This window comes from Myotis myotis, unplaced genomic scaffold (genome assembly GCF_014108235.1).
Source record: "Myotis myotis isolate mMyoMyo1 unplaced genomic scaffold, mMyoMyo1.p scaffold_m19_p_1, whole genome shotgun sequence".
Lineage (NCBI taxonomy): Eukaryota > Metazoa > Chordata > Mammalia > Chiroptera > Vespertilionidae > Myotis > Myotis myotis.
The window spans coordinates 51,593,181-51,881,538 of record NW_023416313.1 but is presented as its reverse complement, the minus strand read 5'-3'; the positions used below and the strand labels follow the sequence as shown (position 1 = coordinate 51,881,538).

The 288,358-nt window shown below is 38.4% G+C and overlaps 1 protein-coding gene and 1 long non-coding RNA gene across 5 annotated transcripts; one reads left to right on the top strand and one right to left on the bottom strand.

Moving 5' to 3' along the window:
• Positions 1–48,315: 48,315 nt before the first annotated feature.
• NAA11 (N-alpha-acetyltransferase 11, NatA catalytic subunit) lies at positions 48,316–49,066 on the top strand. Its single transcript, XM_036304775.1, has one exon. The coding sequence runs from the start codon at positions 48,374–48,376 to the stop codon at positions 49,064–49,066; it is 693 nt and encodes a 230-aa protein (XP_036160668.1). The 5' UTR covers positions 48,316–48,373.
• Positions 49,067–145,408: 96,342 nt separating this feature from the next.
• LOC118653770 lies at positions 145,409–275,733 on the bottom strand. Of its 4 annotated transcripts, none has more exons than XR_004966898.1 (11): positions 275,657–275,733; positions 258,749–258,808; positions 257,887–258,008; positions 256,185–256,300; positions 255,940–256,001; positions 255,641–255,681; positions 255,033–255,086; positions 237,225–237,304; positions 236,163–236,274; positions 231,985–232,083; positions 145,409–145,475 (listed from the first exon to the last, which is right to left on the bottom strand). It is a non-coding gene; the product is annotated as an uncharacterized LOC118653770 (long non-coding RNA). The 4 variants fall into 4 exon arrangements; XR_004966905.1 differs by lacking the exon at positions 256,185–256,300 and adding an exon at positions 232,170–232,266; XR_004966886.1 differs by lacking the exon at positions 256,185–256,300.
• Between the last annotated feature and the right edge of the window lie 12,625 nt (positions 275,734–288,358).

Here is a 288,358-nt window from a genome sequence, read left to right as displayed (position 1 = left end):
ATCAACAACCTTACAGCCCTATTTATTTGAGCTTGGAGAAATTGCATGTGATTTTTGTACTCTATGTGTTTAACATACATTGCAGTTCATTTTCATATCAGCCGTCAACAAACTGATTTATTTTACAAAAAGAAAAAAAAAAAAGGCTTTGACCTTTAATGGGAAAAAAGTAGAGGGTGACAAGACTGTGTTAATAATCTTATACTAAAAGATCTATGACATTCAGTTCATTATAAACAATTCACAGATCTTATATTCATTTATTAAAGTATGTTTTTCTAGTGTCATGGGAAATTAAGTTTGGAAAACATTTACAAAGCCAAAAATAGTAAGGAGACTCTTATTTAGTATTAGAGGCAAATTAAAAATTTGCACACTTAGGGGTTCCCTCAGCCCAGCCTGTGCCCTCTCGCAGTCCAGGACCCCTCAGGGATGTCCATCCCAGGACCCCAGGGTATTGGGCCTAAGCTGGCAGTCAGACATCCCTCTGGCAGCCCAGGAGCCCTCAGGGGATGTCCAACTGATGGCCATAGTCGGACATCCTTAGCACTGCCGAGGAGGTGGGAGAGGCTCCCGCTGCTGTGCTCACAGCTATCAGCCAGGCTTGTGGCTGAGCAGAGCTCCCCATGGGGGGAGCGCACTGACCACCAGGGGGCAGCTCCTGCATTGAGTGTCTGCCCCCTGGTGGTCAGTGTATGTCATAGCAACTAGTCATTCCACCTTTAGGGTCAATTTGCATATTACCCTTTTATTATATAGGATATGTCTACACTAGTAGTTTTGAAAGAGAGCTAGGCAAAAACCAGAACAAATATGTCCTTGTGTTCATTAGATTCCACATATAAGTGAAATCATATGGTACTTGTCTTTCTCTGACTGGCTTATTTCACTTAACATAATGAACAAAATAAACTAACAAACAAAATAGAAACAGACTCATAGATAAAGAAAACAGGCTGACAGCTGTTTGAGGAGAGGGAGATTGGGAAGCTAGGTGAAAAAGGTGAAGGGATTAAGAAACAAAAACAAACTCATAGACACAGACAACAGTATGATGATTACCAGAGGGAAAGAGGGGTGAAGGGATATAGAAGAGGGTAAAGGCAGGAGACTTGACTTGGAGTGTTGAACACACAATACAATATACAAATGATGTATTGTAGAATTGTATACCTGAAACCTATATAATTTTATAAATCAATGTCAACCCAATAAATTCAATAAAAATTAAACAATTTCTATTGATTACAAACAAGGATAACTCTGACTTGCCTAGCTTTTTCTCTGAACTAAAGCAGGCAACCTGTTTAAGTTCACCCCCCTCTTTCCATCTTTTGTATAGCCTTAGAAAAGTGACCAGAGCAGGGGATAAGTACACACCCTGGAGCACAAAGCTTTGACTAGTCTCTCTCTCTCTCTCTCTCTCTCTCTCTCTCTCTCTCTCTCTCTCTCTCTCTCTCTCTCTCATTGTAAGATAAGGGTTGTCTGGCCTCAGTTGTATTTCATTGAATAATTTCATCACTTCTTTCCAGCTCAATATTAAATTGGCCATGGATATCTATCACTAGCTCAGTTTCACAGTTGAGAACATTGAGAAAAAGAACAAGAAAATCACCTTCCAATCCAAAGAGGGTATAGTTTTAGAATTTTAGAGAAAACTCATCTGGGGAATATTATTACTTGCATAGAATTTAGTATTGTCAGAAAATGATGTTCTAAAAGAAAACTCCAAGACTACTTTCTCAATGTTGGGGAGCCTGGAGTTGAATAGGGCTTCAGAGATCACATAGTCCAACATCTTCAAATACAAAAAGGTGAAAAATTTAAATTACTTACTAGATGTCATAAAGATATGTTGGGAGCAAGAGGAAAATCTAAGTTTTTATATTCTAATGTTTCTTTGACGGAGCTTTTCTTGGGCTTTGTGTACCTCAAACAGCTGTTATGATTTTTTACAAGATGAAAAAAGATGAGAATAACTTAAGAATTTCTTATGAAAGAGTTATATCTTGGCCAACAACTATTATGGCCACTTAAATCAGATACATTCTGGAACACTCTGAATTATAATAAAGTCATTATTCTCCAGTGATTTTTTTTATTTCTGAAAAAAAAAACAACCCACAACACACTGTTTGTAGACTGGGAGCCATTTCATTAGTCATGAAATATGCCAGAAATTTGGGGGTAAACTGGTAGATGTACCATTCTTTTCTAAGTACAAAGCTTGCCACTCTACTCCATTGCATTGCTATCCTTTGAGACTTATCTACTCCATCCCTTCGTATCAGGGAGAGATGTAAATTTCTCCTTCCTTTCCTCATCCTCTTCTTCGTCTTTTTCTTTTTCCTGAAACGAACCCATTGAGTCATATCATATGGTATTCACTACTATTCACAAACATCCAAAGGATGGCAATCTGTTTACTATCCTGCAGATGAACATGAGCTAAAACATGGCATTGGCAATTGGGCACTCACTGCCTACTGGGCAGCAAGCAGAGATGTGCTAAAGATCTGGTGTGTTGTTCCATAGAGAAGAATGACATTCATTACAATTGTATCAAAAACAAATTATGTACCAAATGCTTGCCTTGGAGAGTACTTGGACCATCATTTATCTGTCTTTCATTCATCCCCTCAGAACCTCTACCCTTTAGCTCTATTGCTGTCAATACTTTGCCTGTTTATCTGTATGTTCCTCCCCCATTTGTTTCCGTGAGTTCACTGCAGTTTCACCTCCTCATACCAGCCCCAACGTACACTACAAGAACAATGCAATGCCTACAAAAAGGAGGAACATGGACAAAAAGCGTGTCTCATTTTTATCATGCAACTGGTAGTTGGCACTGGAGAACTGAGACATTTACTTTTCATTTTCTGGATGTTAGAGGCTGCTATAAGAAGATAACCTAAGGTTTATAAAGATAAAACTTTCAATTTAAAAAAAGATCCCTAATGGATTTTAACTAGTCATTAGACATCTCTTATGTCAGGCCCCTTATTTTAAATATTTAGAAAGTGGGGTTCAGGGGAGGGGAGGGCCTAAGGTCTCAGGGCTAGTTTGTGCCTGGAAATACTGGGATTAGACCCACGGGAACTTTATTCTATTCCATATACCAAATTTTCTTTGAAGATTTAAGTTTTAAGAATTAAAGCTGCTGGTTTTCTCTGAAAATCAGATTTACAGATATTTAGAAATGCAGTGGTAATTGCATAGGCTTTCCCCCTAAACATTCAAAATTATGTTAAGTACCAGGGAATTATCTTAGGGAAACTGAATTTAATAGGCCTCCTCTCTTTGTTTATTTCTCTGAACTCACACTTTTTAGTTCAGGTATCACCATTATCTCCTGAAAACGGTGCCTGATATACTAACTTATCCTGTCCCATCTCTTTAATTTATCCTCTGCATTTCCACCATGGTTTTTCTTCCTTTCTCATTCCTTTCCCTTTGCATATTTGTGTCTCCCTCTCTCATTTTAACATAATTTATTGTGGGGTTTTTCCCAGTGCCCTAGATCTGTACTGGAAATACCCACCCTCTGAGCCCCAGTACAAAGCCCTCTAGGTCTCTCAGCTGCAGACACTGGTCAGAGGCACAAAGGGAAAGGAGTTGCCAATCTCTAGCTCCTTGTTCTCTCAAAACACTCCTGGTTGTTCATATGAACGATTCTTGAGTATTTTCTTCTCTAGTTCTCAACCTGTGGGTCACGACCCCTTTGGGGGTCGAACAACCCTTTCACAGGGGTCACCTAAGACCATCGGAAAACACATATATAATTACATATTGTTTTTGTGATTAATCACTATGCTTTAATTATGTTCAATTTGTAACAATGAAATTGGGGGTCACCACAACATGAGGAACTGTATTAAAGGGTCGCGGCATTAGGAAGGTTGTTCATCATCAGAGAGTGTTTATGGACTCTGACCTTTCGATGTTGGTCTGTGGGTTCCTAATCATTGTGGATATGGATGGTCAAGGCAACAATTCGAGCCTCCCTGAGAGCTAGTGTCCTCGGGGTCTGCTGCAACCTTGTTCTTCAGCTGCTAATGCCTGATTTTCAGCTGTGTTTCCCTTTTGACATTTCCAAAGACAAGAGCCTATTCCCAACATTTCAATCCTCTCATTCCAGAGATGTCCTGGTGGCCCTGGAGTGGTGTGGAAAGAGGAGGGTCATGCCCCTGGCTGGGGCATGACAGAAAGACAGACCAACGGGGCAGTGCCTGAGCCAGACTGAAACCTGCAGTCCTCTGCTCAGTGCAGTCAGTGACTCTGACCTTGCAGGGCCCATGTGGTGACCTCTGCTATCAACAGGGTTCCTCAGGCACCATCCTGAAACAACACACAGAAAGAATACAGCATATGCACCCCTATGTTCATAGCTGTGTTATTTACAATAGTTAAGATCTGGAAATAGCCCAAGTGCTCATCAGTAGATGAGTGGATAAAAAAGATGTGGTATATGTGCACAATGGAATACTATGTAGCTGTAAAAAAGTACCCTTCACATGGAGAGACCTGGAAAATATTATGCTAAACAAAATAAGCCTGTTAGAGAAAAACAAGTATCACATGATCTCACTTATATGTGAAATCTAATGAACAAAATAAACTAATAAACAAAATAGGTCCACGAGCATGGAAGCATGGTACAGACTGATGGATTTGAGGGCAGAGGGGGAGGAGTAGGAAAGCAATTAACCAAAAAACTTATATGTATATATGCATAGCCCATGGACACAGGCAATAATGTGGTGAAGGCCTGTGGTGGAGCGGGAACTAGGTGAAAGGGGGAAATGGGAATAATAGGGGATGTCTGTAATATTCTCAACAATAAAAATAAATTATAAAAAAAAAGAGTTTGCCATTATCATCATAAAGACAAAAAGAAGAGCTGTGTGATTCTTTGGCTTCTACATATTTTTAATTGAATATCAGAAGTGTTCCTCAAAAAAAAGAAAGAATGGTGATAGACCTGTACATATTTAATTATGTGTATGTTAACCATAGGCTTATAAACTAAGGCATTATTTGGCAACCTTGATGATTGTACTAATTATCTTCTGTGTGATTAAGAAGATGTGATGAGTATAACTTAAAAAATTAAAAAGAGATGTAATCAACTTCTTTTAAGGCTATGGAAACATTTGTTTTTAATTCTTACATTGGATTTGGCAGCAATTTCTCGCATATAACACCAAAAGCACAGGCAGCAAAAGAAAAAAACAGATTAATTGGGCTTTATAAAAATTAAAAACTTTTATGCATCAAAGGACATTATCAAGAGAGTGAAAAGGTAATACACAGAATGGGAGAAAATATTTGTGAGTAATACATCTGATAAATGATTAATTTCCAGAATATATCACTCAATAACAACAATAACAAAAAAAAACCCAATTAAACAATGGGTTTAATAGTCATTTTTCCAAAGAAGATAAACAAATTGGTCAAAGACACATGAAAAGATGCTCAACATCACTAGTCATTGGGTAAATGAAAATCAAAACCACAAAAACATACCATACCATACCCATTAGGATGGCTATTATCAAAATCAAAACAAAAAAGAAAAGAAAAGGAAAAAGGGAGTGTTTGCAAGGATATGGAAAAATTGGGACTCTTGTGCATTGCTGGTGAGAACCTAAAATGGTAATTCTATGTTTAATTTTGTATGATGGTTTCAAACAAAATTAAACATAGAAGTACCATATGATTCAGTAATACTACTTCTAGATATATATACACCCCAAAGAATTGAAAGCAGGGGCTCGAACAGATACACATTAGCCAATGTTCATAGCTGCATTATTCACAATAGCTAAAAGGTGAAGCAACCCAAATGTCCACTGACAGAATGAATGAATAAACAAATGTGGTATGTACATACCATGGAATATTATTAAGCCCTAAAATGATATGAAATTCTGAAAGATGCTACAGCATGAATAAATCTTAAAAACATGACGCTAAGTAAAATAAGTTAGACACAAAAGTACAAATATTGTATGATTCTATTGTTATGAGGTACTTAGAATGGTCAAATTCATAGAGACAAAAAGTCTAACAGTGGCTACTAATGCCTGGGGAAAGCGAGTAATGAGTTATTGTTTAATGGGCAGAGAGTTTCAGTTTGCGATGATGAAAAAGTTCTGGAGATGAACAGTAGTGACATTGTACAACAATTTCAACATACTTACTGCCACAGAATTGAATAGTTTAAAATGGTTAAAGTCTGAATTTTATGTTATCTACATTTGCCACAAATAAAAAACAACTTTAGTCCAAAAAAAAAAATAGTCCAATTGAAATTCTCTTGCCACTCCTATATTATATTGGCATATTAGTTCAACTGCATTGATATGACAGTTTGGCTGACTATGAATAATCAGAGAATAACAAAGCAGAGAGGTTGTATGATCTATGGTGAGATTCTCATTAGAATGTCCCAAAATAAGTATTAGGACATAGGGTTCATCTTACTAATTCAACCACTCTTATCATCTTTTCTAGGAAAACATATCCTATAATAAAGAACTTACATTTTATATGCTAAAATATATTCTCTAAAGCTAGTTAGTTTGCCTTTAAATGTCGTGTATTATCCAGAATGTAATAGTTTCAAATTTTGTTATTCTCTGCTAATAAATTTGAAATAATATGCATTTAAGTTTCCAGCATCTTTGGGGCTCTGAAAAGAGATTTTTCCCCCCACAGAGTGTGTTAAATTCTTCTCCTCGACCTTTGTCTGTTCCCTTTCTCACATCTCCTGAAAAAATGGGCATGACCCCAAGTGTGGCTCTGAAATTGTTGCTTTGTAAAGATATCCATCTGTTCCTTTTATTGTCTTTCTAGTCAGATCTGACTGGGTTTGGGATGTCCAAACACATTTCTGTTACTGTCAACACTATGGAGCCAAGAACTCTTTGGACAAGTAAACTGCTTTACAAGCCATTGCCTTATGTGTCCTCAAAGGAATTGCCCTTGCCTGGATTCAGAACCTTTATTACTAGAGAGAATGTGGGGTACTCAGCAGGAAAAAATGTACTTGATATTAGACCTGCTATCAAAATGAATTTTAAAGATGCATACTAGGTAACAGAAAACAAAACATTTCAAACGTTCAACAAATGTGGCATTTTAAACTTGACTTTTCCTAATTAGCTGGTATTTCAGAGGTTATTATTTTTCATGAAAGTTTTAAATAGAACACATAAACTATATGAAAAGGCATAATTCCTGTTTATTATCCTCTAGGGTATAATCACAGGGCCAATTCAAAACAATGCAACAGGAAAAATGTGTTGAGCTGCAAGTTTCTGGGTTTGTTTGTTTTGAATGAATAAGCATAGACATGCATTTTATTATTTTAATTCCCAGAGATTTTCTGTTCTACCTTGAATTAAAACTTGCTTCTGAGTTGGTATCTCTTAGAGCAGAAAGATTACAGAAGTATATTTTTGATATGTACTTCTGTTTTCACCAATAGAATATTCTACAGCTTTTACCAATAAATCCAAATAACCATAAGATAAAAAACTTGAAATAGTTCTATGACCTTACTAGATTGATGCATTCAGTTGTCATTTACTGAGTGTCCAGCAGGTACCAGGTATGTGTCAGCTTGGCAGTGGGGATGCAAAGATGAATAGGATACTTTATCTTTGAAGAATACACTGTTCTGTGGCATAAGCAAACAAATGTAAAAATATGATAGCTACCCCCAGGTCCCTGGGCTACATCACACTGGGGATAAAACGAAAGGTGAGGTGATAATAGTAAATGTGTTTTCTTGCAGGTGTCTTGTGAAACGCCTTCTCCCCAAGCCCTTGGTCTCTGGTCACTGCAGGGTTGCTCTAACCTTCACGCTGAGGTCACTGCCTTAGAGCCAGAACAATGAGGAGTGTTCTTTTCACAAGAACGCCCTTTGCTTTAGCTCACTGTTCTTTACAGTCTTGCCTGTATCCATTCCTCTGCAGGCAGGCAGGCTTTGCACCATCTGGGACTAGACAACCACTAATTTTTTTTCCTTTCCACATAAAAAAAAAAAAAAAAAAAAATTTTAAAATATCCATACCAGAGCCCTATCACCAGAAATTCTGATTTAATTCTTTGTTCCTCCCCTGTCTCCTTTTAAATTATGGAAGCGATTCTAACCTGGAGCCAGGTTTGAGAACTGCTACCCTAAGTAACTCCAACTCAACCAACCAAGACAGAGTACAAACATCAAAGCCTTCTGGGCCTCAAGTCATTGAAAGGACTTCTGCGCCTTGGCCTTTTCATCCCTTGCTTCTTGGTTCTGGGATTACTTCTCAGCAGGTCAAGAAAAAAAAACTAGGGCTAAAATCTCCATCATCCTTCAAGTCTACTAAAATGAAGGGCATTGTCCCTATCTTGTCACAATTGTTAGGACACAAAAGGGACAGTGCATCCCAAGTAAATGTAAGTCCAATTGCTCAGTTACATGAGCAAATTAATTCAGGTTTGGCTAAACCTGAGTTTGAATTCTATCATATGCAATTGAAAAGACTCCTAGCCAATATAACCTCTTGCCAGGCTGAAATGTGAGCTATCCCTTCAGAGTTTCCATAAAATGTTTTATACACCTCTAGGAGTAATTAATAAGTTACATCTTAATTATGTGCTTGTCTCTTTTGTCTACTAGGCTATAAGCTTCTTGGAGATAGGAGCTTTCTTCTTCCTTTTTTCTTTTTTGTTCCCTTGTAGTAGAGTTTGGCAGGGAATATGTCATATATATATATATATACATTAAAAAATAAACATTTTCCTTATATTTAAATTTTTATATTCTTCAACATAAATAATATCTAGAATTCTAAAATGGCTCCAAATAAATTGTTTTAATTAAAATTTTCAAATAATATTAATATTGCTTAATATTAAACACTACTTAGCTATTTCATCTCCTTATGGCCCTTACCACATTCTAGAAATGAATATCCATAGAAAAGTTAGGAGTATTTTAATTCAGATATGAAAAATAGTACAAAAAAAAAATCTAAGCCTACAATTCTGAATACATTAAATTTTATCCACTGTAAGTACTGAACATGTTTGAAGGAATTGTACCTTTGCTGAATAAGTTTTCTATTTGTCTTTCTTGAATTAAAGCTAAACAGTCAATAAATTACTCACACTGTGGCCAGCTATAGAACAGAAGAAAGTTGGTAATATAATTTGTTTGTTTCATTTGTATTTATTTTTGTCTTAATTTCTTTTATTCAAGATCTAGCACATTTCCGTAATGACACACTTTGGGATTATGGTAAAGAACCACTGTGTGCAAAATATCATATATGGAAAAATCAATATTGTCTAATAGAACTGGGGCTACTGAACAGTGGGAAATTATCTGCAATTTAAAATTCCAAAGTATAAATTATATAAACTAGGAAAAAAATTTCATGTATATGAATATGTTAGCACTCTCCTGAGGCAACCATGACAAGCACCCAGAATGCCAGCTGCGTTAATAGATGATATGAACAATGAATCTGAATAAACAAGAAAGCTCTGAAGACAACTCAAGGTTGCTCCAATTGACTAGAAAATTCTAATGGTATCAGCCAATTTTAAGGTTAACTAGAACTTTTTCTAACTTTTAGCAATTACACCGTAAATTTCTTCTTGACTTACACTTTAGAGTCTTCCCAAAAAGTTAGACTGAAAACAAATGTTCTCTTGTATTGACTCTAATCTCAATTAAGATATCCATATACCAATTAACCAATTTTTTGTTAGGATTGTTTTATTAAAATTGATAGAAAAACATGTGGGGTTTTTCAGTCTTTTTCTATAGTTTTCTTTCTTTTATTAAAAGCATTGCACTGGATTACTTTCATAACTAGGCAATAATCTAGCAAAAAACTGATAGAAGCAATGAAGTATTACAAACTTTGGGTATGGGAGAAAGACAAATAAAAAGATTAGACCCTTCCCAATAGATTTATTCCTGAACATGATTCTCTTGCAGTGTTCTTCAGCTATTTCAGTCAATAGTGTCACTACCCAATCTTGGAATCCAGAAATCTGAGTCTTGTCTGACATCACCCTGCCTTCTTACCACTTATCTCATTGCTGTCTAAACCATACTCATATTTTTACAAAATCCAGCCAACCTTAGGTAATAAACATTTCTTAAATCCATTCACATTTTTTTCAGCTCTGCTACCAATACCCTAGTTTGAACTACCACTGTTTCTCACTAGAAACTTTATTTTCATAGCATCCTATCTGTGGTCCTCTCCTCCTTCCACTTTAAAACCAGAGTGGGTCATATGTTAAAATGCAAACTTAATCATTTATCTTGTATTCTTTTTCACTATTTTTAGGCTAAATACCAAAAACTTCAACATGACCTTCAGGGCTAGGCATGGTCTAGTCCTGCCCCATCTCCCACCTACAGCCTCCTCATTTTACTATGTAATCTAGACACATCGCCTTCCTTTATTTCTGGAACATGGCGTTTATCTACAGTGTTTCATTGTGTGTATATTTTAAATATATTTTTATTGATTTCAAAGAGAAAGGGAGAGAGAGATGGAAACATCAATGATAAGAGAATCATCAATTGGCAGCCTCCTGCATGCCCCCTACTGGGGATTGAGCCCACAACCTGGGCATTTGCCCTGACCGGGAATCTCCTGGTTAATGGTTCGAAGCTCAACCACTGAGCCGCACAGAACAGGCTAATTGTATGTTTGAACCCATGTCTAGTACAGTACAGGGCACAGAGTAGTAGGGAATAAATAGCTTGGAGAATCTGCAGGATAAATTGAATGAATGAACTGTAATGTTGCAGGTTAATGTCATACTAGGTAAATATGTAGTACTAGAACTCTTGCTGTCATGCAAAATACATATTTTAACTTGTTTTCTTCATAAATAAGCCACTAGTCAACACCATTGTATAATATGTAAAGAACTCAAGTTACAACCCAAAGCCATAGTTCTTTGATTTCCATTATAAGAGATAGTCATCTGCATTATTATTAGGAATACAAAGGCTACTTTATTTATCATATGCATTAATTAAAATATCATTCATTCATAATTTTCATCCATAGAATATATCTTGAAGATGTTAATACAGAAAAACTCACATTTTGACTGAGAAAGGCACAGATGCATTTGAGAGTAAAAATAACTTCAATAGCAATTTCTTTGAAAGAATACAGTTTTAAAATAAATGTGCAGTGTAGGCTGTTTTCTGAATGAAATTGCTGAACTGATTCTGAACTGGGAATTATAATTTAATCTGGTCTATCCTATTATGCAGTGGATAGAAACTCAATTATGTAGAGGAGGTTAAAATTAAGGGAAGATTAATATCTTACTATGAACTACACAATGTAATAAGGATTTAAAATTCCTTAATCCTTACAACAACCTGGAGCATTATCTGCCATTACAGCCATCCTCCCTTATCCCCAGGGATGCCAAGAAATTACCACCAGTGGATGTTTGAAAACAAGCATAGTACTATATACACCATGTTTTGTCCTATATGCATAGCTTTTCACTTAAAGGAAGCAGTTTACCACTTCTCTTTGGCATATCCGAATTGTCAGCACCACTATTCTTGCACTTTATAGTCATTATTAAGTAAAATAAGGGTTCTTTGAACATAAGCACTGCAACACGGCAACAGTGCATCTGATAACTAAGATGGCTACTAAGTGACTAACAGGCAGGGAGCATAGACTGTGTAGAGTCAATGGCCAAAGAAAGGAATGATTCACATCCTGGAAAGATGGAGTGAGATGGCATGAGATATCATCTCAATGCTTAGAAGAGCATGCAATTTAAAATGTATGAGTTGTCTATTTCTGGAATTTTCCACTTCATATTTTCAAACCGTGGTTGACCACAACTGAAACTGTCAAAGCAAACCATGGATAAATTGGGACTACTGTGTTTCCATTTTACTGTTAAGGCACAATGCCTGGGCCCCCAACTGGGTTTGCTCAGTTGGTTATAGAATTATCCTGTTTAGCCCAGGTTACAGGCTCAATCTCTGGTCAGGGCACATACAAGAATCAACCAATGTTAAGTGGAACAACAAAAATCAATCTCTCTCTCTCTCTCTCTCTCTCTCTCTCTCTCTCTCTCTCATCAATTAAAAAGTAATGGTGAAGGAAGGAAGGAAGGAAGGAAGGAAGGAAGGAAGGAAGGAAGGAAGGAAGGAAGGAAGGAAGGGAGGAAGGAAGCCCCCTCCAGCAAGACACAATTCTCCCCACAAATAAATGTCCCCATCCTAAAAGGCATACCAATTTATCTATCTATCTATCTATCTATCTATCTATCTATCTATCTATCTATCTATCCATCTATCATCATCTATAGAAGATCTGTAGAAGAAAAATGTAAAAATAGCCCTTGATAATGAGAAAGTTTTGAATCTTGGCATAATGGAAATGGCAAGTTAAAAAGAGAGGTAAATCAATTATTCCATTTCTTTCTTCAAAGTTGACTCCTGAGCCTCTCTCTAGGCTTTAACTCTCATTAAACTTAACTCATCACTTGGTTACTTGGTCAGACTACAAGAGTGTACAGTATCAACACAAAGGAGAGATTTGACATGACTCCTTGGATTCTGAAAACAAAATAGTAAACTCTTGGGTTTTCTATATCCTCCAACATTTGTGCCATAATTTCTAGTAATAATAATAATAGTAATAATACCAATAATAATATTAAACAGTATGTCTAAAGCACTTTTGAAGTAAAAATCATATTATATGATTCAGTTATTTAATGAAACAACTATAGATCCTTAAATACAATATATATGACCTCAATTAAAACAAAGGACATTTAATGAAGAAATAATTTACTTATTAGTTGAAAGTATCCTGGGATAAGAAAAAGTATATATTTTATATAAAAGTAGAGTCCCATTGCATGAAAATTCATGCACTCATGGGAGTCCCTCAGCACAGCTTGTGTCCTCTTGCAGTCCTGCACCCCTTGGGGGATGTCCACTTGCTGGCTTAGCCCGCTCCCCGGGGGATTAGGCCTAAGCTGGCAGTCAGACATCCTTCTGGCAGCCCAGGAGCCCTTGGGGGATGTCTAACTGTGGCTTAGGCCCACTCTTCATGGGCCTAAGCTGCAGTTGGACAACCTTAGTGCTGCCACGGAGGCGGGAGAAGCTCCCGCCACCACCGCTGTGCTCGCAGTCGACAGCCCGGCTTGTGGCTGAGAAGAGCTCTCCTGTGGGAACACACTGACCGCCAGGGGGCAGCTCCTGCGTTGAGCATCTGCCCCCTGGTGGTCAGTGTGTGTCATAGCAACAGGTCGTTTCTGGTCATTCCACCGTTAGGGTCTATTTGCATATTACCCTTTTATTATATTGGATGAGTAAGGTTTCCAACTTAATAAGCCTAGTATTACATTTCCATATGTTCAGTTTTAAGTGAAGAAGAATTGCCTAGGTTTAAATTTTAAGCTTTACCAATTCTCACAATTCAATGAAGAGATAAAATTTCAGCTGAGGCAATGGAGAAAAGTTAGCACCCTGGTAAGTGTTGTTTATTACTGTGCCTAATATAAGTCAGAATTAGTTACAGTTCCAAAAAGCTCTCTGAGAAGTATTTGGTAGGTTATCTGCAAGAAATTCTATAAGTAGGGAATTATTTTGGAAAAGCACCTAAACTAAATTTCTAGTGGATAAGATACCCTCTAACATTCATTGTTTTGTTGTTGGACATGTTTGAAGAAAATATATTGAATCATTTCACTGTTAAAACTGTATGCGTATATGTATTTTGTTTCTGTATGAATTTTTCTCCAGGAAAAGCCTTTACCTTAAAGCACAATGGTATGTTTCCAGGGCTCTTGTTCTCAGTCAGAAGGAAAGATGAGGTCCGTAAGGGAACCTCCACCCATCCAGCATCAGGGTCTTTGTCAGTTATCACCAACAGCAGGGTTTATGACAAATGAGGAGCCAGGCTTCCAGCTGAATTTCAGTGGAGTTATTTTTATTTTAATGTATGTGCGAATCAATTAATCCTGTCATAGAAGGGCATCTAAACTGTGTGCCAGAGTTAATGAGTCAGCCATTATCACATCATTACACCAGCTGGCATAATGTAGCATGTGTTGTTTGTCATAATATACACTGCCATGCTTAACAACCATTAATTGTTTACACGAGCAGTCATATTTTTCTTCAAAGAACCTTCAGTGGCTGGTTAATATTTTGAAGGCTTTTTGGGTGAATAGCTACTATAAGGAAAAGATATTCCCACTAAGATAGTTCACAATGGTAGAAACTAAAAGAAGGGGACGACTATGAAAGTCTTGAGATCTTTCAAATAAAATCTCAGTGCTTCACAATCAACTAAATCAGAAGACTGACTCACACCGGCTGATTCAACCATCACTAGAAATGACCCCCTAAACAAAAGGAAAGATACTATCTTGAGAAAGAGTTTGTGAGGTCAAATCCCCTGTGAGTATGTTTTCAGAGGATCAATGATATCTGTACATTATTTGTGATATCTGTTTGTCTGAAGAAAGCCATAAGGCCAATGAAAATGTGCAGAGGTTGCCTGAAACTAATCCACAGATGCACACCCATGGAGTGGACTCTGGAGTTGCCCTTAGCCTTTTCATCTGTAGCCCCAACAAGTAGCTCTGTTACCATGTAAGTAGAGGGAAAGACCTACCTACTCCACTTTCTAATGAGAAAAACATTTGATGATAACCACAGAGTGTCACCGAGCATGCACTTCAGGAGTAGTTAGGGTATGTACATGTCTGCCATGGTTATTGAGATATTAGGACTTTATTGAAGTAAAATTTGATTCAGATAAGTGCATGTGTTAGGCAGTGGTTCTCAACCTTCTGGCCCTTTAAATACAGTTCCTCATGTTGTGACCCAGACATAAAATTATTTTCGTTGCTACTTCATAACTGTAATGTTGCTATTGTTATGAATCGTAATGTAAGTATCTGATGTGCAGGATGGTCTTAGGCGACCCCTGTGAAAGGGTCGTTCGACTGCCAAAGGGGTTGCGACCCACAGGTTGAGAACCACTGTAGAGGTACACAGCTTGATGAATCTTCACAAATTTAATACTTACAAGTAACCAGAAACAAACAAACAAAGAAAACACAGAAAACTATCCACATCTAGGTCCTCTCTTCTATCCTCTTTGGTAATTTATACACTGCCACCCCAAGTTAAGTATTATCCTGACTTTTAATAGTATAGATTAATTTTGCATGTATTTATATACATACTAGAGGCCTGGTGCATGAATCCGTGCATGGGTGGGGTCCAGCCGGCCCACCCTGATGGGGACCCATCAGGCCGGGCTGGCAGGGGGGAGGGGCTGTGGGCAGTTGGCCAGCTGGCCCTGCCCCCAATTGGGGTAGGGGGGAGGGCTGATCAGGGCCCAGATCAAGCTGGTTGGCTGCCTCAGTGCACGTCATAGCCCAGCCATGGGCAAACCAGCCCGTGGGCTGGATCCGGCCCGTTTGAAATGAATAAAACTAAAAAAAAAAAAAAAAAGACCGTACCCTTTTATGTAATGATGTTTACTTTGAATTTATATTAGTTCACACAAACACTCCATCCATGCTTTTGTTCCGGCCCTCCGGTCCAGTTTAAGAATCCATTGTGGCCCTCGAGTCAAAAAGTTTGCCCATCCGTCATAGCCACTGGTCATTCTGGTCATTCTGCCATTCCAGTTGCTGGGCTTTTATATATATAAACTAGAGGCCCATTGCACAGATTTGTGCAATAGGCCTTCTTTCCCCTGGCTGCCAGCACCAGTTTTCCTCTGGCATCCAGGACCCAAACCTTCACTCTGGCCACTGCCTTCCATCTTCGCTCTGGACACAGTCTTCGCTGCAGCTGGAGACTTCATTCTTTGCTCCTTGCTCCAGCAAGAGTCTTCAATCTCTGGCCAGAGCTGCTCCTGTAGCTCCTTCCGCCCCCCATCCTCACCCTCATATCTTGATCGCTGCTTTGCTGCAGACCTCGCCGACGGGCTCCTTGGTTCCAGGGGGCCGCCTTGCCTGCGGCCCGACTTCCGATCACGGCTGCAGGGTCTCGCCACCCAGGGCCACACACGGGGGTCCTGGCTGGCGGCGGGGCTTAGATGGCACATGGGGGCCGGATGGCAGCTCGCGCTGGCCCATCCTGCCTGCAGTATGCAAATTAGCTGCCATCTTTGTTGGAGGTTAATTTGCATATAGCGCTGCTTAGCCAATGGGAGGCATAGCGAAGGTACAGTCAATTACCATGTTTGTCTATTATTAGATAGGATAATAATATGCAATGTACTCTTTTATGTCCAGCTTTTATTCTCTCAAAATAAGGTTTGTGAGAATTATATCTGTTGCATTCAATTGTAGTCCACTCACTCTTGTTGCTGTATAGAATTGCGTTGTGTGAATATAGCATAATTTTTAAATCTATTCCATTGTTGAGGTATATTTGGACAGTCTCCAGTATTTTGGGTATTACAAATAGTGCTGCTATGAAAAAAAATGGGGCTATAAACATTCCATTGTCTATTTTTGTGAATGTATGTTTGAACTATTTTTACTGGTTACATGCCTAAGAGTGAAATTGCTAAATCTTGAGTTGCATATGTTCAGCTTTAATGGAAACAGTTTTTCAAAGTTGTTATACAAATTTACACTCACCCACAGTGTGCATTCTGATCTGCCACAACCTTGCCAATACTTGATAGTAAAGCCTTTTTCATGTTAGCCACTCTGGGGGGTGTGTAGTGGTATTACATTATGGATTTAATGTTTATATCCTTGATGGGTAATAAAATTAAGTACTTTTCCACAGTTTGTTGAGCTTTTGGATATCCTTTTGTGAAGTATAAGTCTTTTTACCATTTTTCTATTGGATTGCCTATATTTTTTTTATATGAAGTTTTATATATTCGTTTTCAAAAAATATGTTTTAATTGATTTTAGAGGAAAAGGAAGGAAAAGGGAGAGAGAGATAGAAACATCAATGATGAGAAAGAATCACTGATCAGCTGCCTCCTACATGCCCCCACTGTGGATCGAGTCTGCAACCTGGGCATGTGCCCTGAAGGGGAATCAAACTGTGACCTCCTGGTTCACAGATTGACACTCAACCACTGAGCCACACCAGCTGGGCTATATATATTCTTTATATGGGTCCATTGCTCGGTATATGTGTTAATAATATCTTCTGCCTGTCTGTAAGTTGTCTTTTCATTCTCTTAATGATGTTTTTTGATGAACATATCTCTTAATGAAACATTATAGAGAAAAGGAACTTAAAAGGACAAAAAGAGTCTATAAAATATGCATCCTCATTTGTCCAGATGATACTAAATTGATAATGATGAAGCTTAAGGTAATATAAATTAACAGTTAAATAGCAAGAATAACAGTGATGATGCATTAAAAGTAAAATCAAAAATTGTTATAGGAATTGTGGGAACTCCATCTGTGTGTATGCATAGTTGGAGCTTTGCGATTTGCAAAATATTATGCAGCATCCATAATTCCTACTAGAATACAAAACATTCAGTAAATTCTAATAACATACTAATTTTAATTCATGAATACTTAAGTTTAATAACACGTCTTAATTAAAGGGGTTATATTGGTATTTAGGATTTAGGCCTTTTTTCATACTTAAGTGTCTCTAACACAGATCTGATTAAACTGAATAATGAATAGTAAGTACAAATTATTTCCTGGTTTTTATTTACATTCAAATTTGCCTATGGTCAACTATAACTTTCAGACTTTTTCTTTTTATAAAAACTTAGGTTAACTAGTCTTTCCAAAATATATTTGTATTATTGCTTTTGACCCCTAACATAACACAAAATCCCTAATGATATACATATTTCATACACATTTATATTTTGTCATCAGAGTATAATTTTGTTTGCTGCCTGTTTATGTTCATTCACTCACTTATACACTCAATAAATATTAATTGTGCATCTGTCAGACACTAGGGAAACAGCACCAAACAGACAAAAGCCCCTGCCTACATGAAACTTACATTCCAGTGAAGGCAAATAATAAACAAGATGTATTAAAAAATACATAAATGTCCGGTGATGAAAAACTCCATGGAGACAAATACTGTAGGGACTATGGATGGGGATTAGGGGTCCTTTGCAATTTCAATTATTTTGGTCAGGAAAGGCCTCGCTGAGAAGGTAATATTTGAGCAGAGACCTGAAGAGGTGAGGGAAATGCCCTGGCTATTTGTCTAAAGTTCAGTAGGGCAAGAGCACTCTGAACGGGGAGGGGGGGCCGGGGGGGGGGGGGGATGAGGGGGCGGGGGAACCAGAGAGCACAGAGCTGGAGGAAGGAGAGTGTTCGGTTCAAGCTGACTTCAGTGTAAGTTGTTTTTAATGACTTTAATTTGACACTTACTGAAATATAGTAACCTTGTAATCAAAGTCACAATTCAGCAATTAGCAGGCTTGACCCAGAAACTTTAGCTGGAAATAGATATGAAGCAAAATTATTTACCTGAAAGATATATTGTGCAGCTCTGATAATTAGAAAGTAGAAACACTGCATCCATCAGACGTTGAAAGAGTTCTATGCTGATTTTGAGGCAGTTTGAGATCACAGGCAAAGTTGAGACCTGTAATTTATATGATCAGGAAAGAGAGATAAATTGTTTCTACTTTATTTAACCAAAAAATCTAAATAAAGTTGGGGGATCATTTTATTTCTTGGGTAGTGAATTATTCCTAGTTTAAAATTAAGACACTAATGTTATCAGAATCTGTTAGGAAATTAGTGTGTTAGTATTCCAAAGGTCACAAAGAATGAGGAAAAAAAAAAAAAAAAAGAATGAGGCCAAAAGCCATGTGCTGGTTGTGGTGACACTTGGGCGATTCTCGGGCACATTGGATTCCAGGATTCTTCTCATTTTAGTGTTCTTTTCCACATCTTTATTATTTGGGTAAATGGATAAACTGTTAACAAAATTAGGTATTTATTGAACTAATACAATTGAGTGTGTTAATATATGTGATATTCATAAAGAAAGAAGTAGTAATGTTATCAGTGAAGTGGGGTTCTTGGGGTACCCCTGGAATAATCATTTCTGGAGGCCCCCGTGGAGGATGAGATATGGTAGAAATCTTTATTGATGTGGAATTAAATGCCTGCATTTCCAAAGCCCCATTACCCTTAGTCTAGTCATAGAAGAAGTATAGCTGGGGTTTCAGTAAAGATAGAAGCATAGCCAGTGTCCAGACTCTGTGGTCCAGAGTTTCCTTTCCATGTTGGAGCTGGCCCAGTTTAGCACCAGGCTAGCTACAGCTCATTAGTCCATTGTGTGTGGAGTCCACATGACCTTGGGCCATGTGGGCAAATGTAGGGAAGCAGGAGCAAAAGAGTCCGCAAGCCCAGAGTCACACGAGTCCCAGAAGAGACAAGAGAATGAAGTCCTTTGTTTAGGGGGCTATGTTTCCTAAATGTTCATGCTCTTGCAGTAGCCACACCCATTCTATCCAACCATCTCATTCCTGATTGTTATCCCGGTGTGATTGACAGCAAGCACCTTCCCTATGTCACCCCGACTTTACTGGGCATGCATCTATCTTCCCTTTGCTGGATCCATGAGGAGTGTAAAGTTGTAGCTTCCTAGTGAAGCTGCCCAAATGACATGCCTATAATATCTGGCCTTCCCTTTGTTCCTTTCCTGTTACTAATAACTAGTGAATTACAGAGGGACATGAAAGAATACATTCCATATTATCATATGTATATAAATACATGCAAAATTAATCTATGCTATTAAAAGTCAGGATAATACTTAAGTTGGGGTGTCAGTGTATAATTTACCAAAGAGGATACAAGAAAGATCCTAGATGTGGATAATTTTCTGTGTGTTTGTTTCTGGTTACTTGTGAGTTATTTAATTTGTGAAGATTCATCAAGCTGTATACCTCTAACACATGCACTTATCTGAATCAAATTTTACTTCAATAAAGTCCTAATATCTCAATAACCATGGCAGACATGTACATACCCTAACCACTCCTGAAGCGCATGCTCAGTGACACTCCGTGGTTATCATCAAATGTTTTTCTCATTAGAAAGTGGAGTAGGTAGGTCTTTCCCTCTACTTACATGGTAACAGAGCTACTTGTTGGGGCTACAGATGAAAAGGCTAAGGGCAACTCTAGAGCCAACTCCATGGGTGTGCGTCTCGTGCATTCACACAGGTTCTGTGCCTGGAAGGGCCCTCCTCTTGGCTTGGTACTATGCTGTCACTCTCTGAAATCCTTAATGACTCTGGAACGAGGGTTTTGAACTTTCATTTTGCACTGGGTCAGCCCTGCAAACTATGCAACAGTCCTGGGTACCTATTTTAAGTACCTGAGGTAGTCTCTATATTAAGAAATCAAGAGTAAGCTTATATTTTGATAGACTTTGTTTAGAATTAAGAAAGGCCTAGCAATTCAGTAAAATAGTACCTTACATATGGACACTCAAAGATACGCAAAAAAGTACTAGTAAAGGAAACATATTACTGGGATAAGTAATGACAATTCTGAGATGGAAGAGAATGATTATAAGGCAGTTATTGAAGAAAGGCAAACAGGCCAAACAATATGCTGTATACCTCCTACCTGCACAATTCTATTATATGTTTCAGGAACTTTTCATTAATGTGTCTTAGTACATCAGAAAAACAGTTTTACAGAAAAACTTTTCCTTAAGAATGTGGAAAACATGGGTAAACGGTATGAATTAGTTCAAAGGCATGAGATTCATTCATTCATTCAATTCATTCATTCATTCATCATCCATCCTTCTATTCATTCATTCATTCTTCTACTCATATACTTACTTATCCCATTGGCAACAAAAGGAATAAAAACATAAATCATACATGGATTCATTCTGAAAGAAGAGCCAGCTATTTATCCAAACTTTCCCTTCCCCCCAGTCCTATGGGATGCAGTTGCTTCCTCTTGCAGTGATAACTTAGAATTCCCTAGGTCACCTTTCAGTGATCTAGTTTACACTTTCTTTCACCTGAGTATAAACACTTCTTTATAATTCTCTCAAATAACCAATGTGGTTTCTTTTCCTGACTGGACTCTGATGGATATATGATTCCACATCTTGCCAGAAAGACCTACAACTTATTGTGGCCAGGTTTTTCAATCTATAATAAATGGTGAGACAAATCATGACATTTACTCAACTCTCCAATGGCTTTCCATCTCATTCAGATAAAAGCTCAAGTCCTCTCAAGGGTCACAATGGCCTCCTTGCTGCTTTTTGAATATGCTAGCTCTACTCCTGTCTCAGAAACTTTATGCTCGCTCTTCCACCAAGCTGAAACAGTCTTCCCACAGATGTCTGTAGAGCTCACTTCCTACCTCCTAATGTTATTGCTCAAAAGTCACTTTGTCATTAGGCCTTTCTTGAATACCTATTTAAAATGGAATCAATCCCTCCAACAAAACTCTGATGCTCCCTGTCCTTTTTCTTCTTTCTATTTTTCCATAGCATTTATAAACATTTAACATACTTTACAATTTATTTATTGCCTATCTCCCCTTCCCCCAACTCTACTATTTAAGTTCCATGAGACCAATATTTAACTGTTCTGTCTGTGCTGTTATACCCATAATCAAGAGAATTGCTTGACAATAATAATAAATAATGGAGTCTCAATACATTAATACATAGTTCTTTATTAGGCTTGCCAAAGTAAGATTATTTTATAATACATTAAATTTAAATATTGGATCACAAATGATTTTATAAGATATCTCTCTTAAAACAAGTTGAAGTTACATGAAGAAAATAAAGCATTAAGAATTTGAAGTGATGGCAAAAATAGGCTACATGAAGGAGTGCCAGAAGAGCTTGGAGATATGGGTATTGAATACATAGAACTGATCAGCTATAATCTTATTTCCAAAGCTAGAGTGAAGGAGATATGGGAAGCATCTTGGAGTAGAGGAAATAACATTAAATGTGGAGTAAATTTTCCCTGCTTCTCCAACCTCAGAACTCTACTGCTTGCTATAAATTTAATTTGGGGGAAATCATTTAACCTCTTTTGTCCTCGGGTTCTGCATTCTGAATTAAGGAAAATAATTTCCTTTTGCTTCTCTCAGAAGGTATATGTGAACTCAAATGAGATCATGTATCCCACCCTGTGTAGCTCAGTGGTTGAGCATCAGCCTATGAACCAGGAGGTCACGGTTCAATTCCAGGTCAGGGCACATGCCCAGGTTGCAGGCTTAATCCCCAGTAGAGGGCATGTAGGAGGCAGCCAATCAATCATTCTCATCATTGTTGTTTCTATCTCTTCCTCTCTGAAATCAATAAAAACCTTTTCTTAAAAAAAATGAGATCATGTATGTAAGATGTAAAAATGTAGAATGATAATTAGGACAAAGATGATGTCACCTCTAATAGACGGGATTAGGAGAGCCAGGGGGGCAGGACATGCCCAAGGAATTCCTGGGATGCCCTCTATTTAGAAAAGTTGATCCATAACCATCTTCAGCTTCAGGGTTATTGTCTCTGCATCTGTGATGCAATTAGAATGATTGGTTTTTAAATCTATTATGTATTTTGTGTGTACCATTCCCTTTTCATTGAGTTGAAATTCAACTGTAGTCATTGAACCTATTTAATTAATTTTATTTTGTTTTGCATATTTGGAATTAGAGGCTCAGGAATGTCATATGTAAATATATGCAAAACAGCATGCAAATTGGTTTTAAGAGCCAAAAAATCACCTTTATAAAAAACAGCAGGAATATATCATTGGAAAAATAAATTCTTTTCACAGGCCTACTGTGCTTTATCTGTTTAAAAGAGTCATAGATTAATTGAACTATGGCTACAAATGATATGAATGCAACTTTATACAATATTTAATATTGGAGAAGTTCACAAAGTTAGCAGGTTTGGTATATTTGACCTAATCTTCCTTATGGAACAAACATATTTCTGTAGCTTTAAGAAAGTAACTTGAGAAGGAGAGGATAGATGAGTGGGGAATGGGAATAGGAGGTGAGGTGGCTACTGTCTCTCACACCTGACATGCCATATGTCAGGCCACTAATTCACACATTTCTGAGAGATGAAATGAGAAAAGCTTTTTGTTTATTTTCATAATTAAAAGATATCTAAAAGAAGAAGCACCAAATCAGTGGGCTTTTCTGTTCCATTTTGAAGAAATTATTTTATTCCATAAATTTACAGTAATTGTATAAAGGCTCTTAATCTCTAAAAATGGTGAAAAATCTATAATCCTAACTTTACTTATAGAAGCTGTACTATCATTTGAAGTATATTTTAATAAATGACTCATTCTCACAAAGCTCAAATTACTGCAGGCTTTTTATATAGAACACCCAAAAGTCTGGATTATAATCATAGTAGTGCCTAAATTCTGCTGGCATATCTTTCTTATTGTATTCGTTTGCCACACTAAATCTTTTTTGTGTTTTGACTACTGGTAAAAGAGGGTTTTATATCTATTCTAAGGAAGACTACATCAATATGCTTTTGAAAAGTTTCCAAATTACAAAAAACTGACTTCACATAGCACTTCATAATTTCCCTCATCAAATCCTAAGGACTATATTAAAACATCTGTTTTTGAAATATCTCGCTGACAGTAGAATGCTATACCCCCAGGGAGTCTCCTAACTTTGCATAAAATTTGCATGCTCATAAATAAGTTAAAATTGAGGGATGAGTATATCAACTGCAAAGAATGCACGTATTTTCCATGTATCCTTTTTATAATTGGCTTAGAACACAGAACTACAGATTTTTTGAAAAATTATTTTCTCTCACTCAATCACCCTTTAAATGAGACTATGAATTCTTTATAAAGATTTTTCCTTCCCAATTTTCCCTACCCTGTTCTCAGAAAGCCAAAGGTAATTCAAATTGCTTTAATACTCAGAAGCAAAATATATTGCAAATAATGTGTGCAAATAATATTTAAAATGTGACATATATGATTGGTTCTAAATGAAATTTTATAGTAACATGTGCATGCCCTGCATTATGAGATATATGGAATAAGGTAGATCTTATATTTTTTTCTCTTTTCCTAGCACAACAACTTTATACTCTTATAATCTTGGTAAGTTACATACCCAAGTACCAAGAATTACATCATGCTTTCTGTATTTAGTTAACTGTGTGCCTTCAATTCTTTACATTTGAAAGGATATTTACCTTTTTCGATGTGTATTCTGGTCTCACACTAGCCTGGGGAATAACAGAGCACAACGGGAAAATTACTTCATAGAGACAGCTGTCAAATCTGCTTCCTACAGAGTCAGTGTTATCACATTACCAACGTAATACAGCAATGCATTACTATGTTATCACAGAAGACTGTTATTCTAATGTAATGACTAGAAACTAGCTCCCTGATTCCCATTAATGCCCAGTTTCATATATGAGGTCAGTGAGATTAGAAGAGGTAATGCCTTGACCAGTGAGGCTCCAGGGAAGATAGAAAGATGCCTCCACCCAAATTATCTTATATTCACCACTGGACAATGCACAAAGTTACATATTAGAATTGTATCTTTTATTTAAGATTCTAACAGCTATTTAAATAAAAAATATTTAAGGAGGGCTTAACACTGTAAGTAAAGCTATTATCTGTTATTTATAACTTAGTGAATTGGGCTCTTAATCTGGGATTCATGAACCATACACAGGATTTAAGGGAATAATATACCCTCGTAAACTACGTGAAAACTGTTGTTTAAATGAATTTTTGTAAATATTTGGAGGAAAAGAACTCATAGATTTTGATATATTCTCAAGGGAGTTCACACACACACACACACACACACACACACACACACACACACACACATACACACACATACACACACATACACACACACATACACATACACACACACATACACACACACACACACACACACACACACACACACATATCAAGAACCAATGCTTTTGAGTGAATGACGTTTTTGAGAACTAGATTGGACAGGGATCTAGAAAGAAAGAGTGTAAGGTGCCTGGCAACTAAGCAGAATATAAGGAGACAAAGGTTCCAGAATTCCCACAGGCAAAGAAGACATACAAAAGGTGCTGACTCCACAGAGCCAACTTTATTGGCTTCAAAATTTTACTCAAGCAGGGCAGAGGCAACACAAACTGGCTGGGTCAACTTGCATTCCTGAACAATGGCTTTTTGCCTATGCTCCTTTCCTATATCCATTTTTAAAACTCTTTCTCCAGAATATTGTAAACACCACGTTAGAAGATTTGTATAGACTCAACCAGAACACAACTGGGCCAATATCAAGAACTGAGCCCTAAAGGACTGAATCCAGAACAGTGTATATTATCTCTATTAATTAGGGTACTTTGCTTATAACAGAAAACCCAACAAAGGAAAGTTTATGGTCTTGTTTGAATGAAAAGTCCATCAATAGCAACAGGTAATATGTCCTGACTCAGCATGAAAAATGATGTGACCAGAAGCCAGTTTCTCTCTAATTCTCCATTTGTCTCCTCTATCTCCTCGGGTCTATTTGTGGCTGTTGCAACAATGTGTCCTTGCTCAGATCCATCAAGATCTGACTTAGCATAACCAGCAAAACACCTGAGGTTCAGGATTGGTTAAGTTATATGTCTATCTTGGAATCATTGTAGAGAGGGGGGTAAATATTTTTATTAACCACCTGGAGCTTGAGAAAAATATACTAGCTATCAAACAACGATTTTCTACCATACTATCCAAGAAAGAGATGAAAGGACACCTCTTAACCAAAGTGTGTTGATGTTCATAGCAAGAAAAACACAGGGTTTACAATGAAGAAACAGGGCATTAACCAAATAATAATGTCAAGCTCTAGGAGCTGGGTGGGAGATGGGAGCAGGTTAGGAGGGGAGCACTTTTCTGGGCAATGGCTGCAAACCGTATTGGAGCTGCTTTGATTCATGGGCGGGAGGCATTTGCTGTGTGGTGGGTGAAGACAGGTTAAAGGTACAGGTCAGGAATTTATTACCCACGTCTGTCCACAAGAAACTGCTATTGCCAATACCATCAGTTTTGCACTACTTTGAAACCTTTTATTGACAGCCTGGCACTGACAGGAGTGAGTAGTAAATTTAGACTCCTCTCCATTCATTCTTCATTACCTTGTAATTCAGTCACTCTCCCCATTCCAAGCCCAAATCTCTCATCGTGGAAAACATAACTACTCCAGGAGAGGAACATAGTGAGGGATTTTTCTGGAAATAACTATCAAGAATTGTGAAGGGTCTGAAATGTTACTATACTTGCAATCCAAGAAGTTAGCCCACTACAGTTTCATGAATGCTGGCAAAGGGCATGACTCCTGGGTCAAAGACAAAGGACATTTTATTACTTACAGCAACAACAATAGTCAGAGGATCAGCAGTTGTTCTGAACCCCAGTTTGCATAGGACATACAAAAAGGGCCAGATGGTACCTGCACCTGTAGTTGGGTGCATTACAGAGAGGAACTCTCGCCCTAGAAAACCCAAATCTTTTATACTCAACTAGAGACCCGGTGCATGAAATTTGTGCACAGGAGGGGGGGTGTCCCTTCAGCCCAGCCTGCACCCTCTCCAATCCAGGACCCCTCAGGCGTTGTCTGACTGCCAGTTTAGACCTGATCTCCAGAATCAGGTCTAAACCGGCAGTCGGACATCCCTCTCGCAATCCTATACTGCTGGCTCCTAATTGCTCACCTGCCTGCCTGCCTGGTTACCCCTAACTGCACCCCCGTCAGCCTGATTGCCCCTCACTGCCTCTGCGTGCTGCCCTGATCGCCCCTAACTGCCACCCCTGCTGGCCTGGTTGCCCCTAACTGCCCCCGCTGCTGGCCAGGTACCCCCAATTGCCCCCTCTCTGCCAGCCTTGTCACTCCTAACTACCTCCCCACAAACCTGGTCACTGCTTACTGCCCTGCCCTACCGGATTGGTCACCCCAACTGCCCCCCTGCTGTCCTGGTCACCCCCAACTGCTCCCCTGCCAGCCTAGTCACCCCTCATGCTCCCCCTGCCGCCAGCCTGGTTGTCCCATGCAGCCTTCTGTTCAATCGTTTGGTCATCCCTCACTAACCCCCCTGCCAACCTGGTCACCCCACGCAGCCTGCTTGTTCAGTTGTTTGGCTGGCCCTCACTAACACCCCTGCCGGCCTGGTCGCCCTATGCAGCCTGCTTGTTCAGTCATTTGGTTGTCCCTCACTAACCCCCTCCTCCCCCTGCCCGTCTGGTCATAGGCAGCCATCTTGTGAGGGCATGATGGTTAATTTGCATATTACCTCTTTATTATATAGGACAATACTACTCTAGTTTTCCAAGTGCCTTATAAAAATGTGTATCTAAGAGCCACAGACACAATTCAAGTCCCTGGATGTTTGACAATGACCTTAGAAATAGAAATGGGAATTGAGTGGAAAATAGGTTTAGTTAGAATTATTGAAAAATTTACGAGATCCTATTGTTAAAATGCAAATCTTTGGAGGAATGTCATTATAACAGCTATTAGCTAATGAAAAAGCTATTGTGGATATTAAATAATAGTGTTCTGAATCTGTTAAGCATTTTTACATCTAGTAGTTTATTCTAACTATACAACCAACCCTGCATGACAGGCAAGTATGTAACTGTATATTATGCCATTTAATAGCAGAATAAAACTGAGACACAGAGAGGCTAAGCAATTTATACAAATATAACCCTTGCAGGTTACATTTGAATCATTCAATTAAATTGTAGCATGATTAGTAATATAGCAATGTGATTTCCCCCAGAATTATAAATATGTATATGTCATTCAATCCTTAATAGGTAAACATAAAAATATAAAAATACATAAGAGATAAAGTGGAGTGTTAGCTATGCTTTTGTGAGGTTATGGGGTTGTGTTATAATAGCAGTGCTGCAGAGTACTTCAGATTATTCAAATGATGGACCTTTGAGTTGTTACTCTGGAGGACGCTTCCTTTTGATAAGAATAACAACCAAGTTGTTTAAATGCTGCAGTACCTTTAGAAAAGATTACTAATACAAGCATTTATTATTTTTTGTAAGCCACTTCAAGCTCCCCCAATTAGAAACACTTTTTAGTTAAGTAATAGCCACTAATCTGTCAAATTAAAATTACTTTACAAATGAGATTAATTCTATTTTTATCATTTAACTATAGGATATTAATCATCTTTTGAAACGGAAAGATTTAACAAAACAAGCGTGTTCAAATCATTTGGCAAATATCTGTTAACAAAAGCAGATAAAACCTCTTTGGTGGAAAGGGGAGATTTTTTTTTTTTAACGGAGACAAAAGCCAATCACAAAGTGTTAGAGTGTTTTTTGAAATCTGTAACACAGTAGCAGATTGTCAAAAAGGGTTAAAGACACGTCAGCCATGACTTCTTTCAGCTCTCAAGAGTGTGGTAACATGCATTATTTGGTGTAATCATGACACAGATCTGCATGTGTATGTCTTCAATAATTCATGTTGCAGCTTGTCTCACTGTGGGGACAGATGTCAGTGAAACCAGTGACAGCCGATCATGCTGATCCCACACACAGTCACGTGTGGCTGATCCCACAGTGACACTGAGCCTTGAGTATATGCCCAATAAGTCTGTTGGAGGTAATAAAATATGGGCCAGCAAGTTTGGGTATAGCTTTTCATTTTATAACTCCTTTAAATGCACATATCTATATGTATGTATAAAAATATCGTACTTTCATTAATTTCTTAAAGATTTGGAAAGCTTTATAATTCGGACTAGTTAAATGTGGGGACATTCCTTCCATTTGAATGTCATATTTATTAGGTCATTAAAATATACATATAAAATGTTACTAACAAAATCAATTATTTATTAAGTATAGAAATGTATCTGTCTCCTACAGGTGATTTATTGAATTGCCCATCTTGATTAATCTTTCATTATTAATTCATGTAATAGAACAAATAAATGTCACATACCCAGAAGATTAAACAAGCCAGCACACTAAAGTTTTGTTCTCAAAGATTTATCTTTGTTTCTCATAATGATTAGTATTTTATTTTAACATTTGGTATTAAAAATGATCTTATTCCAGGTACTCTAAGAGAAGTATTAACATATATCTGTAAGTGTCTATAAACATTAATTAGAATATAGAACATTGGTTAGAATATAGAAACATTCTCCCTGCCCCAAATTAGTCTAATCCTTATACATTAACCCTTAACAAGTTTTATAGCAAAGGACTAGAATAAGAGAATGTTTCTAGAGCTGTGCAAGTCTATTGCTTCTACTAGGACAGTAGCTCAACATTTGTGCGTAAAGAAATACAAAGCTAGCAGTTCCAAAGCCTTTTAAAAGCCAAAATATTATGGGATATTTTTAGGTCCCAAGATCAGCTCTACTTATCAATTTCATAAATAATTTTAGAGAAAAGTGTCAAGCTCCACTTGTAACCTGCAGAATCTTTGACAGCTAGAGAATGTGTGTGTCTGTATGTGTGGATAAATGTGTATGTATATATTACATTTTAAAATATTCAACAAAACAAAACACTCATCCTTATGTGTTCTTTAGTAACATAATATGTTCTGCCATTTTTTACTTAGCCTTAGACATGTAGCATTTTGGTTAACTTTTGGAGTCATTTTTCTTGATGATTTTATTGTTTTAAATAGGAAGTTCCTGGCTTATTCTTAATGACTCCTCAGGTCTGTCCTTCCTCTCTAAGATCCATATACTTAGAAAAAAGCATTGATTTTGCATTATTCCAGGATTAGACTGTTTGTGAGAAACACTTGAGTCAGGAAACCTCTTCAGTGCTACTAGGCAGAGTGTTGCCTCACAGTGGGTACCACTTTTCTTTGGAGGTACATTTACATAAACATTTCTAATCACAGCTCCATAAAGAGGCTCAGTATAATAATTCATGACTTTTAGGTAGTATGTCATGTGAATCTTAACATATGGCATTACACTGTACAATGGCAATCTTGGCTTCCAAAGGGACCTGGAAAACATCCAGTGAGATGAGAATAAGCCAAACTTGATAGAAAACCATATCGATGCTAATCCAGGTTTACACCTTTCATTCAGACTCGGAACTCTCTAGCAGATGGTTCAGTGTTGAAGCACTAATGTTAGCAAAATGTCAAAACTATTTTGCTAGACTCCCCAATTGTTCATACAGATCATTTTTCAAGTGCTGGATATCAAAATAGAATTAATAAATGGTAGCACTAAGTTCTCTGATCATAAGTGCAGGGTTTTAGTTTCAATTTCTAAAGACAATCTGGCTCTGCTCCCTTGGAATATAGCCAATCAGCTTTTACCAAAGAAAATCAAATTTTAGAAGTTTCTTCTCTGATTCTTTAGCCTACAAGGGCATATTCAAAGAAGACAGAGGAATGCAGAACCATTTGGCAGATAGCATTATTAGTGGCTGCTCTATCAATGTAATCATCCAAACAAATTTCATGAGATAGTGACTCAGAATCAATTATCTTATCCTGGGATTCATGGACATAGAGAAAAAAAAAACATTGTATGGGCTTCAGAGAGCCCACAAACTACCTGAATTTAGATGCAAATGTGGTGTGGGTGAACATATACAAACTTTTCTGTATACACACACATATACACTAAATATGAAAGATGAATGAATAAGTGAAACTTATATATTAGAACCTAGCGATGATTTTAGTATGTTACAGAAAGTCAGAATTAACATCTATAAAACATGAAAGGATTTACCTGCATCTAGATGAAAATGTATTTAAGCATTAACTGATCATTTAATGCCTAGTAGGAGCTATACTGTCTTTAATGTATTTTTTTCTTCAAAATATTTTTTAAAAATATCACGAAGTAGGAATTAATTATCCAGTTTTGTAGACATCTAACCGCAAATGTCTCAGAGAGGCTCATCTGGCCTCTCCCAATGCATACTCTAGAATCGTCCTCCTTGACTCCAAATTCCAATCCTTTCTTTATAACACATTTACTCCTTTAATAATGGTTTCTACTTTACTGTAAAGAGACTGCAATCCCAAGAGCACAAGACAGTTATCCAAGTCTATGATAAGATAAGTTGACATACAAACAAACCACTTTCAGGTAACATTTATTCTCTACAATTTTCTTTATGCAAGTCTAAAGGGTATCAGTATTATTATCCTCAAGACGTGTCATGTGTACGCCACTGCTTAAAGAATTGTCATGTTGGATGGGACAACACTGTCCCAACTACATAAGTAACTACTTATATATTTTCCTTACATCCAAACCCTAATTTGCTCTTCTTATTATGTCTTTATGATTAACCATGGCTTTACTTTCAGTTTTGTTCATTATCAATTTCATCGCTGAAGACTGTCCATATTTCTTTAATGTTGTGACAGGAATTCTTTGCTGAAGCTAAAAAAAAAACAAACAAGAATGAAACAAGCTAAGAGAATAATACCGTATTTCATTTTTTCATTTAAAATATGTTACAAAACAGCTTTGAGTTAAAAAAATTTTGACAGTGTATATTCAATTTTTCAGCTAACAGATGTACATACATAAAATTGTATGATTGAAATTCAGTGTCATGGGCTTTAGTCATTTAGTTTGGGCAAACTCAAGGCATTGCTTTATAATATAGCTCTTGAAATATGCCTGTTCAATCATGAGAGAGTGGGGTTTCTATGAAATAGTGATATGGAAGCATTTATTGTATTTTAAAAAGGTAGTTTATATGAATATTTTTAAATACTATGATTTATTTTTCAAATGGAAAGTGATTTTCTTTGTTTTCTAGTAAATCAATTAATAAGGAAATTAAGTGAGCAACAAATGGCTATTCAGTAAATGAAGCAACCAAACCATTTCTTAGAACTTCTAGTTCAGACCTCAACCTAAAACTTCAACAATTAATAATGTGTCTTCTAATCAAGAAATATTAGAGAGAAACCAAGATGGCGGCATAGGTTAACACCAGAGATTGCTGCCTCGAACAACCAATCAAAAATACAACTAAAAGACGAAATGGACATCATCCAGAACCACAGGAAGGCTGGCTGAGTGGAAATTCTACAACTAGGAGGAAAGAGAATATCATACCCAGACTCAGAGGAGGCGCAGTGCTGAAGTGAAATACTCAGGTGCGGAGTGCGCGCGGAGCGGGCTGGCGGCGGAGGGCGCAGTTATTGTTTTCAATCGGGAGGGAGTTTCAGACTCTGAGCTCCAGATCCGGGCGAGTCTCTAGGGACCCTGACTCAAATGGGAGAAGCGGGACTGTCTGGCTTCGGTCGGAACTCTAAGGCAGCTTTCTCTCAAAGGTTTGCAGTGGTTGCTGGGACTCTGTGAGGCAGAGCCCCTAGGGACGGAACTGAGAGCAGCCATAACTGCTCGCTCCGCCCGCCCTGTAGATCCCCGAGGACCCGCCCCGCCCAAGCCCTTCGCAGAGCCATTTGCCGGATAGCCTCAGGCAAACGCTAGATTAGCACTGCCCTAGAGATCCAGCACAGAAGTTCTCCCACTGCAGACACAGGTGACTCTCATAGCCAGTTGGCCTGGAGGTCAAATCACCCCCAGTATTGCCGACAACAATCAAGGCTTAACTACAACAAGACTGAGCACAAAGACCACAAGGGGGTGCACCAAGAAAGCATAAAAAATGCGGAGACAAAGAAACATGACAGAAATGGAGGATATAGAGCTAAAAACCGCAATTTTAAGGTCTTTCAATAATTTTCTAGAAACTGCCGATAAATGTAGTGAGATCCTCAAGAAATCTAATGAGACCCTTGATGTTGTGATAAAGAACCAACTAGAAATTAAGCATACACTGACTGAAATAAAGATTATACAGATACCCAACAGCAGACCAGAGGAGCGCAAGAATCAAGTCAAAGATTCGAAATGCGAAGAAGCAAAAAACACCCAACTGGAAAAGCAAAAAGCAAAAAGAATACGGAAATAGTGTAAGGAGCCTCTGGGACAGCTTCAAGCGTACCAACATCAGAATTATAGGGGTGCCAGAAGATGAGAGAGAGCAAGATATTGAAAACCTATTTGAAGAAATAATGACAGAAAACTTCCCCCACCTGGTGAAAGAAATACACTTACAGGTCCAGGAAGAGCAGAGAACCCCAAACAAAAGGAATCCAAAGAGGACCACACCAAGACACATCATAATTAAAATGCCAAGAGCGAAAGACAAAGAGAGAATCTTAAAAGCAGCAAGAGAAAGAAACTCAGTTACCTACAAGGGAATACCCATACGACTGTCAGCTGATTTCTCAACAGAAACTTTGCAGGCCAGAAGGGAATGGCAAGAAATATTCAAAGTGATGAATACCAAGAACCTACAACCAAGATTTCTTTACCCAGCAAAGCTATCATTCAGAACTGAAGGTCAGATAAAGAGCTTCACAGATAAGGAAAAGCTAAAGGAGTTCATCACCACCAAACCAGTATTATATGAAATGCTGAAAGGTATCCTTTAAGAAGAGGAAGAAGAAGAAAAAGGTGAAGATACAAATTATGAACAAACAAACATGCATCTATCAACAAGTGAATCTAAGAATCAAGTGAACAAATAATCTGGTGATCATAATAGAATCAGGGACATAGAAAGGGAATGGACTGACTATCCTTGGGGGGGAAAGGGGTGTGGGAGATGTGGGAAGAGACTGGACAAAAATCGTGCACCTATGGATGAGGACAGTGGGTGGGGAGTGAGGGTGGAGGGTGGGGCGGGAACTGGGCGGAGGGGAGTTATGGGGGGAAAAAGAGGAACAAATGTAGTAATCTGAACAATAAAGATTTAATTAATAAAGAAAAAAAAGAAATATTAGAACTATTTGCAGCTATTTAATGAAAATGAGGACACAGAACTATTGGTGAGGTTTGCTTCATGTTCTTATCAAGGTTTTGAGAAATACAGAGACTACGTGAATTTAATAAAGGCAACAGATAAATGCTTTAAGCAAAGACAGTCCAATAAAGAAAATAGGTTTAAATTGTGAAAGTCTAGTTTGAAAGCAGTCAATGAACGTCCTACTCAAAGTGCCTGCTTCAGGAATATAAATCAACTTCATCAGAAGATAGTGCTTGGTTCAGCCACATTTTTTTTTTATTAAATGACATTCTCAATAAGGGAAGTAATGTGTTAATTTCTATTCTGGGGCAAAATTCCTAATGCAAGATGGACTAGTAACAAATTGTTTAGATATTGTCACCAGTTAGCTAACCACACTTTAATGTAGCATTTGTCTAAAGAAAGATGATTTCAATGCATTATCACTGTTAAATATTTGTTTCTAGTCAAAATTTAAAAAATCACTTATGAATCACAGTGCTTTCTCTCTAATCAATACTATTTTTAACTATAGGAGAGTTTTAGAAAAATGTATTACTGCTAACAGAGAACTCTACAAAAATAAAATTCAGAAAATGAGCACAAAAGACCAAGTTCACATGTGTTGATTGCATTATCTTCAGTAATCTTCCCTGACAGGCATAGGACAGTGGTAAGTGTTCATTTTCTCTTTTATTGTGGATGGAACAATGCTATACCTAAGGCTACAAATCAAGGAGTGTTGGTCATTTTCCTCTTAGGAATGATGAGCTTTAACTTGCAAGAACCTGCTCAGGCTTTCTTGCTTGTCTGATGCAATAAAGTAAATGACATCTGTCTTATTCCGTTCAAGCTGCTGCAACAGAATGCCATAGAATGGGTGGCTCAAACAATAATCATTTATTTCCCACAGTTTTGGAGGCCTAGAGTCCATGATCAAGGTGCGACAGATTCAGTGTCTGGGGAGCCTTCTTTCTGGTTTGCATATGGCTGCCTTCTCAAATGGTGGGGGGACAGTGGGGCTCCCGTCTCTTATGAGGACACAAATCTCATTATGAGGATCCCACTCTCTTGAATTCATCTAAACCTATTACCTCCTAAAGGTCCTCCTTCCAAATATCATCACAATAGGGGTAAGGGTTTTAACATATAAATTTTGTAGGGACACATTTAATCCATACCAATAAAGTGGATATATTGGTTTCCAGATAGGACCAAAATATGTCTAAAATATTTTCAAGCTAGAGATGGGTTATGATAACTCTATGATGAAAATATAATCTTCTTATAAGGAAACAAGCTATCTATTGTTATTATAATTTAGTAGGATGATTGGGTGTGTGCCACAGAAGCCAAAGACTACTCACAGTCTTGCATCTTTGTAATTAACAGAAATACAAGATATATAATTTCTGTAATAACTAAGATCATTCCAAAAGATAGCAATTTGGGGAACCCAGATCCCTCCCGTATACAGCAGTGAGTAGGCACCCAGAGCCAGACCTCCTGGGGCAAAGCTTCATCATCTGAGTGCCAACATGCACTGGGTAATCTTAGGCAAGTTACTTGGTCTTTCTCTGTGCAGTTTACCAATTTATAATACAGAGATAATCACAGGATTTATATCCAGAGTAAGGATTATATCAGATAATCAAATAAAGAGTTTAGCACAGCAACAGTGGTTAAGCACTCAAAAATCTACTATTGTTATTTGTTTTTTTTAATATATAGTTATTGATTTCAGAGAGGAAGGGAGACGAAGAGAGAGATAGAAACATCAATGATTAGAGAGAATCATTGCTGCCTTTGCAGGCTCCACACTGGGGATTAATCCTACAAACTGGGCATGAGCCCTGACCAGGAACCGACCGTGACCTCCTGGTTCAGGGGTCTAAACTCAACCACTGAGCATGCTGGCCAGGCTACTATGGCCATTTAAATATGGTGATTCCATCCAACCTAAGAGGCTTGGTTTTTCAAATGAGTCAAAGTTAACAGATTCCAGTGTTCTAAGGGGTAGCAGGCATTATTGTTTTTAAGGATGTACTGACCTTAAGGAAATGTGTTTTCCCTACAGATCCAATGTTATGACCACTAACCATTATTACACATATAATATTTTTAAAGAAAAAATATTTTTTATGTTTAGCTTCTGGACCTTTTGTTCAAAACAGGGCTCCATCAGAAACAATGGCTTTGTTATAAGGCATTTCATTCTAGGAAAGGTGGTTTTGAATATTCAGTAGGGCTCCAGGCTAGTGATTTTGTAGTTAGTTTTCTCGTCTTCTAGGAAGCCCTTGACAAAGGTCACAAACAATTTGCTGGCTCCTCTTATTAAAATAAAGATGGAAAGCATTGATGATAACTCTGCCCAGCAGCTAACTTCATCATCTGTAGCAGTTTCAACATATGCTTGTGAGATAATGAAAAATATAGCATTAAATACAGTGGCAGATTGAATCTTGTTTCAGAGTAAATATAGTAAGTCATTTTTTTCCCCTCTTCATTTCCTCAGAACCTGTTTAGCATTAGACTGTTAATATCTTCACTGATACATGACAAAACCATTGCATAATATACTGCATTTAAGACCAACCCCCACATAAAAGTGAGCAACAGAAAACTATGAACATTAATCGGGCATTCAAAATAATGAAGTGCTTCAAGCCAACCCTCTTCAAAAGCCTTCCACTCTTATAGTTTTGCAGGAACAAACAGTTTTATAAATCTGACATGCTTTTCTGGTCCCACTTAATATTATAAAAATGTCATTTTTATGAACTATAGTCAATATTAAATTTTTTAAAACATATATTGTATTTATGTTAGCCATTAGTAAAATATTATATGCAGTTTTTATGAAATAATAGTTTCTTGAAATATTTTAATCTAAAAAAACAAGTTTGTCAATATTGTAAAGGAAGGAAAGATTATTTACACTTTAATCTTCCAGGGTTAGGAAAATACTGATTTTGAGCAACCAGTATTTTGTCATGGTAAATGGTTGCGTGGGGAAATTATAGCTACTTGAAGATTATATATACTTTTCATCCAATAATACTTTTAAATTACTACTAATTAAAAACATAGAACCATTAATTTCAAAGAAAAATCAAATAAGTTAACAATGATTGGCTTTGTCTTGATATTGAAGAGTATATCTCAGGAAAATTTTCTACACACACGATTCCAAAAAATATCCCTTATTAAATTAAAATATGATTTAAGACTGCAAGTGTTTACTCCGTAAAATAAAAACTGAATTAGAAGCTGATGTTTTACTGATATTATCCTTCGGTTGGTGACTCTAATAAAATATGGGTCTTTCTGCTTTATGTCATGAGTAAGTTTCTGTCCCCACTCCCTTGCCCCTTGCTACTGGATGCTGAACATGTTGCCTCCCTTTAGATGTTTCCATTAGAGGTCAGTCTAAGTTCCTCACTCTGAGTTGTCCCACCTATGCTGTTGCCAAAGTATTTCCCTTTCAGGCGTTAGGAAAAACACCTTCCCTCTATTGGCTCTGGTTTACAGAGCAATAAATGGCTCAGCTGCAGCTATTGCTTCGGTATCTAATTAAACAAGGAATTGCAGATGCTGTAGATTTTTTTATGCCTAATGATACAAGCAACTACATAGAGTGCATATGTTCATTTTCTATTCGTTGACAAAGACTACAGAGAACCTGAACTTGCAACAAGCATGGGATGTGGTACATTCTTAAGTGTTATTGGAGGCCAAATATTTTTAGAAGTAAAAACAGCAGCAATTAAAAAGTGACTTCATGAATTGTGGCCTAAGATTTAATGCTCTCTTATATTAAACATGAAATCTATCCTATGAATATATCTAGCCCAAATCCACTTTGGATTATGCCATGTAGTCTTTGTTAAAGTAATATTCTCCTTGTGTTAATTTCAGACAAATTTCTATTTATCTTTTAACTATATATTTTTAAAATAAACTGAAGTATATAGGTAATATACATGAAAGCTTTAAAGCATAATAAAGCAAGCACCTGTGAACCCATCATTGCCCAATCTAACAATGATAACATTACAAAAATCATGTATATCTCTTTTTTTTAAGCTTTACTACATTTAGTTCAAAATGCTACCTAATTGACTTTGTGATTTCTTCTTTGATCCATAAGACATTTTAAAATGTACTTCGCAAATATTTGGATATGTTCCAGTATCTTCTGTTATTGATTTCTAATTTAATTTAATAGTTAACTTAATTATGGTCAGAGAATATACATTGTATAATTTGTATCTTTTTAAATTTATTAATTTGTTTTGAGTCCTGGAATAACATCTACTTTAGTCACTGACCATGGACATTATAAATTTTGCTGTTTGGGGGAAACTGTTCTATAAATCCAATTAGGTAAAGTTTGTTGATTGTATTGGTCAAATGTTCTATATACTTACTGATGTGCTTTCTACATGTTTTATCAGTTATTGAGAGCAAGATATTGAAATCCACAGCTATAACTGAGGATTTGTCAGGTTGATTTCTATCAGTTTTTGCTTCACACGTTCTGAACCTCTGCTATCAGTTGCATAAACCTTTGGAATTATTCTATCCTATTGTCCCTTTGATCTTTTATCATTATGAAATGACCCTCTTTATCTCTGATAATAAGTTTTAATATCTAAATAGGTCATGTCCTCACATATTTTTCTTTATCTTCAGTAGTATCTTGGTTATTCTGAGCCAATTGCATTGTCATATACATTTTAAAATCATTTTGTCATGTTCCTCAAGACTCTGCTGAGGTTTTCGTTAGAATCCCTTTGAAATTTTACATCAATTTGTAAGTATAAGGACAAGAACCTGATCAAGGATATCCACCCAAAACATATAGTAGACAAGATAATCAATGACTAAGCATTAAAAGCTTTACCTGTAAAATTAGAAAGTAGATAAAGATTATGCCTATTGCTACTCCTACTTAACATTGTACAAAGAATCTAGCCAGCTCAATAAGACATGAAAAGACAACACAAAATATATGGGGAAAGAGTGGGGAAAAGTTGTCATTATTAATTAAATGACATAAGTCCACATAGAAAATCCTCAAAAAAACCTACAAAAAAATTGCTAAAAGTAATAAGATGATTTAGTGAATTCATTGAATATAATATTAACGTACAAACATTTTCAGCAACAGATTCAGTAAATGTAGTTAATAATATCAATAAAAATTAAGGAATTCAAAATAAGTATAACAAATAATGGATAAGACCTTAAAAATAAAAATTATAAAACTTAATTGAAATATAAATTCCAATTGTTATTGACAATGTATACAAGAGTAATTATCTTAATGGTGGCTGTGTATGGTAAAAACATTTTGAAACAGTTCATAAAACTTAGAGTTGAAAAACAAAAAACAAAAAGCCCTCCTATAATTATAAGAAAATAAACAAAAGACATTCAAGTATATTTGATTATAGTGTTATCTGTGTGGTAGGCAGAATTCTAAAATGGCCCCCAAGACTTCTAACCTCTGGTATACATACCCCATATATAATGCCCTCACCTTAAGTGTGAGTACAACTTGTGAATATGATGAGATATTACCTCAGTGATTATGTTACATTATCTGGCATAAAAAATTTTGCAGAATTAAGGCTTCTGATTAGTTGACTTTGAGTTAATAAAAAATAATACCACCCTTGATGGGCCTGACCTAATCAGGGGTCACTGAAAAAGATGTAGGAGAGATTCAAAGCCAAAGACATTTCTTTTGCTGGCCTTGAAAAAGCAAACTACCATGTTGTGGAATGGCTCACATGCCAGGGAAATGTGAGTGGACCCTGAAGCTGAAAAAGGTCAGCAGTTGGCAGGCAGTAGGAAAGTAGAGACCTCAGTCTAACAACCTCAAAGAACTAAATCCTACCAACCACTTAAATGAGCTTGGAAGATGACCTGAACTTCAGAGCAGACTGTGGTCCTAACCAACATCTTTATTCTGGCTTTATGAGATCCTAAGCAAAGAAAACGAGGTAAGCCATGCTGTGCCCTGACTCCTGACCCACCAACTATAAAATAACAAATTTGTGCTATTTTAATAAGCCTTGGAGTTTGTGGTAAATTTGCTATACAGCAGTAGAAAAATAACACAGTTTGTAATAGCAAACAACAACAACAAAAAACAACAAAAGCCAAACACTCTCCCCCGCCCCCCCCCAAAAACCCAAAAATCTGAAAGTAACCCAAATGTCCATGGGTGGCAAACAAATTAATAAATTTATTTCATTAGAGTCATACAATGTTATACTAAACCATGATAAAACTAAGTAAACTATTCCAACATGAATGGCTCTTAAAAATCTATTGAGAAAAAAATGCAAATCACAGAAGTATACTCACTATACTCACTTTATATAATTAATAGTGGCCAGTGCACGAATTCGTGAACATTGGAAGGAAATTAATTAGAAGTATCAGGTTGGTCACTTAGCCTTTTACACGTGCCAGTGAGAGCTTTATATGTATCGCACGTGTGCAAGTCAAGGTTAATTTTAAATTGCCAGTGTGCATCATATGTACCCGCCAGTCAGTCAGTCAGACTGTCAGACGGACGGTCAGTCACTTAGCCTTTTATATGTAAGATTAAAATAGGAGAACTCAATATGTCATTTAAGATATATATATCATTGAGGAATGGTTAATATATAAGTCAAGACTGAGATTATCTCTGGGGGGAAGAAAATATTTAAGGCAGTTATAAAAGTGGCTTCTAAAGTATTGGTGCTAGACTGTTTCTTAGGTTCCATTGTGAGTACATAAATGTTTATTCTCTTTTAACCTCTGAATATATGTGATAAACCCTCTTTTATAATGAAAAACACACTTCACCATTAAGAGTATATAACGTTGCCTGGCTGGAATGGCTCAATGGTTGAGCATCAACCTATGAACCAGGAGGTCATGGTTCAATTCCCAGTAAGGGCTCATGCCTGGTTGGGGATTGATCCCCAGTAGGGAGAGTGCAGGAGGCAGCCAATCATGATTCTCTCTTATCATTGACTAGAGGCCTGATGCATGAATTCATGCACAGGTGGTGTCCCTTGACCTGGCTGGCGATGGGGGCTGATCGGGGCCGGCCAGCAGGGGGAGGGACCATGAGAGGTTGGCTGTGGGAGTGCACTGACCACGAGGGAGCAGCTCCTGTGTTGAGCGTTTGCCCCCTGGTGGTCAGTGCGTGTCATAGCTACCAGCCAGTCATGTGGTCATAACAGTCCCTTAGGCTTTTATAGAGATAGATGTTTCTATCTCTCTTTCCCTCTCCCTTCTTCTCTGTAATCAATAAAAATCCTATCTAATAAAAGAGTAATATGCAAATTGACCATCACTCCAATACACAAGATGGCCACCCCCATGTGGACACAAGATGGCTGCCACAAGATGGCTTGCAGGGGAGGGCAGCTTTGGGCGATCAGGCCAGCAGGAGAGGGCAATTGGGAGGGACCAGGCCTGAAAGGGAGGGCAGTTGGGGACAACCAGGCCTGAAAGGGAGGACAGTTGGGGGTGACCAGGCCTGCAGGGGAGGGCAGTTCGGGGTTACCAGGCCAGCAGGGGAGGGCAGTTAGGGGCAATTGGGCTGGCAGGGGAACAGTTAGGTGTCGATCAGGCTGGCAGGAGAGTGGTTGGGGTGATCAGGTTGGCAGGCAGAAGTGGTTAGAAGCAATCAGGCAGGCAGGCAGGCGAACGGTTGGGAGTTAGCAGTCCTGGATTGTGAGAGGGATGTCCCAGATTGGAGAAGGTGCAGGCTGGGCTGAGGGACACACCCCCCCATGCATGAATTTCATGCACCGGGCCTCTAATATATATATATATATATATATATATATATATATATATATATATATATATATATATTTTAAAAAGAGTATATAACTCTGTAACAGTTAGTTCCCAAATCTAGAAAATTAATCTCTCATCTTCCTAGATTAGAAATTAAGTAATAAGTTCATCAAATAGAAAAAAAAAATATGTATAGCTCTTCAAGTGCATTTAAATACAGCAACAGCAGGAACAGCCCTGGCAGTAGTCATCTCTTCACCCTAATTAGTGATGGCAGTTGAGGCAGATTAGCAAAGTGAACCAGGAGACTCGTGACCCAGGTGTCATCTTTCTTATTCTGTGTTGTATGCTTTGCATGTTCAATCTGTGCTGTGTTGGGGAAGTGAAGCCGAGAGAAAACCCAATTGCTAATAACTGAGAGATAAAGACACAGAGGCAGAAAATTTGGGGGATAGAAAAAATTTTAAATATGCTTCACATTTCTTGGATTAGTTAGAAAGTGAATTATAAACCAGTGTTTAACTGGCAACATGACTCTGGGTGAATTGTTTATCCAGTCGAGACACACAACCTACATTCATAATATTGAACTTGCTTACACATTCTGAATGGTGAATCAGGCAAGGGTTCTGAGAAACTCTATCAACCCTGAAGTCAAGAATCTTCCTGATGAAATATTGAAAGCCAAGTCAGTCTCTGTTTTTGCACTAATTTTTCAAACCCAGTTCTACTTCTCCAAAGCTAGTTCTGAATTTGGTGACTACTACGACTAAAGCAAATTATCTGACCTAGATTGATGGCAGGAACAACACTTTGCCATAAGGCTTTGAATAGATATATCTCTGTCTCCTGCATTTTCATCACTTGTAACAAAGAGATGCTAACTCAGATTTCACAAAGCTTAATTCTCATAATCAGCTAGCAAGGATGGTTGGGTATCCCTAAATTGCAGGATACTTTTATTTATTTATTTATTTTTATTTTTTATTTTTTAATATATTTTATTGATTTTTTACAGAGAGGAAGGGAGAGAGATAGAGAGTTAGAAACATCAATGAGAGAGAAACATCGATCAGCTGCCTCCTGCACATCTCCTACTGGGGATGTGCCCGCAACCCAGGTACATGCCCTTGACCGGAATCGAACCTGGGACCCTTCAGTCCGCAGGCCGACGCTCTATCCACTGAGCCAAACCGGTTTCGGCTGCAGGATACTTTTAACATGCTCTACTTTGCAAATTAATTCTAGCCTAGAATTACAGGAATAGGGGTAAATAGGGTGGTACTGTATATACAGGGTGTCTCCAAAAATGTATACACACTTTTTTCTGATAGCTCAATTTATGTTTCTTTCTTTTCAGATTTAACCCATTAGAATTAATAATTATTCAAAGTGTATATACATTCTTAGGGGATACCCTGTATGTTACTGCTCTGGCTTGATAGCAAATTATTTACTACAAAGAATTATCACTGCCCAGCCTGTGATCCTCAGTGGTTGAGCGTCGACCTATGAACAAGGAAGTCACAGTTCGATTCCTGATCAAGGCACATGCACAGGTTGTGGGCTCCATCCCCAGTAGGGAGTGTAAAGGAGGCAGTGAATCAATAATTCTCTCTTGTCATTAATGTTTTTCTCTCTCTCTCCTTCTCCTTTCCTCTCTGAAATTATCACTAACTCTGAGAAAAAGAGAATCCATCAATTTTCCCCTTTTAGAGTAAAAATTCTAAGTTATTTGCTGCCATGTTAGAGGAAATGACTTTCATTTAGTGAATTCCAACTAAATATTAAAGTATTATATCACAACATCACCTCTCTCCTCTTTGACACCACCAATGGTAAAATTTATTTGTGCTGGACTAATAGTAACAGAATTTTAGAAGTAGGAAAGATTCAAGATATCACGTGGTTCAACCCAACTAAAACTATACTCAGCATGCTTGTTAAACAAATATTTGTAAAGAAACCTTAGAAAAATAAAATTGAATTTTTTCCATATACAATCACTGAGAAAGTTTATTAGCTCCCTGATTTTGAGAAAGAACTTCTGTTTTAAGCAGCTGGATTCTGGCATACACATACAAAAAATTAAGTCAACTATTTTTAAAAGTGACAAGACCATGCAGCATGGAGATCACAAAGGAACATTTATAGATGATGGCAATCAGTCGTACACCAGGAAACCAAAAGCAATTTATGTAGGAGTTTGGCATGCTAGATTTCCTCTAAATTTCTATGACTAATTTCTCAAGCAGTTTTATTTTTCTCACATAATCACTCTACTTACTTCACAATATAGATGATAGCACTTGGTTGCATCCACGGCTCCAAAGGGATCATGGAATAAAATATGGTTTTAAAAGCAGTCTGATTCTATAATAATGGAACAAATTATAAGATTTAAATGGGAAAATGTGAGATAAATTAGTTTTCTCCTTTCAAAAGCTAGAGATTATTGTCCCCTTGCTTTTTTGCGTGTGATTCCAGTACTACTTTGCTTAATCTAATTATTTCTAACCCATTTATAATTTATGCTATTCTGTACTGCTGCATTGCCTTGCCCCCAATTTTTTTTTCATCAAGCATATCTACCAGTCAGCCTCTTCGGGGCTTCAAGGTAACTTTTTCCCTAAAAAAAAATAAAATACATTTGATAATAATACTAATCCTTTGCATGAAGCTTTCATATACATTATTCCATTTCATTCTTAAAACCAAGTAGCAGGGTTGATAAATAGATTCCCATCCTCTAGAGGAGAGAAGAGAAAGCCCAGAGAAGTTAAATGGCCTGCCCAAGATCACAGCTAAATAAATGACTGAATCAAGAATGTCAGTCAAGTTTCTTTGCAAAATGCCCAGCATGATTTCTTAAAGCCACCTCTTTAGCTGTATCAGCTAGTCTCTGGTCATCACTCCGTCTCTATTGTCACTCTTCACTCCCACATCTATTTCCATGTTATAATGTTTAGGACCTTGTGTACAAATAGCTGCTGACACAATAGTAACTACCAGTGACTTCTGATGATCATCAAAGCCCTTATAGTGCTTGACTTCCTAATGGCCCTTAGGGACAACTAGGACACATACATGGAGATGATGGAATCGGTTTCTTGTACCTCTGCCAGTAGGAATTCTATAAATTTAAAGAGGTCTTCCCTTCTCATATCTGAAAACAATGAATCCATGACTTTCTCTGAATATTTTGCCTAATTATCATCCATTAGAAGCTGGAGTATTAAGGTTCTGTATGTCAGACTTGGAAAATATAAAATTTAAATTTACATTAAAAACAGTCAATTACTATAATTCCAATCAGACAGGGACCAGCCAGGAAACCACTCTAGGTTAATTTAAATGAGGAAATTTAATACATAGATAATGAATGATGAAAAAGCTGAGAAGCCAGCAGGGAATAGTGAAGCAACCAAAAAATTAGTAATTGCAAGAAGCCCCTAACACTTTCAGGGCCTCAAGGACAGAGGGAAATGTCTTTTTACTGGAGACTAGAAGCAATAGTCACCTAGTGGAGAAACGAGAACTCAAGAGAGGCTGTCCAGTGGGGAGCTAACACCACAGAGAAAAGTAGCCACAGCAGGGAGATACCATTTAGGAATATGCTAGTCGGTGAGGAAAACTCTGGCTTTTCTCACCTTTCCTGTCTCACAGCACTACCCTCCCCCCACTCCTCCAATGGACCTAATCTACCTGGAGTCTAGTTGGCAAGTAAATCTGAGAAACACATTGTGTGGGTGAAGAGTCAGAAAGGAACATTAGTTAGAACAATGGCATAAAAGAGAAATTTAGAGATGTAATTGGTTGCTAAATTATGTTCAATTTACTTTTTTCCTACATAATGAAAATGATCTGCAAATCTCTGAGTAGCCTAGACATTGTAGCATTTGGTACCTAATGTAGTTGGTTAGTGAAAATAATGCTAAGTGTAGAAAATGATGTAGCATAAGTAGAATCATGTTTTCTCATTACTCACTTTAAGCAATAATAATTGCTATCATTACACAAAAATATATACTATAATCATACAATTTACTTGGACCGCATAAAGGCTTTACTTAGCCTGTCTTAATATATTTATACCTATAATTACATACTTATATAAGCATTCACTCAAGACTCACTATGCAGCATGCTATTTACTTGTCTCTAGAAAAACAATTATTTCATAAGACAGGGTCATATCCTCAAGAAACAAAGAGTATAGGAATTAAGAATAAAATAAATGACATACACATCGTATAGGTATGATTGAGAGGAAGACACAAATAAGGCAGTAGTTCATTTTTCCATGGAGCAGGGAACCTAATAAGAATGCACAGAAGAGAAGATTTTGGAGTCAAATCTGAAGACTCAAAGAAAATGCTATATCTCTCTGAAGTGTTCTAGGCTTTTCTCCCATAGGCACAAAGATCCATACAATGACTACTTACATTCTACGTTTTTTAAAAAAGGAGATTAAATTAGTAATTTTATTTTTTATAATGTATATATTGTTGATAGTATTATAGATGTCTCCCACTTTACCCCTTATATCCCCCTCTTCCCAGCCCCTACTTGTCCTACCTTGTGGATGGATTTTAATGCTAAATCATCTGCTCACTTCAAGAAAATGCTTGAAAAAATTCCTCATATTTCCATCCACTTGGTAATGCAAGAAACATCACAAAAATATTCACTATTTAAAAAATCTTCAAGGGTTACGTTCTTTTTCCGCCATTCTCAACTCCGTCCCCTTGCTCTCCTGCTTTCTGTGTACTGCTAAATATTTTTATGGCAGAGAATCTTTGTTCTATGCTATTTTCTTTTTTAATACAACCCTAGATACTTTTTAATCTTTTAAAAAATATGTTTTTATTGATTTTAAAGAGAGGAGGGAAAAGTTGGGGAGAGAGAGAAACATCAATAATGAGAGAGAATCATCAATCAGCTGCCTCCTGCATGTCCCTACTAGGGATTGAGCTCACAATCCAGGCATGTGCCTTGACTGGAATCGAACCATGACATCCTGGTTCATGGATTGATGCTCAACCACTGAGCCACACCTCCAGGCAAGATGGCATAGAATTCTTAAAATGTATCTAAAAATGCAACTATGATTTATGACAAAGGCAATAATAAAATAAAGTGGAGAAATTTTTTTTTCAATAAATGGTGCTAGATGAATATTCATATAGGCAAAAAAAATTAGCTGATCCTTTATCTAAAACATACACAAAAATAAATTCCAATGGAGTACAGGTCTAAACATAAAATATAAAATAATAAAGTTTTCAGGAGAAAATATAGAAGAACATCTCTGTGACCTTGGAGTAGGCAAATATTTCTTAAACAGGACAGAAAAAGCACTAACCATGACATTTTAAAACTGGAAAAATTGGACTCTTAAAATTCCTACTTGATGTCAAAAATTACCATTAAGACAGTGAAAATTAAACAATAGTATAGAATGATATTCACTATATATGTGTGTGTACCTCTCTTTCTCTCTCTCTCCTTCTCTCTCTCTCTCTCTCTCTCTCTCTCTCTATATATATATATAGTCTGTCAGAAGATTCCTATCCAGAATATATATACATTTAAAAATATTAAAAATTCATGAGAAAAAGACACCCAATCCAATATAAAAATGAACAAAAACACTCTTCACAATAAAGAACATAGAATGGCTAATAAGCATGTAAAAATGGTGTGCAATTTCATTAGTTATCAAGGAAATGCAAAATAAAATCACAATGTAACACCACCACCCACACACAAGAAAGGCTGAAATGAAAAAGATGGGGATATACCAAATGTTAATGAGAACATGGAGCAAACACTTTGAGAAACTGCTTGGCAGTGAACAAAGGACACGTTCCAGAACATTTAGGTACTCTATTCCTACTATCCCCAGACTGGAAATAATACATATGGCCATCAACAGTAGAATGGATGGGCAAAATATGATATATTTAGGCAATGGGATATCGAACAAGTAAGTTTGAAGAACTCCCAACTACACGCAAGTAGCTGAAGTGCAGGGATACGTACTTGAGTTAAAAAAAAAAAAAAAGACACAAAAGGAATGTATGCACTATGATTCCATTGATATAAAGACTGTTCATTTAGGTCTTAGTTACTCTTAGGACATGGGGGTAGGGGATATGAAGGGGAGACGAGCAAGGGCTTCTGGGGTGCGTGCAATATTCAGGCTCTTCATCTAAATTCCGGTGACATGGGTTTATTCCATTTTGTGAAAATTCAGTTAAAACTGAAACGAAAGAATGGCAGGAATGGATCAGACATTATATTTAAAACCAAAGCGATCATAATGAACTATACGTCCCCTAAACCCTAAGCCTTGCAGGCACGCACGCACGCACGCACAGAAGCACGCACAGAAGCACAAGGAAGTGGACACCTCATTGGCTGGGGTGGCAGACTCCCGGAAGTTGGTTCTTAACACCACCTCTTCCACTTCCGGGCACTCCACCTTCCCGCCTTCCTCCCTCCGGGCGGTGCTGCCTTCCCGCCTAGCCTTCGGACCCCTCCGCCGCCCAGCCTCGTGGCCTGGGCCCCTGGACGGAAGCCGCAGGGTAAACCTCGCCCCGGGGGCCGGGAGATCGCCTCCCCGCGGACCCCGCCCGCGGCTGTCTTCGCTCTACCGCCGCCATCATGAACATCCGCAATGCTGCGCCGCAGGACCTGATGAACATGCAGCACTGCAACCTCCTCTGCCTGCCCGAGAACTACCAGATGAAATACTACTTCTACCATGGGCTGTCCTGGCCACAGCTCTCATACATTGCTGAGGACGAGGATGGGAAGATTGTGGGCTACATCCTGGCCAAGATGGAGGAGGACTCCGACGATCCCCCGCATGGCCACATCACCTCCCTGGCCGTGAAGCGCTCGCACCGGCGCCTCGGCCTGGCCCAGAAGTTGATGGACCAGGCCTCCCGGGCCATGATTGAGAACTTCGGCGCCAAGTACGTCTCCCTGCACGTCCGGAAGAGTAACCGGGCCGCCCTGCACCTGTACTCGGACACCCTCAACTTCCAGGTGAGTGAGGTGGAACCCAAATACTACGCGGACGGCGAAGACGCTTATGCCATGAAGCGGGACCTCTCGCAGATGGCCGAGGAGCTGAGGCGGCCGCTGGAGCTGAAGAAGGGCCGGTCTGCGGAGCTGGGCCCCAGGGAGATCCAGGCGACCCCCGAGAGCACGCTTCCGGGATCGGAGCTGCCCCGTCTGCAGAGGAAGAAGCCGGCCACGGGCAGCTGTGGCAGTGACAGCAGGGAGTCCAGCGAGTCCACCGACAGCCCCGGTGCCCAGGACAGCCCCGAAGACTCGGACTCCACCTCCTAGGACCTGCGTGAGGTACTCTCTCTTCCTACCCGCTTACTTCCTGCCCTGAATCCCGGCACCAGGCCGCGGCCTGCCCGGAGGCGCCCCTTCCTGACCTGTCCCAGCTCTGCTAGGGTTCCCGGGGGGGAAAACCACCTGGTGGCCTTGGGGCGGGTGTAGATTGGGTTTCGGGGAACCCGTTGCTCACTATTGGACGTTAATAGCACCCCGCTTCATATGCTGAAAGTAAATTTCATCAGTAAAAGAAACAAGTGTTGATCCAGCCTTTTTCGGTATGAACTGTTTCAGGTTACCACGTAGTTAATGAAATACATTTCTTCTTTATATAATTATAACTAATAAATGCAGAAACGATGATAGGATTATAAAATCACCATTTTGCAGCTTTTGATGAAGTTTATATCTAGTCAACTGTTATCAGTGGCTAATACTATTAGGTTAAAGTTGGAGCACTTTTTAATAATGGATCAGACTGACAACACTTCAAGTCACCGATTAGGTGTCACATCACTAAAAGGGAGATGACTATTATGTGCCTCCTAATGCAATAGGAAATACACAGTAACACCTATGGAATATTCATGCCCAAAGGAAATTTCAAAGATATATGTATGAAATTCATTTGGAATCCAAACAAGGCTCTAGATATAACTGCCACTTTCTAAAATATGTTTTTATTGATTTCAGAGAGTGGAAGTGAGAGGGAGAGAAAGATAGAAACATAAATGATGAGAGAGAATCATCCATTGGCTGCCTTCTACACAGCTCCTAATGGGGAATCAAACCTGTAATCCCGGGTCTTGTGCCCTGACTGGGAATTGAACACTGACCTCCTGGTTCACGAGTCCATGCACAAAACCACTGAGCCACACTGGCTGGGCTATAATTGCCATTTTTATTTTTTTTTATTTTTTATTTTTTTTTAAATATATTTTATTGATTTTTTACAGAGAGGAAGAGAGAGAGAGATAGTTAGAAACATCGATGAGAGAGAAACATCAGTCAGCTGCCTCCTGCACATCCCCCACTGGGGAAGTGCCCACAACCCAGGTATATGCCCTTGACCGGAATCGAACCCGGGACCTTTCAGTCCGCAGGCCGACGCTCTATCCACTGAGCCAAACCGGTTTCGGCTGCCATTTTTATTTTAAAACATAGTGGGGCATGATGCAATTGGTCATGTCCAGAAAGAATTTCTACAGAAAAAAAATGACCTGGTTTGTTCAACAAATAAATGTCATTTTTTTAAAAAAAATGGGGGGAGGGGAAGAAATTATCAAAACTAACCTTAGAGATATATTGACCTAATGCAACCATTGTGGACATTGTTTGCAGCCTGATTTAAACAAACCAAATATAAGACATTTTGAGAGAACCAGGAAAAACCTGAACATGGACTATATGCTATTAAGAAATTGTTAGTAATTTTGTTAGGTGAGCTAATTTGTATTGTAGTATTATATTTAAAATGTTCTTGTCCATTAGAGATACATACTAAAATAATTAAAGGTGAAATAGTATGGTGCCTCGGATTTACTTTAAAATACTCAGGCAAAAAAGGAAAACAGAAAGAGTTGCTGAGGGGGGAATAGTAAGATTGGCAAGATATGATAATCCTTGAAATTGGATAATGGCTACTTGGGAGGTTCATTACGTTTTTTTAGTTTTTTGAATGTGTGACAATTAAGCTAACTGACAAAAACAATTATTATACTTTCTAATACACACTAACACTAAGCAACCACTAAAAAGTCGTTTAAAAAACTTTAAGTTCCATCAAGGAACTTTGTAAACACCTTAAGAATTTCAAGGATCAATGAACTATTGTCTTTTTAGAAGCTTTAACTTGTCATTCTAGTCACATCTTTCCCATAACAACGTCAGGTCATGAGTGACATACCCTGAATATAATTAAAATAAATGCTGTCTGATTAACTCATTCATAAAAATTTTTGTCAGACATGAGGTTTAAAGCTTGGTTTACAGACGTTGTCAGGGCAAGCTGATGTTTACATTGTAGCATTTAAGAATAAATGAACTATATTTTTATACAGCAAACTAATAGCACAATAACCCAGTTGTATTTTCATTCACTTCTGGTTCCATAGATTATAAGAATTTATATATAGAAAGTTCTTGGGGGTTAGAAAAAGTATGTTCTTAAAGGAGTTTTTGCATCTGCTTTTAACAACATGAAGGCTTCATAATGACTGGGTTCATTTGGTCTAAAGTTAAATGCAGCAGAACATTCTAATTTAACAAACCTTTTTAAAAATGAACATTTTTCAAATACTTATGTAGAAAGCCTTTTGTAATATTGATCTCATATTTTGTGGTTATTGGCTTCTTTTTAGTGTTAAACTCCAGCCGAGAAGGACTTACATAAAATAGCTAATCAGAAATTGCATATTCTCTTTATATAAAACATATTATATATGTTATATATCATATATATACACACACAGACACACACACACTAGTATAATTGGATGAATTCAAGAGCACTTAATATTGCCTGTGACAAACAAAAATAACTGCCACCCTTGTAGGAGAAGAGAGAAATAATAAGAAAATCGTCCTGGCAGTTAAAAATCTCAGTGTGCAATGTACAAATACAAATTCAGGAATGCAGTCAAACCTGGGTTCTCAAATATATTCCATTTTAGCAATTTGGTTCTTGACTGTCAACAAAACTTAGGTTCTCCACCGACAACCCTTTCCTGTTGATACATCAGCATGACAAAAAGCGTCTCTCAGGCCACAAACCAAGGAGAGAACCTTTATCTGTGCTAAACCTAACATCTCAGGGTTGTTTTTTTGCTTGTGTTGCTAGTGAAATGGTAAGTTAGCACAATTTTTTTTTAAATCCTCACCCAAGGCTATTTTTCCATTGACTTTTAGAGAGTGGAAAAGATTGGGAAAGAGAGAAACTTAGTTGTGAGAGAAACATGGATTGGTTGCCTCCTGCATGAGCCTTGGCCAGGGCCCAGGCTGGGTAGGAACCTGCAACCCAGGTATATGCCCTTGAGGGGAATACACCAGGGACCCTTCTGCCTGAAAGCTGAGGATCTATCCACTGAACCAAGCGATTAGCACAACTTTAAAACATAAAGAAGCCATCAGGAGTGCTAATGTTGCTAAGGTTGTGAAAGAAGCAATGATCCCAGGCAATTGAAGAGGCAGAGAAACTGTTGTTGACTTGGGTAAACGAAAAGCAGTAGTTACAGCATTTTAGAGGCAGTGATTTGTGAAAAAAGCAATGTTACATTCTGACTTCCTAAGAGACACCCCTGGAATGAGTGCTGAAAGGGATTTGTTTAGTCTAGTAGGGGTGGTTCAAGCTGAAGGAGGCTGTGTCCTGTACTGAGCATCACTCTCCCAGGTTGATTTCTGATTTCTGCTGAGACATCTTCATTGGCCTCATCTAATGTTTGGTCCTCACTGTTCACTTTTGGTCCTTTCTGTCCAGAGGCCTCTTTAGGTCTCATGTGCTCCCCACCATGTGTGGGCCATTTAAGTAGCAAGGGTATTATTAGTCTGCATAGGTTAACTGTTCTAAAAACTAACCCCCAAATATCACTAACTTAACACAATAAGAGCTTATTTTTTCATACCACACTCCAATGTGATGGAGATGTGGAGCGGAGAAAGAAAGAGGGACTCTTCATGAAGTCATTTAGGAATCCATCTAGAAGAGATGTTCTTCTTTTGTTCATAGCCTTTTTGGCAATCTGATGACGCCTAAGGACCCCTTTTCAGAAAATGGGTTTTAAAAGGCCTAAAAATCATATGGGATTACAAAGGAAACCAATTTTATTAAACTATAGTTATTAAACCATTTAAAAATAAATCTGTTACATATGTACTTCTTTATTAGCATATGAAATAAAAAAATCTAGTAGTGGGTCTCCTAATGACTGTTATTTCCAAGAAAATTTGAGTGTAAATGATATTTTGAGATACCCCCAATAGTAATATAATATGACAATATCTGATTTTTATTGGTGGCAAAGTCATAAGTATTGTTAATATTGTACATTGGTCTGTACATTCATATTTCAAGGAAATTCTCAATTTCAGTTGGAGGTTGGTGAAAATGCAGAATTTTTCTTTCAAATCCAAAGTCATGCTTCCCCTAAATTCCATAAATGGATCCCACGTTAGGAATTTTGGATTTAGTGATCTGCTATTTTCTAGAATCATGTATTCTTCACTGGTTCATATATGTTCAGCTTGCAGATAAGGGGAGAGAATGCACATAGAGGTTCATATGGGTTTTAAAAGTCAGTCCCATTTCCCAAACTAACTGCAGGAGAGGCTAAGAAATGTAGTTTAGCTGTGTGCCAGGAGGAAAAGGGATGAGTCCTGGTAACGACACAGCACAGTTTCTGCCACAATGGGAAACACGCTCGTGGTGCTCTGGACTATGAAAAGTTTTGCTTCCATGCCCCGCTAGGAGCACAGGATCATTCTGGTACTTTCTGGTTATCACGTCACATAAAATTCTGTGAGACTATTTGGGCTGTCTGCTTAGTCACATGACCATATGTTTTGTGCTTTTGCACAAACCTGTGCATAAGAAATTGGGATTCTGCCACCTTGCTGACTTTATGTCTCATTAAAGTCTGGAAGAAATAAATGAATCCCAGTGTACAAAATGTACAAATCCTCCTATTCTGAAAATCCCCCAAACTTCTAAAGCTTTAATTATCATCCCTCACCTTCATCCCATTCGACAGGGGTTCACTGGTACATACATTAATTGCCGGAATGGGAAAAGGCTACTGTGAAAAAATAATAGGAAAAAATTTAAAAAGGTTAATATAACAAAAGTATAATCCTGCCTCAATTGTGGTGCTCTCTCCTAGACTTCAGACACCTACAGAAAAAAAAAAATCCTGAAAGAAATAACTTTTCATTTTCTTTTATCTCTGTTCTTGAGTCTGGCAACAGACAGTTGCTTAGAAGTGATGGTGAGTTGTTGGGCAGTTGGTGAAGGAGACTGGGTCACTTCATCTACAAAATAGTAATAAAGGCCCTGGCTGGTTTGGCTCACTTGATAGAGCATCACCCTGTAGACTGAAGGGTCCTGGGTTCAATTCTGGTCAAGGGCATGTACCTCGTACCTCGGTTGCAGGGTCCCGGCCCTGGTCGGGGGCATGCTGGCAGCAAACAATCAGTGTGTCTCATATTGATGTTTCTCTCTGTCTCTCCCTCTCCCTTCCACTCTCTCTAAAAATCAATGGAAAAAAATATCCTTGGGTGAGGATTAAAAACAAAACAAAATGGTAATAAATTTTACTAGTAACAGGAGAACTCACTATGTTACAAGTACTATTTGAAGAGCTGTCTATGAACTTTGTCATTTATTCCTCATTATCCCTCTGAAGTAAGTACTCCTATATTTTACAGATGAGGAATTCATGCCACACAGATCATAAATGGAAAAACAGGGATGCAAACTCAGATAGTGAGTGAGACTCCACAATGGTGAGGAATAAATATCCTGAAAATTTAGCTCTTCAATTTGTAGGAATAGTAACCATCCAGGTTCTTTCTTGTGCACAGAAATCAAATGATAAAATTTTGTATATGAGCAGCAACAGTTTGCAGTCTTGGAAGGGAGATGCATCTTAATGATTAAAATAGCTTTCACTGACAAGCTGAGTGTCAAAGCATTCAGCTGAACCAACTCAACTGCAAAGTTTCTAGGAAGCCACAGCATTGAAGACAGGTCAGTTCAAAACATGCTCTGCGGCAGGAATGCCATCAAACTGATGCTTACCTCCTGACAAGAAATATGTGCTTTGATGATTCATAAAAAAGAAAGAAATGTGAAATCTTAGAATTTTCCATTGAGCTGGCAGTATTGAGTTAACCAAGGTTACTTTAGTAACTCTCCCTTTCTGGTTTATTCTTTCTGTCGCTCAGCTGTCATCCTAACAAAAAGTTGTTAAATGTTCACATGAGCACTCACTGAAATAGACTGTTCTTAATTTTACCAGACAACTAATTATAACTGGAATGATATAATGAAATATGGAAGAAAGTTAAAGACTGACAGGTCTGGTAAATTTGTAGTGTAACCTTACCCCAGATATGCCAGAAACCATAGATTTCAAATGCAACTGCACTCGAAGAAGATAAAGAGGGAGTTGGGAAGACATAAAATATTGTTTTGAAATACTAATCAGATAGATACAATTTGTTGAATTATTTATAATCTCAAACAATGTCACTTTTCAATCAGTGTATGATGTACATTTAGGATGGCTAAAATACCAATTTTGTCAGAGATAAATGATAAAAGCAGAGGTTTATCCTAAAGTGTGTACTCTGTGCTTCAATATATAAAATCTAATGAGCTTTATGGTAGAAGAGGCAAGGTAGAAAGGATATTAAAAATTCTGTGAATGGCAATGGTTGAGAGAGCCAGAGTAAAAGCCTTTCTAAAAACATTCTGTAATGCTATTTCTAAATACTAATACTCTCAGAACATCATAGGATGTATATAAGGTACTAGTTCCTAATAAGGACACTTTAAAGTTATGAATAAAAGGACATATTGGGTATTTTGGTTTCATCTCTAGACTTCACAGAAAGAAAATATAACTTAAAGAATTGCACACATTTTATGTAGATTATCAAGAACTAAAAAGACCTTTCATTTCTTTAGAATTGAAATAAATTGCTTTTAGAGTAGAATAGGATTTGAAGATGACAGGCAAAACTATTTGGTTTTCTTTAGGTTTAAAATAGGGTCTTTGAGGTAGCTTCAGTCTTTCAGTGTTCTCCCTCCTGGCAGACATGGCTCCCCCCCCCAGGAGAAGTTCATGTGTCCTCATGACAGCAAGGGGAGAGAGCCCCCAGATCCATGTGTGGATCTGTGCGCTGTCAAATGAATTCCCATTGGCTTTCATGAAGAGATAGCTAGTTCAAACTGGCTATGGGTACCTGTTGATCTGCTAAAGTCTGTCGTTAAGTCAGCATTTTTTTTTCTTTCAGTGGTCAGTCAGAGCCTGTCACCCTCCCTTGCTCACTTGCTTTTTTTCCTCTTCTCAACAGCATCCTACGTCTTTGTGTCTCAGCCACGTCTGTCCTCTGAATCCTGGCTTAGCCTCTCTGCTCTGCAGCATCTCACAAGGACCCCAAGCAACTGCTTCTCACTCTCAACTCTCAACAGCAACCTTCCACGTTCACTACTGGGATCATGACGGAGCACCTGGACACAAGAGCCTGCCGCACAGGAGCCTAGGAAGTCTGAGGCCTGCCATCGCAGAATCTCCCTTGGTCTGCTCTCACCAGGCTGCCGTTTTACTCTGCTTGTAGTGCTATGTTGGCTGCGGTTGTCTTGCAAGGTTGCCTCTCTCTAGAAGGCCAAACAGGAAGCAGGATAAACTGAAACTCCTCTGCTTTCCGTTTGGGCTATTATTTACCTGAGTTTTCGTCCATTAAGGGGGTAGTTAGGATCATCAAGTTGGACCTCATGCCCCTTCCTCTTCTGTCTTTCTCTTTTCTGATAGAAGTATTGTTTCCTCTTCCTTTCTCTGGGAACTCATCCTCTGTATTACTCTCCCCTTTCTTGAGGAGGTATTCTCCTCCTTCCCAGTGGGAAAAAAAGGGGCCAGCAAAGGTTTCTATGTAGTTAGAACGTGGAGATTTTAAGAAAGGGACAAGCAGTAATTCAATTGTAATATCTAATCTGCTTGGTTATGTCAGTATATATTTTTAGTTCCTTGTAATGACATAACTTGCCACTTATTGAGTAAATATGTTGTTCAGGCACAATGCTAGGACCTTTATTAATAATATCTTTAAGCCTCTTAGCAACCTTAGGAGGTACATATTATCCCTGTTTGATAGAGGGGGAAACTGAAGCTGAAAGAAGTGAATATCTAGGATCTGAACCCAAGTCTATTTTAATTCAAAGCCAAAGTTCCTTTCAGTTTTCTAATTGCTAGCTTCTCTGCATTTTATTTATAAAGGTCTGAAAACTAGCAAAAAAGGAGAAAATAATCTAATGTTCTAAAACACTGGTCTCCAACCAGTGGTCTGTGAGGTCTGAAAGGTTGGCGACCGCCGCTCTAAAATGTTAAATGTTAACTTAATGCATGGAAATTTATGTCATTTGTAATATTTTGTAATTCACCAGGATTATAATCCTGGATGTTTACAATTTTTCTCCAGTAAAAATAAGTGCAGACAAAGTGCTTTGACCTCCGCAGTGAAAGTCACCAGCACATCAAGAGTTATCATACTTAATGTTGTTTTCATATTCACTGAATGTGACTTACTGTGTGTAACATTTCTCACGTTTACATTTTTATGAAAACTGGTATATATGGTTTTAAGTCAAAGCCCTGACATTAACCATCTGATGACGAGGGATAAATCTGTTCTCTGTAATCACAATCAGCCCTGCTAAGCACTTCTTACAAATCTACCACAATGCACTCTAAGGATGCTACCTAATAGCAAGTGATTGCCTGAAGTTTTTTCCCTACACAATTAGGATTTGCCATTTCCTGTGCCATTGCAAAGCTCTGATCTATCTTTCCATCTTTATTTTTTCCTTTTTGATTGTCTCTCAACTCTAAAACTGTTTTATTCCTTCCCCTCAAGCATGTGTTTATCTCTTTATTTTTAAATATTACAGCTTTCTAACATCTGTCTCTAGGGCAGCATAATCTTACTGGTGAAATATTCCATGTTTTCCTTGAGCCCTTGTCAATATGTCTTCATGTTAACAGCTTAGCAGATGGAGAAACAGAAGGAGAAACCTCAGCTTACCTGAATGATTTCTCTCCAGCATCAGGCGCATTACTGTCTCTAGTAACTTGATGATAGGGACTGGAGTAATTGGAAAATAAGGAATGATTTCCGATTTTTGCAGTGTTATTTGCTAAAACTATTGGCTTTTCTTTGGTTTTTCTTTATTACTGTAATATCTTTTTCCTTAGTCTCATACCAAGAGAAGGCAGAATTATAGCAACCTACCTACTTTGGATTGTGCCTATTTAGATAATGTAAGTAAAATAAACAATAATACTAATATTATTGCTTTGGGTATAAACTAGCATGTTCCCAAGTGGTTCTGGTTACTAACAGTATTTAGCAGCAGCAGTAGCTTTCTGTAACTGAAATTGTGGTAGCCTATGACATTGCTTTTTGTAATAGCATTGTTCTTTTTCTATAGGACAAATTGTTGTTGTTTTTTAATGGATTGCCTGCTGTTTACTTAAGTACAGTCCTGGAGAAGCCAAAGCGAGGCTTTGAAGCAAGAATGTAAGATGGTTAGTGGTGAATACCTTTGTTCTAGCCGAGGAGGACCCACCTCTCTCCTTTACTTAGAGTTTTAAAGAAACTCCTGGGTGGGCTCAGATCTGTCAGCAAATTGTTCAGAATATTAATCATCAAGATAAAGTTTCCTTTGGCTAAAGGAGAAAAACTCGTAAATGAAGCCTGTGAGTTACCTAGTTAGCATTTGTGCAATTCCTCCCTTTTGGAGATAAGAACGAAATACAGTAACGGGGTGTGTGCATGTGTAGGAAAAGTAGAGCAGTGCTGGAAGTTAGTCCAAAGCGGGGAACATTTGGAAAGGATCAGGACTCAAATAGCTGAAAGGAAGTTTTCTCAATTTTTTATTTGCAGATGAGTCATCTGAGGGATCATGTTAAAAATGCAGATTGTGTTTCAGTGACAGTTGGGTGAGGTCTGAGTGTCTGCATTTCTAACTAGTTCCTAGACAGTGCTAATGCTGCCAGTCCAGGAACCACACTGACTAGTAAGGTACATAAAGCTCATCTTCCAACTCTGGAACCGCAGTCCCGGCACACTTGTGACAAACCTTTAGGGCAGTTTAGAATAATTCAGAATTCTATTCTTAAACATACACACATCCTGTATGTCTTTGGAATTGTGTCACATAAGGTCAATGATCTATTCAATTAAAATTCCAGATATATTTCATCAAAATGTGTGAAAAATTTATATACGGTATTTAAAATGTATTGATAATAATTGACATTACATTTTCTCTTATAATAAAATTTGATATAATACTATTTGATATTATATAATACTATTTGATATAATACTATTTCCTAATCGCTGACCTCCAAACAAGTGTACGGTATATGGGATTTTTAAAAATTTCACATTTAACTGTCACTCAATTTGTTGTGTTCGTTGATCCATAGATTGGCCCAATCACTAAGAATTCTTTCCACACTGACATTTGACACAAAATTTGAAATGAACACAATCTCCTTTTGTTGTTGTTTTAATTGGAGCATCAGATTTTTATGTGGGTAGAGGTGGTGTGGGAAACTTCCAAGAGAGATTTCCATAAGGGGAAAAGAATTTCTAGCCCACAATTTCTCAGTATTGTTCATGGACCTGTTGCATCAAAATCACCCAGATGTTTGTTAAAAGTGCAGTTTCTTTGACCCCAGCTCAGATCTACAAAATCTGAGTCCTTACTTTTAATAAGCCTCCAGGTGATGGTTTGCATACTGCCATCTGAAAATCCCTGACCAGGACCAGGAGTTCCTCATTGCAGTAATTTCAAGGGCGTTCTTTTAATGGTAATACTTTCTAGATTTACATTAATTTGTCAAAAGAAGCAAAAAACTCAGAAGATGTAACAAGTGTTTATTATAAATCATATATTTGGTGAAGGTTGAGGTGACATGGGGAACTCTGAACTTTCTGCTCATTGTTCTGTAAATTTAAAACTGCCCTGCCCTTTAAAAAGTCTGTTAATTAGAAAATAAAATAAATGCACATTCATAGGATTTTATGTGTGATCATTTGATACCTGTATATAATTTTATGTGTGATTATATTGTATGATTTTTAGTGTATTCTTTTTGTGTGTTTCGTTACTTGTCCCACTCCTCCCCCATTTCACCCACATTAATATCCCCTTTTCCCCAAGCACATGTTAACCTCATTTTCTTCCATTTTATTTTCCAAGTCCTAGTCAGGCAAACAATAGCTATAACTTGGAAATAGTAGTGTATAGCACAAGCTTGAAGAGTGAGAACATTTACAAATCATGCTGAAATGTTTTTGTTTCCAGAATAAAAAGCTCAAATATTGCAATGTCCAGTTTAGAACAATCTTTTTTTTTTAAAATATATTTTATTGATTATTTACAGAGAGGACGGGAGAGAGATAGAGAGCTAGAAACATCAATGAGAGAGAAACATCGACCAGCCGCCTCCTGCAGATCTCCTACTGGGGATGTGCCCGCAACCCAGGTACATGCCCTTGACCGGAATCGAACCTAGGACCTTTCAGTCCGCAGGCCGACGCTCTATCCACTGAGCCAAACCGGTTTTGGCTAGAACAATCTTAAGGTCCCAATGTCTACATCCATAAAATAGGACTAATTGTAGGACTGTAAAATTGATGAAAGTGTTAAGTAAGAAATTTCATGTAAATTACCCAGACCAATATCCAAAAAATATTAGGTGTACAATAAAGTTTGGTTCCAATTATTTCCCTTATAATTGGAGAGTAAATATTTTAATAAGGCTAATAATTCCAATACAGGATTTTACATTTGAATATCATTTTATGCAAAAAGATTATTCAGTGATTATAAGCTATTTCTGTCAGTCCAGTCTGTTCCCCATTCTCTTTTGATTTATCTCTTAAGTACGCACAAGCAATTGCAAGTGCTCAAGTAAAAGCATGGATGAATAAGAAAGATTCCAAATGAGGAATAATGGAGCCAATGAATATTATACCAAATCCCACTTTGTATCAAATTATGGTAGAACAAGTGTCCTTTTCAGTCAAACAATGAATGCTATTTTAGGAAGAAAACACTACAGGGCAGGTTTATACAATAGTAAAGTACTTTTAGTTCCACTCTGTTTTCAAATCTAAAAGTCAAATAATAGTATCCAACATTTCCTTGCATAAAAATTTAAGAGGCACAAATGATCAAGAATACTTATCAAATATCTGAAGATATGTTTCTTCAAATACAATAGCAACAATCTATTTAAAGTACAAAAGCATGATTATCAGTGAAAACCAGGACATTGTAAACGCAGTTTTCACCTTGGAAATAAAAATGTTTTAAAAATACCACAGTAAAATGTGTTTTCCATAGGTGTTTATGTGTTTGAAATGAAAAAAAAGTGTCTCAAGTACCACTTAATTCTTTGTGCAGAACAAAGTATGTTTTGTCTATGAAAAATAAATGAACAATAATCTCTAAGAAATCAACTTGACCAGCATTAATGACTAGTTTAGTAGTTAACAGCCTGAGGCATAGCCAAAGGCCATTAAGGCTCTTGTGGGGAAATAAAAGGTTGGAGGATTGTGGTTTACCGGTAATTAACTATAAGTATGAATCAAAACTTCCCAAGAAACCAGATAAAAGTTACTCTGGACAATATTCTGTTTATCTTTTCATACACCCCTCCTCCACCTTTTTTAATAAATAGGAAAAGAGGATTCTGCCATCATTTCAGAAACCAGGATAGATTGGAAATAATTCATTTAATGGGAACACTCAGGGGACCAATTAATGCCTTTTCAAGCTTAGACTATACAACTCTAAGAACCACTTAAAATCCTCAGTGTAACACATTAGTTGATTGTTGGTGAATTGAAACTCAATCATGAGATCACAAGGATTTTTTGGAGCTTTTTTCCCCCCAGTTTTTAATCCTATCTCAATAAAGGTAAATACATAAGGATTATAAATAAACAAATCTGAAGTAATATAGATTGGGAGAAACTCAAGAGGGTCAGGAGATAATGAAGATTATACCTCAATATTGGGATTATGATGTTAGTTCTTTATTTCAATAAAAGTGGATAGAGATCTTTCATATCAGGGACAGGGCTTAGCTGTAAGGACAAAGTAATCTTCTGGGAATTATGCATACAGGCTTGACATCATTTTTATTGGATGGCTGATGAACTGGAAAACTCCAGGATAGCCAAGCTTTAATTTGTAATCTTAATTTTCATATAAATTGGTAATTTCAGGGGGAGGGAGTGGGGACTTTGATGCCTGTTAGCCTGTGGTAATAAGACAGCACAGAAGCACAGGCTGCAGTACTAACTCATCACGTATCTGATTCTGTCTTTTCCTCTATCCATCTGTCTTCCATCTTTACATCTATCATTTAAAGAAATTTACAGCCTGCAAATACCAGAGAAGCTAATGTTAGTGCAATCTTCCCTCCACCTCCTTTTGGAATGATCTATCGTAATCTACTTATCATAGACATGCACACTATAATGTACAATAATTTAGTCTTCAGCCAGGAAAATGACTTCAATTGTTTTTGCAAGCACGCATTAATAAGGTTCTTTTCTTCTCTTTTTATCTTTTTTAAAGGCTATAGGTCATAAGAGAACACTAGTTTCCCTTCATAAGACAATTATCTTGGTATTTCCTATAAATGCTTTCATATCCATAAGATTACATAGGGGCAAAGTTATCAAACTAGAACATAGTAGTGATGTATTTGGTTCTACAGAAACTTGTCCAATATCCTTTCATATTGTAAAAAGAGTAAAGCTATTAAATGGAATAGTTTAGAAATATATCAATAAAGTAGAAATTTCTAGATTTTTCCAGCCTCTTATAAATAAAATTGAATCATGCAAAATTATTCTAATCAAAGAATATTTGAATTGAACTGACCATAGAAAATAACTAATATACAAAAGTGAAATGATTTGTTCACAAGCACGTATTTTCTCTCTCCCTTTCTGCTATCCTGTTGTTATTTTTCCAGCTATTTTACTTCCTGGCCCAAAAATAATATGCTTGACATTGACCATTTTCTATATGCCTCCTGTTGTAAAATTCTGGTATTTTTTTCTCTGGTTAAGCTAAAATGATACTACAAATCTTAATCACTAATTAATACATATATACATCTATCTACAGCAGGGGTCCTCAAACTTTTTAAACAGGGGGCCAGTTCACTGTCCCTCAGACCGTTGGAGGACCGGACTATAGTTTAAAAAAAACTATGAACAAATTCCTATGCACACTGCACATATCTTATTTTGAAGTAAAAAAAAACGGGAACAAATACAATATTTGTATTTGCATGTGGCCCGCGGGGCGTAGTTTGAGGACTCCTGGTCTACAGTGTCAAGCAATATTTGGAGTGGGAGATTATACTCATAGGATCTACACTATTTTACCTTAAGGAACTTACGACTTAGTGGGGAGATAGGCTTGCAACAGAAAACCCCAAGAAGGCTTCCAGCAAGAAGTGACAATAGAGCTGAGATTTAAAGACAAGAAGAGGTTAGCTAAGCAAAGATAGTGATGGGGACATAAGTGGGATAGAACAACATTTGTAAAGGTAGAGTGAATGAAATGGAATTTAGTACAGATGGGGGAAATGGAGTTGACAAGGGTTTGCAAAAATGAAGGAGTCTAGTGACTTAGTAAATGGTAGAACCTCAAAGGAAAAGCTATTGATACAATCTTCAACTGAAAGTGTGAAATCTAGCATAACACCCATCATCATTCACTTGAACCATCCCAATATCCTATATAATAAAAGCCTAATATGCAAATCAACCAAACAGGGGAACTACTGGTAGGCAGGGGGCAGGGCTGGCGAGTGGGCGGCACCAGGCCAGCCAAGGTGGGTGCTAGCAGGCAGAGGGAGGGGACAACGATTGGGGGGGCGGCGATTGGTGGTGGTGGCGACAGCAGGGCAATGGGGGGTGGGGCCAGCTGCTCACCTGCTGGCACAGTCCCCCGATTGGCCTACCACAAAGGATGTCCAACTGCGGCTTAGGCCCGCTCCCTGGGGGAGCGGGCCTAAGCTCTCAGACATCCCCCAAGGGCTACTGGACTATGAGAGGGTGCAGGCCAGGCTGAGGGACCTCCCCCAACCCCCTGAGTGCATGGATTTTCATGCACTGAGCCTCTAGTCATTATAATAAAAGACAACTGAATTTACATTAAAAATTCTAATATTTAGAAAATTCCTAACATTTTCTAATTTTATAGAATAAGAAAGTATGTAATATTTAACTATCCATTCTAGTTCTGTCTTCTTACACCACACACAATGTGATTTATCTCCCTTTCCTATCACATATTATCCTTGAATTATTTGAAGATACATATGAAATCCTTCAAAGCTCAGTTGCTTAAAATGTTCCTTATTCATAATTGCTTTCAAAACTTTAAACGTTTTGATTTCTCTCCTCCAGATAATGTCCAGATTTGTTCCTTTTAAAGTGTGGCATCTGGAACTGAAAGTAATAGTCGATGTTTAGCAGGACCTGTAGAGAGCAGAGAGGGAGGGAATGCCCAACAACCTTTTTCTCATCACTGTACTTCTGTTATTGTGCCGAACTTAAGTAAGAATCTTGGGCAGACTTACTTTGCTAATTCATACAGAATCTTTATTCACCAAAAATGTTAAGTACTTGCCATGTGTGCTACCTTTTAGCCACATCTCTGCTATCCTCTATTTCTACAGTTGTGTTATTTTTGAAGCAAAATTCAGAACAATACTTTTATTCCTCTTAAGCTCATTACCTCAATCCATCACTTCCCCCACATAACAAGTACCAAGATTTCCAACATATGAAACAGTGTAAAATTTGCCCAAGTTAGAGGAACTCCATATTATTATTGTGAACAATAATTTTTATTTTAATAGCAATTAAACACAAGTGACTGAGGATATACAATACCGAACGAAAACCAACAGTCAGAGTAAAGTAGCTCTTTAGTTCAGTAAGTATAAATATTTAAATATTCAGATATTTCTCTATATTCTTTAACCACTAAGTAGATAGTGGGTAGATTCATTTAGGATTAAGAATTGATTCATTCATTGACATACTCCTTCTGTCCTTTCTTTGTATATAGCAAAGATGGGTAACATATAACCCACAGATAACAGTGTGGTGATGGCCACAGGGAAGGGGGTACAGGAGCTGGGTAGAGGTGGGCAAAGGGGAAGAAATAGAGACACTTGTAATAGTGACAACAATAAAAATAAAGTTAAAAAAAATTGATCTACCCCCCAAAAAGAAGGACCAAAACAACTTAGCTACACTCACTAGTAAAATAAAAATCTTTGTGGACCAAAATAAAAGGGAAACTCAAAAGATGTGCACACCAAGAGCCACAGGTTTGGAAGCCAATAGTAGCAGAAGAAAATCCTGTGGGAAAGTAGGAAATATAAAAGGTTGCAAGGAAATCACACAACAGGAGTCAGTATCCCTTGATAAAAAGCTGGGGGAAAAAAGTGTTACCAGCTTAATTGCTCAGATAGCAATCTTATAGAGAGTCAGGTGGCGGGGAAGGATATAATTGAATGCCTAGAAACTAAGCCAAACCAGTCAACATCTCATAGTAGTGCCCCTGGTAGCATATAGGAATAAGGCCTGCTTGTAGTCTTGGGAATTGTGGGTCTATGTGAAGGATGTGAAGGCAGCCTCATTACTATCCAATCACTTAGAAAATAAGGTAAGAGCAAACAAAAAGTTAATACAGGTAGACAACAAAAGTAATAAACAAAACATTAACTCTCTCCTGAAATATACACAACAATATAAAATATCACACTAAATTGGATTATTGGATTTAATTCACACAAAATTTAAATAAAATTTGGCTGTATTCTGCTTATAGGGAACATTTCCAACCTATATGTCATTTGGCCTATTTACTCAGTGCGTTTATGTACAAAGTGTCCATAGCATCAGGGGTGGAGGTTATATATGGGCTCAACATGATTTTGCTCTCACTGAGGCTGACCTGACTAGCACCATTGTCAAATACCCAGCATGGTAGCAAGATGATCATATTAGATCCCTTCTCTCATGGAAGGTATAGACATTTGCCTCTATAGAAATACTAGAGGCCCAATGCAAAAAATTTGTGCAAGGGGCTCAGCCCTCGCAGCCTCAGCTGCAAGGTCGTCCGGACGGTCGTCCGGAAGGTCATCCAGCAGTTGTTCTGCTGTTCGGTCTAATTAGCATATTAGCTCTTCACTATATAGGATTAACCCTCTGTATGCCATAAGCATCTATAGACGCAAGTGGCAGACCTTCCCCACGTGCCATGTGCATCTATAGCCACAAACCTCGCATATCAACTCTGGTCACCCAATTTTAAAATTGGACTTGTTAGTGACATCTCTGGGTTTGTAAAGAAAATTATGGTAACTTAAATTTATAAGTATCCCAGCGCATATGGAAGAAATGGGGATGGTTTCCATTTTGGATGTGTGGCAGTTAACTGGTTAATGCAGGGGAGGGCAACCTTTTTGTGAGTGCATGCCAAAACCAGCAAAATCTCTGACTCAAAATTCTTCTGCATGCCAACCCTAATTTTTTGAGAACATGTTACGCCTACTTGAGATCTCTTAAGGTGTACGTATGTGAAGAACCTTGAAGAAATAATAAAATTCATTTGAGCGACAAAAACACAGCACATGATGATGAAAAATACATTTATTTTTTAATGTATGCATGTACACTGATAGTCCGACAGAAAACTTTATGACTCCGTTTGATATTATCAGTGGGACTTTTGCTGCTGCATCACTGATGACAGAGATTTTACATCAGGTTTATATTTTGTGACCTTCAGAGATATGCACGAGCTACTACTTTCATCCATCAGGCTACTCCTATTACGAGACTTAACAAAATTCATCACTGAGAACAAAGATTCACAAGCATATGTGGATGAAACCAAAACACTGGTCGGGTCTAGGAAGGCAGGGAGAGTTAAGGCAGAGGCATAGAAATTGCTCTTCCCCTCTCTCGTCAATCCATGTCTCTGGTCTTTAAGATAACTTATTATGTAAAATTATTTATTTATCTAAGATGCACCTACACTGAATTTATCTAAAAAATAAAAAAGTCGATATTAAGAAAAAAACTGTAAATGGAAGATTATAAGAGAGGGTTTCGCGTGCCAGCAAAAGTTACAGGCGTGCCATGTTTGGTACACGTGCCAGGGGTTGCCCACCCCTGGGTTAATGTATTCTAGATTTCCCTACCAGTCTCCAATACTTATGCTAATACCATTATTTGTGGATGTAAAGAATGCCAATTCATTGCTATCTAATGCTACACAAAATCATTTCTGAAGAAGAAACCCACTTTACAGCTAAGGAAATGTAGCAATGGGCTCATGCCCATGGAACCATTGTTCTTACCCTATACCCCATCTTCCAGAAATGGCTGGTACAAAACTATAACAATTAAACTGAATGTTTAGTGGTATTCAACCTTGAGAGTTTGGAGAACTTTCTATAAGAGCATATGCCTTAACCAGGAGCCAGTGTATAGTACTATACATTAGTCAGAAAGTACTATTTTGGGAGCCAGGGGAATGGAGGTGGTAGTGTTCTTTCTCTTACTATCTATACTAATAAAAGGGTAATATGCTAATTAGACTGGATGTCTTCCAGACAACCATCCACACTTCCTTCCAGAGAAAGCCACAATGGCGGGGGTGAGGCAGAGGCAGTTAGGGGCAATCAGGCAGGCAGAGTGGTTAGGAGTGATCAGGTAAGCAGACCCGTGGTTGGGGGCAATCAAGTAGGCCGACGGCCCCTTGCCAGGCTGGCCCTGTCCCCAAGCAAGCAGTTAGGGACGATCAGGCAGGCAGGCAGAATTGTTAGGGGCAATCAGGTAGGCAGATGACCCCTTTCCAGGCTGGCCCTGTCCCCAAGCAAACAGTTAGGGATGATCAGGCAGGCAGGCAGAGTTGTTAGGGGTGATCAGGTAGGCAGACCAGTGGTTAGGGGTGATCAGGTAGGCAGATGGCCCCTTGCTGGGCTATCTCCATCCCCAAGCAAGCAGTTAGGGGTGATCAGGCAGTCAGGCAGAGTGGTTAGGGATGATCAGGTAGGCAGACAGCCCCTCAGAGGGCTGCCCGCCCCCCCCCAGCAAGCAGTTAGGGGTGATCAGGCAGGCAGAGAGAGTGGTTAGTGTCAATCAGGTAGGAAGGCCAGTGGTTAAGGGTGATCAGATAGGCAGACGGCCCCTTGCAGGACTGGCCCTGCCCCCCAGCAAGCAGTCAGGGGTGATCAGGTAGGCAGGCAAGTGGTTAAGAGTGATCAGGCAGGCAGAAAGGTTAGAGGCGATCAGGCAGGCAGGGAGTAGTTAGGGGCATCAGGCAGGCAGGCAGAGTGGTAAGGGGCGATCAGTCAGGCAGGCAGGTGAGCGGTTAGGAGCCGGCAGTCCCAGAATGCAAGAGGGATGTCCCCCAAGGGGTCCTGGATTGGAGAGGGTGCAGGCCAGGCTGAGGAACAACACTGCCTCCCCCCCCCCCATGCACAAATTTCATGCACCGGGCCTCTAGTCTATAATAAAAGTGTAATATGCTAATTAGACTGGATGTCCTTCCAGATAAAGTTCCAGACAAAGCTGGGGCTGGGTGGGAAGCCCAGGTCCTGGGTGCCAGAGGGAAGCTGGTGCTGGTAGCCGGGGGAAAGAAGGCCTACTCTTGCACGAATTTCATTCATCAGGCCTCTAGTCTATATATATATATAAAAGCCCAGCAACCATTACAGTGGAACAACCAGAAGTACCGAAATGACCGGTTGCTATGACACTCACTGACCAGAAGGGGCAGACACTCTATGCAGGAGCTGCCCTCTGGTGGTCCGTGCACTCCCACAGAAGCCCTGCTCATGGCTGGCAAGCACAGCAGTGGCTCGTGAACCTCTCCCGCCTCCAGCAGGCACAATCTCCAGCGAACAGACTGCAGTCGTGACAGCCGGGTAGTGGAGGTGTAGCCAAAATGACCACGGATCAGCTGCTGCTGGTTCCTTGAACTCTCTCTTCAGACCCTGCGACTACACCCTACCCCTTACCTATTGCCCTCTGGGTCTCCAGCTGTGGGCTCAAGAAAAACCCACAGAGGCACTTCACACACATACTGCCTGGACCAGCCCCTATCTTGATAGCCAGCGCCAGTGAAGTCCAGCCCAATGACTGACACCCACACGTGTCCTTAAGCGAGCCCTTCACAACTTCCACCTACCATCAAGCCCGGGTGCCTTATCCCGGAAAGGTCAGCGTCCTGCACCAAATACCCATTCCTGGATCCCAGCAGAGTGCTGGTCGGCTCTGGTGGGTGGAGGGGCACCAGCAGGTGCTGACCTGACCTGTTCCGGTTCAGGCAGTCCCACACTTGGGCCAAGAGTTGAGTGGAAAAATCACCCTCTATACCAGTGCTGGAGAACCTATGACACACGTGTCAGAGGTGACACGCGAACTCACTTTTTTGTTTAATTTTTCTTTGTTAAATGGCATTTAAATATATAAAATAAATATCAAAAATATAAGTCCTTGTTTTACTATGGTTGCAAATATCAACAAATTTCTATATGTGACATGGCACCAGAGTTAAATTAGGGTTTTTCAAAATGCTGAAACGCTGAGCTCAAAAGGTTCGCCATCACTGCCCTATACTCCGCAGGTACAATCCACTGCGAACAAATGCAGCCTGGAATGTTGGTGTGTGACCAGGGTGACCTGGATGCTGACGCCGACCCCCTGGAACGCCCCCTCGGGTATCAGGACCAAGTTCCACCCCTTAGCTATTGCCATGTTCCTTCAGATGTGGAATTGAAATACAAAGTACATGCTTTACCTGGGACCGGGATTGGCCTCTCCCTCCTTCCTTCCTACCACCCTCAGCTGCCACTTTCAAGCCAGACTGGTCCCCACCTCCAGTGACAATCCTGGAAAATGTGAGAAAATCCCAATCCAAGGAGCCAGTCTCCCACCCATGTCTGAGGCCAAGCCCATCTTGCCCTTTCCAGGCCTGGCCGGCATCCACGCTCCCACATTCTGCACGGATCCCTGGGGGCTCCACGGCTTCCATGGATGCCCGCCCCCCCACGGTGCTGGTACCCGCCCCAAGGATGCCCATAGCTCAGCCAGAAGTTGCCATGAGGCACATATCCCATAAGCCTACAGGTACAATATCTGGGGAATGGATGAAGCACAGACACTCGGAGTAACCAGGATGAGCCTGAGCCTGTTATCACCGCAGGACTCCTGGAACTCTGCCTTGGGCATTGAGATCAAATCTCATCCCTTACCAATTGCCCCGGAGCTACAGAGGAAGGCAGCAATATAAAAGTGGCCACAAGGTGGCAACTGACAATCAGGGTAAAAGTCAAAGAGGTGGATCTGAAGTGTAGGGGCGTGGGCAAGAGAGCACCCCCTCCCTCCAAGACCCCCAACTTTGTATTGTTCACCTCATAGCATCTCTTATCTGGCTCCTAGAAGTGGAAAGCGTCCAGCACAGCTCAAGGTGCCCACCGGGGACCTCCCAGCTGGCAAGGCACGACCCTGGCTGCAGAAGGGACATTTGAAAACATTTTTTCAGGAAGCTGTGAGGAGGAGGACAGACTCCCCATGTGACTTCCAGGTGGCTCACAGGGATGTGGAAACTCCCCAGGCACGCAGGCGCGGGCTCCCGATTTCCTTTCAATGTGCAAGAATCTGTGCACTGGGCCACTAGTACCTAATAACCACTTAAGTAATTTTTGCTTCTCAACCCTGGCTCAGTGGTTTTAGTGGTCCTAGTGTTCTGGAGAGGAACACCTATCTCAGGTTTATTAAATTGGAACCTGTGATTGCCCTTGGCCTTTTGAGGTTCACCATGTCTCTGAACCAGCAAATCATTCTGACCAGAGAGGGAAAGAAGAGTATATAATAGGTGTGTATCTCAGTGTGGCTAATACACCCTGCTCTACACCATGGAGGCTAATAAACCCTGCTCTATTCCCTCTGTGAATTGCCTTAACTGGTTCCCTTGCCCTTTAGTTTCTAGTTGGGATGGATCAATGAGACCAAGAAGAAGGAGAAACAGGATATCTACTCCCAGCTCCCTTTCCCCAACACAATTTGGAAGTTTGATAGTTTTCCTCTGCTCCTATGGCTACGGCTGTTGTCCAGAAAACACTCTCACAAGACTGCTTCTTCCTTAATATTCTGGTAATAGCTCCCTTCATTTCCCTGTAAGCCCAGGAATAGTCATGGCTTCCTGATGTTGCTACATCATCTCTTGTTGGTCTCCTTTGTCCTTATGCCTTTATAAACAGACCTTCATTAAACTCTCTTCAATCACTCTTTTTTAGCGTGCCATCTGTTTCATGACAGCACAAAAACCAATCCACACTTATATCCTTATGTCTCTATTACTTTACTTATCTAATTATTACATCTTTATATTATTTACTAGAGGCCCAATGCACGAAATTCATGCAAGAGTAGGCCTTCCTTCCCCCGGCCACCGCCATAGGCTTCCCTCTGGCACCCGGGACCCGGGCTTCCCTCGCAGCCCCAGCTTCGTCCGGAAGGACGTCTGGTCTAATTAGCATATTATGCTTTTATTATTATAGATTATATTAGCTTTAAATAATACCTCTGTCCATGTTACAAAAAAAAACACAGCATATTTATACCCTCATCTCACTTTCATAGCATATATAATTCCTATATTGTCAAAGTGTTTTTAACATTTACATTTTAATATTACCATAATTTACACACTTGTTTTAATCTTAGTTCCAGGGACAATGGATTTAATTTTCTCAGTCTATTCTCATGCTGTAATTTTTTTATTCATCAAAGGAAGGCTGAAGTTAAAAAAAAAAAACTTGAAAAACTATATTCCCTGAGTTCCTATATATTCAAAATTGTTGCCAGTAGGTTAAATTGCAGTTTTTCTAGGTATAAAGATTCTTGAATCTCTCTTTTTTCAAGGACTTAATTGGCATGGATTGTTCCATAGTTAGTTTTGAGTATTGATACAAAGAAGTTTGAGACTATCCTGCATTTTTCCCTCTTTAAGTCTCTTGATCCTTCTATCTGTATGTGGAATATTATATATATATATATATATATATATATATATATATATATATATATATAGCAACTATGAAACTTTAATAGGATGTGTTTTGGTGTTGATAATTCTGTGTTAGATTTTCCCTTGCGCACAGCAAATGCATCCCATCTCTAGATTTAAGTCTTTAAATATTTGCTTGGTTACATTATTTTAGTTCTTTTTGTCCATGACACTGATTTGCCCATCTTTACACCTTTGATGAATAAAAAAATTACAGCTTATTATTTTCTCTCTTGCCTTTTAAAACTATATTTTAATTTCATTTTACATCTTTTCTAATTCTTACTTTTAATTGTGCCCATGTTTTCAGAAGAATCTATTTTCCTCTGTGCTGCTTACAATCTGGTACATTTCTATTCATTTTTTCCCTTCTACTTGGTTGCTGAGCTTTGCCAATTTTATCATCTTATCAGTTATAACCCTTGCAGAAAAGATATGGCACATGCAAACAGAAGAAAATTAATAAAGGGATTGTTTACAAAGGTGAAGGCAGAATGTAGGGAACCCTTCAGGGTTAGTGCAGTACTCCTTGGGTAATTGTTACCACCTGTAGGTCTTGAAGGAGCAACGGGGGAAAGTGGTAACTGGACCCAAAGAGAGCCATCTTAAAGGAGCTTCTTACTTAGTCAAGGGACCTAGCCAGCCCAGCATGACCCTTAGGGGAGACAAATACCTTGTCCTTCTCCTCTGTTCTTCTGCTGGTACTCTCAGTTGGCCATGCCCAACTAGAAGCTATAAAAGGGAACCTTTTGAAGTAGTCCAGAGGTCAGCTTCCTGGGGCACAAATCAGGGTGGCGGAGGATGGTGGGTATATTTGGAGGGGCATCTCTACTATGTTCTTTTCATAGTCATTTCTGGTTTTCGTATTAAGGTCTTTTACTAATTCTTAATGACTTAAGACTTAATGGCTAACTTAATTCTTAATGACCATGCATGTGCCCTGACCAGGGAATCGAACCTGGGACCTCTCAGTGCATAGGATGACACTCAACCAAATGAGCCACTATGGCCAGAGCAGGTTTGCATTACTTTTTACTCCTCATTCTTTTTTTGGCATTTGGATGATTTCTTATAAAAGGGGAAAATTCATTGACATCACTCTATCATTTTCAAATCAGAAATTACATTGTCATCTTTTAATCTTCCAACAACCACAAGTGCAAAGAACACATAGGCCCATGTGCTATCATATAGAAGAAGAAAAGAATCCCTGGCCTAAGCTAAAAATGCATAACTTGTTACACACAAGAGTCTTTTCCAAGTTCTGAGTATATCTAAATGGCTCTGATTTAAGATTTTCTCTGCGGTTTAGAGGTGTTTTCATTTTTCAAAGACAAATCATGTGTTCCCAAGCCTGTTTCTCTTTGTGTGTGTTTTGAAGTCTTCCTAGATGCAGAGTCCTCTAGGAAAATACTATGCTCAGAGCCGAAAATAGACTCTCCCAGTCATATCTTATCCTCTTACCTCCAAAGCTCCCAATTTGCCAGTGAAGTAACATGAAAGTTGATGTAGATAAATTCTGTGACCATAGTCCCAATTGGGAGGCACACTCATCTCTTACACTGTTCTGCCAACTTGGATTTATCTTCATGGAAGGCATTTAAAGCATCGTTTACATAAATAACATGGAGCTTTAAGTCGGACAAATATCAGGGATGAGTAACTGCCCTGGAGTAGACCTACTAAATCAATCACTGGAGCTCAGACAATCAGGAAAGCATTGACTACAGCCATACAAAACCTGATCATAACATAATCTTCCTCTGCTTCTTGATGAGGTAACAAAATATGCCGTGTTCATTGAACAGCTGCTTTCATAAGGAGAGCAATAATGAAAAAAGCTCCCAGAACCTTCAGTACTTGCACATGGAAACAAGATTTCCAGGAAGAAAATTAAAATGCCAACAAGATTTATACTTACCTATGTAGATGTCCTATGGCCTTAAATGTATTCCATTACTTTTAAAAAAGGAGAAACAATGTCATATTTTTAAAAACTACTGTTATTGAAAAATAATAGGCATGGTTCTTGTTACGAGCTGAATTAGGTCCCTGACCCCCAAATTCAATAAGGACATTACATTATATACACATATATTTATACTAGAGGCCCACTGCATGAAATTCGTGCAAGAGTAGGCCTTCCTTCCCCCAGATGCCGGCACCAACTTCCCTCTGGCACCCAGGGCCCAGGCTTCCCTCTGGCTGCCAGCAGGATGCCCAGTCTAATTAGCATATTATGCTTTTATTATATAGGATAACCACAGACAATGCAATGGCACAACTAAAATAAGCCTGCTACAAAGCATTTAAGTGTTTGTATAGAAAAATATACTTAAAATCTGTATTAACATTAGTCAGCAACTGCTTATCTTTTCTCATTTTGGTCTACCACCGTTTTGATTGTTTTGTAGATTTTGAGCATTTGGTGTAACCCAAATTTAACAGGAATAAGTCAGTCATATTTTCTTTGAATAACTACCTTGCTGCACAGCAGTACTAATAGTACTTCTCACAGAATAGGATTCAATTCATTTGGAGAGGCTGATACAAGAGTTAATAGATAAATGGAGAGGTAGCTATTTCAATATGATTTGAGAAGCCATGCCAGTTCAATTCTACATGGATTTCCTTTTATGTGATATCTTTTCTTGCACAATTACAGATAAGTTTTAAATACATATACTAAATGAAATTGAAGATACTCTATTGCAATAAAAATTAGACAATTTGTTAAGCATGATGCATAGATCATTTATGAAAACTTAATAAAGTTATTAAAAGCAAGCATCTGCAATACAATTTCAAAACAGTCTACTCAATGGTATCAATCTATATTAAAGTACATATTTCAAAGCAAAATTCCTCTGATGTCCTTGTAGCCCACACACACGTTCATACTCTCAACATATTCCATATGTTGTTTTGTAAAATTACATATGTAGTTCTACTAATACAAGGCCAAACAAGTGAACTCAATGAATTGAGAGGAAACTAGTTCAGCCAATCTTTAATTTTTCTCTAGTTCTGCTACAGAAGCATCTTAGCACCTGCCATTTTTCAAATAAATTAGAGACTTCTTATAGTGAGACTGGCTCCCATTCCAGAAAAATTAATTTTAAGCCTCTTTTAGAATACAGTAAGTTGTGCAATGAAAGTTAGCTACTGTTGAAAAGGGTATCTTTGCCTTACAAAGTTCAAATTCAAGTATTCATTATGAATTATCATAACATGGTCCCTAGAATCAACTGCTTCCTGATTTGTGGCTCAGCTAACTAGAGCTCTTGTGCCAGCTAGGTCCCAGCTTGTAGCTCCTCTGCTTTGCCATTGGTGCCCAGCCTTTATCACCTCTCTGTGCAGGAATATTTTAACTTACTTTATTGTCCTCTTAAAGATGTCGAGCAGAGGATCTAGAAGTGGTGGTCTCTAGAACCAACAAATAATCCTGAAGTGAAATTGCTTTCTCTAGTAAATTTGAATTATAATTTACTTGAATTCTGGTAAACAGGAATTGACATATTAATCAATCGAATTTTTATTATGGTCAAATATGCAACCTGATGCAGGTATAATGGAGGATGCAACATAATATAAGAAATAGCACCAACCCTTAAGGAAATTTTAAATTAATTGAAATAAGGGAGAAAAATATTTAACAGCATAATGAGGCATACGATAATGTCTAATGATTAGTATAGATCAGTGATGGCGAACCTATGACATGCGTGTCAGAGGTGACACGCGAACTCATTTTTTTGGTTGATTTTTCTTTGTTAAATGGCATTTAAATATATAAAATAAATATCAAAAATATAAATCTTTGTTTTACTATGATTGCAAATATCAAAAAATTTCTATATGTGACACGGCACCAGAGTTAAGTTAGGGTTTTCAAAAATGCTGACACACCGAGCTCAAAAGGTTCGCCATCACTGGTATAGATAATCGATATTTTAGGATCTCAGACACAGGAAAGATCACTGTGCCCAGGACTATTCAAGGAACTCTACATGGTGGAAATGCAATAGAGATGGGAAGATTCCAACAAGACAAAAAGGAAAGGAGAAATAAATTCTTTAAAAAGAAAAGTGAGCAGGATATTCTGATCAAATTCTTCAGCCATTTTCCTTAAAATTTATTCCCCATAATAACATTAGTTGACATTTATTGAGTGTTTTCTCTGTGTCAGGTATTTTATAAAGATTGTTTCATTTGAATGCAAAACACTTATTTGGGTGCCAAGATAATTTTATTTTATTGATGAGGATTATGATGCATAGATCAGTTTATTAATTCATTTAAGGTGACAAAGCTAAAAAATAGGAGAGACAGGATGCAATCTGTGTCGGGCTCTTGAATTGACATGCTAAACCACTGCCATGTAATGGCATTCTTGCAATGTTATTGGAATCCGCCCTTCCATCTCTGTCAGTGATTGCCTGTCAAGCCCTTATCACACCCCACATTAACTGCTATTATAACTTACTTAAAGCATGGCTTCCCTAATTCTAATATCTGTCTCTATATTTTATCCTTCATAATGCCTACCCCATGTTCTGATAAGTTCACTCCCTGTTCAAACCTTGTGGGGGCTTCTACTGCTTTAAACATACAGATACTACACAAAAAGAAAACTTTAAAACTGTACTACCTCTCTCTCTCTCTCTCTCTCTCTCTCTCTCTCTCTCTCTCTCTCTCTCTCTTTCTCTCTCGTTCTGATATTATGCCAGTTTACCTTTCCACATTTGCCCTCCCCACTGCTAATTCCACTTCATATTAGATTTATCCATGTACTTGCTTGTCTTTCCCACTAAATTTCCAACTATGTAAAGACAGAAGCAATGACTTCTGCTCCCTTCTTCTATAGTTTTCAGTAAAATTCCAAGCGTATGGTGGACATTGAACAAATGTTAGTTTGTTTGAACTTTGCTGAATCAGTATGTTGTAAACACAGTGAGCAGCCTGTGTTGACTGGAGCAGGGCGGATGTGAAGAGAACATGTGACAAAAGAGACAGGTAGGTAGGCCAGATGGTGGGGCCACCTTGAATACCAGTGTGAGAAGTCTGGATCTTAACTTGAAATGTTCTTTGTGCTGAAACATGTTTTGAAATATGCAGCAAGGAATAAAACCACATTTCATCGCATTGCTTCTTTCTTTCCACCTACAAACACAGGCAAGTATTTTGCACACCACCTTAGGAAAAAACATCTGTCCGCATCTTTAGGAGAAGCAGTACTCAATGGCATTCCATGTCATTATCACACTTCCCAAAATAGTGCTTCTCTTTCAGTGTCTGCAAGTGCTTGTCCCTGTGGGCATCAATGCCTCATTTAAGAAGGTACAACAGATCGCCATTAGCTGCATAACTGGTCATGTTAAAGCATGACATCGCCATCACCTGAACGCGCTGGGGAAACCAAGCTGAACCGAGCCAGGGCTTGTTGGCAGTGGTGGCTGCTCTGCAGCATTGACTTCAGACTTACCAGCACTTGTCACTTGCAGGCTCTGTTGCTAGTAAAATTACATTTGGGATGTTGTAGAGTCACATCAAGAGATTAAAGTTACCATCTCCTGAGGAAGCAGGTTAACATGGTGTCCACAGTCTGAGGGCAGGATCCCCATTGACTAATGTCCCAGCTAAGGTCACAGTTCTAAGACAGACAGAGAGGCTTCCTTTGACATTCTTTACCCATAAAATGGAAAACAATACCTAATCAAGTATCTGACAGTTTTTGTTTTGGGTGTTTTTTTTGGGGGGGGGGGGAGTGTAGGGGGAGACTGACAACTAATATAATGGATATCAAAAAAAGTTAAAATATAAACCAAGATTTAACTTGAGGAAGTGACTTGTTTATAACCAATCTCTATAAAAATCATTAGAGTAGTTTAAAAATGACAACCATAGTTACTTAATACTCTTATGACCCTTTTCACTCTCTTTCTGCTGGACAAATCATTGAAGGGTCTATGAAAAGATAACTTGATGTCACCTAGAAATTTCCAAAAAGCTTCAATCTGTTCTTATAAAATTTTTTCATCTTTCATAAATGTAGTGAGGCAACTATATAGAGAATAGAGCTCTGGATAGAGTTTAAACTATCATGAGGATTAGGGATTGTCACTCAGGATGTTTCAACTCCTCCCTGCCTCAGTTTTCTTATTGATAAAATAAGGCAGGTGATGAATTCATTGCAAGAGTATCTTTCTCTTATAAACTTTAATAATTCTGTGAGAGCAAATTTCTCAAAATAGGCCTCCAGAAAGAAAAATGGTAAATATTTGGTGGTAACGTGACAGTTACACTGATGGATTTTGTTATTTGTTTCATGGTCAGTTCTTAATAAAAATGAGTAAGATATAATCCTTGCTCTTAAGAGTTTTACAACCTAGTAAGAAGGAAAAGATAAAGGCATCTACACTAATAAAAGAGAAACATGCAAATTGGTGTCACTCCGCTACCCTTCCCATTGGCTAATCAGGGCGATATGCAAATTAACTGCCAGCCAAGATGGCGACCAGCAGCCAGGCAGCTTGAAGCGAACATGAGGCTTGCTTGCTTCAGTGACGGAGGAAGCCAACTTTCCCCGCCTGCCACTGCCCGCCTCTGAGCTTGCAGTTTGAAACATTGTTACAAATATAGACGCTAAACAAAACCCCAGAAAACTGCTTTCAGCCAGCCAGGCTTCAGCCAGCAAGACCGCAACATTGTTTCAATTATAGAGCAAACGCAGATCCCTGCTTTCAGCCAGCCGGGATCTGAGAGCTGGAGTTGAAACAGTGTTTCCATTCTAGAACCCAAACAAACCAGATACCTGCTTTCAGCAGCCGAGGCCTCAGAGCTGGAGCCAAGCCTCAGAGCTAAAGCTGGCCCAGAATAAAAAAGAAAAGAAAAAAAGGACAGGTTGGGAGCTTCAGTCACCCACCAGCCTGAAAACGGCCCTCAGCCCCTCACCCAGACTGGCCAGGCACCCCAGTGGGGACCCCCACCCTGAAGGGGGTGTGACCAGCTGCAAACAGCCATCAGTCCCTCATCCAGGCTGGCCAGGCACCCAAGCGGGACCCCCACCCTGATCCAGGACACCCTTGAGGGCAAATCAGCTGGCCCCCACCCGTGCACCAGGCCTCTATCCTATATAGTAAAAGGGTAATATGCCTCCCAGCACCAGGATCAACAGAGCTGCGAGGCCTCCTGGCACCGGGATCAGCGTGAAAGGGGCCAGTGCCCAAACCCCCTGATCGCCCAGTGGCTCTGCGTGTGACAGGGGGCAGGGCCACAACCTCCCTATCCGCCCCGCTCTGTTTGTGACAGAGGAAGGCGCCCCAACCCCCTGATCAGCCCTGCTCTGTGCCTGATAGGGGGGAGCTCCCCAACTCCCTGATTGCCTTGCGGCTCTGTGTGTGACAGGGTGCGGCACCCCAACCCCCTCATCAGCCCTGCTCTGTGTGTGACAGGGTGCAGCGCCCCAACCCTCTGATCGGCCCTGCTCTGTGTGTGACAGGATGCAGCGTCCCAACTCTCCCCCAGGGGCCCTGCTCTGTGTGTGATGGGGTAGAGCCATAACCTCCCCATCAGCTCTGCCCTGAGTGTGACAGTGGTGGCGCCCCAACCCCCTGATCGGTCCTGCTCTGTGGGTGATAGAGGGCGGCACCCCAACCCCCCACCCCCAACGGGCCCTGCTCTGTGTGTGATGGGGTAGAGCCATAACCTCCCCATCAGCCCTGCCCTGAGTGTGACAGGGTGCGGCATCCCAACCCCCTGATCCTCCCTGCTCTGTGTGTGACAGGGGGCGATGCCCCAATTCCCCTATCGGCCCTACTCTATGAGTGACAGGGGGGAGCTCCTCAACCCCCTGATGGGCCCTGCTCTGTGCATGACAGGGGGGAGCTCCCCAACCCCCTGATCGACCCTGCTCTGTGCGTGACAGGGTATGGAGCCCCAACCCCCCTGATGGGCCCTGCTCTGTGAGTGACAGGGGGCAGCGCCCCAACCCCCTGATTGACCATGCTCTGTGTGTGACACGGGGTGGCGCCGCAACCTCCCCATCGACCCTGCCTTGAGTGTGACAGGGGGTGGTGCCCAACCCCCCAATCGGCCCTACCCTGAGCGTGACTGAGGGTGGCATCGCAACCTCCCAATCCGCCCTGCTCTGTGCATGACAGGGGGCGGCGCCCCAACTCCCCAATCGGCCCTGCTCTGAGCCCAACCAGGGGCTGTACCTAGGGATTGGGCCTGCCCTCTGCCACCCGGGAGCAGGCCTAAGCCAGCAGGTCGTTATCTCCTGAGGGGTCCCAGACTGCAAGAGGGCACAGGCCGGGCTGAGGAACCCCCCCCTTCCCCCCGAGTGCACAAATTTTTGTGCACCGGACCTCTAGTCCTATATAATAAAAGCCTAATATGATAAGTGTCTGGTCATCCAGTTGGCCATTCAACCAATCAAAGCATAATATGCTAATGATATGCTAAGGTTGCTCAACTGCTTGCTATGATGTTCACTGACCACCAGGTGGCAAATGCTCCAACTGGGAGGTTAGCTTGCTGCTGGGATCCAGCCAATTGGGATTGAGCAAGATGGGCCGGGCAGGCCCTGGAGCCCTCCTGCAGTCCCTCCCCAGCTGACCAACCTCCTGTGTCCCTCCTTGGCCTCGATAATGCACCATTGGGGTGCCTTGGTGGGTTTAGGCCTGATGGCGGAAAGACCAGTTGATATGACGCATACTGACCACCAGGGGGAAGACGCTCAATGCAGCGGTGGTGCGGGAAGCCTCTCCCACTTCCATGGCAGTGCTATGGATGTCTGACTACCTAAGCCATCAGCCAGACATCCCCCAAGGGCTCCTGGACTGCGAGAGGGCACAGGCCAGGCTGAGGGACCGCCCCCCCCCCAAGTGCACAAATTTTGTGCACTGGGCCTCTAGTTTAATATAAAGAAGAATGTGGTAAATTACTATTAAAATTCAGAAGAGGGAGGAAATATAGTCAAGAGAAATCAATGGACTGCATGTTACTAAAATGTTATGATTTGATCCTTGAAGAGTCAATAGCCTTTAATTGTAGATAGAGATAAGATGGAGGTGAAAATCTCAGGAGCACACAACAGCAAAGGAAAAACACTCAACAGTCTATGGACGGAGAAATGGGGAACTGTAGGCGTCTGGGGCAACACTGAGTAGTACGGCTGGGCACGCTCAATGCCTGTGCAGGGCTGTGGGAGACAAAGCCTTTAAAGCCAAGCAGAAGAGTTCAGAAGTAATGAGGATGCATGGGAGATTACTGAGCATGGGAATACAATGAAAATTTCAAAATTGTACCTTAAAATGGTATCAATTAAAGGTGGAATGAGGAAATTAATGCAGAGTTCTTACCCAGATAAGAAGGGATAAGATGTGGATCTCTCTGGCTGCAGAGATGAGAACTGAAATGAAATGAAAGGAGGGACTCTCTAGAACTCAAAAGTGTTCAGTTCTACAAATGTTGTGCTAGTGCCTACCTACCAAGTACTAGGCATCAGCACTAAAGTGTGGGAATAAAGAGATGAGCAAGACATTGCCCTTTCCCTCAAGGCATGCAGTGTAGCTTATTGGTTGAAAGGATGGCCTCCAGAAGCTGAGGTCTGCCTTCACAGCTCATAAACTGTGCAGCCATGAGGAAGTTGCTTAACTTCTCTGTGCCTTAGTTTCTTCGCCTGTAAAATGGGGATAGTCAGTAATGTTCCTCATGGCATTACAGTAAAACCTCAATATCCCAGACTAATTCGGGCACAGGGGTGTCCATTAAAGCCAAAAATCTGTACTATAATAAAGTAGGTTTTCCAAATGTGTATGTTAAAAAATTGACAAATTAGTTAGTTTACCTGGTTTTACTTATGTAGACATGTATGTGTAATTAAAATTAAGTATGTATGGAAAGTTTAATTTCACAGAAAAGTTTTCTATATGTATTCCTGTAATATTAAATTTATATGGAATAAATGGGGTTCTAGTAAATGGGTTCACCAGACACTGAGAGTAAACAAATGCACATGGCTGGGGTGTGGCTTAGCACACTCAGAACATGGGCTGGCAGGTGTTAAAACTGCTGCAAAAAGTCACACAATGTGACAACAGAACCAGTTAGTGTGCCCGCTGGGGTGTGATTACATGCTAATCATTCCTTGAATATTGTTTATAAGCGGTGACTCCTGGATTTAAATATGCAGACTATAGTTGTAGATATGTGATATTTATTTTTGTTGGCTAAATTACTACAGTGTTCTTTCCAACATATGACCTAATTGCTAAAACTTGTTAAAAATAACAGTGAATTGATAGCAAAAAATAACTTGTTAAATTAATTATAAGCAAATCTTGGTTAAAAGCATTTTAAAGTTAACAGGGTGTTAATTTTCATATATGACATATGGACCGGAAATTTTGTCCCTTAAATTCAAAGTCCATTAAATCTAGATCCACAAAATCGAAAGTTTACTGTACTGTAAAGATTAAGTGAGTCAACATAAGGTACTCAAAATAAGTTCTGCCATATAATCAATGATTCCACATGTAACAATTTCTATTTCCTCAAAATGAATTAATTTTATAAGAAAGAATTTTAAGTGAAAGAAAAAAATTTTCAAAGAGCAAAAACGATGGGGGTGGGCAATCTTTTTAAAAAGTGGCTTTTAAGATTCCATCAATAAATATTAGCTCAGCTGAAGGCTGACTACAAGCAACTAGAGGCTTCATCTAATCCTATAATTTAAAGACATGTTCTCTCTCAGAGGAACAGCACTCTGAGCAGAAGAACAAATTATGTATTTTATATTAAATCAATAAGAAGAGTTCATGGATGTAATAATTCAATCTGCTCTGTATTACTTTATCAGTGATGGAGGTAGAAAATATTATGAGAAGCATACTTTATCCTTGACTACCTAGTTTTTCTAAGCTGTCTTTTCTGATTAAACAAGAAAGATCTCTTATAACTGAAGATTACATATACTATTCATAGAAAAGCTAACATGTCAAACATTTTCTCTCTTGCTCCTCCCTCTATGCTATCTAACTAGTCTGTCTCTTCCCAAATCCTTGAAAATTTTGAATTTGTCCAGGGAACATGGAAAATTGGAATAATAGATTCCCAGTGATTAACACTGGGCATATTATGGTTTTAGATACTAAACTAACTCCTGAGAGCTTACACTTACTCTCATTATCCTTCCTTATGTTTCTGAAACTAAACCCTGAAATACTGTTGTATCATAATCAAAGCTGCTTCTTCGTGTCAGCATTTATTTTAGATTTTATTCTCAAAGATTATCCAATGCAATCTGAACACTCCGTAGTCACCAATCTCTCCTGGAAGCCTGTGGTCCTGAAACAAATTTCCTAAGCAGGATGGAGTTAAATAAAATACTCATTTTCTAGGACTTGGAACATTTGTCCCAATTTCACACCTTATGCTGCAGCTCAGTTAGGGATTGAAAGGCAAACCATGCAGCCAGAAAGCAAATTCCAACCTCACCTCTTCTTTCTCATTACCCCTTTTGCGCCCCTTTCGACATGAGAAGAAGCACTGACCTGCCTGTTTGCTTTGCAGTCTGCCGGCTTAGAGTAAGTCAAAATCACAAACCTGGAGACAGATGCTTAATTTACATTCAAACCCTGTTTCAAATCTATATTCTTTATGAGCCCCTCTATTGTTTAAAAATAATCCCCAAATAGCTTCAGAGATGGAAAGCATTTGTTCACACAGCAAATATTTATTAAGCACCTACTATATGTGCACATCACTGAAATTGCTCTAGTATGGGGTAAGGCCGTGGGGCAGGGCACTCTCATGAAACATTTTGTTTAGAAGTAAAGAATGTAGGTGAAACACAAACACGACTACATAAACTGTGCATCCCTAAAAAAAAAATGAATCAAAAATTTTCACTTCATTTTTCAGATTCACTGAGATGCTTATATAGGGTACACCAAAAATGTATATACACACTTTGAATAATTATAAAGGCAGTGTTGATTAAAATACATTTTATTTTCAAAATTGAGCTATCAGCTGTTAAAGTGTGTATATATTTTTTTGCGACACACTGTATTTAAATTTAAAACTATCTGTCTTTAAGGATAGAGAATACTATGTGATTATTTCTTTATAAGAAAGTGCGTAAAGGATCATAGAGAGTTATTTGACATGAAACCACCAGACATAAATAAAAGCAAGGGAACTTCTCTAGTAAACATCAAACATTTCAAAGATTAAATGAAATTCATTTCAATAAACAATGGTTACTTGCTAGATTGCATTTAGACATGTTTGTAAATATTCCCTTTTTTGACTTGCCAAAATTCAATTTGGGTGTATATTGTCTTATTTAGCAATGTATAAATAAACTTCAATCCTTCCCCAATCACCAATTTAGGAAAATCAGTTATCTGCCCTCCACAAACATTGATCGATTGCTTGAGCCTAGTTTTCACAAGTAAAGTATTCTTTATCCTATATTGTTGTTTCCCAAGTGTAGAGTGGCACCAAAGAGAAAGTACATGGTAATAAGCCCAAAGGGCATATGGGCCACAGGCTAAAACCTTAGAGCTAGGCATATGACATCTGCTTAATATCTGGAATGTGGAACCCGTATCTAGAATTTCTACATTAAATAAGGGTGTGCGTGGAGAAGAGCAAAATGTGCCACTTGTTAATTTAATTTCTCATTTGGTCTTTACCATATTCTCATTAGGTTGAGTTTAATTTCTTTTACATAATTTCTGGGTGGACCAGAAACTAGTCAACATGACTAGACTAGTACAGTAGCTCAGAGCATGGACTAGAGCCAGATTTCCCAGGTTTAGACCATGTTTCTGCCACTCACCAGTTATCTAAGCATGACCCATTTTCTTTACCTCAGTGTTTTAGTTTCCTTATTTCTATAGCAAAAATAATGGTATCAACCTCATAAGGTGAGGATTAACTGAGTTGATATAGGCAAAGGATTTAGAACACTGCCCATCACATTCTAAACATCTCTAAGATTTTGCTATTACAGTACTTTGTTTCTTAAAATGAGATCAAGAATCTCTACTGCATCTTCCCACTTCTCATAACCACTTCAGGAGAGCCAAAAGAAGTCAGCAGAGTCTTTCTCTTTGATTTTTAAACACTAAAGTAACCATTTCTTTAAAAATCCAATTTCTATGACCTACCCAGTCACCAATATTTCTCTTTACTATGGTCCCAATGGGGTCTACTTCAGTAGCCACAACTTAGCAAGATGTCAACACGGGGAAGACAACACTCAGTGCTAAGGAAACTGTCTCTCTTTTATGTAACACTATTTTTGTTTTGTCTTTTTAATTTTTATATATTTTTTATTTTTTAGAGAGAGAGAGAAACATCTATGTGAGAACGTAACATCAATCAGCTGCCTCCTGCACGTCCCCTACCAGGGATCAAGTCTGCAACCCAGGCAGGTGCCCTGACTGGGAAGTGAACCAGCCAACTTTCAGTGCATGGAATGATGCTCAACCCACTGAGCCACAGTAGCCAAGGCTTTACATGTGACAGTTTATCTTTTGAGTACTAATATTTTAAATTCTTTATAAATTATGCTTTCTTTTTTCCTTTCTTCTATCAATATAGCCAAAAGTTATCATTTCTTTTGTCAATTTCTAAAGAAGGGCATCAGTAAATAACGAGAAATTTAACACTCTTCCTCTAAAATCTAAACATAATATCTTTTTAATCAAAAACAACAGGTTAATCCTGGCTTTGGAATCGGAGAAATCATATTAAAATGCATAAACTGTGATTCTTTCAAAACCTGAATATAGCAATATATAATCCTATAAAGCCACAGAGATTTTAGATCAAAGCAAAAAAGGTAAATCAAACCTGAAATGAATGGATTAGCAGAAATGGGAGCATTAGTGTAATATTTCTTTGTATTGAGTAATAGAGAAGCAGATTTTGTCAAATCTTTCTTTCTAATTCCCATCTGGAAAAGCCTTACTCTGGAAATGAACAGGTTTGAAGGCATACCTTTGACATCTGTAAAGTTAAAAAGCATCAACAATTGAAATGGGCTTAATCCCTCATTCAACAGCAGGTACTTTACATACAATCATAAGAAGTGATAAAAGTCAGACACAGCTGCACAAATTGTTAGATTTAATCAGATTGGTCCTCTACCCCTGGTTTAGTCCGCTCTGTTTTAGCTTCTACTTAACCTGGGTTAACTGAAGGGGATGGTTAGATATGTGAGGAATAAATCCAGGTCAAAAATCAGGTTTGAGATGTCAGGAGATAATTTATTTTAACTCCATGAACCACCAAATGCAGAAAGCTTTTTTTATTAATAGTTTGAATTATATCATTGTGCATATTAGTCTTTATTAAATCAAGTCTATGAAACAGATCTAGTGTTCGCCCCTTTGAGATTCTGAAGTGAGAGAAGAGAGTGTTCCAAAGAGGAATGACTGGTGACATGGCCAAAATAAGCAGAAGTGGTCGACATGAGATTTAGTGGTTTAAAACACTGCCTATTTATGATGCCGAAAATGTTCTCTGGAGCAGCATACACATTTAGCAGGTCTGAAGTCCATTTTGTGTTCACAGCACCAGCTGTTAGGTGCCCAGTTCTTTTCCCACGTGGTTGTAGGAACATACAGGAGGAAGATGAAATTTGCAATTCCATAATCAAGTAGCAGTATCATTTTCACTACTAACTGGTTATAAAAGTTATGCATATCTGTAAGCATACCACAAGATTTTTGGGGGGTGGGAGGGGATGTTTTTAACCTAATTACTTACTCCAAATTCCAAACTTTTGTCCTATGAGGAGTCTGAAGAAAAACTTGTAAATATGCTGCAAAATGTGTCACCACTACCACTAAGCATAACTACTACTAGATTCTTTACATTTAGGTGTTTCTAAAGTAAACCAAACACTTGGATAACTGGTTATATTAGAGCTAGCACTACTAGCAATGGTATTTTATTATTTCTTCATTCATATAGTAAAGTTGGTTGTTGGTGTGTGTTTTTCAAACTGAGTAATGCATGTGACTGTTTTTTGATCTCTAACATACCATATACTCAGATTAGTTGGCAGTATTATTATACTTCAATAATGGTAGAAATATCTTAAAATTAAGGGCATCATAGTCAAATAACCATTTACATTCAGAGAACATTTTAAAATATCCTGTTCGTTTTTGTCTCATGTTCAAGTAAGTAAAAGAATTTTTCCTTCACCTCCTATCTTTATTCAATCTTAGTTTCAGTACAAAAAAATACATATCTGCGAACCATATTAGCAACTCTCTCCCTCTTCTGACCTCAGTCCCCACAACCATAAAACAGGTGAAACTTTAAAACAGAATTATCTCTTACCATATGGGATCTGAGAACAAGATCAAACCCAACCTTGACAAATGCCAGGCAGCAAGTCCACAACTGTTCCTGGATCCTGGGCAATGCCTGGGAGAGCGCCTGCCAGGGCCTACTGTTTTCAAACGAGTTTCATTTCTCTAACAATTTAAATCTGCCAAGAGGAAACTGAGACAATCAAGCTCAGAGCCAAAAAGCCCCAAGCTTAAGCTAGAGATGCATTCTCTCTTTAGCCTGCTGATGAGAGAGGGAGCAGAGAGAGAGGAAAGGATAAAGATTCATAATGAGTAGGACAGAGGCTTGGGATGTGTGTCGAATGCCACAGCAGAACAATTTCTGGCCCTAATTATGTGACTTTGTTGAGTTCCATGTCTGAGATAGAGAACACCCACTTCCTTTCCCTTTATTAACTCCCATCACATTTTGGGTTGAATATTTTCTGGAACATTTCTCCCCGTCACCGCATCTGAAACTGTGCCACCAGAGACATCATATCAGAGGGGCTACGTCCCTCTGGTCCAATTCCCACCAAGGAGAACTTCCCAGGAAGACCCCACATGGCCCCTGCTCTTTCCTTCTCTAGATCACCTCACGTTCATTCACAAACAAGAAGGTTAACAAGAAAGGCAAACTCTCACATGGTCTCTAGCTTGTGAGGAGAGGAGAAAACAAGAGGGAAGTGGTGGCCCCTGCACCACAGAGTCATGGGCACTGAGGAAGGATGAGAACCTGCTGCTCTGCCAACATGGCCCCTGCCACCCGGCACCTCATGTTGGAGAAATAAGACCCACTGGTTCTTTTTTTTTTTTTTTTAAGAAAAGAAGGGAGAGGTAGAGAGAAATAGAAACATCAATGATGAGAGAGAACCATTGATCGGCTGCCTCCCTCACGTCCCACACTGGGGATGGAGCCCGCAACCAGGGCATATGGCCTGACTGAGAATCAAACCGTGACCTCCTGGTTCATAGGTTGATGCTCAACCACTGAGCCATGCCAGCTGGCTGAGACCTACTGGTTCTTACCGCAGGTCCAGGTGGTAAAAATCCATAGTTTATCCAAGCAGACACCTTTAATCATAATACCCAAACCCCAACCAATTGAGATAAAAGGTGGTTGTAAATACACAAATAAGCTACCATGTGTGTTATTTTGGGGTGTAATAGTTTCAGAGAATTTAAGATCTTTCCTGCTTTCTACAGTGGCTGAAATATGGCCTTTTGAATTAGACTGTTCTGAATTCAAATCCCAGCTCCCCACCAACTACCTGTGTGATCTTAAGGCACTTTTAAATTGACTGAGTTTCAATATCCTCATTCTTAAAAACGTATTTCACTGGGTAACAAGATGAAATATGAGATAATTGTTGCAGAGCACATAGAGCTGTTGGGACGTTATCACTGACAGACAGTAAGCACTCAGCAAATAATAGCTACTAGTTCTCAATTTGGGATAAAACATGCTATTAAATGATCTTGCTTATTTTAGTCTTAATCACTGAAAATATTTTTTTTCTGAAATTCTTTAAAGAGATTTTCTCTCAGTCATTTTCAACTCATCTTGGAAAATCCATTACTTACTACAAGCCATCAGAGAGCTTTTTACAATCACAATTGAATGTGAATCGAAACACTCTGTGTTGGGAGGAAACTAAGATGAACTTTCTGAGGGACAATTTGGCAATACCTGTCAAAGCAAAGAGAATTCCATTTCCGGAGATGTGTCCAAAGGCATGATTGAGATATAGCTCTAAAGACATTGATTATAGCTTGCTAAAGATTGGAAACCACCTGTATGATTTTTGATATGATATGAAGAAGATCGCTTAAATACATTAATATAGCCAGTAAGGTATTATGTAGCTATTAAAAATATTGTAGAAAAATATTAAACAAGCTAAAGAAATAATCACAAAACAAATTTAAAAAGCACACTGAAAAATGTTATCGTATCCCATTAAAAATATATTTCCTGGAGAAAAAATATTGGAAGGATATATACCAAAAATATTAACATCTTTATATCAACACAGGAGGATCAGGGTTAATTACAGCTATCAGACTATCAATCCCCAGAGGGAAAGTAGGGGAGGGTGGGGGTAAGGGGTAGAGATCAACCAAAGAACTTGTATGCATGCATATAAGCCAAACCAATGGACAGGGACAACAGGGGATGAGAGTATGAGTGCGGGAGGGGGTGGGAGAGGTTGGGGGTTAATGGGGGGATGAGGACACATTTATAATACCTTAACCAATAAAGAAATTTTTTAAAAAAGGAAACATGTATTGATTAGTAATTTTAAAATAAATCTATAAATTTGCTTGAGCTTTAAATTTTACCATTTCATTGAAAAATCAGAAATAATGATGTCCATATACTCAAGCATAAGTCCACACAAACTTATCCACACATATGTATTCATATTTTCCTCCAAATGTTAGTACATTGACATATATCATGCTTGCATAAAGAGATATACTTTCAGTGATAGATGAAAAAGTCCCACTAATTTCACATAGAACATCTATGGATTTCTTCAAATACTTATTTGAAACCCAATTTTAAGCCCTATTTAAGAAATGGTTTCCAAATACCTTGTAATGCCTTTTTTTTTTTTTTTTTTTTTTTTTTTTTTTTTGGTCAAGTCTTCAAATGCTGCTGACCTTGCATAATAATTTTCCCTTACAACATATTAATTATTGTTCTGGCACCTCTGGTCTGCTCATGAAATCAATGAAGTGTGCAATGCCTCTGTGCAGAGTATATTTCATATTTGGTACTTTATGTATTAATTACTTTTCTGTTTTTCCTAAACCGGTCAGAGAAAATAACCTCTCTCACTTTGTAATGAACTGTCCATGAGGAAAACAGCATACAATTCCCATTTGCTGACCTACTAAAAGCTGCTAAGACAAGAGAGACTTCTACACCAGTGCTCTTTTCATTGTCATAGCATCTTCCTATGTAAGCCTGCTGCTTAACAAGCGAAGATCTTTCTTAAAGCAGTGACCAGCTTTCTTGTGTTTAAAATAACAGATGTGAAGTCTGAGAAGCAAGTGATTTAAGTCACAGCCCATTGGTTTGAGTCTGAAACCCAAAATAAAATACAAAGTCCAACTCAATGTCAACAGAAGAAGGTACACAAAGTACAATTCAAATATTTAACAACTTGACAAATTACAATCTCCAAAGAGAAAAAACTATGGAAAAAACTAGTATATTAAAATTCTATTTTGTTACCATTTCAGCTGCTCAACAGTTAAAATCTGACAGCAGCAGTTTTAATCCTGAATTCTAAGCGCTCATGTGCTCTCTCTCATCTTTCTCTTTTTCTCTTTAATGCCAGTCATTCAGCCTGAACAAAAAATTCAGGTGACATTTCTTGATTCAAGAGCTGTGTTCAGCAGTTATAAAGCTGCTGTAATTTACAGCAAAGTATAAAGCTAACCTATGAGACCTCAACCCCATTTGCTAAAACTTATTACACCTCATTGGACATTGAATAGCCAAAAGATGAAAAATGAAAAAAATGTATCTGAATAAGAAACTTTACTAGCATTAGCCTAATGAGAAATGATTAGCCTAAAATTACATCGATAGGTGCAGTTTAACACTATTTACGATGTTATGATTTCCTATTTCCTGAGTTATATAAAAGCCAAAGCAGTTACTGAAACAATACTAATGAGTCGATAGATGCTTTCAGATGTCTGTTTGACTCCTGAGTCTAGTTAAATGTCTCAATTAGATGTGTGTAGCTTCTACTAAGTACCCCAGCTATTGAATGAATAACATGTTCAGAAAATACACACAATTGTCTAAAGCAGTGGTTCTCAACCTTCTGGCCCTTTAAATACAGTTCCTCATGTTGTGACCCAACCATAAAATTATTTTCATTGCTACTTCATAACTGTAATGTTGCTACTGTTATGAATCATAATGTAAATATCTAATATGCAGGATGGTCTTAAGCGACCCCTGTGAAAGGGTCATTCAACTGCCCAAGGGATTGCGACCCACAGGTTGAGAACCTCTAGTCTAAAGCTATAGTGACTTAGATACTATAGAGATACCAATTGTGTTGATTACATTCACGTATCACTGTACAAGGTGCTATGAGCATGCTCAACAAATTATCAAGAATGTGTGATCATTAATAACTAGCCTCTTGTTAATGCACCCTATAGCACTACGTAGAATGCACTACCTGGGTTTTGCACCAACCATCCTCACTTCATGTTTTTAATGAGAATCTCAGCTGCAATATGTATTCCCTTTTGTGGAAATGATTTGGGTAATGCTAAAGGCTTGGGGATAAGCTCATGATTGAAATGTTACTATGTGAAAGAAAAGTAGCAAAGGGCTGTTTACACTAAATTAACAATCCAGTCCAAAATAATTCTAACATTCTCAGAATTAATCCATAATGGTAAATTCGGTGAGATGACTTATTTTCCCACAGTTTTCTAAAGCGTCCATTATGCATTATCAGGTCTGTAATACATAGCCTTTGTAGTACAAAACCTGGTAGACAATGCTATTTAGACTAGAAAAGAAAGGTCTAAAGAGTGGTGAAACACAAAATTTTTACACATGTACCTATCATGTAATTTTTGATATTCTCAGGTCTGTTAACTTTCTAAACTATGGATCAGAGGCTAAAAACCATATGCACTGCTAAAGAGGAAGGTAACAGCGAAAGGCATTAAACACAGACAAATCTATAGCATATGCAGACTTTAGAGCATCTACATAAATTTTCCTTAAGAAACCATATAAACAAAGCAAATCCCCCTTCACTTATCACCAAACCCAATCACCCAGGAGGCTAGTGTATATGTGCTTTCTATTTAGATTGCTCACTCATTTCACAACTCATATATTGGTACAGCTAGTTCAATTATGAAAAAAGCATATATATATATATATATATTAGTATAATTTTAAGTAAGTTCAAAAGCAAATCATTTCTTGCTTTTTTGGTTTTCAGAGTTAAATTAAGTTGGTCTGAAGATTATTGCAGAACATATGTTCTGCTTAGAGCACAACTATTTTACAATTTCAGAGTAAAATTTAAAAAAACACACAAAAAAACTTGAGTACAAGGAGACCAAAGGTTAATGTTGGGAAGCAGAAATCACTTCTCATAAATCATTGGTTTATAAAAATAAAAGGCTTACTATTTTCTTTTGTTCAAGAAGTAACTGTCCATCCCAGCTACTACCCATAACAATTATATAATACACTGCTGGGTGAAAAAAAAAATTTGAATGCCCAAGGATGTATGCAGTATCACTCTATGAAAGCCTTGAACACTGAAGTGTTTGTATTATTAACACCCTCTAAAATTTACCATAGTGACTAATTTGCTATAATCACCGGACAGAAATCATGTAGCATGATTTACACTACTACAAAATCTTTACTAACTTGGGCATCATAAATTTTATCATTTAATAATTTAGTGCTAAATCTCTTCTTTTTTAATGAAACAAGAGTGATCATCATTATTATTAATGCTATTTTTAGTTAGTTTTAAATTATGCCATTATGATAAAACGTTCTACTTAATTTAATATTTCAACTCAAAATTAATTTCCAAAGTCTTTAATTCTAGTCAGTATGCATAATTACAAGGTATTGTAATACTCTTGCAATTGAATCTCTGAAGTGCATTTAACAATAGAGAATGTTAAGTGGATATCTTACTTAGGCATTGCAGCTTACAGTTGGTTTTCATTTTTCAGAATTCCAACAGACAGCATTCTAATTAAGAAATTTAAAAATCTCTTCATTCTTGAAGATAAATGGAGAAAGCCATTTATATCATATTCTGATAAAATCATTACATAATTTTAGTGTTATTATGAATTTTCTATTTTTTAAAAAGAAGTGTTATTTTGAAAAATAAATAACAGTTAACATCTCTGATTGCTCTCTTGTGCCACCTTCTTCCAATTCACAGCATCTAATGAATGAAAAAGTGAATTCTGACATTTTATGGAGAATTTTACATGCTGACAGGTGTTACTATAAAGCAACTTGCAACTTAAGACCACCATCTACTGGCTCTGCCCAATGCTGCAAAAGCTATCAGTGTAATTAGCCAACTGATTCTAAATGCGCCCTATGAGAAGATCTACACTCTTCCAAAGAATTTACTAAGCTGGTGACCATTCTTCATGAAAATACAATAACTACAATCTGTTGTTAGATTCTGTTACATATGATGGTTAACTGCAGATATTTTTTTTTTCAAATAATAAGCCTGATACTTTTGAATCAGATTCAATTGATAGACAGGGATATCAAAATGTATGCCCTGCCACAGAAGAAGATACTCTACGATAATCAGGATTCTATTTAGGGACTAAATAGACACTTTGTGAACAAGGCCCCTTTGTACTAAGTCATATTGCCTTCCATTCATTAGTTAAGAGGCATCATTTATTATTAAGTTTGGTGCAATACTCCGGCCAGGAAAGAGACATGGAATTATAACTTAGGGTCACAACCTTCTCTGGAGCCTTTTAAATTACTGATTAGTAATGTTCAGAGCTAGATAAAAGTTGAATTAATTTTCCTAAGAGCATTTACCTTAACTTTGCTCCCTCTCAATTCTTTTGTTTTTAAATTTAAAGACAAAGCACTACATTTATCCTATCCTAAAAAATGTGATCTCTTGCTTTCTAAGTTCCCCAAATCACTTCATTCATTCAACCAATATTTGTTAAGGGCCGTAGGCTTAGTGGCAGTTAATGGGGATACATAGGTAAAGTAAAATTCCAATTCCAATTAACATAATTAAGAATTAAAGATACATCTATTATATGCTCCCCAGTTTCACAAAGAAACAGCATACACCACTATAATCAATTTTCTAGTACTGATATTAAAAATATCTTTAAGGAATTTATAAAATTATGTATCTCCCCTGTCTAACTTCCACCATTTGAGAGATATGCATAGCTAGTGAGGAGACTTTTTCTCACAGACAGATGCAGGGACTATCTATAAGATTGTTCTAAGCCCTCTGCTCATCTCTATAAATCCTGTGAAGTCTCCATCCATCCATGGTGATTTTTTATTTTTTGTGTGATTTGTTCCATCATTTTTCCAGTTACTCAGACTTGAAATCTTGCCTCAGATTCTCTGATTAAAATAGAAACAATGAGACAGAAACGCCCTCATCTTCCCAACACTACATCCACCAGTTTCCTTGAAACTCTAAGTTCTGCCTTCCGTCCTGTTTCAGAGGAAGATAGGCCCCTACTGTCAAAAGTTAGGTCTCCACTGCCCACTACACACACCAGCCCCTGGATCCTCAAAAAATGTCCTACTGCAAACAGGACTTTTTTTTAATGCAGTATTATCAATTTCCCATCTTCATTGAATCATTCTCAAAGAACCTTTAGTTTTATACATTACAAAAAATCTCAACATTCTGCTGTCTATTGCCCTATTTCACTACCCCCATCCTTTCCCATTTTCTCCTTATCACATTCCAGCAGGCTTTCTGCCCCACCGTCCACTGAGATTACACATTACCGTCACCAATGTCTGCATGTTTTCACATCAACAGTAACATTTCTGTTACCATCTTGACAGACTTCTCAGCAGCATTGGACCATTCTGACCTCTGGGAAAGCCTTGCTGTTTTGGCTCTAAGTTACTACACTCTGCTGGTTTTTGCCTCTGTCCTGAGTAGCTATTCTTTTGCTGGCTCTTTTTTCTCTGGAGACCCCAATATTGAAAAGCCTCAGCGTCTGGAGCTGGGACTCCACTTCTTTATCTATACCAGTGGTTCCCAATGTGGAACACATGTCCCCAGGAGGGGCGGGGGGAATTTGGTTTCTAAAGGGGACAATTCGAGAATGAGTGTTTAACAGTGATTTTTTTTGCATTTCTTATGGTTTTAGGGACCTCATATATAGTAGATAAATATATATTGTGACATATTTATGCACTTCAGTTCTCTATTTAGTGTTTTGAAACTTTGCTATTTTTTCATATCACTTCATATTATTTCTTTTTAACAATTTCTTAGTGATTTCTTTTCAGTATTTCAACTGTCCTTTCGTTCTTTTATTTTTCTCTTTCATGGATTCCATGTTCTTTGGGAGCTTGTTTAGACCAAGTTAATGTCCTTTTAGGCTTCTTCCGCATGAATAGGGGTTCACTTTTTGAATAATAAGAATTATATGTCATGGGGGGGCACCAGGATTTTAGAGATGCTTAGGTGGGGCATGGCCAAAATATGGTTGGGAACCACTGATCTATATCTTCTCTGCTAGGTGATGTCATCCAGTCCCATGGCTTTAAATAATATACATATTTCCAGTGACTCTGTGATTCTAAAATTTATTTCTCTAGTCTTGAACTTTATCCCAAATTGACTTTTAGACCCAATTAACCTCTTTTTTAAATTTTATTTTTCAATAACAGTTTACATTCAACTCTATTTTGTATTAGTTTCAGGTGTATAGCATAGTAGTTAGATAATCATATACTTTACAGTGATCTCCCTGATATTTCTAGTACCCACCTGCCCCATCCAGTGTTATTACAATACTAGAGGCCCAGTGCACGAAATTCATGCATGGGTGAGGTCCTAGGCCTGGCCGGCAATCAGGGCCTATTGGGGGCGTTTTTCCCAGTCCCAGTTGGGGCCAGGTTGGCCAGAACCTGCCAGCTGCTGGACAGGGCCTGCAGGACGGGAGGAGGAACTATGGGAGGTTTGTTGGCCCGGGGGGGAGGACTGGGGGGAATTTGGCTAGCTATGGGAGGTTGGCTGTGGGAGTGCACTGACCACCAGGGGACAGTTCCTGCATTGAGTGTCTGTCCCCTGGTGTTCAGTGCACATCATAGAGACTGGCCATTCTGGTCATTTGGTCCTAAAGATTGCTTAGGCTTTTATATATATAGATTATTGACTACATTTCCTATTCTGCACTTTACATCTCCGTGACTATTCTGTAACTATCATTTTTTTCCTCTTAGTCCCTTCATCTTTCTCATCCAGTCCCCTAAGCCCCCTTCCCTCTGGCAACCATCAATCTGTTCTCTGTACCCATGAGTCTGTTTCTATACTGTTTATTTTATTCTTTAGATTTCACAGTTGAGTAAAATCATATGATATTTAACTTTCTCTGACTGACTTATTTCACTTGCAACATTATTTATAACTAGAGGCCCAGTGCACCGATTCGTGCACGGGGGGGGGGGCGGTCCCTCAGCCTGGCCTGTGGGGATTGGGCCAAAACCAGCTCTTCGACATCCCCCAAGCATTTGACAAAATCCAACACCCATTTTTGATAAAAACTCTCAGTAAGGCGGGAGTAGAAGGATCATACCTCAACATAATAAAAGCCATATATGACAGGCCCACAGCCAACATCATACTCAATGGACAAAAACTAACACCATTTCCCCTAAGAACAGGAACAAGACAGGGATGCCCCCTCTCACCACTCCTGTTCAACATAGTACTGGAAGTGTTAGCCATTGCAATTCGGCAAGAAGAAGAAATAAAAGGCATCCAAATTGGAAAAGAGGAAGTAAAACTGTCCTTATTTGCAGACGACATGATATTATACATACAAAACCCTAGAGACTCCATCAAAAAGCTACTGGACTTAATACATGAATTTGGCAATGTAGCAGGATACAAAATTAACCCCAAGAAATCTGAGGCATTTCTATACACCAATAGTGAACTTTCAGAAAGAGAGATTATAAAAACAATCCCATTTACCATCACACCAAAACAATTAAGCTACCTAGGAATAAACTTAACTAAAGAGGTAAAAGACCTCTACTCAGAAAACTACAGGACGTTGAAAAAAGATATAGAGGAAGACATAAACAGATGGAAGAACATACCGTGTTCATGGATTGGTAGAATCAACATCATTAAAATGTCCATACTGCCCAAAGCAATCTATAAATTCAACACACTTCCCATTAAAATACCAATGGCATACATCACAGATCTAGAACGAACTCTCCAAAAATTCATCTGGAATAAAAAAAGACCCCAAATAGCTGCAGTAATCCTGAAAAAGAACAAAGTAGGTGGGATCTCAATACCAGATATCAAGATGTATTACAAAGCCACTGTTCTCAAAACTGCCTGGTACTGGCACAAGAACAGGCATATAGATCAATGGAATAGAATAGAGAGCCCAGAAATTGGCCCGAATCAATATGCTCAATTAATATTTGACAAAGGAGGCAAGAACATACAATGGAGCCAAGATAGTCTCTTCAATAAATGGTGTTGGGAAAATTGGACAGATATATGCAAGAAAATGAAACTAGACCACCAACTTACACCATACACAAAAATAAACTCAAAATGGATAAAGGACTTAAATGTACGACAGGAAACCATAAAAATTCTAGAAGAACCCAAAGGCAACAAAATCGCAGACATATGCCAAAGCAATTTCTTCACTGATACAGCTCCTAGGGCACTTGAAACTAAAGAGAAAATGAACAAATGGGACTACATCAAAATAAAAAGCTTCTGCACAGCAAAAGAAACCATCAACAAAACAACGAGAAAACCCACTGTGTGGGAAAATATATTTGCCAATGTCATATCTGATAAGGGCCTAATCTCCAAAATTTATAGGGAACTCATACAACTTAACAAAAGGAAGATAAACAATCCAATCAAAAAATGGGCAAAGGACCTAAATAGACACCTTTCAAAAGAGGACATTCAGAAAGCCAAGAGACATATGAAAACATGCTCAAAGTCACTAATCATCCGAGAGATGCAAATCAAAACAACAATGAGGTACCATCTCACACCTGTCAGACTGGCTATCATCAACAAATCAACAAACGACAAGTGCTGGAGAGGATGTGGAGAAAAAGGAACACTTGTGCACTGCTGGTGGGAATGCAGACTGTGCAGCCACTATGGAAGACAGTATGGAGTTTCCTCAAAAAACTGAAAATGGAACTCCCATTTGACCCTGTGATCCCACTTCTAGGAATATATCCCAAGAAACCAGAAACACCAATCAGAAAGGATATATGCACCCCTATGTTTATAGCAGCACAATTCACAATAGCTAAGATCTGGAAACAGCCTAAGTGCCCATCGGTAGATGAATGGATTAGAAAACTGTGGTACATCTACACAATGGAATACTATGCTGCTGTAAAAAGGAAGGAACTCTTACCATTTGCAACGGCATGGATGGAACTGGAGAGCATTATGCTAAGTGAAATAAGCCAGTCAATGAAGGAAAAATACCACATGATCTCACTCATTCATGGATAATAGAGACCATTATAAACTTTTGAACAATAATAGATATAGAGGCAGAGCTGCCTCAAACAGATTGTCAAACTGCAGCGGGAAGGCCGGGGAGGGTTGGGGGGCAGGAGGAAGGGGGGTAAGAGATCAACCAAAGGATTTGTATGCATGCATATAAGCATAACCAATGGACATAAGACACTGGGGGATAGGGGAGGCTAGGGGACTGTCAAGGGCGGGGGGAAAAAAAGGACACATATGTAATACCCTTTGTAATACTTTAAGCAATAAAAAATAAAATAAAATAAAATAAAAAATAAAATAAAATAAAATATCAAATGCATTATCAAGGTGATTAAGCCATGATTTGATTAAGGAACCCCTCCATACTGTAAAGTTCTGCAAAATAAAGTAACAAGCATTTGTTGGTATCCAACAGAATGCCAGACTCACTGCAAATGTAACATGTTGCTTACAGCATATGCTTTTAAGTCCTAACTCACCAGCTCTGAGGATATTCTCATTTTTATTGAAACCCTTTCATTTCTCCTTTCTTTTAGTTTTAAGTATCTCAATTTTATTACCCTTGTCCATAGAAAACTAGAACCCTGCTCTATCTTCATAATTCTGCATTTTGATTGCAGACTTGTATTTCAGAATAATTCACTATTTTCACACAAACATAAAATCTAAGTTCTAAATAAATAGAATGTGCATAAAATCAGTGTTATTTTGCAACGTCTATGTCCTTTTGTTATTCATTTTCCTAGTATATATATGATAGAAAATATGAGCTAATTATAAAGTTATTGAATGAATGAGTGAAAATACTGTCTTACTTTAAGACGAAGTCTTGGGTAGATCACCATTCCTAAAATGGTACTCAACTTATAGGAAAAAAAAAGGCCTTAATTTTCCCCTTTCTTATGACAACATTCATATAATTCATCTTCTCTTCCTGTGAAAAACATAGTCTTCCTCAGAAATATTCATCATGAAACTAGATACTGTGACAACTGTATTTAGAGACAGAAATTAGTCATTTTTTCAAAATGATGAGGCATATAGATAGTACTAGAGGCCCAGTGCACAAAATTTGTGCACTCGGTGGGGGGTCCCTCAGCCCAGCCCGCGCTCTCTCACAGTCCAGGAGCCCTTGGGGGATGTCCAACTGACGGCTTAGGTGGGGAGTGGGCCTAAGCTGGCATGAGCCTGGCTTCTGGCTGAGCAGCGCTCCCCCTGGTGGTCAGTGCACATCATAGCAACTGGTCGTACAGCTATTGGGTTGATTTGCATATTAGCCTTTTATTATATAGGATAATATCTTTAGAAAACTAGCACATAGTACTTTTCCTGGAAAGCAAAGACAAGGATAATTAGTGATGTTAAGTTTCTACTTTGTACTTGGCTATAAATTATTACTTTTATAAATGTTACACTAAGTTGAGATCACTACAAGAGGGACCATCTTGAATGTGTTCCTTAAGGCTCTCTACAGAACCTACTAGTGCCAAGCACGTAATGGTTGCTCAATAACAATGACAATACCTATGATTGACTGGGTACTTATTATTTGCTGTGCACTGTTCCAAGCATTTTTCACATACTAATTCATTCTCATAGCCCTACTATAGAGTAGATATTATATCCATTTTTATAGAAGAGGAAACGGAAGCTAAGAGAGGTTAAACAACGTGTCCAAAGTCACACAGGTGGCAGGGCTAGAATGCAAACCTGGCTGGTCCAACTTCTGTAGCCCATGCTTAATTTAATCACTATGCTAGACTTGGAACAAATCAACAATATTTCTTTAGGCTGGTAACTTTTTATACTGAGATAGCTCTGAGATTATTGCAACTGTATTTTTTCCATAGCCCACGTGCTCGCCTTCTGTTGCAGATAAAGCATTAAGTTTCCCCTCTTGCTTTGTAAATCCCAGGTAAAGGCTCTTTCTCCTGCACTTCACCTCTTGTTCTTCACAGCTCAGTACTAATCATTACCCCATAATGCAGTGTAGAATTGCCAACACCATCCCGATGATGTAGTTATTTCCAATTGGCACTTGGGAGCAGTGAGGATAGGAGGCATTACTCATAGCCAAGAGTACAGATGTTTCTAATTGCTTTCCATTACCAAGAATAACAGCTGTTTACATCTATCAGCAAATAATTCACAAGAGCTCCAGACTATTAAGATAACACACCCCACCTGGTCACCATCACAAGTTGTCAAGGCCAAGATAGAGGCTGCCAGAATCCCCATTCTGCATCTCTGTTCATCAACTGACAGCATGTGTCACCTTCAGATATCCTTCTGCTACCCCACAAGCTCTGGCTTCTTGGTGGCCTGACACATCAAATGAACATATGGATTCTTCATGGCTTTGCAGTAAATGTTTTATGGTTATCTTGCAGCCAAGGGCAGCTGACATGGAGGAGCAAGGGACTTTCACATAGCCTGATGAAATAATTTCTGCACTGTTTTTTCACAGAAGAGGTAGGAATGTTCTGCTTAGAGGAGTTTTGCAGCTGCAATGTGCTTAACTTCCTTTAATGCACCAACAAATTGCACTGGGTGATAGATTATGCAGTTCAATAGCATCTCAGGGACCTGGTCACATGCTTGGCTGTATCCCCAAAATGGACAGGCAATGTTAACAGTTCAGTGAACTTTATGACCGAGTTTTATAGGCCACAAAAGAATACAAATATTGCAGCACATCATAGATATTTGGAGTTAAAAAGACAAATAGTACCTCCTTGCCAATGCAACATTGATCCCTACTGTGTTTTTTTTTCACCAGCCTAGTGTAAAGAGACGTGGGCAACTTCTCTCTACTGCTTTATTTTTTCTTATGAAGATGATTCCAGAGTCTAATACAACTTCCTGTGTGATAGCTTCCTCTGCAATTACGTCTGAAATTGACTTTCCACATGTTCAACTGCATATTATTTAAACTCATGGATTTTTTAATTTATAAAAATAAGAGTGTCATCTATTTAAAACTACATGAGTACCAACAAAACAATGTAAATTGAAAATTTTCCTTATGTGTCATTCCCCAATCAAAAGGGGGAATGTATGGAGACCTCTGAATCTGTGCTGGTCTCTGGCTGCTCTGACCAATAGAATATGCCAGAGTGATACATCGCCATTTCTGATCCCAATTCTTAAGAGAGCAGGAAGATTCTGTTTCCCTTATCTTGAAACTCTTTTTCGGAGGGAAGCTAAGTACCATGTGTGAACCCTTACTACCTTGAGACTTCCATGATGTACGGAAGCCCAAGGTAGCCAGGTGAAGGGATTATATGGAGAAAAAGTGATAACAGCTTTCCCCCAGCTGTTCCAGCCATCCTACCCAGGTGCCTGAAGCTCATGTGAGAGAATGAACTACCCTGTACATTCCAGGATCCCAATCAGCCACCCCAACTGTCTCTAACAGTTCAAGTCATCCTAGCCAAGCCTCAAAATATCATAGAGTGGAGACAGACTGTGTTTGAATTGTTGACATACAGAATTATGAACATAATCAAAACAATTTAATGTTACACAGCAATTGGTAACTGGAACACAGTCCCCACTCCACTTTCCATGAATCTCTACCTGTTCCTTTCTTAGTATCACTCCACACACTGATGATGCAACTAATAAGAGAAAAATCACAATTCATATAATAAACATCGGTGTATTTTCTAATCAAAAAGAGAGACAGAAGAAAGGTAAGTGCTCAAAATGTATCTTACTGCTCTTTTTCTCTGGTCCATGTTTACCACAATATTGTCAAAGAGGAGTTTATCACTTTGCCCACAAAATAAATGATTATATATTTTAGGTTTCTGCTACCACACAGGATATCAATTCAAATCACTGTATTTAGTTTTTTTGATCTAAATATAAATCCAACAGTCTGGTTTGAATTACAATAAAATTCTCACTTCCTTCCAGAAAATTTGGTTATTTTTAATAAAATTCCCACAAATTTAGGCAAGTGTACAAATTCTCTCTTTATAACATCAATTATAAATCTGTAGATGCTATTGGAAAAAGTACTAGTTTTGAAATCTTAATAAATGCTTGTACTACTCATAAAGATGTTGCTCCACAATACAGCCTTATTTGCATATATAACATATCCTATATAATAAAAGGCTAATATGCAAATCGACCGAACAGCGGAACGACTGGTTGCTATGACATGCACTGACCACCAGGGGGAAGACGCTCAATGCAGGAGCTGCCCCCTGGTGATCAGTGTGCTCCCACAGGGGGGAGTGCCACTCAGCCAGAAGCCGGGCTCATGGTTGGTGAGCTCAGCGGTGGTGGCGGGAGCCTCTCCCACCTCTGTGGCAGTGCTAAGGATGTCCGACTACATGCTAAGCTGGCAGTTGGACATCCCCCGAGGGCTCCCAGACTGCAAGAGGGTGCAGGCTGGGCTGAGGGATTCCCCCCCACCACCACTCCCACCCCTGAATGCACGATTTCGTGCATCGGGCTTCTAGTATTATATATGTGTGTATACCAAATATGTATACATTTTAATGAGGAACAGTTACAATATACATCAACAAATGTATGGTATTCTGCTTATGGTCATGAAAAGAGCACTGTATTAGAACACAGGTACTCTGCATTCCAGCTCAACATTGCAGCCTCCTTACCGCACATCCTACCTAATTAGCAGACTGGCATGACACTGTGAGGTCCCTTTTGTTTCTAAAATGTATTATTACAATATAGTCATACTGTATTTTCTTACCTTACTTACTGCTTATATATTCACCAAATGGATGTAAACAGCCTAATTCCTATGTCACAACACTTCAGTAAGAAAATTTAACATTTCAACATTACTTAAATAAAAATTTTCTTATTTCAGTCTGATTTTTAGCAAAATTAGGAAATAGTAGCTACTTCCCGCTTATTAATAACTTTACAATGCTAAAACACCAATATTAACTCACTTTCTAAGTTGAAAAGAAATATTTCCCCTAATTGGATTGAATTATTTAGCAAAGGCATGTTTCCTTGAACTAGCAAGAAATCACACCATTTAATATGCATAAGGAAACAAATATTTTGTTGTTTTTTTTTTACAAAGAGAAAAAATGCATACTCATGAATATAGCTCAATTTAGAGGAATAAAATATTCTCTATGCATTTATTTGTTACTACATTAAGAGATCTTCAAGTAAAGAGGTCCAAGATATACAGTCATTTCAGTTTTTCTTTTGAAATTGCTGAATGGTCCCAATTACTAGTACTCCAGCAAAACACAGTCATCACTCACCAACAGCCCCATCTGAAGAGCAAAATGAAGAGCTCCCCTCAAGGATAATTCTGGGCAGGGTTATAAAGCAGGCAGAGGTCAGCCTCCTTTGTCTTTAACCTTCATTTTGTCGTAACTTCCCCTCAATCGTTCATTCACACTAAAATGATCTGTAAAAGTTCTAATGAAATCAGTTTTAACTTCTGATATGAACTTTTTAAATGTGGACTTTGTAGATGCCTGAAATGATACTATATAAGTTATTGCTTATTCTATTGATATATGAGGCCAGCCTTGAGTTTGAATCACAGATTTTTCTTTAACTTTTATTTTGAAATGATTATAGACTCACTCATTGGAAGTCTCAAAAACAGTACAAAGAGTCCCTTGAATCTTTTATCAGATTCTCCAATGATCCACATTGAAATTTTCCTTTTCCATTGTCCATATTAAAACACAAGAAGACAAATATATTCTTAATGAACATGACAAAGTTGCTTTTACATTTGTCTTTAAGGGCTGCAGGAAGACAGCTAATTATTAATTAGATTGCACGTAGACTGATGCTAATATGGTGCTGGTGAACATACTTGTTTCCAGGCTGGCATGATATGGCATGCAAGTTGGCATGCAGTGTTATATGAACATATGGCAGGCAGAAGCTGCTGTTTCCTTCTAGAAAACAGCGACGGAAACGTCAGCTCCCACAGAACTGAACACACCCCCGCCCCAAAACTCCTCAGTGCTGCTGAGGGTTGAGTGCACATGCCATTTCCCAGTCATTGGGATTGGGAAATGCACTATTCATGTGCTCCACGTCAGCAGTCACAGGTACCGGGAGTTGGCTTCCCCCAGAAGAGAACGGCAGAACCAGAAGTTTCCCCTGAAGCTGTGTGTCAGAAAACACAGTCTCAGGTTTCCTATTTGCAGTTATGAGATTTCATCATGAAAACAAACAAACAAAAAACCTTCTACCTGGGAAGACATCAACCATTCAAGTAATTTGGCCCGTTGCCTCCAAGCCAGTATGTGCTTTCAGACAGAATGATCCATAAGGATCTACCTTTCCACTTCACAGGTGAAAAAACAGAAACATTCTATGACTTGTCCAAACATCATCCAACTTTTCCCTACATCTCCACCACTGAAATTCATGTTCTTCACTCTGTTGTTCTCCATGGAAATAAAGCACATTTAGTAAATAGTAAACTTGCACCTTTTTAAAAAAATCCTCACCTGAGGATCAGTTTTTCATAAATTTGAGAGAGAGAGAGAGAGAGGAAGGGAGAAGGAGAGGAAGAGAGAAGCATCAATGGGTTGCCTCCTGTATGTGCCCTAATGGGGAATCGAACCCGCAACTCAGGTGCACGGCAGGATGCTGTATCTAACTGAGCCACACCTGCCAGTGCTAAATTGGCATCTTTTTGAAGACTGTCATTAAATTTCTCTCAGCTTTCCCTTAGTCAAAATATATAAATGAAGTTTCTTCAGGAAGAAGGTTGTGATTTGGGTCTATGCTTTTGACCATTTATATCCACTCAAAGCATTATTTGCTTAAATATATAAGCTTAATAATATGTGACTAAATTATCCTGTTCTAGAAATTCTACCTTAAAGATAAGTTAACAAAACATGCTTTTGTCTCTTAATGTATTTTTTATTTAAACAGTTTTAAATTCATGATTTGGTGGAATACGTTATTCTTGAAGGCTTTACGGATTTAATAGAATAATTCATCATTGAAAGAGTAAAGTCCTAATTATATTCAATACGTGAACACTTTTCTTCCTCTTGGTCCCTGTTTTCTGCTCCCAAATGGGGTGGTGACTTAATAAAGCTACCAGGGAACAGGGAGGGAGGGACCCCTTGGCCTGATGGCGCCCTGGAAGTGAACACTCCTCGCACAGTTAGGGGAAGAGCTCCCCAGGTGCCTTCACCTGAAAGAAGACATTTCTAAGAGTTGCCCTTGCCCTGCACAGAGAGATTCTTGAGTGTGGAGCCTGTCACACCATCAGTTTCCATAAGAACTTGGCTTCTGGAGGGACCAGCAGGCCAAAAGCAAGAGACACGGGACCTCGGATGCCCCACCCACCAGGGCCATCACCTGAGGGCGGTAACCGGACAAGCGCTGCTACTGAGAAGCTTGGTTTCTTTCCCTCTTCAGGCAATCCCCTGAATGTGTGTTTTATTGCTGTGGCTGTTGTCATTACTGGACGTTTCTATGCGACCTGGTGCTGGTCCAGGGGGCAGAGTCCCCATCAGCACGCGCGCCAGGCAGAGCAGAAGGTCATTAGGTGGAGAACTCTGCTGCTGTGAGCGAGCTGCCTCCACCGCGGGGATTTCTCTCTGCAAGTGCCGCTCGCTCGTTATGGGCCCCTTCACTAGATGACTTTGGCTGAGCAAGGCCTTGGCAGGGCCCTGCCCGTCCCGCGCTCTGTTATAAAACCGACTGCCCCTGGAATGGACGCTCTGGAGAAGCGGGGATGTGAGGGCAGGTGGGTGGGGGCGGTGTCTACGGGGCACAGACAGCACTGGAGGGAGGGGCAGAGGAATGAGGGCCTGCAGCCACACCTGCCCAGAGGGCAAAAGGACCAAGCAGGGACCCAACCGATTCAAAGGAATAAAGGTCATTTTTCACAAGGGTTTCTATGTCAATCATTCTACAGGGAAGAAATCATGAACAAACAAACACATATAACATTTTAAGAGGGGGGTGAAAATGCTTCAAAAAATAAATCAGGGTGAGGGGGACAGGGAGAAGTAGTGTTACTTTGTGAACCTTGGTCTGGAAATGTCCCTCTGGTAAGTTAAGATGAGCTGAGATCTGATGAGGAGAGGACGGGAGCCCTGCCTGTAACTGGAGGAAGCATTTCAGAAAGAAGGAACAGTAATGCAAAGGCCCTGAGGTAGGAGTGCAATGGCTGTCAAGCAGGAAAGAGATCGCTATTTCAAGGAATGGGCAGACACCTCTGTGGGTAAAAGAAAGGAAGTTAGAGGGAGAGTCTCACAGGGAGCAGAGGCCAGATCAGGTGGAGTCCATGGTCCAGCATAATCGTTTGAAGTTTTTGCTCAGTGAGTGTGGTAGCAATGGAGGGTTTGGAGAAGAGAACTGCTTGATCTAACTTAGGTTTTAAAAGGAATCACTCTATTGCTGTGCGGTGAACAGACTGCAGAGGAACAAGGGTGGCGGATTGGAACTAGGGTTGCCTTGGCAGCGGGAAAAAATGCTCAGACGAAATATCATTTGAAGGTAAAGCCAATAGGGTTTGCTGATAAAGTGGATACAGGGTTTAGGAAAAGGGGAGGTGTGAAGTCGACTCCAGGGATTTTAATATGAGTGACTGGAAGGATGAGATTACCTTCACTGAGCTGTGGAAGACTGGGAAAGGAAAAGGTTTGGGAAGAAATGAAAAAGTGTATTTTGGATATTTTACATTTGAAACGCCAATCAGACATTCAAACAGAGAAGCTGAGTAAGCAATTAGATCAGTAAATATGAAGTGCAGAATGCAGAGAGGTTTTGTCGATAGAATCCTGCAAGGAGAGGAAGTTGGGGCTGGAGCCTCATCAGACTTGCGATGGTCATCAAAGCCATGGAACTGGATGAGATCCCCTGGGAAGTGAGTAGATTAGAAAAAGTTCAAGGACTGAGTCTAAAGCAACTACCTTTTAGAGAAAGGCAAGAAGGGCCTAGTAAAGGAGACTGAGAAGAAATGGCCAGTGAAGCAAGAAAAATGAGAAGAATGCTGCTCCAGCCTAATGCAGAACATGCTTTAAGGGGGAGCTATGGATACCCGCCCCAAATGCTGATGATAGATTAAGCAATACAAAGAATAGGAATTAAACATGAGAGGTGGCTATGTGATGATCACTGGTGTGCTTGACAAAGTCAGATATTTTGGGGTGTGGATACATTTTATTGAAATGGTGCAAAGGCAAGAGGAAAAAAAACATGTGGAAGACAGTGACAACAGACAACTCTTTAACTGGTTTTGCTATAAAAGGAACAGAAAAATAGAACAGGAGCTGAAGGAAAGTGATGTTAAGGGAAATATAATATGGGGCCTATGTAGCTTGTTTGTGTGGGAATGACTCAGATTTAAAGAAAATAATTTATGTTCTAAGAGAGCGAATCATGGTGGGAGAGAGGTCTTCAGGGACTAGGATCAAATGCAGTGTTTCTCAAACTATCTGGTAATGAAAAACCAGGTTTTTATCATCCAGTCTATCAAAGACCAATGCTTTTGTAAAATTCAGTACAGAAAATTATTCGAGTAATGAGATAGAAAAACACAGTCACATAATATACAAGACTTTTTAAAAAAAAACTATAAGATTCAACAGACATAAAACCAACTCTGTTTAATTGTTACCAAAGTTTCTATACATTTATTCTTCATTTCTGTACTTATCTCATCACAAACTGGTAATAGTTATCAGTCCATGGCCAGCAGCAGTCTGTGGTTTGTCCTTTAACTAGAGGTGATCCAGTGCACATGTGTTGATGGAGTTAGAACATTGGGCGTTTGGTGTCCTATGTTGGTTTCTATTTTCTCCATGAAGATAGTGTGAGAGGGAAGACAGAGTGTAGGACAGTGGTTCTCAACCTGTGGGTCTTGACCCCTTTGGGGGTCGAATGACCCTTTCACAGGGGTCGACTAAGACCATCGGAAAACACATATATAATTACATATTGTTTTTGTGATTAATCACTGTGCTTTAATTATGTTCAATTTGTAACAATGAAATTGGGGGTCACCACAACATGAGGAACTGTATTCAAGGGTCGCAGCATTAGGAAGGTTGAGAACCACTGGTGTAGAGGATTGAGGAGAGAGATTATAACATAGTCTAGAAAATTGACAATATAAATTGACTAAGGAAATCTAGGAGGATTGACAAGGAGTACTAAAGTCTCACCTGAGAGTTTGGGGTCATGAATTTGAAGTTACTCCTGTTAGTATTACTGTATATATATTTATAACCACATATGTCTTCTTGGATTCAGATGTGGAATAGGAGGAGGGTTACATTTAACCAGAGTCAGAGAGGGTGGGACAGAGAGAGAGAGACAAGGGAGGAGAAAGTGCTTTTCGGGTAACATCTCTCAGATAAATTCATTCTCCTAGGATCCTGCTGCCACAACTCTTGTTAGAGCATTCACTGTTAAATGTCTCATTTGCTGTGATAATCCCGAGCAATTTTCCTTCGCCAGTGTCTCCTGCGTTTACAACCACATTAATCTTGCTATAAAACTCCACATTCGTGATCTCATTCAGTTAGCCCAAGAACTCACGGTGCTTCCTTTCTGCTCATGATACAAATTCTACCTGCCACTTAATACCACCCAGAGCTCTTTTCATCTTCTTGAGCGCACACTAGTTAATTCTTCAAGTCATTGCTCATTGTCCATTTCCATATTTCACATATGTGTACGCACGTGTGCGTGCACATGCACACACAAAAACAAGCACAAATATATGCATAAACTCCAGAGGAATGGCCTTCCTGATCTGCATGCTATTCAAATTACACACTTCCTTCTTAGACTGTTGAAATCATATTTTAATTTAATCATATTATAATGTATTGAATAGCTACAATGCACCAGTCACTGTAGAAGCAACCAGTCACTGTTCTACATAAAATAGATAAAAATATGATTTTCCTTGCTCTTTTTGATCCAGACATCATTGTTTTTTCTCTTGTCTAAATTTTTATAGTATTTATAGTTTATAACCTAGACATGTTATATTGTCTGTATGTTACTTTGACTATTTATGCCTTAGGTACTCTTTAAGCTATTGTATTTATTTGTCTTGTCATCCCTGTTACTGTATAAGTTTCTCAAGGGCAGAAATAGTCTAATATTCCTTTTATATCCTTACTATAGTGTAGATTGAGAGTACATATCTAATAAATACTTGGTGACTTTATAACCTTGGTAGGATGTGGGAATTGCCTGTCTTTGAAATAGTGGAGTTCACAGAATGTCTAATATTTCTGCCTAGTAGAACACATTTGCTTTACCAGTTAGGGTGTGTGTGGTTTCAAGTAACAGAAACTCAACTAACAATTATTTAAACAAATAGAGTTTGTTGTTTCTTATAAAAGTCCATAATTAGGCAGTACCTAGCATTGGTTCAGCTACTTAAGGACACAGATGCCACCATCATTTTGTCCTGGAGCTTCTCACTTCATGGTAACAAGCCGCATTTAAGGAAAGAATGCAGAACCAGAGAGTGTTTGCAAAAGAGAGATTTCTCTCTTTTGTTGAACAGCAAGATGTTCCTTGCAAGTTTCCCAACTTCCTCCTCCATTTGATTAACCACTTCTCAGTCACATTGCCACTCAGATTAGAAACGTGGCTATTTAGATTTCTTTTACCTCCACAGTAAGAGGTGGCAAAAGGACAGGGAATTAATAATAATTGTGTTAACCAAGTATTTGCTTGCTTATAACGTTGTCTAGATCACTTCTTCCAAGCAAACTCATTCAAACTTCGCACAGGTCTTCAACTCTAACACTTAACACTAGGCTGCTTCCCATTTGTGGAATTCCTTTTCTCTTTGTGTTTCACACGTTTGTCCTTCCATGAAGACCCAGCAGGGGTCTGGTTCTTCCTTGTCTCCATGGATATAAATGGAAACTGTACTTCTGATTCACTTAACCATCCAGTTTCAGGAACTAGAAGATTATTAGGATTGCTTAGAGCCTGAAAATAAGTATATGACACCTCTATCCCCACTTTCAGTCTATACCATTAGATTCAAAAATTTTAGGTTCGCCTCAGATATCTACTTGTCTCCAACATATTAACAGCTTTTTGAAAATAGAGAGGAGTGTCAACTGGAAACACTAGATTATATAAGATAAATAGGTCTCTAAATTTTAGTATTTTTCAGTGCTTCTAATATGCTAGTATCCTGTTAACTCTTCAAAAAGGCTATATAGCATGCAGTGTTTTCAATATATTTAACATGGTTTATTTATGGTATTATCAACATTAAGTATAATTTATTTTTTTCAGAGAGCATTTTGTAGAACCAGTGTTTGAAGAAGAAAACCTTTCAGACATTTCTATACACTTGGATGCCTATTTTTGTTATAGAACTGAGAACTCAGGACCTTAAGTAGCTTTAAATGGCACAATTATACTATCTAAGTTCAATCCCATGCCCCCATATTTTTCCATAGGCCCTATATTCTTTGAAGTTTAACTTCTGATTAATTATTCCCCAGCTGACCCATACACAGAATCCAAGATACATGCACATTGTGTCCCTATTTTATGCTTACCTCCTCTCCTACATCAGTGATACAAATAACATGGAAGTGATGACCATCTGAGCTTTTCTATTCTACTGATTCTTAGACTCTATTATGTATATAGTTCAAGACTCCATTATGTATATAGCGATATAGTATAATAAAACTTTCTAAAGATACAGACTGTTTCCTAATAAAATAGTTGAACCACAGAAGGTGTTTCAGAGGTCACTTGATCTCACACTCAGCCAAAACAACACCTGAAGCATCCAAGGCAGATGGCTGCCTGGCCCAAGGGTGTCCAGCCAGATGGAATATAGGAGCCAAAATTTACCAGTGTCATCAGCAAAAGGATTCATTTTTACAAAATGTAATAACTCTACAGAATAATGCAGAATAAACTATTTATTAGAAAATGTTCAAATGTTTCAGTGGTGTAATTTTGTTTTAGTCCCTTGAAAATATATTTTCTTGAATCATTTATCAATGTGCTTACTAATGCAATTCTTTTTTATTGAATTTTTTGGAGTGACAATGGTTAATAAAATTATACAGGTTTCATGTGTATAATTCTATAATACATCATCTGTATATTGTGTTTTGTGCTCACCGACCCTAATGCAATTCTTAATCTCTCATTTTCATCTTCACTTCAAGGCTTACTAATATAGTTCTAAAAAGTAGTATATAGCCTAAGGTCAAAGATGATCCAATATTAGTTTTCATAACACCACATTTAGAAAAGACTTAACAAAAATAATTTAAATGAGTGATTTGCTAGTTTCAAAGGATCTCTCTAAACATTGAATCTTTTGATTTTTTCTCCCAATATTCCAAGTAAAGAAAGTGTTTTAGAAATGAAACATACAAACAAACAAAACAAAACAGAGTTTCAGTGAGTATCAATGACGTCCCTAAAGACAAAGAGATAGTAGGTGCATCATCAGGATTTCAACTCAAGTTTCCTGGATAGAGTTGAGTTTCCCTTTTCATCTTATTAGAGCTTATTTCTAGGCCTCTGTGTTAAAATGGCTTCTCTCCTTTAGTCTTTATCAGTATTCAGCAGGATTGGAAATCAACTGACTATAATCCTGCATATGCCTTTCTGGCACCAAAGATGTATAGTGGGTATTCACATGGCCAAAACAGAAATTCTATGTATAGCATATTTAATGTCTAAATGCATCCTACCCTACCCTACCCACAGAGGGTAGAAGGTGGCCTAGTCACAAGTCAATCAAGTGTTCATTGTTGGAATTTTGATATTCAGGAAGCTGCTTTAAAACAGCATTGTATTCTTGAAGGTTGGCAACTGTGGTGGCAACATAGTTTTTGTGTCTTCCAAGATCCCCATCAAAACATATGGTAAAACAAAAAAACAAAAAAAGAACATCCTATATAATAAAAGCCCAGCAACAGAACTGTAGAACGACCAGAACGACTGGTCGACCAGTTGCTATGATGTGCACTGACCACCAGGGGGCAGATGCTCAACGCAAGAGCTGCCCCCTGGTGGTCAGTGTGCTCCCACAGTGGGAGCACTGCTCAGCTGACTTGGATGAGTGGCGCTCCCACAGTGGGCTGATCCCCTCAGGCCCCCCACCAGTGCATGAATCTCATGCACAAGGCCTCTAGTTTACAATAAAACTAAATAACAAAGTATCCCAATTAACCTCAAAATAAAAGTGGATGAGGACAAACCACCAACAGCCACAAAATTTGAGTGTTACTAGCATCTATGCAGAAGAAGGCAGAAGGAAATAATAGGGTTATTATTATTATTGGATTTCAGATTAAGATAATCCTAAAATACCAAACAACTATTCACTGAAAAGTGGAATGAGCCAAATTGACACAGCATATAAAACTGTAAAGGGTTTTGCCCAATCCTATGGTGAGTCTAACAGGTCTACAAAAAGGCATGAAGAATCTGCTGCACTCTGGGCCCTATGAACTCTCAGAAATGACCCATTAGTGCTTCCTTTTAAGATAGATCCCCACACTGAGAAGGAAATTCTGAGAGAGGAATAAAAAAGTGAGTAGGACAGGGACCCCTGAAATAAAGAAATATAAAGATTTGAACACAAGTCAAAGAGACAAAGCCAGGAAATCTCAGAAAGCTATCTATACCAAGCCTCTTCCTAAGGTTTCAGGAAAACTAAACTCACATAAATATGATTCAAGTTTCAACTCATAGAAAGCCACTAAAGAGAATGTGAAGCAGAATAACATTCCTGTAGACAATAAAAGCATGCTACAAAACATGCTCACATATAAATCAAAATGGCAGCCAACACTCCAAAATGAGCTAAAAGGCACAAATAATGATACAAGATAAGAAATAACATCACAAATCAGAACTAGAAAATCTCAGAAATAAAGTGACATACCTTAAAGAATTAAATATAAATGAAACTATCTTTAGAAATGAGATTTCAACTAGAAGTAACACAAAAGTGAATCCAACAAAAATGCTTAAGAGTAATATAAAAAGCCGAAACCGGTTTGGCTCAGTGGATAGAGCGTCGGCCTGCGGACTGAGAGGTCCCAGGTTCGATTCCGGTCAAGGGCATGTACCTGGGTTGTGGGCATATCCCCAGTAGGAGATGTGCAGGAGGCAGCTGATCGATGATGATTCTCTCTCATCGATGTTTCTAACTCTCTATCTCTCTCCCTTCCTCTCTGTAAAAAAATCAATAAAATATAAAAAAAAGAGTAATATAAAAAGAAGGAAATTTTAGAATTAAAGAAAATTAAGAAAGAGATAAATGGGTCTTAAAAGGGATACATATTAAAAATAGGCAAAGAAGATCCAACCTATAGATATTAAGTGACCTAAAACAGAAAACCATACCAAGGAAACCATATTAGACTAAACACTAAAAGAAAATTTCAAGAAAACTTTTCTAAAATATTGTTTAAATATTTGAAACATAAGACTGTATACTGAAGAATACTGATGCAGAATTATACGAATATAATTTTTATATGTTATATAAATTATATAATTTTAAAATATAAGTTTTATATAATTTTATATATTGGAACAAAAATTATTTTATTATTATATTGTCTTACAGAAAAACTATATGCCAAAAATAAAAGGGAGAAGCAACACAATAAACAGTCTAAAGGAAAGAACATGTCAGCTGAGAATTTTATTTCAGAAAAACTTGCTTTCAAGGACAAACAGCATAGACAATTTGTCAGAAGCATGAAAGTACTCAAAAAATGTTCCCAGAAGTGTGTTGTGAGGAATTTTCTAAAAAAAAAAAAAAGCTTTAGACAGCCCAAATGATCAGAGAACCATCAACACAATGAGCATTAAATATACAGTTACTAGTAGAACTAAGATTAAATGAAAGTTAAAAGAAAGAATATATAGTAATGGCTATATGGGCTGTCAATGCAGTATTAGTACAACTCTAAAACATGGGTCAAAATGGGAGGGTATATCCAAAATAAATTTTAACTCTTTTAAATAAACTGGGACAATAGTAAGAGTATTGTTTTCTGAGACTGCTATGTATATATTTTTGGATAAAGCAAATGAGTAATTTTTGGATATTCTAGCCCTATATTCCTCTGTGAAGCTGAAAATTAGGAAGAAACATCTCTTTATAAAATTATTCCAGCTAATTTATAAACATAAAATAGAATTAAAACTGTGCGACCTAATATGCTAGTCAATAGAGCACATGAAATATTCTTTGTCCAAATAACGATGTGATGTAAACATAAAATATGCAACAGATTTCAAAGATTTAGTACAAAAAATGTAAAATATCTCATTAATAATTTTTATTGTTAATTATATGTTGAAATAATAGTATTTATTTATTGGGTTAAATATATACATTTATATTTGACATATTAAAAGTAATTTTACAAGTTATTTTTGACAAGACTAGAAGGATATTTATAATTACACATGTGGTTTAGTGTTTTGGCTCACATTATTTCTATTAAACAGCACTAATTTAGAATATTATCCTTTTGGAATCCTAAATACTTAATGGATCTAGTCAGAAACATCAGTAGCAGCTAATATAAAGGCAGAGTGAAGTTCAGATATAGTGTGTCTCTTTATGAAAGAATACAACACTGTTTATTGTCTGGTCAAAGGATGCAACCAGAGTCTGATTAAATCCCTAGATCCGATAGATGCCCATTTGTAGGGAATTCAGAGGACAGAGGAACATGTTAAACTGACTATGAGTGAAATAGTACCCAGAATAGTAACTGCAACACTGAGATACAAAGAACATTCCTTACTCTTCAACCCATTTTTCAGAGAGAAGAAATCACTGTAGTTCTCAAAATACACAAAATAGTACAAGAAAGTATAGCAAACAACTTAATGGAGTCTTTAGTCCATTTGCATTTAATGTATTTATCGAGAGTGTGTATTATTAATAGAGCTGCTCTGAACATTTTTGTGCATGTCTTTTGGTGGACATGCACAAAAATGTTCAGAGCAGCTCTATTTATAATAGCCCAAGTTGAAAACAATGCAAATACGCATCAATAATAGAATTAATTGTTTAATGCATGCTCTTCCCTTGCTTGCCCTTTTCAAATCCCTACCACCCCTAAATGTAATCACTATCCTAGGTTCCAACAGCATAGATTAGTTTTCCCTGTTTTTTAAATTTATATACACAGAACCAAAGAGCATGTAATATTTTATTTAGAATATTATTTGCATTTTTGTTTGCAATTTTATTTTATTTGAATTTTTTTATTTTGATTGTGATTTTATTTAAAAATTCCAAATTCTGTTTGGAATTTTATTCCATGTTATTATGTGAAATTGTAGTTCATTATTACTTCCGTATAATATTTCACTATGTGACTATACCACACATATTTATTCATTCTACAGTTGATGAGTATTTGGATAGTTCACAATTTTAGAGTATTACAAATGTTGTTTTCTATGAAATATAATTGGATGTATTTAGTGCCCATAATATGCATTTTTGTTGAATATACACTTTTTTTAAACTAAATTTATGGGAGTGACACTAGTTAATAAAATCATATAGGTTTAAGTGTACAATTTTATACATTATCTGTATGTTGTATTGTGTGCCCCACCCAAAGTCAAATCTTCCATCACCATGTATTTGACCTCCGTTACCCTTTATGACTTCTTCCTCCTTCCCCTCCCTTCCCTTTGGTAACCACTGTACTATTGTTTGTGTCTAAGATTTTTTGCTGTTTCTTTGTTCATTTGTTGCTTTCAGTTTTATATTCCACATATGAGTAAAATCATGTTATTCTTGATTTTTTTTGTCTCACTTATTTTGCTTAGCATAATATCCTTAAGATCCATCATGTTGTCTCAAAGGGCAGTATTTCATTTTTTCTTATGACTGAGTAGTATTCCTTTACATATACACTGAGTGGCCAGATTATTATGACCGGCCAGATTATCATGACCACCCATCAGTACAATGAAGTGACTTAGTTATACAAATAATAATAATAATAAAACTTTGAGGAGAGAACCAAGATGGCGGCATAGGTTAACACCGGAGTTTGCTGCTTTGAACAACTACTTCAAAAGTGAAACCAAAAAACGGAAGGGACATCACCCAGAACCACAGGAACGCTGGCTGAGTGGAAGTCCTACAACTAGGAGGAAAGAGAAACGCATACGGACACTCAGAGGAGGCGCAGTGCTGAAGTCAAATTCTGAGGTGCGGAGTGCACGGAGCAGGCTGGCGGCGGAGGGCACGGTTGGCGTTTTCAATCGGGAGGGAGTCGCAGAATCTGAGCTCCAGATCCGGGCGAGTCTTTAGGGACCCAGACTCAAACTGGAGAAGCAGGACTGTCTGGCTTCGGTCAGAGCGAGTGTAGCTTTCTCTCCGAGCTTTGCAGCCGGGGCTGGGACTCAGAGAGGCAGAGCCCCTGGGGACAGGACTGAGAGCCGCCATAACTGCTCTCTCCGGCCCACCCTGTGGATCTTGTGCGACCTGCCCCGCCCAAGCCCTGCACACAGGCATTTGCCGGATAGCCTCAGGCAAAGCCTAGATTAGCACCTCCCTAGAGGACAGAAGTTCTCTCACTGCTGACACAGCTGATTCTCATAGCCACTTGGCCTGGAGGTCAAACCCTCCCTGGAATTAGCTACAACAATCAAGATTTAACTATAAGACTGCGAACAAAGACCACTAGGGGGTGCACCAAGGAAGCATAACAAAATGCGGAGACAAAGAAACAGGACAAAATTGTCAATGGAAGATATAGAGTTCAGAACCACACTTTTAAGGTCTCTCAAGAACTGTTTAGAAGCCGCCGATAAACTTAATGAGATCTACAAGAAAACTAATGAGACCCTCGATCTTATATTGGGGAACCAACTAGAAATTAAGCATACACGGACTGAAATAACGAATATTATACAGACTCCCGACAGCAGACCAGAGGAGCGCAAGAATCAAGTCAATGATTTGAAATGCGAGGAAGCAAAAAACACCCAACCGGAAAAGCAAAATGAAAAAAGAATCCAAAAATGAGAGGATAGTGTAAGGAGCCTCTGGGACAGCTTCAAGCGTACCAACATCAGAATTATAGGGGTGCCAGAAGATGAGAGAGAGCAAGATATTGAAAACCTATTTGAAGAAATAATGACAGAAAACTTCCCCCACCTGGTGAAAGAAATGGATTTACAGGTCCAAGAAGCGTGGAGAACCCCAAACAAAAGGAATCCAAAGAGGACCACACCAAGACACATCATAATTAAAATGCCAAGAGCAAAAGATAAAGAGAGAATCTTAAAAACAGCAAGAGAAAGAAACTCAGTTACCTACAAGGGAATACCCATACGACTGTCAGCTGATTTCTCAACAGAAACTTTGCAGGCCAGAAGGGAGTGGCAAGAAATATTCAAAGTGATGAATACCAAGAACCTACAACCAAGATTACTTTATCCAGCAAAGCTATCATTCAGAATTGAAGGTCAGATAAAGAGCTTCACAGATAAGGAAAAGCTAAAGGAGTTCATCACCACCAAACCAGGATTATATGAAATGCTGAAAGGTATCCTTTAAGAAGAGGAAGAGGAAGAAAAAGGTAAAGATACAAATTATGAACAACAAATATGCATCTATCAACAAGCGAATCTAAGAATCAAGTGAATAAATAATCTGATGAACAGAATGAACTGGTGATTATAATAGAATCAGGGACATAGAAAGGGAATGGACTGACTATTCTTGGGGGGGGAAAGGGGTGTGGGAGATGTGGGAAGAGACTGGACAAAAATCGTGCACCTATGGATGAGGACAGTGGGTGGGGAGTGAGGGCAGAGGGTGGGGCGGGAACTGGGAGGAGGGGAGTTATGGGGGGGGGAAGAGGAACAAATGTAATAATCTGAACAATAAAGATTTAATTTAAAAAAAAAAAAAACTTTGAGAGTATTTGCTTAGGAAGTTTTCAATATTCAGTATTTTTGGAAGTGTCAGTGAAGTACTGATGGGGTGGTCATAATAAACTGGCCACTCAGTGTAAGTACCACATCTTCTTTATCAATCATCTACCAAAGAACATTTGCTTGTTTCCATGTCTTGGCCACCATAAATAATGCTGCAATAAACATAGGGGTACATATATAATTGCAAATAAATGTTTTCAAATTTTTCAGGTAGATACCCAGAAGAGGGGTTGCTAGATCATATGTTAACTCTATTCTTAATTTTTTCAGGAACCTTCATACTGTTTTCCATAGTGGCTGTACCAGTTTACATTCCCACCAGTGGTAAATAAGGGTTCCTTTTTCTTCACAACCTCTCCAACATTAGTTATTACATGACTTGTTGATAATAACCATTCTAACATATGTGAGGTGGCATCTCATTATAGTTTTGGTTTGCATTTCCCTAATACCTAGTGAAGTTGAGCATCTTTTCATGTATCTGTTGGCTATTCGTATGTCTTCTTGGGAGAAATGTATGTTCAGGTCCTCTACCCATTTCTCAATTGGACTGTTTATTTTTCTGGTGTTGGACTGTATGAGTTCTTTATATATTTTGGATATTAACCCCTTGTTGGAGCTGTATTTTGCAAATATCTTATCCAATTCAGTTAGTTGCCTTTTTCTTTGTTGGCGGTTTCTTTTACATGCATTTATCATTAAAACACTCAAAATGGGTATAAAAGAAAAGTACCCCAACATAATAAAGAGCATATATGACAAACCCTCAGCTAATGTCATATTCAGTGATGAAAACCTGAAAGCTTTTCTTTTAAGATCAGGAACATTATAAGGATTTCCACTCTCACCATTGTTATTCAATATAGTTCTGGAAGTCCTAGCCAGAGCAAGCAGGCAAGAAACAGAAATAAAAGGCATCCAAGTAGGGAATAAAGCAGCAATATTATCACTTTTTGCAGATGACATGATTCTTTATATAGAAACCTAAAGACTCCACACACACACACACACACACACACACACACAACGATTAGACACAATAAACAAATACAATAAATTTGCAGGATAAAAAATAAATGTACAAAAATCCATTGCATTGCCCTGACTGGTTTGGCTCAGTGGATAGGGCGTCGGCCTGCGGACTGAAGGGTCCCAGGTTCGATTCCAGTCAGGGGCATGTACCTTGGTTGCAGGCACATCCCCAGGATGGGGTGTGCAGGAGGCAGCTGAGCAATGTTTCTCTGTCATCGATGTTTCTAACTCTCTATCCCTCTCCCTTTCTCTTTGTAAAAAAATCAATAAAATATATTTTAAAAAAATCCACTGCATTCATAGATACTAACAATGAAATTTCAAAAAAAAAAAGAAAAAGAAAACAATTCACTTTGCAATTGCAACAAAAAAGAATTAAATACATAGGAATAAACTTAAAGGATATGAAGGACCTATACACTGAAAACTATAAAGCATTATTAAAAGAGGTTGAAAAAGACACAAAGAAATGGAAAGACAGTCTGTGTTCATGGACTGGAAGAACCAGCAGAGCTAAAATGGGCCGCAGCCTGCTTTGCTCAGTGGATAGAGCAAAAGCCTATGAACTAATGTGTCCCAGTTCAATTCCGGGTAAGGGCATGTACCTAGGTTGCAGATTGGATCCAGGGGCTGTGTGGGAGGAAACCAATCGATAAGTCTCTCTCACATCAATGTTTCTCTCTCTCTGTCTCTCCCCATCCCTTCCACTCTCTCTAAAAATCAATGGAAAAATATCCTCTGGTGAGGATTAACAACAACGACAACAACAACACAAAGGCCATATCACCCAAAGCAATATACCTTTGTCTAAATTCCAATGGTATTTTTTAAAGAAATAGAAGAGAAAAATTATCAAAGTTGCATGGCACCATTACTAATAAAAACTCCAAATAGCCAAAGCAATCCTGAGAAAAAAGAATGAAGCCAGAGGTATCACACTCTCTGACTTCAAATTATACTATAAAGCAACTATAATCAAAACAGCATGGTATTTATGTAGACTCCTGATATTTCATGTGATAGGTTCTAGAGACACTGTAAAAGATAAAAAAGGTATTGTATTTTCCCTTAGAGCATTTATAATAACATTTAGAAATTTATAGCTAATATATATAATCTCTTGGTTAAATTGTTGAAGGTAGACATTATCTAAAATAATATGTGTTGGTAACATTAAGATAGCTCAAGTTAACAAAATGTTTATATGCTTAAATTTTCAATTAAATATGCTATATTTTCTTTATTTAATATCAGAGTCATGTAATTTTAATGCATTAAGGAGCTTGATAATTTTCTAAACCAAGAAAAATAGAAATGACTACTTAATTTTTTTTTGATGTAAATAAGTACTCCAGGAATTTTAAGTGAGATGTGTTTAAGATAGGAAACGTCCATCTATTTTTAAAACAAAGAATATTCTAAGAAAGAATGTGCATCTCTTCTTAAACCTAGTAATAACCTAACATATAGCCACAGAAATTGTTTGCCTTCTTTTATTGCTATTTTAGGTTTCTGTATTTTTTTTTTTTTTACATTTTTATTCCAATTAGCCCTATTTCAAGTGCTTAATTGCTACATAACTAGAAGCTACTATATTGGTGCACACATTGGACATTCCCTACATCGTGGAAAGTTCTATTGGACAGCTCTGGTCACAGTGTTCCCAAAAGGCTGATGAACCAGAAGAAGGAAGGAGGGAATATTTTTTTTTTTGATAATGAAAAATACATTTATTTATTTATTTATTTTTTATTTTCCCATTGACTTTTATTTTTTTTTATTTTTTATTTTTAAATTAAATCTTTATTGTTCAGATTATTACATTTGTTCCTCTTCCCCCCCCCATAACTCCCCTCCTCCCAGTTCCCGCCCCACCCTCCGCCCTCACTCCCCACCCACTGTCCTCATCCATAGGTGCACGATTTTTGTCCAGTCTCTTCCCACATCTCCCACACTCCTTTCCCCCCCAAGAACAGTCAGTCCATTCCCTTTCTATGTCCCTGATTCTATTATAATCAACAGTTCATTCTGTTCATCAGATTATTTATTCACTTGATTCTTAGATTCACTTGTTGATAGATGCATGTTTGTTGTTCATAATTTGTATCTTTACCTTTTTCTTCCTCTTCCTCTTCTTAAAGGATACCTTTCAGCATTTCATATAATCCTGGTTTGGTGGTGATGAACTCCTTTAGCTTTTCCTTATCTGTGAAGCTCTTTATCTGACCTTCAATTCTGAATGATAGCTTTGCTGGATAAAGTAATCTTGGTTGTAGGTTCTTGGTATTCATCACTTTGAATATTTCTTGCCACTCCCTTCTGGCCTGCAAAGTTTCTGTTGAGAAATCAGCTGACAGTCGTATGGGTATTCCCTTGTAGGTAACTGAGTTTCTTTCTCTTGCTGTTTTTAAGATTCTCTCTTTATCTTTTGCTCTTGGCATTTTAATTATGATGTGTCTTGGTGTGGTCCTCTTTGGATTCCTTTTGTTTGGGGTTCTCCACGCTTCTTGGACCTGTAAATCCATTTCTTTCACCAGGTGGGGGAAGTTTTCTGTCATTATTTCTTCAGATAGGTTTTCAATATCTTGCTCTCTCTCATCTTCTGGCACCCCTATAATTCTGATGTTGGTACGCTTGAAGCTGTCCCAGAGGCTCCTTACACTATCCTCTCATTTTTGGATTCTTTTTTCATTTTGCTTTTCCGGTTGGGTGTTTTTTGCTTCCTCGCATTTCAAATCATTGACTTGATTCTTGCGCTCCTCTGGTCTGTTGTCAGGAGTCTGTATAATATTCGTTATTTCAGTCCGTGTATGCTTAATTTCTAGTTGGTTCCCCAATATAACATCGAGGGTCTCATTAGTTTTCTTGTAGATCTCATTAAGTTTATCGGCGGCTTCTAAACAGTTCTTGAGAGACCTTAAAAGTGTGGTTCTGAACTCTATATCTTCCATTGACAATTTTGTCCTGTTTCTTTGTCTCCGCATTTTGTTATGCTTCCTTGGTGCACCCCCTAGTGGTCTTTGTTCGCAGTCTTATAATTAAACCTTGATTGTTGTAGCTAATACCAGGGAGGGTTTGACCTCCAGGCCAGGTGGCTATGAGAATCAGCTGTGTCAGCAGTGAGAGAACTTCTGTCCTCTAGGGAGGTGCTAATCTAGCCTTTGCCTGAGGCTATCTGGCAAATGCCTCTGTGCAGGGCTTGGGCGGGGCGGGTCGCACAAGATCCACAGGGTGGGCCGGAGAGAGCAGTTATGGCGGCTCTCAGTCCTGTCCCCAGGGGCTCTGCCTCTCTGAGTCCCAGCACCCGCTGCAAAGCTCGGAGAGAAAGCTGCACTCGCTCTGACCAAAGCCAGACAGTCCCGCTTCTCCCATTTGAGTCTGGGTCGCTAAAGACTCGCCCGGATCTGGAGCTCAGAGTCTGCGGCTCCCTCCCGATTGAAAACGCCAACCGCGCCCTCCGCCGCCAGCCCGCTCCGCGCACTCCGCACCTCAGAATTTGACTTCAGCACTGCGCCTCCTCTGAGTGTCCGTATGCGTTTCTCTTTCCTCCTAGTTGTAGGACTTCCACTCAGCCAGCGTTCCTGTGGTTCTGGGTGATGTCCCTTCCGTCTTTTAGTTTCACTTTTGAAGTAGTTGTTCAAAGCAGCAAACTCCGGCGTTAACCTATGCCGCCATCTTGGTTCTCCGGTTTCTGTATTTTTAATTATTCACAGTTTACTCCTACTATTTTTTAATGAGCAGACCCTAGCCCGTTTGCCTGCTCATCACCCCTTGAAAATGCTATCTTAGACCCTTTTAAATATATGTCATACTCAAGCACCACACAATAAACTTATTTTTAATTAAGAAAAGAACAGCATGGTATTGAGTATACTCTTTTTTTACTTTTCTTTTTTTATATATTTTATTGATTTTTTACAGAGAGGAAGGGAGAGGGATAGAGAGTCAGAAACATCAATGAGAGAGAAGCATCGCTCAGCTGCCTCCTGCACACCCCGCACTGGGGATGTGCCTGCAACCAAGGTACATGCCTTTGACTGGAATCGAACCTGGGACCCTTTAGTCCACAGGCCGATGCTCTATCCACTGAGCCGAACTGGTCAGGGTGAGTATACTCTTACGAGTGGTATTTCTGGGTCATGGGGTGTGTATGCATATATTCATCTTTAGTAAACAATGGCCAAAAAGCTTTCCAAAATATCTGAAATTTATCCTCTGACCAGCAGTGGAAGAGGGTACTGGTCACTCCATATCTTCACCAACACCTTTTGGGTTAACCAAAATAATATTACATTGTAAATTTAATTTTCATTCCTGATGAAAATCAATTTTCAATGTATTTCTTGGTATGTGTATATCCTCATTAGGAAAGTGACTGTCAAAGTCTAAATTTTCTAATGGGTTATCTGCCTTTTTTCTATTAATTTTGAAGAGTATTTCCTTTGTTGGATATAGGTTTTGAGATTGTTTTATCCCATTCTGAGGTTTACATATTCACTCTCTTAAGGTATATTTTTTATGAACAGTAGTACTTACCTTTACTATAGTCTTTTGTGCATTTTATTAAAAAGCTTTTTTAAATTGAAGAGTCTTTTGGTCTTCATCAGATTTGACTATCTCATAGAGTTGTTAAAATAAAATTTTGTTAACTTGAGCTATCTGAATGTTACCAACACATAAAGGATATGGAAAGTACTTTCTAAACAGTTACCTGGTAAGCAGTTATAATAACATTGGTTATCACAATTTACAATGAATATGCTTAGAGAACTTCAGAGTCTCATAGACCGTAATTAGCATCTTACCTCTGCCACTTAATGTCTGAGTGAATTTAGTGAAATGATTACTTCTCTAAAGTGAATAGTGAAGTGATTACTCCTCAGTTTCCTAATCAATGAAATAATAATTGTATCTAACTGCTAAGGTGATTGTAAAGATTAAAATAGGCAATGCATATAAAATGCTTAACATGTCAGTTGGCTACTGTAGGTTAAAGGTCAGTTATTTTCTTACACATATGATAGACATGTAGGTGAATAAGAGAAGATGAGACCCCAAATTCTTGATTCCTAATAATAGTAATTTTATTTGAGAAAGTAATGAACTATATTTGTGTTCATAATAAGTATTTTCATTTTTATTACTGACTAGAGACCCAGTGCACGTATTTGTGCACCGGTGGGGTCCCTCAGCCTGGCCTGTGCCCTCTCACAATCTCGGACCCCTCAGGGGATGTCAGAGCTAGTTTCAGCCCAATACCTGCAGGCCAGGCCGAGGGACCCCACTGGTGCACGAATCCGTGCACTGGGCCTCTAGTATACATATAAGATCTTTGGTTAATCTCTTCCTGCCCTCCCCGCTTCCCTCTGAGATTCATCAGTCTCTTCCATGTTTCCACACCTGTGCATTGAGCATCTGCCCCCTGGTGGTCATTGTGCATCATAGCTACTAGTCCAATGGTCAAATGATCAGACGGTCACTTAGGCTTTTAAATATATAGACTAGAGGCTCAGTGCACGAATTTGTGCACCAGTGGGGGTACCTCAGCTGACCTGCAGGGATCAGGCCAAAACCAGCTCTCCAACATTCCGCGAGGGGTCCCAGATTGCAAGAGGGCACAGGCCAGGCTGAGGAACCCCACTGGTGCACGATCAGGGCTGGAGAGGGACTGTGAGAGGGCTCCAGGGCATGTCTGGTCTGTCTCACCCAGTCCCGATAAGCTGGACCCCAGCAGCAAGCTAACCTACCAGTTGGAACGTCTGCCCCCTGGTGGTCAGTGCGCGTCATAGCTACTGGTTGAACTGTCAAACGGTTGGACACTTCCCATATTAGGCTTTTATTATATGGGATACTGATCACTTCATTGTATTCTCCATGGTTTTCCACTTGAATTGAAATAAAATTATCAACTACAACATAAAACTAAAAATTCTGGAAAGTTTTATTGTCAGATATTATTAAATGAATGTTGTTTTTACACAAAATGATCTTAAATTCAACCTCAACTCCAAAATACACAAATTTTCAACTTAGTTGGTTCTATCTTTTCTATGAAGTTGGATTATTCAAATAGGTTCTTTTATTTTTTTTAAATATATTTTATTGATTTTTTTACAGAGAGGAAGGGAGAGAGATAGAGAGTTAGAAACATCGATCAGCAACCTCCTGCACATCTCCTACTGGGGATGTGCCCGCAACCAAGGTACATGCCCTTGACCGGAATCGAACCTGAGACCTTTCAGTCCGCAGGCCAACGCTCTATCCACTGAGCCAAACCGGTTTTGGCGGTTCTTTTATTTTTCATCCTGAATCACTAGAACCCTGGTTTTGAAGTAAAATATATTTGGATTTGATTTTCAATTTCTCCATTCACATCCTAGTGTCCCTATCAGTAAAATGGGATAATAATTCATAATGCTCATATTTATCATTTAAGAATATATATATATACATATATGATTTATATATATAAAGAACCTAATATGATACCAGCACATACTAATTGTACAATAGGCAATGACTATTTATTTGTCTTATTGATTCCAAACCATGAATCTAATCTAATAAAAATTTGAAGCAGTTCTAATGCAGCATTCTGACCATAGCTTACTTTTGGTCAATAGTAATTTCATCAAATCAATTGCTAAACATTATGGTTTGACAAAGTCATATGGTTAGAATTGGAGTTCTGAAGTCACACTGTTTGGGTTTGAATCTCAGCTCTGTCCTGTGTTAGCTGTGTAGCTTTCCTTAACTTCTTCAGGTCTCCATTTTCTTGTGTGTAAAATGGTGATAATAATACAAACTTATGAGATTAAATGAGTCGCTTTTATACAGAAATTAGTATAGTACCTGTCATATAGTAAGCTCTATTGAAATGTTTGACTAAAAAATAGTGTATATATCATGTGGAAAGATATTTTATTAATCTGTTGCTTCTAAGAAAAAGGTCAAAGCATTTTTAATATTCCTTTTAAGTCCCACTAATCCTAAAATAGTGTTATGTATTTCATTCATAAATTAATTTATTTTACCTTTATTGAATATTTAATATATTTCAGGCCCTATGGTATCTCTCAAGGGAGCTAAGACATGCAGACAAGTGTTTAAAATATGATAATTGCTATGCTCTACAAGCAACATTGATCCATGGTAAACCTTGTTCTTTAGACCTTTTAGTTTTAATTTTCACTCTTACACAGTGCCAAGGATAACTTAAAATGAGAGTTTAACAACTACAAAAGAAAACCAATATATTTTTGTTGGCTCTAAGAAAGCAAAAGAAACTGAGAAAATAGTTGAAAGTATCCTTGAAGGTATAAAAATGTTTTGTTTATGGATTATGACAAGCTGCATGAGACATCTTTGTGATGGACAGAAGATAGATAAACAGAAATGCTTCTCTCTTGAAACATGTATGTACAATCTAAAACAATTAATCTTGCTGGAGTCAGTCAGCTCTAATGGTGCTGCAGGCGTGGCCATCCATCAAGCCCACCAATCCATCACACAGGACCAGATACTGTGCTGGGCAGGTCTGCCTCCTGCTACATGCCTAAATGCCTGAGAATCTTTGTAAGACAGAGCAAGCCCTGAGGAATTATTTATGTTTGTCTTAAAAAGGAGAATCTGAAGATATTCATATTTGGTGCTATTGATTTTAATAAAGATGTCAACAAATAACTATCTCTTCTGATGACACAAAACTCATCTATTTTGACAAATAAAAGTCTGACAATGTGTCCTCCTCTCAATCTCAAAAGTCTAGGCATGACAGATCATTCTTGTCAGCATATGCACATTTCCTAATATCACTAATTTTTTAAAAAAACCCTTATTAGAGCTGACATCTCTTATAGTTTCCATCCCATTTCTCTGATCCCTATTTTTTTAAATATTTTTTTTCACTTCCCATTTCTTCTTTTTTTTTTTTTAATTTAAAGCTATTTTTTATTTTACTTTATTTTTTATTATTTTATTTTATTTATTTTTTTATTTCTTAAAGTATTACAAAGAGTATTACATATGTCTCCTCCCATTTCTTCTTAAATATTCTCTGGTTAGACTTTCATTACTTCATTGAAATTACTTATGTCAAGGTCACCAACAATATATTTCGTGCCATGCCAATGACCAAACTCTCTCTTAACACTCTCTTCACTTCACTTTTAGAGAACCAGCTGGTCTTCCTACCTCACTGACCGCTCCGAACTTTCCTCTGATGGTTTCTCTTTGTAACACTGGCTGTCGGTGTGCTCTAGAACTCAGTTTTTGGTCCCCTCTCTTCTACACTAACTCCCCATGTGATCTCAGCCTGTCCAATGGCTATACATACCATTAACATACAACAGGTTCCACAATTTGATAACTCCATCCTGTACCCCTTCCAAAATGTGTATTTTTATATTCAATGCGTATTTGATGGCTTTACTTGAACGTTCAAGAGATATCCAGGCTTAATACATCAAAACTAGAACTAATTTCAAACGAAACATGATCATCTCCTAGTCTTTCCCATCTCAGTAAATGCCATATACCCTGTCAGTCATGTCCAATGTCTTTTGTTTATGTTTGAGCCCTTTCTTATTCTCATTACACTCCATGTACAATCAACCAACCTGAAGGTTACCTCTCACCACTTCTAGAACTACTGCCTTCATCTCAGTTATCATCATCACTCACACTGACAACTTCAAGAGCCCCCTAACTGGTCTCCTTGCATTCTCACTTGCCCTTCTACAGTATATTCTTCATTCATATGCACATTTAAATATATAGTGAGAGTGTCTTTCCCTTGCTTAAAACATTTTAATGATTCTCTAGAGTCAATTTCAAATTCTACACCATGGTCTTTGAGGCCTTGTGCCGGCTGGCCTCGGCATATCTCCTGAACATCACCTCTCTCCACTTCTCTCACTCCTTTATATCACTTTTTAGAGACTCTTTCCCCAATCACTTTTCTTCCTTCCATGTTTCTCTATGCCATTATCATGCGATGTTTTTCATTTACCAAAAATTTATAATATATTCTTATACTTATTTAATTGTTCATTATCTGGCAAGAAAATATATGCTTCATGCAGACAAGTACTCAGCCTGTTTTGTTCACCTTTATTTCTCCAGTTCTAGAGGAGTGCCTGGTGTATTTTAAGGGCTCAATAAATAATACTGAATGACCCTGCTGGCATGGTTCAATGGTTGAGTGTCAACATATAAACCTGGAGGCCACAGTTTAATTCCCAGTCAGGGCACATGCATGGGTTGCACGCTCAATCCCTGGTGTGGGGCCTGCAGGAGACAGCTGATCAATGATTCTCTCTCATCATTGATGTTTCTGTCTCTCCCTTCTTCTCTGAAATCAATAAAAATATTAAATAATAATACTAAATGAGTGGATTTTTAAAATAAAGAATGGGGATAAATAATCTAATAAGGTCTCTTCTTAGTTTCAATTCCTTTGGTTCCAAGTCATTAAGTGCTGTCTCCTATAAGAATGACTACTGGGTCTCGATTTCCTATGAAGTGGGTGTTGGGAGAATATGGGTAAATGAAGAAGGGATTGGGATAGATTGTCAGGAAGCCACTCCAGGGAAAATGCAAGTCTGGGGGAAAGGAATAAAATTATCTGAAATTTGGTGGTGACAAAAAGTCTGGAAAAAATAATAGGCTTTCAAATGTGTATGATACAGATCTAGTAATGATCTTCCTTAGATATGGCTTCCTAAGCCAGACAAATACACCACTCTATCCTGGGCCTGTAAAGGTGAGTTATCAAAATACATATGAATAGTTGCAATAATCATGCAAAATTCCTTCAGCCCTGACCTTTTTCTCAATCCAATTTTCACTGCTCTCTAGACCACACCCACTTCCGGCTTTGAAATCAGAGCCTGGAATCTAATCTCTGCATCACAGCAGTGGGTGTCTGAATCCCTCCTACTTCTGATTTATGACTGCAGATCTCTGAAACCCATGACCTTCTGTAGAAGTTTCTGACCTTACCCTCTGTCTCAAGAAACCAAAACTGGGCCCCAGGCACTTAAGGAATACTCACTGCACCAGCCCTGGTTATCTAGAGAGGGTTTAAAAAAATAAAAATTCTAGATCAAATGAATTAGAATTCTAAGTGAATTTCTGCAATGAATTTAAAAACCAACAATTATACCTTTTTGCATTCTTTATCCAGCATACTAATTAAATAAATATAATAATATATGTTAAGGTCTTAGTTTACTATTGAGCACATGCTGTGAGTGTTTATTAGCACACTATCAGATTATTTGTATATTATCATATACTGCCTCAGGAACAGAAGGAGGCAGGTTCAATTGACAAATTTAATCACATTTTTCAAAATGTGTTAAGTAAGTCTGTTTTAAAGTTTTAATTGCTGCTTACTGATAAATAGACTACTCTTTCTTTTTTCCTGGAGATATTACTGAATTTTTCTTTTTATTTGTGCATTTAGGTAAAATACTTAACTGTGTTTTAAAAGATTCTTTTAAATTAACATTTGGATCATTTCTATTAAAAACTGCTTAAATTTTCTTTTTGTAAGAGCTATAATAGAATATTTAGATAGAGTAGTAAAATTACTAATTTTTAAAATTTGTCTTAAAAACATATAATGATGGGAACATTAACAATTATCCCATTTTAGTGCACTAAATATTATTTTACTAAGACATAGATAATAAATACTAAGTGGAAAAGATAATAGACTAAGTGCTAAATGAAAAATTAGGCAATATATCTGTCATTTCTTCAACAGACATATATACATGCCTATGGTTTAGTAGAACTAGAAGTAACCTTTTGAAGCAACATTGACGGGTATCAATGAATTTGTCTCATAACAAATACAATAAGCATACAAGAAATGCAATTGTGACTAAGACAGAAAAGATATTTGTTCTCATGGAGTTTATAGTTTAGTGGTGGAGGAGGGTTGGGAAACATGCAATCAAAAACTAAACAAAATAATTTGAAAAATTTAATTAATTCCCAGTTACCTATCTTACAAATATTATTGGTGTTAGGTGTGTGTGGGAGGGGGTGAGACATGAACCCCATATTTACTATTTAGTTTCCCCTATGTAAAACTGACAATTTTATAAAGCTCTTCTTAAGATACAGTAAAGGAAGCACCATCTCCATGATTTCTTCACTTTCTTTGAAGATGCTCTCACCTGAATAATCATCAAGGCCGTTATTTTCTAACTAAGACTATGGCATAAAAGTCTTTCAATAGATGACTGGATAAAGAATATGTGGTACATAAAGTCTGGGGAAAAAGTGGGTTATAGTTTATCCTTGTATTATTATTAATTACTAGTGGCCTTGGTGCACGAATTCATGCACACTGAAAGGAAACTAATTAGAAGAAATATTTTAATATTGCTATTCGCCCTTTCTCTATAATAAAAGTGTCAACTAAATTCATGATTGACAATGACAGATCAAAACATACGCGTGCGATTGGCGCCAGCAAGAGCTTTATATGTATCGTGCATGCGCAAGTTAACTTAACCTTTTATATATAGAGAATAAACTTGCTTAATTAGACCTGCTTTCTGATTTAGCTAAACTTTTTCCAGTCCAGTGAGCACCCCAACTTATCTTTCAGATAGTTGTCAGCAACGCAGCAGTATACATGAAGCAGATTATTATTGTAGATCACACAGGGAGAACAAAAGGTAAAATATTTAACTGCAGTAGTGTTTGACTATATTCTGCACAGTGAGAAAACCTGAAGTCATTTCAAGGTCCACCATTTCTTACTTCTTTTCAGTTGGGTCAAGTTTCTAAGCTTTCTAAATCTCCATTTTCCACCTAATGTAAAGAAAATAGGATTCCAACGAGTCTCCTATCTACCTACTCCAGCGCTGCTGTGAAGATCAAATGAGATGAGGCACGGGAAAATGCTTCACAGACATTTGGTTAAAGTGTAAAATGTTTCCACCTGTGTTCCTGGGCTGAAGAAACTCCAAGGAGGCTAGTCGCTAGGGAGAGGAAGCAGAGCATTGCTACGCGATGTCATTACCCGGAGCCCACAGCGACTGTTTCAGGGCTGGGCTGGGCTGTGGGCTGCATTTTGCACCATGGGGTTTTGGCAGTGTTGGCTGCAGTGAGGTGGGGTGTTGCTCCGGGGTGATGGTGAGGCCTGTGTCCCACTTGGTTTGTGGGCGCCAAGTCTGTGGTGCCAGCCAGTGTGTATCATGGCAGCTCCAGCATTGAACATCTGCCCCCTGGTGGTCAGTGCACATCATAGTGACTGGTCAGACGGTCAGACACTTAGCAGATTAGCCTTTTATAGTGTATTCTTTTCCATAGGAACAACTGTAAATATACTTTTGCCCCACACTGCATATATAATGGAATACTACTCAGCCATAAGAAAATATGAAATACTACCATTTGTGACAATATGGATGTATCTTAAGAATATCATGCTAAGCTAAATAAATCAGACAGAAAAGTCAAGAGCCATATGATTTCCCTCATATGCGGGATATAAAATGGAAAGCATCAAATGAACAAATAAGACAAACAAAAACTATAGACCCAGACAATGGTATGGTGGTTACCAGAGGGAAGAGGGTGAGGAATAGTAAAGGGTAAAGGGAGTCAAATATATGGTGATGGAAGAAGATTTGACTTTGGGTGGTAAACACACAGTGCAATATATAGATGATGTATCATAGAATTATACACTTGAAACCCATTATTAACCAATGTCACCCCAATAAATTTAAAATGAAGCAAGGAAGAAAGGAAGAAAGGGAAGAAAGGGAAGAAGGAAGAAGGAAGGAAGGAAGGAAGGAAGGAAGGAAGGAAGGAAGGAAGGAAGGAAGGAAGGAAGGAAAAGGAATGGAAGCAGGGAGGGAGGGAGGAAAGAAGAGAAAGAGGAAGAAAAAAGAAAGAAAATAGAAAAGGAAAGGAGAGGAGAGGAGAGGAAAGAAAAGGAAATGAATAAAGTCAATGGGAGTTCCTGAGGTACTCAGAATCTGAGAACATCTTTCTTGGTGGATTATGTTCCAAGGTTTTCTCTCAACTACTGACACATCAGAAACAGTCCTGCATTGATCTCAAATTACTACCCAGAGATTTCCAACTTGATCCAGCCCCACAAAATGACTTGAGTAACCTAAGAAAGCACTTGACCCTGGAATTTAGTTGATAACTAGAGGATATCCCATCCTTCAGTAGGTCCAGTAAGTAGAAGGATTTCTTCAACTATCCAAATCCTAACTCTTATTTATAACTAGAGGTTCCATGCATGAATTTGTGCACCAATGGGGTCCCTCAGCCTGGCCTGTGGGATCAGGCCAAAACCGGCTCTCTGACATCCCCTGAGGGGTCCCAGATTGTGAGAGGGCACAGGCCAGGCCAAGGGACCCACTGGTGCATGATCGGGGTCAGGGAGGAACACAGGAGGTTGGCCAGCTGGGGAAGGACCATGGGAGGGCTCCAGGGCATGTCCGGCCCACCTCGCTCAGTCCTAATTGGCCTGACCACAGCAGCAAGCTAACCTACTGGTCGGAGCATCTTCCCCCTGGTGGTCAGTGCATGTCATAGCGAGTGGTTGAGTGGACTTAGCATAGTATTAGCATATTATGCTTTGATTGGTTGGACGGCTGACCAGACAACCAGACACTTAGCATATTAGGCTTTTATTATATAGGATAAGAAGTGGATCAAGGGAATCCTATCTTCTCTTCTTCCTAAAAACTATTACACAGGTCAGTGGTAATCTAGCCTGGTGGCTCCTATAATATGAACTACCATGTAGATAGTAGGTCTACTGACTCCCTGACATGTTTCATATTCTAGAGTAAAAATTAAACTCCAAAGTAGATAATATCCACTAAGACGTTTGGAATAAAATCTGTGTATACAAAATTTCTTCTAAAATTCATAGGAACCAGTTGTACTGGTTAATAATGCGGATTTTTTTCAATAGACAGAGTTACACATATGTTGATATACATATATATACATATATATGTGTGTGTGTGTGTGTGATTTGATATGCACGCTATTTTGTTGTTTTGACAGCAAGCTTTAAAATGTTATATGTCAAATTTTCTCAAGGTGTTAACATCATAGATATTTTTATGCTTAAAAATGTCGAATTTCGTGCCAAAAAAAAAGAGCATTTGAGGGAAGTTTTAATTAATTACTTTATTTTGAAGAAAAGTGCTGATGAAAATTATCATATACTTCGGGAAGCTTATGGTGAACATGCTCCATCTCAAGATGCTTGTGAACGCTTGTTTAAATGCTTTAAAAGTGATGATTTTGATGTGAAAGACAAAGAACATCCAGGTCAATTGAAAAAGTTTGAAGACCAACAATTACAAGCATTATTGGATGAAGTTGCATGTCAAACTCAAAAACAACTTCCAGAAAGATTAAATGTTGCTCAGCAAACAATTTCCAATCATTTACAAGCAATGGGAAAGATTTTAAAGGAAGGAAAATGGGTGCCACATCAACTGAACGAAAAGACAAATGGAAAACCGAGAAGTCATCAGTAAAATGTTGCTTCAACGGCACGAAAGAAAGTCTTTTTTGCATCGAATTGTGACCGGTGATGAAAAGTGGATTTATTTTGAGAATTCCAAACGCACAGAATCATGGGTTGATCCAGATCAACCATCAACCTCAACTGCAAGGCGAAACTGCTTCACAAAGAAGACAATGCTCTGCATTTGGTGGGATCAGGAAAGTGTGGTGTATTATGAGCTTCTAAAAACAGGTGAAACTGTTAATACTGATCGCTACCGACAAAAAATAATCAATTTGAACCACACTTTGATCATGAAATGACCAGAATGTTCCCAAAGACACGGCAAAGTAATTTTGCTTCATGATAATGCACCACCACACACTTCAAAACCAGTTAAAGACATGTTAAAGATCTTGCCTGGGAAGTATTAACCCACCTGCCATATTCACCAGACCTTGCTCCTTCAGATTACAACTTGTTCCAATCGGTGGCACACTTACTTTCTGAGCAGCACTTCAAAACATACAAAGAAGTGGAAAATTGGGTCTCTGAATGGTCTGCCTCAAAACAGGAAAAGTTCTATTGGGACAGTATCCACAAATTACCTGAAAGATGGGGGAAATGTGTAGCTAGTGATGGGCATTACTTTGAATAAAGCACTTTTGATATTTCTCTTGAAATTATCGTGTTTTCTTTGATTACAAAATCCGCATTATTAACCGATACACCTGGTAAGTAGTGTGTCAATCATGACAAAATGAGAAAGAAACACACACACTAATTTGAACAGGGAAAGTTTAATATAAATATTATAAACATAATTAACTATATTACAAACATAATTTTTAAAAGATGCTAATGAATACTATAGGGATAATGGACAAAACCCAAGAAGGAATAAATTTGAAAGGGGGTCCTCTCTATAAATCTGGTGTTCATACCTCATTGGAGAAGTTGTTGAAATCCATTGGATGGAAGAGATTTCACTGTTTTCCTACCCCGGAGAGATTCACAATTGCTGGGTAATCCGGAAACACCCCTCCAGGATACTAGTGAGCTGAAGTTGGCAAACACAGAATTGCAACCAGAACTGGCAAGCCAGAAACACCTTCCAGGGTGCAAATGGGTTGAGGCTGGGAGGCAAAGAACTATAGTTGACACTAACAAGCAGGAAATGCCCCTCCATGGTGCCAGTGGACCTCAGCTCTGAAGCTGACTGCTAGAGTGCCTAAAAGAGTCACTGGGAATCCGCTCATGAGACTAGCTGTGAAACTTAACAGGAAGCCATTCCCAAGATTGCAACTGAAACTCAATGGAAATGACTAAATGTCTCCTACAAGTGCCACTGGTAGCCAAGCATTAGAAACAAGAAGAAGCATTTGGGAACCAGGGAGAGAAGCCCCTTTTCCTGTAATGTTCCTCCAGGGCCCTTTTACTGGCCATGTTTAACATCATGTCAGGTGCAAAAGAGAAATGCTTATAAGGTCCATCTCAATTATTGCAAAGCAGGCAATTAAGGATGGATTTTGAGCTGTGAGGCCATCAGTCCACCTCTTTGCTTACTCATATGTACCCTTCTACAACAATAAGACAAGATTCAGCTATTCTCCTTACAAGTGATGAAGTTCTTACATTTCCCCAAAATGAGGAGAGACATAATCCTAGCAGTCATTGTATCCACTGCTGGCTATATTAATTATTGCTCAAGTTCTGTCATAATTCCACTGAATATGTTGTCACATAAAGACTAAGTCATAAAGTTAACTTTCATAAACTAAAACAGAAAATTAAATGGGAAGAAGAGAGAATAAAATGGTTAGTATATGCAAACAGTAGAAGCATAGCAAATATATAAAGCTACAGTGGTCCTGGTTTCTGCAATTGGCCATTAGACTATAGTTGATATATCCAATTTCCTTCACTATCCCTTCACTTCCTCCATATTTGCCTCAGCCAATTAGGGTTCTTTACAGGACAGAATAATCCAAACTTTTATTCCCAACAAATCTGAGTCCTCACTCATCCTGCATCTCTGTGGTTGCTACAGTTTTCCATTAAATTTACTATTGTGTATGCAAGTATTAAAAGGCATCACAGAGAATCCACTTAATTTCAGACATTGTCCTCTTATCCCCATTCTGTAGCAGCAGTTCAATGTATCCTTAATAATTGGAATCAATCACTCCAACCAGAAAAGTAAACCCCATTTTTCTTTTTACCTATTTTTTTTCAGTGGAATAAGAAGCTCAAGTTGACTAGGTGGCAGTCTCATCCTCCAATTCAGTGGAATCATTAACATGGCACCAAATGGGAGCATTCCCCACCCCTCACTCCCACCCCTTTGGTAAATAAGATCTAGAAACAAGCATAGCTCAAAGTTTCAGGAACAGAAAGGAAAACATCTCTGAATAGGTTATTCTGTGTTATTCTGAGAAGAGCACTACAAATCTATACCTTGATTCCCAGGCTCATGTATTCTGACTCTAGAAAAGACAGCCTCATATAATGATCTTTGATTCAACCCATTATTAAATCCTATAAAACAGAAACCCATTCTTTCATCTGGTACAATAAATGACTGGTATAGTTAGCCATTTCACCTTTCAATTAGGCCAGCCACTTTGGAGTGACAGGGGATGTGGTAAGAGCAATTAATGTCATTAGCATGAGACCATTCCTGAATTTCATGGACCGTGCCTCTAGTCCTGTATATAATGCCATGAAGAGAGCAAGCCATTCTGTTAGTCTCATATTGACAGAAGCATTAGAGCAGGGGCGGGCAAACTTTTTGACTCGAGGGCCACAATGGGTTCTTAAACTAGACCGGAGAGCCGGAACAAAAGCATTACATAATATAATGTAAACATCATTACATAAAAGGGTACGGTCTTTTTTTTCAATAGTTTTATTCATTTCAAATGGGCTGGATCCGGCCCGCGGGCCGTAGTTTGCCCATGGCTGCATTAGAGGCAGGAAAAGCAATTCTCTATATTCAAAAGATGTCTATTCCAAGAGGCAAATATCTACCCCTTCATGATGAAAGACATCCAATGTAATTAATATGCCACCAAAATCTAGTTAGTTCCCACAGGAAACAGTACCATATCAAAGGCTCAATATTGGTTTCTGCTGCCAACAGATTAGGCACTCATGGTAGTATTAACCAAATCAGCCTTGATAAGGGGACACCATGATGCTGAGCTATGCATAACCTCCATCTCTGATATCACAACTTCTTTGTTCAGGAGCCCATTAAGCAAGCAGTGGAGAAGCTAAGGAAAGAAGCTGACTGACCATCAGAGAGCATGTCATCTTGTATACCGGACTATTAAGATGGATGCTCTTTGGTGGATATTAACAATGGAAACAAATTCTTCACAGTTTGTGCCCATTCTAAGAAATCCATCAGACTTTTACCAATCTCCCTTTCCTGTTCCTATAAGTCCCTGATCATCTAGCCAAACCTTTAACAACTGCTCGTGAATTAATGTATCTGTACTTATGGCTATCTCTTACTCAAGACACAGCAGACAACCAAAATAGTTAGGTTCACGAAATGTTAATTACATATGCAAATGGAATTTCTATAAAGTAAATAACATTCCATACTAAATCAATCTGTAAGACTCCCTAGATTCATTTAGTACAGCGGTTCTCAACCTGTGGGTCGCGACCCCTTTGGGGGTCGAATGACCCTTTCACAGGGGTTGCCTAAGACCATTGGAAAACACATATATAATTACATATTGTTTTTGTGATTAATCACTATGCTTTAATTATGTTCAATTTATAACAATGAAAATATATCCTGCATATCAGATATTTACATTATGATTCATAACAGTAGCAAAATTACAGTTATGAAGTAGCAATGAAAATAATTTTATGGTTGGGGGTCACCACAACATGAGGGACTGTATTAAAGGGTCACGGCATTAGGAAGGTTGAGAACCACTGATTTAGTACTACTTGATTCCCAGGTTTTATGTACTTGATCAATAGAATCCTGGCAGCTGCCACTTTTACCTTTAACCCAATACAACTCTCTCAATCTTCTCTAGAGTGAGGTCTGGACTCAGGCACACCTCTAGGGCGCCTGTCATGAAAAACACAGCAAATTTACCTGCTCCTGTCCAACTCATACAGGTAACATCTAGATCAGTGATGGTGAACCTATGACACACGTGTCAGAGATGACACGCGAACTCATTTTTTTGGTTGATTTTTCTTTGTTAAATGGCATTTAAATATATAAAATAAATATCAAAAACATAAGTCTTTGTTTTACTATGGTCGCAAATCTCAAAAAATTTCTATATGTGACACAGCAGCAGAGTTAAGTTAGGGTTTTTCAAAATGCTGAAAGGTTCGCCATCACTGGTCTACATTTGCATAGCATATGCCCAAATGACCAGGTAACACAATCCAGAAGTACAATGACATTAGTGTCCGTGTCATGAACTTTGACCAAGAGAGATACAGGAGCAAGAAGGAGCTGGCAAATAAGCCCACTTCTTTCCTCTTGCTGATGATTATTTGAAGGCACAGGGATTCCAAACATCATCTGAGGAAACATCCCTCATGACTGAGCAGCTGGCTGTGTTTTCTGTGAATCTTCAGTCAACTAGTTAACAAATGATTTCATTTGCTTTCCTTCTTCCTGATCTCATTTCCCTTTTTCCTTCACTCTTATTACCTGGAGTTGTACTCCCCAATAAAACATTAGCACATCATCTTTGTCTCAAGCTGTTTGCTAAGTAACCCAGGCAATAAACATAATAATAATCTAGGGCAGTGGTCAGCAAACTGTGGCTCGCAAGCCACATGTGGCTTTTTGGCCTCTTGAGTGTGGCCACGAAGTTTCAATCGCACTGTACATGCGTGCCTGCATGTGGTATTTTGTGGAAGAGCCACACTCAAGGGGCCGCAGTTTGCCGACCACTGCTCTAGGGGATTTTAAAATATATGTGCATATATTTTAATTTCAGAGAGGAAGGGAAAGGGAGAGAGAGATAGAAACACCAATGATGAGAGAGAATCATTGATTGGCTGCCTCCTGCATGCCCTACACTGGGGATTGAGCACGCAACCCGGGCAGGCGCCCTGACGGAATTGAACTGTAACCTCCTAGTTCATAGGTCGATGCTCAACCACTGAGCCCTGCTGGCCGGTCTCTAGGGGGTTTTTAAAAGGAAACTGTGATGAGTCTTTTGTTATGTTCTTAATACATCTTCCACATTTTCTATGTTAGTTATATTGAATTTCCATAAGTTAGTCTTATTTCATGTATAGTCATCCAAGTTGTACTTTGAAATCTCATTTCATAATTTATTTCAAGTTTTAAATTATAATAATTTTTAAATTATAGCAACCTTCCCATCAGAGGTTTAGTGGACTATAAGTGGAAGGAATTCACAGAAAATCTGAGTTAAATCACATGGATTGCCATAGTTTTGTTTTTATTCTGAAAAAAATATTTTAACAGCCAAAATAAGAGGCCCTTACGGCATTTAACAACCAAACGGCTCTTCATCAGCATTCCCAATGGTTTTACCCCCTGGTATTTATTGGATGGCTAAAGACAATGCTGAAATTTGCTTCTTTTAGCCAATAAATGGAAAACCCAGATGCCAAGGTGAAAAAGATTTGTTCTTTGGTAGTAGCTATAGCAGCTGTCTATTTGGCATATTCCTTAGAAAACTTTGAAGTTGCCTAGGATACAGACTTCATAAACTGGGATCCTGCAAAGTCTTTAAAACGATTTTTTTTAAGTGCAAAACCCATATAGACATTAAATCAACAATAAAGCTTCTAGCCCACTTATGTATGATAAATTGACTTGCTGATTTGTGGAAACAGAGCATATAATGAATAATCCAAATTATGGCACCAAATAAATTGTACATAGTTTGCTACAACAAGAAAAATGAGACCTACATTTATAGTTTAGAAATAAAGATTTGAGGATCACATTCTTAAACCAGCTTTTCTGCAATGCTTAGAACTAAATTTCTCTTTGCTGTAATCTTCAATGATTACAAAACTGCCTTTAGTATATGCAATAGTTTAACAAACAAATAGAAATCGGAATAACATAATCCTAACTTCAATATATCATCAAATACTGTCAAAATGAAGAGAATTTCTTACTTAAGTAAAAGGTGATAGGTTACAATGCTTTAATCATTGAATTCTATACTTAAAATGGGTGGATTTTGCAGTATATAAATTATACCTCAGTAAAGCTGTTTTTTCACACACACATAAAAAATAAAAAGGAGCTCTAGCCAGTTTGGTTCAGTAGATAGAGTGCTGGCCTGCAGACTGAAGGGTTCTAGGTTTGATTCGGGTCAAGGGCACATGCCCAAGTTGTGGGCTCGATCTCCAGGAGATCCACCAATCAATAATTCTCTCTCATCATTGATGTTTCTATCTCTCTCTCCCTCTCCCTTCCTCTTTGAAATCAAGAAAAATATTTTTTGAAGAACAAAAATTTACAGTTTATTGTCAAGAAAAGAACAACCTCCTCTGAAGGCCTGAAATTCCACATCTGTTCCCTAATCACTTTAAACTAGCTGTCTCTAGAAGTCTAACTGCACTTGCATATTACTGTGTGGGTGAGCAGCTGGATGTGACTGCACTCAGCCTACTGCTTAGCTCACCATCTTTATAACTTGGCAGTAATCACTAGAACCATCATACTGTTCACCTCTACTGCTCATCAGATGTCCCTCTGGAATCTGGTAAATTTTAGCTATAAGTAAAGGTTGCTTTTACATTACCCAATTTAGGCTCCTAAATCTCATCATTTTAGATGAGTGGAATATGGTAATAGCTGTTCCTTTCAGAAAGAATGTTGCATGTATCCTAAGAAAAGGGATATACTGGGGTGGATAGATTGATGGCATTTTACCCTGAAGAAATAGAATTTTGAAAGATTGCCAAGCATTGAGGAAGGGTCAGCCAGCACCCCCCAAAAGGAGGCAGTTTGCCCATCTTCCTGTCAATAACACTTAGCATGCTGAGCTGTTTTATCAGACAGATGGTGAGCCATGCACCATTATGACCAATTCAGTGTTGCCACCGTGCAGAAGGCTCCCATGACTGTTAAGCTCCCTGGTCACCTCAGATGTGGCTTTTTGTGTGGCCCTTTACAGCTCTGCTGCATAGATTCTATGTTCCCAGTGGCAGGAAGAAAACAGCATAGGGGAATTTCAATAGGAAAGCCAACTTGAATATGTCATTTCATTTTAATGAAAAGAATTCTGACTTATCGAAGGCCTACTAGTGTTACTGCCAGCAATGATATAATTAAGACTTTCAATCATAAAAAGTTCTTCAAATTTAAATTTCTCAGATATATATTACCCTTCAGGCTGATGTGTAATTTCTTCAGAATATAAAAACTAGTTTTAAGATGGAATTTAGATTGTGTGAACCTAAGGGGAAAAATCTGTTTTCCATAAAACACATTTGGTAAATTATTTCAATTAATATTAGAGATTCTTTTTAATTTATGTGGAGACTCATGATTTTTATCTGAAGCATATTTACATTCATAGATTAGAGTCCCTCAAAAAATACTTTCCAATTTTTATGATACTTAAAAACCAAAGAACATGTGAAATGATGGTCAGTAGAATGTAGTATGTATATCTGGACTTTTTTTTTAAAGCTGATAAATAAATAGAAGCTTAGTAAAAAAAAAAAAAAAGGTTAAAATATCTATAATCATTTCATCACTTTCTCTTTGCATTGGATAGAACAGATATAAAATATTAACCAAAGAAAGATGCATTTTATAAGATTTGTATAATTATGATAAATAGGTTGTAAATTTAATCTATAAAATTATTTTAAATAATCTATATTTATTTAAAATTAATCTATAAAATTAACTAAACTAAGTACTAGAAGTATACTCTTTACATAAATGCTAGTTATTTCTGGAAACAGAAAAAATTAAAGGTTATAGGTATAGTGCACGGATAAACCTGAAGTTATTTTGAGGCAAATATGTTATACGTTTAATTCTATTCCTGAATAATGGAACTATTTTCTATTTACCTGATCCAATAGCCCCACATTAATTTCTTTCCATTCAGATGAAGCATGAGTGTAAGGACATACCTAAGGTTTTCCAAACAATGTGCAGTGAAATTTGTAGCCTAGAGTTTTGATTGCCCCAAACTGTCAATAACAATCCTGTTACCACCAACAAAAGGCAACGAACTCTTCACCCTATGTTAGTTTCCCATTTAAGAGGAAACCATCACTCTTGCTCAACCTAATATAATCTATTCAAAAGCATTAACAAAATATCTCTTTTTTGGAGTCACTAAGATAGCCATTGGACCAATTCCTTTAGATAATTGGTTTGATATGGGTATTTGCTTACATAAATTGGATTCAGAATTTTTTTCTTTTCAAGCTGAAGCTGTTTTCATTCACACTTGGGGTTCTCCATCTGTCGATAAAGCCTGTTAGCTCACCATCTCACTGGCTCTGAGGTGCTAGTTTTCCATCTGGTAAAACCCTAAAGAGAACCCCAGAGTCAGAGAAGCGTGAATCCTATGGGTGCTCTCAACTCTAGAGCTTATGTCCCCAAAGAGATAGAGCCGCATTGAGAGTCAGCAAATGTTTAGAACTTGCACTTGGCTTCTCCTGGACCAGAAAAGACACCTAGTGGCAGTCCAGGCAAAACAGAGTTAAGTTGTTTAAAAAAAGTGAGCCTCTGTGGCCTCCTTTCACTGTCCCCCTCTCCCTTCGTGGCTTACATTTCACTCTTCATTAATCAACAATGAAGCATTATGTAGATAATTGCACATTGCTTCACAGTGCTATGTGGTAAATTGAAGTTAATTAGGGAAATTGGGATAAAAGAAAAATAATGGCTGGGAAAAATGACTTAAGGGTATTTCTCAAAAAATACATGCCATAAGATCCTATAATTTTACTAAGTGTGAGTCATAAACTAAACATAGAGTAACTTAGTAGTTTGTTCAAAGAGAATAACTTCATGATTAATGGTGTTCATAAGATTTTTTTTAATTGCTCTATTGATTTGCATTATCAGATTATTCCTGACACAGAAATGTGAAAGAATTTTTCTCATGGATTCTCATTAAAAAGTACACTTTTCAAGTATGTAGAGAATAAATCCTTAATTATATCCTGCAACAGTAACTGCAACAAGTTCCATGGGGCTATTTTTAAATAATGACCTTCAGTAAACTAATAGCAAAGCTTTCAGTTATAGTTCAACAGAAGCAAAACAATGTGACCTAAATTCACAGCTTTCTATTGTCCGCATTAACGCAAAAATAAAAGCGTCAGTGAGTTTGAATTTATACTGCCTGGAAAGAATCTAAAATGTAGTTATTTTTCTTGGCCAATTAAATGTAGACCCATATGCTTTGATAATTGTCCATCCTGGGGGTAATTAGGGTGTAATTCATTTTAGGAATTATGATGTCTAACAGAACATATGCTTAAATGGAAAGCCACTAAATTTCTTGAGAATGGGCCATGGACTAAGAAAATGACCACTTCCACGACCAAAACTTTTCTAAAATAATTTACTATTTTGGGTCTAACTCAGGTAGACATAGGTAATCAAAACCTCAACTTTCTATAATGAAGTATAAACCCCAAATTATTTTATACTATGAATATTTTTAAAACAGCTTCACCTACCATAAATAGTAATTTATTGATTTTGTAGTCTTATTTTTTCTGGAAATGTTTTCCTGAAACAAACATCTAATTCTTGCTGACACAAAAAGTCTTAGATCTCATCTACTTTTGAGCTCTGTGCTCTTCTGTGGTGGCTTTACCCTCAGGTGTACTTCTGGTGACAACATGCCTATCAGGAATATATTCCACCAAATAAGCAAGCCCAATTAAAAGAAAGTGCATCTCCCTTAATAATAATAGCAAAAGTCCTGGGCTTAATTCTAATTGGCCCAGTTTAAACTGGAATGCCCATGATGAGCCTATCACAGGTGGCCAGATGGATAAAATATACTTATTAGCCAGTTCTAGCTCATGTGCCTATACTTACCAGTAAAATGGAAAGTGAGAGAGGGGGGAATTTCATCTGAATGTCAGACACTAGGGGTCAGAAATCTATGGCCCACAAGTCAGCTACCTGCTTTGGTGAATGAAGGTTTTTTGGAAAACAGTCATGCCTATTTGCCCATGTATTGTCTATGTCTGCTTTCATGCTACAAAGACACCACTGAGTAGTTATAAGGAACCACATAGCCTGTTAAGCCTGAACTATTTATTATCTTACCCTTTAAGAAAAAAGTTTGCTGACCCCTCACGCAGAACAAAAAATGGGAAGAAGTGGTCCTCAAAAGAAAACCAAGGGATTTTTATTTAAAGGATAAATAAATAAATAAATAAATAAATAAACAAATAAACAAACAAATAAATAAATAAATAGAAAAGGAAAAATGCTGGACAGGAAAAAAATCAATACCATTCCTCTAAGATAACCGGGTTACAAAAGATATTCCCACATATCTAATTAGTTGTATTAATAGAGTAGATTTTGGAAGGCATCTTAAAAGTAGTATTTGATTTTCAAAAATTATCTTTTAAAATCACCTTAATTAGTGATAGTGTAATCATATTCCATGTATACACAGAAGGATGCTTAATTTGCTATTTTCAAGGGATGTTGTAGAGAAAGAGAAACATTTGAATCCAGTTCATCCATACTGGTAGTAAGGTCTACATATTCCAAAAATAAGGAAAGAAGCTTCTTAGCTGATAATGGCTAAGACCAGGTGATGATGGCTTAGACCAGTGGTTCCCAAACTTATTTGGCCTACCGCCCCCTTTCCAGAAAAAATATTACTCAGCGCCCGCTGGAAATTAATTTTTTTTAAATTTTAATAGCAATTAAACAGAAAGATATATGTATTAATGTTTCTACCTTTTTCGTAAAATATATTAAAGAAAGGTGTAAATTAGAAACATTGAAGTTTGAAATTATGAAACTATTTATTGAACTCAGAATAGAAAGGTAATACAAAAAAAAGTTAAAACAAATGCACCTGTGGCCATCATCGCCCCCCTGGATCACTGCAGCGCCCACCAGGGGGCGGTAGCGCCCACTTTGGGAATCACTGGCTTAGACACATGGCAGACACTGTTCCAGGTACATCATATATTCATATCTCATGTAACCTTCATCATCAACTGTGAGGTAGGTATCATTATTACCATTTTATAGGTAAAGCTCAAAGAGAACAAGCATCTTACCTTAAGCATAAAAATTAGTGACAGAACTAGCTCCTAACTCCATGCTCCCGCTCAATGACATATGTGACTGTTTTCCCAGGGAAAAACAAAAAATAATTCATGGTGAGGTTAACAGAACATGAATCAATCCAGTGTTGATTATTCTACTGCTACGCTCAGTTATATCCCCATAGTCATGTCAAGAACCCAAACCATCTTGGGGCTGTCAGGTAGTATAGACGAGTCTCTCTAACAGACGCTATCCTCAGGAATGAATTATCATTTCATATGATATGCTGGAAGGATTTGGGTATTTATATATCATCTGGCTCATAGTTTAGTAGTTGTCTAAACCAATGTATTGAGAACTCAGGGACTGGAGAACTTGATTCTTTTCCGTACTTTTCCAGGTACATGCTGTATAAATGTGAAAGCCAACTATTATTTTTGACATGTGGATGGAACCTTATAAGCTTCTGAAGAATGTTGTAAACATAGAAAAGAGCCTGGATACTTATGAGAAGCATTATGTTTTAATGAATCTCAGCTCAATTTTAGAAATAGAAAACAAAGCTAAGAAGAATGGTGGAAAATCAAAAATTTCAAATGTATAACTACTATTTTAGTGTTTTTTTAAAAAAATTATGACAATTTTCAAACATATACAAAAGTTCAGAATCATTGTTTATGCCATACTAGAGATCCGGGGCATGACATTCATGCACTGGGCGGCAGGGGGGGGGGGGGGGGGGGAGGTCACTCAGCCTGGCCTGCACCCTCTCGCAGTCCGGAAGCCTTTGTGGGATGTCGGACTGCCAGTTTAACAGCCCACTCCCACTATCGCCTCTGCACTCGCCAGCTGTGAGCCCGGCTTCTGGCTGAGTGGCACTCCCCCTATGGAAGCACACTGACCACCAAGGGATAGCCCCTGTGTTGAGCAGGATTGGGCAGAAACCAGCTCTCTGACATCCCTAGAGGGGTCCTGGATTGCGAGAGGCCGCAAGCCAGGCTGAGGAACCCCACCAGTGCACAATCTGGGTTGGGGAGGGACACAGAGGTTGGCCAGCTGGGGTGAGACCACGGGAGGGCTCCAAGGCATGTCCAGCCCATCTCACTAAGTCCTGATAGGCCGGACCCCAGCAGCAAGCTAACCTACTGGTTGGAGTGTCTTCTCCCTGGTGGTCAGTGCACATCATAGCGACTGATCGACAGGTTGACTGTCTGCCCCCTGGCAGTCAGTGCATGTCATAGCAAGTGGTTGAGTGGCCTTAGCATATCGTTGGCATATTATGCTTTGATTGGTTGAACGGACAACTGGACTACAGAACACTTAGCATATTAGGCTTTTATTATATAGGATACCTTGTCCCAGATTAAGAAATTATCAACATATGTCCAAACTTGTTTTATTTTTAAATTGAATTTATTGGTTACATTGGTTAACAAAATTATATAGGTTTAAGGTGTACAATTCTATATAATACATTATCTGTATAACCTCAACAATACCCATCCCCTATGTTAAAACAAACTTTAAATATTATATCATTTCATCTATAAGTTCTTCAAAATATATTTCTACAAGATAATTCTACTAAACAAAAACAATCGCAAAAGCATTTCATACCTTAAAAATTAACAATAAATTATTAAAGTCACTAAATATCTATTTATTGTTCAAATATCCCTGCTTACATCATATATATGTATTTCATACACATATATATGTGATTTGTCCTAGAAAATATTCCATAATCTGGATTTTGCTGAATGCATCCCTATGGTGTTATTTAACATGTTTCTTTTTGCCTTGTACTTCCTGTATACAGTGGGGCCTTGACTTATGAGTTTAATTCGTTCTGTGACGGAGTGTACTGGTATTAAACCAAAAAGCTTGATCATATTTAGGTTTAATTATTCTTGACAATAATCATAAAAATCATGTCTTTTGTCTCTCTACTGTGCATCTCATCAGGAGACATATTATCTGATTGTCTCTCTTTACATAATATTCAAAGATTAATTGGTTCAGATGTTCTCAACCTGACTCATCCATTAGAAAATGTGGGACAACTTTTATGGATGTATGTAAACTGCCAAGAAACAAGCTCACACAGTTTCAAAAAGGCATAAAGCATTTTTAGAAAAGCCTGCCTCCATACTATATGCTATGCTGGTTTAGTCTTCTGACATTGGATTTGGTTACAACTATTCTGAGATGAGGGGTAAAATAAAGCCTGAAGTCCCCTACTATGTGTAAGGAGGGCAACTCTCAATAACACTTTTTAGAATTATAAATAAAATGAGGTTCTATGCAAGCACCTTCTCCATTAGCAACTCCCTCTATGTTTCTAATCTTCTCTCCCATTACTTCACTAAAGGGAAGTTTCTAATGTTATCCATTTATATGAATAGTACTATGCCAGACCAATAGTCTTCCTATTCTAGAATGATAGGCCATATCCAATATGTAGTCTCCCTTGTAAAAGTGTCCAAGTAGCTAGTTACACTACTGGCCCCAATTGCTCTCTACATCAGTTGGCCTATTGGAGAGCATTTCTGAAACATTTAATATGTTTAGGCATTGTGCTAGGCTCTGACTAAACAGGCTGGCAAGGGAGGGCAGTTAGAAGCGACCAGGCCTGCAGGGGAGGACAGTTACAGGCAACCAGGTCAGCAGGGGAGGGCAGTTAGGGGCAATCAGGCTGGCAGGGGAGCAGTTAGGCCTCGGTCAGGTTGGCAGGGGAGTGGTTAGGGGGTGATCAGGCTGGCAGGCAGAAGCAGTTAGGGGCAATCAGGCAGGCAAGCAGGAGAGCGGTTGGGAGCCAGCAGTCCTGGATTGTGAGGGGGATCCCAGATTGGAGAGGGTACAGGCTGGGCTGAGGGACATCCCCCCCCCCCCGCATGAATTTCGTGCGCTGGGCCTCTAGTATAAATGCAAACAAAACAAACATGACAAAATTAATATTTACAATGATTGAAGGTAAATGGGGGGTATATATGTGATTATTGTACTAGTCTTCCAACTTTTCAATATGTCTGACATTTATATATTTAAAAGATGGAAAAAATTATGTCAATACATATCTAATAGGGAAAAGAATAGGAAATAGAGCTGATGTTCTCCCAAGGCCCATTTTAGTCCTCTGATTTTAGAATAACAGAAAAAGAATTTTGGAGCAGTGGTTATAGAGTCTAAAAGAAAAAAATGGAGGGAATTAAAAAGGAGCTTCCTATAAGCCAATATCATAACAGCTTGCTCATTAGATTAGAGTGATTACTTCTTTATTAGGCCTTATTTGAGCTGTCATCTGGTATCAATTAGGTCAGTTATAGTCTGTCAGGCCTATCAGAGGGAAATAGAGCAAGGTCCATCCTGGCTTGAGGATGGAATAATTAAAGCAATGGGAATAATGGCTACTCTTCAGTTTAACCCTCATCCAATCAATCGAGCCCTTCCAATCATGTTCAATGTGAAAGATGTGAAAGGAGAGCAAAATTACTGCCAAAATTGAGTTTTAAAAAGTCTCATTTCAACCATCAAATCAAATCATTAGTGAGGTGAAGAGTTACAAATAAAATATTCTGAAATATCATTGTAGAAACTAAAAGGAGGAGGACGCAGAAACCACACCATCTTGAAGGGCAGAGCTGCTTTGACTAGGAGCCCAGCCACACCACCACCTAGACTGGCCTCCGATGAAACTGAGACCCCACAGCCAATCGGGACAAACACCAGCTACCACAGCTGAAGACGCATGGGCACTGACTCCACCAATACTGGTCTCAGGCTACTGTGGGTCCTGGAGTGTATTCCCCTTCCACCTACCCACCCGGCAATACATGTCTCATGCATCCCAAGGCAACCCCCTGACTACCAGCATGCACAGACCCTGCCTGGACCGCTGTGGCTGCATCTCCTGGGCACTTGAGCCAGCCCCCTTACTGTCAGTGTGCAGGACACTTCCGCCAAGCCCACAGCCACAGGGCAGGGCCCATGCAGCTGGGCGCCTGGACCCTACAGCAACAGCAGAAATGGGGAGACAAAAAAAGCCACCCCCAAAGGACAGAAAAAGAGAACCCCCCCCCCCAAGGAACTAAATGAAAAGGAGGCATACACTATATCAGAAAAAGAATTTAGAGTTCAGAGTAATGGTCATATAGTTCATAAACCAGATGGACGAGAAAATCAACACCTATGTAAGAACCAAGAAGAAACCAAAAGTGATATAGCTATAATAAAGAACACACAGAAAGGCTTCAACAATAGACTAAGAGAAGCAGAGGATTGGATTAGTGAGCTAGAAGATAGGGCAGAGAAACAAGCCCAATCTGAACAGCAATTGGAGAAAAAAATTAGAAAGCAGGAGGAGAGCCTAAGGGAGCTTTGGGACAACATGAAATGAAGCAACATACATATAATAGGGGTTCCAGAGAGACAAGAAGAGCAGTAAGGATTAGAGGACCTATTTGAAGAAATAATGACAGAAAACTTCCCTGATATGGGGAAGAAAAAAGTCACCCAAGCACAGAGAGTCCCAAACAAGATGAACCCAAAAAGACCCCACCCCCCCAAGACACTTCGTAATGATAATGGAAAATGTTAATGACAAAGAGAGAATCTTAAAGGCTGTGAGACAGAGAGTTACCTACAAAGGATCCCCCAATAAATTATCAAATGATTTCTCAACAGAAACACATCAGGCCAGAAGGAAATGCAATGAAGTATACAAAGTAATGTAACGCAAGGGACCGAATCCAAGAATACTCTATCCAGCAAGGCAATCATTCAAAACTGAAGGAGAAATCAGGAGCTTCACAGACATAAAAGGGCTAAGGAAGTTTATCATTACCAAGCCAGCAATGCAAGAAGTGCTAAAAAGAAGAAAAGGAAGAGAAGAAGTAACCCAGGCATAAAAAATATAAATGGCTATAAACAAGTACCTATCAATAATAACTTTAAATATAAATGGATTAAATCCTCCAATCAAAAGACATTGAGTGGCTGAATAGATAAGAAAACATGACCCATATATATGCTGTCTACAAGAGACACATCTCAGAACAAGAGACTCACCCAGACTGAAAGTGAAGGGACATAAAAATATCTTTCAGGCAAATGGAAATGAAAAAAAAAAAAAAAAAAAGCTGGAGTAGCAATACTTATATCTGACAAAACAGACCTTAAAGTGAAGGCCATAACAAGAGATAAGGAAGGCCACATCATAATACTAAAGGGATCAATATAACAAGAGGATATAACTCTGGTAAACATATAGGCACCCAATGCAGGAGCATCCAAATACATTAAAAAAAAAACAACTGCTGGAAGATATCAAGGGAGAGATCGACAGCAATACGATCATAATAGGAGACTTTAATACTCCACTGACATCACTGGAGAAATTCTCTAAACATAAAATCTTCAAGGAAACAGCAGCCCTAAATGACTCACTAGATTAGATGGACTTAATTGACAACTTCAGAACATTTCACCCCAAAGCTACAGAATGTACATTCTTCTCAAGTACACATGGGACATTTTTAAAGATAGGCCACATATTGGGTCACAGGCAAAGTCTCTCCAAATTCAAGAAGACCAAAATCATATTAAGCATCTTCTCAGACCTCAGCATACAATTAGAAATTAACTACAATAAAAACAATCACAAAAATTCAAACACTTAGAGGGTGAATAGCATGCTATTAAACAATGATTAGGTTACCAAAAAGACAAAGGAAGAAATTAAAAATATCCTGGAGATGAATGACAATGAAAACACAAAATCCATGCCGAAACCGGTTTGGCTCAGTGGATAGAGCGTCAGCCTGCGGACTGAAAGGTCCCAAGTTCGATTCTGGTCAAGGGCATGTACCTGGGTTGCGGGCACATCCCCAGTGGGAGATGTGCAGGAGGCAGCTGATCGATGTTTCTCTCTCATCGATGTTTCTAACTCTCTATTTCTCTCCCTTCCTCTCTGTAAAAGTTCAATAAAATATATATTAAAAAAAAAAGAAAACACATAATCCAAAACCTATGGGTCACAATGAAAACAGTGGGAGAGGGAAGTTCATAGCATTATAGGCCTACCTCAAAATACAAGAAAAACTGGTAATACATTATCTAACTCTACAACTTAAAGAATTAGAAAGAGAGCAACAAGAAAAGCCCAGAGTGAGCAGAAGGAAGGAGATAATAAAGATCAGAGCAGAAATAAATGACATAGAGAAAAAAAATACAAAAGATCAGTGAAACCAAGAGTTGGTTCTTTGAAAGGATAAACAAGATTGATGAATCTCTCGCCAGGCTCACCAAGAAGCAAAGAGAGGAGACCCAAATAAACAAAATCAGAAATGAAAGAGGCGAAGTAACAACAGACCCCACAGAAATACAAAGCATTGTAAAAAAAAAAATAGTATGAACAACTCTATTCCAACAAACTAAACAACCTAGAGGAAATGGACATATTCCTAGAAAAAAAACGACCTTCTAAAACTCAACCAAGAATAAAAAAATCTCAACAGGCTAATCACTAAGGAGGAAATTGAAGCAGTCATCAAAAAACATCCAGCAAACAAAATCCCGGGGCCAGGAGGCTTCACAGGGGAGTTTTACCAAACATTTAAAGAAGAACTAAAACTTATCCTTCTCAGACTATTCCAAAAAAATTCAAGAATAAGGCACACTTCCAAACATTTTCTATAAATACAGCATTACCCTAATTCCAAAACCAGATAAACACAATACAAAGAAAGAGAATTACAAGCCACTATCCCTGATGAACATAGATGCTAAAATCCTCAACAAAATTCTAGCAAATCAGATCCAGCATCACATTAGAAATATCATACACCATGACCAAGTGGGATTAATTCCAGGGATGCAAGGATTGTACAATATCCGCAAATCAATAAACATGATACATCACATAAATAAGTTGAGAGACAAAAATCATATAATCATATCTACTGATGCAGAAAAATCATTTGACAAAATCCAATACCCTTTCCTGATAAAAAGCAAAGTGGGAATTGAGGGATCATACCTCAACATAATAAAAGCCCTATATGACAAACCTACAGCCAACATCATACTCAATGGGCAAAAACTAAAACCATTTCCCCTAAGAACAGGAACAAGACAGGGATGTCCACTCTCACCACTCCTGTTTGACATAGTACTGGAAGTGCTAGTCATAGCAATCAGACAAAAAGAAGAAATAAAAGGCATCCAAATTGGAAAAGAAGTAAAACTGTCCTTATTCACAGATGACATGATATTGTACATCGAAAACCCTAAAAACTCCATTAAAAAACTACTGGACTTAATAAATGAATTAGGCAATGTAGCAGGATACAAAATTAATACCCAAAACTCTGTGGCTTTTTTATATACCAATAATGAACTCACAGAAAGAGAAACTAAAAAAACAATCCCATTTACCATTGTAACAAAATAATTAAGATACCTAGGAATAAATTTAACCAAGGAGGTAAAGGACCTGTACTCAGAAAATTACAGGATGTTGAAAAAAAGAGATAGAGGAAGACATAAACAAATGGAAGAATATACATTGTTCATGGATTGGTAGAATTAACATCATTAAAATGTCCATACTACCCTAAGCAATCTATAGATTCAATAACAATCCCCATTAAAATACCAATGGCATACTTCAAAGACCTAGAACTAACTCTCCAAATATTCATCTGGAATAAAAAAAGACCCTGAATAGCTGCAGCAATCTTGAGGAAGAACAAAGTTGGAGGGATCACAATACCAGATATTAAGCTATACTACAAAGCCACTGTTCTCAAAACTGCCTGGTACTGCCATAAGAACAGACATATTATCCAATGGAATAGAACAGAGAACCCAGAAATCAACACCAGCCATTATGCTCAATTAATATTTGACAAAGGAGGCAAGAACATATAATGGAGTCAAGACAGTCTCTTCAATAAATGGTGCTGGTAAAATTGGACAGATACATGCAAAAAAATGAAACTAGACCACCAACTTACACCATACACAAAAATAAACTCAAAATGGATAAAGGACTTAAACATAAGACGGGAAACCATAAAAATCTGAGAAGAATCCATAGGCAACAAAATAGCAGATATTTGTCATAGCAATATCTTTACCAATACAGCTCTTAGGGCAATGGAACCTAAGGAGAAAATAAACAAATGGGACTTCATCAAAATAAAAAGCTTCTGTACAGCAAAAGAAACCATTAATAAAACAACAAGAAAGCCCACTGCATGGGAGAACATATTTATCAATGTTATCTCTGATAAGGGTTTAATCTCCAAAATTTATAGGGCACTCATACAATTTAACAAAAGGAAGATAAACAATCCAATAAAAAAATATGCAAAGGGCCTAAATAGACACCTTTTGAAAGAGGACATACAGAAGGCCAAGAGACATATGTCACTAGTCATATGAGAGATGCAAATCAAAACCACAATGAGGTATCATCTCACACCTGTCAGAATGGCTATCATCAACAAATCAACAAATGACAAGTGCTGGCGAGGATGAGGAGAAAAAGGAACCCTCTTGCACTGCTGGTGGGAATGCAGACTGGTGCAGCCACTGCGGAAAACGGTATGGCATTTCCTCCAAAATATAGAAATGGAACTTCTATTTGACCCGGTAATCTCACTTCTAGGGCTATACCCCAGAAAACAGAAACACCAATCAGAAAGGATATATGCACCCCTATGATCATAGCAAAACAATTCACAATAGCTAAGATTTGCAAACAGCCTAAGTGCCCATCAACAGATGAGTGGATTAGAAAATTGTGGTACATCTACACAATGGAATACTACACTGCTGTAAAACAGAAGGAATTCTTACCATTTGCAACAGCATGGATGGACCGAGAGAGCATTATGCTAAGCAAAATAAGCCAGTCAGAGAAAGATAAATATCACATGATCTCACTCATTTGTGGAATATAATGAACAATGTAAACTGATGAACAAAAATAGAACCAGAGTCATAGAAGCATCAAATAGATTGTTCAACCTATGAGGGAAGGCAGAGTGTGAGGGGATAAGAGATCAACCAAAGACTTGTATGCCTGCATATGAGCATAATCAGTGGAGGGGAGGGCATGTGGTGGGGGATGGGAGCAGCCAGGGAGAGGTCAATGGGGGAAAAAGGAAACTTATGTAATACTTTAAACAATAAAGAATTTAAATTTAAAAAATTAATGAATTTTTAAAAAGGAAAAAAAGAAGGGAGCATAATACATTTATAAATATATTCCTTAATAATTTAATTCTACACATTGTGTATATGTTATATAACATGTATATGTACATACATGTATATATATGTGTGTGTGTATGTATATATGTATGTGTATAGTGAGCAATTCACATCCAGGAAAAAAGAGAAGGGAAGCCCAGCCTGTGTGGCTCAGTGGTTGAGCATCAACCTATGAACCAGGAGGTCATGGTTAGATTCCTGGTCAGGGCACATGACTGATTGTGGGCTCAATCCCCAGTGTGGGGCATATGGGAGGCAGCCAATCAATGATTCTCTCATCATTGATGTTTCCAACTCTCTCTCCCTCTCCCTTCCTCTCTGAAACAAAAAAATAAATGTTTTGTTAAAAGAGGGGGACATAAGGATGAACCTGTAGATATTTTACTATAGTAAAAAAATGTGCACAGATAGTCTAGAATTAAAGAAAGAATATTTAGAGCAGACATCAACTGAGTTGAGCACATAATTTCCTTGAGCGTTAAAGAATATAAGCAAAATCTTGAGACCAAAATTGTGGCTGTGATGAAAATCTTTTCAAAGTAATTTTAAATCAGGTTGATTTTATTCAATTTCAGTTCAGTTGTAAATGTAACAGAAAAAGCAAAGAAGATCCAGAAATTCACTAAACACTGAAATATTAGAAAATACCAGGAATGAGATTAGGATAATTATTCCAATAAACTGAACTATGATGAGGTTCCATTTATACACTCCTGATAGTTATAAGGTGTTTAGACCAATAGTTATCATGTATGACATACTTGGAATACCAACTTTTAATAAAAGTTTTAGTAATATTTAAATTATACTTAATTATTAGTCTAAACTACACATCCTTCTTTAATGATTCAGAAAGCTTTTTAGGATTTTACAATGTTTTACATACAGAGGTTGAGCTAAATATATAGTTATACATTATATTATCTAAGTTGTTTTTCTAACAAAAAGTTTATAAGCTCTTGTTTGTAATTTATTTCATAAAAAAATAGAGTACAGAAATAGGGAATGCAGAGGTAGGGAGTATATTGTGTATATTTCAGTTTCATTGATAATTTGGATTATAAATTAATAGATGTATGAATGAAAATGCATGATTGATCTGTTCTCTGTAGCTACCATGAAAATAACTTTTTTACCTGTGTTGGACAAGTCACTGAATCTTTCTGGGCACTAGTTTTGTCATTTTTAAAATGAGGACAGATTACCAGATAACACCTATACTACTACTCAGCTTTAATTTTTTTTTTTTTTTTTTTTGCCTTTTATGACTTAGTTTCCTCTCTCTAAAGTCATTTATCCTTAACAGGAAGGAATTAGAGAAGCAGGCACCAAAGAAACCAAAAGTGATTATCAGATTCCTGTACATATACTTCTTTCTTTCCTTCCTTCCTTCTTCCCTTCCTTCCTTCCTTCCTTCCTTCCTTCCTTCCTTCCTTCCTTCCTTCCTTCTCTTTTTTAAGATTTCAGCACTATTCATTGTTTAACTAATAAAATCACCTACAATATAAGATATAATGGTAATTATAATAGCCTATCAAATATTCTGGATTGTCATAAAATATACAGATCATATTTCCCACATTAATTTCCTATTATCAATATATATCAACCAATGGAATCACTGAACTAATAATATCCTAATTAGTTATAGCTCAAGTGCAATTATGCTATAATAAAACTATTTCTTATCATAATTCATATGCTTACAAGTTTTCTTTGATCATCCTAAAGTTCTGATAAAATAATACTTAAATCTTTGAACCTTAAGAAGATATTATTAGTGTTAGACACAAGATAAAAGATTGTATCCAGCTTCATTTTAAACCATTATTCTTTGTTCATACAATAATTTCCCTGTTTACTCTGCCTAATGATAGTAGCAGAAGAAAGCTTTAACCCCAAGCTTTTGGGGGGAAAAAAAAATATTAGACAGTTGCCAATATTATCACCTCAATGCCAATTTTATGGGAAAAACACGATGCTACCTCAGTCTCTGGTGCTCTTCCAGAGCTTTCCATCCAGAATTTGATAGGCAGTAGCTTTCCATCACCTTCCAAGTGAGCCTGGGGAAGCCAGTTCACCAGGGCGTCCTGCAGTTCTAACAGAACATGGACAAGTTGATCTGCATCCCAGTGCCTGCCATTGGGGCTGCGTAAAAATGCAGCCCCACTAATAGAAGCACAATATGCAAGGTGCCAGCGCATCTCTGTGATTTACAATATGTCTAATGTGCAAGCCCAATGAAGAGGCTTGTTGTCTACCATAAAACCAGATGGATGTAAGCAGTGATTAGAAGCAATTAACTCTCTTCAGCACTAAATAACTTTCTATCATTAATGTACATTTTTCCACCTCATTAGAGGTACAGAGGAGAGCATGAGGTAAGGAGCACTCAATTTGAATTTCAGATATACATATGTTTGGAGAAAAAAACCCCCACAGATTTGCAAGGAAGACAGAATACATGTTAATAGAAGCCTTGTTTTGAAGCCATTTTGTTCCATCAATACTGGCATGGACACATACTCAATTTCACCACCCACCCACCAGCATTTAGGTGAACAGGAAATGCATGAAGTGAAGGTCAGTAAGAAACACAAGAAGTTACCAGAAAACCAAGATAATGGACATTGTTTTCCCTCTGTTTTATTTCCAATCTAATAAAGTATGCTTTCAATGACTGGTAATGTCACTAAAAGTATAGTTCTATGCCCTAGCTGGTTTTGTTCAGTGGATAGAGCATTGGCATGCAGAAGGGTCCTGGGTTCGATTCCAGTCAAGAGCACCTGCATTAATTGCAGGCTTAACTCTGGCCCTGGTCAGGGCATGTGTGAGAAGAAACCAATCAATGTGTCTCTCACATTGGTGTTTCTCTCTCTCTATCTCTACCTCTCCCTTCCACTCTCTCTAAAAATCAATGGAAAAATATATTCAAGTGAGGATTAACAACAATAAAAAGTAAAACTCTATAAAATATCATGTTGATGACCTAAGATACATCTGAAGAATTAGGCCTGAGTGATCAAAAAAGTACCTGAATCTTTCTTTACATCCCACAGTAGCATTTCAATCACCTGATGGAACAGAAGAGTTTTGCTAATTGATAACATTAATTCAAAAATAAACTATATCTCTTCCCTCCCAAAAAAAGAAACTTTCAAAATTTACTAAGTTCTTAACATAATGTAGGAAATGTTAAAATAATGGGGGTCACATGCTTACCGTACAATATTAAGTGAATATATAAAACCCAAATATATAAAATAATAAACTCAAGAAAAATATTGGAAATAAATCAGCTAAACTAGCATTAATAAACATTCTAGGTAATAGAATTTGCAGGTCACATTTCCTATATGAATTTCCTAAATCTCTTATTATCAATAGATATCAACCAATGGTATCACTACACTAATAATACCCTATTAGTTCTAGCTCAAGTGTAATTATACTATGATAAATCTAATCCTTTTTAAAATTATTTTTCCTTCATTATTCCTACTCATATTTCCCAACTTTTCTATAATATACAATTATTTGTTCATTTATCTTGCTCCCCAAAGGATTTAAGATAACTTAAAGAATAATTAAGTTAGTAAGTATTTTGTATAAATGAGCTGGAGGCCTGGTACACGAATTTGTGCATGGGTGGGGTCCCTCGGCCTCGCTGGCAATCAGAGCCAATCAGGACCGTCGGGGGGAGTGACCATGGGAGGTTGGCTGGCCACGGGAGATTGGCTGTGGGAGCACACTGACCACCAGGGGGCAGCTCCTGCATTGAGTATCTGCCCCCCTGGTGGTCAGTGCATGTCATAGCGACTGGTTGATCAGTCATTCAGTTGTAATGGCCCCTTAGGCTTTTATATATATAGATATAAAGAAGTAGTAGAGCAGAGTGGTTAAGAACATGTAATATGTGTATAGTTATTTCCTTTTGATGACCATGAATAGATAATACTATTGTTAATCAAAGTTAGCAATACTGACTTCTTACAATGCATTTTTTAAAATAATATTAATATCTCATGTGTATATTGACTTCTCTTTGCCAGGTATTGTTCTAATTTCTATATATTCACTCATTGTATCCTTACTCAATAACCCTATGAAGTAGGGACCATTATTATAAATAATCCCACCAAGTTTAATTTAAAACTACCAACCAGATTGTAAAATTCCTGAAAACATAACAATTGGCTCATGAAAAAGCAGAAGCCAGCTCCAGTGCCCCACTGTTTATTGAAGGCATGTGCTGTAGGGCTGGGTGAAGAAATAAGCAGGAGCATCAACAGCAATGTTTCTAAAAGGATGCCATCCATGTGTTCCTTCTAGTGGACACTACTAATTGTCTCCCAAGATCCACTCCCAATCTTTCTTATTTCTTCTTCCTAAAAAAACATGATTTTGCACATTGTTCACCCTTTCTCCCACCCCAGAGGGAGAAACAAAACGAATCCTTGATAACAGTTTTGAGCCACTCATCCTTACCAAATCTCACGTGAGACTATCAATGCCATTGTTAACCTAAAAAATAAAAAGCCGAAGTGAAAGGTAACACGAATTTATTTGAGATCAAAGGATTGCAATCTTGGGGAGCACCGATTCAGGCAAGAAACCTGAAGAGTGTTCTAACTATGGGGTGAACACAAGGGAAATGAGAAAAGGAAGGGAAATCATTACATGAATAGAAGAAAGAAATTTCTGTTGGTGCTAATAAGCTAAGTTATTCTCTAGCTACATTTGGCTGTTAACTGATTCTAAAGAATGTCCATAATTATCAGTCCTTGGGGTCAAGATGTCTGCTTTCTCATTAGCTTTACAAACAGTTGTTTGTAAGACCATGCTGGTTTGGTCCAGTCCAAAGGCTATGTTGCCCAGGTCAAACTTCTAAAGTTTCAAAAAATCAGATGTGCAAGTCAGTTCCTCTTGGATATCAGCTCCAACTCCATTTTGAAATGGCTGTATTTACATATTTTCCACAGCATCATTATGTAAGCAGATGGACTTTTCTTGTCATCGGAGCCAAAAAGCATCTCAATTAATATAAGGTTAGAGAACTATACAGTAGACTGCTCGATGCACCTGGTTAATGAGCTCAAGCCAGACTTACCCATCTCTATAGAGATCCCTAAAGCTTACTACAAAATTCACATTTTGTGGCTTTGGTGCCAAAGGGTCTTGTGAGGAGAGAATTAGGTGAAGTAGAGTTGGATGAAAAACAGAATTATCTTCCTAGAACTCAAAAGAGGAGAGTCACATAGAAGAGAATGAGTGGGAAAATTCCTTTAAAGGAAGGAAACAATGGTAAAGCATAATGGGGATTTAATCCTTGCATAAGAAATGTTGCCTGTGAAGGTGAGCAATTAAAATTAGGTGAAGTTAGCCTTATGACTCAGCAATTCCATTTCTGGGGATATATCTGAAGAAACCCAAAACACTGATTCCAGAAAGTGTATGCACCCCTATGTTCATAATAGCCAAGATTTGGAAGCAGCCCAAGTGCACATCAGTAGATGAGTGGATAAAAAGGTGTGATACATTTACACAATGGAATACTACTGGACCATAAAAAAAAGAAGGAAATCTTACCTTTTTTGACAGCACATATAGGACTGAAGAGTATTATGCTAAGTGAAATAGCCAGTCAGAAAAAGACACGGTACCACGTGATTTCACTTATATGTGAAATCTAATGAACAAAATAAATAACAAACAATAGGAGCAGGCTCATAGATACAGAGACCAGACTGACAGCTGTCAGAGTGGAGGAGCTGGGGACTAGGTGAAAAAGGTGAAGGGATTAAACAAACAAACAAAAAAAGCAACTCAGAAGGATAAATGGTGATAGGAGACTTGACTTTGGATGGTGAACACACAATACAATATTCAGTTGATATATTACAGAATTGTATATTTGTACACTTAAAACCTATATAATTTTATTAACCAATGTCACCCCAATAAATTATCCTATCTAATAAAAGAGAAACATAGTAATTGGCGTACGACCGCTACCCTTCCCATTGGCTAATCAGGGCAATATGCAAATTAACTGCCAGCCAAGATGGTAGCCAGCAGCCAGGCAGCTTGAAACTAATATGAGGCTTGCTTGCTTCAGTGACGGAGGACTCCAACGTTCCCCACCTGCCGCTGCAGGCCTCTGAGCTGCAACTCTAAGCAACTATGTAACAAATATAGAAGCTAAACAAAACCCCAGAAACCTGCTTTAGTCCCGGGCTTCAGCCAGCAGAATTGCAACATTGTAAGCAAAGGCCAGAAACCTACTTTCAGCAGCAGAGGCCTAAGAACTGGAGCCAAGCCTCAAAGCTAAAGCTGGCCCAGAAAAAAAAAAAAAAATCAAAAAAGGAGCGGTTGGGAGCTTCAGTCACCCCCAGCCTGAAAACAGCCCTCAGCCCCTCACCCAGACTGGCCAGGCACCCCAGTGGGGACCCCCACCCTGAAGGGTGTGTGACCAGCTACAAACAGCCATCATCCCCTCACCCAGGCTGGCCAGGCCCTGCAGTGGGGACCCCCACCCTGATCCAGGACACCCTTCAGGGCAAACCAGCTGGCACCCACCCGTGCACCAGGCCTCTACCCTATATAGTAAAAGGGTAATATGCCTCCCAGCACCGGGATCAGCGGAGCCGCGAGGCTCCAGCACGGATCAGCATGACAGGGGGCAGCGCCCAAACCCCCTGATCGCCCTGCGGCTCTGTGTGTGACAGGGGGCAGGGCCATAACCTCCCTATACACCCTGCTCTGTTCGTGACAGGGGAAGGCACCCCAACCCCCTGATCAGCCGTGCTCTGTGCCTGATGGGGGGAGCTCCCCAACCCCCTGATCTCCCTGCAGCTCTGTGTGTGACAGGGTGTGGCGCCCCAACCCCCTGATCGGCCCTGCTCTGTGTGTGACAGGGTGCGGCGCCCCAACCTCCCCCACCCCCACGGGCCCTGCTCTGTGTGTGACGGGGTAGAGCCATAACCTCCCCATCGGCCCTGCCCTGAGTGTGAGAGTGGCGGCGCCCCAACCCCCTGATTGGCCCTGCTCTGTGCATGAAAGGGTACAGAGCCCCAACCCCCCTGATGGGCCCTGCTCTGTGAGCGACAGGGGGCAGTGCCCCAACCCCCTGATTGGCCCTGGTCTGTGCATGACGGGGTGGCGCCGCAACCTTCCCATCGACCCTGCCTTGAGTGTGACAGGGGGCGGGGCCCCAACCCCCCAATCGGCCCTGCTCTAAGCCCGACCAGGGGATGCACCTAGGGATTGGGCCTGCCCTCTGCCACCCGGGAGCAGGCCTAAGCCAGCAGGTCGTTATCTCCCAAGGGGTCCCAGACTGTGAGAGGGCACAGGCCGGGCTGAGGGACCCCCCTCCCCCACGAGGGCACAAATTTTTGTGCACCGGGCCTCTAGTATAGTATAATAATAAAAGCATAATATGCTAATTAGACTAGAAGTCCTTCTGGAGGACTTTCCAGAGGAAGCCATGGCGTTGTGGGTTGAGGTAGAGGGCGGGGGCAAAGCCCCTTGCATGAATTTCGTGCATCAGGCCTCTAGTCTACACTAATAAAAGAGAAACATGGTAATTGGCGTACGACCGCTACCCTTTTCATTGGCTAATCAGCGAGATATGCAAATTAGCTGTCAGCCAAGATGGCGGCTGGCAGCCAGGCAGCTTGAAACTAACATGAGGCTTGCTTGCTTCAGTGACGGAGGAAACCAAAGTTCCCCGCCTTTGGCTGCAGGCCTCTGAGCGGGCAGTTTAAGAAACATTGTAACAAATACCGCTGGACTTCAGCCAGCAGATTCACAACATTGTAAGCAAAGGCCAGAAACCTACTTTCAGCCGTGGAAGAGCTGGAGCCAAGCCTCAAGGTAAAGCTGGCCCAGAATTTAAAAAAAAGAAAAGAAGGAGCGGTTGGAGCTTCAGTCACTCCCAGCCTGAAAACAGCCCTCAGCCCCTCACCCAGACTGGCCAGGCACCCCAGTGGGGACCCCCACCCTGATCCAGGACACCCTTCAGGGCAAACCAGCCGGCCCCACCCATGCACCAGGCCTCTATGCTATATAGTAAAAGGGTAATATGCCTCCCAGCACCGGGATCAGCGTACAGGGGGCAGCGCCCAAACCCCTTGATCGCCCTGCAGCTCTGTGTGTGACAGGGGGCGGGGCCCCAACCCCCTGAGCAGCCCTGCTCTGTGTGTGACACGGGGGAGCTCCCCAACCCCCCACCTTCGGGCCCTGCTCTGTGTGTGATGGGGTAGAGCCATAACCTCCCCATCGGCCCTGCCCTGAGTGTGAGAGTGGCGGCGCCCCAACCCCCTGATTGGCCCTACTCTGTGGGTGATAGAGGGCGGTGCCCCAACCCCCTGATTGGCCCTGCTCTGTGGGTGATAGAGGGCGGTGCCCCAAACCCCTGATGGGCCCTACTCTGTGGGTGATAGAGGGCGGTGCCCCAACCCCCTGATTGGCCCTGCTCTGTGGGTGATAGAGGGCGGTGCCCCAACCCCCTGATGGGCCCTACTCTGTGGGTGATAGAGGGCGGTGCCCCAACCCCCTGATCAGCCCTGCTCTGTGTGTGACGGGGGCAGCGCCCCAACCCCGATTGGCCCTGCTCTGTGCGTGACAGGGGGTGGCGCCGCAACCTCCCCATCGACCCTGCCTTGAGTGTGACAGGGGATGGTGCCCCAACCCCCCAATTGGCCCTACCCTGAGCGTGACTGAGGGTGGCATCACAACCTCCCAATCTGCCCTGCTCTGTGCATGACGGGGCGGGGCCCCAACTTTCCAATCAGCCCTGCTCTGAGCCCGACCAGGGGCTGCACCTAGGGATTGGGCCTGCCCTCTGCCACCCGGGAGCAGGCCTAAGCCAGCAGGTCGTTATCTCCCGAGGGGTCCCAGACTGCGAGAGGGCACAGGCTGGGCTGAGGGACTCCCCCCTCCCCCCCGAGTGCACAAATTTTTGTGCATCGGGCCTCTAGTATATATATGAACAAGGTGAAGTTAGTTCATTGCAAGCATATCAAAAACAAGTGGCGAAGTAGAGGATGAAAGGAGTTCTATGCACTGCTCTTACCTAATTTGAAAGCAATATGACATAGAAAAGAAATAGCTGAATCTTGTTTAGAAAGATCGGCATATAAATGCCCCCCTCCCATGATATCTTAGCACGTAAACTACAAAATATTCACCTATATCAAAAGCATACAAATAAATCAGTTTAACTATGCTTTAATATTATGAAGTTCTGGTATATAAAATAAAGCCTTATAAATTCTAAAACTAAAGCATGCTTTCCTTTCCATCATGTGCACAGAAAGCTTATGCTGATGAAACTTCAAATATTACTTTAAGGAAAAAGGGCTTTTGCAAACCTGAACTTGCAAATAATTTAAAAATGACAGTCAGACCATGCTGTACTCCCAAATCTTGGCACTGATCACTACTATCCTAAAGAAAGCTAAATCTGCCACAAATTACATCTACTGATCACTTCTACCATCTACATTTCTGACCCATACCTACTTGCCTGCCTGTGAATATTTTCAGCATGGAGTTGAATAATTGAAGCTATTACTTTATTAATACTCCTATGTGTCCCATGAATACTGCTGTCTCCCTGTGCTTTGAGGAGTTGCTGAAGTTAATTTGCTAGCTTGATTGCCCCTTCCAATACCTCTGTAACTATAAATATAATTAAACAGTATACTCTTTTATATCCTGGATTAAATGTGTAAGTTAGTAATTGTCTGGTTTATGTGTAGAGTACCATATATGGGCTATAAAGAATGAAGAAAATAGTATACAATGTGGTCTCTGACCCCAGAAATTTATAATTTATAATTTAAGTGTAAAGATAATATTAAGATTATGGACAAAATCAAACATATGACACTATACAACTTATAATACTCAAGAAAGACAGAAATTCCTGGTCTACCCAGAATTCAGCTTTTAATCAACCTCACCCCTACGGCAGAGGAAGGAAGCAAAAAATAAATAAATAAATAAGCTTTTACCACATTGTAGATTACAAGGCCTTTATAGAAAAGGAAGTCACTTGGAGATTATTTCTACTTTCATAATAGCCTAACAAAGTAGGCTACATAATTCAAGCAGACAACTGATTTAAAAGTAACAAAACAGACCTTGGGAGAAATAATGGCCTAGAGCTCAAAAAGAAAAACTTAAAACTTTAATAATAGGCGAATGATCCTACACATTTCAATGGTCCCTAAGAGCACTATGTTTTACGAATAAATTATTGTTCATAGTGATGAGCCTGAATCATCAAGAAAGTATGAAAGTAGAATAATTTGCTTAATATATAGCAAGGAGGCATGTAAAATTACCTTTGAAAATGTTTCATTCAAAATAGTTAAGTTGTAGTGCTTATAACAGGGGGTTGTGATCCAGAATTTCTTATGCTCCAATATTTGAGATAGTAGAGGTTTCACTATACATTTTTCTTCTAGAAAATTCCAGGGAGACACCTGGCATTGGCAGCCTTTTTACGCTTATGAGAACAGCTCTCATAAGGCACAGAAGTTGACATTTCTTTCGAGAATATTTTCCAAGATGAAATCCTGATAAATTCACCCCTTTGGGGAAGGTTTACCAAGCAGTGGTAAGAAGATGGTCAGTTCAAGACCTTTTAAAGTGGACAGCATTCTAAGGAACTTTACCTTGCTTCTCTTTTTTTTTCTACAAAGTGAGCCATTCAGGCACTGCATCTTCTGAAATTCCCTCGCCTCTTTCAGGGAAGCATATTGGGGCAGAGCTTGCCAGCTGTCTGCTCCCTTTGCCTTCTGCTGCCATTATCCTGAGGTACCGCCCCACCTTCTGGCCCTCCAGCTTGTGGGGGGTGGGGAATAGGGAGGAGAACAGAACTCTTCCTGCCTCTGACATGCGTAGCACAATGAAAAGAGCAGAAGGGATATATATCTATACATACATTTGTCTCTCTCTCCATATAGACATCCATAGACTGGGGGAGTGTGCACATGTATATGCATGCAAATTCACATGCCCAGTGCCAGAATATCTCTATATGTATACACACACAGTATATATTCCATATGTTCTTTCTTTCTGCAGCACACATATGCAGCTGAGAGCAACTACTGCGAAAAAAATCATACTTACCAAAGACAAATTATCAAGCGGAAATAAGAATATATGAAATCTAGGGATTATAAATTCTCATCTGCTCCTGCCTTTATTAAAACATGCTCATAAAGCTTAAGAAAACATCTAGCATTTCATATTGCATGAATGTAAAAAGTCCTCCTTTTCCCAAATCTCCTGTTTTATGTTGCTCAGCCAGCGTCATTGAGCTGGCTCCAGACTGACAACAAATGCACAGGTTTAAAGCAGCCTGATGAATACCTCATACTTTATATGATGACTGTGTAGATGTTGGAAGGAGCAAAAGCCACAGTACAGTGTGAGCAGGTAAACGGATGAGAGGATTCAATAAGAGGCAGATGTATATAACGTGCAATTGCTGCACCAAAGCCCCTGGCACCTACTGTGTGAAGCAAGCCCCCGTGTGCTGGGGACCATCACTCTCATCATTCTAAAGATAAGACAAGTGGGGCTTAGAGAGATTAATAGTGACCCACGGGTTCGGTTAAATAACTGGCACAGTGAGTTTGCCTCCAGAGCTTGTCTTAATTCCCGCTTTAGGCTGCCTCTTGGCCCAGGGAAAATGAAAACATCTCACATATATAAAAGCATATGTTATACATATAGGAAAAGAAGAGTTTATGATACTAGTCTGGGTGGTGGAAATTAAATTCCCCTTTTAGATTATTTTATATATTTATTTATTGTAAGCAGTTGATATGTTTTGCAGTGCACAGTTTGACCTCTCTGTAATCTAAACGGGGTTACTGTGGGTGCAGTTACAATTAAGTCTGACGTAAAAATTTTAATGTAATTTAAAAAAGTAAGTCCAAGTGTGCAAACTTAAATTGTTATTAAAATAACAAAAATCCCCTTTTCCCCAGTGGTTTATTAACTTTGTTGAAATGTATCAGGACAATAGTGGCTTACTGGCTCAGAAAGACAACAATTAGCTGAATTCCTTCCCAGTGCTTGTGACACTCCATGGGGTGAGGAGTTGGGGGAGGAGGGGGGGGGGCGGGGATTGGGTTGGGTATTCAATAGATGTATCAACTAGTTTAGGCCACCACAATACACTGAATAGGCCTTCAGTGGCCTGAAAATGCAGGTGATTAAGCATGCATAGGACAAGTGACAAATGGCAGCTATCCCAGCCATTTCTCAATGAAGACTTCTTGTTTAGAAATTTATAAGGAAGTAATCACTTGGTAAGATCTATCACCCACTTCAAAAGCTTCAATTATTCATCTCACTAACACATTGAGCTCAATTCTCCTTGGTATCTAAATTGCTTCTTGATATTAATTTAAGGGTTTGGGGAGGGATCCTAATTCATTTAGGCCACTTGGCACTGTTAAGTCTTTAAAATATATTTCACAGAGAGGTGCCATCCAGGAATCATTTTCAAAAAATTGTCTGGCCCACAGACTTCTCACCAGCCTGCCCGTTTACAAATTTTAAGCAGTAAAGCACATAGCCATTTAGTACATAGTCCCTGCAATTATATGAAATATCAGGAAAAACTTTATGCAAACCTGAAAATTATGTTCCAGAAGCAAAGGACAGTTTTGTAGCAGTTATAAGGATAATTTGTTAAAGTCACTGACAATTTACTGATCTCTAGATCTGGGGGGCTTTTTTATTGTTGTTGTTAAACAAATCCCAAATGATTCATGCCAAGAAATATTTAGCTATAGTTTCACTGTTATTCTGGTAGCTGAGATGTTTCACAATTTACTTTATTTTTAAACTTATTGTTGAGTTTTGAGAATATTTGAATTTTCCTTATTATAAACAACACTAGAGGCCCTTCGTGCACTGGTGGAATCCCTCGGCCTGGCCTGTTGGGATGGGGCCAAAACTGGCTCTCCGACATCCCTCAAGGGGTCCCGGATTGTGAGAGGGCGCAGAACAGGCCAAGAGACCCTAATGGTGCACAATCGGGGCCGGGGAGGGACCGCGGGAGGGCTCCAGGGCATGTTTGGCCTGTCTCGCCCAGTCCCAATCGGCCAGACCTCAGCAGCAAGCTAACCTACCGGTTGGAGCGTCTGTCCCCTGGTGGTCAGTGCACGTCATAGCAACTGATTGAATGGTTGAATGGTCGGAGGGACAATTAGCATATTAGGTTTTTATATACTGTGTGTGTGTGTATATATATATATAAATTTGTTATATATAGTATATTATACATCTATTTCATGTATTTTAGAATTGGGACTTTGAAACCAACCAAGTACAATGGAAAACAACTTTGGCATGAGCTAGTAAGAATGCACCAACAAAATCCAAAGGCCCACAGTGAGTTGCATGGTGAAAAGATGGACAAAGAATCAAAAAGTCTAACTGGAAGAACAAGAGAATCAATGAAAAGAAAACTCAGTTCATGGCCAATCCATTTTTGTAATCATTTGAGTTGCTTCCAGCCATAGGTTCTCTAAGTATGAGTTCTATAGCCCTTTCTCACATGCATCCTTCCCTTTTTCCCATGGGTTCTAGATGGAGAACAACGTCCCCACATATTCTCCTAATATCTATTCTCCTAAATAACACCTACTCATGCTTCAGGTCTATAATGTCACTTCCTTCTGGAAACTAAAAACCTGCCCAGAACATGTCAATCCCAAGTTTATACAATATCTTCACACTTCCGCACTTCTCTATTGCAGTTATCACAAATGTAATTAAATTATTAAGTGAATACTTAGTTGCTTACTGCCTTCATCCTCCTTCCCCAGAACATTCGTTCTATGAGAGTAAGAACCATCTCCACCTTGTTTACCACTCGGCCCCCAAGGCCCAGAAAATAATAGTAATAGGTAGCATATTACTATGTGCCAGACACTGTTCTCAGCTCTTACAACAATCCTATGAGGGTAAGACTAAACGCATCCTCATTTTAAAGAGGAGGAAACTGAGGCACAGAAGCCCAAAGTCATATAACCAGTGACAGGGCCAGTGTTCCAACTTGGGCGGCCTGGCATTCTTAACCATCACCTATGCCTCCTTACCACAGGTACCCCTTGAATATTTGAATGAATATTTGGAGAAAAGAATGAGAAAATACACTAGCACTAAAATGTGTATTTGCTATGAATTAAGCACTAGCAGGGACATGTCCTGTAACAGCTGTAGCTCATCATTTCATGGTCACCTGATCATAATGGATGCATGGGACTCTGGACCTGTAATGGAAATACCAAGAACAAAGCTCCATAGACACCCTCATTAGAAATTCCATTATAATGGTTTCTTTGGAGTAATCCACCATTTGAAGCTTTCAATTTCAATGATAAAAATCTGAAACTAAAAGATTTGGAATAAAGGCATAAATGGTTTTATAATACATCTATGCATCCATTCTAATCATAACAACTGACCAACCACAAAGCTCTCCCTTTTTTGCATGCTCTTATTTCCTGTTGAAATCAGCTTTAAAAGGGGATCTGTAATTGCAAACAAGTTGTGCAGAATAAACAAGCCATTATTGTAATGAGGGTGATTCTTGCTGTGGATTATTTTTAAACGCCAAATTATAGACTCCCAGTCTAAATTGTATCTGGTTTTTTGTCACTTGCTTTCAAATTTGGTTCGTATTTGCATTTTGTCTGACCTGCTAGTTAGAGCACAAGTTCACAGAGCCCCTTCTGAAGCTCTAATGAGCCTAGGTAATAACCACCACATAATTGTGTCCAACAGCATACAAGTGTTTACTTTTTACTGCACTGCGTCTGCCTCCGAGATTTTTGAGATGTAATTACGCACTGCAAAATTTGCAAGTTGCCAGCCTTGCCCGGACTATTTTTGCTATGTTTCACATTTATACTGCTTAAGCACATAAGTGGAGGTATAAAACAGCCAGGTTTTCCAGACTAGAAAATTACTGTTGCTTAAATGGTGGAATTTCTGCTCTGTGGTTTCCTATTTCCATGCCTTCCCTCAGCTACATATCTTTTTAACCATCTGTTTCATTCTGGCGACCAGTGACAGGGAAGCAAGCCACTGCATCTGCATTACTATGGGGTTTGACATCTGGTATCTGAATCCAACCATCGCATTTACTTGTGAATTGTTTAAATATAAGATCATAGTAGTTACACCTGCAGATCCCTTTTTACTAACATCTTCAACCCTGCTTATGCTAGAATGACATGCCATTCCCCATAGAGAGAGAATGTGCATGTTTTCCTGCAGGTTGCATAGAATTTGGGTGTGTGAATATGAAAAATTTTAAGTACCAACAAACATATGCATTAAAATTAGAAATGTAAGATATGATATAGGGAGGCTCAGCAAGCACTGCGATGTGCACATGCTTTGAAGTACTCCCAAGACTCTCTTGTTAAATGAATTCAAAACTCTGTTGAAATGGTGATCCTGACATATATGCATCTTATTGGACAAAAGTATTCTTTACCCCAAATCACTTGGAAAATTCTAGTGCTCTCCCTAGAATGGGAGGACTATGTACTTCTCTTCCCCTTGTGGTTTAAGGTGTACATTTTGGAAATGGCTAACTAGGTGGGGATACAGTAGGATGCCCCAAAGTTTAGCAGAGATCAAACCACTGAGGAAATAAGACAGTGGCTTTGGTTTTATTAGCACCACTCTTGACACAGTTTACAAATAATAGTCATGATCTTCCCACAATCTATTAATTCTTCTTACTACTTAGTAACATCCATGCTTAATTAAGACCATTTGACAATCCAAGTAAGCCAGGAGCAATTCATCTGAAAAGAACAATTTTGCATTAAAAATAATCTCAGTAAAAGAAGCATGATTGTGGTGGTGTTTATAGAAAATACTACTTTGCAGTTTCCATAGGAAAATTATTTTAAAAGCAGACCCAAAGTAAACCAGGGGCATCTCTACCAGCTCCTTCAGCTGAAACACTGAATTCCCTTTAAATTTGCTTCAAGATATTATACTTACCCTGCATAATCTTTCCCATGGACTCAGCCACACCCTTTATCAGTCTACAGAAATGATATGCATCCTTTATGACTCAGCTCAGGCGTCAGTCATTCATCTGTGGAGACTTCCTTGACTCTCCCAAAGTTAGGTAATTTGATACAGCTCTCCTTGGTACTCTGAAATACTTCTTTTATACTGCATAGGCCTCTACTAAGTTCCTTATAAAAGTGTGTTTAGAATTCAGCGGTTCTCAACCTGTGGGTCGTGACCCCTTTGGCGGTCGAACGACCCTTTCACAGGGGTCGCCTAAGACCATCCTGCATATCAGATATTTACATTACAATTCATAACAGTAGCAACATTACAGTTATGAAGTAGCAACGAAAATAATTTTATGGTTGGGTCACAACATGAGGAACTGTATTTAAAGGGCCAGAAGGTTAAGAACCACTGGCTTAGATCATTTGCTTACATGACTGCCAAAACAAGGTGGTATAACAAAATAACACCAGTGGCATAGAAAAATAAGCTTTTATCTTACAGATCTATGGGTCAGCTGGGTACTCTGTCCCAAGTGTTTCGCCTGTTGTCTAGGCTAGGTAGCAGAAGACAAAGGAAAGCTCTTCTTAAGATAAGGGGACAACAAAGGCATGAGAGAGCAAGCAGAATTATGTGAGGCCTCATATGCCTTAGCTCAAAACTGACACACTGTCACTTCTGTCCATATATCAAGGCCAAATCAAGTCATATGGCCAAGTCCAAAGTCAAATAATAAGAAAGTACACTCATCCATAATGAGGCCATGATAAGGAGCAGTCATTAGGACCAAAAATTCAATCTACCACAATGCTCATATAGCAAATGCCACATATTCAATACTAATTTCACTAATGAATAAATGAATAAAACAAAAAATGTTCAGAATAAATAAAAATTTATACAAATTATATATACCTTTACAAAACATCCTGGTGTTTATGTTCCTCTGTATTAAGCTTTGGGTTATTCACTTAACCTTCTTTGGAGTTAAGTGCCTGTATTAGATTCCTAATGCTGCTATAAAAATTCCCACAAACTTAGTGACTTAAAACAACACAAATTTATTATCTTCAGCTGTGGAAATCAAAGTCTGAAATAGGTCTCATTGGGCTAGAATCAAAGTGTTAACAAGACTGTATTCTTTTTGGAAACGTTGGAGGAGAATTCATATTTTTGCCTTTTTTAGCTTTGAAAGGCTGCCCACATTCCTTGGCTCATGGCCCCCTTCCATCTTCAAAGCCAGTAAATGCAAGTCAACTCTTTTTCACCTCACATCACTCTGATACTCTTCTTTGCCTTCCTCTTCCACATTCAAAGGATCCCTGAATATCTGGCCTAGTCAGATAATCCATGATAATCTTCCTATTTTAAATTCATTTAAAATGTGGAAATCTTAAAGTGGGGGAGGGAGGTGAGAACAATTATTCTGTCTACAACATGGCTACAACACATTATAGTGAAAAAAGCACAGATCTAAGAAACAGTTTTAGTTTGAACCCTAGAACTAACCAGAAATAGTAAATTAGACAAGTCCCTTCAAATTTCAATTGTTTCTGGTGAAATGAAAAGATTGTCTTAGCTGATCTCTAAGGCTCCTTCCAACTCAAATTCCCTTGATCCTATGAATATAGTACATCTAATTAAACCTTAGAGTTAGAAGAGATTAGAGCCTAATTCATCATCATAAAATATATGAGTTGAAAGCTTAGCAGTGTTATGGGAACACAGAGAAGGGTCATTAATAATTCTTCCTGAGTGGCTGTAGGTGATTTCACAGAGTGATAATGTCTGAGCTTACATGCTCCTGGAGTCAAGGACAGAGGCCCTCTGAGCATGGGAACCAAAATAGGGGCACAGGGATTGAAGGGGCATGGGCTATGTGGAGAATAGCGAGAAATTCCATGTGGACAAAGCATAAAGAAAGATGCAGGAAAACAGCTCGGAAGTGTAGTTAGGCCAAACCGTGGTGTCTTCTATAGGCAACAGAGAGACAGTGTTTTTGTTTGTTTGTTTTGTTTTCTTAATTAAACAAAGGAATGCCATGATAGGTTTTGTGTGTGTAATAAAGGTCATGATAATGAAAGAGGTGTTCTTTTTACCTGCTTTACTCTATTGAACAGTCTAACTAGTCCTGTTTCATTAAACAAGCTTATCAGATACCATAGAAAAAGAGGAATAAATCATTTTTGCATCTAACCTTACTATTGTTTTTCATATTTATAAATATCCACTTTTTTATAATAAAAACATATTTCAAACTCACCTTTTAAAAGCAGAATTATATAAACTGAGTAAGGGCACCAACATAAATAAAGTTAGAGAATTAAATAAGCTTTCAACACAAAATTGCATTCAACCCCACTGAAGTGACAACTTGCCCCATTTATCCACCTTTTGTGGGCAAATACTTCTTGAGAGTCCAATCCTATAGGTTCTTATTTATTCTCTACTATTTGGTGGTTTAGCAGAGTCCAAAGTTCTAGGGTATTTAATTGTCAATTAACATTATCTCACCTCTTATCAGAAGCACAAAGATTTTGAATGAAGAAATGTGTTATTTCAATTGACTCTCACAACTACCAAAGAAGTGTTTGGATAAGATAGGACTCTTCTCCTTCGTCTGGTCCTCCTTGTCTAAGCTTCCTTGCAACAGGCACATAGTAGTATTTATCCAGATTGCCAGGCACGTGTGGAAAACAAATTCCATATATGCCTAAATCCAGAAGGTAGGATTTTCTGTTTCTTACAGCAAAACAATTGATACATATGACACCTAAGGCCTTTTAAACCCTTCCTAACCTCATTCCCCATCCCTCTCTGCACCCCCTCTGCCCAACTCTGCCCCTCTTGGCACATGTGCCACTGTTAAAACTCCCATTCATCATTAAGGACCCACACTGAACTTCCCATGTAACATCATACAGAAAGACTTTCTTAACTCAACACTCTATGTCAGTGATGGCAAACCTATGACATGTGTGTCAGAGGTGACACACGAACTCAGTTTTTTGGTTGATTTTTCTTTGTTAAATGGCATTTAAATATATAAAATAAATATCAAAAATATAAGTCTTTGTTTTAATTTGGTTGCAAATATCAAAAAATTTTTATATGTGACACGGCACCAGAGTTAAGTTAGGGTTTTTCAAAATGCTGACACGCCGAGCTCAATAGGTTTGCCATCACTGCTCTATGTTGTAATTATTTCTTTACATGATGTTCCTTTTACTAAAGTGTGAGCTTCTTTAGGGAAAGAATTGGGTCTTTTTTGGTTTATCTTCAGTGCTTGCTTCACAGCAATTACAACTGTGTGAATAAGTTATCAGTAAACGTTAAATGAAGGAAGGAATTGCTACTCTGATTCCTGTCATCATACCATTAAGGTAAATTAACTATCAGTTTAATCTGCACTTTTAGCGTGAAAAAAAGTGAAGAAAGCACAATATGGTGAATTTTTTAAATTGGCATAGCTCATTTGTTATCTGAAATTTTACTGCTGCATTTGAAAGTTTCTTCAAATACTGCCTTTAAAAAAATGATTTCACATATCAGACCAAATAGAAATGTTTACTTAAAATACTTTTGCAAAAACCTCGTCTTTGTAAAAACAATTTAAAAAAAATAACTTTTTTTCTCACCAACACATTCAATTTCATTCTTTGGTTTTATGATTCACAGAGGAGTAACTTTCAATTTTCTATTATATTTGAAAATGGGTTTTCCCCCAAATTATGAAATACCAATAATATCAACAGGATAATTGATACTTTATGTTTACGTATGTTTATTAAATACTTTGATGTGCTTCATACATAAGTTAACTGTCCTTTTGCTACCCAATGTCAATTATAATATCCAGCTCACTTGAAACCTATTATAATTCTCTGTACATTTTCCACATGTTTCTCTTCCCACTTACAGTTCCCTCGACTGCTCTCAAGACTCCTCTATCACCATCATTCCTCTCTCAACTCATAAAGTCCTTGCTCCATTGATTATTTATTCTCTTTTTTGTATCCTCAAACTTCCCCATTCCATTAACTCCTGCCTTTCAACAAATTCTGCTTTAGTTTGGGATCCTTAGAAACAGACCCTTTATACAAGGAGTCCAGTACAAATATTTTATTTAGGAGGTAATCCTGGGAAATAGGGAAGGGAGGGGAGTGGTAATGTGACCCTTGCAAACACCAACAGGTCTTCCTGCTTCTGGTCTCAAACCTCCAACCCCTCCCCTCTCCCTCCCCCCCATCCATTGTTCTCACTACTACCAGAATAATCTTTTTAAAATGTTTAATTGTCTTCTGCTTAAAATTGTGGAAAGTAACTACAGTCTGATCTAATCATAAATTCCTAACTGGGCAGGTCCCTGTAGGTAGTCAGGCCCCAGGCATATAACTTTCCTGTAAAAGGTTTATCTTTGCCTTAAGAAGCCCTGTCCATTGTTTCTGTGCTTCTAGGTTAACATGCCTTTGAAATTAACTGTAGCCACCCTCAAGAGAGCACATTATCTTAACTATACTGTTATGCAACCCCCATGTTGCTTTCTCCCACCTCCCTGTAATGTTCCTTAATTTCAAAAACATAAAAGAAGCTGTAAAACTGTTATTCTGGGGAGCATTTGAGATCTTGCATCCCAGCATGATGTCAGTTTGGCTCAAATAAACTCATAAAAATTATCTACAGGTTTGGACATTTCTTACGTCAATAAGGTCCTCCATGTTTCCTATCATCTACCAGGAAGAAGGCAAGCTGATATGAAAGACCCTTCTCTACCTGCGTCTGCCTGTCTTTCCAGGTGTGCTTCCCACTACTTCCTCACAAGCTATACAGAAGCTTCGTAAATGCCTGCTCACTCCATCATTTGTGTATATGTGATCTTATCGTGATCTTATCTCCTCCAACCCCTATAACTGGACTCCACCATATACATTTTTTAGCTCATGTCAGTCTTTTATTTCTCCTGTGAAGCTTCTCAACTTTCTTCAGACAGACTTATGACCAGTTCCCACCACACTTTCACATCCAAACCCAAGCCTATGGCACTGCCATTATTTGTTTGCAGGTTTATCTCCCCTGCTTAACCTGAAAGATCAAAGAATTCCCACAGCAGGGTGATGCTATGAAAGACCAGGTGAAACAAGCTTTCATTTATTTTACAATTAGTGGTCTGGTGCACGAAATTTGTGCACATTAAAAGGTAATTAATTAGAGGAAATATTTTAATATTGCTATTTGCTCTTTCTCTATAATAGAAGTGTCAGAGATGAAAGAAAAGTAGTAAAATGTATATGAATATAATATATACATTTATTAATAAATTAAAAAATCACAACATGATATAACAACAAAGACATGATATAAAAACAACAAAAAGATGATGTAAAAACAACACTGATACAAACAATGAGTGATAAATTGATTAAACTTATTCTAATATCTCCCTTTATACCACATTAAGAGTGGAAACACTTTCAGAGTGTTTGACTAATTTCCCCTGTGATGAAGTATTTACAACTTTAACTTTAACATCACATGCTCTTTGAACTCGAGAGAAAGCAAAATATAACTGACCATGTGCGAAAACAGGTTCAGGTAGGAATATTCCTACTCTGTCTAGAGTTTGTCAATAGTCATCACAAATGCTGGCATCACGGGAAACTGTCTTCGAATTAATTTATATAGGAGGCCAGTGTCAGATGGGGACAAATCAATTCTTGGAATCAAAACAACCTCTCCTTCTGCAGATCCTGTTAATACTCCAGCTTCTATAATGTTGGGTCGCAATCTTTTGATAACAAATCTAGTATCATTACAGACCCCATTTACTATTAAGATTTCTCAGTAGCATGATGATTGCACCCACTTTCAATTTTAATTTATGACACGGCATTCCTGAAGGAGTAATGCTATTAAGAAATTTGATGGAAAAATTTTCCTTTTCAGCATTATCTGTGAATCAATGGAATCATCACTCAAATACGTGTGAAAATCTCCGAGTATATCTAAAATTTCTTCACTTAATTCTTGAACATACTCATTTTTTGGACAAACAATTGCACATTTAGGTATATTTTTAATATTATCTCTAGATATAGTATTTCCAAAGGTAGCTTCAATAATAGATCCATTACAAATCATTTCACAGGGGATTTCAATAAAATCCATTCCTAAATGAAAACTGCTATCAAGTTTGCCATCTCCAAGTTTTACTAACCATTCATTATAAGCAGAATCGTCTGATCTCATATTTCTTTTAAGAGACAACTTTCTGAAACATCCCCAAACACTACAGTACTTTAAACTTCTTTGTACTATGGCTGATCACACAGCATGCGTCACAATACTGAGACATTGTCAAAAATCCCCTCTGAGAAGAACTTTCCCACCAAATGCAACATTCAAATTCATAATTTCTCTTAGTAATCTGTTTATGGCATTTATAGCATGACTGGATGCCATGGTGCATTCATCAATAATGAGAAGTTTGGCCTTTTTAATGGTTTTAGCAACTTCACTCTTTATATTGTCTAGAGATTGAAGTTTCATTGAATGGAATTGGTAATTTATATTGGGCATAAAAGGTTCTTCCACGGAGAAGTAAATTTACAGCAATTCCTGTAGACGCTGTGGGTAAAACAGTACCACCACGACCTCTAATATATTGTATTAAAACTTTTTAAAGATACTAGTAGCCCTGTGCACGAATCCGTGTGCCAGTAGGTCACTGCCACCCTCCCGTAGCTCTCTGCCCGCTGCCCCGCACTCCTGTAGCTCCCCCAGCTGCCCCCCCCCCCCAGCTTGCTGCCCTGCCCCCTCCTGTGGCTCCCCACAGCCCACTTGTATCTCGCTGGCCCACCCCCCTGCTGATCTGTGATGTGGTCATGATGCGCTTGGTCATTCCGGCTCAGGGCATAATGGCTAATTAGCATATTCCTCTCCTATTATATAGGATGTTTTCCCACTACCACCTGGACCATCCAAGAAAAAGCATTTGGGGTGTACAGTTTGATCTTCGATGGCTGAAGTTATTCTTTCTACAACGCCGAAGTCCTGTGTCATCCCCAGGACTCATCCCCCCTATGGCTGCCTTACCCAGACCACAGGCCTCCTGAGCAAGGCTCTGACCTCTGCTCAGCCTCACCTCCCTGCTCATCCAAGATCGACTCCACCCCCACTTCCCCCTGCTGGTTCCTTAGCCTGTGCCATTCTCACTCACCCTCTCACAATCCGGGACTTGAACCGGACCCCTGGAGCAGGCACCCGGAGAGGCCTCCGCAGGGGCCCCGCCCCCACTGCGGACCCCCCTGCGCTTGAACCAGGCCTCCTTGGCCTTGATTTCTTACCTGTAAAGGGAATGGGAATTGAGCGGCTGTGAAGGTGCCTTCCAGCTCCAACGTTCTCTGGGGAGTAGCATCGGGACCGGAACTCAGACCACTGCCACTGTTATTGGCAGAGCCTCCTGCCTGGTCTCCCGCCTCTGGGCAAGTCCCAGCCAAGCCGTCCTCCACCCTATTCTTTCTACAACACCGAAGTCCTTTGTCATCCCCAGGGCTAATCTCTCCTATGGCTGCCTTACCCAGACCACAGGCCTCCTGGCCAGGGCTCTGTCCTCTGCTCAGCCTCACCTCCCTGCTCACCCAAGATGGACTCCACTCCCATTAACCCCCTGCTGGCCCCTTAGCCTGTGTCATTCTCACTCACCCTCTCACAATCCGGGACTTGAGCCAGACCCCCAGTGCAGGCGGCGGAGAGACGTCCACCCCGGCCCTGCTCCCGCTGGGGACCCCTGTTCTTACTGTCCTCTGTCCCGTCGTGACGGCCCTAGGCTATTATTTAGGCTATTATTAGTATAGATTACTGAGCTACCACAAGAGCAAAACTACAGGGATGAAGATGACACAGACCTCCTAAAGGAGTTTTCATTTTAGAAGAACATGTGAATACAAACAACTGGAAAGCCAGGCATAGAACTACACGTTTTATAACTGAGGTATAGTTAGACAGTTGCAAAAGTTTGTGGTTGACAGAGAAAGCCTGTGGCCAAAATATTTTACTTTCATCAATTATAGCTTACATTGGACTTTTCCAATTTTGACCTGCTCTTACTCAAAATTCCCTTTTTGGAAGAAAATATCCTTATTTAGAACACACACACACACACACACACACACACACACACACACACTAACAAAGGGCTTGGTTATCTTGACTGATGTTTATGGTTACTCACTAACTCTCACTTTATAAATCCAGACTTCTCCTTTGCTTATTTTTATCAGTGTAATTTCATCAAAAGGTATATATCATTAGTTCATTAATTAAATACATCTTGAAAATTTACTATGCAAAATAAAAGGTGACTAGAGATGAATCATAGGAATAATAATAGGTTAAGTTTTCACCACATTTACATCTCCAAGAGGTAAAAATTTTCACCATTAACAGTTATGACTACCAGTATGTTTTTTAAATAGAAATTTGTGATTTTTTAGTGCTATTTTAACACTGTTTTTTGCCTCCACTTAAAGATAATTAATTTCTTTGTTTTACTTGTAGTGTTCTGCTTCAATGACAACTTTGTAATACTCAAAATAAGGTGGAATACCTCGACTAATTATAGATGAACACAGAGGGAGAAACTTTATTATAAGTAAACATAATTTGTATTTAACACTGTTTTGTTGTGTCATTAGTGTTATTGCATTTCTACACAAGCATTTCTAAGAATCAACTATTAGAAGCAAGTTTAATTTGCTGAAATGCATAAATGGTCTGCACTTTAAATACTGGAGGTTAAGGGGAAAAAAAAACACACATATCTTAAAAATCCTTCCCAATAAACACAAAGAAAAATCACATGCCATCAAATGACACAGCTGGGAAGAGAGTTTCCATACTTAATAGAAATTGTTAATGTTTTGCACCTCAGAAGTAACTGTTATGCTCAGCATTTAAACAGCCACAGTCAATGAGAAGAACAAAAATATTACTTTTCTCCATGCAGCATTTTTTTTATTTATTTGTCTGGAATAATATAAAATGCTGCAGTTACCCTGTAATGCCTGTGAACTGAGTTATTAAATAAATGACTCCAGCCCTGGGCAGCAGTGGGCCATGACGTGCAGCTATTTGCACTCACAATGCAAATTCCGCTGGATGGATGAGCCTGGCAGCGTACATCCTCTCTGGGACATGCATTAGCCTCACTTTACAGCTGTCACCAATGATATCTGTTATTCAGCCCGACCTGGGCTTTGAGAAAGAATTCTACGGCCACTGATGGTAAAACATGGAACATTATTTGAGAAAAAGAAAACCTATTTGAAAAGCTGACAAACCAAGTGGAAAAAAAGAAAATCACCATCTCTTCATCTTAGAGGATTAAAATGTAATAGTAACAATAATAATTACAGATTAGAGCCAGACAAAGGCTCCCCACGCAACCTCACCGAAAAGGGTTCTGTGACAGCTTCTCATACTGGTCCCCAAACCATACATTTAACTTGTGTCTAAGCCTGCACTGTGCCCCTCAGGTACATGACTATCACTGCTTTCGGTATGCTCCCCTGGTGATGTTGCATGCATTACAAACCTCCAAGGAAGTGAGGAGCCTTAGCTGCTCCCAGGCACATTGCAGATCATTTAGGGACTTTGAGGAAAGAGGTGCACCCCTTACAGGACAGAAGCTGACTTGCCAGTGGCACTCAGCAGCTTACGAAGACCTCTCCTCTCCATCCCTGGAACTCCTATAAACCCTTTATCTGCACTTGACAAAAATTTCTCTGTGAGCTGTATAATCTTTCTTCTCATACATGTCTCCTCCTTACCCATTAGAATTACAATTTTGACACAACTGAGAAATGCTTCTTTTTTTCTCATTATTGTGTATTAATTGTCCTTTAGTACATTGTTTTTTAAAACCTTTAATAAATAGCTGTAAAAAACATGAAAACCAGTGATGACACCAGACAGGCGAGCCCTGTGTCCACAGTTCTTCATCTGCAAGGAGGCCATCTTGCTCCCGGAGGCTTTATTTACACTGTTAAATGTAAAAGAAGGGTTCCCCTGTCATCTGTGAATTAACTCAGATATTCCTGTTAGCAGAAAGCATCTTGCCAACAGCTTAGAATTCCTGAGTCATTCCAAAACTTCGGTACTCAGAGATGTTTAGATTGCTATTTGGATTTAAGGTCAACACATATCATTACCACGCTAAGCAAACTCAACAGGTATTTGATAACATATTCATAGTCTTCTAAAAGAAATCTCAATACCTGAGGAGGTTAGGTGGGGGCAGAAAGAGAGCTTCTTTAAAAATGAGTGGACTTGTAGCATTTTCAGTGTGATGTTTCCTGAACAGCAACTGACCTGAAATATCTCCGCATGGATCATATAAAACCTTTAACAAGACACTTCTCAGGAAAACAGCACCCCAAAAACACACGCATGTGTGAGGACACACACACCACTCACACACAAAACACTGTTTTTAATAGCCAAGGGCACTTTGGCACAATGTGGGGCGGTGGTTGTCAACATAAACAGATGGTCAAAGAAGTGGGCAAACACTTCGTGTGAACTAGTTCCATAAAAGAATTTTTTTTATTTCATTTTAAATGCCATACTTACTCAACCAGCTTTCAGACAAGATGATACATGTAGCCAGTTGGAAAGAGTTCCCTGCCAGGCTTCTGTGTTTTTATGACAAAATTAAAAGTCCACAGATGGAATAACTCAAAGCTAATTCTTACAGAGTTTGTTTAGTTAGGATGGGGGGGGGGGGGGGAGAGAATACCATATTGCTTCAAATTAAAGCCACATCTATAAAATAAGAGATTTTTAATTGGAGAGGGAAGACATAGAAACAGCTTTTTAAAGAAATAACATAACTGTTTTTTTAAGTGAGTAGACTTATTTACCCATTAAAATAGCACCTTCCCCCAAAGAGCGTGAGGCTCATCTAGGAAATTCCAAACCCAGAGAGCTTAGCGTCCTTTCAATCAGTGCCTTGAGAAATATCATTTTGCCACCTCAGCTGCCTTCTAAAGACAGTCTTCCCATCGTGACTTCACTAGCCATCAAGTTTCAAAACCGAAAAGAGCCCTGGCCGGTGTGGCTCAGTTGGTGGGAGTGTCCATCGGGTACTCCAAAAGGTGGTGGGTTCCATTCGCAGTCAAGTGAGTGCAGGAGAAATCAATTGATTTCTTTCTCTCCCCCGCCTCCCTCCCTCCCTCTCCCTAAAATAAAACAAAAGTAAACACACACACACACACACACACACACACACACACACACACACACACACACACGAAACGCCCCTGAATGGGAGTTATGGGAAGAAAGAAGCTGTCAGAGAGGAAATACATAGGAGGCCAGCTGTCCTGGCTTGTTCATTCTGTCAAAGATTTGTGACTGTTAGAATATTTAGCTGATTTCTTTAATGAGAAAATAAAATAGACCTGATGTTTTGTCAAACATGGTGGCCCATGTCTAAACACATGAACTGTGTGCAATACTGCCTATTGAAGAAAAAATAAAATGAAAAGAAAGAACCCAAAATGAGGGAAAGCGCTTAGAGTATCCCCATCAAATGGAATATTACCCCAATCTTCCAATTAAAACACACAAACTTAGGCATGTAAAATTCAGTTACAAAAATTAACTTGACAAAGAGCTTTTACCTATAACTTTTTCAATGTAGTAAATACTCACTCATAAATCCAAAAGCAAATGAAGGGGGAGGGGGCAAGATTAATCAATAAGATAATTGTTTAGGCCTACAAAATATAAAAAAAAGTTTTCATTTTTTGCCAATTAACTGATTTCACTTGACATAATTAACTTGCTGATTTCAGGTTAATTAAAGTGTCTATGTTATATAAAGAAAGTAAGCTTTCCTATCAGCTTCTATTTCTCTTCTAGAAATATATGAACTTATTCCCACAAAAGACATTTTCACTGCCAAAGGTTGGAGGAGGGGAGTTCTTAGCAAAACACTTCTTACACCATTTGCTAGGAAACAGAATACTGCTCTGCTCCCTGAGTCTCAAGGAGCCTGAGCAAGCTCTAACCAATGCATAAAGTAAAACCCTAAAGAAAATAATGCATCTCTTTTCTCCTTTACTTGGCATCCAACAATTAAAGTCAGGAGTTTTATAAGCAGAGATCTGAGCGAATGTATCACACTGAAGCAGAACTTCTATATCATTCACTGAAGGGTTCACCTGTGATTTCAATTTTTTGAGGAGAAAATTGGCCCTGTTATATGACATTTCCTGTTTTACATTTGATTATCCTTTATTTTAGGAATTCTTCTTAGCGACTTCATTTGTTTTCTCTAGGCTTCTCTCCATAAGAACCCCAGGCAGCATCTTTGTGGCTATCATATTTTAAAAAAAACAAAAAAACCCTGCCATTTAAAAAAGGGCAGTTTTTTCCATCGTTACCTACTATTTGAGAAAATCACTACAGGATTTGTTTTAATACAATATGGACTTCATCAAAAGAAATAGCAATATTCAGTATTTGATGTGTTCTGCAGACATTAGAACAGGCAGACTTTGGATATGTTTTGACTGTTGAAGAACCATCAGGTCTTTAAATAAAAGACAGTGTCTTAAGTAAGTGGCTGTTAATAGAAATGTAGGTGATCTAGAAAAAGTGAAAGCCAGTATTTTGGATGCTTACAAGTACATGTTGTTGTCCAGGGAGCACAGATTTTAAATTGTAAAAGAAAACTCAGCAGGTGGCACATCTTAATTCTCACTTAATATTATTTTTTGATGAGAACTAGAAATCCCAAACATTATCTTACCACAATGAGAAATTCAAAACCTTTAATGATGGAGAAGCAGGTATATTGCAAACAAGATGGAACTCAGTAGGATACAATAAATGGTATCTTGGGAAGAAAACAAACAGCTCAGTTCCAAGGAAGGAGGCTGAGCAGGGTTGTGTTTGTAAGGGAAGAAAATTACAGTAGCCATACTAGACTAAAAACCAATTACAGACATTGGAGGTGGGCAGTATTATAATTATGGAATTCCTCAGGGTATTAGAACATTTAAAAAAAAGCATCCCAGAGCAGCGATTTTCAACTGATGTGCTGCAAGAATTTTTAAAACATACAATATTTGACTATTTAGTCAGGGGCACTGATTTATTTTCCCTTTATTGTCAAACTAGAGCCCTGGTGCACAAAAATTTGTGCACTTGGGGGGTCCCTCAGCCTGGCCTGTGCCCTCTCGCAGTCTGGGACCTCTCAGGGGATGTCCACCTGCTGGCTTAGGCCAGCTCCCCAGAGGATCAGGCCTAAGCTTGCAGTGAGACATTCCTCTGGCAGCCCGGGAGCCCTTGGTGGATGTCCAATTGCCAACAGGGAGCAGGCCTAAGCTGCAGTTGGACATCCTTACCACTGCTGAGGAGGTGAGAGAGGCTCCCGCCACCACCGCTGTGCTGGCAGCCGTCAGCCTGGCTTGTGCCTGAGCAGAGCTCCCCCTGTGGGAATGCACTGACCATCAGGGGGCAGCTCCTGCATTGAGTGTCTACCCTCTGGTGGTCAGTGTGTGTCACAGTGACCAGTCATTCCCAGTTGTTCTGCTGTTAGGGTCAATTTGCATACTACCCTTTTATTATATAGGATGAAAAAATGACAATAGTCAACACAATAACCATCCAATATGAATGAATCAAAACTATACCTATTTCTTGTCATATTGACAAAAATATATTTTTGTGTGTGCCATAGAATTTGAGTAATTAGTGTGCTGTGAGATGCAAAAGGTTGAAAATTGATGTCCTAGTGAAATCTTGAGGGAATCCTTTTTCTGCAATGGTCAAGATTACACCTTTTATTAAAGAAGAGTTTTCCCCAAAATGTTAATGATTAACTCATGAAAACAGTTTCCTGGCCAAAGATGCTTGAGACTCACTGGGTTAAAGAGGTTTCTCAATTTTAGGACTTCTTACTAGTAAAGCGTCAATATACTAAGGTTCAAAATAAACCTAGCAGGAGGTTTCTATTTGGAGTTTCCCAACTTATTTGACCATGAAACCCTTTTAAACTAGTGTGAGACAATGTTCCACAGAAGTCATTGAAAATGGCAGTTATTACTACTGTGTCTTTTCAGGGCCTAATGTATCTAACTAAACTTTACTACCTGAATAGAAAGCACTTAAAAACATTAGTTATAGATCATTTCCTTCCACAAAGAATTTGTTTCTTCCATTTTAAATCCTTATAATTACATGGCACTTTTCCAAAACAGGAACTTTTATCCCAACATAACATGATGTTTAAAGAGAAAATGGGGGAGAGAGTAGAAGTTATATTGTGCATCATAGCAACCCCCTTGAGATGACAAGTTTTATAGCTATTATTTTTCTTCACATCCAGTGGACTCACACATTACACGAAATGGTGCTAGGATCTATGCAGTTCCTTTAATACACTCCAAATCTAGGCTCAGAGAGGGAAAACATTACCATCACAAGCACAAGAATAGGATTCCAGGTACTATGTCTAGATAATTCCTGTAAAGACATGCTGGAATAAGCGCCCCATGAGGTTAGGGACTTTCCACACTATGGTTTCTACAAAGCCGAGAACAGGGCTTGGCACAAAGTAGATGTTCAATAAACATTTTTCAAGTGACTGATTAAATGAATAAATCCAAAGAATTTGATAAAAATATTATAGTATAAAATTATAGTTTATATTCGGCTCTAAGATATTTTAGGCCATTAAATAGATAATAGAGAAATCATTTATAGAGTTGCTATTGGCACCAGTTATTGAAAAGCACTTTATTATTCTTTCTCGGAATAAATGCATCCATTAGAATGGTGACTGAAGTGCTCATTAGTCAACCTGAATACTAAAAGTGGTGGAGGTTAGCTCACTCAAAGCCTGACCTTTCCAAACATTTTTGCTTCTTAACAAACAAACAAAAAAAAGACAACACTCCCCTCCCTAATCTTCCCTCTTTGATCTTCTCGTTAATTGGGGAGCAATCTCTCTTTTAACTTTGCCAAATATTGCAGAATATTTTTCAGAAAATGTCACCATAAATTGAAAGTGACATTAACATGGTAGATGTGTTTCATTTTCTGATCACATGTAATGAACTTAGTCATTGCTCTTGTGCTTTCCCTATTAGCACTGACTTTCCAAGTTGATAATGGGTGGCGGGAAAAGGCTCCTTTAAGCATTCTCACCCTCTGGCCTTACCAGAAGCTTAATTGTTGCTATGAATACACAATGGAGATATTTTAATACCTCAAAAAATAAACATTTATGCTACTATTCTGACTGTGTTATTCCCTCATTATTCCTATATTTAATACCACAGAAATGATTAATTTAGCAAGCTGTGAAAACCAATCAAGGGAAGACCCAAAATGTCTGTGATTGCTATATCCTCCACCCATAGGGCAATCTTTGTCCCACCAGGTATTACTTGTGAATCTGAGTATGTCATTTAATTTTTCTGATTCTTGGGCTTGTCTCTAAAATTGAAATACTATGTGGCTCATAGAATTTCTTTAAAGATTAATTAAAAAAATATAAAATACCTCACTGAAGATGTGTCCAAGTATTTCCATTCAGACACTTTATCTGGAGTGCATGGCAAAATTAGGAGTATCAGTAGATGAGCCTTAATAAAAGAACTACATTTTAAAAATAAATTCCCTAGTAGCCACAGACTGAAGTGGCCAAACCACTCACAGATGAATCTTAACTCCGCAGTTTAGTGCAAAATTAGTATCTTCCTAAATTAAGTATTTTCTTTTAAAAGCAGGCAAAACAAGAGGACACAGAATCAGGAGCAGGTTACATAGCTTCAATCAGCAGCACAAGGTCAGAGTCTAATAAACTACGGGACTGTTAACCAAGAAACTTAACTATAATGTGCCTCTGGGGTAAAATTCCTCCTTAATAGAAACCACCTTATGGTCTTTCAGTCTCCTTCCCATTCACTGTCGTCAATCATGACCACAGAGTGTGTCATTTCTTCCTTGAACTTTCTAAGAAGTGAAGGAAATCTCTCAGAGCCGGATGTAACCAATACTCCTTTGAGTGAGGGCACGGAGTCCACCAGTAGCTGTACAGCAGTGCGTGGGCAGGTGTACAAGCAGCAAGGAAGTCCCAGATGTGAGCCATAGCAGCTGCCTCTCTGCCATCTCTACAGAGGAGAAAATTGACGACCAGAGAAGTGGGCACAGGCTGTCATGGGCAAAATGTAGACTCACAGGCACATCCTCCATACCAAATAGTTATAAATTCCAGGCAAGCAGAAAATAATTCTGAGTTTATTCACCTATAATATGGGAAAAACGGTCGATATACACTAAAAATTTGTGAACCCCCCAACTTTTTGAACTGTTAGAGAAAACAAATGTGGTCCATATATATTCCCTCCTCATATTTTATAATTCCCTTTATTAGTATAACTAAGGTTCAAGTTTTGTAATTTTATTTTTTCACCTGAAGCAACAAATTCCATTCTTTCATTTTCCACAAGTTAACTTATAGAACATGTACATACTCAAAATGACCAGGAAATACTCTCATCATCTTTTATGGGTAAATAGAATGCTCATTACTATAAGTGCTCTGGGTTTCTGCTTGGTACACAACCAAAGAAATGTTCTCTTCCATTTCCTCAGGAAGCACTGTTTTATCATGAAAACGTTAACATTTTCTCTCATTCTCCTTCCTTACCCAAAACGCTCTCAAGGATTAAGGCCGCTGTGAGGTCAAACAGAGATTAGGAAATAACAGCTGGGCTAACATGGTATCTGAAACCATGATGTGCACAGCATCTCTGGAGAACCTTTAAAGAACAACACTCCTTAGTAGAGCTTTTGGAAAGAATGTAGTCAGTCATATGGCAACATGTGAATAAGCTTCAAAGAGAATATTCCTGGATTACTGCTTTAAAACTTACTTTACCGTATTTTATTTTTAACGTCCAGCGTTCTGGCATGGAAAAGAGTGGCTAAACAACTTTCCCCAAGTCAAGCTGCAGAGTTTTTCCTTCTTCTTAATAATTATTATAAATGACTGCTAGTTCTCTACCAAAAATAACTCTAAAGAGAAAAAATATATAGAACATTACATGTGAAAAAATCAAAATCCTATACTTTCCTTTCTGTTTTATATCAACTGTTGTTGTTTTTTACCTTTTCACTCCCTTCACCCATTTGCCTCCATGAGCTTGGTATCAGGGTGTTTTTTAAGATTCTACATATAAAAGAGCCTATTTGGTATTTGTCTTTCTCTGTCTGATAATGTCCTCGAGGTCTATCCACGTTGTTGCAAATGACAAGATTTCCTTCTTTTTACAGCTGAATAATATACCTGTGTATGTGTGTCTACACCACCTTTTCTTTATGTATTCATCCATCAATGGACACTTGTGTTGTTTCCCTATCTTGGCTATTGGAAATAATGCTGCAATGAACATTACAGGCATATATATTTTTGAGTTAGTGTTTTCATTTTCTTTGAATAAATACTCAGAATTTCTGGATTATATTTTTAATTTTTGAGAAATCTCCATATTGTTTTCTCTAGTGGCTGTACCAATTTACATTCCCAACAATAATGCACAAGGGTTCCCTTTTCTCCACATCCTCACCAACAACTATTATTTCTGTCTCTTTGACAACAGCCTTTTAACATGTGTGAGGTGATATCTCATTGTGGTTTTGATTTGCATTTCCCTAATGACTGATGATGTTGATCATCTTTTCATGTACCTGTTGGCCATCCATATGTCTTCATTGAATAAATGTCTATTTAGATCTTCTGCCCATTTTTTTTTAATATTGAGCTATGTCCTTGGATTGTTTATGAAAAATTTTCCTGCCCAGATGACTTTCTGAGCTTTTGTAAATTTCCTAAGTGATATCTAATTATGGGTATTACCTATATATAACACTAAGGGGTAATATGAATTGTGATGGTTAATTGTATGTGTCAATTTGGCTGGGCTACAGGACCTAGATATTTGGCCAAACATTTCTCTAGATGTTTCTATGAAGGTGTTTCTGGATAAGGTGAACATTTAAATCAGTGGATTTTTAATCAAGCAGATTACTCTCTATGATGTTGGTGAACTTCAAGTGATCAGTTGGCCTTAAGAGAACAAAGACTGACCTCTCCCTAGCAAGAAGGAATTCAGTCAGCAGACTGCCACTAGACTCACTTGCAGCTCTTTCCTGAGTCTCCAGCCTGCTGGCCGCCTCCATCAAATTTTGGACTAGCCAAGCCTCCCCAATCACATGCGCCAATTCCTTCAACTAAATCCCTCTATATACTTATACACATGCTATTGGTTCTACTTGTCTAGAGAAGCCTGAAAAACACATGCACAAAAATAAAAAATTGATCCTTACCCTAGCTGGTTTGTCTCAGTGCATAGAGCATTGGCCTGCGGACTGGGGCGTTCCAGGTTTGATTCTAGTCAAGGGCATTTGCTCTGGTTGTGGGCTCCATTTCCAGTGGGGAGCATGCATGAGGCAGCTTATCAATGATTATCTCTCATCATTGATGTTTCTATCTCTATCTCCCTCTCCCTTCCTCTCTGAAAACAATAAAATTATTTTAAAAAGTTGATCCATTAGCATCTATTTTAGATCTACTTTTATAACTGTAATTTACACATTATCTCCATATTACCATGTACTATGACTTCAGATTCACAAAGACTTCAGCAGGTTTTGGAGAGCTACATGTGTTTATTAATTTACTAGAGGCCCAGTGCATGAAATTTGTGCAGAAGGGGGGTGGGTCACTCAGCCCAGCCTGCACCCTCTCCCAATTCAGAACCCCTCCCAGGGAACAGGTCTAAACTGGCAGTCGGATATCCCTCTCACAATCCGGGACTGCTGACTCCTAACCACTCTACCTACCTGCCTGATCGCCCCTAACCACCTCTGCCTGCCTGCCTGATCACCCCTAACCATTCTGCCTGTCTGCCTGATCACCCCTAACCACTCGCCTGCCTGCCTGATCACCCCTAAATGCCTCTGCCTCAGCCCCCAACACCGTAGCTTCGTCTGGAAGGATGTCCGGATGACATCCAGAAGGTCATTCGGCTGTCCAGTCTAAATTAGCATATTATGCTTTTATTATTATAAATGAAACCAGTTGGTAGAGGCATCTCATTCCTTTTCATTTTACTCATGGCAAGATCAGTTCATGTGGACCTAGTCTATTGAAAAGGCAGATGGCTCCTGGACCCTATAAGGAAAGACTATATAAAAAAGGGACAACGTAGATCTGTAGTGAGAACATTTTCCTTCTAGCCTGGATTAAATATAGCAGCAAGAGTAGCTGGAATCAAGGGAATGAACAACTCTAGCACCCAGTAAGAGTCTTAGGTGGAGTTTCTATTGTCAGGCAAAATGGCATGGGCTGAATTCACGTGAACTCACATTACAATAGATATATAAAAAGGAGCAAGAGAAAAATCATAACAGAGAGATATAACAGTAGAGCTGATTTTTTACAGCAGTTACCTCTGAAAAAGCTATGTGCACAGTCTATTGAGCATTGTGGCCAGAACTCCCAGCTTCAAGGTCTCCACGTCACAGATGGTTTATCAGGAGAAAAATGATAATGGCTTAAAACTGCATGGGTTTTTATTGTTAATGGGGGCATGGAAAGGAACAGACTGATATTCCACGAATAATGAAAACATCATTTTCATTGCTATACAGCACAAATTACAGATGAAACAAACTGCTCCCGTTAGCATTTTCAACCATTGTTGAAATAAGAAGTTTTATGATTTTAAGGACAAAGGAAGGAGACCTGCCTCTTAGCCCCACAATTCTCCACACCTGCGATTTCTAAGGCTACTTGATTAATGTCAGGTGTCATTTCCAGGGAAAAGGAAAGAACACGATAACTTGGGAATTTTCTTCATGCCTCATGATGCACACAATCAACCATCTTCGGTGCTTTTTTGCTGCTAGGAGAAATATATCAGCTGAGACTATGAAGCAATTGGGCACATAAGTTACCTGGTGCCAAATGTATTTATAGTGACCATGCCTGAGATAGGAACACCCATGTATTTTTAAATAGAATATGCAGGACTCACCTTTCTTCAAACTGATCATAGGCAGAATCTGTCCAGAATTAAGCATCAAACTCTTTCACCAAACCCTAATGGGCAGTGTGTGAATCCTTACACACCAAGAACACCCTTTGTCAGCAATCATGTGCTTAAAGAAGAAATAATTTTCCTTCCCTTTCAAGAATAATCTGTCTCTCTTAATTTAAAGAAATCTAATCATTATATTTGTCTAAATATTCCTTACATGCTGGGTAGTGGAGTGGGGAGGAACAATAGATAGTTCCTTTTGAATATCATTTGCACTGTAGTAAAAGGTCTATTTCAGCTCTTTTGTCTATTTGCGCTCCTGAATATCTTTTGCTTTTATGGAAATTATCACACACATTGTGATTAATGTGATTTTCCCTTATTTAGAACCCACAGATGTTTTATACCATCTTTATTAATGTACATCTTGATTTATGTCATACTTGATGTTTCAAAGCTAAAGAGGCAACTGCTAAATGAATGGATATAACCATTTGTAACTCAGCCATGGTAAAGCAGCCTGGAATCTTTACATACAAACATTTCCATTTCTTCCACAGTCTCTAGGAAGCATTGATACCATTGTAATTAACCTGGTTATTTATTATTAACAAGAAAGTAGCAATGGGAATGCCAAACACTATTAGCAAGTCATTTGGGCAGCTTCACCAGGAAGCTACAACTTTACACTCCCCAGGGGTCCAACAGAGAGAAGACAGCTGCATGCCTACTAAAGCTGAAGGAACTAGCAAAGGTACTTGTCTGTCAGTCACACCTGAGAACAGGTCTTTGGCCAGAACAGGCCATGACCACTGCAAAAATACAGATGTGATCTTTTAAAAATATAAATCATATCATGTCACTTCTCTACCCATCTAGGCTCACAAAAGTTGCTTTTAGTCTAATAGTTGGGTTACAATGATGCTTTGGGTCTCTACGTATCAATGAGCAACAAGTCCTTAATATTTCTATGTATTTCCATTTATTCAGCATGTAGTTACTTTGAAGTATGGTAGCAATCATCTCAGGTAGAAACTATAGTTTAACTCTAACCCTGCTGTTTGGCTTCTGTACTTATTTGCTTTGTTTAACAATAGAAAAGTTACTTTGATTTTCTGAATTGTATAAATCATCCCATTCGATTGAATGCCTTATTGATTGTAACGTGACTACCCCATTGATTGTGATCTTACTGGTTTTAGAAAGCAAATTCCTCTGTGCCTGGGAACCAGGACAGCACAATTATCCCAAGACCTGAGGGTTCCAGATAATGTTTCCCTGTCAACTCAGTGGTTCCCAAGACCTGAAGGCTCTAGATAATGTGTTTCTGTCAACTCAGTGGTCCCAAGACCCAAAGCGATAATTAATCTTTGTAGATAACTAATCGGCTCAATCTCGCTTCTGTAACTGCTTTGTGCAAACCAGGGTCCTCAATCCAAAACCTGGGATGTAATCAATACCTTTGTGGTTTTTGCCTATATAAGTCTGGTGTTTCAGCCATCTTATCACTATGAGATTTGGGAGAGCAAGATGGCCCCTCATAGTCCCGGATTTGCAATAAATATGACTCCTTAATTCGACTTCTTGAGGCGGCCTTCTGTGATTCGTGGGGTACATTACAACAACTTGAGCAAATTGTCGTGGGTGTATTTTGTGAGGCATTGCCATGCTCCCCTCTAGATATATGGCATCTCCTAATGCATTCTGGATCTATAAACAGGCTCATGTCTTAGAAACTGGGCAAAGGATGTGCCCTCGGCCTCTTGCTCATACATTCCTCATATATATTTTTTTTATTATATAAATTAACCATTACTTATTCTGCCCTTATGGACACTGTGGTGAAAATGGGGGTACCTCTTAGATCTCCTTCAAAGAAAAACCTGTCCCCCAGCTGTCGGGTTAAGTCAGTGGGCAGCCTTTAGGTGTCCTTGATCATTGCTATGTAACACAGTAATTACCTCCATTCAACTTCATATACTTATGTGCTATTACCTGGCTTCTGTTGTTTTGGAATATTATTATCCCCATTGCTATCAGTGAGCCCAGTTCACAATGGCACCTCCTACTTCAGCCCTGTGTCATGGCAGCAGTACCACTGGACTTCTGAGTGATGCAAGTACCTAGTATATACTAATATCTCATTAGTATATCATCAGTCTCTCCCATGGCACAGAGTCGTCTGGTGGGTTTTCCAGTCTTGCATAAGATATCTAGTCAGGCATGCACACTTCTCTGAGCTTTTTTTTTGTCTAGAGTAGCCTGTGAGGAGCCCTTTATTTCCAGAAGAGGATCTGTGTGGTAGATAATAACATCCTTTATCACTTAGCTAAGATTATAATGCTAATAAGTACAAGAAAACAAAAACTGCCTCTCCAAAACATGCCACTTTGGCAAACTGATCATTTGAATGAAAGTTACTTGAGAAGCATCAGGTGCATGAAGGACCCTCTGACTGTCTTCTCTGTCTCCCTGAAAGCAGGAAATGAATCTCCCCTGGGAAAGCCGCCCTCCCTGCACCAGGAGGTAAAGGGACATCCTTGTTGTAAAGATAGGAAATTCAGGACCAAGATGGCTCAGATTCTTCACTAACTAGTACCCAAGCCTCAGTTTCCTTGTCTTGTCAGTTCTTCACAAATTTATTGTTTGTCTAAAAAGTATAAAAGCTCCCTACTTCGGTCCTTTCTTTAGGTCCCATAGCAAATGAGGCCTCCATATGTTTGAAACTAGACTTAATTTTCCCCAATTATTCTGTCTCACATCAATTTAATTGTTAAACCAGCCAGAAGAACCCAGAAGGGCAGAATAATACTTTTTTTCTTCTCTGACATAAATGATAACATGAGTTTGGAGCCCAGGCAGGCAGTCTGATTCAGAATTCATGCCCTTTACCACTATTTAGGAATATCTGAGAAGTAACCACATAGAGACAGTTTCTGTTCTTTCATACTGAAGTTAAATGAAGGGTTTTTTGGGGGAGGGCTAGAAGAGCCAGGGATCATTCTTCACTAGTATATATCAATGCTTGTAAATCTAGGGGTGGGGAGAGGACAGGGATAGCTGGAAAAGGCTGCTGCAGATAATTCTAATAACCTTTGTTCATCACTAGAGTCGAGAATCCCTAGTGTAGATGAAGAAGAAGCTGTCAAAGAAACATTCTTAAAATAAGCTTTGAGTATTGTTGATTTCCATCATGTGTTTAAATAAAGCTCATTTGTGTGGCAACCAGACACTTGACAAAAGTCCACAAAATAACTGCTTGGCCTTTACAGAGAAGTGTTATAAAACATGTAATTAAACTGCCAAATGTGTCCTAAAATAAAACTTTTTTCCCCCTAGAATAGCTCAATTTTTTACTTTTTGAAACATGTTAGGGGTCTTATTAATAAAAAAAAAAAAAAGTTTCAAGAGTGATTCAAGGATTGGTGCAGCCACTATGGAAGTTTGTAAAAAAATTAAAAATAGAACTTCCAGATGACCCAGTAATCCCAACTTTGGTATTGATCCAAAAAAATCCAAAACACTAGTTTAAAAGATATATGCATCCCTAAGTTACTTGCAGCATTATTTATAATAGCCAAGATATTGAAGCAACCTGTGTCTATCAATAGAGGATTGGATAAAGAAGATGTGGTACATATATACAATAAAATATTACTCAGCCATAAAAAAATTGAAATCTTACCATCTGTAACAACATAGATGGATCTAAGAGGGTATTAAGCTAAGTGAAATAAGTCAGACAAAGCCAAATACCATATGAAGTTTCACTTACAAGTGGAATCTAAAAAACAAAATAAATGAACAAACAAAACAGAAATAGACTCATAGATACAGAGAACAAACTGACGGCTGTCAGGTGGGAGGAGGACTGGGGGAGAGGGGCGAAAAGGTGAAAGGATTACGGAGTACAAATTGGCAGTTACAAAACAGTCCTGGGTATGTAAAGTACAGCATAAGGAATATAGTCGATAACATTGTAATAACTATGGATGGTGCCAGGCAGGTGCCAGACTTATCAGTGGGATCACTTTGTAAGTTGTATAAATGTCTGGCCACTATATCAAACACCTGAAATTAAATATTGGATGCCAACTGTACTTGAAAAAGAAAAGTGATTCAAGGAAATTGCTTCAATGCCAAAAAACGGGTCTTGTGAGGAAAATTTGTATTAAGACATAGTATTTTCCCACTAATTTCCTTTTATATTCTAAAGAGCAGTCACAAAATCATTGAAAACACTACTTTCCCAACGCTAAAATTATAAAACTACAGATTATGACTCAGAATGGGGACATTTAAACTCAAGGAAAAACTTCCAAGCTCCTGATTTATACCATTTTTTTTAAATCAATTTTATTACTTTCTACCTTTTATAGCATTCATATTCTCCTCAGGATCTTCAGTTTCTTAACCTGATCAACTTTCTATGCCCACAGAAGAAAAAATAATAATTATGAATAAGGAAACTAATAATAAATGCATACTTACTAGGCTGTGTGCTAGGCACTTTCCCACATAGAATCTCCAAACAACAGGTCACAACCACATGTTATTTGTATTACTTTTTGTAATTCATTTTGGCTAATAGTGCTTTACAGTAGATTTGTCCTTTTAATCACCATTTGCTAAGTATTTCTAAATATACATCCCAGAACCAGAAGAGAGGCAATCTAAGATTAAACACTGATCATGGATAAGCCACAAAGTAAATAATCCATGAATGGATAGTAATATTTTCACTAAAAGTATAAGAACTATGTTATCTAATAATGGTGCTATATTCACATTAAAATAATCCCTGATTTCATCCCAAATCCATATTAGATGCTTCAGCACCTGTACCTCCCCCTTCATAGCCTTTACTATATGATGACTATGAATTTATTGCTTATTTACTTGCTCATATTGTATCTACAGTCTAGATTCTAGATTATAAATATCTAGACATTTAGAGATCAAGAATGCCAAGACTATTTCCTGCGCCAAGCATTACACCAACCACATAATAGGAACATAGATATTTATTGACTGAATGAAGAAACCAACTCTGAAAAAATGTTTCATAGCTTGGGTTTTAGTGAGTGCTACACTATTTAAATATTACTTTACAAAATAATCTCAATTAATCAATGACATGTTTTTCTTGTACTAGTATTGACCCAAATCCAGAGAGTGATTTTTCTCTAATATTCAGGATTACTTTTTTTTTTTTTTAAATCCAGAACAGAGAAAAATGATCTACCTTATGTCTCATAGATCATAGCTATAAAAATACTGAGAGGGGAAAACAGAATAAAGAGAGAGCCTGGTAGTCATAAAACAAAAGTTCTATGCCTTATTTTTTTTGAAAAGATCAATAAATTTCCTTAAGTTTTCTTGATGTTTTTCTAGGCCTTCATATCCAAACTCCCCACCAATTACAAAAAGATTGACTTAACACAGTCCCTGGCATTGAGCCAAATGCAAAGGCCTTTCCGACCTCAGTATTTGAACACTCTGGCCTGTAAGGACACTTCTCTCCCAGCCTCACAGGATTGCCTCCTTTCCATTCTTCAGGTTTCAGTTTAAATGTGTCTCCTCAATGAGGCCCTTTCTGAATATTCTCTCTCAGTAGGTCCCCCATTGTTTTATTTTTTTCTTCAAAGTACATAATATTATATATCATTACCAGTGCACTAACGCTTGTATTTGTTTACTATCTCTTTTTCCCTTATAGCCAGCTATTCCGTGATGACAGGGGCCATGTTTTCGTATTTACTTTTGGATCTCTAGCACCCAGTGCAGTACCGAATACACAGTAGGCACGCAAAAAAAATAGTCTCTAATCAAAAATGATTAATGATTAAAGACTACGTTTAGTATCATTTGGATTCTATTCATTTCTCTGTGATTCTGTGCATTTTTTATTTTAGTTTTCATTGTAATATATTGCCCTTGCTGGTTTACGTCTTCATATTCATAGAACAATATAAACTAATGTCAATACAGGAGGTCCTCAGGTTACGTCGGGGAGATCTGTTCCTACAGCGCGAGGTAATGAGATTTTCGCCGTAAGTCGGAACCCACCTTCAGAAGCACCTACGTCACTCACATGGAGCGCATACACAGCAGTAATAAAGTGAAACAGTAAAAAAAGTTTAAAAGAAAGAGAACAATTCCTGACCTTTACCTGTGGTAAATAAATAATAAAAAACATAAAGCACATATGTACATACGTCGAAATGACAGAACTTTTTTTTATATAAACAAATGGGAGATAGCAACTTAACCATGAAACGACATACGTTGAGTCCGACACAACCCGAGGACTGTCTGTAGTAATGATAATATTGTGATACAAAATATATTGAAAACTTTTTAAGATGAAAATGAAAATGATGTTTCATGCAATATTAACATTAGTATGTGTTAATGTGCTCAAAACTGGAAAAGCTGACCATTCACATCTGTACTTCTCTAGTAACTAAGACCCTATTATCAATGTCTTTCTCAGAAAAAGTTTTGTTCCTGTTACTTATGGTTAGACAACAAACCACCTCAAAACCTAGCAGCGTAAGATAGCATTTATCTTGTTCATAACCACATTGTGAGCATGGTTAGACCAGGACAGCTTGTTTCTGTGCTACTCAGTGTCAGCCTAGTGGCTTAAAGTTGGGTCTGGAATCACCTGGTGACTTGTTCGTTCGAATATCTGCCACCTGGGCTGAGCAGACTCAAATACAGCTCAGCGCTGGAGGCCCTGGAGCCCCTCACGCATCTCTCTCTAACAGGGAGTAATTTCCATGTGGCCTCTCCAGCATGATGTCTTCAGCATGGCTGGTCTTCTTACACTCCAGTCTAGCTGTATTGTTGGCATAAGTAGCTCTCCTAATCCTAACACATTCAGGTAAAACAACAGCTTGCCTCAACTAACAGCAATTTCTAGAAATAGCCAATGGGCTTCCGCCCAAAAAAGATAAAAAGCAAGTTCATAATTTTCCAAGGGCTCTATAAACTATGGAGGCAAACCCAAGTTACTTTCAGGCAATGCCTAGAAGTCGAACAATTCTATGTATAACATTATATGGAGTAGACACCTTGTGATCACTATTAGGGGAAGGGGAGAAAAGTGCATCCAAGCAGTCATTCTCACCTATTTTAGTCTTCCTTCTAAATTTTAAAGAAAACAACTTTACCTCTGCGAGAGGAATTTTCCTCTAGTACAGCGGTTCTCAACCTGTGGGTCGCGACCCTTTTGGGGGTCGAACGACCCTTTCACAGGGGTCGCCTAAGACCATCAGAAAACACATATATAATTACATATTGTTTTTGTGATGAATCACTATGCTTTAGTTATGTTCAATTTGTAACAATGAAATTGGGGGTCACCACAACATGAGGAACTGTATTAAAGGGTCGCGGCACTAGGAAGGTTGAGAACCACTGCTCTAGTATCTCCAGTCCATTTACAGATGAGCTGAAAGAATGAATTATACATGTTTTAAATTTCTCCCGGTTTTTGAAAAGAGAAACATTTGGTGAAATCTGCTTCTCCGCCCTCCCCCCAGCACACCCACTTCCATGATTGATTCCTTATCTGGTTCACTCAGACTTCACGGCAGCTCTGGCATCACTGGAGCACTCCTGGCGCACCTACAGTGCCTTCTCCGGGTTCCGTGCGAAGGGAGAGCAGCAGGAAAAGTTGTCCTCCTGTCTGAAGAGCCTTGCTCTCCTCACATGCTTTTCCACCTACCTAGGGCCTCCATCTTCTTCATTTGGGGAACCATTTCCCAAGCCTGCAGTTTAGGGCGGAGGGGGTGGGAGGAGGGGCTTGGATTCTGTGAACAGCTGGGGCCCATCACTTCTCATTGCAGGTCTTGGGGAGATGTGGTTGACAGAGTGATGCACAGAGCCTGTCCCAGTTAATGACTTCACCATTCTCCATCATTATCCCCATCATTAGGAAATTAGGAGGACAGAAGGTATTTACTGTAAACCTGCCACCTCCCAAGGAGAGATAAATAGAAACTGATAAATGGGCTCTTCTGGTGCTGTTCGTCTATTAACCTTCTGCTTCCCAGCTCCGGCATATGCATGCCATCCTGCCATTAATATCCAGTAATTGGCATGGCAGCGGGCAATGCAATCATACCTTTACTGAGAGCATTCCCTCCGTGCGGTGTGCCTGCGCAAGCACACAATTACGTTTATAATGAAGCTTTGCTAAACAGTCCGGTTGAAAGACATTAGGCAGTTGTTCCCCAGCCATAATGCCAGCCTCCCACAGTCAGTCAGAGCTTAACTCTTCAATAGCCTGGGCACAGGCTACCTGCCACTGCTAATCTCTCTGCTAGCTTTGCCTTCATTCCAATCCATTCCTTAAAGGTATAATCTTGGTTTTTGTTTTGTTTTAAACACCTTTTTTTTTTCTTTTTTTTTTTAAATATATTTTATTGATTTTTTACAGAGAGGAAGGGAGAGAGATAGAGAGTTAGAAACATCGATGAGAGAGAAACATCGATCAGCTGCCTCCTGCACATCTTCCACTGGGGATGTGCCCGCAACCCAGGTACATGCCCTTGACCGGAATCGAACCTGGGACCTTTCAGTCCGCAGGCTGACGCTCTATCCACTGAGCCAAACCGGTTTTGGCCACCTTTTCTTTTTTAACTCTGTCTTCCATGGGAGCAAAGGCATAGCCAGACTATGAATGAATGGGAAGGGCCTAATCTGGTTGAGTGCCTGGTACGAGGCTGGAATGGAGTTTCGTTCATGTTGTGGCCACCAGTGACCACCTGGAGGCGATGCCCCTCATTTGTTTCCAGTTGAGAGCCAAGCTGTTTAGCGGCTTTTCCCAAGGAGATTTCGTGTTCTTTAGTGCAGTCCTAGATGATAAGGGAGAGGTAGGATGTATTTCATCAAACTTGTTGTTGGTATAATAACAAAGCAGAAAGGAGAGTAATAACCTTGGTGCCTTGTGTTAGGAGGACATGGCCCTCAGTGTTCGTCTACTCACAACTCTCGGGCATCTTGAAGGAACATGAGTCCCAGGAGGCCCTGAAAGAGGTTGCAGGAAACTGAGGTCCGCAAAGAGCTGCCCCATTCTGTCCTCCATCTGCTCCCACTGTGGCTGCAAAATGAACATTTGGTCTCTGCTTCCCTGACCTATTTCTTCCCAAGTTACATTCCAATGTTTACTATGAAAACTTTACAACAGTGACTGCAGTGGGCAGACTGTTTCACAGGACAAGACATGAAAAGCAAAGATGAGTTATCTACCAAAAGCATAGGGCAGATTCTAAAAAAAAATCAAGCTGGTCTTAAGAAAGGCCCTGAGGGGTAAAAAAAAAAAAAAAAATACAAGGGGGAGGTGAGGTTGGGGAGAGGTAATAACAGCAAAGAGATAAAAAGCAATAAAAAGACCAAAGGGAAGAAAATGACATGACAATCTTATTACTGGTGTTCAGGAACCATAGCCTCTCTGTCAGAAAAATACCAGATCACCCATTTGAGAACTTCATAAAACTAAATGATCAATAGATTATAGCTCCGGCCCTCCTTCCACACAGCATAAAACAAATAATAATATCTCCAATAAATATAACAAATAGGGCAGTCTTTCCCATTTCCTGCAGACCCCTGACTGAACATGCTACAGGATCTTTTCATTTCCTCTTCAGGACGATACTAAGCAGCTTGTCAGGCTCCCAGTCAAGCACAGCCTCTCCAGCTGTCCTCTAAGCATCCACCTTTAAATACAGAATCTGGGCGTAGCTGGGCAGCCTTGCACTCCTGGAGGCTTTCATTCTGCAGAAATACCTGGGGGCAAACGTTCAGCATTCTAGTAACCACACCTCTCCCCTCTGGAATAACGATAAATACTATTTGTCATGAGGGCAAGATCACAGGTTAAGAGATTGACGTGAATTCTGCCTCTTCTTCACCATTCCTAGCTTCTACCTGCCTTTACGTTTTTACAAAGCCTTCACATGCTCTCTTCTGGGTCACAACAAAGCCCCGTGCAGTCATCATGAGAAGATATTAGGATCCCTATTGTACAGCAATGGAAGCAAAGCTCGGAAAAGGTAGGTGACTTTCTCAGGTTACACAGCTGGGACTGGAGTCTTCTCTCCTTTTCAGGGCTGCTACGTTGGCAACTCCAGAAGGCACCGTTCAGAGTGTTCTATGTGGCCAGCACTCCTGCTGCCTAAAAAGCTGCACGTTATAGTGGAAACGCAAAGGGCTTTGGAATCAGGGACCTGATTTTGCCACTTACTAGCTGCAATAGCCAAGGGAGTTTTTAAATTTCTATGAATTTTAGTTTCCTCATCTGTGACATGGGGTGATGATAATAGCAATCCCTACAGCACAGACATGTTAGATTGATACGTGACAATCTATGAGAAACACTTCTCAGAGAATTTCCTTCTCTGTCTTTCCCCTCCTCCTTTATGCTATAAACACTGTGCCATGGTGCCTCTTCAATCCAGAGAAAGCTTCATGTCAATGCATTTTGCAATGTTCTAGCTTTTTGGAACGTAACAATGACTCACCTTTTATTTATTTTAATTAAATTTTATTTTAGAGAGAGAGAGGGAGAGGAATTGGCTGCCTCCTGCACGACCCCTCCTTGGGAATGAGCCCACAACCTGGGCATGTTCCCTGACTGGGAATCACACCAGCAACCTCTCAGTGCATGGGATGATGCTCAACTAACTGAGGCACACCAGCTGAGTCACCTTTTAAATAAAATAAGATTAACTAGAGTATTTCATTTCCATGCCATGCCAGATGAATATTCTTATGATTCCAAGTCATCCTACTCAAGAAACAACCTCTTCTTCACTTGTCAATGCAGAGGATACACAAAGGTGTTACAGGCTTTGACTAAAGGATTAGTTATATTCAAGGAGTATTTCACACAGTATAAAATAAGAATATAAGACATATTACAATTCTGCCATGCCCACCACAAGAAATTTTTCTCTGACTTTTCTTCTTTTTAGTACTCACTTGTTACCACGAGTGCTATAGATCTACTCTCTTTAGTGTATTCTTTTTTCCTCTTCCATTTAAGAAGTTTATCAATTCTAATTTCCAACATTAACAGCTGACAATCCTAATAAACCCAGCTTCTGATGAGGCTGAATCATTTAGTTCTCTGGGACACAGCGCTCACCTTTAAGGTCACGCTCAGGCTCTCTTCACTGGGGATTCTCATTGGGCAGGATACCACCTTCTCCCACCAGCTCGCTTTTGTAAACACACGGGAGTGATTTCTAGTTATTAAAATGACAGGGGCCAAGTTCAGCAAGATGCCAGGATATTAGACTAATATACAAGAATCAGTTGTATTTCTAAATACTAACAATACACATTCTGGAATAAAATAAGTAATTCCACTTATAATAGCATCAAAAAGAGTAAACACTTAGAAATAAATTTAACAAAAGAAGTGAAAGACATGCATACTAAAAACTACAAGACACCAACGAAGGAAATTAAAGAAGAACTAAGTAAAAAGGAAGATATTCCATGTTCATGGATTAAAAGAATCAATTATTAAGATGGAAACACTCCTCAACCAGATTTACAGTTTCAATGCAATCCCTATCAACATCCCAACCTCCTGTTTTTCAGACATGAATATATTGTCCCTAAAATCCATATGGAAACACAAGGAACTCAAGATAGCCAGAAACAACATTAAAAAAACTTGGAGGACTTATACTTCCTGATTTCAAAACTTACTACAAAGCCACAGTAATCAAGAGAGCATAAGGATAGTTATATAGATCAATGAAATAGGATTAGATCCAGAAATAACCCTTAACAGATTTTTAAATAGATTTTTAGAGAGAGAGGAGAGGAGAGGAGAGGAGAGGAGAGGAGAGGAGAGGAGAGGAGAGGAGAGGAGAGGAGAGGAGAGGAGAGGAGAGGAGAGGAGAGGAGAGGAGAGAGAGAGAGAGAGAGAGAGAGAGAGAGAGAGAGAGACATCAATCTGTTGTTCCACTTATTTATGCATTCATTGCTCACTTCTTGTATGTGTCCTGACCGGGGACCGAAACTGCAACCTTGGCTTCTTGGGACAATGCTCTAATCAACTGAGCTACCCAGCCAGGGCCAACCCCTAAAAATTTTTTAACAAGGGTGTCAGGACTACTAAATGGGAAAAAATAGTCTATTCAACAAATGATAGTGGGACAACTAGATATCCACAGGCGAAAGAATGAAGTTAGATGATTACCTCACAAATATAAACAAAATAAAACAGAAAAACTCAACTGGATCATAGAATCAAATGTAAGTGCTAAAAGTATAACACTCTTAGAAGAAAACATAAGGATAAATCTTTGAAACCTTGGATTAAACAATTTCTTAAATATGACACCAAGCAAAAAAGAAATATATATGAATCAGACTTCATCAAAATAAAAAAATGTTTATACTTCATGGATACCATCAAGAAAGTAACCTTGATAAAACCCACAGAATAGGAGGAAATATTTGCAAGTTATGTATCTGATAAGTGGGCTTGAAGCCACAATATACAGTGAAATCTTACAGCTCAACAGTTAAACAAAAGGAAAGAAAGACAAATAATTAACCCAATTAAAGAATGGATAAAAGATTTGAACGTTTTTCCAAAGAAGATACAGTCAGTAAGCATATAAAAATGTTTAAAATCATTAGTCATTAGTAAAAATAGACGTCAAACCCATAATTAGATACCATTTCACACGCACGAGGCTGGCTTTAATAAAAAAAAATAGGTACTAACAACTGCTGGTGAGGATATGGAGAAAGTGGAACCCCATGCATTGTTAATGGTGTAAAATGGTGCAGCTGCTGTGGAAAACTGACAGTAACTCAAAAAGTTAAACATAGAGTCACCAGAGGACCCAGCAATTCTTACTAAGTATAGACTAGGGAATTGAAACCATAAGTCCACAGAAATATTTGTACACAAATGTACACACCAGCTTTATTCCTAAAAACTAAAAAGTAAAAACTACCCAAATGTCCATCAATTGACAATGGATAAACAAAATGTGGTATATCCATATAATGGATTAATATTTGGCAGTAAAAAGGAATAAAATACTGATACATGCTACAACATCAATAACCTTGCAAACATTATGCAAAGTTAAATAAACCAGTCACAAAGACCACATATTATATGGTGCCATTTACATGAAACACCTAGAAAAGACAACTCTGTAGAGATAGAAAGTAGATTAGTGGTATCCAGGGAATGGAGGGTGGGGGAATGGGAGTGATAAAAATGTTCTGGAAGTAGATAGTGGTAATGTCTGAAAACTTTTGAATATACTCTATATACCATAAAACAATTATATACTTCAAAAGGGTGTTGTTTATAGTGTGTGAATTATATCTCAACGAAGTTTTTGTTTTTAATGATACAAACATACTACTAACAATTTAGGCAAAGTATACTAGACATTTTGAAATATCATGAGAGTCCTGTTCAACAGACATTTCAAAATGAAACACGACTGTCATTTTTTTCTGAGTTAAATTCTGGTTTTTGCCTCATTGTCACAGTTGTGAAAACTCAGTGCTCTATGGTAGAAAAGGCACCAACGAAGAAATGGAAAGATCTGGATACTAGTCTGAACTCAATTACCAGAAATTCAGGCAAGTCATTTCACTTCCCTGAGCCCTTTTCATCATCTAGGCCAGCGGTTCTCAACCTGTGGGTTGCGAACCCTTTGGCAGTCGAACGACCCTTTCACAGGGGTCACCTAAGACCATCCTTCTTATCAGATATTTACATTATGATGCATAACAGTAGCAACATTACAGTTATGAAGTAGCAACGAAAATAATTTTATGGTTGGGACACAACATGAGGAACTGTATTTAAAGGGCCAGAAGGTTGAGAACTACTGCTCTAGTAGATGAAGAGTGTGCTGGTTCATTTTATCCTCAACTTGGCTGGGCCACGTTGTCCAGTAATATGCTCAAACATTATTCTGGATATTTTGGTGAGAGTGTTTGTAGATGAGATTAACATTTAAATTGGTGAGTAATGCAGATTGCCCTCCATAACCTGGGTAAAGAAAGAATTTTCAGTTTCTATACCACTTATGATTCATTTAGTCAATAATTTTATAATGAATATATTCTATGCGTTGGACATTGTGCCAAATTCTAGGAACCCCATGGTGAACAAGGCCAAGTCTCTCTCTCAAGATCTCACAATCTAGTAGTCGAAATAGAAAGAATTCTACAAAAAACTCCAGGCCTTACCATCTCTTAGATGCAAATGAAGTGGCTTAACCTTGATGCCTAAATTTGACATGATGCTTACTGCCTCAAACCTACATACCTCATGGACTTCAGGTCTTTGCTTTTCCGCCTCCTGAGTGACCTGAGAATTCCCCAGGGTGTTCATGGAGGCCTTCGATGTTCCCCTTTGGGATCCTGCAAAGCTACTGCTGGCTGGAGCCTGATACTGTCATTGCTTGAGGCACCTCCACAGGTAAGCTACCCACCAGTGTTCAATTTTACATAGTCTCAGCCCTGCAAAATCCTTGAACCACCACAGTGTTGCCTTTGGGCTGGTGAGATGCACAGAATATAAAACATACCCCAAGCCCTACCTCTATATTGTGCCTTGTCACCTGAACTACCAAACAACACTTCTTATGCCCCAGGACTCACAAAGCTCTGCCAGATCCAGTCCCTGGGTCAGGTGGGGAAGAGATATACTGTTCTCCACTTGCCTCTCTTTCCTGTCCCTGCTTAAACAATATTTCTTCTCATGGTAAACTTCATTCAACCATTTGAAGGCCTGAATAGAACAAAAGTTTGACCTGCTACAGCAGATGTCCTTGAAACTTGAACTGCGGTATCAGCACTTCCCAGGTCTCCAGCCTGCCAGTGCACTGTACAGATTTTGAATTTGCCATTACCCATAATCCCATATGCGATAGGAAGCTTTAAGGTCATTTCCATCTCTGGCAACATCAGCATTCAAAACCAGATGGGTACTGAAAGCTTCAGGTGCTTCTAGAGCAGCGGTTCTCAACCTGTGGGTCATGACCCCTTTGGGGGTCGAACGACCCTTTCACAGGGGTCGTCTAAGACCATCAGAAAACACATATATAATTACATATTGTTTTTGTGATTAATCACTATGCTTTAATTATGTTCAATTTATAACAATGAAAATACATCCTGCATATCAGATATTTACATTACGATTCATAACAGTAGCAAAATTACAGTTATGAAGTAGCAATGAAAATAATTTTATGGTTGGGGGTCACCACAACATGAGGAACTGTATTAAAGGGTCGCAGCATTAGGAAGGTTGAGAACCACTGTTCTAGAGGGTTTTGAAAGTTCCAGGTGGCCTTTATCAATTCCACTGAAGAAAGACAGTCATTTGGGAAGTGTCTACAGAAATAATACTTGCACTGACTCACCTGCCTCCTAACTGTCCTCTAAAGCCGAGAAAGGAATATAATGGTCTCTAAAAGTCTATGCAATCAGAATACAAAAGCAGGTGTTCACACAGTTTAAGGACAGCCAGATTTCAGAAAACTAGGGATAGGTGGAGTTTATGTTTATCTTTGGCACACCTGGCTCTCTATTTTAAGCATGCTGCATACTTTAATGGTGGAAGTGCAGGCACTGAGGCGAGAGTGAATGTGACATTTGGGAAATAGGCTCAACCCAGAACACCTGACACAGTAGTATGTTTATAACCATTTACTTTGCCATAAGTAAAACAGTCCAGGTACCTTGCAGAAGCTGAAGGCATGAGTTTCGTCATCAGCCAGAGACACTAAATTCTCATTCTTAAAATACAGTCAATTCTGTGACTGACTATCCAGATGTATATTACTCAGAGCTTTTCATTTTCTATCTGGCAACGTGAGTTTTTGCCATTTCACAGCTCATTCGCACCTCCACCAGCTTTGCTACACTCATTACTGTCTCTGGCAAAGTATTTCTGGAGAGAAGCAGTTTATGCAAATGAGAATTTTAGATTTTCCACGCTCTCCCTTTCAGTCATGACCATGGATAATCAAGAACTGACTGTGCAAAGAGACTAGAGAATGCAATTCGGCATTAGGTAAGGCAAGCTTCACACATAAAATCAGTAGGAATGCCTTAAAGGGAGTGTCAAGTAAAGAGGAGTAACTGTGAAATAAGATGCTATTTTCTTGTTAATGTTTCCTGATGCTTTCTGATGTCTTAAGATAAACGATTTTTTAAAAATTATAACCCATTTCACAGTGGAGAAACACATTTATTGAGTTGCAATACCCAAAGGATATGTGGTGATTTTAGTAGAGCTTCCAGGAATTAATCCATTCAAAAAGTATGTAATTAAAGCTTGATAAGTTCCAGATATATTTCCAGGTAGGCACTGAGGATATAAAGATAGTAAGACGTAGCTCCCGTTTACATTTTGGGAAGAGGCAGTTCACCAAGTAAATTGTTTTAGTTTAACTTGGCTAATTCTATGATAAGGAAATCCCCAGAGTGCTAGGAGAAGACAGAGGGACATTTACCCACATCTGGAAGGTCAGAAAAGTCATTTTGTAGGAAGTAATACCTGAGTTAAGTAGTAAGGAATGATTAGGAGTTAGACAGGTTAAGAAAAGGGAAGGGTAACTTTAGACAGAAATAATATGAGCAGAAACATTAAGAATTAGGAGAATCTGTTGTTTAAGAACAATCATAAGCAGTTCCATGTCTTTTTAAAAAAATCTTCATTGTTGAAAGTATTATATATGCCCCCCTTTTTTCCCATTGACCCCTTCTAGTCCATCCCTTCCTCCATGCTCCACCCCAGCCCTTCGTTGTTTGGGTCCATATCTTTGATTCTAAAGTATGAATCATTTTCTCAATTGGACAATGAGAAAGGAGACATAAGTCAGTCATGGAATTACCTTAATTACCCTGGCTAAGAAGCTTGCATTTCAGCCTGACCCAGTAAATGAGAAGACAAATTCTTACTGTAAGTGGCTGATTACAATGGTGTTTTAAATTTATCAGTCTAGAGAGATAATCTGGGTAGATTTGAGTAGCAGAGAAGATGATCTAAAGATGGGAAGTCTGTTGAAACTATTAAAAAAGTTAACGTGAGAGTGAGAAGATTTTTAGCTAAACAAAGAAAGTTCAGGTGAGGAGAAAGGGAAAGCCTTGAGAAACAGTAAGAAGACAAATGAAAGACTGTAATCATTTCTAGAATTCCAGACAGGAAACAGAACAAGGATTAAATGGAGGACAATTTGTATTTGATGAATTCAGTATGGCCATGTTGAGACCATGCAAAGAGAGAGAAGCACGCTTTTTAAATTAAAGTGAAATCCAGGTTAAAGTAGAGCTGGATATGTATGTGTATGTGTATGTGTATGTGTGTATATATATATATATATATATATATATATATATATATATATATATAGTGCCCCCCAAAAATGTATATACACTTTAATAGCTGATAGTTCAATTTTGAAAATGAAATATATTTTAATAAACATTGCCTTTATAATTATTCAAAGTGTGTATATACATATACATATACATACATATACATACAGACACCTGGGAGTCATCAGCATAGTTCAAATTATGAGAGTAAAGAAATTACCCAAGGAAACAGCATTAGACATTGGTTCTCAATTCTGGACACATATTAGAATCAATTGAAAAGATACTTATGCCCAAGCATCACCTCAGACTACTTAAATCATAATATACATAGGTGTGGCAGTGTCTGGAATTACTGCAAAAGTGATGAGTCCGAGTGTAGGCCCGTGAGGAAAACCAAAAAAAAAAGTAGTCAGAAGCACATGAAGAGAATCGGAAGAAAGATAATCTGCTACTACTTTAATATTTCCAATGTTATTTACTAGAACAGAATGAATATGGCATAAGCATTGCTTTAAAATACTGTGATATACTACCATTTTGGAAATCCTTGACCACCACCACAACAGCATCCCACTTCAAGAGTTCAAGTTCTAGTTTACCAACATAGAATTAATTATTTGACTATGAATGTATGTGTGTGTGTTCGTGTGTGTGTGTTTGCAAAAGTTTCATTGCCTTTAAAATATTGTGAACTAGCCCTAGTTGGTTTGGCTCAGCATATAGAGCACTGGCCTGCAGACTGAAGGGTCCTCAATTCAATTCTGGTCAAAGGCACATGCCGGGGTTGCAGGATTGATCCCCAGTCTGGGGCATGCAGGAGGCAACCAATCAATGATTTCCTCTCATCATTGATGTTTCTGTCTCTCTCTCCCTCTTTCTTCCTCTCTGAAATCAATAAAAATATAAAATAAATATAAAATAAATAAAAATAAAATAAATAAAATATTATTTTAACTAATCAGATATATTCAATAATTACAAGAATTCCAAAATAAATCAAAGTCCTTTGCAAAACAAAAAAAATTTCTTCTTGAGGATTTATCTGTTTAACTATTTTATTTTTTCTTTGTGTGTTTCCTAAAGGGCTGTTAGTTGGGAGATGGGATGGAACTAGAATGCATTACACATTAAAATTTAAAAGTTAATGTACATATTTATACCTATATTTATAATAACACACCAAGTATACATGGCATGTTGTTCCCCCAAATTATATTATCGTTTTATTGATAAAAGCAATATAAATACACTGCTTTTTGGATACAACTGAAAATGTGACTGTGACCTCTACAATGGTAATTTATGTATTAATTTCCAACCATATCAGAAACTGGCAGTGTCCATCAATTATAGCATTAGTTGCCCAGCATTTACAGCTGCTAAATGCAGAATTAGCGTATAAGCTACTGTCACTCACCTGAAATTTTACAGTTCTAATTAGTGAGCTAGTAAGGCTGTCAACAACTAAATGCTCAACGATTGGCCTGCAAAGATAGCACTTCCCAACCCTCCCCCAGACCCACTCATCCAGTTTTGTTATGTCGTTTCTTCCTAGTTCAGAAATCAAACTGTCAAAAGGAAACTCTTTACTTTGGTGTCCGGCAATATTCCTTAACAAGTAAGACAAACCCTGGACAGACCGACCCTCTGAGCCCACCTGCAGTTTATAGAAAAGTTGGTCATATGCCCTTTTACCTTTGTCTCTATGCCATTGGATTTTGCAAATTCTGATGTGCAAAATTTCTGTTCTCTCTTGAGAGAGCCTCTCCATTCAAAAGGGGGAAATAAAACAGAGTAAGAGACAATCATTAAATGAAAAAAAGCTATTATAGTGATAGGTTCTAGGAAAATAATTAAATAGAGTTATGGGATTGAGAATGAATAGGAAGCTACGCTGGATTTGGTAGTGAGGAAAGGCCACTCTGATGCTATATGAGCTGAGCCTTTCTTTTAATCCAGGACTCTTTATCACAATGAATTCACTACTGATTTTCTCTATAAAAGATTTTGAAAATAAGACTTTGAAGAAGTGTAGAATTTGTACTTCTTAAATACATGCCTTCTCTCTCATATCTATGCCTTATTAAATGTTATCTTAGCTGCATATAGGGAGCCAGCAAAAGTAGGTTTACAGTTGTAAATATATGAAACACAGTTTATTCTTGTATTATTATTTACTAGAGGCCTGGTGCACGGGCACCAGTGTGGTCCCTTGGCCTGGCCTGTGCCCTCTCACAATTCGGGACCCCTCAGGGGATGTCAGACTGCTAGTTTTGGCCCCATCCCCACAGGCTAGGCCGAGGGACCCCAAAGGTGCATGAATCTGTGCACCGGGCCTCTAGAATGCATATAAGATCTTTGGTTAGTCTCTTCCCTTCCCCCTTCCTCCCCATTTCCCTCTGAGATTCATCAGTCTTTTCCATGTTTCCATGCCTGTGAATTGAGCATCTGCCCCTGATGGTCAGTGTGCGTCATAACTACTGGTCGAACAGTTGAATAGTTACTTAGGCTATATATATATATGCTAATAAAGAGCTAATATGCTAATGGTCGATAACGTCCTAACCGGTAACGACCAGGTCATTAGCATATTAGCTGGGGTGTTGCTCAGGAGGGGGTGGAAGTGGGGAGGCGCCCGATGGGGTAGGGACTATCCCGTGTGGGGGAGGGCAGGGGTGAGAGCGCATAGCACCCCCCTCACCAGTCCTTCACCACCCACTGCTCGAACTCTGAGTGCCCGTGGCCCACCTGCCAGGGGAAGGAGCACAGTGCAGCAGGCGGGAGGCTTTCATGCTCTCCTCTGGTGCCATGACGGGGCAGAGCCACCGCATTGGTCCAGAGAAGGCTAGGAAGCAGGGAGGCGCCCAGAGAAGGTGGGACCAGCCCGAGGGGACTCAAGGGACTGAGGGCGGGGCTTGAAGCGGCCAGAGAAGGCCAGAGGGTTTGGGGGCTGGGCCAGGCCCGATGGAGCTCTGCTGGACAGGTTCGGGTGTCAAGGCAGGGGGGTGCCACGCTATTTCATATCGTGCGCTGGGCTCCTAATATAAAAGTAGATACAGCCACTTTAGAAGTCAATGTGGCACTTTCTTACAAAATTAAACATAGTTTTACTATACAATCCAACAATCCCTCCTGATATTTACTCATCTGAAATGTTATGCCCACACAAAAACCTGCACATGAATGTTTATAGCTTTAACCAACACTAGAAAACAACCCAAATATACTTCAATAGGTGAATGCTTAAAAAACATACAAAAAAACTGTAACACATCCTTACAACTGAATATTATTTAACAGAAAAAAATGAGCTATCATGCCGGGGTCCAACCCCAGCAGGTCCAGGGGTCAATCCTTCTCTGCTATGCAGGAAACATCTGCTCCTGTATCCAATAGACCTTCAATTGGTTTTCCCTGAATTTGTAAAATTTTTGTAGGTCTAGTAGCATGGATTTCTTGTATCCAAAATGCTGCATCACTAGATCCAAAGCCTCCGGCCCCTCTAGCTTCCTGGGTAACAGCTGTCCCTATTTTATGTATTGGTAACAGGATTAATTGGGCAATTCTCTGGTTGGGCTGAATCTGTATAGTTGTGGTGGGTGGGGAAAGTAAAATCTGTATTTCTCCTGTGTAGTCTGCATCAACAACTCCTGGGATGACTAAGATCCCCTGTAACGAGGTGGAGCTCCGTCCTAATATTAAACCTACAGTTCCCTCAGGCAGTGGCCCAGACACTCCTGTAGGAATGGCTGCTACTGGCGAGTCTGGGGTTAGTACTGCATGGGTGGTTGAGTGGAGGTCCAATCCTGCACTGCCTGGGGTTGCCCTGAAGAGGTCACTGACTGATCGAAATTTGCAAAGGGGTTGAAGGTTGATGCCCCTATTATTGCAGGGGCCTGGGGCTGGCCCCTTCTCAAGTTTCCCGATTGAGGTGATGGGATATAACCTCCTTGGGAGCTATTTGTAGAGTTTAAAGGCCGACCATTTTTATGGTATTTTGATCTACATTCCTTTGCCCAATGGAATCCTTTCTGGCATCGGGGACAAACGGTTTTTGGAGGATTAATATTATTCCCTAATGTATTTCCAGGCTGTCGAGGAGCTTGCCATCTGGCCTGAGTATTATTATTTTTATTTGGGCATTCTCTGCTAACGTGCCCAGATAAGCCACAAGAGTAGCAGTTCATATTTCTTTTATTACCTGTAGTATTGCTGGCTTGTCCTATAGCCTGTACATATTGAGGGTATGTCTCCCCTTTGAGAGCTGCAGCTATAGCTACACCCTGTATAAATGCTGGACTTACATCAGCACACTGTTTTATAAAATCATTTATAGTTCCTGTTCTGCGAATCGGCCTTAATAAAGCCTGACAGGTATTATTAGCATTTTCAAAAGCCAGTTGTTTGATTAGGATATCAGCTGCCTCTTTGTTATTGATTACTCTCTTGACTGCCTGCATGAGGCGAGAAAGGAAATCCTGATATGGTTCCTCGACCTTCTGTTTAACCTCTGTAAGGGTGGTGGTTTTTCCTGCTGTATAAGGTAGGGATTTCCAGGCACTTACTGCACAACTGGTTACTTTGGTAAGTGCCTCTGTGGGCATATTCATTTGCTCCTCAGCCGTGTTAAAATCACCTTCTCCTAATATCATGTCTAGGGTTATTCTTTTTCTGTTTTTTTCGCTAGTGGCTACAGCTTTCTTAGCAAGATCTTCATATTCAGTTTTCCATAATAAGTAATCGCCTCCTGAGAGACAGGATTTACAAACCTGTGACCAATCATAAGGAGTCATCCATTTACTGGCTAGGTTTCTACCAAGGTTTGTGTGTAAGGAGCTAGAGGTCCATATTCAGAGCAGGCCAATTTTAATTCTTTAAGTACTTTGTAAGGTATAGGCTCCAAGGTGGGGTTTCTATTCCCACCAGACTCATTCTCATATGTAATTGGGAAGCAGAGTGAGAATTCAAGATCTCCATTAGCTTCAGCTTCTCTTATTGCCCTTTGAAATTTAGACATGGAGCTCATAGGAGCCACAGGACCTGGTTTAGGCTTCCTTTCTAATTTGGGGAGCCTGTTTTGAATGGGAGGGCCATTCTCCTCTCTACTGACTGGAAAGGAACAATGGTCATGTTTATGATATTTATTCTCCTCCCGATCAGTAGGCATAGCTAAATTGCTTTTAGATTGAGCTGAAGACAATGATGATGTGTCCTCTCTGGGTGGAGCCGAGGGACTATTTAAATTTTGAGAAAGTTCAACCGTTTTTGCCTCTGGTGCCAAGGTGTCACAGATTGAATCCCAGAGGGAAAAGAAACATGGCAGAACCTTGTCAGATTCATAGTGTTTCTTTAATTGCTTTCCTACTTCAACCCAAGTTTTTAAATTAACAGTTCCATCCTCTGGAAGCCATTGACATACTTCTTCTATAAAACTTTCTGTCTCACTGGGAAAAACCTCAACTCCAATTCTGCTAGTAAGCATATGCGTTAAAAGATTAATACAGAGTCTTTTTTCTTTAGACTCAGTATGACCCATCTTGTCAATCTAAGTTCTGTACTAACTACCCGCTTACCCTACTTATTCTCTATGGGGGGGGGGGGGTCTGCAGCACCCTACGGTGCAGTCCTATCCGTCCCAAGTACGGGGGGACTTACCTAAGGGAACCCTGTTCGGGCGCCAGATGCCGGGGTCCAACCCCAGCAGGTCCAGGGGTCCCCAAAGGTGTAGACGGAGTCGGCGAAGAAGGAAGGACACGGAGACAGTGTTCAGTTGATCAGCAGCCTAGCCAGGATCTCCAGCCAGGATCTCCAGCCAAGTTCTGGTCTGGATCTCCAGCGAAGTTCTGCTGTTTATTGTCTTGTTACATCCGTATTTATCCCAGTTGATTTTAATCCTGTCAATTTCTATTACAAAGGTTAGGGCGTTTCTTATCTCCATTCCAGGGAGTAAAGATTATGTAGCTTAAGCATGATTGTTTGTAGTGATTAACTACCCGCCTGGCACTTAGTTAAGGAGTTTCATCCCCTCCCTGACTTCAGGGAAAAATTCCTACCTGGGGAAACAACCTTTCTAGGAGAGGCATCCCCTCCCTGACTTCAGGGAAAAATTCCTACCTGGGGAAACAACCTTTCTTGGAGAGGTGACCTTGGTTAAAACACACAGCGCTAAGGGGAGCAAACATATTAAGAACAGTATGCTATATACGCCAGGTCCCTTGAAACATATGCTGTGCAGATGTTTCTTTCCTGCAGCGACTGTGTCAAGCAGCAAGGATGGACCGGCTTCCGGCAAAATCAAATAACAAAAAGATATGAATAACTTTTAAATGCCTATTGCAAAGTGAAAAAAGTCAGTTTGAAAAGGCTATCTACTATGTAATTCCAATTATAATTACATGACATTCTGGTAAAATAAAAACTATTGAGACAACACAAAGATCAGGGTTTGGGAGAGAGCGGATGAAGAGAGGAAGCACAGGGTATATGTGAGGGCAGTGAAGCTATTCCGTTTGACACATGGTGGATACATGACCATTTGTCAAAATCATAGAACTTGGCAGCACAGAGTGAACCTTAATGTAGTTAAATTTTTAAAAAAATCATGTAGGAGGCCAGGGAATTCTGACTTCTGAAACCAGGTGATACAACTTGCACTGGATTCTGCCTGGACACTCACTTTGGGAGCCCTGCGTCATGACACATACAGTCTATAACTCTGAGACAGCCACATTGTGAGGCAGCTCAGGTGACATGGAGAGGGCGGCCTGCTAGTCAACAGCCCTAGTTGAGATCCCAGACATCAGCCAGTATCAACTGCCAGGCATTTGAATGAAGGTGCCTCTAGACAATTTCAGCTCCTGGCCATCATGTTACCACTATATCAAGACTTCCCATGTCAGAGGGGAAGGGGGTTGGGGGCTGGGTGAAAAGGTAAAGGAATTGAGCAAAGGGGACTGGGGGAGTAGAAGAGGGTAAAGGGAGGATAAATGGTAATGACGGAAGATTTGACTTGGGATGGTGAACACACAATACAATATACAGATGATGTATTATACAATTGTACACCTGAAAACGATATGATTTTTTTAACCAATGTCAACCCAATAAATTCAATTTTAAAAAAGACTTCTCAAATAAAGTCTCAGACATGGTGGAGCAGAGATAAAAAAAAAAAATCCTGCTATGTTTGTCCAAATTTCCAACCCATGGAATTCATAAACTTAATAAAATGATTATTTTAGGCTACCGAATTTGGGGGCAATGAGTAACAAAGGCATAGCAACTACAACAACTAGGAATAAATTTACAAGAAATGTACCAGATCTATAGCAAGTGCTCCTAGAAGACACAGCCAGAGATTTAAAAAAGGACAGAATACATTGTGTGGGGATGGAGCATATGACCTCTGATTTCTAATCCTGGCTCTGTCACGTACTTTCTGTGGGAGTGTGAGCAAATTATTAAACCTCTCCACCACTCAGTCTCCTCATCAATGAAATGGGAATAATAAAAATACCAATCCACAGGGCTAGTATAAGAAAAAACACTTAGACTAGTGTCTGACATGTAGTAAGCACAATACATGTTTTGTTGTTGTAGTTGTTATCATTATAATTTCATAAAGTGTCAGATCTCCCTCAATTAATCTATAAATCTAACATGATCTGAATTAAAATTCTCACAAGATTTATTTTCAGATCAGATGAGTGACAACAGCTGTATTACAAAAGCCTCCATAATTAAAATAATAGGACTTCATTTAATGCTACTAAAACTAATAATGTCATTTACGTAAATTTTCAAAACAGCCAAAGCAAATAGTATATACTGTTTGGGGACAGATGCATATGTAGTAAAAACATAAACCATGATGGTGATTATTTACACCAACATCACACTAGTGAAATTGTATCTGGAGAAAAGAGAAAGAGAAATGGATGGGGGAGGGGGTCTTAACACTATCTAATGTTATATGGCTTTAAAAAACAGAAATCTGTAGCAGTTTTAGCAAAATGTTGATATCTGTTTCATCAAGGTTGTGGGCTTATAGGTATATTATTTAATAAACATTATCTTTATTTCATAATTGAAAATATTTCACAATTTAAAGTAAATTGCCTCTCCATATTAACAAATTATTTGTGAAAATTTAGTATTTTTACTATGTCTTTACTGAAATACACAAAATCTCAAAACCCTATAGTCTATTTCTAGAAGAAATTTTCATTGTTCCCTATTTATATCATAAAGTTAGAGGTTGGAGTGTGTGTGTGTGTGTTGGGGGGCTGTAATCTAGAAACACAGGACACTTTAAACAGACACTGGGGGGCGGGGGTGGTGAGGACATGTGCCAGGGGGTAGGGGAGGTCGGGGGGAGGTCAATGGGGGAAAAAGGAGACATATGTACTACTATTTGTAATACTTTAAACAATTAAAAAAAGCTAAACTTAAAAAAAAGAAAATTACAGAAAATTCTAAGGATTGTGTCTTAGAGAAATACCCCTCGTCGACTTCCAAATCTTAGATTAAAAGTAAATGAATTTTCAAACATATAATGTTGCCATCTATAGATTTATAACCAAACTAAATTATGACTTTATGGGTAAATGTGGGAGGGTCCTGTCATAAGTGGCAGGAATGTGGCTCCCCACCTGATGACAAAAGAACCCTCAGGAACATATTGGAGTTAACGTCACTGTTAGCACTGTTAGTCAATATTTAATTACTGATGCTCAGTAATTACGTTAAATAGTAGAATGTAGATCTGGAGCAGATCATTGAAGCTGTTTAAGTGTACAAACAAGAAAATATATCCAGAGAGCAGAACTCTATGTCTAAACTCCCCGTGTACTACGAAGCAGGTCTGTTTGCTTTATGTCTTTCCGTAGGGAGGGTAAAATGCCTACCAGGGCAAGGTCAGCTTAGGCCTCTACTATAAAACTAAAAACAGGACAGAGCAACAAACAAAAGGGTCCTTAAGATGCAGTGTACCTATTAGGTCTTATGCCTCATAATGCTACTTTAACAAATGTATACATCCCCATGACAGCTCATTCAATCTTCAAAATATTCCTATGCAGTTTGTGCCAGTGGTATTAACATTACAAGGTAATAGGTCATAGTGCTTAGCTATACTAAAATATCAAAAGATTTCAAATTATGATTAATAATCTCATTTCCTCAGAATAAGTATAAGCACTGTATTTTTAAAATTATGTACTTACGAAAAATTATAAATTTGTGCTCTTAGGAAGTTTGTAGCTCTTATAACTATCAACAACTACAACAAAATACCCAAGACTTACCACTCTAAAAGTACCTAAAGTCAGATGGAAAATTGTGAAGCATTTTCACTGTTCTAAGTATTCTGCAGTATCAAGCAAAAGAACACAATTTTTAATCAACATGGAAAATATAATCATATTACCCAACCCACATAATTAGGGATCTCACTGCCCCTAACGTTAAGCGATAGGTTTGCTTATTTTCTGTTCTTTGTTTCTCCTCTCCTGTGGTCAGCAACTTTGCTTTCAGGTCCACAGTTCTTTTCTTTCCAGCAAATCTATGATACTAATGCCTTCTAAGGAAAAAGATTGTTCCCATATTTCAGGAAGTTCAAGGTAATATAGGAAGACGTAGGCCAAGGAATTTTCATTTTGAACAAGACCTTCCAGTTTTAATTTTACAAAAAGCATATAATTTAGATCAATCCAAGGCTTTAGAAACCATAATTTCATCTTTTTTAAAAAGTTATACTTATTTCTCTTAATCAGATACATGGGATTAGGATGAAACAGTTGATCACAAGATTTGTTGCCCCCTGGGGAGGTACCTAAATGATTAAAATACTTAAATCTTAAATGTACTGACTTCATGTTAATAAAAGGTTTTCTCAGTGATCTGATGATGATACTTTGGGAGAGACCATCTGCCATTTAAAGTACCATTGCCAAGAGCAGAGAGCTGGGACATTAAATGTGTGCTCTACAATAAATGCCTTTTTCTCAGCCTCATTTCCTCAGTGGATGCTTTTAGGGAGCGATGCAGAACCCAGTGCAACGCAGCGGGACCCCTGTCCAAGGTTCACATGGAAGCAAAAGTTTCCAGACAAGCAGATGAGTGGTCCGAGGTGACGCAGCTGGCCAGCTCTCCAGAGCTGAGTGAAGGTTCGCCCCTGCCAGCAGCAGGGCTGCCTGGCCCGTTTGCCTCCCTGGCAGGCAGAGGGCCTTCCAGCATGGATGTAAAAATGGGAAGACATAAGTGAGGGAGGGAACAGGGAGAGGTGTATTAACTCACAGGGAAAAGAGCTCCGAAGGAAAATGGCCAAACAAATGCCTCATGTCTGATGGAATATTTCTCTGAAACAAGCACTTCTTAATCCTCTACTGCAGATTATAGCAACTCTAGCTTCACAGCTACTGGCTCAACATTCATTTCAGACTAATACTTACTGGAAAGAAGAAAACAGAAAACATCACTAAAACTTATCAATGACGTGAATTTTGTTATTAATTTATTGCAGATACACATGTTATTACCACAGAAATATAATGCATCACTGCTTGGATGCCCCTCTCTTACCTAGGATCTACTCTTTGATCAATATTCTTCACATCTACTCTTAATTACCACTATTTCAAGTTCATGGGGTTGAAGTTGAATCCCCGTTAGTGTAGTTGCATTAGACTGCCAGACTACATTAATTTAAAATATCCAGGGGAAAATAATGCCACTGTAAAATTAAACAGCCAAAAAAAGTTAAAAGCCAGCCTAACGGAATAGTCAAGAGAGGTCCATTTTGTGTGGCTAGCCATAATTAGAATTGAAGCAGACGTTGCAAAGTTTCTAGTGTTAAATTTACCACGTGCATTTGGGAAATTGTGATTATGCTCAGGAAATTGGCATGATAAGAGGAGAAAGAAGAAGAGATGGAGAGAGACTTAAGAGCTGTGACACTAGTATTTATATATGACTTCCGAAGTATTAGACAAAAATCAATGTTTTGCCAAAAATATACTATCAGTAATTGCATGTATGGCTGTTAAAAGTCAAAAGAAAATCTTATTCAATGAAACTTTGAGTTTCAATAAAGTATATTCTTCAGTTACAAGTAAAGGAAAAAAATAAAAAATTCAGAAGTCAGATAAAATGAGCTTCAAGGGGAACATTTAATAATTTTTTCTTTAATGAAATTGTTGTAACATGAGTGAGAGGGGAATTCAAGCAGTGGTACATTCAGTCAAAATCAAGTACCATACTGTTTGATTTATTTATGTTTATGACTATTCTGTTATTTTTAGAAATTTGAGTTGGAACAGAAAATTTCAATTGATCAGTCTTGCATTTTAACTCAGAACCCCAAACCACTTAATCATTAAAGAAGTTTTAAAAATCATTTCTTCGTCAATTTTTATACTAATTTATAAAACTCTCATTCTTTGGATACACCAAATGCTTACATGATTTAAGCCTTAAGCATGAAGTACATAATTTGATATCCAAATAAATTGTGTGAAGTAGCCTTAGAGGAAAATATTAAAAAGTACACCCTCAGTTCTTATTTTCAACTTTCCCTAGATTAATAGATGCCCTACAGCTGTTAAAACACCTCATATTTTTTTAACTTCCATCTCCAACCTATCACTTCCTCTCTCCCCAATGGAAGTCTGTATTTTTATAAAATGGCAGCCAACTTAAATGATATATGATCAGAAATAAACTGATTCTACAAGCAGCACATGGAAATTACTTTATACCTACAGACTTATAGAGCATTACATTTAGGACAGATGGCTTCTTTAGGCCTACTCTCCTCAGGGATAACATAGTTGAAGCAGAGTTCTAGATATCTGTTCTTGTACATTTAAAAAAACACAAATAAAAATGATCTACAACTTTAGCTGAGGGAGAAGCATATAGATCATACACTTTCTCACATGGCTATTCTACAAGAATCTATAATAATAAAAGTGTAATATGCTAATTAGACCAGACAGCTGAACGACTTTCCGGACGTCCTTCCAGATGTCCTTCCAGACGAAGCCGGGCTGCGAAGGCTGAGGCAGCTGTGAGGGCTGAGCCCCTTGCACGAATCTCGTGCATCAGGCCTCTAGTATTTACAATAAAAATAATATTTAAGAAGTAAGAAGATAAAATGCATTCATGTTTCAGTTGGTTAGTTTCATGTTTAGCAAGTTGTTATTAAGGGAAACAACTGTGTCTTGATTCATTCCTTATCCAATGAGCAAATTAAAAAAAAAAAAAAAAAAGAGTTCTAATCTGTGTCCTCCCCAGAATATTCCTGTGACTAGGGTAAAGCCATTTGTTTCACTATTTCCTCCCCTAGAAAAAGATAAAGGCCTTTAAAAAAGTTGAGGCCTTTTTCCTAACCAGGAATTTTGAGAAACTTCTTCTACTAGAAAAAGACAAAGGGCCAAACAAGCTTCTGAGAAGGGTGAGGCACCAAGCAGATGTGAGGACCCAACATGTCAAATCCAGAAAAACATGCCAATAGCTTTTTGGCTTAAGAATAATTTCAGGAGGAGGTAAGTTTTATATAAAATAATGACTGACAATAGTTAAGAATACTACTCAAAATAAATTATATTCTAAATAATACATTTCAATAGTTACTCTAATATTAATCATTTAAATGCATCGACATTAGTAAAAATTATTTTTATTTTTTAAATAGCAGCTATTTGAAGAATAAGAGATTATATGATGATGTTTGCATTAGTAAGATGCAATGTGAGCCCTGGCTGGGTATCTCATTGGTTAGAGCGCCATTCCAATATACCAAGGTTGGGGGTTCAATCCCCAGACAGGGCACAAACAAGAATTAACCAATTACTGCATACATAAATGGAACAACAAATTGATGTTTCTCTTTCTCTATCTCTCCTTCTCTCTCTTTCTAAAATTAATCAATAAATTTTTTAAAGATAAATTAGTATCGTAGGAAAAAAATCATTAAATATTGGAATAATTTTATTAGGAAATGTGTGAAACTTCCATGAAGAAAGAGACACATAGAAGATAGCATAAATAAATATAATTAATATTTTATATTTTATCCTAAATGGGAAGACTGAGGCTACAAAGTTGTTAACTCTAGCCAGAGCAATCAATGCAATTAATGTATTCCTGGTCAAAAGGCCAATGGGATTTAAGTATTTTTAAGAAAGTGACAAAAATATGTTAAAGATCAAATTAAAAAACTATTGAAAAGGAAGTATGATGAAGAATTAAGAAACTTACCAAGTGTTAAAACATGATATAAAGGCATAACAATTAAGTTACTGTGATACATACTAACAGAGGAATGGAATAAATCAGTGGAATAAAATGACTGAAAGTTATTCTGTGCATGTGGGAAATGTGTCAATACAAAGCAATAGGGAACTGCTCTCCTATAAGACATAACACTGACCACCAGATTGTAAGTTCGTGAAAGCTTGCCAGAGACATAGAGTTCAATCCTTATGCACATTTCCTTGGACTATATAACTAAACCCACAGCATCATTTTACATGAAAGCTTTTATTCTTCATGGAGGATTTGTTTCTATTATACAATTATTATGACATTCTTCTTTCTTTAAGATCTCTGATCATAATTTTTTTTTTTAAAAAAAGTCATAGGCTAGTTTTAGTAATTATGCAATTAGTGCCGTTATTCTATTTGAAATGATGTCTTTTTTTAAAAAATCATGAAGAAGGAAAAGGAGGAAGAGGAAGATCAAGAGGAGAAGGACAAGAAAAGATGGAGAGGGAGGGAGGGAGAGAGGCAGGGCGGAAGAAGGAAGGGAGGAAGGAAGAGGAAGCAAAGAAAAAAGGAAGGAAGAAAATAAATAAGTATAAACACATCCACTGCCTTTTATTTGATTCACTGTGGTTCTTGAAAACTTTAATAATGAAAACTCTCAAAGAGCGACCACTTTTACATTACCCATAATGTGTGTGTTTTTAAAGAATACAGAGCACATGTTGTTAGGGACACAGTTTATTTGTAAAACCTCGGCCTTCAGTTGTACTACCCTCATTTCAGAAGAATTAAAAACTGATATTCAATTTTCACAGAAACCATTGTTTCTAGGACTTCACCAGCAAACCAGAGTTCTACATTAGCAGCTGTATAAAACTTAAAATAAAAATGCATCTGGGTTATATGTAAATTTAAGAGTTTCTTTATATTGTTTAAAATTATATCAGTCCCTATTGGTAGAGCATATTAATTGGATGCTTTGAAAGTGTTGCAATAATTACTATTTATATATAGAGAAAATATCCAGTACATACATTTTTTTGTGTGTGTGTGTTTTTAAATAACCTTTGATTAATTTGGTAAATTATTTATAAAATGTTACAATTGAAGAAAGGACTATGCCACTACTTCAGCTCTATTATAAAAAACCTACAAATGCAGGTAGAAATACTGTCAGCATCAAATCCTTAAGGATAGCTTGGCAGCTGTGGCTCAGGGTGTAGCACTGACCCATGCACCAAAAGGTTGCTGGTTTGATTCCCGGTCAGGGCACATGCCTGAGTCATGGCTCAATCCCCAGCAGGGAGCGTGCAGGATGTTTCTATCTCTCTTTCCCTCTCCATTCCTATCTCTCTAAAATCAATAAAAACATTTTTTTTTTAATTCTCAAGGATAAAGAATTTTATCATGAATCTTTTTGCAAATGTTGAAATGTACGAATTCCTAATAAATCAGATTTGCCCATTAGGTTTTCTGAATCCATAGGCTTCTCTGATAACAAGTCATGATTTTCTATTTTTAATAAATCTCATAGAAAAAAAAAAACTTAGTAAGACTCTTGTCTATTGTATTTTAGTCAGCCTTGTGTGCCAATAGCCATACTCACAGTTCTTTTTTGCCTTATTTCGTAATACTGCTAGATTTCTTTGATTTCTTTCCCATATTCTTTCAACTTAATTATTGGTATCTTGAGTCTATCAAGCTTTGGGAGAAAAGCCACACTCCTCAATCATTTTGTCTATTTGTAATGACTAAGTGGTGTCATACTGTCAGTTTACTCTGAGATGTCTTAATTCATTCAAAAGTTCTAAACAATTTAAACAACTTGATTATTGTCAGTAGTCTGAGTTCAATCAGCCCTTGTGACTCAAAATGCTTCTCAGTTTTCTGCTTTACTAGTTGGAATTCAGGAACAGTTTTCTCTTCAACTCTATAAGATCTTGAATTTATGTACTCTATTTCCATTCATTCCTACTTTCGAGCTAATTATTTTCTGGTCTTGTCTGTTTCACATACTTCCTGCTCAAATGCAGCCACCATCACCAACACACACTTCTAAAACTGTTTTTTAATCTCTTGCCCTGGAGCTACACGTTCCTTAGGTACATTATCTTGTTTTCACATCTCCATAAACAATTTACCAGATGTTTTGTCTCAACATAAGATAGACTGCCATCCTCCCAGTGTCCAAAAATAGTTTCTTCATTACCTCCACCCTAAAGTTAAGCCCATGGCACATATTTCAGACTTACGACATTCCCCTTGGATAAAGAATTTTGTATCTGTTAGAATATGCTAGAATATATTGCAGAAACAAACAAAATCTCATGCCTTATCATGTTCGGGGGGGGAGGGCAGTAATGGCTCTGTTCACCGCAGCCCCTCAAAATAGGGATTTAACCTTGATATATAGACTTTTAAGATTTCTGCAGCAGGGAGAAAGTAAGACGGCAAACCATGGACAGGTTCTTTCTTTCTTTCTTTCTTTAAAATAATTTACTTCATTTATTTTTTTTCAATTAAAGTTTACATTCAATATTATTTTGTATTAGTTTCAGGTGTACATCATAGTAGTTAGACAATCATATAAGTTACTAATAATTTCTCCTGAAATTTCTAGTACCCAAATGGAACTCTAGGCATCTTAAAATACTAGAAAAAGAAGAAAAAAAGCAACCCAACGTTAGCAGAAGAAAGAAAATAATAAAAAATTAGAACAGAATTAAATGAAATAGAGAACAAAAAACTATACAAAAAAATCAATAAAACAAAGAGCTGGTTCTTTGAAAAGATTAATAAATTTGACAAACCCCTGGCTAGGCTCACTAAGGAAAAAAGAAAAAAGACCCATATAAACAAAATCAGAAATGAGAGAGAAGTCCCCACAGACATCAGAGATCTACAATGGACAGTTTCTTAATATTTTTCACAAGGAAGCGTACACATCAATAGCCTAAAGCAGGTTATGTGGTTGTAACCAGTACCGCAGGGAACATAAGCGCTACCTTACCATGCATGCAGACAGAAGACAGCTAGAGATATTTGCGATCGACAATAATAAACTCCACTGGTTTTCTTTCTGATTATTATTGTAATTTTGATAATGCAATACTTAAAAATGATGTAACTTTTATAAAAGAAGTAAAATGGCAAAAACAATACTGAATTGCTCAAAAAAGGAATGTATATACAGTGTAAGATACTGAAGTTATTAACTTGACTTGTCAGATCAAATCACAAATCTGGAACAATAAACAGCAAATGTCAAGATTTTTTAAAATTATTAATATGCCCTTATATCCTTGTCGAAAACATAATGATAGTTAGTGATATGGAAGAATAAAATATATCTAATTATTTGCTGAACAAATATGAGGTGGAGTGTTTCTATATAATTCTTTCAAATACTTATAATTTAGAATACTTTAAGATAAAATATTACTATTTATGCAGCATTCAATCAGTAACTTAATTACAAATATAGAGGCATATTCTTTAGTGTTTTAATAAATAAAGTACTGTACAGGGTAGTAATTACTTACATACATCTTTTATCTATTCCTGTGAAGATTATAATTCACACAAAGCAAAGTATGCAATAAACTAATCTAAAAATTCGAGAGCTCCTCATTGTATCATTTTAAATAGATGTTAATGGCAATAAGTTGTTTACTTATTTAAATGATTGGACTTTAAAACAATGTGGCATACCATGGCTACATGGGATACATACTTAAAATTCTTTCAAAAACCTTACATTACCATAACTTATAAGACTTGCTTGAAAAACTACCTTGAAATTCTTAAAAAAATACAATTAAAGAGCAAGATCTCTATATCTAAAATTAAAAAGATTTCATATAAAATTTCAAAAAATATTTAAGTGAGAGAAAGATTTAAAGCAATAGTACTTACTTTTCCCCAAAACAACGAAGATAAAATTTTATACTTATAGCCAGATGATAGAAAGAAATAAAATATCTATACCTCAAACAGTCTTTTTATAAAATTTACATCCAATGAAGTGCTCAGGTGTGGGAACTGGCCACTCTTCATCTGCTGTATTTAGTGTAATGTATTGGAGAAAGGTAAAGTAAGGTAGAGTTTTTAGGCAACATTACCAAGGCCCTGCAGCTGGAGATCCTAACCAGAACTTTGCTGGAGATCCTGACCAGAACTTGGCTGGAGAATCAAACCATGCTGATCAACTGAACGCTGCCTCTGAGTCTTTCCTTCTTCGCCGACTCCGTCCACACCTTTGGGGACCCCTGGACCTGCTGGGGTTGGACCCCAGCATATGGGCATGCAAAGTCCCTACTTACAAGAAGTTTATATCTAGGTGAGTAAACAAGACTTGAAAATGCAACCAAGAATAAAAAATACGAATAAGGGGCAGCTTACACTAGTAAATATATTTTAAATAAAGAGTAGAAAAATTATTATAGAAAACATTTTAGAAGAAGACTGCACATAATAGACTTACGTAACTAAAACAACACAAAACACAAAACAAAATGAGGTTTTACCAATTAACCTGAACTCTATCCTGACTAACTATAGTTAATAACCTTTTCTTTCAATTACCAATTTTTCACTCTAACATTATTTTTGAAAGAAATATAATTCAAACTATTCTTGATCGCACAAACTAATTAACATACTTACAAAGGTAAAGTTTAATAGACACATGATATTCAATAACCAATTTTGAGAATATTGAATGAATGTGGGATACCTCTACTACAATTTCAAATTTTCTGAATAACAGAAAAAAAATAAATACATAATTTCTGAAAAACAATAAAATATGACATAAGAATATAAATGCTGAATATCTTAGAAAATGAAAAGCAGAAAGCCATGGATTAATACAGAAATAACATCCACCAGAAAACACCACCATTAAAAAATACTGGAGAGGGTAAATGGCTGAAGAATGACTGAAGAAGAAAAAAAGCAAATATACCATTTTTTTTTTTTTTCAAAAAACAAAATCAAGGACAACTATTTAAATATACTATAAACTATAAAGCGTTTAAGACCAGACAGAAGCAGAAAAGAATTCAGCCTTTTAAAAACCGTAAATTAAAGGAATATGAATTTTGACTTTGTGAGTTTTGGGTACAAAAGCTCTATTAAGCCCCATGGCTGCTGAAAATGACGTAGGGAAAAACCATTAGCATACAGGGTAAAAGAGCCACATACTGAAGTGCAGAGCAGAGCAAACCACTCTAAACGTAAAGGGGAAATTCTGACAGTAAAGGAAGCATAGCGGGAAATAGACCAGAATTCAGGGCAGAAACTGTCCAAATGCCTGGCTGACAGTATGGTGAGAAACGATAGAGAGGCATCCTCTTCAAAGGTAAAACTATGCAGAATCTTAGCCTAATGTTTTTCACAGCTGAGTACATTTCCCCACTGTGCACAGTTTGGTCACAGAAAGACTGAGGCTTCAGAGAACAGAACCCAAAGAGCAGAGCGGTTGGAAATTAATGAGGAATCCATAAAATTAGCTAGATAAGTTCAGTAGCAGACACCGACATGGCTAAAAAAAGAATCCCTGCACTTAAAAAGCCAATGGAAATTCTCCAATTCAAAGAACAGAGAAAACGAGAACGGAACATTTAAGATCATCTAGCATGCATGTAATTGGAATTCCAGAAAGAAAGAAAAAAGAAAAAGAAAAAAAACCCCACAGAGGTAAAAAAAAAAAAATTTGAAATTAACTAAAACTTTACAAATTTAGTAGAATACATTATTTTACAGATCCAGAAAGTTCAACAAATACCAGTCAAGATAAATAAAAATAAATCTATACCTAGACATACCAGAGTCAAACAGCTTATGAGCCAAAGATAAAGAGACGATCTTGAAAGAAGCCTGAGCAAAATATTTCAGGAGGTTTGGAGAAGGTGAGGGTACCACAAAATTTAATGGCTGACTTCTCATGTGAAGTCATGGAAGTCCAAGACATTGGAATGGCATATTCAAAGCATGGAAGGATAAAAAAAATATTTACAGCAAAGCTATATTTCAAAATTGAAGGCAAATTAAGAACATTTTTAGGTAAACAAAAATTAAAGAAACTATCAGGAACACTGGTATACACTATAAGAAATGCTAAGATGAGTTCTTCAATCTCAAAATAAATGACACTTAATGACAACTCAGATCAATAGGAAAGAATGAAGTAACAGAAATGGTAAAAGTATGAGTAAATATAAAACTTCTTTTCTTTTTTGTAAGTTATATGAGTATATAAGGCAAAAAGGTATCTTATGTTATTTGTTGATTTATAGCAGGGGTGGGGAACCTTTTTACTGCCAAAGGCCATTTGGATATTTATAACATCATTCATGGGCCATACAAAATTATCAGGTTAAAAAGTAGCCTGCTATATTTGGTTAAACAATTAATTAACTCACCCCTAGTGTCTTGGCAGGGCCAGACCAAATGATTTTGCGAGTCTTATATGGCCAGAGAGCTGGACCTTCTCCACCTCTGCTTTATAGGGTGAATAGATACGAAACACATGGAAATAGTTTTAAGAAGGGGGAGGAAATGGAAATATATATTGTTACAAGCCTTCTATATTTTACAAGAAGTAATTAAAAATTATATCTAAGTAGCCTGAATAGATATAAACTATACATTTTAACCTCTGCAGCAACCACTAAAAAATGCAGTTAAAATAGAAAAGTAGACATATGAAAATGGCATTTTAAAATTTATATTTACAAAAAAACAAGGCAAAAAGATGAAAAAGAAAAAACTGAATGCTAAAATTTAAAACAAATAGTTAAAAGCTTATCTAGATGCACGCACATCAATAATTATATTAAATGTAACAGATGTGAATTAATTCATGTCTTTTATATAAAAGATCTTGCATATAAATGATCTCCTACCTATGAGACCTTAAAAGAAAACACAATTACTGAAAGTAAAAATTTAAAATTTTATTTGCAAATAAGAACAACTTAATATTAATATAATAAAATAAACTTGAGGATAAGTGCTGTTTTTAGAGATAGAGGGGGATATGTCATTCTTATAAAAGTTCATGTATCAAGAAGGTAAAAGAACTATAAATACAGTCGGCCCTCCTCATGCAGTTTCACTTTTTGCAGTTTCAGTAACCCACAGTCAACTGCAGTCTGAAAATACTAAATTTGCCCAAACATTGACATCTGCCCCTGGCATCCAGCCATTGATGTCCTCATGACTTGATCCAGGATCACCAGAAGCAGATGATCTTCCTGATACATCATCAGAAGGTCAGTAGTAGTCTAAAGCTATGTCAGAGTGCCTATATCATTCATCCACCTCACTTTATCTCATCATGGAAGCATTTTATTATCTCACATCATCACGAGAAGGGTGAGTATAGTACAATAAGATATTTTGAGAGAGAGAGGTAGAAAACATTCATATAATTTTATCATAGCATATTGTTATAATTTATAAGTAGTTATTGCTATTAATCTCTTACTGTGCCTAATTTATAAATTAAACTTTATCATAGATATGTAAGTATAATGTACATGTTATATATATATTACTTATACATATACATATACTTATACATATATTGTATTATACTTTTTATACTTAATTATTATTCTTATTAACATTATACTTAATATTATTATACTTATATATATTGTATATATAAGATTCATAGTGTCTGTGGTTTCAGGCAGCCCCAGGGTGTAGTAGAGCTCGGGAAGTATGTCTCAGCGCTGTGGCTGATGCAATGGGGTGAGCACACTCCACCATGACATGCTTCCTCGGCACACCAGGAAGTAGCAATGCCCGCCTGAATGAACTCCTAGAGCCACGTGCACAGTACCCCAGCCTTTCAGCCATTGGTCGCCTGTAGCAACGTGTCTCCCTCTGATTGGTCCCCTCATGCTATATATACCCCTGTAGTTCCACAATAAAATGGATCTGCGTCACTCAACCTGGCCCCGGGGTCATGCATGCAGATGCCCTATCGCGTTGGGGCTCCGTTGTCCTCACCCCTGAGGGACCCCCTGCTTCAACAGGGTATCTTGGAACATACCCCCTGTACATAAAGGGGTACTATTGTACACAATAAAAGAGCTACAAAACATATAAAGCAAAAACTGGAAAAAAAGGAAAATATGCAATCTTAGTTGAAGACTTAAACATGCTCTTCTTGACAATTAATGGAACAACCAGGAAAAAAAAAACACCATCTATGATAATAGAGATCTGAGCAACATTGTCAACCACCTTAATATACTTGACATTTAAACAACACTATAATGCCACAACTTCAGATTACACAATCTTTTCCAGTGCATATGAAATAGTAACCAATATTAATCATATACTAATCATAAATTTAGTCAATATAATTTAAAAGCTAAAAATCTTAAAATAGGATTTTCTCTAGCCAAAACCTAAATTAGAAATTAATAAAAATAAAACATCTACAAAGCCTCAAATATTACAAATTTAAGCAACTTACATCTTAGCTTATACAACCCTCAAATCAAGATAGAAATCATAAAAGACACTAGCAAACATTTTGAAATGGATAATACTAAATTAGCAATGAATCAAAATTTTAGGGTTGCAGCTACAAAAGTGTTTAGAGAGAAATTTACAACCATAACACACTTAAGTATTAGAAAAGAGAAAAGGTTTATATCAAATCTTAGATAAAATCAAAGATCTCAGCTACCACACTAAGAAACTAGAAAAAGAAAATTAACCCCCAAGTGACTAATTTGGAATATTAGTCATTAATGTTAATAATTTCTTAGCAAATTAATTAAGAGAAGATATCAATTAAATATAAAACAAAAATAATAGAGAAAACTCAATGAAGCCAAAACCTGATCTTTGAAAACATTAATAAAATTGAATAATCCTATTCAGATTTATCAGAAAACAACAACAAAAACACATTCAAATCACCAATATAAAAATACAAGGTGGCTCATTACTGAATACCTTATAAGTATTAAAAGGATAAGAAAATTTTAAGGTCAACTGTATCCTAATAAATTCAACAACTTAGATAAAATAGAAGAATAGTTTAAAAGACACCAACAATCAAAGCTCATTCAAAAATGAGTAGATAATCTAAGACACCTGGGTCTATGAAAAATTTGAATAACCTTTCTACAATTAAAACAACAGACCCACATACCTTCCTGGGTAAATTCTACCTTATGCTTTAGAACAGTGGTTCTCAACCGTTGCTACACATTAGAATCACCTGGGAATCCTTTTAAAATCCTGATTTCTGGGCCTCATCCTCCAGAAATTCTGTTTCTTTGTTACTAATGTTGTGTCCCCACCCCATAACTAAGAAACAGAATTTCCAAAGGATGAGGCCCAGAAATCAGGATTTTAAAAGGATTCCCAGGTGATTCTAATGTGCAGCCATGGTTGAGAACCACTGCTTTAGAAGAAAAAAAAAAATAGCACACACTCTTCCCAATTCATTTTATGAAGCCAGCATTATCCATCCAGATAACAAAACCAAAGACATCAGAAAAGAACATTACAGGCCAATATTCTTCATAAAATAAATGTAAAAATTATTTTTAAAAATTTAGCAAATCAAATCCGGGAATACATAAAATGTGTAATACATTATGCCTAAGTAGGATTTATCCTAAGAAAACAAGTTTGGTTAGCATTTGAAAATCTATTAAAGTAACTGAGTATATTCCGTATATTACTAGGCTTAAAAAGGAATGAAAAAAAGCATCTAATAAAATTGAATACCTATTAATGGTTAAAAACTATTAACAAACTAAAAAAATAAGGTAACTTCATGGATACAAGAGGCATCTACAAAAAAAAACAAAACCCCACAGTTGTCCCTAAGTTTAGGAACAAGGCAAAAAAACTCACTGTTATCAACTCTATTCAGCATTTTTTTGAAGGTGCTAGCTATTACAATAAGGAAAAAAATAAATAGAAAGCATATGAATTGGAAAAGAAAAAGACTAAAAGCTGTCCCAGTTGAGACAATATTATATTAATGTAGAAAATCTTAAGGAATGTTCAAAAAGCTACTTACTAGTAAGGTTGCAAAATACAAGTGTATTTCCATATAGTAGCAATGAACCATTGTAAAATAAAATTGTAAAAAATACCCAACAAGAAATGTGAAATACCTTGAGATAAATGAACAAAATGGGTGCAAGACCTGTACACCTAAAACTACAAGACATTGTTGAAAGAAATCCGAAAAGGCCTAAGTAAAAACTTCCATTTTTGGCCTGAAATATAAGAAGCTTGGGAGTTGCCACTCCATCAAAACAACAGGTAAAAAGTTGAACAAACCAAAAAATCAACAATTCTTCTTAGATCCATAAGAGAAGTCAAATCACAGGGCAAACCGCTGCCCCCCCAAAATAGACATCGACAGGCAAATACAGAATATCACAACTTACCAGAGCAGAAATCCGTAAGGTGAAACCTCCACGGGAACCAGGGCCAGAGGACAACTGAACTGTAATTGATGAATTGCTTGAAGCTCAGTGTGAACAAGTCTGAGATAAAAACACCAGAAAGACCCAGTCATTGGGGTAAGGGGGGAACCCCACACTTTTGTGAATTTTACCTCTAGGAGCCTTACCAGGTCCTCACAGTAAATACTGGAGAAAAATTCCCCTTGAGTTTCTAGCAGGGAGACAGGAAATACATCAGAGCGCTCTCTTCTTAACAGGGTTTGCCTTCAGGAGAAACCAGTTAACCAAAGCTTAATCAGCTGGGGTTTTATCAGAGCCTAATTGAACTGGAGGAAGGAAAATAGCCAGCCCAGCCCACTCTAGCCATGTTCAGGAACTTGACTAGTGTATTCTCTGGGGCCAGCGCTAAGGGGAAATCCCATTTCGTTGGGCCCCAAGGAGATGGCTTATGTGTCTCTGAGATTGACAGATACAAGGGGATTAAGAAAAATAAATATATATATTGTGGTCATATTTTCTTGCTATGGAAAAATAAGGATTTATAAGTATGAATATACCTATACATATACTTATACACACACATACATATATACTTCTTAGGTCTTTTTGCTGAGAGGACCCTGAAGCAAATAACAAAAGTGCACAGATCTCGGTTTCTAAATACCACTAAAAACCTAAGGTTCTCTAGAGAATTGGCTGATTTCAAGGCTAGGGTGAAAAAAAAGTCCATGGTAAATCCTAGAATATCTTGGCTTGCCAGAACTTAAAAACGTGCTAAATAAAATGAAGTGTATATGGCAAGAAAAGATGAGATTCTGTTTAAAGAAACTCTCACTGGTCAAATACGTGACAGAATATCAAAATAAAATGCCTGTAAAAAATCATAACCCAGTGAATAAAATTGATATCCTTAAGTTCATACTGATATGTACACATGATGATTAAATAAAAGCAAGAGATGGGAAAAGTCTTGCTTAGAGTCAAATGTCAACTAACAATGTAGAAGGAACTTTGGCATTAGAAAATAGTTATTTAGCAACAATGAAAATAATAGTTTTAGAAAAACATTGTCAATGGATACTAATATTAATGGACAAACGTTTGATGTGGGAAATGAAACTTACATGATCTCAAACATCTCCCCACAAATACTTACTAATTGCTTATTATTTAATAAGTAAAACATACTTTCATACTGGAGAAGCTTGGCAGACAACACCTTAACCAAGTGTTCACAGGGCACATTACCAGTGACAGGAAGACTTGGTAGAGTGTACTTCTTGGTATTGTACTCTGAAAATAATACAGTGCCATTTCTGTTGTACTCTACCAAATATTCATAACCTAACCTTAGATAGGAGGAAATCTCAGACAAACCCCAAATGAGGGACACTCTACAAGTAACTCTTCAAAAATGTCAAGGTCATGAAAGCTAAGGGAAGACTGAGGAATTGTTCCAAACTGAAGGAGATTTAAGAATCACAAAAACTAAAGGCAGTATATGATTCTCATTTGGACCCTAAACCTCTAAAACATGTAATTGGAACCAAAGAGAAACTTTGAATGAAAACTTATGTGTAAAAATCTAAAAAATACAAATTATTATAGAGAGTAAGACAAAAAACATTGAGCTAGAAATTAGGGGCCCATTAAATCTCTGATAATCTCCAGGATAGTCACTTACTTTCCTGAGCCTCAAGATTATTTAGTTTAGAATGAGTGATTAAACCACAAAGTCCCTTTTATTTCCAAAATTCTATGATTAAACTTCTTCCAATTAATGGTTAAAATCAAATTACTAGTACCTATGTATTGAGCAGTTCACTAAGTGCAAAATCAATTGTAAAATTTGTTGGACTACTATTTTGGGCTGATTTTGAGTTTATGTGGCAATGTGGAAAAACATCTAAAAATACTGTCATAGGTGTGTATATATTTAGTTGTTTTAGACTTAAGATGCTTCCTCATTTCTCAGCATCTGATGGAAGAATCACAGCCTAGTTGATTCTTGCCTGCATCAAGTCGCAAAAGAAGTGATTATCAAAATGGTCACATTTTCCTTCTTACCCCTTTAGTGCACTCTTTGTTCACTTAGCACAGCTGATGAAGAAATCACGCTAACAAGCTCATGGGTTCATCACTCAGATGACTCAGGAAACCCCTCACCCTTGCCAGCCATTTGACATATGCTTGTCATTGGTCACAAGGTCAACTGAGTGATCACGTGTAGATAGACCATTGCAAATTCATCACCGTTAGAAAAATAATTCACAAAGCACATCCAATTCAAAATGGGCTAGCAACACCACTTTTCTGTATGAACACGGGACATCAAATTGAGTTTCTTGGTGTTTTCACCATATACTATTAATCTCAAAATCCTCTTTGATTTCAGACTCTCCTCAAATTTTATATCCCTGCTACTGCTGTCATGCTCTCTACTGATTAATACCTCCTTAGCTTTGTCACTCTTTAGAGCAGAATCAGGAGGCCTAAAATCTAAAATGCATGTATTATCTAATTCTTCCAATTTTGTAATCTAGGTGAAGGTACAAGCCTTTCCATTGTCCCTGTGTCACTGAGTCAACAAACCAACACACAAATCCGGGGTCCCAGATTGGAGAGGGTACAGGCCAGGCTGAGGGACACCTCTTCCCCGACGCCCCCGTGCACGAATTTCGTGCACCAGCCACTAGTAATGTAATAAAGCCGACTTTTCAAATAGGATGTCCCTGTATTCAAAGGTATATTTTAAAAGCTTACTAGCCAATGCAATGATAAGGAAACAAACATGGCTCAACATTCGCTCTGAAGTTTCAAATAGGGATGTCTTTGAAATGCTCTTCTGAATGTGAGTTTAATGTGAGTAAATATTGGGAATCAGAAAGCCATGGATTTACAGGGAACCAGCACCATAATACCCTAAATCGTATGGTAATGTGAGGCCGACAGCACAAACCTTTACACAGAAGGAATACACCTCTACAGAAACAGGGCTCTAGAAACATGTAGAGGCCTCAGAGGGGAAGAGGATGACTCTGTGGTTGGTGATATGGGATATAGTTCAAATGCCTGTTGGTTCTCATTCCCACTCTGTCAGAAGAAAGCCAAGAGACAAGGGTGTAAAGAAAAGAGGATCTCATTCTGCTTGAATATATGTTAACCTATGAGCGCTAGTACTCCGTTGGTCAGCTTTTTCAGGGCTTGCTGTCACCGCAGCTCTGCTGACCTGGTAGGTCTGATTATGAATGATCAATGTGCCTATTTGCAATAAAAGTCTTTGCACAGACTTGGACCCTCAGCCCTTATTCACTCATGCAGATAATAACGGCAGTTCAAGGCAGTTGCCCATAACTCCAAGCTTCATTAAACAAAGGGAATGTCACCAGAAGTCCCTTTAACTATCTTTTTGCTGCTAGGCAGAGAAAAATTGGCCATTCTGAGGAAATGGAATTTACAGTGTTAATAAAATAAGGATTTGTGTATCCCTATGCTCTATGTTGCAGCTCTATTCTGAGCTCCCACTGTTAAAACCCTCCATGTTAGCAGGGGGCAGAGTGAGAAATGTGAACAAAGGATGCTGTGTGCCTGAGGTCAGATTCTGCTTGAGGAAACATTTCAGTGGAATTTTCCAGGATGGGGTGCTGCACTCCTGCCCATTGATTACAGACACAGCTAGTGTTAGGCTGGTGTCTCAAAGATTTGGAGGTTGGGGAAGGATGATGGGGGAGGCTCCAGAGGAGTTCAGTGTGACTTGAAAAGAGGGTCCCTCTGTGGTACATTGAGACACAAAGTCTGCCCACTCTCCAGGCTCTGGGAGGGTGTGAAGTTTTGGTTACCCTTTTTCTCAGGAAAAACATATTAACAAGTCACTGTTGTTTGGGGAAAGTGTCAACCTTAGATGTTCTAATAAGGGATGGCCATCTATGACACAGTCCTTCATACATCACCTCCTGGCTCATGCTCCTCACAGGAACTCCCACCCCACTCTACACCTTGGGCATCACTCCTACATTACCCTCATACACACATTCATTTCCCTAGCTATTTAGAATACCCATTCACTATTTTTTATAGTCCTCTCCCTTAAAAATAGACTTTAAGGACATCCTTAAAATTTTTTTGTTGCCTAAATAACCCTGCTATGATTTGAAACTCACAGAGAAATGTAGTTTTGAATGACTGAATAATCCAAGGCAAAAGTTCAGGTTCCTTCAAAATCAACTGAATGCCCATTTCTGGATAATAATTGGTATTTGCATTCCAACTGTTCTGTAATAAAGATTCAAGAAAAATGAAAACAATGGACATGTGAGAAATTGCCCGTGAAACGAATAAAGTCACAAAACAGATAAATTAGGCCCCAAATAAAACATTTTTCTACGAGAAATTTTTGGTCTGAATCATTTGGAAATACTTTTTCCTGCTTTGACCCATAAAGAGTAGACATGGCCACATAGAACATGGAAGGCCAGTTATTTTGTGCTAATTCAATACTAAATGCGAAGAAAATAGGCTACCAAATGTTCCTGCCCATTCAGAAATTGACAAGTAAGCATCTTGCACACAGTAGTAGGCCTTGTAAGCAAAAAGCTTTCCCTCCTGAGTGTCTCTCAAACTTATAAAACTCTATGAGTCTATCTGCTCACACAAAGCCTAACACTTGTTTATGTCCTGACATGTCATCTTGTAACAGTTTCTGGGAAGGGAAATGTGGAAAATTCCCCCCCAAAAAAGTGAAGGTAGGGGATGCAGGGGAGGGAGATGTGGTAATTTCAGTGGTAATGAAATAAATAAAATACAGAGAAATAATATTCCTAAGATATTCCCTTGGAAACGGATGCCACACACAGAATTGCTGAAGGACCTGAATATGATTGGCTCAAAGGAAAAACTAAGGGAAGACAGTTATATTCCAACATATGATGGTTGTCCATAGATGGGGAAGGTCAGATAGGGAATTAAAGAGTAAAAGTTGTAAGGTACTGGCTGCAAAGAGATTTAAAAACAAACATGGAACTCTGAATCACTAAAGCAACCAAATTTGTTCAGAAGGTTTTGACCATCTATGGGAGGTACTTGAGGAGGAGGCATTACTAAAATAGGTGAGAGGTTATTTTTAGATGATTTAAAAAATACTTTAAACTTTAAGAATTTTATAAGTATGATGAATTGAACACTAAGAATGTTGGTGAAATAAGCAAACACGTAAGGAAACTTACCAAGCATTTGTTAACTCCTCTACCGTCATCTTCAAGGCAGACTTGGGTCCTGCTTGGCCTTTTCAGCAGGGCATAAGTCTCTAAACCAGGAAGATGATGTGAACTTTATTTTCATGAACTTTAATTTTGCTTAAAGAATTTTAAAAAGATCAAGCAGTGACAGCGTACTATTTTGTAAAGTGAATCCATATATAGAAACTCCCTATGGCATTAACATGTTCAGGTTTAAGTTATGCAGTTTCTTGGCTATTTGAAATAGGACGGTCATCTCAATTCAGTTTGCATAAGAAGCCCATTGTTCTCATCTTAAAGCTCAGGATAAGATATTCATAACATCCCCTCCTCTTTCCTCCCACACTCTTCCAATGCCTGAGACACTTCTGTCCAATACTATCCATTCAAACTCAAAGACTGACTGAGCTATTCAAAGCTTCCTCTCGGGCACTTAGGGCTTTGTGCTATTGTCCGGCTGTATGAGACTCCAGTGGATGCTGTGTTCAGTCTGTTCTAATGCACCTCCCACCAGCTGGCATACGCATCTTTAGCATTAGTGTTTCTTTTCCATTACTTTTAATCCAGGCAGCTCCAGTTTTGTTCTGTTTGGGACCCTGCATTATGTCCTTGGCCTCCAGTAGTGAGATTTAATTCAGCACATTTCTACTAGAATATAAATGCCTGTGGGTGAAATTATGCATATATAGTGTGAAGGAACTGTTCATGTTTTAGTATTTTTCTATCTTCCACAGTACTTAGCACAATGCCTTGCACACAACAGATGTTCGACCAAGGTGTGTGATTTCAACTAGTCTTTTTTCACCTATCCAGGAAAGTGTTGCCTTAAAAAGTAAAACGATGCTAAAATGATAATATTTAGGAAACATCATGCACTGGAATAATATTTTGATACTTTTTATCCTTTTCAACAGTAATCAACCAATTTACTATTGATGTTTATTAAGAGATTTGAAGTACCTGCTCATCTGCTATTTAAAATCAACAACCTTAGTTTTCAGGACTGAAAGTAGAAAGAAGAAGAAATCATGACTAAAAAGAGCAAAATCTACTTTTGAGCAACTTCATGATTTCCCTACATGGGTACTAATTCTGAGTCACTAAATATTTTCAACAGAAAGAGATCTTAGCAACTAATAAGTCCAACTTCCTAAAGCAAACGATAGGACTGTTCTATGTTTAAAAACAATTATTTCTGTTGTAGTTTTTAAACAAAAAGGCCAAACTCTTGGTTAGATTGTTAGAAAGAGAAGGCGGGTGGGAGTGTAAGGGTGGGGGTAGACGTATGGAAAGGCAAGGTCTTTCCTCTCTTCCTCAGGATGTTCAGTAGACAATGTTCCTGGTGGGGCCGCCTGAGGTTCTGCTGTGGTGGAGTTTGCTCAGTGTGTAACAGATGATGATGATGATGATGATGATGATGATGATGATGATGATGATGTGTTGAGGACAGTTACTACCCATGATTCCATCTAAAGGAGGACATTTCCACTCTGTTCTCCAGCATGCGCAGCATGGACAAGTTACTCCTCTCATGGGAAGAGTGACTGATCCAATGGAGGAATTTGGGAGAAGTAATTGAGTACATTCGATACAGCATCTTCTGGGTCCCTCTCTTTAAGAGCCAGCTTGACTGCAGGATGCAAGCTTTTGGGCCACTCTCCCATGTGGTAGCTTAGCAGATCAAGTCCTACTTGTGCAAGATGGGGCCTGTAGTTCTGAGGAGAGAGGAAAGACTCATCCAGTGATATATTAGTAAGCCCTCTCTGGCCATAAATCTAAAGTAATACTCACTAGTTCAGCTGTTATGAGTAATAAGGATTTCTATTTGTCTGACTTTTATGTCCTATTTCTCAGTTGTTGCCAAATTTGCAAGAAGAGATGAACAAAATTTTTTAAAAGTCTCAATGTTTAAGCTTGGGAATTAAAAAACTATGATTATGACATATCCTTTGAAATTATAATAGTTTTAAAACCAATATAGAAAGTTATTAGGTAACTCAGATCCAAGTTTTCAACATTAAAATAATCTGTATTCTATTTTTACACATGTTCCTTTTAGTAAAACAGAAAAATTTGAACTGTTATTACTAAACATGGTATCCATTTCTTGTGAATAAAATTTATATTGGTCATCATTTTAAAAGCATACACAAATTTATAATTTGAAGTTTTGAACAACAGAATAGTTTTATCAGTTTACCTATGGCAGCTTCATAATGAACATTAGCTCTCTTGCTGTGGAAGACATTAATCCCAGGTATACCACATGTGAAACACAGCCATATACTTTCAACTACCATCTTTATCATCATACCAAGTAGTATTTTTGTATGGTTTTCAAAATATTTTCACTTATATTCTTTTATTCAACCCTTTCAACAGCACCATAAGTTGGGTAGGACAAATAAGTTTCATCTATATTTTACAATGAAAAAAATTCACAAAGAGATTATGTGACTTGTTCAAGTAACTCAACCATTAGTATATAAAAAAAGTTGATACTAATAACCAAGTGTCCTGCCTCCTATTTATACATATTTTATATACTTATTATATTGTCATTATATTAGATACTTATACGAGAAGCATTAATTTTAGGTGACTAGAACGGTATGATTTATTTTTGTTTGGCTTCCAAGAGTATATTAATTCAATGAAATTAAAAATATTTATTGAATATGTAGCACATTGTTTAGCAAAGAACAACAACAATAATAATAAAGGCTCTACATGTGTTAAGTAGACAGACTGATGAATGAATGGATGGATGGGTGGAAGGATGGATGGATAAATGTGAAACAGGGCTAAAGACAGAGGAATAAAATGTGACTCTTAAGGAGGACAAAAGTAGTGACACAAAAATAGCTAGAATACACGTTGCTATGTGCTGTAATAGAGACAGGCCCATTGTGCTAGGGGAACAGATGACAGAACAATTCATGATACCGCATTTTGAGATTATTGTACAAATGTTGTACCATTGAACCATTGAAATGCTCTTTATGCTGTAAAGAAAGGAACTGGAAGTGATGAAGCGTGAAAGGCCCATTGTCAGAATTTTTCAAAGATACCTTAGAATCCATGAAAACCGACAAAGAATCTAGGAATTTCAAAACCCAAAGAACTTAAATGAAAAGCCCAGCCCTACATGTTTTTTATTAGAGCAGTGACACCCAGATGGGGTGGAGGGCAGAGGGGAGATGCATAATGTCATGTACATGTGTATTTAGTAGTAAAAGAAAGCATTGAACCAAGGCATTAACCAGACACATTTCTAACCTTGACACGAGTTGCTGATGAAATGGCCCTAAGAATATACACCACAATTGGCCTTATTTTGACCTGAGTTAGCAAGAGCTTTTAGCAGGAGTTTTGTCATGTAAATACCCTCTTAAACAAGAACAGAACACACTGTTCAAGTGGCTCAGACAGAGCTGGCGGTCAGTAACTGATACAAGAGAACTTGGGTAGAAGCACAAGGAGAGGATCTCTTTCAGGAGGAGTGGTGAGTGTTAATGGGATTTAACAAAGTGAAAGGAAACTATTCTAGGAAAGATAATAGATGAATCCAAAATACTTTGGCATTTTAATCGAATATGCTGTTTAGGAAAAAAGCACAGTCTGCACCCCAACACCTGCTGGACCTAATGGACTCTGAAATGTTGTTTCAGAATTAATCAAGTCATTTAAAATCATAGCTGCAGTCTCCATTCACTACTCCTGTGCATAAATGTGCTGATCCCGATACTAATCCATGTCGGGTGACTTCTGCAATACATCACCATAATTGCCATTTTAGGGCTGCAAATTGGAGCTAAAATAACCAGATGCAAAAGAGATGGCCATATCATACTCTCAAGATGGATCTTCAAAGTTCAAGGAGAGTTCAAGCATGGAAGAGGCAATAGAAAGGGGTCAAGTGTAAGGGGATTGTTCATGTTCAAGAAGAATTAACTTTACAAATATATTGTTTCTGAGGTGGTAATTGTCCCATCTTACAGTTATTCATACCTCATTTACTCGTTGCATTCTTCTCAAGCATTTAATGAAATGAATTTGATTTTGACAAAATATTCTATTTCAAAATTGCCATTAATTTTCAAGATATTTTATTCTCCTCTAAATTATCTGTTTTAAAGTGATAGAGACTGGATTTGGAAAATCTAATATTTCCCTAGCTAATCTTCTGGCAAGAGTCCATGTCGGTTTCAGATAGTTCCTTCCTAGCTCAGTCAACTAAGTCACTGAACTAAAAAATAGTCACCAACATCCCAAACACCCCAAACTCAAAATACAAGGTCAGAGTTCTGTCTCATGGGAGAAAAACCAAGGCAGTTCTCTAGCTTATCTGTCACATTTCCTCATTCAGGGGACTGTAATATGCCAATAAAAGTCTACCCCACAGTTATTAGTTTATATGAAATTGGGACAGATTTGGAAAATCAGGAGGCAAAAGAGAACCCCTGTGGCTAGTTCTGTATCAAAGTTGCTTAAAAATGCCACTGTTACTTGCTGATTTCATTGAATCACCCTTTCCTTGATATCTTATAAAATAAATGACCATAAAAAGAATACAATACCTCTATTTCAAAATCCAAATTTGTAAACATAGCACTCAAGTACCTTCACAATCTGGAGCCAGCCTACCTGTTTAATACTTCTATCTTCACAACTCTAGCACTCCAGCTTCTGCCACAACAAAGAATTCTGCCATTCCCCAAAGAGTAAGTCCCATGTCAACCTTGAAGCCTTTTCAAATGTTCTTCTCTGTATATGACATATCTCTCTTCTCTTTTTCCCTAGCTAGTACACTATATTCATTCTTTAATACCTAGGTGAAATGTGGCCATGCTTGTCCGATCAGCCATCCCACAGCAGAGCAGTTAGTTCTTTATGTTTTGCTTTCCCACAGTGCAGGATGCAAGCCATCATTGCAAGGACTTGTCACAACATATTATAGAAATTTTCTGTGTTTATCACCCTCATTTATATTATGAGGTAATTGAGTATATGAACTAGTCTTCAAAACTGTTTGAATAATATATTAAATGTAAGTAATAATTTTCAAAATTATAAAGCAATATTAAAATTGCAGTTGTTTTGCTGTTATTTCCCACAGGCATTCTTTCACAGCATATCACAGATATTTCTTTGTGTCTAACCCAGTAACCATCAGAACAGGGGGGAGAAAATATTTGAAAAAATAATAGTCATCATTTTTCAAAAATTGATGAATATTATAATTAAACACAAGCAGAATAAACACAAAAATCACATCAAGACATCACAATTAAATTGCTGAAAACTAATAATAGAGAATTGTAAATGCAGACAGTGAAAAAGTCCATAGTAAATAAAACAGGGAACAAAGATAAAAATAATTTCAGATGTCAAAAGCAATGTAATGCAAAAGGCAATGCAATGACATTGTTAAAGTGCTGAAATAGGATGGTGGGCACACAATGCAATATACAGATCATATATCATAGAAACATATACTTGAAATCTATATGATCTTATTAACCAATGCTACCCCAATAAATTTAATAAAAATATAAACAAATACAATGCTAAAGTAAAAAAATAGTAAAACTAGAATTGTATACTTAAAAAAATATCTTTAGAAATGAATGCAAAAGAAGTATACTTTAGAAAAAACAAACCTCAAAGAATTTTTTGCCTCAAACTTCCTTTTAAAAATATTAAAAGTTATTCTTCAGGCTAAAGAAAATAAAACCATATAGAAAGGTAAAGATACAAAGAAATCTAAGAATTCCAATGTTGTAGATATGTGGTAAATATAATAGATATTTTAGTCATTTTAAAGTTTCTTTAAGAAACAAGTGTATGTTTTAAAAAATAGTAATAGCATTTTGAGATTTGTAACATGGGAAGAAAAGTATGACAAAAATAGAGCAAAAATTGGAGAAGAAAATGGAAGCAGCTCTAAGATTATTATGATATGCATACTGGTCTAATACTATTTGAAAGAACATTCTGAGGGGAATAATGCACAAACTACATGAAATAAAGCATATAATAATACAAAATATAGATACAAAATTTCAACTAAACTAATTCAAGTGGAAATAGAAAAGAGGAAAGAAGAGAATATATATCAAATAAAAAGGAAATAAATAGGATGATATTAAAACTAACTTGAACCATATTAATAATTATATTAAATATAAATTATCTAAAGTTTATAGTAAAAAAGCAAAGATTTTCAAAATGAATAAAAGAGCACACCAAAACCATATACTGTACACAAGAAATGAATTTAAAATATAAAGACACAATAAGCAAAATTGAGAAAGACAAATATCAATGATCTCTCTTAATTGTGGAATCTAATAAACAAAATGAATTGACCATGCAATTTAGACCTGAAGCATGAAGGTATGGAATAGACTGATATACCTTGATGTGGGGTTGGGGGTATGAGAAGAGATAAACCAAAGAACTTATATAGTTATATTTATAGCCCGTGGACTCAGGCAATAGGGTACTAAAAACCTGGAGGGGTAGGTTAGGGCTGGGAGGGGAATGGGAGATATCTGTAATACTACCAATAATAAAAAAAATATATAATATGCTAAGTATCTGGTCATCCAGTCGTCCGTTCAACCAATTAAAGCATAATATGCTAATTATATGCTAAGGCCACTCAACCACTCGCTATGATGTGCACTGACCACCAGGGGGAAGACGCTCTAATTTGTAGGTTAGCTTGCTGCTGGGGTCTGGCAGATTGGGACTGAGCGAGACAGGCCAAACATGCCCTGGAGCCCTCCCACAGTCCCTCCCCGGCTGGCCAACCTCCCGCATCCCTCCCCAGCCCCGATTGTGCACCGGCGGGGTCCCTCAGCCTGGCTTGCACCCTCTCACAATCCAGGACCCCTCAGCGGGTGTCAGAGAGCCGGTTTTGGCCTGGTCCCACAGGCCAGGCTGAGGGACCCCACTGGTGCCCCCACACACACACATACACAAAATAAACCAGTTGGACTACATCAAATTAAAAAGTTTCTGCACAGCAAAGGAAACCATCAACAAAATGAAGAGTCAATCTACAGAATGGTAGAAAATATTTCAAAATCATGTCTGATACAGGATTAATATATAAAACTAGAGGCCCGTTGCATGAAGATTCGTGCAATAGGCCTTCCTTCCCCTGGCTGCCGGTTCTGGTTTTCCTCTGGCACCCAGGATCCAGGCCTTTGGTCCGGCCACAGCAGCGAGGCTTGGTTTCTCCACTGTGGCCACAGCAGCGAGGCGTGGCTTATCTGCTCGGGTCGCAGCAGCGAGGCTTGGCTTCTCCCCTTGGGTCGCAGCAGCAAGGCCTGGCTTCTCCGCTCGGGCCATAGCAGCAAGGCTTGACTTCTCCGCTCCGGCTGCAGAGGAGAAGCCAAGCCTCTTCAGTCTTCAGTCGTCTTCAGTCTTCAATCGTATTCAGTCTTTGCTTCGCACCTGCATATGCAAAATAACTGCTATCTTTGTTGGGTTAATTTACATGCTCATCCTGGTTGGCTGGTGGGCATAGTGGAGTGACACAAATTTGCATGCTTCTTTTTTATTAGTGTAGATATATAAAGAACTCATTCAACTCAATAGCAAAAAAACCCACAAATAATCTGATTTTTTAAATGGGGAGATCTTAATAGACATTTTTCCAAAGAAGACATACAAATGGCCAACAGGCACATGAAAAGATACTTAAACTCACTAATCATAAGGGAAATGCACATCAAAACCACAATGAGACATTCCCTCACTGCTGTTAGAATGACTATTATCAAAAAGATAAGAAATAACAGCGTTAGTGAGGAAGTGAAAAAGGAGCCCTGTGTACTGTTGATAGGAATGTAAATTGGTACAGCCAATATGGCAAACAGTATAGAAGTTCCTCAAAAAATGATAAATAAACTTACCACATGATCAAGGATTCCACCTGTGGGTATTTATCCAAAGAAAATAAAAGCACTAATTCAAAAAGATACATGTACCCCCATCTTTACTGCAGTATTATTTATACTAGCCAAGATATGGAAACAACCTAAGTGTCCATCAATAGATGAATAAAGAAAATGTGTATATATACAATGAAATATTATTCATCCATAAAAAAGAATGAAATCTTGCCCTTCATGACAACATGGATGCACCTTGATAGCATTATGTAAGCATTATGTGAAGTGAAATAAGTCGTAGAAAGAAAAATAATGTGTGATCTCAGTTATAAATGGAATCTAAATCGATGCTCATAGACACAGAGAACAGACTGGTAGTTATTGGAGGTGAAGAGTAGGTAGTAAGTTAAATGGATGAGGGTTATTAAAAGGTATATACTGCCTGGCCAGTATGGCTCAGTGGTTGAGCGTCAATCTATGAACTGGGAGGTCACAGTTCGATTCCCAGTCAGGGTACATGCCAGGGTTTCAGGCTTGAGACAGCCAATCAATAATTCTCTCTCATCACTAATGTTTCTATCTCTCTCTCCCTTCCTCTCTGAAATCAATAAAAATATATTTGAGCCCTAACCAGTTTCGCTCAGTGGATAGAGCGTCAGCCTGTGGACTGACAGATCCCAGGTTCGATTCTGGCCAAGGGCATGTACCTTGGTTGTGGGTACATCCCCAGTAGGAGGTGTGCAAGAGGCAGCTGACCGATGTTTCTCTCTCATCGATGTTTCTAACTCTCTATCCCTCTCCCTTCCTCTCTGTAAAAAATCAAGAGTCTAGAAACAGATGCAAATACATAAGTAATTAATAAATTAAAAAGGCAGAAATTTAAGATGTTGGGAGGTAAGGGTGAGTACCACACAGGTAAGTCAAGAAATATTTCTGGTCTATTTGATATTTTGATAAAATAAAATTAGAGCAGTTGATTTTAGATGCACTGAAGAAGTATAAATATAACTAGAAAAATATATAGGTATTTAGAAATATATAGGTACATAAAAATATATAGTATCTCGATTGGGGAAATAGATAGGTCTGACCAAGTAAAAATTTGAAACTTCTACATGCCTAAGTTATGTAAACAGAATTTAAAGTAAAGTAACAAGTTAATTTAAGAAATATTATAGCACATATAATAAATATAGGGTTAATACATTATTTAGCTCTTATAAATTAATAAAAACATTCACAGAGTGGATGAAAGAAAATATTCTATTAATACAAAAAGAAATCCCAGTAATCAAAAATATAAAAATGTTCAAAGTTATTACTAGTAATGAATATAATAAATGAAACATCAAATTGACAATATATGTCTCCCAATCTATCTATACAATAAAAGGTTAATATGCAAATTGACCCTAACGGCAGAATGACCAGGAACGACTGGTCACTATGATGCGCAATGACCACCAAGGGGCAGACGCTCAACACAGGAGCTGCTCCCTGGTGGTCAGTGCACTCCCACAGGGGGAGTTCTGCTCAGTCACAAGCCGGGCTGATGTCTGCGAGCACAGTGGTGGTGGCAGGATCCTCTCCCGCCTCTGTGACAGCACTAAGGATGTCCGACTGCGGATTAGGCCTGCTCCCCATCAGACATCCCCCAAGGGCTCCCAGGCTGCCAGAGGGATGTCTGACTGCCAGCTTAGGCCTGATCCTCCAGGGAGAGGGCCTAAGCCGGCAGGTGGACATCCCCTGAGGGGTCCTGGACTGTGAGAGGGCACAGGCCGGGCTAAGGGACCCCCCAGAGTGCACTAATTTTCATGCACCAGGCCTCTAGTTGGATAATATTTGTGTCCAATCACAATGGCAAAAAAAAAAAAAATTATATAACACCAATATCGATAAGAGTGTACTGAAATTCATATGTTCATACTCTGCTGGAGGGAAGACATATTGGCAAATTCTTTCATGATGGCAGTTTTGTAATATGACCTAAAAATATAAACAATTTCATATTTTTCTAGCTCATTTAGACTTGCATGTTTTATTAAAGATGTGAATTATTACTGTATTTAATAGTAGTGAGTAAATGGAAACAACCTAGATAGCCAACAAAAAATTATAGAACAATAGAATAATAAAAACTTGCAGACAAAAAGAAGTCATGTGTAGAAGAATGGTATATGTTTATGAAAATATTCAAATATATATTTGGTATTATTCCAAATTTATAAAGATATATACCTGGGGGCAGAAAATAAAATAAAGCCTTGACATACACCAAGATTTTATATATTTCTTTCTGTATGCAAAGCTTAAAGGGAATAGCTCTTTTCTTAACATTTTTCTAACGCGTCTTACATTTTCTATACTAAAGAATTACTTTTATAAACAGCAATTACTTTTCATGGTTTGAAATGTAATTCTCCTTTCAGTCAAAAGATTTCACCAAGCATAATCCCTGGCCCCACCTCTGCTTCCCCAGCACCCTGGGCAGGACGTAGAGCTGTCTCCCCATCCAGGCTGCCAACACCGCGAGGGAGAAGACTGTGCCCTGTGCACCGAGGCACCCCAGGAATGCTGAGAGGGAGACACAGACTGGCAGAAAAGACAAATCAAAGTCAATCCGGAAACATAAAGTGGTTCTGGAAGAGAGATGGGATAAGAGGGGCACATTTTTTATCCCACCTGAACCCTCCAAGCACAGGTAAATACAAACATATATTATTTAGGTTTGCGTTCTTTTTCTTCCTCAAGCTTTATGAGAATAAAAGCCAGTAAATGTCTTCCAATCGCTTAGTACAACTAGTTACAAGCAATTGGTACTCAGACCACACCTCTGAAAGCCACATGGACTCTATTATATAACTTCCCAAATTCCAGTCCCTTAGTACCTGAGAGGCAGCAAAATACAATGATAAAGAAGCTCTCTGAGGCCAGGTTCCCTGGGTAAAACCCTGCTTCCACCACGTATTAGCTGTATAACCTTGAACGAATTACCTGAGTCTGTGCCTCACTTCCCTCATGTTTAAAATAAGAACAGTAGTAGGATTAAATGAGTTACTATATGTAGCTTAAATCAGTCTATAAGGGCCACATACCAGTAGGTGCTGGTAAAGTAAAAACATAAAGAGTGTATTACCCAGGACATGCAGCAAACATACTTTTTGATTAATATTTATCACAAACATGGCACCAGAATCTGAGTCACCTTAGCCGTTATCAGACGTATGGACTGATTGACAAACCTGTCCTGCAAAGTACTCATAACCATTCATTGGGGGTCGGGATGGTGGGGGGAAATCTTTTAAAGATTAACTAATCCAAATTTCCAAGGCTTTCAGTTTTTACATAAGCACCAAAAATACTCAACCTCATTCCTGTTATAACTTGCTTTAGACACTAAATCCAAGCACCAAAGAAAACTATGAATCTAAAAGAGATGTTATTCTAGTAAGAAACATTTACAGCCCAGCTGGTGTGGCTCAGTGGTTGAGCGTATTCCTGTGAACCAGGAGGTCATGGTTTGATTCCCGGTCAGGGCACACGCCTGGGTTATGGGCTTGATCCCCAGTAGGGGGCATGCAGGAGGCAGCTAATCAATGATTCTCTCTCATCATTGATGTTTCTCTCTCTCCCTTCTTCTCTGAATTCAATAAAAATATATAAAAAAGAAACATTTACAGTAATATAATTATTCTTCAGCAAGGTATAACTCCATCAAATTGTAGCATTATCTTTGTTGTTCTCTATAGTTCCAACAAATGGTAGTTTAAGATTGTAGACAAAAGTAGTTAAAAGATCTTGCTAGTTCCTTTCTTATATCAGGTATTTTCAAATTTCTAATTTCTAAATGAATTCAGCGATTGAGATCAAAGCAAGGCGACAGATTTCCTTGTCTGATTCTTGGACTCGCTCTCCCTCTTCCTCTGTGTATTTGTGTTTGCGTCCTTGTTCGTGTGTGTGTGTGTGTGTGTGTGTGTGTGTGTGTGTCCAACAGTTCCCCTATGTCAAGAGAGAAATAATGCTTAGCGGAAAACCTGTTGTGGGGACTGGCTCAGAGGCACAAAATGACATATTTATGACAAGGCACAAACTGTTGTTTTACCTCATGTGGAAGATTTTGTTTGTTTTGTCTTTTTTAGCCTCCATGGACTCTATGTTCATTGTTAAAAGCCAAACAAGCCCCCTATGACATTCTGAAAACTCATCCCTGTCTTAATAGTGGCAGAGGCAGTGGCTCAGAGCAGCTCAAATGGGCCAAGGGAACACATGACAGCTGCAGCTATGAAATAGAGGGAAACACACCCACACAAGGAGGGGGCAGGAGGGAGGGGGGAGAGGGAGAGGGAGAGGGAGAGAGAGAGAGAGGAGAGGCACTTCCTTTTTAAGCACAAGTGCTAATGATGGCTCCTAAATACCACCAACCCTTTGGGCAGAGCTTGTGCATACTAGGTGTGCAAAATAGTTGCCTATAGTTTTGTTTAAAAACCAATAGAAAGACGACATAAGTGAGCCCCTGGAGAGAAGGAAAGAAACAACACTTAATTTAGATGTAAAGCTAAGGGGTAAGAGGTTTCCAGTGCCATCCCTATGACTATATCAAATGTAATTTAAAAACAGGGATTGTTCATTTCAATGTCAAATGAGCTCCATTCACTACATGTCAGTTCTTCCCACGTCTAATCTACTGGGTATGTTGGGTTTCATGCCTTCTGGAGAAAAATGTAAGTGTAGAGTGAAACTAGCCCTATATATAAACATATCTCAAAATAAGAACATGTAGGAAAACTTCCAAGTGTCTAAAAAGATGTCCTCTTTGTCATAAATACTGTCATTAATTAAAGTACACTTAGCAGCCACTTCATGTATAGAACTATTCCAGAAACAAAATAATAAGATCTGACAAAAATACTGGTATCAATAAGTCATAGTATTTAAATAGCAATGTCTTTCACCTTGTATGCATATATGCATAACCCATGGACACAGACAGTGAGGTGCTAGGGCCTGGGACAGGGGGTTGGGGTGGGCTAGAGGGGGTTAATGGGGGGGAAAGGGGGTCATATGTAATACTTTCAACAATAAAGGTTGTTTTTTTAAAATAAAATAAGAAAAATAGCAATGTCTTTCAAAGTTCTAAGCATATTATGGATATCAGCTAATTAACTTACCATGGAAGAATGAACATAGATTTGTTATTACTAATTTTTCTAAAACCCCTAGTTACAATTGAGACCATTTTATTAAAAAGATGTCATACAACTGCAACATCTTCGTAATATCTTGGAAGAAATTAAGAGTCAACATTATCTCTGTAGGTATTCTTATCTATGTGCTCTTATTCTTTGCTTTTTAAGTGAGTTTAGGAAGAATTTCCCTTGAATTTACCAACTCCACTCTCAGGCACAACTGGTTCCCTAGAGGGGAATCTGTATATTACCTCCATGAAGTATGTCTGTGAGGGTGGAAGTGAGGGCGAGAGGGCAACCTGAGATAATCATTGCTAAAATGTTTTATTTGCACATGATAATTTCTCTTTTCATAAATATCAGCAAATATGCTTCGCTCCCCTCTCCCTCTCCCTCTCTCTCAGGATATCAGGCAGATAAGAGTTATCAGTAAAGGTCATCCTCAATTTCTATACAGAAATGATCTGTCTCCGGTATGTAATAAACATTTATCCATGCCTTTATTAGCTATATTGAAGCTGACAGTTCTGTTAAACCATTTTCCTTCATTTTGCTAGGTCATGACGGTTAATGCTGCTAAAAAATCTCATCACTGCTTTTGATCACTGTATTGTCTTCGCTGCATTATCAGAATTTTGTGAAGGTAAGCACTGGCTGGAATGACCTATTAAAGTTACAGCCCGTTGAGTCTCTGGGTTTTTTTCCCCCTCTTTTTTCATCACAATAAAAAGGCAAAGGAGTGCAAAGAATAAATTTTCCTTGGAGGGTTATATTTAGTTGGGTACTTGACATGTTCAGTCAACTCTCAATTATCCACAGTAAAAAGGATCCAAAGCATCAAATATAAATGAAAACCACACATAATCCCAAATCTTCATTTGGGCTGAATCTTTTACCAGTGTGTTCTCAGAATTTAAAAAGATAACTTCACATTTTACTCAGAGCCCTTTCTCATCTCCATGGACCAGTTCTCAGGAAATAGACAAATGCAAAAAAAAAAAAAAAAAAGCAAGAACCCACCCACTGACAGAACACCCACAGACAACTGAGATGTGCACCAGAAACCATGACCATTTGCATCGCTGCCTTTCCATCTTTCCTTCATCCAGGCCACTTAACCTCTCCTCTCACTCAAGGCAATTTTAAAGAAACTTTTGCTTCTGATCAATGAAAAACAATGAGATAACCATAAAAACATAATGGATTAAAGAACTTATAAAACTTGTCACAGGTCAGTTGTCAATTTCAAGGAAATACATTTCAGGTAAATGAATAAATTGTCTGAAATTTCAAACATGTTTTCGTTCAGTTAAACAAATATCTATTGAGTTCCTATTACATGCCAGGCACAATGGGATGTCTAGGGAACATAAAACTATGAATGATTCATTTTTGTTCTCAAGCAGCTCCTAAGCAAGAAATCACAAAAATGGATATTTGAAATTCACAGAGTGATATTAAAGCACAGAGAGGAAGCAGCTTCCGCAGCCAGGGAGGTCATGGAGGACTTCTAAGAAAAGATGAGGTCCAAATGGGATCTTGAAGGGCCAGCACAGTTATCCAGGTGAAGAGAAGAAGCAAGAGTGGGGGGAAGGGCATTCCAGGCAGAGGGACTAGCAAAAGCAAAGGCTCAGAGGTATATCACAATTTTATGTATTCATAGACCTCTGGGATCTCCAAGTTGTCAGAGCACAGCAACTATGACATGGGTCTGGTGCAAGAAAGGGAAGGAAAAGACAATTGATGAAACGGAAAACTGGGGCAAGTCCAAATCTTTGAGGACTGCGTAAGGAATCTAAATCAGTCATCCTCCCAACATCATTTACAAGCAATAAAGTAGGAATCAACGTGACATTTTAATTTCATTGTCTGTCTGTTCATTCTTTTAGTTATTCAACATTTTTTTAAGCATTTACTACATGCCAGGCACTGTTCTAGGTGCCAGTGGTACCGTGGTGAACAGAACCAAGACCTGAACTCAAGGTGTGATCATTCTGATGGCGGGGGAACGACAAAAAGCAGATGAAAACAGAATAACAACAAATCATGTCAGATGACAATGACATGACAGAGACTATTTAAGCTGTAGTCTCTAGAAATAAGGCTGAACAAGGCAGAGAGGAATGTGAGGTGAGGGGATGGGGGACGGTGAGCTATTTTAGAGAGTGGTCAGGACAAGGACTCTCTGAGAAGGTGAAATCTGAGCAGAATAAAAAGGAAATATATCTAAGAGATTGCTTTTGAAGCAGAGCTGATCACAGACGCAAATGTCCTGAGAGAGGAGTGTGGTTGGGAAGCTAAAGGGAAAACAAAGGGGAGCGTATGGAGCAGAGCGAGCAAGAGAGAAGGCAGGGAAGTGGATGCCGTGCAGAGATGCAGATTAGTACGTGGCTTTTCAAGCTTTTGGACAGTGATGCAAAATGATACATTTTACATAGTGACAAGTGCATGTGTCTCGGAGATAGATACTGAAATTGAGATATTAAAAACTTTCAGGAAACCATAGTATGTGCAGGGCACTCTGACATTTTCAATTCTAGTTCATTTTTTTTATTATAATCACAATCCATTATATCTTTATTCCAAACTATTAATATGTCACAACCCACAGTATGGGAAACACTGAGACAGGGTCATATAGACTAATTAAAAAAATACACACGTTCTTTTTAAGGTACCCAACACCTAACCCAGTGCAAGAGCACGGGCATCCTAATATTGTTTTTGAATGAAGGGGTGCATTAATATAATGAAAAGTTATTTATAAGGCCCAAAGTCTGAAGACTTCAAATTGGGCATTTCTATGCCAAAACCAACACTAACAACTGCAGTGATCTTCAGCTCACTGCTTGCCACCGGCTGCACCAGTGTGGACTCAGAATTTAACAGAGAAACAATGTCAGTCACTTCCCAAAGTGGACAAACTTTTCTCAGGAAGGCAATTTATTGGAGGTAAAGGGAGAGTGCTGACATTTTAAAAGTATGGGTTTTCTGGAACCCAAATATTTCATTCTGAATAAAAAAAAAATGAGATAAAATAAGTTAGGAGTAGGTCCCCAAAGAGAACCATTGTTATTTTCATGGGAATTAATTTCTCCTACCCTGATGTGGCTTCCAACAACGAATTACAAAACCATTAACTACCAGTGTGGCCACATGCCAGAATTTCTAACTAGTAGGATTTTTTGTTTTGTTCCTTAAAGAACTGCAAGTGAAGCAACCTTCCTCATGAAGTTAGCTGTGCGTGTTTTCTAACAGAACAATTGGAGTTCGGAAAATCTGATCTTTATTCTGTGGAAGAATAAACATTGCTAAAATTTACACAATGCCAGGGCAATTTTCTAAGCACTTCAATATACAATATTAATTCATTAAACCCTAACAGTAACTATATGGGAGGAGTACAATTACTATCTCTAACACAGGAAATGAGGCACACAGAGCTAAAACATTCTATACATATATAAACTTACTTAATCTTCATAACAACTTTATTTTACAAATAAGGAAACTGAGGCACAGGAAGGTATAACTTGCTCTTGGTCATGCAACTGCTAATTGGAGGAGCTGGGACAGAGTCCAGAGCAATCAGCGCCAGAGTCCATGCCGCTCTGCCTCCTTTAGCTGTAATGTCTGTGCCAAGTGAGCCTGTAAAGCTAGATGATGCTTGCCAAGTGAGACTTTAAAAAGAAAAAAGTGAGTTCCTCCTCAGGAGGAACCAGTGGCCCCGCTGTACATAGTCGCATCAGTCATTAGATGACAATTTTACTATGCTTACCACCACGGAGTTAGCATGTGTAACCTGTGGAGATTTTACCTTAAACTTTCCCCAATAAAATTCTCCAATAGAACTTTGAAGTTATCTTGAACCCGAGTTAATGCAATTTGTAATGTCTCTCTGCATATGCTTTTTGTTGTTTTTGTTTTGTTTTTTTGCTTCTCTCTTACCTTCTTTAGACCCAAGTTCGGAACATTGTCCCTTTTAAAATTAACAATGCAAATGTCACACGGAACAGTCTATGTGTCTATTTCACATCTTTCTTAAAATTGATCATTAGATACCAGTGGGTGTTTATAAAGAGATGCACACATCTAGACCCATGTTCATCTCAGCATTTGTGGTTCTTATTGAGGGAGAATTTCCCTCATGCTCACCTCATGCTATTGTTTGCCTCTCCAGCGTTGTATACACACACACATATACACATTCAAAGAAAGAGTAGGGTGTTTAACCTTGATGGTCTGTGCCTTAATCTAAACTACTTTCTTCGTTATCATGATAATGGTCATATTAATGGTTAGGAGCCATTGCCTTTGTCCACGGGGACTAAGCATATGTATACTAATAATAATTCTATTCAAATGCTCTATCACCCCAACTTGAAGATGAAGGTTGGTATTGGTAACTCTTTCACCATCTGAGTATAAATGCAAACAATAGAAGTGCACAGAATACCACCATGCCCTCTGACCTCATGCTTGAGGTCACTGGACTCCAAAACAAGAGACAAGACCACAGTGGTCATAGAAATCTCAGAGGGGTATTTCAAACCACAACCTGGTATTTCTTAATGAGCTCACATTGCTTAAACTCTGATCTGACTTGTGGTCAAAAGAAAACCATCCCTTTATTGACAGGTAAAGCCTTCAAATTCCTAAAATAAAGTCAGCAGTTGAACAAAAAAAGCAACTGAAATACTCACTTTCCCATGGTGCTGCGGTATTTTAAGCCAGGCATTTTCTGTGAGAGCTTCCCACTGTTAGAAGTGAAATGAACAAAAACAAAAGACCAAATGCTTATCAGCTCTACTAATATTTCTTGTTCTTTTTAAAAGTATGTTTTGGAGACAACCCATGATAATAAAAAAACCACATGGTGGTCAGGTCATCCTAGTTTAACAATACATTCTGTTATATTCATAACCTTGGATAAGCCCCCATTTCCCAGTCTAAATCAGTTTTACAAAGAAAGTGTATTAATTTTTTTCTTTTTCTTTCTCAGAAAAACCCTGGAGCTCATTGTAGTAACTATCCTCCAAATGTTTTTACAGTAAAAAATGTTATGATATAAAAATATAACAAAATGTTTCATAGGTTACAGATTAAGACAAATCCTCCTTATAGTACATTCTGTACTGTATGATGCTAACATAGCTGGGCTTGTGAGTCTATTCCAAATGACAATGCCCTACAGGCTTCAGGGAGGCTATCTTGGCATCGATACCAGGGAAAATACAAGAGTAGAAATTACATGAAAGAATAATCTGTCTCTTCTATTTAGCATTTTTAACATGACAGCTTCAAATCTTACCTGATATCGACCAGAAATTTAGGTAAAAAGAGTTAAATCCACTGCAAAAGAAAAAAAATAAAGCATCCAGCCACAAATACAAAACAAACAGAATGGGGTATCAGCATGTCACAACTCCAATGTACCTCGTCTCTATCGTTTAATCTCTGTTTTTTGTGAGGAGACAAGTAATCAATAAGAAGAAAAACTATTGATCTACTAACAAGTTTAATACAACCTTGAAATAAATTCTGTTCCAAACCCAGAAGCCTCCCTCAGTGTAATAAATTACTGACTTCCAGGAAAAATAAAAATCCTACCCTTAGGCCAGTGTCAGCATGATCCTTTATTTGAAGTCTTACAGGCTGTTCCTGGGAAGACCCTGATGGTTTGGCCAAAGAGAAACAAACACATCAAGTAGCTCAATACAAGCCAAGCAAAATGGAGCGTCCCAGTATGAAAATATTAAATTATTATGGCTGCAACAGGGGGTACAGTGGTTGGTGGCCCCTCCCACATATGGCCTAGCTCCTCTCTTCCCTGCCGTGAGTGAGCTTTGTCATACCTAATATCCAAATGCTTTGATAAGAATAAGATTGCTAAGATGATAGCAGGGAATTTTCAGCAGAAACTCCATTTTCCAAAGCCTGCCGTGTTCTCCCAATTGCTTTTCCTCAGAGGCTTTCAAAAAGAAAATGATTTTCTATTTAAAAATTAGAACAAAGCTCCTATTATGTGCATATGTGTATTACATTTATTGACACATGCACAGGTCTAAGTTTAGGAGTACAAATATTCATCAGTAATTCAATACTACAAATGATCAAGATAATAGTAAATGCTGCATAAGAAAGAACCCAAGGAAATTGGCTGGATAAGGATAGGGCAGGAGAATGGGCCGAAGCTTTCTGAATCTAACATTCTGTCGGTGGGGGGAGGGGTGTTCCCCCATCCAAAGGATTTCCAGTGGATGCATGATGGAGACAAGGTCTTAAATCAGTGAACGGTCGCCCATGTGGCCATTATTGATGGCACCTTGTGAGAAGAAGCAGTTTGGGCGCCTTTATTCCCTTTCAGTTTATACAACACTCCCCTCAATGGACCCAGTGAGGTGGGGTGTAATGTGGGTTTTTTTGGAAGAACACTAGTAATTGTTAACAAGTTCAATATCTGTACTTAAGGTCGATTCAGAAAACCTTGCTCTTTGTCCCAATCAAATAATGGTTTTAGGGAAATGCTACCCTTTTGCATTCTTTTCTTAGTCAACGCTATTTGGTCTACAGCCATTTTCAATACAAAATTTCAATGGCTTGAAAAAAAAGCAGCAGCTGGAGACTAAAGCCCTGCAGGTGGCTGCTGATAAAGACAGGATTGTAACTTGCTGGCATGAGCCCTCGCCGAGTATTCTGAATACAGGTCAAAAGGCTCGACAAATTCAAAAGTCAACTTTAAATTATAATCTACATGCAACTCATTCCTTACCCTTGCCACCCAAAAGGATCTCTTTTTCCTTTCCTGATTACATGGGAATGGACGGAATTTTATTCACCTTTTACCCACAGACTCATATCAGTGTATTTATCGTGTCACAGACACACATAGTTATTTCTGGGACTTTACAGCTTAAAGCAGTGGTGGCCATTTCTTTAAGAAGGAGTCACCTATTTTTTCAATTATATATATGAGAAGACTATCCTTTAAGTATACTTTTTATAACTGTTTGGGAAGAAAAACACTAAAGAAAGATAATTGCTTATTACCACTTTGCCATCATATGGTACCACCAGTGCTCTGCCTCAATTTTCCCTGCCATATTCGGCCATGTTTGCGCTATTACTCTGTGTCTGCTAGCACTTATGTTTCTCATCTTCATAGAATTAATTAGTAATTAGTAATTAGTAATTAGTAATTCTTCAGAAGAATTGTCTCTTTCACATATTTGCTCTATCTCCATATTTAAATTATAGATTTCCCAAAATCAAGAATTATGGTTTCATTTTCTGCATTTCCCCAAAGCAAGCCTCTCTCTGTTCAATATGAATATTTAGTAAAATAGTTAACAGTTATAAAGGAGAAAGGGATCCAAGAAAGGTATAGAACAACGTCTTAACAGTGGTCATTTTTGCAGAAATGTAGTCAGAAGAAGGGAGATACGTTATATAATTCTGAAGTGTTTTTTAATAATCAGTATATATATTTTTATAATAAATTCAAATAATTTTAGAGACAAAGGAAAGATCTGAAGAGACACACTAATCCTCACTCACCTTGAATGATCCAATTCAACTACACCATCAATTTATTAATCAACAGCACAAATGAGTTACAGATCTTGCTTCAATGTGAGAACTGTGGAGTATACATCTTTTAATCTGAACTTTGACTTAACCTGTGCAAATGGAGAAAAGAAATGGCATTTTTTAGAATGAAATGGAATGTCATCTTGCCATACTCCATCTACTAATACTAGCATTCATTCTTCCAACAAGTTTTTTTAACATCTACTATATGCCAGACATTTTTCTAGGCATTGAGGATACAGCAGTGAATAAAACAGGTAAAAATATTACTATCACCACTAAATTACATCCCAGTTGGGGTAAGTGGACACCAAACAGCAGCATATTTAATAGGTCACATGGTGACAAGTACTTTGGGGAAAAAATAGAGAAGAGAAATTGGGACTGCCGTGGGCAGTAAGGATGGTTGCAATGATCAGCTCTGTGACTCCCAGGTCTTGTCTTATCTTGAAATAGGGCTGCCTTCAGTCCGACTTCAGTCTCAGTAGTAGTAGGAGTCGGTGAGTTTACAGACTAGTGATACAGCTGCCAAATACATATACAAGATTGCTAACTGATTCCAATGGCAGGAACCCCTGTATCTTCTTGCTTTTGCACGGAAGCCACACAGAGAGAACCTGCTCTGCCAAACGTTGTTGTGTGTGTTTTTAAATTACAAAATAATACCACTTTTAGAAAAACGTAGAACCTCTTCTACCAAGAGCACAATGTTCATGGAATTATAGTGCATTGGGGGATCCATATGCTTCTATTTCCTCCATAACTAAGATTGGTTTTAGTGAAACAAGTTTGAACCCAACAAAGGTCAGAGTGCCTTAAATATTCTTACCATCAAATAGGAGTAGATCCAGGTTTTATAGAGCCTGAAGCTATACAATTTGAGAAGGCCCTTGTTAAGAAAAGAAATAACAAATTATAAATAAAAATTAGGCATTAACGTGAATATTTATTTAAATGATAAAAGAAATCAAGACAAATTCTATAGTTCACAAAGCTCACAAACAACACAGAATCCAGACGAATAATCCAGACTATCTTCTGGCTCTGTTCGTTTCAAGTCTGTTTCTCCTCAACTACCCAAATACACCAGTGATAAGCACAAGAGAATACAGCCTCTGGCCCTGTTTCTTTGTGTCATAATGGGGGTTAAACCAATTCAGCACTGGAAGAAGTTTCTACAGCAAGACCATCGAGCAATAATTTAACTACCCTCAGAAGTGACTGCAAACCACAAATCTATATCCTCCTTAAACCCAAATAAAATGTACCTCCTATTTAGCTTCCCTTAGCCATCTCCCAAATATCCAAGTCATTCAGATACCACTCAATTGGAGAGGAAATAAAAATTTCCCAGATGAGAAGCTGAGACTCAGTTTGACCTGAGGCAAAAGAATAGAAAACCTTAAGTCTGGAACTAAAGCTGGTTCTTTTTATTATGCTAAGTGATGTTTTCTTTTTTTAAATATTATATATGTGTATATATATGTATATACATATATATATTTCAGAGAGGAAGGAAGAGGGAGAGAGAGAGAGAAACATGAATGATGACAGAGAATCATTGATTGGCTGCCTCCTGCACGCCCCTATTGAGTTTCGAGCCTGCAACCCCGGCATGTACCCTTAACCGGAATTGAACCTGGGACCATTCAGTCCACAGGCAGACGCTGTACCCACTGAGCCAAACCAGCTAGGGCCTAAGTGATGTTTTCTTAATGAAAACTGCAAATAATTAGAAAATAAACATATAAGAGACAAAAATAAAAGAGAAGATTATCATTAATTGAAGGATCTTACTAAACACAAGCTAAAAACTAGAACTAGGTAGTCAGATTAATTTATAAACAAAGTAAAATTTTAAGTTATGGAATTGAGCTGAATAGATTCCAATCCCCATGATAATTCTTAGAAAATTCCTCTGTGTATCCCAAAATTGAAAGGGCAAAAAGAGAATTCAACTCACCTAACACCTTTCTCTACCACCAGCTCCCAACCCCAAAGCTATCTCCCACACTTTAATCCTTTAACTCCTTGAGCAGCTTTTGACAGTTTAAAACATGCTTATCATCAAGTAGGAATAGATCCAGGTTTTACAGGCCCATATCAGGCTCTTCCACACTGTGGCTTTCTACCAAGTGTCCCCTGAGAGCATCTTAGGATTCTAAAGCCATTGGTATATTCCTGAAAAGTGGTATTTTATTAAATACCTCATAGTAAGCTCTATAACAAAGAAACTAAAGCATTTTTTGGAAGACTTGGCCTGTCAAATAATATTTATTGTGGGCCTCTTACTGCTAGGTGCTGTTCTAGGCTGCAGGACTTCTGCAGGAAGCAAGACAAGCAGACTCTACCCTCAAGAAATTTACAATCTAAAGAAGAAACAGCAATAAATATTTACTTTAATAAAGAATTTTGAGTATTGATAAGTATCATAATGAAGACAGAACATTAGTGACTAAGGATGAGTAGATTGCTGTAGGGCAGAAGAAGTGGCATAGAATTGAGATCTGAATGCTAAAAAGAAAGCAGCCATGGAGAGATTTGGAAAAAAAACTTCCCAAGGAAAAAGTACAGGAAGTGCAAAGTCCCTGAGATAGAAATGAACTGAGCATGTCTTGAGCACAAGAAAAAAGTCAAGGTAGCTACAGCTTCATGGACAAGGCAGATATAGAGGAAGGTGACATCAAGAAGGTAGGCAGGACCAGAATCAACAGGGCCCAGTGTGCCCTATCTATATATAAAAAAGGCTAATATGCAAAGTGTCCCCTCAGGAGTTTGACCGGAAGACTAGGAATTCAATCGCTCGCTATGATGTCCACTGACCACCAGAGGGTGGCGCAGAACAAAGGAAGGCCCCAGGTCTAGGGACCCTACTCATGCATGAATTTTATGCACTGAACCTCTAGTGTGTTAATAAGCTTGAATTTCTTTCTTAGTAACAACAGAACTCACTGGATGCCTTTAAGCAGCAAGTGATGTGATCTTATTTCCATTTTAGAAAAATCACTGCAGCATGAGAGAAATGATGCAAGAGTAGAGAATGGGAGAGGTCTGGTCCAAAAATGTAAGTTTAAGAGACAGCATATTTTAAATTTCATTTGGAGTCATGGGACTGCCTGAGGCCAACTCAAGAGAAAGGGTCCACTGAGTAGAAGGGCTGAGTACAGATCCACAAATGTTTGGAGGTCTGAGAGAGGAGGTAGTTGGTATTTGTCTGACACCCTGGTTCTTAAGCCAATGAACCCAATAGCTCAGGTAGTATGAAGCTCTATACCTGGAGATTGCCTGTGAAGTGAGCAGAACCACACTCCCCCATCTGCCTGGAGCTGGAGCAGTGTGAGCAATGCTTTTCCAATGTTAATATTTGCACTGAGGAGACACATGGACAGGAAACACATGTTGGGTTTCTTGACCTAAGGGAGTCTGGTGATTGAGGGTGAAAGTGCTGGGGTCCAACCCCAGCAGGTCCAGGGGTCCCCAAAGGTGTGGACGGAGTCAGCGAAGAAGGAACGACACAGAGGCAGCGTTCAGTTGATCAGCAGCCTAGCCAGGATCTCTAGCCAAGTTCTGGTCAGGATCTCTGGCAAAGTTCTGGTTAGGATCTCCAGCCAGGTTCTGTGTCCATGTTCTCTTGCTAGGTTCTGTCTCTAGGTTCTGTCCAGGTTCTCCAGCCAGGTTCAGTCACCAGGTTCTAGTCAGGTTCTCTTGCCATGTTCTATCCAGGTTCTGTAGCCAGGTTCTGTCTCTAGGTTCTTCAGCCAGGTTCTCTCGCTAGGTTCTGTCTCTAGGTTCTGTGTCTAGGTTCTGTCTCTAGGTTCCTGTGGCCAGTTTCTGTCCAGGATCTTTTGCCATGTTCTCTCCAGCAAAGTTCTTCTGTCTCTAGGTTCTGTGTAGGTTCTGTGTCTAGGTTCTGTGTCCTGTTGTCTTGTTACATCTGTATTTATACCAGTTGATTCCAATCCTATCAATCTCTATTCCAAAGGTTAGGGCATTTCTTATCTCCATTCCAGGGAGTAAAGATTATGTAGCTTAAGCATGATTGTTCGTAGTTAAAGTGATTAATTACCCGCCTGGCACTTAGTTAAGGGTTTTTTTCCCTCCCTAACTTCAGGGGAAAATCTCTACCTGGGGAAACAACCTTTCTCAGAGAGGTGACCTTGGTTAAAACACATAGTGCCAAGAAAGTGAGCAAACATATTAAGAACAGTATGCCATATATGCCAGGTCCCTTGAAACAGCAAGGATGGACCGGCTCCCGGCATGAAAGGCTAGATCAGATCTTCATTTGAGGAAGATGAACTCAAATACCTCAGAGAGACAAGATGATAGAAGGTCGGAATAGGAGAGGGATAATTAAGAATGGAAGAAAAGAGGCAAGAGGAGGGAGGAGAAGGGAGTGACGGAAAAGAAAATCAGCAATAACTTAAGAAATGAGTATAGCATAAGGGCAATGTTATATCACAGGATGTACAGCAGGTAATTTGGGGTGGTATATAGATTCTTAAAAATAGTTATGGATTATGCATTTATTCTACAGTTATCTTTTGGCAATTACATTGATTGTTTTTGTTTTGCATTTCCAGGAATGAGATAAAAACAACACACAGTTATTTCAGAAAAGAATAGAAATCAGTTTAATGGAAAAAATATGCATATATCAATTTCCTAATCGCAAGAATCCTTGGGGTCCTTATCAATACAACAGGATATAACATGCCTTTCAGGGTTGTGTGATGACTAACAACAAGGTTCAACAAGCATCTAGTACAATGCCCAGGAGGCTCTCAATAATAATTAGCTAATATTATTACTGTTGATATTTTAAAGTACCTAGCATGTTACAAGTGTAACAAAAGTTATTTTACTAATGGAAACATAGAAAATCAATCAAAATGTAAAGAAAAGGCAAAACAAATCTGGAGAAATAATTATATTACAAGATTCGCAGGAAAAAAAAGAATGGGATGGTCATTAAAGACAATAAATTAAAGCAAAAACTGGAATTAGAAAATAGAGTTGATGGGGAGAAATTAGAGGGTTGAAATAAAATTGGGAGTCAGGTACCATAGAAAACAAGATGGTTTTGAGATGGACCTGAGGGATCTGTTCCCAAATCAGGTTGCTAAGCATAGAAGAAAAGCACAGGCTCTTGACCTGGGGATGACGGGCAGGCTCTGAGAGATCCTGGAAACTTCTAAAACTGTGTGGTAGAATGTTATGCATGCAAATACCAGAACAAGTATTTTTCTGAGAAGAGGGTCCGTGTATCTCATCATACTTTCTGAGATTTATGACCTCAAATTTTTAAGTGTTTGCTGACTAAGCCAGATCAATTGGTCAACAGAAAACATCTGACAGCTGTATGTCTATCCAGGCACTATCCCAAGTTTGCCATGTATTGAAATGGTCTTGTTCTTAAAGTGTATAGGGCAAGTGTTGAGCTGCACATATAATAGGTGTTAACATATAAACATTCAAATCTGTAAAGAATGTTTGTGAGTTTACTGGAGCCAAACTGTTGACAGTTGCCGGGAAGCAAAATCTCAAGGTATTGGGGTAATGCTCTGCAGAATGGTGGTGTTTTACCTTGTTTTATACATTACAATCAGAGGAGACATAAGTGGGTTACATGAAATCCATTGGTGAGAGATTAGGGACGTGGGAGAAAGCAAAACGGGGGATCTGGGATTATATAAAAAGTGAAATGATGGACACATGCACCAAAAGAAATTACAGAACAAAATAATTAAAAAGGGATTGATTCAACAAATTAATAGATACATAATTCAAACAACGATGGCTTTAAATGTTGATTTTTTAAAAATGGAGGCTCAGTAGCCACTTCTAGTCTTAAAAAAATAAAGCTAAGATGAATAACAGCAACAAAATAAACTACAAAACCATATTTGATTAAGGTCAGGATGAGTAGCTCTTCATGTTCTTATCTCTTGAACATGAAGGGCTTCAGAAACTAAGAGAAAAAAAATACAAACAGACATTATTAACATGCTAGAGGCCCAGTGCATAAATTCGTGTATGGGTGGGGTCCCTCAGGGTGGCCTGCGGGGATCGGGCCAAAACCTGCAGTCCAATGCCGCCTGCTGCTCCTGCCTGCCACTCCTGCTCATCTAGGCCCCGCTGCACCTGCCACGGGCTCGCCCCCAGTCAGTCCCGATCAAGAGAGGCTCATGCCGCCACAGTGGCGCTTACCAGCCATGAGCCCTGTGTCTGGTGCCTGTCCAAGGGGAGTGTGGGGAGAACAGGATGTAATTGACCTTCTGGGTGGGCAGTAGGACGCCCTTGCCAGCCCAGGATCTGGATCAGTCCTGCTGACGTTCGCGCTGGTTGTCGGGAGCCACCTGATGGCCACTTTTATATCGTTTCTTCTTTGTGGAACATCTAGGGAGGGGAAGCAGCCATGTTGCTCAAGGCCAACTTCCAGGAGGCTGGCAACACTGTCAGGATTGTGCCAGCAGCGCTGGTCCATGGGTGCCTGGCCTGTTCTCCAGAGATTGGACCTGCAGGACTACTGAGGGAGTGAGTGGCTGCCGCTCAGCTGGTGGGCCACCCGGCTGCGTCGGTCAGCTGAATGGTGCTCCCGCTGTGGGAGCACACTGACCACCAGGGGGCAGCTCCTGCGTTGAGCGTCTGCCCCCTGGTGGTCAGTGTGCGTTATAGTATTCAGTGGACCGGTCATTCAATTGTTCGGTTGTTCAATCACGTAGGCTTTTATCTATAACTAGTGGCCCGATGCATGAAATTTGTGCACATTAAAAGGGAACTAATTAGAGGAAATATTTTAATATTGCTATTTACCCTTTCTCTATAATAGAAGTGTCAGAGATGAAAGAAAAGTAGTAAAATGTGTATGAAAATAATATATAAATTTATTAATAATCACAACATGATATAACAACAAAGACATGATATAAAAACAACAAAAAGATGATGTAAAAACAACACTGATACAAACAATGAGTGATAAATTGATTAAACTTATTCTAATATCTCCCTTTATACCACAATAAGAGTGGAAACACTTTCAGAGTGCTTGACTAATTTCCCTCATGACGAAGTATTTACAACTTTAACTTTAAAATCACAAGCTCTTCGAACTCGAAAGAAAGCAACATATAACTGACCGTGTGCAAAAACAGGTTCAGGTAGGAATATTCCTACTTTGTCTAGAGTTTGTCCTTGTGATTTGTTAATAGTCATCGCAAATGCTGGCATCACGGGAAACTGTCTTCGAATTAATTTAAATGGGAGGCCAGTGTCAGATGGGGACAAATCAATTCTTGGAATCAGAACAACCTCTCCTTCTGCAGATCCTATTAATACTTCAGTTTCAATAATGTTGTTGCAATCTTTTGATAATAAATCTAGCCGAAACCGGTTTGGCTCAGTGGGTAGAGTGTCGGCCTGTGGACTGAAAGGTCCCAGGTTCGATTCCGGTCAAGGGCATGTACCTGGGTTGCGGGCACATCCCCAGTGGGGGATGTGCAGGGGGCGGCTGATCAATGTTTCTCTCTCATCGATGTTTCTGACTCTCTCTCTCCCTTCCTCTCTGTAGAAAATCAATAAAATATATTTTAAAAAAATAAATCTAATACCATTACAAAGACCCCATTTACTATTAAGATTTCTCAGTAGCGATGATGATTGCACCCACTTTCAATTTTAATTTATGACACGGCATTCCCAAAGGAGTAATGCTATTAAGAAATTCGATGGGAAATTTTTCCTTTTCAGCATCATCCATTGAATCAATGGAATCATCACTCAAATACGTTTGAAAATCTCCATAGAGCATATCCAAAATTTCTTCATTTAATTTTTGAACATGCTCATTTTCTGGACAAAGAATCACATGGTTTTGATTATTAAAAATTAAAAATTTTTATTAAATATATTAAATATATATGAAAATAGATATATTTTTAATATTATCTATAGATATAGTATTTCCAAAAGTAGCTTCAATAATAGATCTGTTACAAATCATTTCACAGGGGATTTCAATAATATCCATTCCTAAATGAAAACCGCTATCCAGTTTGCCATCTCCAAGTTTTACTAACCATTCACTATAAGCAGAATCCTCTGATCTCATATTTGCTTTAAGGGACAACTTTCTGAAACATCCCCAAACATTACAGTACTTTAAACTCGTTTGTCCTATGGCCGATCGCATAGCATGTGTCACAATACTGAGACATTGTCGAAAATCCCCTCTGAGAAGGAGAACTTTCCCACCAAATAAAACATTCAAATTCATAATTTCTCTTAGTAATCTGCCTCTGTGCGCTCCAGGCACACTGAGGGCTGGTTCCTCCTTAAGGCCTCGCTTTCCCCGGAAACAGCTCGGGGAAGGCGCCTCAGGGCCGGTGGGACTGATGGAAGTGGGGGGGGTGGCACGGAGGTGGTACCTGCGCTTCTGATCACTTGCACATTTCTGCGGGCCATCAGGAGTGCTGGAAGCCGTTGCTGCAGTGACCCAGGACTCACTGCCTCTGGGGGCTCCAGACGCCCTGAGGGCGGGTTCCTACCTCAGGCCTCCCCGGAAACAGCTTGGGTAGGGTGCCTCAGGCCGATGGGACTGATGGAAGTGGGGGGCTAGCATGGAGGTGGGGCCTACACTTCTGATCACTTGCACACTGTGTTTTATACCACAGCATGTGGCAGCAGCTGTGAAGGTCACCACGGCAACCCAGCTCCGACTGTAGGACTGACTTCCGGTTGGTAGAGCCTCTGGTCCTTATGGTCATTACGGACCCAGGGTTTTTATATATATTAGGATAATAAAAGCATAATATGTGTATCAACCAAATGACTGAATAGCAGAACGACCATCTGGATGACCTTCTGGATGACCTTCCAGATGACCACGCTATGACAAGCACTGGTGCCAGGTCAGCCAAGGCAGGTGCGATGTGAGTGGTTGGGGGTCGGTCAGGGGACCCGCCATCACCCTGACATCGCCCCACAGAGGGAGGCCCAGGACACCCTCTGCCCAGCGATCAATCGCAGAGCCCCGGCCGAGTGGGCAGGGCCTCCCTCTGCACTGGGATCCATCATGGAGCCCCGGCTGGGTGGTCAGGGCCTCCCTGTGGGCAGCGATCAATCGTGGAGCCCCAGCTGGATGGTCAGGGCCTCCCTATGGGCAGCGATCAATTGCGGAGCCCCGTGATCCATCACCTCAAAGAGGGAGGCCCAGGCTACCTGACCCGCGGTGCTGCAGCAGGTGGGCGGGACCTCTCTCTGCAGGGCGATTGATCTGGGGGTCCCGCTATCGATCGCCCCACAGAGGGAGGCCCAGGCTAGCCAAGCAATTGCACCCCACACTTGTCGCCTGCAGAGGGAGGTGACCAGTGGTAGGGGAGTGGGGGGAAGCCCCACACAGTTGGCAAGCAGTGGCAGTGGTGGGGGCGGGGGCGGGGCCAGCTGCCGGCAGCCAGGGGAAGGGAAGCCCCGATAGGCCCAGATCACCAGCCAGGCCTAGGGACCCTACTCGAGGGGTCCTGGATTGCGAAAGGGCACAGGCCAGGCTGAAGGACACCACCCCTCCCCTCGCCTCCCACCACCATGCATGAATTTCGTGGACCGGGCCTCTAGTATATATAGATTTTTATACAGAACAGTGTTAGCCTTGTCCATAAATATTAGTTTCCCATCTTGGAATATATATATTTTCCCTCAGCTTGTTCGGTTTATAGCTAAGGACAAAATGAGAGATCAAGTATAGATGGGTAAGAAAGGTAGAAAGGAATATATTTGGCAATGCTAGATCACACAGACATCTAGAGTCCCACACATGTCTTCTGATGGGAAAACCAAACAGCCGCATTCTCCACTAGCATGCTTTTCCTCCCAGCTGGAGCACTTAGGAACCTTGAGTACTTGGTAGCCTACATTGAAATGCACCTTGGAGGAGCTTCCTTCCGAGAAAGGAGGCCCCTTCTTTCTCTGAAGTTCCCCCTGCAGACAGCGGAGTGGAGGCTCGGAGAGGTGCAGTGTGGGACAGAGAAAGGGAAAAAACTCTTTCTTCACACTCGTGCTGCTCTGAATGCGGACCATCTGTGCCCCCAGCTGGAGCGCCGGCAATGGTCTGGCACTTGAACCACACCATATTTACAGATCTAAACACAAATGGCTACTGCCTGATTGTTTCATGATTCATTAGTCAGACAAGCTCTCCTCTCCCGCCAGCACAGCTGTTACAGAGTAAACCTTTGTCACTTAATAGGCCTGATTATTACTTTCCATCAAAGGTATTGATCTGTGTCACCTCTACTTAAGGGAATGGGGGAGAAGAAAAAGGGGGAATAAAACATACCAGGAAAACATGAACATGAAGGAGGAGGAGGAGGGCCACAGAGGGACATTCGCCAGGATCACGGACATCGGCTTCCTGGCATTGCCCTGAACGTCTGGTGTCGGGTCTCTGGCCGTGGTGACTGACTTTCTCAGGACGAGGAGCCATATCTCACCTGGTGTTCCACCCTGAGCCCCCGACCACTGCATCACACACCCTGACCACACAGATCATCGTTCAGCAACGGCACAGGGTGAAGTGAACCAAAAACCGGTATCAGTGAATAAACGAAGCCAGTCTGAAGATCAAGTACAGGCTCTGGAGGGAATTTTTCATAGCTCCTTTAATTATCTCCTTTTGTGTAACAAATAAAGTGAAGCTATAACCCTGGGCTGTTCCTGTGACGTTCAGCACTGACCCGGGTTGAGAGGTGCTCTTGTTAGATACCAGGCGGGCACGGCAGAGACTGGCTGGGAGTGCGGAATGCCAGCTCAGTACTCTGCTCTCACTCCCTCTTTTTTTATATATATATATATATATATAATCTCTTTCTTCACTTTCTTTCTTGAAAAACTCAAAGGAACAAAAAATGAGAGTATTTCCTGGGAGGGGAAGACAAAAATAAGCTATCAGAAACTATAGCAATATAATAAAAACCATCATCACCACCATAACAATTATTTGGGAAACATAGAATTTTAGAAAGGAAGACCAGAGAACATCTAATCTCCTGGTTTGACTATAGCAAAGGAAGCACAGAGAGGTTAAGAATTTTTCTCCTATCACACAGCTTAAAAAAAAAAAATCCTCTAACCAACTCAGAGTTCTTTCCATTCTACCAACCAGCCCTCCAAATACCAAAATCTCAACTCAAACAGGGGTGGTTTAAACTCATATTGTAGCTCCCACAGCCTTATAGAAAGAAGGTCACAAAAGTGTGAGAACTTAGCTCCGAGTTTGCGGAATTAGCCTCAGTATTGTCACACTTTTGAAGCTATCTATATCACAAACGACAGCATTTTCCTTTACATAGTACACACGTGTGTATGCATGGATATCACACGCAAGTAGCCCAATGCATGCTTGTATGCATGTAAAATGGGGCTTTGTTCTTACAGCCGCTTCACAGAGAGCTCCAGCCCTCTGAGATTCCAGCAGAGGCTGGTTCCCTCTTTCCTTTGTCTCCATAACACTCACAGCCATTGTTACCCAAATCTAGTATATTAATGAGACTTTTATTACTCCTTTTCCCCAGACCTCACACTCCAATTGTAAGCACATTGTCATTCTGGTTCACAGAGGTCAACAGCCTTGCTAGTACATCACTGTTTGTGTTATGGTGCTCACCAGAGGTGATAGATTGACAAGCCTAGACTTTGGGACCCTCCATTTATGTGACCGTCCATAGCAGCAAGAGACAAGGCTCACCCTGCCAACTTGGTCCATTCAGAATTAAAGGGGATGGCCAGAACTCAGTTTGCTTAAGTTTCTATTTCCAAATATATTGTTAATGAGGATAGCATTGAAAATTACCTGAATGAGATGTGGCCCTGAGGAGCTGAACAAGCCCATTTCATACGTATTTTATTCCCAGTAGGCCCTTGGCCAAGGGTAGGATGCTAATGACTTGAGATCACTTCTGACTCAGCCCAGATTTTAATCAGCAAACTGGCAATGGAAGCCCCCTGTCCCATTTCCATGTCTATAGTTCTCCAGGTGGTTTAATTGTTCCACTTGATATCCATGTCCAGGGCCTTCAAGTCTCCCCTTCTTCTTTCCCAGGTCCCAAATGGCATCAGGAATTTTACTCTTTGGAGCAGAATGTTAATGAAGCATTCAGGGTACGTTTTGTTACCCATAATTTTTTTTTTTTTTTAGCAGAAATCACATCCTTAATTCTTTCATCAAAAACAGAATTCAGATTTGGAAGCAAATGAAATCTTATTGATAGCCAACTTTCAGCTTCCGAGCTTTCCAAACCAGGGTTTCTTTTCGTAAGTTATGTCTGTCCGTTGACAGGACCAATATGATTCGACGTGGGCACAGTTTGGCAAACAGGAACTCCGCATAATACAGTGCACTTGAAATTCATATAAAAAGAAAGCTGTCAGCAAGTGGAAACTGACTAAAATAAAGGGCATTTGTTCTTGACAGGGAAGGAAAATCAGCTTATGGCCATAAAAAGGAAACTGATTGGCAAAATCCCATGTGAAAATGCCAGAGTCTTAAAAATACACTGTAATGGTGGCTCTGTTTATACTCCACTTGATAATTTCATTTTGAATCTAAATATGCATTTCTCCAAGCATATCAACAGAAATCAACCTTACCTAGAAATCTACACACAGTGTCAAAACAGCATTTGGAAATATCCTTTATAAAAACGATCCTTAATTTTTTTAAAGAAACGTATGACAGATGTTTGTGATGCCTTAGAAAGTTCAGTGAGGCCAGAAGACTATCTCCATTTTACAGACCAGACACTGAGGAGTTACGAGGTTAAGGAGAGAGAAATATCATCAAACAATGTTTATAAAGCTCCTACATAGAGAGCCACTGCCTGGAGTGTTAGTGATAACTCCAGGAAGACCTGCATGATGGTACAAAAAGGAAAGAAACAACTGCATTAGGCCAAGTTCTTCCAAGGCTCTGTCCTAGAGTAAGTCCCCAGGCTGGCATCCAGAGATACTCACATGCTCGGAAAGCCATGCAGAATGGATCTCAAATCTGAGTACATTCTACCCAGAATAAAACAAAACATTTTTTGTGTAGTCACTTAAAACAGTGTGTCTTTAAAAATAGGCATCACACTTGTTCTTATATAGCTGCATTATTTAGCTAAATATACATGAAACAACTGACACTAAAATCCAAAAGATACATACAGCAGATTGCAGTGAAAACCTACGGTTGTATTTAGTTACCTACATATTTTAATTTGGTTTTGCAACCAAAGCCAACAGTATTCAGGGTGGGATAATTGTGCTTTCTCGTTCCTAAAAAATGTCAACACCAAAGTATGTTCTGGAAAATGCTTTCTCTTTAAATATTTCTTCTTTAGTTTTTCCTATATATTTCTTCATACGGAGTATGTTCACAGAAATTTTTTAATGTGCTGTATTTATAGTTCTCATTTCTAAGTTTAAAACACATCATAGTGCATCTTAAAATGTCTCTAGCCAATATGGTATAAATCTGGGTTATAAAACAATAAATAAATAGTAGCCAACATTTAGGACCCACTATGTGACAGTCACACACATATTCGCTCATTTAATCATCAGACTGTCACAGAAATTAACTAAGTTCCATTATTATCCAAATCTTAGAGACCAGTAATCCGAATCACAGAGAGGTTAAAGAGCCTGCCCTGCAGCACACAGCCCTAAGGGGCAGAGCTGGAATTCAACACCAGGCTGGCTCCAAAGTCCATGCTCTTAAATTAAAATTTACCAGTAAAGATAAGAGGGAGAGAGGCAGAAGGAAGGAGAGAGGAAGAGAGGGAATGAAAGCTTTAAAAAACTGAGCTCCCCGCCCCCAAAAGGGGGAGCTAAGTTTGCCTTTATAATGCAATGGGAAAATTTAAAGAAATGCTTTTGAGGAATTGAAGTCCTTTTGACAACTGGACCAGGTTTTGGTGGTGTTCTTTTTTTTTTGGAAGGAAGGAGGAGAGAGGGGGTTTGATGCCAAATGAACTTCACTCTGACCTTGGTGGAGAAGACATGACTGCAGAGTCAGTCCATCTGTGCCAGCTCTCAAGGCCTCCCTTCCAGGGATGTACCCATCTGCCCCAGCATCCCGAACCTTTCAAACACTGCTCCTCCCTGCTTAGACTTAAGAAGATGTCAGGGGATAAGACACCCGAAACCTAAAATACAGGTGTAGTGATGCATGGTCACTTGGCAAGGGTGAGTGTGCTCAGCTCTGTGCCAAGGAATGGAGCCTGCCTCTTGCCAGCAGCCCAGACACTCAGCAAACAGACGACATGGCAGAAGCAGGGGCACAGAAGCAGAAGGGATCTGTCCAGCAGAGGAGAAACCGTCCAGACATCCATGGGAATAATACAGAAGATAGGGAGAAGAGACAATCACTGATGGTGGCACAGGATGGTTGTAACTCAGCAGTGCTGTGGACCATGTTATCTGGGAACAGAAATATCACGTAATGAGACACAACTCAGTGGAGACTCAGAGGTGTAGCCCACAAAAATAAGCAGAGATGCATCATTATTTTCTGGACTTATGCAGAGCTGGACATGAAGGCCATCAGCAACCTCAGCATCGATGCCTGAGAGTTTTGTGGTTTGAAGGAGCTGAGGGTTTGTTCTATTTTCTTTTCTTTCTTTTATTTTTCTTCTTTGTTATATTGGGCTCCTTTGGGTAACTCCTCTGGTGTGTAGAGTAGAAACAGAGCCCTGGCTGGTTTGGCTCAGTGGATAGAGCATCAACCTGTGGACTGAAGGGTCCTGGATTCGATTCCAGTCAAGGGTACATGCCTGGGTTGTGGGCTCCATCCTCAGTGGGGGGCGTGCAGGAGGCAGCTGATCAATAATTCTCTCTCATCATTGATGTTTCTATCTCTCTCTCTCTCTCTCTCTTCCTTCTTCTCTGAAATCAATATAGATAGATGATAGATAGATAGATAGATAGATAGATAGATAGATAGATAGATAGATAGATAAAAAAAGGAAAGAAAAGAAACAGACTCATTGGGCTGTATGGCCCTATTTGGTACCTTTTACACCTACCTTAGTGCATCTGTTTTCAAATAAAGCTTGTAAAATAAAGCTTCCTAATAAATTATGACCTTGAACTTCTAGATAGAGTGATGTTGTTTTTCATTGTGATAAGTGGGTCAAAATGTTGAATATAGTACTAATAATTAATCTAGTCAGCATTTAGAGAAGGTTTACTATGTGGCTTTCAGCCATGACCTAAGTGCATATACATTAATCTTCACAACAACCTGAGGGAAGTGCTGCTGTCCCCACTTTACAGAATGACTTGAAGAGGTTGCAAGACCAGGAAGAGGCAGAGCCAGGACTTCACCCCAGGTTTGTATGGCTCCAAAGTCAATGCTCATAAAAGATGTGGCCTTAAGAAGTGTCCTCAAGAATATTTAAACATGAACACTTCGACCAGCAGTCCTGAGGCCTGACCTCAGCACATCCACGACGAGACTGACACACCGGACAGCGTGGAACAATCAGGAGTAGAGGACAGTGTGACAACAGAAATAGTACAGGAGCATTGGATGAATTTGAGAAGAGTTAGGTTTGGGGCCTGACTCTGCATCTACTTCTCAGTTCCACTGGGCATGTTTGAAGCCCTCTTGGTCTCAGCTCCTGAATCTCTACAAAATAGTCATTCGGAGTCCTGCCCTATCAGCCCCCCTATTGGATAACTAATGAAAATATGAACACTCCAGAAATGCACTTTTTAAAAACCTCTCTCTATGAGATACTCTTACATTGTAACTTTGGTTTACACAGCGTTGGCCACTGACATGGAGGTCGGTGTCTTCCCTTTATCGCGCCCTACTGTCACACAGCAGCAACATACAGTAGGTGCTGCCATAGAGACATTCTCTAAATGCTAACAATTGTGCAAGATGAGCCTGAGCAAAATGACCGTGAATGCATGAAAGCCCAGGTCTGGGGCAGAGACAGAAAAGGAATTGGTGATTCCAGCAGTGCTCTGCGTCACTTACAAAGGGCAGAAAGAGATGGAAATGCCCCTATTTTCTTCATGCCTGTTGTTGAGATTGGCATGTGGTGCATGAAGGAAAACCAAATCCTACCGGTCTCTGGCTGCGTCACTATACAGCATGTGAATATTGCATATATCTTGGAGGTATTCAAAAATGCCTTCAACCTATCAAAATTCCACTTTTGCCTCCAGTTTCAAAATGATGCTTTCTTCCCAGAAAGCTACAAAGTCAGAACTCTTACTAGGTCTTGTGGCTCCATATCTTTTTTTTAAGATGAAAAGGGAGAAGTGCCTAACATCTAAAACTAATTTTTAAGTGTTTTATTTTTGTGGCTCCATATCCTTTGAAATTACATTTAAAATTGGTTTCAAAATCTGCTTTTAGTTCCAGATTCATACCAATGTAATTTGAATTTTCAAGGATGCAATGCTTTGAATTAGATACTCCTGAGAATTTGATAAAGCCATAGCTCTTCTCCCCCAGTAAAGGCCACACACACACACACACACACACACACACACACACACTCTCATACACACACACACACACTCTCACACACACATACACACATACACACACAGCCCTGATTGTACAGGAGGTTGCAGATCCTCTGAAGCCCATCCATGGGCCCTTCGAAGTTTATAGACCCCACGATAAGAACGCACAGAGCTCAATATCATGCTTGGTCAAGGGTGAAGTGGGGACTGAACTCCATCCTCTGTACCATTCACTAAGCCTGCAGTTCTCAACCTGTGGGTCGCGACCCCTTTAGGGGTTGAACGACCCTTTCACAGGGGTCGCCTAAGACCAGCGGAAAACACATATATAATTACATATTGTTTTTGTGATTAATCACTATGCTTTAATTATGTTCAATTTGTAACAATGAAATTGGGGGTCACCACAACATGAGGAACTATATTAAAGGGTTTCAACATTAGGAGGGTTGAGAACCACTGCACCAAGCCATGCTGGATCCACCCAGAGGGAGCATTGTTTTCTAATTTGTGCAAAGGTACCTCATAGTCAGAGTGGTACTTGGACCAGATAACACCAGATGTCAAGCTAAGTCCACTCTGTATGTCTCCCAACCTCATGTTCAGGGACAGTCACAGTGGGACCTTGAAATCAGCCTGGTGAGCGTATTGACACCAAGGAAATTAGCAAACTCTACAAGAATGGTAGTCCTCAAAAGGAGAGCCAGTTGTTGAACATTGCCATTGCAATCATCACACATGGGCTCGTGAAGACCCTGAGGATCTCTGTCCTGTATTGTGATATATTTGAAATAAAAAATCAGAAGGCAATTTTAAGACCTACATCCCAATTTCATTTCAGCCTGTCCTAACTGCTGATAGGCCAAGGGCACGTGGGCCCAACTTGTTTTGAGCACAGAATTAACAACTACAGATGCTAGAGAAGGTATTTGGAGAGGGAGGGCTGCTAGAAAAATTGGTTCCCATTGGATCCCAGATGGGTCTAAAGATAAGATCCAAAGCTAAAACCCTATGTTTTAAAACATCTGCATCCCTGATAGAGGTAACTGCCATGAGAACCATTAAGAAAATGAATAAATGATAGCTGCCTATAATTTGTAAGATAGGAATTAGAAGGAAGAACTTTGGGAGAAAGGAAATGTAAAGTCCCCACACTCCTTGAGATGCTGAGGGAGAAGGCCGTGCCTGTAGCAGACATGACTCCTTGTGGACTGACCTCAGGTTCCTTCTGCAGGCTTTTTGAAGAGCTGCTCTTTACAACTGAACTCTGTCTTGAGCTGAGACATCCTTCCTCTGAGGAAGGGAAAAAAAAAGAAAGTCACATCAAACCACTGATTCCAGTTTTGAATTACAGAGGGCTATTGATTTTTCATTAAGGTCCCTGTGCTGCTCTCAAGAGGAGGGAGAGAGAGGAGAACATAATTCATTGATCAGAGCGCAGGGCCATGTTCCTTTATTGGCTTCCTGCCATGTCCCATTATTCCCGATTCTAAATGTATATTGAAGTCAGTTTATTTTCATCATTGCCTCCTGTCACCAGAAATGTCTCCCAGTAACTATTAGTTTAATCATCCCTTTCTCACAATGGTAATGAGTGATAATAGCCAACATGATCCTAGACTCGTGGATATTATTCTTTGGATCACAGCGTTGCTCCTCCCAAGGCTCTAGTTAAGAATCTGTCAACACTTGAACAGTCTAAAAGACAGGAATAGTTTGAGGATTTAAAATACATATATTTAAATTTTAAAAAAACTATCATTTTTATTTTAGTTTTACTTATTTAAAAACAACAACACACTTTACTAGAAGATCTATGACTTTTGATCTATGAACCTTAGAGAGTTCGGGAATTGTATATCTATACCAAACCAATGGAATCCAACCTTGTGAACCACCAAGCACATGCAGAATAAACCAGGCATTCCACTTTGCCCCCCATTTTTGTTTGCAGAAACAATCTTTAATCTGTACTGTCTTAACTCACATTTGAAACTCTGTTTTCTACAGTAGCAAAGTGAGGTTCAGAAAAACTGAACTACTCAGGATCACAAGATAAAGTGGCACAGTGGAGACGAGAACCACGTTCCCTGGCTTCCAGATCGCTATTTGTTCTACTATACCCGTGGTCGGCAAACTGTGGCTCGCGAGCCACATGCGGCTCTTTGGCCCCTTGAGTGTGGCTCTTCTTAAGCCTTAGGAGTACCCTAATTAAGTTAATAACAATGTACCTACCTATATTGGTTAAGTTTAAAAAATCTGGCTCTCAAAAGAAATTTCAACTGTTGTACTGTGGATATTTGGCTCTGTTGACTAATGAGTTTGCCGACCACTGCGACTACACTATGACCTGTCCTCTCAACTCGTGTGAAGTTTATAACCCATAAAAATCAGAAGCTGATGCTGACATTAAAATCAAATCCTAGAAATGTGGCTAATATTTTTCTTTTCTCGCATCTCCAGATAGAACCATGTTTCCTCAATTCTGCCTCAGACCTAGGTTAAATAATCAGCTGCTAAGTGATGTAATGCATCTACTTGCCTCCCAAGGTTTCCCAATCTCAACCCCTCCAGGTCATCTGCCAAGGTGTTCATGGACATTAACATCTCTGAATGAATTTTCCCAGCAGCATGTGAGAGAGGGGAGGAGTTCTCCCATTTCACAGGAGCTTTAGCCAAGGCTACCTGGGAAATAATGGACAGAGCCAGGACTCAGACTCACGTCTTCTCACTATGGAGCTTTCTTTCCACTGCACCACAGCTCCCTCTGGTGTCAACACTGGCAGTGGGAACTACCAAAAACAACTACGAAAAGACTGTTTAAAGATGTACACCAGTATACTGAGCTGAAAAATATTATAGGAAACATGTCCTATTCAGAGTAGCAATGAAGAATATAAAATGCCTATGAATAAATATGACAAAAAATGTGTGGAACTTATATGATTAAAACTAGAGAACTTCACAGGAAATGTAAAATAAGATCTAACGAAATGAAGACACAAAATGCTTTGTCTGTTCTTCCCAGTGGGATATTTTAGGGGAAAGCATGATAAAAATTATTCTTAAAACCCTCTGGATGAACAGAGAACACAGAAAACACAAACGGTACTTTGAATAATAAAGACAGTGTAGCGGGGCACTCACTCCATCAAACATCAAAACGTAATTTAAAACATTAGTATTTAATACAAATTGAGAACCTGTGCAAAAATCAATAGGCAGGTAAATGGAACTACTAGTAATCAGATGGCCACGAAAGACTGTAGCACATATAATAAAGAAACTATTAAATAATCGGAGAGAAAATCATTACATACTTGGAAAAAGTAAATTGGATATTCATTTTTCGAAGTACACCAAAATGTATTTCACATGAATTAAAGAGCTAAATGATTTTTAAATGCTATTACACAGAGATAAATACTTAACTTTTGAAAGTATTTTATTGGTATAAAACCAGTGAAAAATCATGATGGAAAATAGATTTTACTACATTGAAATGTAAAGTGTAAAATGTCCATTTAAACATCAAAAACTACAAAAATTAGAGATGCAAGTCACACACACGCAAAAAAAAAAAAGTTCAACCTCACCAGCATTTAAAAAACACCAATTAAAATAACATCATGATAACATTTTTATCTATTCAAATAGTAAAACTGTTTTTAGATAATAACAATCAGGGTTCTAGTGGGACAGATACTATCATACTACTGATGGAAAAATAAATTGATAAACTTTCTGAAGAGAAATATACCATTATGTTTCTAGAGCCTTTAAAGTATTTCGAAAACTTGTGGCCCAGAAATTATATTTGTAGAAATATAGCCCAAGGAAATGACCAGATATTCTTTTAAATAAGAATTTATGGGGAGATATCATTTATAAGACCCAACAAATGGGAAATAATCTAAACAAAAATAAAGAACAATTTTAATTGGGTAGAAGCATATAATGAAGTAGCACACAGACATAATAATAAAGTAAATTTTGAATAATATTTAATAATATGGATAAATGCTCATTCATGAAAAGAGAAAAACCACTGCAGTTCCAAATCTGTAAAAACTGAAGTAGCAATGGGAATGAGGTAAAAAGATAGAATGGGAATACAATTTCAGATTTAGAGTAAGATCAGACCCAATCACTAAAAGGGTGTGGAAATAGGGAAGGGCGGGGATTATTCCCAGGACTTTGGCTCAGGTATTGGAGGTGAGTGGAAGAAACCATTGCCAAACGAAATAATACACATGACTAGGTCATTTCATTGACCTGGTTCTCTCAAATAGAAGCATAAGCATTCTGCTTTATACCCAATTATTTTAATACCATTGGGTTTTAGCTGCCACTAACACAACAGGGGTGTTTTAGGCATTGGGAAAATTTCACTATATCTTGCCTCTTTCTGACATCACAGACCTTACACAGTCTACTAGCATTGAAATTATGTTCAAAAGTGTCAAACTGCAGCTCTGTGGAGGTCAGATGGCTGGAAGATACCAATGTTATTGCCTGCTGTGTTGACAGTTTAAGTGGGTGATTCTAAAAAGTTAAAAAATAGTGAAGAGTGTCCAAAAGATGATCTTGGAAAAACATCAATAAACTACTAACCCTCTACAATATGCAGAGCACTCAACCAGATGGAAAGAGGAGTGCGACGATGTGAGGAACAGCGCTTACTAGTATATTTCAACAGCCTTTGCCGCTAAAGATCTTGAGAATATGAGGAATAGCTTGAAAAACAGATATACTTTTTCATAATCTCCATAATTATTTCATTAAGCGAAGTAGGTATTTATATTAATAAGAACTTAAAGTAAGACTTACCAGGGTTAGTACTCAGACTGGATAATCAGTGTGCATGTAATTAAAATTGGCTGTAGAGAGTATGTGACAGTTTGTATGTAACATCATGCTCAAAAAATCCCTCCAAACTTCTCTGTTACAAATGTATTCCAACTAAGCACAATTGCATAAATTTTACACTTATGACTCAGTGATAATATATGCCCCCCCACACACACACACACACAAACTACTTTGGTAGGTCAAATAATGGTTTCTCTCTGTATATTATATGATGTTTGGTTGCATGAAGGTTAAAAAATATTCCATGAAAAAGTAGGACTTAGATTGTCCTATAGTGTCCCTTTCTTAAAGCCTCCCTAAAGAAGGAAGAATAATAACTCAAATTCTGAGGCAATACGGCTAACTGAAATGAGAGAATGGGAGCCAGCCAACCTAACTTTCAATCCCCAATCTGTGTTTGTGGCAAGTTATTTAACTTCTTTGAGACTCAGTTCCATATCTAAAATTTGGAGGGGGATATCTATAACTTGTCAGAGTTGCTGTAAGGACTGGAGATAATGTAAAGCATCCTCATTAAAGTACCAGTTTACTGTTTTATGTATTTCTGTGTATTTTCTCAGATAATCCTCAAAACATCCCTTCTATTCTTTTTCCCACTTTAAAAATTACAAAACTAAAGCACAAAGAGGTTAAACAACTTGGCCACGGGCACATACCTAGCAGAGGATCTGGGATTCAACCTGAGTAGTCTAGAGTCTAGGTGCTAAATCACTATACCAACCTACTTCAAAAGGCGTCCTTGCCCAGTTGGTGTGGCTCAGTGGTTGAGTGTTGACCTGCAAACCAGAAGGTCCCAGTTAAATTCCCTGTCAGGGCATATGCTCGGGTTGCAGGATCAACTCCCAGTTGGGAGCGTGCAGGAGGCAGTCGATAAATGATTCTCTCTCATCACTGATGTTTCTCTTTCTCTCTCTCCCTCTCGCTTCCTTTCTAAAATCAATAAAAATACATATTTTTAAAAGGACACCCTTTAAGTGAAAGCTGTTGGAAATAAAAATAGTTGTTATTGTTGTTTGTTGTTTTTCTTCTGACTTGCCCCAACAGTGCTGCTTATCAAAGGGCTCCATACCGGTTCATATTCTCAGAAGCAATGCTGTTTTATATTTATTTTCAACTCACATAGCACTAGAATATCATAAATACATGTGAATTGGTTAAAAATAACTCCTTAAATGGTTAAAAATCTTACAAATATAAATCCAGAAGCTACTGCACCTTACAGTTCAAGGTAAAAAAAGAATGGCTGATGTAAATTGTGCCAGTACACCATCAACATAAACCATCAGGGCACTATATATTACCAGGCAACCTCCACACTCTACATATATCTTGATACAAGCAATACTTTTGACACCAATCACTTCCCGAGATAAAATACAGTCTGTAAGGGAGTAATTTCAACAGTACATAAAATGGCACCATCCTACAAAAGAAACATTCATTCAGTACCCCCCAAAAAACTCTTAAAATGTTGAATATTTTACCTACCAAACACAAAATAAATGCAGTTTTGCATTTCTCCTCAAATTGCTATATTTAGTCTCATTATCCAACCAAAATATTAATGTCTTGTCCACAACAGAAAGTGAATATTAAAAATGTGTCAGTTCTCAAACTTTGAAATAACTATATATTTTCTCTATGTTTTGTTCCCCATGAGATTCATTGGAAATTCTTGGACAAAATAAACCATGATTCTAAATAATAGATACAATGCCGCTTATTAACTACAAATAAATTATTTCAACATACATTCTCTCTCTCCCATTCTCCTAACAAGCCCTATATGGATAAGAGATACCTACTACTTGTTGCTCAATATAAAAAGGCTTTTCATGACTCGTGCACTTATTATTTTTTAAATTTTTATTGAACTTATTGGGGTGACATTAGTTAATATTATACAGGATTCAGGTGTACAATTCTATAATATATCATCTGTATATTGTGTTATGTGTTCACCATCCAAAGTCAAGTCTCTTTGCATTACCATTTATTCCCCCTTTATCCTCTTCTACCTCCTCCCCATTTTCACTCTTGTAATCACCATACTATTGTCTATGTCTATGAGGTTTTTTGTTGTTGTTTGCTTAATCCCTTTACCTTTTACACCCAGCCCCTCAACACCCCCCCCCTACTCTGACAGCTGTCAGTCTATTTTCTGTATTTCGCTCATTAGATTTCACATGTAAGTGAAATCATTTGGTATTTGTATTTCTCTGGCTAGCTTATTTCACTTAGCATAATGCTCTCCAGGTCGACCCATGCTGTCACCAAAGATAAGAGTTCCTTCCTCTTTATGGCCAAGTAGCAGTCTATTGTATAAATGTACCATAGATAGCTTTTTTTATCCATTTATCTACTAATAGGCACTTGTGCTGCTTCCAAGTTTTGGCTGCAGAGAACATAGGGGGGGCATACATTCTTTTGAATTAGTGTTCCAGGTTTTTCTCAAATATATTTCCAGAACTGGAATTGCTGGGTCATAAGGCAGTTCCATTTCTTACTTTTTGAGGAAACTCTATACTGTTTTCCACAGTAGTTGCACCAATCTGCATTCCCACCTATAGTGAACAAGGGTTCCCTTTTCTCCACATCCTCACCAACACTTGCTGTTTGTTGATTTATTTATGATAGCCATACTGACAGGTATGAGGTGATATTTCACTGTGGTTATAATTTGCATTTCTCTCATGATTAGTGACATTGAGCACCTTTCCTATGTCTATTGACCATCTGTATGTCCTCTTTGGAGAAGTGTCTATTCAGGTCCTTTGTCCATTTTTTAATTGTATTGTTTGTTTGGTGTTGAGTTGTATAAGTTCTTTATAACTTATTAACCCCTTACCAGATGTATCATTGGAAATATGTTTTCCCATTCAGTGGGTTGTCATGACCAGTGCATTTAACACACTCTGTGACTAACATCAAGGCTGATGTATTTTCATCCAGGTTAACACTCAGCATGTGGCATATTTTAGACTACTAAGAACTCCACTGGTCTATATGTTTCCCTGGTCCAAGGATAGTATATCAACTATCAGCGCTGTATAACTGGAGCACGACAGAAGAGAATAAAACCTCCAAGGCGTTTTTTCTACCCATAAAGACAGAACGCCTTGACACACATCATGGAATCGTTCATGTTTCTATCAGCCTAGACCCAGTTTTAATATAAAAAAAAATACATTGACAATGTTCTATTATGACCCAGAAAGACATTAAGCTTGATACTTACATCTGAAGAAGATTGTAACAGTGTCCTAAAGAAATCTGGAAGTAAATAATGTTGTTTCCATCTTCACATTTCATAAAATACCGATGGGTCTGCTTACTAGATAAAAAATATCTGTCTTTTTCATTACCTGAGATTCTTTGGACATATTCACTCAACCTCAGATTTGTAGACATTTTGTTTCTTTAATCCATTTTCTAACACTAACAATATAAAACAGACTGACACTTTATATTCATATCACAGATGAATTTTAAATATAAAACAAATTTATGATCTATAGTTCTTTAGAGTTTATGTAATAGCTTTACAAAGAGAGTCATAATACAAACAAGAATATAGATAACATCAATTATTTCATAATACAATTTCTCCAGTTATGTTTGGATTTATCTCCTGCAACTCTTTCTTTTTGCAAGCTAAAGTGTTTTAAAGCTAAGATCATGGTAAAATGATTCTAGGTAACATTGTACCATAATATAAAGCTATATATAGCCAATACTGAACTCTTCTTCTGATTAGAAATTACTCACATTTTTTTCCATATGATTCCTTTAGCTAAAAATTTTCTGAATTCTGCATTCTTTGTTATTTATAAAGTGCTCAATTATTTTCTAAAAGAAAATTATATATAAATTTTTTTGTTAAGAGGATTACAGAATCACAAAAATAAAAAAAATCTCAGAAATAAACAAAAGAAAATTAAATGATTTACTCAGTGAGGCTAGTAAATTCCATAATCTGGGATGTTTGTTGCAGAATTTAAGGCTACTTCTACTACATTACCTACTGCTGCTTCCATCATTGGTATTGTAGTCAGAAATTTCAAGGGATGGTTAGAAGGAAGTAATTACAGAATACAAATCAGTAAGAATAAGAGTAAGCAATGAAACCTTACCTTATGCAACATTTCATTTTAACCATTTTCAAATAAGTATAACAACACTAAGAAGTGTGACGCCTTTATATGACCACATAGAAAAGAATGTGGACCGATACCCAGCAAGTTACTGATGATGAAAAGTTGCATTGGTGAATGGAGAACAACTGTGATGTTTTACCCTGCATATTTGGCATGGCTTGAATGTTTTAAACACCTGTGTCTTACTTTTGTAATTATGTCAACTTTAAAACTCACAGACTTTTGAGAAGATTTTTGCTGTTTTTAAACTGTTTAAATTGTTTTTGTTAATTTCCAAAACCAGGCTGATTCACTTTTACACAATAAAAAAATAACAATTAACACCAAGTACTCTCCTCCACAGCTATAGTGTGCTAATTTCTGGGGCAATGTTTGTGGCTGTAGATCAAAAAACATCAGAGTAAAAAAAAAATCAGAGTAAATGTAATAATATTCTTAACGTTTCAGGGCTGGACACCTAAGGGGCCAGGGGCACTGGCATAGTCCATTCTGTAACCAAGAGTACAGAGGACAGAGCTCTCAAATCTACAGTCACAAAGGGTATAAACAGGTCACCACTGATTCAGTCATCAGCCTGATCTTGGTAAAGTAGGACTGAATCTCACCAAAGGCAAAGGAAGGAGCTTTTAAATTAAATAAGATACTTCTCAATATATCTAGTAGCACTATAACTTGAATTACTGAGGATATGTTTAGGGAAAACATAACTCAATCTAAGCATTAAAAAATGTTCAGATCTATCTATCTATCTATCTATCTATCTATCTATCTATCTATATCTGTAACATAGGAGTTAAATACAAAATGAATTCTCAAAGTTGAAATCGGTCTGTGTCATGTCTTATGAAGAACTGAAATAAATTTAAAAATGAAAAAAATCCAAAACAGAGTTTGAATAATTGTAGTATACATATAAAATGCAGACATTTGCTGCATTTAGCAGGGAAACATTACAATATAATATGGCTGAACTAGTCAAAAGATAATTACAGGACTTAATAAATCATAGGGCAGAATAGGTATTGAGGTCTGGTAATGAGACAAAAGGATGAACACCCTTCAATCTTGTCAGCACCTCTCTGAGACTGTACACAACTGATCTTAAAACCCTTGAACAGGGGCCTTTCATGCCTGTGAGATCTGAGCCCCGAGTTCCCCCACTCCACCACTGTAATAGAGACTGGCCCATATTTACCTTTTGAAGGTCACAACAAGATTCTAAAATGAACGTCTGTTGGTGTCCATGACATTAGATTAACCACGGACCGGAAATATTTAGTACCTATGCTCCTAGGCAGACATCGTTACTATGCCCTTCTGGCAGCAAAAGTTCTTGAGGACCTCACTGAAATGTTACAAATTCCATCTCCACTTCATAAGCCCACTTCCTCTGTTTTAGAAATGGACAAATTTCAATATTCAAACACCCAGGACAGGATCAATGTCAGCTGCCATGTACACTAGCAAGCAAAGATGAAACATATTCAATAGAAGGCTGTCTAATATAGATGGATGCCTGAAATCTAAATAGAAGAAAAAAAGAGGAGAGAGGCAGAAAGACAGAGAGAAGGAGATAAAGCAAGAAGAAAAGAGAGCAAGCAGTATGCAGTGCACTTGGATGGAACAAGGAGTCAAATCAGATAATTTATGCCTAAACCCATGGGTCTTCCATAGCACAAGCCCATAGTGGACATGAGCAGTGTGATTTGGTAGAAAATGTGATTGATTTCATGTCAGAAGATTTGGCTCTAACTAGCAATGTGACCTAAGATGAGTCACTTAACCTTGGCCTCAGTTTCATCTTTAAAATAAAGGCATTAAATTAGATTATCTTTATATTTCCTTCAAGATCTAATATAGTGTGATTCCATTTCTCTTTTTTTCTGTGTAGCAATTATAGTCAAATCATCAGACAGAAAAGAACTTCAGAAGATTATCAAATTAATGAGGATAAAATGAAATCCAGGATTTAAAAGCTCCTTATAAACTACTATGTGCTTTACAAATGTTAGGTATTATTTTCTCCATTATTAATACAGAGTATCTAATGTAAAAATTCTTAAATAAAAAGCACTTTAGTTAAAATTTTCCGAATATCTAAAAGTGAGGCCATGTATTTATATTAAACCAAATGTCAAATTTGATATGTACTTATACTTTATTATATCTTTTCCAAATCTCTACTTAGGGTTATTTTGACGTTTCATAAAGGAGTAATAAGTAACTTAGTGCATATTAACCTTCTCAACTTGATTGTAAGCATCTTCAGAGTAGGAATCATGTCATTTGTCTGTATGTACACAAAACCAATGTCATGTGAGAAAATATGGATAAACATTCCGAGGAACTGTAAAGAGCTACCCAGACTCCATATTCCTTATAAACTGTAAAGGGCTATATACACTGCCTCGCAACCTAAAGAACAGGAAAAGAAGGAATAGTGCTCAATAAATGTTGGTTAAATTTAAATTATTTGAATCAAAGGATTTGGGTTTGAAAGTTATGCAGAACAGATATATATCATAACAATGAGCCTACTGATGAACTCCTCTCAAGTTTGCTGCTAAGAGTTTATTGGACAAGTTTTGAATCAAAAACAAAAAGGCATAATTTACCCCATATCCTCAGTCAAAATCTAATGAAAATTACTTTGCCAAAGATGTCTAGAGTGGCTAATAATCTGATAACACTGATCCTAATAAGAACTCTAAAGAGAACTCTATTACAAAACATGTTAATGAAAATAGAAAAAAGTAAGAGAAAAGAAACATTATGTAATAGATGGATAAGCAACAGCCATTCTCTGGTTTATCAATTGCTTTGACTGTGACTCTGTAACAGGCCCAAAAATAAAGCTGAAATATAATTCATTATGAGAGTTACATTCTATAATATCACATTTTGCCTTTATATCAGTATTACAGTGATATAAATCTAAATTGTTTGGCTCATTGTCAACATAAAATTCAAACAGAAAAATATTACAACAGAATACAGAGATTCAAAAAGTGAAATGAAACTCTTTTCTAGATTTACACAAACTCAGTCACCAATCCACTCTTTGCAACAATCTTTGACTACACAATTTGGTGACATTTATGTGAGCTTTTTTTATGTTATCAATTTCTCCCACAATATTTTAATCATTACAAACCTGAATTCCCTACTACAATATTCTTGCAGAGTTTTGAGTCCTTTAACTAACAGTAGTCATTGTTTTTCCCTTCTTATCACTTTTAATTCCTAGTCTTGCTATTGCTGCCAAAACTATAACATCCTTTAAAAAGAAAAGTAAAAGAGAAAAATAGATGACTCAAAGATATTAGCATACACCATTCAGTAGTAACATTCAACACAGCAAACATTTTCACTATCAGTTCTAGTATTTTCTTGTTTGCTTTATTGGGCATACTTGGGTGTTCAAAACAATTTGCTTAACAAAATGTCTGTTACAGTTAGACACAGTAAGTTAGCCTGTAATTAGGAGGTATAGGACCTCACCAGGCTTAATTGGGAATGCCTGCCTTTGGTGTGTTTCCTAGATGAGAGAAAGTGGCATGCATTAGGGGAGAAGTTCAATATGTCAACTGGTAGAATGCACACAATACCTGTCTAATGGCAATCAATTCATCATCAACCTCTTTATCATGATGACTTTGTCAACTATTTGTTCATTAGTTTCTCATACACAAACACTACAGGCAGATATCAAATCATAATAAAAGCTAGTGATTACAGAATAGGAGGAGAAATGTAAATAAGACTCAATGTTCAAAAAAAAGGAAGGTAAAAACATAAAAATATTTAAATCCTTTCTTTTGATAAAGTCTTTGATTCTACAACCCCAAAATCTCATTTCAAAAACCTCTAACAAAATTGCTTCAGTAATTTATTATTACTAATACTAATCTGCTAATGAGACTCATGTTAATGCTGTTGATCCTTATCTTCATCGTCATCATCATCATCATCATATTTACTGAATGCTGCACTAAAGAAATTCAAAATAAATGGAAATAGTACTTCTAAAATGAATGTATTTAGAGAGGATATTCTTTAAAATTATGATATTTATAAACTGGTTGGGTGTATTTTTAACTTTAAAATTCCCTCAATGGATTTATTAGAGTGTTTAACTTAAAAAAACCACATTTAAAATATAACTTTTTAGGATACACATTTACTACCAAAACCTACAGTATTGAAATTCCTAATGATCAGCAGGTTTACTTAGGTCAGTGCTCTGACCTAGGTCCTGGCTACCGTATCATCACCACATCATAGCAACACTGTCCATTTGATTAAGGAAAAACATAACAGCTCTGAAAATTTAATGAGCTCTGTTATGTAAAGTGAGTCTGAAGGACAAAGGGCTGTTGTGTGTTTGTGTGTGTGTGTGTGTGTGTGTGTGTGTGTGTGTGTGTGTGTTTTCTTACAAATGTTGACTGACATTTAGCACTTATATTCAAACTTACAAATAAAAGATTCTCAGGTCTATATGCTAAGAAAAGAAGAAAAAACACGGAAATGTTTTAATACATAAATTATCCCTAAACTTCATTTTCACCATGGGATGTGACCTTTCTATTCTACTATAAACATCGGCTAACAATTAGCAAAGCCAACTGCTTCTCCTCCTCTGTAGTGACTAATCGGAAATAAAAGTGACATATCCTAAATTCGAAGGCAGGAATGAAAAGAAGAAGCCCATGGAGCATGGGTAAGGCAAAGATCCTAAGGAACCTCCTGGTGGTCACATCTCAGAAGCACAGCTCTGTTGCATTCTCTCCTTTCTTTCAGGCTTTAGAAACAGAGTGTGCATTTCCTCAAAGAGCAGGGAATTGACGGCCCTTATTGTCCAAGACCAAAGGGAAAGGTGTACGCCTCCT

Bases quoted from the DNA above. Each gene is read 5' to 3' on its own strand.
- NAA11 (XM_036304775.1), top strand. From the start codon at position 48,374: ATGAACATCCGCAATGCTGCGCCGCAGGACCTGATGAACATGCAGCAC.